The sequence below is a fragment of the Capricornis sumatraensis genome, chromosome 1 (assembly GCF_032405125.1).
Source record: "Capricornis sumatraensis isolate serow.1 chromosome 1, serow.2, whole genome shotgun sequence".
Taxonomy (NCBI): domain Eukaryota; kingdom Metazoa; phylum Chordata; class Mammalia; order Artiodactyla; family Bovidae; genus Capricornis; species Capricornis sumatraensis.
This window is the reverse complement of record NC_091069.1, coordinates 95,757,242-96,045,599: the sequence shown is the minus strand read 5'-3', so window position 1 is coordinate 96,045,599 and position 288,358 is coordinate 95,757,242. Positions and strand designations below refer to the sequence as shown.

The following is a 288,358-nucleotide window of genomic DNA, read 5'->3' as shown; positions in this document are numbered from 1 at the left end:
CTACAGATAAACCTGCTCACATATGGAATGTCATATGTGCAAGGTGATTCATTGTAGCATCATTTGCAATAGCAAAAGTTGTCATCCCACTAGAAGAGGATGGTTAACAAATTACGTTTCCATGCAACAGAGTACTATGCAGCTCAAAAAATGAATGAGGAAGATCTCTATTTACTGATTTAGACAGGTCTCCAGGATATATCGTTAAGTGAAGAACTAAGGTACAAGTGTATATAGTATGCTATCTTGTGGATAAGAAGTGGGAGGAGTAAGAAACTGAGCAACTTGCTGAGCAGTTTGCTAAGCGAGAAACCGACACCAAGGGTTAACTACAGTGTGCAAGGAGGAAGGAGTGGATAGGGAGAGAGGTTGCAGTGAGGTTTTGAATCACACTAGTGCATTAGCTATTTAGAAAATAACAAGAAATACTTGTTGCTGCTCATTCGTGTCTGACTCTTTATGACCCCATGGACAGCAGCACACCAGGCTTCCTGTCCTTCACCATCTCCTGGAGTTTGCTGAAACTCATGTCCACTGAGTTGATGATGCCATCCAACCATCTCATCCTCTGCCACCCCCTTCTCCTGCCTTCAGTCTTTTCCAGCACCAGGGACTTTTCCAATGACTCAGCTCTTCGCATCAGGTGGCCAAAGTATTGGAGCTTCAGCTTCAGCATCAGTCCTTCCAATGAATATTCAGAGTTGATTTTCTTTAGAATTGACTGGTTTGATCTCCACACTGTCCAAGGGACTCTCGAGAGTCCTCTCCAGAAATACTTAGATGACGAAATGGGAAAAAGAGGGGCAGTAGAGGAGAGATTCATCTTTCCTACCATTTACCACCCCCACTTCCACCCCACCAACAGTTTTATAGATCTTTCAGGTTGTTTTTCAATCTGAGATTAACTGAGACAAACATAATATTGCAATAGTTACATTTCAGGCTCTTTACATGAATCCACTCAAACTTGCTACTGCTGCTAAGTCACTTCAGTCATGTCCGACTCTGTGCGACTCCATAGATGGCAGCCCACCAGGCTCCGCCGTCCCTGGGATTCTCCAGGCAAGAACACTGGAGTGGGTTGCCATTTCCTTCTCCAGTGCATGAAAGTGAAAAATGAAAGTAAAGTCACTGAGTCGTGTCCAACTCTCAGCGACCCCATGGACTGCAGCCTATCAGGCTCCTCTGTCCATGGAATTTTCCAGGCAAGAGTACTGGAGTGGGGTGCCATTGCCTTCTCCGCACTCAAACTTACGAACAACCAAATAATGCAGGTTCTATCCTTAACATTCTCATTTTATGAAAGACGAAACAGAGGTTGGGAGAGGTTAAGTAAACAACTCAAGGACTGAGACAGTGGGTAAACAGAATTGAACCCATTGTTTATCAGATCCTGACTCTTCCAAGATCCTTGTACAAAGATGTCTGAACACTTGTTCTTTTTTTTTTTTTTTTTTTCATTTCTTTGGCATCATTAGAAGTGGGTTCATTGGGTCAGGGAATTCGTACTTTCCAATGTTTTCTTTTTTTTCATAACTGAGATTTTATTGGTTGTTTTGAGGATCAGTACACAGACATTTTAATTTGTACATAATTCTTAACATTTATACCAAAAATCTAAAAAATTCATGTAGTTTTGATTCTTTTCTGAATAGTTTTCCTAGAACTTTACAGCTTAAATTTGGAGGCAAATTTTCCTTAACAGGATATCCAGTACAATATTGGAAGTTCTACCAGTCACAATTTAATGTCATACTACATACTCAAATTTTCAATCGTTCACAGCACATTAACAATGTTACTAGGAGAACTGGACCACCACGACTAAAGATGCTACAGGGCACAAAGTTCTGACCAGGAGAGCCAAGATCAAGCAGTGGTTTGCTGTAGGATACAATTCTACCAAAAACATGGGAAGAGAAGTAATAGTATCCAACACATTGAATGCACAATTGACTCCAAACTGCCATTTAGTGTGCTTTATATTATAGAGTATAAAAGCTCATATCAATTTATGGAATGTTACTGACACCCAAGACAACCAAAACCTCCCATATTCAATATCCCACTATTTTCTGGTTGAACCAAAAAATAACCAGCAAATCATTTCATCTCTTTAAAAAAAAAAAAAAGGCACTTACACTTAAAAAGTGGAATGAGAGAGGATTCTTTTAAAAAAGTGTTTTTAGAGCTGTCAAAAAAATTGCGTTTACAAAATAGTTGATGAAAATAATCGTCTGGATTGTACAAGAAGGGAAACAGATAGGGTGTGATATTAATCAGACTTGGCTTCTGCTTCATCAAAGGCTGGGCTCTCCTTTTAGTCTCTCGGTTAGCCACTTCGGCCGTTGTTCCCTTTTTTCCCCTTGTATTTGACTTGTCTGAAGATTTATCCTTTCCTGCCGCCTTCTTCGGCTTCGTTTCCACTTTTGCAGGAGCCGATTTAGCTGACAATCTCGCAGATCTCCTCTTGGGCTCTTTCTTCGGCGCCCTTCGTCGGAGCTGACTCGTCTGGGGAGCCGTGACGCGCCAGGTGCCTGCAAGCCGTCGCGAAGCTGAAGTGCCCGGCAGCTGCGGCACCTACCGCACCCCTCCTCCGGCCCAAGTGTTCTTTTAATTAAAAACTACCAAAGTCCATTATGTACATTTTCATTATTTTATATTTACCACTATTGTTTTAATTAATAGCCTAGCACGCAAAAGCGCAGCGAGTCTCTGGGGGAGCTTTGACCATACAAGAGTCGTCCAGGCCTTCTCTACGCCGTCCACCCTCTGCCGGCAGAGGGCGCTGGCCACCGCGCGCCTCTCCCCGTGGTCCTAATCGGCTTCCCGTACAGTACGCACGCGCAAATTTCGCTCCAGGTGTCCAGCTTTGTGCCTGATCGAAGTCCACCCGGCTGCGCTCAGCGCGCAGGGTTTAACCCGGGCTGGTCCTCGGGGAAGACTAGCGTGTCCCCCCCGACCCAGAACGCCTCTGGGCCTCAGAGACTAGAGTGGGCCTGGAGTGGGCCTACAGGGGTCTGGCGGCACGGCGGGCAGCCCGTGCGGGCGGGGTGGGACCCCGCTAAGGCTTGGGCGTCGGTCGCCAGTGGGGCCCGGAGCCGGGCGCGGAGCCCCTGACAGTACAGGTACGGAGGCGGCGACCATGGCAACTGCCTCCTCCCCCGCCGTGTTCGCAAGGCTCTTGGCTGTGTTCTGGGGGCTCGGCGCTCGCCTGGGGCTCGGCGGGGAGCCCGGTGTGCCGGGCAGGGGTCGGCAGGGGTGGGCCGCGGTGGGGGTGGGCACCCGCCTGGGTCTGGCCTGGTCTGACCCGCCTGAGCTCTTCAGCTTGGCGGGGCCAGAGTGATTGCGTCTCCCAATTCTTCCGGAACTGCAGGGGTTCCCCTCCTTTCCTGGGAACGTGCAAGGCACTCCTGAACCTATTCCAAGCTACAGGTTTCCAGTGGGGCACATGGCTGAAAAGTTGTGTCAAACAGAAAAAAGAAGAAAGAGGACTAAAGCTGGAGGCCGATGTGCGTTTGGTGTGTCTGTCTCCCATCCTGGGGTGCGCCTTAATTGGCAGGGTGACTCTTGAGCAGTCATGTTGCGCATCCCCCACACTAAATCACACAGATGAGGAGCTCCGCTGTTTTTCAAGAGGCGGTGATTTAGAAATGTACCCTCTTTTGTTCCAGTGTGGAGACCAGCAAGCTCATCCTGACCCCTTGCCAGTCCAGTATGCTTAAGGCACTGAGGGTCAGGGAACAGTGAGGTGAAGGTTGACGTCCTTTACCTAGGCTACGACCGAAGCCCAAGGCACGGGGATGTTAACGATAGTAGTAAATGACAACTTTTTTCCCAAAAGGCTTTTTGTGCTCAAATATGTTTAGAAACTTCATGGTTCAAGTTTTCTCTTCCCAGGTGGCGCTAGTGGTAAAGAACTCCCGTGCCAACGCTGGAGACAGGTTCTATCCTTGGGTGGGGAAGATCCCCTGGAGGAGGGCATGGCAACCCACTCCAGTATTCTTGCCTGGAGAATCGCATGGACAGAGGAGCCTGGCAGTCTGTAGTCTGTGGGGGTCACAAAAAAGAGTCTGACTTAACTGAAGGAACTTAGCACGCAGCACGTGCATGTTTAGAAACTTCAGCTTTCAATATGCTAATAGTATTTTTACCAAGAATTTCCCACTGGAAGTATAGTATGCAGTTTCCCAAATTTGGGTGGAAAATACTATTTTTCTTGGGTATTGCCCCTTTAGCATATAAGACAGTTTGGAAAATGAAGTTCCAGAATTGGAAACTCAAGATTTGGAAGGGGTAGTTTAGATCAGTGCTTTTCGAACTTGAATGGTGCATACACCTAGGGGTCTTTTTAAAGTACATGCTTTGGTTGGTTCTACATTTTAAACAAGTTCTTAGGTGATGCTGATGGTCCATGGACCACATACACTTTGAGCACAAGGGTGTAAGTCTCTGGGTTGAAAGAGACCATGTTCTATTCCTTGCCCTCCAGAACAAGCTGCGCTGCCTTGAATAATCTCTTCCCCTGTCCAAGCCTATAAAATAGGAGACTGGACTAGAAGAGCGCTACTGTTTCTTTCAGATCTTCTGATAGTTGAATTCCTTCTAAAATATTCTTGCCCAATGGCCAGTTTGGGCTTGAACATTTCTAGTAATGGGGAATTTACTGAATGTAAGGCATCCCATTTCATCACTAGATAGCTCAATACGGAAGTTTTTCATGTTGCTAAAATACGTCTCTATAACTTCCATCTTGTTGATCCCTAGCTTATCTTTTAGAATCAGAGAAGTAAAAAATATAATTCCTCTTTAAAAGATGAGTCTTGGGAATTCCCTGGCAGTCCAGTGGTTAGGACAGTTCTTTCACTGCCGAGGGTCAGATTCAGTTCCTGCTCAGGGAACTAAGATCCCACAAGCTATGTGGCACAGCCAAAAGAAAAAAAAGATTCTTAAAGTGTGAGATGACCGTGTTTCTACCATGTTTTCCCCAAACTGAATTGTCCTTTATTCTTCCCTGGGATTGTTTCAGATTCCTGTCTCTTAAATCTCATCCTCCTTTGTGGAGAGTAGTGGAGTTGTAGCAGGACTTTGAAGGACGAGTGGGGCTTGCAAAACCAGGGGAAGCATCCTAAGCGTTTGACAGTGGTGCGGAGATAGGTCAGATCCAGAACGGTTTGACTCCAGCAGGAAATGTTACGTCGCTGAAAGATTTGGGGGAAAGCGATATTTTACAGTGTGTAGCAGTCCTGCTGTAGTGTATGATGTGGTTGGAAACGAGGAGGGAGAGAGGCCGGGAGCCAAACAGGCTTCACATACCAGTAAAGATGGCCTAGGATGGTGACAATAGGAATGCCTTCTATTTATGTAACACTTTACAGAACTTTTCACAGACAGCCTTTCCTGGGAGGTAGGCAGAGCAGCTGTGACCTTGTTTTATAGACGGGGCACCAAAGAGGGTAAATGATTTGTCTTGGTTCTCAAAGCTATGACACGGCAGAGCAAAGTGATGACAGTGGTAGCGGAGGAGAAAGGAAGAATGCAGGAGACGATACTGAGAAAGAACTGATAAGTTGGGCCTGACTGAGCATGAGTGCAGAGGAAACGAAGTTGTTAGGGAGGAGTCAGAATGGCTGGGAAAATCATAGTACATGACTCACAGCTGCCATAACTTGTACTCTGACAGATCTGACATTGTTAGCAGCTCTTTGGAGTTAAAGGTCAGAAGGTATTGTAGAGGATTCCTAGGTTTAGCCTGTTTAAAGATACCAGGTGGTGTGTGGCGGCTTGGGTTACCTCTCCCATGCCGAGGGAAATGAGAACTGGGTGTTCAGTGTTCCCTGAGAAGGTAAGTGCTGAGCAGTTGACTGATTCAAGCCTATCTTAGGGCCCTTGCCATCCTGAAGTTTCTGGATGTGGTTTTATATAATTTTTCTTTCGAAGTTCCAGCTTGTACTGGTTGTACTTGGCTGACAAATTGGTTATCCAGTCTGACTTCCCTAAGCTCTGACGTATCCGCTGAGGGTTTCAAGGAAACAGAGACTGGATCCCTGTCACTCCTAAAACCTTACGAAAGCTATTTTCCCAGGTCTACACTTCCTCTGGAGCCTAGGGGTCTTTCTTTCTCTGTCCTTTTACCTTAGAAGCATATGAAATTGAGATTTATTGCCACTACTGAATTCCATAGGAACTGGAGCTGTCCCTGCAGTTTTAGTTTTTAGGCTCCTAACTGGAGAAGAAAGAGCTACCTTTGCTGGGGTGTATGTTGTATTTCCCCCATGGTGTCTCTGGGAAACCTATCAGAGCCAACTTATATCCCTAGAGCCTGATGTTGGTACAGGCTTCTATTCATTATTGAGTATCTTCTCTGTTCAGTGCTTAGGATAACTGAGATGAATAAAAACTCTGCCCTGGAGGAATTCATGATGGGATAACGAATACAGTACTGTAAGGAAGCTTCCCTGGTGGCTCAGAGGTTAAAGCATCTGCCTGCAATGCGGGAGACCTGGGTTTGATCCCTAAGTCAGGAAGATCCCCTGGAGAAGGAAATGGCAACCCAGTATTCTTGCCTGGAGAATCCCATGGACGGAGGAGCCTGGTGGGCTACAGTCCACGGGGTCGCTAAGAGTTGGACACGACTGAGTGACTTCACTTCACTTTGCTATTGTAAGGAAAATGTGGTCTTGTAATAGAGATATTTCCAAAGATCTGTGTGACAGCTCCACATGGAGACATCAGGAGAATCTTCAGGAAAGAGGTGATGAGTAAGTAGAGCCTTGAAGATGAAGAGAGAGAAAGGACATGGTGATGTTTGCAACGTCTGCAGAAGCATAAGAGAGATGGATCCAAGTTTCTAAGAGGATTTGGGAATCAAAGAAGGGGTGATTGATGAGATTAGATTCATAATGAGGCCAGGTTTTAATGGTCTGTAGTTTTGTTCTAAGATGCACTTTTGTGGGAGGGAAGTCTCTGGAGGTTTTCAGGCAGGGAGGTGATGTGCTTATATTTGGGGAAGCTAACTGTGGAAATAGACTGAAAGGGGAGAATCTGGATAAGGAACATCAGGAGAATCTTGTAATAACCTGGGCTTGGCTTCAGGCTGAATTAAGGATTAGTGAGGATGGGAAGAAGGGGAGGAATCAGATTGTAGAGACAGAGATTCCCTGATGTAATGACTAATTGAGAACAAGAGAGGGAATTGTCCAGGATGACTCAGTTTTCTATGCTGGATGGATGGTGGTACCAGTAAAAAGGAGAATATAGAAGAGGAACATTTTCTGGGGGAAGATTCCACGTGTTTTGGGTCACGTTGAATTTGGGGGTCTGTGGCACTTAGCAGATGGGTGGCAGTGTGGGTCTGGAGTTCAGAAGAGAGTTTGTGCCTTGGGGTGGTGCATGATGCTGTTGAAATGGATGATCCCAGTCACGCTTGCAGAAGGCTGAAGATGATAGAGGGAGTGACAAGGCTTAGTGGGCAAGGTAAGAGAATGTTGTCCAGGGAGCTACAGAGGAAAAAGTTGCAGGAGGAGAATCAGCAGCCTCTGTTGCTACAGGGAGGTCGAGGAGGATGAGCTTGGAAAATGTACGTGGAGCCTGGGCAGTTAAGAGGTTGTGGTTACCAGGACTCTCATTTTTTTTTAGTGTGCGCAGCTGTAGTGGAGTCATAAGGACAGGAGGCAAGTGAATTGAAGAGTGGATGGAAAGTGAGGATAAGGAGGGTGTACTTGAGTAGTTTGGCAAGGAAGGAAGAAAGGAAGATGGTGGCAGCTTGTGGAGGAGTAGCAGAAACAAGCGTCAGGTTTTTCTGGAAGTCTCGAGCATGGGTTATCTGATGAGAGATCACATTTGAAGGTACAGCGGAAAAGATGATCGCAGAGGAGGGTGGAGGGTTGCCTCTGAAGAGAAGACATCGTTTCTTTTGAAGAGGAATGACTGAAAAAAGGGAAAGAATGTAGGAAGAAAGAGGCAATGATGGACACATCTAAATTTGCAAATAGGGTCCCTTTCCTTTCTCAGCAAGGTTCTCTGTTGGGGGAGGGGTTCTGGTGTGGGCTCAGATAGGAACAGGGACTTGAGAGTGGCAAGGGAAGGCTTGAAACGACTGTCCAGAGAGGAGAGGGAAAGAGAGCAGACTCAAGGTCGCTCCAAGAACGTTGCATGCCCTCTGAACTTGAATCCTGCACCAAGGTCTCTCTTTTCCTCTTCTTCGTAATAATTATGGCTGTCATTTATTGAATGTGTCATACCAGGCACTCTTATAAGTGCTTTTCAGCCCTGTTAGAAAAGTTTTGTTATTACCTGTGTTTTACAGAAGAAGAAATTGAGGCATGGAACAGTAGTATTTATGTTTGATGAATCTCTTACTTCTGCAGAAATGCCATGCCTTCTCTGAGGCATCAGAGAAAGGCAGAAATTTACTCCCAAGTCCCAGCTTCTGGTCTTGAGGGGCTGGAGTTTAGGGCTGATAAGGAGGGAGCCTTACCAGGCCAGTCTGTGGGTATGATAGTGGATGGGTGGGCAGGGTGGTGGGGTCAGTGTTGCTGCTATCTTTTTGCAACTACATATGGAATTCTGAAATCCTTATGTGACTTCCCAGCAGCCTGACTAGAAGGACAAGTGACTGTAATGATTTGTTACGTATTGCAGGCTGACACTGTGTCACTTGAGATGGTGAATAAGAAAAGAGATCTTGTCTCAGTCAGCCAGAAAAAAATTTTTTTTTCTGTCAGTTATGGGACTAGGCAGATCTATAACCTTTCATAATAACATACATTATTAACACTCAGCTTTGGTGTTTTCCCCATTGGTGTGATAGAATTTGTCGGTAAGGTGCACCCCTGACCTGAGTGAAAGAGGAGAATGATGAGATGGCATGGATGGAAGAGAATGGACTTACCTTTTCCTGCTGCAGCCACTGGAGCATCATTTCTGTGTCCTTCCTCTTGAGGTTGCCATGGATACGCCTTTGCTTGGTGACTTGAGGGGATTGATTTCCGTTATGATCAGTTGATGACGTGGGTTTAAAAAGAGAAAGGACAGAATGCTCTGCTTCTGGGGAGTGGCTGGTGAGCTGCCCAAAAGGCAGAGCCAAGCATAGCCGAGGTGGCTGTGGCTTTGCTGGCTGCTTTGGGTTTTGCTGAAGTTGTGAAATGGTGCATCTCTCTCTCTACAGCGCAGGCTCAGGGTTCCCTGTCCGCAGGGTCCTAGTGCCAGGGGCTTGTTGATTGATCGAGGGGAGGAAGCAGCAGGAACTTTGAATAGTCTGTTAAGTAGGACTCCCACTAGCTCTGGGAGGGCTGCACTCAAGTGCCGGTTGCCTTCCTGCAAAAGCGCCTTTCTTGAGGATAAGTGAGGCGTATTGTGTAGCTTTCCTTGCTGGCAGCCTGGGCCCTTCCGAAGCGGGTCTGGCGGTCACTGGGTATTCCTAGAGGGGAACATCCTGGGAGGGAGTAGACCTGTTTTCAGTTTGGGAGTGGGCTACAGAAATTTCTGGGGATAAATGAAGAGCTTGGAGAGGTTAAAAAAAAAAGTCTGTTTAGGGTCTAGGTCCTGTCTCTGATTACAAGGCAGGAACAAAAGGCTCCGTGTATCTTCTTTCTAGGTATATCAGGAATCCAGCCTTCCAAGCTTCCAGTCCCCAGGCTTCTGTTCCCCTCTCCTTTCCTGACTCTTGAGGGACTTATATCCACACGTATCCCTCCCCCACTAGTGCTTTTAGGGATGTACAACTGCACCCTAGTTTTAAGAAAATCCGTATCTTGCTGATTACCTTTATGTTTAATTTTATCTCTTTGCAACCAAATCAAAATACCCAGTGCCTAATGCAGTTCAGTTCAAGCGTGTGGACCCTGCTGTCAGACTGCCTGAATTTCAGACCTCTATAGGTGGAATCAGAGAAAGCAAACGATTGGGTTAGCCCGGGATCAAGGTTTGGTAAGGTGAGAAAAGAAGAGGTCAGGGGCTCAAAGGATACTGGTATACCAGTAAAAAGCAAGGTGGAAATGGTACAGACTCTTCCTCCTTACCAGTTCCTCCTTAATTCCCAATAGTCTGCTTCTTTTCCTGCCATTTCTGAAATGTTCACCAAGTCCACTGGTAACCTGTTTATCAGACTTAGATTTGTGTCCCTCATCTCTTCCCGTTTTCCTACTTTTTTTTTTTTTAAGCAATTTTTAATGTCATTGGGAAGGAAGATGGATTAGAAATCCAGGGAGTATCTGTCTTCTGGTTGGGGTAACACATAACTTATAATTGTTCTGTGTGACTTGGGATGGGTCCCAAAGATGCTGTTGAAGGATCACCTACCTGTTGTTGTCTAGTCGCTTCAGTCATGTCTGACTCTCTGCGACCCCATGAACTGTAGCCGCCAGGCTGCTCTGTCCGTGGGATTTGCCAGGCAAGAATACTGGAGTGGGTTGCCATTTCCAGCTAGTCAAATGTGCCCCAGTGGCTATGAGGCTTAGATGAGTTGTTTGACTTTTGAGACTTGTAAAACGGAAATAATGGAACCCGTGTTGTCTTCATCACAGGTTCGTGTTGGAAGGAGATTATGAAATTCATATGTTAGTGGTCACAGTTAAATTTGCCCCTGAGAAGACCTCGTGACTTATTTCCTCTCTCTTAACATGTTCGGTTTCCCTTCTCAACTCTGTTATCATCATTCTCATTGCTCCTGCTTGAGAAATCCCAGGTTTATTCATTCCTTTACTTATCCATGTGCTCATCTTTCCATCCACTTTTTCGTGCAACATCTGAGTTCCTACTGTGTGCAGTTGCCATTGATGAACCCTCTCAGTGGTGATGAAGACAGTGTCTGCAGTTTGTTGAACACATATTCCATGCTAAGCGCTGTGCTAAGTGCTTTACTTCTGTCTTGGTTAATCTTCACAACATCCCTGTGAGGTAAGTATTATTTCCCCCCTTTTTTCAGATAAGGTAACGAGGGCTCCGAAAATATGTTACCTAGAGTGATACCGGTGAGGAAATGGGAGAACCAAAGCTGTACCCAGATCTGTCCATCTCCAGAGCCCATACAGGCCTGCTTGCTGCTGCTTTCCCCGTGTTTGATCTTTTGTAGTTCCTTCTCAGAGTTGGTTTTTTTTTTAGGTAGTGTCTCTGAGTTGGTCCATTTCTCTTCCCTTTCTTTTTCTCTTATGAGCCTAGTTCAGACCTCCTACCGCCCTTGCTCATTATTGCCGTTAGCGTCCTTGCTGTCATCCCTGTCTTTATCAAGTTGCTCTGCCTCAGCCCCATCCCTCTGTCTGCCACCTGTTTGACGTTCCTAAAACAGTTTTCACTATGCCGGTCTCCTGTTCGGGAAGAGTCTGGCTTCCTGTTGCTATTGGATCCAATTCATCTATCTCTACCTGTTGTTAAACTCCCGAATCTATCCATATTTCCCTTCTAATACATCTCAACATCAGTGTCAGTTCTTGCCGTAATATTTGACACCGAGTGCCAAGAGTGACGGAATCATAAAGAGGAAACGTTGTGGAGTCTGCCTTGACAGGCCTGCAGTTTGATAGGAGAACTCATCTAGACTTCTTTATTTCAGCCAAGCTAGGCATCTTCAATCTTCCCCACTCAAGCAGAATTATCCTTTGTCTACTCATGCTGTCGTCACAAATCGTTTGTAGGCCTTTCCTTTCCGCATATTCCACCCCCCGCCCCGCAAAAAGCCCCTCATATAAGGCATAATCAAGCACCCCTGTTCTTTCTAGCTCACCTTGCTCCTCTCTGTGGCTCCTTATAATATGTGTAGCCTAGACGTTTAAGACCTGTAGAGCTTTTGCACTTTTTGTAGAGCACTTTTATATGCTTTATCTTGAGTATTAATGCAGATATGCCAGGTGACAGTCTCACTTTATAGAGGAAGCAGCATCCGAGAAGTTAGATGACTATGTATACTTGTGTTGCTGGAGAGCCCTGTGGTGTCCTCAGATGTGTGCTCCTGTGAATCTTGGAAGGTAGTGTGGTCCGGAGGAAGAGCGTGTGTTGGAGGCCTGGAACTATGTGTGGTAACAGAGAGTAACAGTGCACGTGGTTCTGATTCAGGCCTTGGCTATAGTTTTGGCTCCTCTCCTTGTCTTCCGTGTCACTTCAGAGAAGTCACTCAGTTCTCCAAGCCCCAGCTTCTTGTCAGCGTTGTTCCTAGCCTGCCTCTCTGTGGGGTTTGTCCGGATTTGATGATAACTTTTGCTATTAGCTAACTTTTGTTGAGTACTCACTGAATACCAGGCGCTGTCCTAAATGTCATACATGGATTGTCTCAGCTAATCCTCACAGCAGCTCTGAGATGTTCTTTGCTCGCAGTTGACAAATGAGCAGATTGAGGCGCAAAGATGTTAAGCCGCTGGACCAAGTTTTTGTAGCTATCAAATGGTGAAGCCATGAATTGAATGTAAGCAGTCTGAGTCTAGAACTGGTACTCTTAACCACAGTACTAACGAGTGTTTTTTAAGGTGCTCTGTAGACTGTAAGGTGCTCTGAACATGCAGAAGTCCAGTTTGCAAGGAGCTGCATGGCCCTGCATAATGGTGAATAGGGAAAGGAGGGGGCAGCATGGATATGTTGCAGGAGAGAGAAATGGTTTCCTAGGGGGTCTGACCAGCATTGGAGATGGGGAGAGGTGTTTTGGGGGCCCTATGTCTGGCTGTTGGCTGTCATTCTACTATTAGGCTATCTGGTTTTCCTTAGAAAGTGGAATGGAGGAAGACCCTGTTCGGCCAGTGAAGCCCAGCATGGACGAGACAGGTAGCCTGCTGCCCAGGGGATCTATGTCCATACTGACCTGGGGAGTCATAGGTCAGACCCTAGGACAGTCTCGTTGGCTACTTAGGGGCATGGCAACCTTTGCCAGTTTGGGGGAAGCTGGAGTACTTGACTTGCTTTGCTCTGTGTGTGTGTGTGTGTGTGTGTGTGTGTGTGTGTGTGTGGAGTTGCCTCTATTGCTGCTTTTCCTTTGCTATGTATTGGGCATGGGCCTGGCTGCTCTGGCCCAGGGTGAGATTGAAATTTAAACCCTGATCACGTGGGTTTGAACCAGGCTCCCAAGTTTAGAAAGGAGAAGGAGAAGGAAGAGCATCAGAAGGGGGTGAGAGACCCTTCTGGCTGGGAGAGGCCCTGGCAGCTGATTGTTTGGAAGTGTCACTTGAAGCTGGCAGGGCTGCTGCCCTCTAACATCGTGGGGGTGGGCGGGTGGCAGAGGGTGAGGGGGTGCAGACCAGGAGAGTCATCAGGGCTGTGCTCCCAGCGTAGGACAGTGTCCTCTAGAGGTGAGCGTTGAGAGTCTGTGGCGTGGGCCCTCGTGGCCTCCTCGCTGTCTGTCTGGACTGGCCCAGGTGCAGCAGGGGGGCACTAGGACCCAGAGGCTAGCTCGGTTCCTGACAAGTCTAGAGCAGCACTAGCGCAGAGTGAGACTCATCAGCTGGCAAGCAGGATTCGGTGTCTCTGGGTTCAGGAATCCTCCAGCAGCAGAGGGGACTTGCTCCTCAGCCCCTTTCTCCATTCCCTCCCCTACCCCAGTAGGCCACCCAGTGAGGTCCATGGATGGGGGAGGGCCACGCCTGCCGGCTTCTGTGTTTGTCCATGAGGGCCTGGAGCCCTAGCCCTCCTGCCTAGGTCTCTGCTTTTTCTCTCTGTCTTTGGTCAGCTGGGGGTGGGGGTGTAGGCTGAGTGAGCAACATGGCCCAGAGCAAGAGGCACGTGTACAGCCGGGTAAGTGGCCCTGATCTGGGATGGCCATGGGAGGGCTGCTGGAGAAGGCCTGGTGCCTGTGGACAGTGCTGTGGGGGCTGGGAGACAAAGCTGGACTCGGCCGGGGCCACTCGCAGCCCTGATGGGGTTAGACCGCATAGGCGTCCCTTCCCAGAGTTGGGCCCTTTGTGGATACTGGTGAGGCCTGACCTTTGACTCTAGCTGGACCTCAGGCCAGAGGTTCCTGAGGGGGCCGGACTTGTCCTGGGGATTTCAAATGGGGTTGGTGGGTTGGAATGGCCTTTATTGTTTGTCTCTTGCTTTCTTGCTCTTCTGGCTCAGATTGGCTCTGTAGCCACTGTGTGTCCACCTGGTCCTGAGGTTTATTAGGGTTAGGACGGTGGTGACAGTCTCTGACTTTGGGGCCAGCCCTGATGTGCCTGTTAGCTCCTTTTATTGTCAGGTCCATGAGAGTTGCTCAACTGTCCCAGGTATGATTTGGCCTCTCATAGCCCCTGGGAATGGCATCCTCGCCTTCTTGAATGAGTTCTTTGGGGAAGAGAGTTGGGCAGTGACTGGCTCTGGCAGAGCTTCCTTAGGAAGCCAAGTGGGAGCATCAGAAGGGAGCCCTGTGAGGTCTTCAGGTCCATGCTGTCACTTCTTCATGCCTCATTCTCTGTTGCGAGGCCCCTGGTTCATGGAGCTGCTGTTGCTAAAAAAGGCTTAGGTGTGATTTTCTTCTAAGCCATGGGCCTATTTGGGACCTAATTTCATGTCTTGTCATCACGAGTATGTCAGAAGCCGAGAGCTTCCCAAGGACAATGTTTAGTCTATTCCCTTGGCTTGCCTATTCATTTGGGCCACTGGGCAGAGTAGGGGGACAGTTTGCAGGACAGATCTGAGATACCAGATTGGCCTAGCCTTTATATATTTATTTATTTGTAGCAAGATAGCATGAGTGAAGGATCTCCAAAGCTTATAGATGGAGTCGATTGACCAGGGCTGAGGCCTGGAAGAAGGGAGTTAAGTGGTTGAATGGGCTTGGTGAGGCATCTCGGGGTGTCATGGTGGGGGGGGGGGGTCAGGTTGTAGAGGAGGCCCAGTTGTGTGCCGCTGAAAGGGAGAGGCCTGAGAGAGCCGTGTGAGCCTCAGGGAGGCCAGGCAGAGGCAGGGAGGGGAGCCGGGCTCTGCGCGAACACTCACTGGCTCACCCGTCTTCCCAGCTCCGGCTTCTGTGTCAGGCACTGGGTTGTGGGGAACCACTGTAAACAGTTAACTCACTTGAGCTTCATTCCCCTCCTAGGGGACAGTGCTCCTGAGAAAGTAGCCATGTGGAGTGACATTCACAGATCTACCAATGAATTCTGACTTATTAAAGTTAAATATAAACTCCTAAAAATTCTCACAGATTCCAGGGGAGTTTGAAGAAGTTTTATAACATAACACTGACATTTTTCCAAAAGAAATTTGGTAGGTGTTGGCAGGGGGCACTCTAATTTGAGAATGGGGTTCAGGCAAGTGAATTCTGGTCCTTTTTCAGGCCAGGATGCTGACTGGGGCCTCTCTTTTATATTAGGATGACACCCTTAACTTGAGGCTCTTAACTGTGTATGTTTGCGTGTATCTTTCAGACTCCCAGTGGCAGCAGAATGAGTGCTGAGGCAAGTGCCCGGCCCCTGCGAGTGGGCTCCCGTGTGGAGGTGATTGGAAAAGGCCACCGTGGCACTGTGGCCTATGTTGGAGCCACACTCTTTGCTACTGGCAAATGGGTAGGTGTGATCCTGGATGAAGCAAAAGGCAAGAATGATGGAACCGTCCAAGGCAGGAAGTACTTCACTTGCGATGAAGGACATGGCATCTTTGTGCGCCAATCCCAGGTACTCACTTCCTGCTGTGTGTGTGTGTGTGTGTGTGTGTGTGTGTGTGTGTGTGTATGTGTTTGTGTGTGTGTGTGTGTATACACGCGCTGTTGCATGTGCAGCTGGTGTGTTGGTGTTCTCTTTTCCTGGGCATGAGCCTGAGTCTCTGGTTGGGAGAGTGGGAGGTAACGAGGGAGGGAAGATCGAGAGCTATGCTTAGGGAATCTGCCCTGTATTCTAGGCTTGCTTAGGGCCTGAAGAGGGGCCCATATTACATCCAGCCTTGATCTAGCTATACTGAGTCTATTCTGTGGCCTCAGATCCAGGTATTTGAAGATGGAGCGGATACTACTTCACCAGAGACACCTGATTCCTCTGCCTCAAAGGTCCTCAGAAGAGGTAACAACCACCCACTTAAGTTCCCCCCTCACACGCAGGAGTCCCCAGGACTTCTCCCGAGAACAGGGGGCCGCAGTGCATCCTGAGACTTTCTGTCACCCCCATATTCTGTTGTTCCGTCTTGCCTACCCTGCCATGACGTTCTCTGCTCCTGTCCCTCCACACAAACGCATGCTTTGTTTCTGTTTGCATTCTACAGAGGGAGCTGACTCAAATCCAAAGACCAGCAAACTGGTAAGTAGTCAAGGATGGGAGTGGGGAGTAATGGAGGACAGAGGGAGAAGAGAAAGGAGGGAGGCCCATACTAGGTCTTACTCGTCTGCTGCTTCCGCCCGAGGCAGTGAACTGAGTTAGCCTTTCCAGGGTCCATCCTCTCTGAGAAGGAAACTTTTCTGGGTGTGAGTTGCCGCTTTAGGTGTAAAGGTGCTAGCAGGGAAAAGCTACCAACGCCCAGAAGCTCTGGATCTGTTGGAACTGAGGCTGGGGGTGAAAGGGAGGACCGGTCTGCCCCTAGTAGTGTTGTTGCCAACTTCCTACCTTTTGGTACCTGAGGCTGCCGTCATCTGATGGATGTAGGGTAGGGGGTAAGGTAAAAACTGGAGGAGGAAGGTGCTCTCTGGTTCACAAGTAAGTGGAAAGGAGCTGGGCCCTCTGCCATCTTTTCAGGTTGTATGTAGAGGGCCCTCTGCAGCTCCCCTCCGCTGCTCTGCACAGGGTGTGTGAGGTGGGGCTCCCAGCTCTCCAGCTCCTCTGGGCAGGGTGTGGACCTCCTGGAAGCTGATCTTGAGGGAGGCCTCATCTCACTTACCCTGGCCTTGACAGTGACCTGCTCCTCCCATACCGGTGTTTGCCTGTTGGTCTTAATACCTACACCCAAGATGTCTGACCAGCTAGCACAGTGCGTTGTTTAAGTCTGTTCTCTAACTCTGCCCTTTCCAACTCCTCATGCAGCGGGGACTGAAGCCTAAGAAGGTGGTGTGTTTACTATTTGTGCCTGGGTGGGTGAGGGCCGTGAGCCCCCTCCCCAGCTGTCTTGCATGTCCTTGGGCTGCTTCATGCATGTATGTGTGACCTTGGGGCTGGGATGGCCAGAGGAAATGGCAGCCTTGGCTTTCAGAGTTCCTTTGAGGGGTGCGAGGATATCAGGCTCAGTGTCCAGGCCCAGATCGCGTTAGGGACGAACCCCACTCCTCCTCACACTCTGCCCATCGCCTCGGGACTTCTAGTCAGAGACTCCAAGCATTTGACTGTAAATAGAGCAGCATGGAAGAGAGCATTGACTGGGTTACAGTGGATTCTCACTTAGCCTGGAGGAGAGACTGGGGGTGTGGAGGTGAGGAGGTTAGCTAAGTAGGTGGGAGGTCAGGGAGCCGAGCACAGGAAGAGCAGTGCTGAGTTGAGAGCCTGAGTGGGGCCTGCTTCTGGTGCTGTGGCCAGAATGCACACCTTTGCTCTGCTCCGTCCTTCTTTCCCCGCCTCTTCCTTCCTCTGGTGTGCCCGGGTCCTGCCTCCCGCACCTTACAGCCTTCCATCAGCCATCGGTGGAGTGGGGCTGCCACCCCTGAGACTCTTCCAGTCTGAAGTTGCTGCCATGCCCACTTCCTCACACCAGCTCATGCCTCCGGGCTGTGCCCGAGCCGCCTCCGACCTGCATGTGCCTGTCTGGCGTGTGTGTGCTGTGCTGTGTGTATGAAGTTATGTGATTTCTGTGTTACCCGTCTGTGTCAGGACCTTCTGACTCTGCATGGAGAGCTGTTAGACTGGGGCAGTGGGAGGGGAGAGTGAAACTTCTCTGTTTTGATTTCTGGTTGGTGGTGGGTCCTCACTTTGGAGTCTTGCCTTGGAAGAGATGACATGATGGTCCTTGCTTTGGGGCCCTGGCTTGGGAGGGGATGGGGGTATACGAAGGAAGATAATTCTCTAAAGGACACTGGGCCCATTCCAGGAACTTGGCTTCTTCCCTTGATTATTGGCTCCTGGTTGGGGCTCCCATCTTGCTTCAGACCCCAAATAGAGAAGAGCATGGACCTGCAGTCTACTGTCTATGGAGGGGTTCTGGCTGCAGTCTGATCTGACCATGGGTGGGATGTGAGCCGTGCCCAGATCCGGCTGACTAGGGAAGTGTGGCAAAGCCTAGTAGGCTGCCTGCGCTGGGGTGCAGCACCTCCTGGGCTCACGGTCAAGTTGTCGAGTCCTTCCCTGGTTCTTTCTCTCCAGTGCTGCTCTCGCAGAGCATCGCTTAACACAGGAAACAGGGAGCTAGCACAGAACAAAAGAAGGGACTTTGAGGGGCAGGGTGGAAGAGGGGGCCCAGATGTCTCTGGAAGGTGCCCAGTCCTTTCTGGAAGCTCTGTAGAGGCAGGCTCTAACCTGCCCACAGCCCAGGGAGAGTTGGGAAGGGAGCCAGATGCTGTCATTAGAGCTGCTACTGCCCAGATGGAATGTTCTCCGGGTTTCTTAGTGTGCCCCGCAGAGCCGATGCAGGAGTGCTGGGTGTGTGTGCGCGCCTGATGAGCCACCAGCAGGGTATCATCGGTGTGTATAAGAGACAGAAGTAGAGTTGATGGGGTTGTAGACTGAGGGGAGTGTGAGTATGAGAGAGGCCTGATGAAGCAGTGAGGTCCCATGTCCCTGTGCAGTGATACCCTGGTTCCAGAGAGAGCATCACAGAAATGGGACAGCCCCCAGCCCAATTTCTTTGAGCAAATCCTTGGGGATGCGGGAGAGGGAGGAGCCAGCCAGAACCTGTTCTTTGGAGGAGGAAGCAGGGCGGGTTTAGCAGAGGACTTTGTCCAGTCAGGAGGAACAGGAGGAGGAGCCATCAGAGCCTGGTGGTTGCTAGGTGACTGAGGAGCAGTGGCTCCACCCCTCGTGGAGCAGAGGAGGGTGGGTGCATGACGTCAGGTGGAGCTGGTGCGGCGGCCACTGAGCCTGCCGTCAGCCTAAGCTGGCAAACTAGGCCGGGGGCCTCCCGAGTGCCTCTCCGGTGCCTGCCGGAGCCTGGCCGACCCCACCGTGCACCGGTGGGGGCTTCTGCATCTGAGCTGCAGCCGTTCGCCAGCTGGGGAGCTGCTGGGCCGGGGAGCTGAGGCTGCATTGTTGGGATTTGATACACTAATCTCCTGTCTCCGCCGCCTTTCCCTCTGTTCGGTCTCTTTCCCTCCCTCCCTTGGCCTGTCCTTCCTCCTCTTTCCTCTCCTGGCTTTCTTTGGTTTTCTGCAATGATGAGACAGGCACCGACAGCCCGAAAGGTACTCTTGCTTGCTCTGGTCCTGCTGCCAGGTTGCCAGCGTGATGGTGGCAGCGGGCGCTGGGGTGGGGGTGGGGGCTGCTCGACTTGCTCTATCTGGTTGGGGGACGAGGATGGGGGTGAAGGCGGGGGGCAGGGAGAGTGTGTGTCACTGCCATGCCCCACACCCTGGGCGTTTGCTCCCTAGCCTTCCTGCTCTTGGCTCTGAATCTGTGTTTTAGGCCTTGTACCCAATGGCCTCACCAGCTTGAGCTTCAGGCATCTTTTGCTGCAAACTGGCTCTGGATGTGTTTCCTAGGAGAGAATCTGGGGAAGCAGGTCCAGATGTCTTTGTGCCTCTAACAAGCCTACCTCAGTCAACCTTTGCTAGAATGACACTTGGTTGCAATACTAGCATCCCTCCCCGACTGGGGTCCGTATCAGGGGCTTTCTCTAGAACAGTTTGTGACACACAGTTATGGAGGCTTAGCCCAGGGTAGTAGAGGTGGGGATTGGTCTCCCTGGGAGACCTAGAAGGGCCCAGGCCAAGTCTTGTGTTTGCCAGAGCTCTGAGCCCCTGGGTATCAAGAATGCTGTTTGGGAGTTGGAGTTAATCATCTGTTTATCACTTTGCAATAGTCCGGGGTGGCTGATCTGCGATCTGGTGTAGGGCAGTAGTTTCCTATGCTGCCGCCTACCCCCACCTCCTTTCTTGCAGCCGGGTGGGGTCACTGTGCTGAGCTCTGGGCTTCTGGCTAATGCAGTATTCATGGTTGTGACACCTGAGCCCTCTGCCATGGGGATGGGGACTGCTGCAGGAACTGGTCCTGGGGAAGCGGGTGGGGGTGGGGCGTATGGCCGCACTGTGCTCCCTTGGGGACCTGATCTCCCCTAGCTGGTTTCATATCACTGCTAGGCTTGTATCATCATTCTTGTCACGTGGTATTTCTCAGGAGTCCTGTGTGGAATCTAGCACTCTAAGGAAGGGGCTGACCTGGGAAAGTCCTTGGGAGTGGTGGATGGGCGGGGCTCTGGGCTGGAGTGGGAGAGGTGGTTGTGGGAGGACTCCTCTCTGGCCTCTGGAGACCCTCTCTACCAGCTGCTGGCTTTGGTCTCCTGTGGCTCAGCCTGGGAGACGGGGACATCATTTCCAGGGTGTCCGAAGGGGTGAGGCCTACAAGGGTAGGACAAAAGTGGGAGAAGGAACCAGTGGGAAATAGGAGTTCCATCCTGGAGTAGGATCAAGGTGACTCACGGGAAGGAGGGCACGGGAAGGAGGGCTGGGTCGGGGAGGAGGGAGGGACTGCTGACTGGAGCCTCATGTCTGCTGCTTCTGCTCTCATTGCTGTCCCTTCTGCTGTCTGTCTTTCTGCCATTACCCTTTCTTTCCTGACTACTCCTTCTCTGGCTCCTGTTGCCTGTCCAGACTACAACTCGGCGGCCCAAGGTGAGGAAAAAACAGGCCTCTGTACCAGCCACTGCTGAGTGGACACAGATTTCTTAGGCGTGTGCATGTATGTGGCCTTTTGTATGAGCAAGTGTAAGTTGGTCACAGTGTGTCCTGGGTTCCCTTAAGGGGAGTGAGGGTTCTGAGGGTAAGGACAGGCCCCTCCTGGGAAAGTGACTTCCAGCTCTTAGGAGCATGTCTGAGCCAGCAGCTTGAGTGTAGAAGAGAAACGAGAGTGGTTGTGGTTAGCCAAGGCAGACTTTCTTGAAAAGGGGCATCTTCTTTCAGCCGCTTTTGACCGGCTTTTGGCGGGTGTGTGCGTGTGTGTGTGTGTTGCTGGGGAAGGGGCAGGGAATTAGAAGAAATGTGAACAAGAACTTGGAACGTAAATGTCAGGGGCTACGGAGGTGGGTGTGTCTGTGAAAGGCCTTGGGTGGGGACGTCCGTGGATAGCATGTGGTCTCTGGGTGTCAGCCCACTGGGAGGGCTTTAGGGCTCAGCGCTACAGGGAGGAGCACTGGGCAGGCCTGTCTGCTCTAGCACCTCAGCTCCACAGGGACCCGGGTACTGTCACCTGATTAGAGCCCCTCTGTCTTAGAGGAGGGAGGTGACAGATGGGTTGGCGGTACGGACCTTGTTTCAGAGGAGAGCCAAGGATTACAACTTTCACCCTGGCCCTTTTACTTGCAGGATCCCCTGAAATAGACCAGGGGGAGGAGGATGAGCTTGATGGTTTATCAAAGTGTAGAGCCCAGGACCCCCAGTTTTAGCCCAGCCTTCTCTGGGAATGTGAAAATTAGAGCTCAGTCTGTTCTTTCTGGGAATGACCCTGAGGCGCTTGTTCCCTCTGGGGGAGGTGGGTACAGGCCCAGAGCAACAGTAGTGCTGGGAGTGTTAAGAAGCTGCTACAGTGATTACAAGTGGGTCACAAAAGGAATGGTCAAGGGAGTGAGGGCTTCTGCCCTAGCAGGGTAGTGCTAGACCTTGGAGGAATGTGGGGTCAGTGCCAAGGGAGGAGTCCGGTAATCGTATGTCTTCTTCCGTCCCTCCCTCCCCCGCCATCCCCCCACCCAAATCCCGCCCGGCCCTTTGTCACTGCCTCTGACTGTGGCACTTTCCCTCTGCCCTTCAACTGCGTCTCTGTTCTCTCTGTCCTGTGATCCTCTTTGCCTTTTTCCTTCTCTGTCACTTCCTTCACTGTATGCTCGTATTCTGTCTCACTCTCTTTCACCACCCCTGTCCCCTGCACTTTCTCTGGTCTGCCCCTGCCCTCTCGGAATAGCCCACCCGCCCAGCCAGCACTGGGGTAGCCGGGGCCAGTGGTTCCCTGGGCCCTTCTGGCTCAGCATCAGCAGGTGAGCTGAGCAGCAGTGAGCCCAGCACCCCAGCTCAGACTCCGCTGGCAGCACCCATCATCCCCACGCCGGCCCTCACCTCTCCTGGAGCAGCACTCCCACTTCCTTCCCCCTCTAAGGTAAGCTCTGGGTTTGGAGCAAAGAAGAACCAAGACACAAAGGGGCCTGTGACCCCTGACAGGGTCTTAGAAGTTTCCTGGGTTGGGGGAGACCCAGAACCTTGGATTAGAAGGGTGGGGTCCCAGCATATAAGTATCCCATTACTGACTAAGCCACCCTTTCGCCTCTGCCCTTCTTCCACACTTACTCCATAGGGAGTGGGCTCTTCACAGATACTTGTATGCCACTTGCTTTGGCCCTGGACCTGGAGTGATATCTGCACACATGCCTGTCCTTCCTCTCCAGCTCAGTCTTGATGGGGAAAAGCGGGGAGGCTATGCACAGACTGAAGGGTCTCTCCTTTGCAGGAAGAGGAGGGGCTGAGGGCCCAGGTGCGGGACCTGGAGGAGAAGCTGGAGACCCTGCGGCTGAAACGTGCAGAAGACAAGGCAAAACTGAAAGAGCTGGAGAAACACAAGATCCAGCTGGAGCAGGTGCAGGAATGGAAAAGCAAAATGCAGGAGCAGCAGGCAGACCTGCAGCGGCGCCTCAAGGAGGCTCGGAAGGTGGGACTTGGGCTAAAGAGGGAGTCTGGGGAGGCACGGGGCCCGAGGAGGCGTACTGGAAGCTGGAACTGGAGCCTGGACTATCCTGTGAAAAGGTACATGAGGCGTCTCTGTGATTGTACCCTCACCCTCCACTTCTCTTCAGGAAGCCAAGGAGGCCCTAGAGGCAAAGGAACGCTACATGGAGGAGATGGCTGACACTGCCGACGCCATTGAGATGGCCACGCTGGACAAGGAGATGGCCGAAGAACGGGCTGAGTCCCTGCAGCAGGAGGCCGAGGTGCTGCGGGAGCGTGTGGAAGAGCTCACTACCGACTTGGAAATCCTCAAAGCTGAGATTGAAGAGAAGGGTAAGGGGCCGGGAGCTGCCGGGGGCCAAGTGATGGGGTTGGACCCCTGACTGAAAGTATGAATGGTCTTCCCCAGGCTCAGATGGTGCCGCATCCAGTTACCAGCTCAAGCAGCTTGAGGAGCAGAATGCCCGCTTAAAGGATGCCCTCGTGAGGTAGGGTCCTCTCACTGACAGGCTCACTCTCCTGCCTCCAGATCTGTGAGTGACTTGATACCTGGTCTTTCTCCTTCTCTCTTGCCATTTTCCCACAGAATGCGGGATCTTTCTTCCTCAGAGAAGCAGGAGCACGTGAAACTCCAGAAGCTCATGGAAAAGAAGAACCAAGAGCTGGAAGTTGTGAGGCAACAGCGGGAGCGTCTGCAGGAGGAGCTGCGCCAGGCAGAGCGCACCATTGATGAGCTCAAGGAGCAGGTCTGAGCAGCCCAACCGCTTGCCCAGAGCACTGCGATGCTCGCCTTCCGATGTCTCCTCTGTCTTGGCACCGTTCAGTCCTTCTCCTTGTTTGCTCTGTCTGACACAGGTGGATGCTGCTCTGGGGGCTGAGGAGATGGTAGAGACGCTGACAGACCGGAACCTGGATCTGGAAGAGAAAGTGCGCAAATTGAAGGAGACGGTGGGGGACTTGGTAAGAGAAGAGCAGACTGCTGACTTACAACCTTGATGGAGGGTATTTGGAAGAGACTTGCCATGAGAAGGGTTGACGTGATCCCTGATCTTTGAGTAGGGTGTGTGGTGAGTGCACCCACCCTGACTCTGGCTTTTCTTTGCCCCAACTACCTTGTGGTCTCCCAGGAAGCAATAAACGAAATGAACGATGAACTGCAGGAGAACGCCCGTGAGACGGAACTGGAGCTGCGGGAGCAGCTAGATATGGCGGGTGCCCAGGTACGGGACGCCCAGAAGCGTGTGGAAGCGGCCCAGGAGACAGTCGCAGACTATCAGCAGACCATCAAGAAGTACCGCCAGCTGACTGCCCACCTGCAGGTGCCTGCACACCCACTGCTCCCTGCCCACGATTGCCCCGGGGCTTCCCCTGTGGCTCAGCTGTGTCTTGTCACCCATCCTTGCTCCCAGGACGTGAATCGGGCACTGACAAACCAGCAGGAAGCGTCTGTGGAGAGGCAGCAGCAGCCACCTCCAGAGACTTTTGACTTCAAGATCAAGTTTGCCGAGACTAAGGCTCATGCTAAGGTCAGGAAAGTGGGTGAGCTGGAGAGGGGTGGGTGTTGGAGACCCCAGCCTGGGTGTGGCCATGGGCTGATCATCTGCGGGGTTCTGGCCTTCAGGTTCCTGGAGTTGGGAGTGCTTTGTGCGGTGGTTTGGAAGACTCCTGGCCTGGGCCTGTCCTAGAAGCAGGAGACACATTGGAACGTGGCATGGAGGTCAGGAGGGTCTCCGCAGCCTAGCTGAGAGCCCACACCCCTGTCTCCCTCGCAGGCAATTGAGATGGAGTTGAGGCAGATGGAGGTGGTCCAGGCCAACCGGCACATGGGCCTGCTGACAGCCTTCATGCCCGACAGCTTCCTTCGGCCGGGCGGGGACCACGACTGCGTCCTGGTGCTGCTGCTCATGCCTCGACTCATTTGCAAGGTACGGTCTGTCGGCCACTTTCCCAGCAGGGGTCTGCTGAGCTGGCCATGAGCCAGGCACTGGGGATGCCAAGCAAAGGTGGCAGTCATTGTCCTGCTCTCAGGGTTTATGATGTACAGGGATGCAGAATCACAGACAGATGTATGTTACAGATGACGTTTTATGAAGGGGAGATGCAGGGTGTGAAGTGGAGGTAGTGTCTGGGAGAGAGCACAGCTGGGGAGCTGATGGAGACAGTGGGCTCTTACTGAAGGAGTACCATTTGAGGTGAGACCCAGAAGATGACTGGAGTTCGTGGGGGGACAACTGTCCGGATCACTCTCTAGTTGGAAAGGCAGTGGGAGCAGCAGCTTTAAGGTGGGAAGGAGCTGGTCCCACTGGTCCTGCAGCCCTGTTAGCCCGCATCCGAATCTTCATCAGCACCAGCAGTCACATCACCCTTTGCCCACGTGCGACTCCCTGCCCATCTAAGAGCTGTTGCTGCTTTCTCTCCCGTGTCTTCATGCCCTCCACATAGTTGCTCAGCTCTCTATAGTCCTGAGTCTGTGTTCTCCATCCTCTGCTCTGAGCCCCGTGTCTCTGGTGCTTCTTCCCACAGGCAGAGCTAATCCGGAAGCAGGCCCAGGAAAAGTTTGAACTAAGTGAGAGCTGTTCAGAGCGGCCAGGACTTCGAGGCGCTGCAGGGGAGCAGCTCAGCTTTGCTGCTGGGCTGGTGTATTCACTGAGTTTGCTGCAGGCCACACTCCATCGTTACGAGCAGTAAGTGATCCCTGGCCTCCACAGCAGGGCCGTGGGTCCCAGGTTGGCTGGAACTGAGGTTGCCTTGTAGACTCTGGCCTCACAGGGCCTTCCTCTGGTCTCCAGTGCCCTCTCTCAGTGCAGTGTGGACGTGTATAAGAAGGTGGGCAGCCTCTACCCTGAGATGAGTGCCCACGAACGCTCCTTGGACTTCCTCATTGAGCTGCTGCACAAGGATCAGCTGGATGAGACTGTCAACGTAGAGCCTCTCACCAAGGCCATCAAGTACTACCAGGTCTGGGGCGAGAACTGAGGTTTAGCACAGGAGGAGGGAGGGTTTCTTCTGGGGCTGTTGCCAGTGTAGCCAAGGTTGTATGTCCCAGGCTCAAGGCGCGAAACTCTTAGATGAACTCACCTTAGGATGCAGCTCCTTGAGGGTTTTGGATTCTTTCATACCTCTGGAGTCCCTTGATAACTGGGGCTCAAACTGAAGTTTGGGAAGAATGCTGTGTTCCTCCAAGGCCTAAAGACTGTTCATTTGCCATCCCTCCTCAGCATCTATACAGTATCCACCTTGCTGAACAACCTGAGGACAGTACCATGCAGCTGGCTGACCACATTAAGGTGAGGTGTTTGGACCAATGGTTGAGCCCCTTATAGAGATCGGAAATGAAAGACATCAGATCACACCCTCAAAGGGTGTCACATAAGACTGGAACAGGGTCACTAAGGCCAGATCAGGGAAGCCAGAGAGCTCACTTATGGATGGGGTCAGCAAAGGGTGGAGACTTCTTTTAGAGATGTTAATGGGGCAGAAGGGCCCCATTGGAGGCTGACAGCCACCTGCTTCTGTCTTCACAGTTTACCCAGAGTGCCCTGGACTGCATGAGTGTGGAGGTGGGACGGCTACGGGCCTTCTTGCAGGTGAGAGCACAACCAGATCTGTTGGAGTTCCTCTTCCTTCAGAGTCCCCACCTCCTTGCCCCCAGCCCTAACTCTGACTTGGCTTCCCGTCTGTCTCCTGTTCTGAGTAGGGTGGGCAGGAGGCTTCAGATATTGCCCTCCTGCTCCGGGACCTGGAAACTTCGTGCAGTGATACCCGGCAGTTCTGCAAGAAGATCCGGCGGCGGATGCCAGGGACGGATGCGCCTGGGATCCCGGCTGCACTGGCCTTTGGACCACAGGTGTAGGGCTGTGCAGGGGGACGGGAAGGAAACTGAGCAGAACCAGGAGGGGCACAGCATATCGAGACCTGGATCCAGTCAGGGGGCAGGAATGGTTCTGAGGTAGCTGGGCGCTGTGGTGTTGAGCCCAGAGTGGGGCTCCTGACTCCGGCCCGTTGCACAGGTGTCTGACACACTCCTCGACTGCAGAAAGCATTTGACGTGGGTGGTGGCAGTGCTGCAGGAGGTGGCAGCAGCTGCTGCCCAGCTCATTGCCCCACTGGCAGAGAACGAGGGATTGCCTGTGGCTGCCCTGGAGGAGCTGGCTTTCAAAGCAAGCGAGCAGGTGGGCTGGCTTGACTGGGCAGAAGGTGGTGATGGGAGAGTCAGGTGGCCAGTGTGGGGTTTTCACTACTGCCGTTGACACCTGCAGATCTACGGGGCCCCCTCCAGCAACCCCTATGAGTGTCTGCGCCAGTCATGCAGCCTCCTCATCAGCACTATGAACAAGTTGGCCACAGCCATGCAGGAGGGAGAGTACGATGCCGAGCGGCCCCCTAGCAAGGTGGGTAGCTGCTTGGAGGGAACTGCAGGAGCCAGGAGGAGCAGGGCTTGGGGAGCTGCTACTCAGTGTGGGAGGGCTGGAAGGCAGGAATTTGGAGAGCACCTTCCTCTTGCTTCAAAGGCAAGGAGGAAGATTTTCTGTTTGACTGGATCCCTCTGAAAGGAGAGCCTTGAAAACCCTGCCCTCTGCCCCTCCCTCTGCCCATTAGCCTCCCCCAGTTGAGCTGCGGGCTGCAGCTCTTCGTGCAGAGATCATGGATGCTGAAGGCCTGGGTTTGAAGCTTGAGGATCGAGAGACAGTTATTAAAGAGCTGAAGAAGTCACTGAAGATCAAGGTGAGAATAGGGGAGGCTCAGGATCTGAAAGGCCAGGAAATAGCAGGGGGCACAGGGAGGCAGTGAGTGTTGATTGTAACTGAGAGGGGTTGAGGACTGAGGGGAAGACGTGGCACCTGTGATCAGTGGGAGTTCTTGTGGGAGCTTGCTGTCTCATGGTCTGTCCCAGGTCTCGGGTTGGGGGCGGTCATGGGAAGTGTAAGGCAACTGGACACTCTCCATCCTTGTCCAGGGGGAAGAGCTCAGTGAGGCCAATGTGCGGCTGAGCCTCCTGGAGAAGAAGCTGGACAGTGCTGCCAAGGATGCTGATGAGCGCATTGAGAAAGTCCAGACTCGGCTGGAGGAGACCCAGACGCTGCTGCGGAAGAAGGAGAAGTCAGGCACCTCCCCGGCCCCTGTTCACTCCACCCTCCCTCCCGCAAGCAGCTCCCTGCCTCCTAAACCAGGCCCTCTCGGAGTGAGCCTCCCCAGGGGCACAGAGGCCATCTCCTTCCCAGCTGACAGCACCATTGTCTCATCCCGATCTGAGCCTCTTCTGCCCCTGCCCTCAGGACCTGTCGGGACCGAGAAATGGGGGCAGGGCCGTTGGGGAGGGGACACTGCCCAAGCCCAGGTTCTCTTTCACAGAGAGTTTGAGGAGACCATGGATGCACTTCAGGCTGACATCGACCAGCTGGAGGCAGAGAAGGCAGAGTTAAAGCAGCGATTGAACAGCCAGTCCAAGCGCACGATTGAGGGGCTGCGGGGGCCCCCTCCCTCGGGTATTGCCACCCTGGTCTCTGGCATTGCTGGGGGTGAGTGCCGTGGAGCAGGCAGCACCAGCCCAGAGATTGAATGTCCCCACTCCTGTCCTTGGTCTCAGTTTGACTTTTCTCCCCGACCCCGCTCTGCCCACAGCTGGATGTTGAGCCAGAAACACACTTGCCCAGTTTCACTCTGTGGCAACTTTCACTAAGTTTTTACTTCTTCTGAAGATGTGTGCAGGGTTCCTTTGGCCAAGGTGGGGCTGTGGGGCCTCACCAAGGTGTCAGTGAAACTCAGAATTCCAGTAGCTCTCCCTCCTGGGTCTGCTGTCTGGCCTTTCTGTCCCCACCCTGTATTCCAGGAGGTCATCAGCCTGCAGCAGACCAGGGCACCTGCTGTGATATCCAGTGGTGCCTGGTGCTGCTCTTGACTCTTCCTCTGCAGGGGCACTGCATTTTCTGCAGCGTTCACGTCGCTTCACCCTATAGTATGGTCCTCTCTTCCAGTGCTGAATTCACCCACTTCCACTTGGGGCTTCTGTTCTGACCTTTGCCTGCTCTCTTAGTGTGGTCAGGGCTCCTTGCCTGGAGGTTTTCCGGCTTCCAGGCCTTCCCGTTTCCTGACAAGGAGGTGGCCACTGCTGTCTTGGTTCTCATCTACTATGTAGTATGGTTTTTGTTCGCTCTTTAGTTTCTTACTTCCCCTTCTCACCTCCAGAAGACAAACTCCTTGAAATGGAATTAAACCTGCAGAATCTCTAGAACTCCCCTGCTGTGCTTGTCTTGTCAGTTGGCCTCACCTAGGGTCTTGTCCTCGTCAAAGCCCCCATCACTGGTGCTGCTTGACTCTGAAAAGTCACCAAGTATCTTCTTGTCTTTGGACTCCTGTGAGTCAGATGGTTCTGTGTTCCTTGGAATGGGACAGAATTACCATATTGTGTGGTTTTAGCGTAGGCTTTTTTTTTTTCTTTTTCAGTTGCACTAGGTCATTGTGTGATAGACAGACTCTTCTAGTTGCGGTGTGTAGGTTCAGTAGCCTTGCGGCATGCAGGATCTTTGTTCTTTGACAAGGAATTAAACATGCATTTCCTGCACTGGAAGGCGGATTCTCAATCACTGGACCACCAAGGGAATCCTAGCATAGGCTCTTTAAACAAATACTGGTTCTTTTTTTTTTTTTTTTTAATAATTTTACTTACTTACTTATTTTCAGCTGTGCTTGGTCTTTGTTGCTGCAGACTCTCTCCAGTGAGCGGGAGCTACTCTTCGTTGCAGGGCACAGGTTTCTCATTGCAGTGGCTTCTCTTGTTGTGCAGCATGGGCTCTAGGGCACGCAGGCTTCACTGGTTGCAACACGTGGGCTCAGTAGTTGCATTTCGCAGGCTCCAGAGCACAGACCAGTTGTTAGGGCTCACGGGCTTAGCTGCTCTGCAGCACGTGGGATCTTCCCGGACCAAGGATCAAACCCATGTCTCCTGCATTGGCAGGTGGATTCTTCGTCACTGAGCCACCAGGGAAGCCCCAAATAGCGGTTTTTAATTTCTGAAACTTTGCACCAAGAAAGGGTGACTTTTGTCTCAGAGCAATAGGGAACCTGAAGAAACGGGTGTGTGTCTTCATGCTCAGTTAAGTTTTGCCGGTGGGGAGCACTAAAAGGGTGCAGGCATATCAGGGTCTTGGGAGCGGTCCACCTGCCCTTCTGGGAGATGGAGTGTAGGGCAGGGATAGCCTTGTGCCTCAAGTGTTTGCTCCAGTGCTCACTGCCGCTGCCACTCCTCCTCACATGTTGCAGCTTGTATCATGGCCTGACTGCCCTTTTCTATCTTTCTCTCACACATATTTGCTCTTTCCCCGAACGTAAAGGCAGGATTTTGTTAGAGAAGGTATGGTGATGAGGAAAAATGTTTTCCTGCATGAGCAGGATTCTTCTGGTGTGTCCCCCTCACCGCCATACCATCTAATTCCTCTCTCCTCTTTTCCTGCTCTCCCATGGGCTGTCTTGAGTGCAGAAGAACAACAGCGAGGTAGAGAGCCAACCTGCTGGGGGGTTAACAGGGTTGGTGGGAACTGGGGCTGAGGGAGCAGGGCGAGACTGCCCCCTTGGGAGCAATCAAGACTGGAGGTCGCAGGGGATAAGGAAGGGGGATGGGTAGGAATGGAACCCATCTTCAACCCTTCCCACCTGGGGCTCATGACATTCGTTGTGGTCCCCATAGGAGGTGCCCCTGGGCAGGCTCCGGGGTCTGTGCCAGGCCCAGGGCTGGTGAAGGACTCTCCACTGCTGCTTCAGCAGATCTCTGCCATGAGGCTGCACATCTCCCAGCTTCAGCACAAGAATAGCACCCTCAAGGTGAGGAGGTCACAGAGAGGGGAAGGGCCTCACTGATGATGGTAGGGCTGTCCGTCACTTCTTACCACCACTCTTCTTCCCTCTTTGCTCACAGGGAGCCCAGATGAAGGCATCCTTAGCAGCCCTGCCCCCTCTGCACGTGGCCAAACTCTCTCTCCCACCCCACGAGGGCCCTGGCAGCGAGCTTGCTGCTGGAGCGTTGTATCGTAAGACCAACCAGCTGCTGGAGACACTGAATCAGTTGAGCGCACGCACGCACGTAGTGGACATCACTCGCTCCAACCCTGGTATGGACCTACCCACTCCTGAGACGAGAACCACAGCCCCTGCCCCTGCCTCAGGGATGTAGTCCCCGCCTCGGCACTTCCCACGCCGGAGAAGCTCTTCCTATCCCTGTTCTTTGGCCTCAGTGTTCAGTGTGCTTGAGGCAGGCAGCTGGACTGGATGAAGGGTCACTAGTCAAGCTGCCTGCCTGCGCCTTGGCGGGCCTCACTGGCCTTCTCTCCCCACAGCTGCCAAGAGCCCATCGGCCCAGCTCCTGGAGCAGGTGGCTCAGCTCAAGTCCCTAAGCGACACCATTGAGAAGCTCAAGGTTAGTTTAGACCTGCCTTTGCTCACCGAGGAGCGCACACTTCAGAGCATTCTGTGCTGGAGGCCCTAGCATGGTCATTTGCACCAGGACCCCCGGGGTTCCTAGGGGTCCAGCCCTGTACTAGGTGACACGTTGCAAAGGAGGTGGGAGGGAAGACGGGGTTCCTGCCTTGGGAGTTCACTCCCAAACAGATTCTCTCAACAGAAGAGAGATTCTTACCAACAGAGCGGGTTGAGCTAGGATCATCTTCAGCGTAGTGCAGCTCTGTCAGAGCTGAGATCACTGCAGAGTAGAATGGTTGAGAATGGCTTCCCAGAAGTTACAGAACCTGAGATGAACCCTGAAGGTTTAGTATCTATAAAGTAAGGATGTTGGGTAGGGATGGGATTGGAGTTGAGAGCAAAGGTATGGTGATAAAAGAGACCTGAGTCCCTGTCCTTGGTATTAGTATTCCTGTGAAGCCAGGGAGATACTGGGCTAACCTGTGGAGGATCCCCTAAATGACTCCTGTTCCCCCATCTGCCAGGATGAGGTTCTTAAGGAGACTGTATCTCAGCGCCCTGGAGCCACGGTCCCCACTGACTTTGCCACCTTCCCTTCATCAGCCTTCCTCAGGGTAAGAGAGAGCATGGGGAGGAGGTGGGCAGTGAAGGCTCAGGTGAGTCCTTGCCCTCTCCTCCAGAATTTGAAGAGGCTTCTGGAGGTCTCAGATCCAATGACTGAATTTCTTGAGTCATCTGGCCAAGTCTTAACTTGCAAGTAACTTAACAGTGCTTGCAATGCTTTCCGAAATTCCAGTATTTTAGCAGTTAAACATCATCTGTGATTTCTGGCACCAGGAGAGACTCAAAACTCCCTTGTCAGACTATGGCCTCAATTCTGATTTGGAAAGTGTGGTCATTATAGCCTAGGAGCCTCAAAGCCCCCGTCTCCCAGGGTCTCGGTGTTCAGGGACCTTGTCAGTTGCACACAGCTCAAGTGAGCCCCTGACCTGGCGGCCTCTGTCCCTTCCCAATTCCCAGGCCAAGGAAGAGCAGCAGGATGACACTGTGTACATGGGCAAAGTGACCTTCTCGTGTGCGGCTGGCCTTGGGCAGCGACACCGGCTGGTGCTCACCCAGGAGCAGCTGCACCAGCTCCACGACCGCCTCATCTCCTAAATGCTTCTTCCTTCACTGCCCGCTCCTGCCTGCAGCCCTCCTGGAGCTGCTCCTCCTCATGCCTAGCCACCGGGCAGCCCCCCGGGAGGACTGCGTGTGTAAGCTGTTCCTGCCCCACTCGGCTCCACGCCCACCTTTGGTGCCCTGCCCCGGCCCCTTGACCCGGGTTCCCCTGTTTCCCTTCCCTGGCCTCTGCCAAAGTTTGCTGTTCAGTTGCTCCCTTCTTCCTGAGGAGCTTCAGGGGCTCTAGGGGGTAGGTAGGTTGAGACCCCGCAACCAAAGGTTGAATGAGGTCTCTCCAACTGAGGACTTCACTCCTTGATTAAAGCCACTTCTGCTTCAGTGTTGTCTGTGTGATGTTGGGAGTGGGGATTGGGCCACTTGACTCAGAGCAGGAGTGGAGGAGAAGGGATGCTGAGAAGGCTCTGGCTGTGCCAGATTTGAAGATCTCCCTCTTTCGTGGCCAGTGGAATGCTCTGTCCCTCAAATTTGTGTGCAGTTAAGTTTCTCTGAGCAGGGAGAAAGGGCTCAACCAAGGGCTTGGCTCTTGAGCTCATTTAGTGGAATTAGGAGGATGGGGAGTGTGCCGCCTCTGAAGCCCCACCTCTGTTCTCTGAATCTGTCACTGCTCTTCAGGCCAGCAGTGTTTGGGGCTTGGCTGATGGTATGATGGCCACTCCAGCCAACTTTCTGAGGCGCTGGCAGTCTCCCTGTAAGACCTGAGGCCTCTCAGGCAACGTTTACTGAGCAATGGAAGACCAAAGTCTAGACTGGTAAGAAAGAATAGACATTACTAAAGCTGCTCCCAAGGCCCACTACAAATTAAGATCACCTGGGGAGTTCCTTTGAAAAAGTTTGCACATTTCTGGGCTTTGGCTCAGGTGGTGCTTGTGGTAAAGAACCCACATGCCAATGCAGGAGATGTAAGAGACGTGGGTTCGATCCCTGGGTTGGGAAGATGCCCTGGAGGAGGGCGTGGCTACCCACTCCAGTATTCTTGCCTGGCGAATCCCCATGGACAGAAGAACCTGGCAGGCTATAGTCTGTAGGGTTTTATAGAGTCGGACTGAAGAGACTTAGCATGCATGGGCTTTGGCTCAGATTTGGGGCCCGTTAGGCCAATGAGCAGTGCCTCGGCATTTTAGAGCTTAGCCCCAGTTTAGTTCAGTTTCTTGATACTCACTCTTTTTTTCCAGCTGCACTGCACACCCATACTGCCTGTAGTGGGAGCACAGCCCCCTAGCCCCTGGACTGCCAGGGAATTCCCTCCCACTCTCTCTATTCCCTCCTTGGAGACACCCTGCCTAGGCTGCTGGACGCCTCTGACCCAGGTGGATGGAGGCCGCCTCAGTGCTTAGGAGCAGCCCCAGCTGTGTCACACCCTCTGCCTCATGGGGAAGGATCGAATGGGACAGGGGCTCCAGGTGGGCACATCTCCAGTGGCACACCCTCTGAGGAGGCCAGTGGAATACCATGTTTGATACCTGCTCTGTACCTTAGCTTCTGTCAACTGGGGTTCAAGAGAAAATGATTTGTGTGACTTTCCTTAGTACTCTCAGCGATTACATGTAGCTGATACCATTCTAGATGCATCGAGTATAATTCTTTTTATACAAGGGATACTTTAGGGTGTTTGGGCTTTATGCTTCTAGAACTGGTTGAAAAGGGTGGCTGTGTTTTGGTATCACGGAGTTTTTACCTCACCTCTCCACACTGGGCTGCTCTAATGCTGAGGAAGTTGCAGACCACACTGTTCTTTCCCTGGGATTGGATTGTGTTCCTGTCCTATCTACCTAATTGGCTGACCTGCCTTCCCCTCGGTGGCTAAGATTCCAAGGGCCAAGACTAGGCAACTCCTGGGGGCACGAGAAGAGGGCCGGTCTTTCTTGTTCTGTCCTTTTTCCTTGGAGGTGGTTTCTCACCGTTACTGCTCTCCGAATGCCACACTTAGATTCATTCAGTTGCCTGTGTGTACCTATCTCTAAAATGGAAATCATCTCCGTGTCCTGTGTACGACAAGGCACACACCAGGGCATCTGAGGTCTTTTCCACCCTCCTGAGTGCCGGGGTCCAGCCCCGGTGGATCCAGGGTAATTTGAAGGGGGATGGAGTCGGCGAGGAGAGATTTATTTAATTAGAAATATAAGATTAGATTAGGAAAAAATAGTGTAGTAGGAAAATGAGTGGAGCAAAGAGGCTGAATAACTTGGTTTATGTGGAAAACCAATAAAGTTCCAGACAAGGAACTTGCACCGTCTATGTTGGGCCACAGGCGCCCGCTTGAATAGCGGAGGGTGCCACCTTGGGCTTCCTCTCGCGTGGGTCTCAGAAGCCCGGGCAAGTAAGTAGACTCAGTGAGCCTCCGTGTTCCAAGGGATCAGCCTGAAAAGGAGAGGGAGGGAGAGGGAGCAAGAGAAGGCATCGACATGTGGGAGGCCAGGCTCGTGCAAAAAACCCTCCAACTTTATTACTTAAAAGGTGTTTATATACCCTAAATTTTACATAATGGAAGATACAGAGTCATGCAGGGGCAGCAGTCCTGACCCTTTCTGTATATCTTTTCGTATACAAAAGGTCTCAGGTGATTTACATTATCTTCTGGCCAAGAGGCTTGTTAACACTTTTTGGCTCTCTTCCTTAATGAATGTTAATCTCATTTCCCCTGAAGTGTTTTTCTTTAATCTGCATCTCCTTAAAGCACTAAAGTTACATCTCTATAGAACAAAGGTGCAGTGGGTTATAACAAAGAAGTTACTTAACTCGAAGATCTAATGTTGCTACTTGTTTTTTCTATATACCAACTATATCAACAAATAAAAGATAAGAAAATTTGGCAGCAAGTATTGGCTCAACAATGAAACGCTTAATCAGTTTTATTCTAATGATCTTGACACCTTGGAAGCCCCTGCATTCCTAGGATGTTTTAAGCTTCCTGTGTGTCAGAAGAGTGGAAAAGCACAGTACAATAAGGCAGGCAGATTCTGGTTTTGGGGGTACATGCTCAGGAAATTCCAGGGGGAACTCTGAGGCTTGACTCGCCTTGCCCATCAGGCCTCTCCACATAACCTTATCATGGGTGGGATCTCCCGTGCTGGCTCCCAGCACCTGAGCTAATTTACTCAGTTCAGTTTTTCCTTCATTACTGTCTCTCAGACCTGTTCACTTTTCCCCACCCCCTTTATGGCTTACTTGGTGTGTAATTTTCTTGCTGTGGGTATTTCAGTAGTCTTTAAAATGGTTATCCCACCTCTATTGCCTCTCACTCAGTTCTCATAGATGCCTGAGAGACACCTTTCCAAAATACACCCTGGGCCATGTCATTCTCTGTTTAAATCCTGAAATGGTTCCTCCAAGTGTCTATAGAGGTTAAAATTTAAATTCACTGGAATGGCGCATCCGTGCTTTGGACCCTGCCCACCTCTCCAGCCTCTCTGGTGCCTTACGGTCTAGCATTAGTGCCCTGCAGTTGCTTGGCTACCCTGTGATTCTCAGGCCTCTTCCCACTGCCCAGAATGCCAGTTACCTCCTTTCTTTCTTCCTACCTCTCTGCCCCCCACCCCATCTTAGCTGACATCTTGGTCATTTATTAAGACAGTTCTGGCTTTGCTATCTTAGGAAAACACCAACCCCAGTAACCTCTTAGGTGCTCCTCTTCTGTAGCAGCAAATACCCAGAACCTTTTTTTTTTTTTCAGGTGTGCTTGGATTTAGTTGTTTTGTGACATTGTCAAGATTTCTCATCTCTTGGTCTGCTTTCTCAACTGCAAAATAAAAATAGCAATACCTTACAGGGCTGTGGTGAAGGCTGAAAGAGTTAATGCAATCAAGGGTGGCACACAGCAGGCCTCTTCTTTTTTAGTACACGATCCTTTGGCATTCCTTTATGCCAGTAAGCTTCTCTTTCATACTAATTGTGAGTTAGGCCATCTGTCTCCCCCTTTAGCCAGACTGAGAGTTCTTTTAAAGTGTCTTTCATCTCTGCCTCCCCCAAAACACAGGAGACGGGCACATGCTCGTGAAGGAGCACTGCGCTTTCATTTTAGAAATGAGTTTGGGGTGCCTGCGAGAGTGTCCTAGTAGAGATGTCCATTGTGGTTGGATCCAGCTGGGTATAGAGCTCAGCAGAGAAGTCTGGATTGCAGATGCAGTTTGGGGAATGAGGTGGGAGTGTGTCAGTGGTGGCTGAAGGCATGATTGGGATGAGGTGTATTGTTTTAATTCAGGTTACTTAGAACACTGAACCTGAGGCAGAGCTGAAGCGCTGGTGCTTTATTGATAGGTCCACTACCCAAGGAGTGAGGCTGAGGAAAGCTAGGCAGGGAAGGTGGAGGAAGCAAGAGCTGTGTTTTAACGAGTTGGCCACTGCTTCACCAGTACACAACTGGCCTCTTGTCCGTGTGTGGTCTCTGGATAGACAATGCAGAAACACTATGTTTGGGGTGATGGGGAGGTGGAGAGCTAGCTCAGCCTCCTCTCTGTTCTGTCTCCTGTCTTTCATTGATCCAGGTTTGACCCGTTGGGTGTTTGCTCCCCGTCATTTGCTGGGATTGTGTCAGCTGACCACCAGAAAAGCCAGATCCCACGCCCTGCAGCATGGCATCGCATGTAGGTCCCAAAGTGGTGAGGCGAACAGAAGGGCAGTGGCCAATAAGACTTGATCAAGGCAGAGGCCTGGGGATCAGGTGAAGCTGCAAATCACCTGAGGAGAGAGGCCAGGGCAGGAGGAGGGTGGAGCCCTGGGCAGTTCTGAGAGTTAACCCACAGCAGAGGCCCAGGGTCACCCGGTGGCCAAGAGGCCCCAGAGCAGGTGTCACAGGGCCAAGGGGGAGAGAGAGAGTGCTGATAGTTCCTGGTGGCTGAGGTCAGTGGGCTTGGGTTCAGAAAGAAAGCGGCATCTGATTCTGAGATGCTTGGTGAGCTGGCCGGAGCTCCCTCTACTGATGGCAGAGAGGGAAAAGGAACTGGTTTGTGGTGGCGAGAAAGGGGAGAGCAGTGTGTATGCGCTGCTGTGCCCGATACTCAGAGGTTCAAGCTGGGCAGCCAGGGGATTGGCAGACAGCTGACGCAAGCATGGTTGTCTGCAGGTGATGATGGGAGCTGCTCATGGATCCCAAGAGATTTCTGGGACCTGGGATAGGATGTGATGGTGGGTAGGGAGGTTTTGTGAGGCACTCTGCACCAAGGATGGTGCAGAGCATGGCAACAGCCTCCTCTGATCCATCTAAACCTAGAACTGCCTAGAGCTGTGATAGGAGAATACAGTCTCAAGTTTGTCTCTTAGGAGCCCCTCTCTTTTTGGGGACCTTGGGCAGATTTCCAGGGTCAACATTACCTTCCCCAAGGTAGAGACAACTTAATGAAGTTATATAAGGCTTGTGTCCCAGCTCTTCCACTTACAAGCTGTATGAACTCAGGGAAGTTGCTTAACTTTTCAGCCTCAGTTTCTGTATCTATAATATGAGGCTGATAGCACCTTCCTCAGGTGATGTTTTTTTCTTCAGGTAGCCTTTGGAGAAAGATTAACTGCGATAACATGTTTGACACAGATATTCAATAAAAAGTGATACTGGGGGAGGCTGATATTGAGCAAATGAAAAGGAAATGAAATTTAAGCAGCCACATTCCCCAGACATATACTTGTGACACAAATAATCATATTTTGGATTCCAAAGGCCAGGCAGTCCCCAGGGCCCCAGTTTTTGGCTTGTTTCCATGAGCGATTGCCATCCTCTTTCTACCATCCAGGCACTGTTGCCTCCTACTCTTAGCCAAGGCTGGGGAAACGTTAAATGTTTGTGGTACTCCTACCTCACCTCAGTTTGAATTTACCTCCTTTGTTGCCATCTTCTGAGCTATCCTGCAGCGAGAAGCGGGAGTGGAGGCAGTACAGAGAGCCGAGTCTCTGAAGGTTAATCACAGAGAGTAGGCCAGGGTCCAGAGGCTGAGAGTGAGCCCGGAGCCCGAGCGCTGCCGCACCCGGGCACGTCCCTGGGGAAGCTTCGTGGCACTGAATTCCTTGAACCCTGTCCAGTTGGCCTGGAACACCAAGAGGACATGGCATCTGAGGGTGAGCGGCCCCTCCTGCTTCCCTGTGGACGTTAACCTCCGTGCTGCCCTCTCCGCCTCTGTGTGTGCAGGGACGCGTGTCCTTTCACTCGGGCTTCCTTCATCTCTCCCACACGAGCCAGCCAAAACCGGCAGTGCCGCTCCCAGGGGCAGACGGCCCCTCTTGCTGAGGTGCTCAGAACTGGGGCCTAGGACGTTTGGCTTCCATTCCTCTGCAGAAGGCTGGGGAGTTTGGGAGTGAGACCTGGACTCATCTCACTCAAGTAACTGGTGTCCGAGTAGATATATGTCTGTCTCTCTGTGTTTTCTTACTTTATATTGTGGGAAATTTTAGCATAAAGATGAAAAGAAGTAGAGTGTAGTGATCCTGTTTCCTCCATGAGGCTCTTCACTCACCTCTGCCCCCAGATTATTTTGAAGCAAATCCCAGACAGTTTATCATTTCATCCAAAAGTATTTTAGTATCCCTAAAAGATACTTAAGAAAAACTACAATACCAGTATTGCACCTAAAAAAAATTTCATCAAATATCCAGTGTTCAGATTTCCCTGACTGTCCTAAAGTTTTGTTTTATAGTATGTGTATTTGGATAAGTTTCAAGAAAAAGATAATATACTGTGTATATATATATATATATATTATATAAATGGGTTTCCCTGATAGCTCAGTAGGTAAAGAATCTGCCTGCAATTCAGGAGACCCTGGTTCAATTCCTGAGTAGGGAAGATACGCTGGAGAAAGGATAGGCTACCCACTCCAGTATTCTTGGGCTTCCCTTATGGCTCAGCTGGTAAAGAATCCGCCTGCAATGTGGGAGACCTGGGTTTGATCCCTGAGTTTGATCCCTTGGTTGGGAAGATCCCCTGGGGAAGGGAAAGGCTACCCACTCCAATATTCTGGCCTGGAGAATTCCATGGACTGTGTAGTCCATGGGGTCACAGAGTTGGACACAATTGAGTGACTTTCATTTTCATATTATGTAAATAGTATATGCTATACTATTTATAACTATATATATATATATAATAGTTGTCTCTTGAGTTCCATATTCTAAACTGCTATTATCATACCAATATAACATATATAGATATGAATATATCTTAAACTTTATTTTCAATATGTCAACAATTCAAATATATTGAATGTTAGCGTCCCAGAATACAAAGAACGTAACATGGAGGAGGACTGAGAACATAGGTTCTCAATACTTAGTCACTAGTGAAGGTAGAGATTTTCCTTTTAGTATTTTCTATGTAAAACATTAACTTAAAGATGTCCTGCTATGGCTTTGCAAGAATAGAGATGCCAGAGGGGGAGTACAATGAAAAAAAAGAAAAAGGGCCAGTGGTGTTAGGAAGAGATTGAAGATGGAAGTCAAGGAGAGAGAATATGTTTTGAAACGAAATATACGGATTTCTTTCATTCAGAGTGTAAACATCTGTATTAGCTTGGACTGCTATAACAAAATACCACAAACTGGGCTGCTTATGAACAACCAAGACTGATTTCTCACAGTTCTGCAGGCTGGAAGTCTGAGATCAGGGTGCTAGCATGGTCAGGTTCTGGAGAGAGTGCTCTTTTGGTTACAGGTGGCTGACTTGTATTCTTACATGGCAGAAAGAGAGTAAGCTAGTTCTCTGGCCTTTTTTCTTGGGCTCCAAAATCACTGCAGGTGGTGACTGGAGCCATGAAATTAAAAGAGGCTTTCTCCTTGGAAGAAAAGCTATGGCAGACCTAGACAGCATATTAAAAGCACAGACATTACTTTTTTGACAAAGGTCCATATAGTCAAAGCAATGGTTTTTATAGTAATCGTTTACAGATGTGAGAGTTGGACCATAAATAGGCTGAGCACCAAAGAATTGATGTTTTTAAATTTTGGTACTGAAGAGGTAATTACCTCTTGAGAGTCCGTTTGACTGCAAGGAGATCAAACCTGTCAATCATAACAGAAATCATCCCTGAATATTCATTGGAAGGACTGATGCTGAAGCTGAAACTCCTAATACTCTGGCCACCTGATGTGAAGAGCCGACTCATCGGAAAAGACCCTGATGAAGGGAAAAATTCAAGGCAAAAAGAGAAGGGAGCAGCAGAGGATGAGATAGAAAGCATCACCACCTCAATGGACATGAATCTGAGCCAACTCTGGGAGATAGTGAAGGACAAGGAAGCCTGTTGTGCTGCAGGCCATGGGGTCGCAAACAGACTGAGCATCTGAACAACAGCAATAACTGGCCTTTTATGTAAGGGTATTAATCCCATTCACAAGGGCTCCACCTTTCTGACCTAATTACCTCTCAAAGCGTCACTTGGTGAAATACCATCATCACATTGGGAATTAGATTTCAATAAATGAATTTTGGGGGGCACAAACAGTCTATAACAGCATCCAAATGTGCCCTGAGGAAAGAAATTATATCCTCTTGTTTCTGCCTCAGATTACCCAGTAATGTGCAAGTAGATAGTGCCCATCACCTGAGGAGTACTCTCCTCCCAGCATTGTGTGTGGAAGGACTGGGGAGTGAAGAAAGGAAAGTGATGGGAGAGCCACTTGCTTCTGAGTTGCTCTAGGTGACAGATATAAAATCTTTCACTTTGGGAAGCCTGTCAAATAGCTGAAGGGGTGATTTTCCAACTTTTCAAATGATGGTAGAGGTAATAAATTTATACTGAAGATTTGAAAGGGTTAAAAAAAATTGTTTATGGAAAGGGACCAGGTAGATACCCAGGCAGTAAGAGAGCCTGGGTATTGAACAAGAGTTAAGTGGTTTCAACCTCTGCTCCACAGGTCAGTTTCAAAATTCTAAATCCTCTGACTTTGGATTAAATATGGGACAAATACCAAATAAAGCTTTTCTTCAAATGCAGCAACTGGATGGTTGTAAGAAACACTTCCATAGAAGATAACTTAGAAGAGCCCTTGGAGCTTTCTTCATTCAAGCCATACCGAATTGACCAAAGATGTTCCACTTTCAGGACAAACGGAATGGTGGAAGTGCCACAGGCACAACCCTTTTATCACAGGAGGAGACATGCAAACGTGCAAGGGAGCGATAGAGCTGCAGTCAGCACTGCGTGCAGCCGGGAAGAGTGTAGAACAGTGACTCTGTCTATCCCCAAGTGAAAGTGAAAGTTGCTCAGTCGTGTCCAGCTCTTTGTGATCCTATGGACTATACAGTCCATGGAATTCTCCAGTCAAGAATACTGGAGTGGCTAGCCATTCCCTTCGCCAGGGGATCTTCCCAACCCAGGGATCGAACTCAGGGATGAAACCCAGATCTCCCGCATTGCAGGCGGATTCTTTACCAGCTGAGCCACAGGGAAGCCTCTCTATCATATTCCTGTCAAAATTATTTTTAAACACTGAGGCCAGTCTGTCTGTCTATCCATTTTCAGAGAATTGGCTTAGTGGAGAAGGACGTGGCAAGATTTTTATCCCCTGAAACTGCTAAATAGGAGGGTCATGAGATGACCTTGAAATAAGTTGAGGAATTTGAAAGGTGGAGAATTTTACACATATTGAGGTCATTCCTCCCTGCTTTGCTGAGCTCTTCAGGGTCTGCCATGCGTATGGAATGTATGGGCTGCTATATCCATCTCATTAATGACGACTGCACAACAACAAAAGAGATGGTACAGATCAGGGTGCACGCAGTGGGGAAGCTAAGGAAAAGATTGCCCAGCAATTTTCATCCTGGAGGAGGGAGGCATTTCCAACTTCTCAAAGATTTGTGCTCCCAGGGAAATTTGTTGTATGTTTAATTTTTCATATTTTCTTTCCTGGTATTCATAGGTTAAGAAAGTACAACTTTCCCAAGTACTGATTTATAGATAATGTTTATAAGGAGCACATAAAATGTTCAGTTTCACAAATAATAACATCCATTGATCCTTTGAAATGCAATATCAATTCTTAAGTGTAATATTATAGCGAAGTATACAGAAAATCTGTGTATCCTGAACTACAGGAAATTGAGCAAGTGGTTTCGGTAGCTATATTTGATTTTAGTCAATAACACTTTTCCACAATGAACAATTACTAAAAAACATATTAATGTTTGTTATGCCAAATGCTTATTCTGCCTCAACTTGTTAAGCAATGCCATTCTAGCTACTACTGAAAGCATTTATTTTAGAAGCTTTAATCTGATCTGGGAAAATGGGTTCTTCTACAACTTGACAAATAGTATATATAAGTCTCAAAGCTTTTAAATAAAAAACCTTCCAACACTGAAGTATTCATGTGAACTTGTTTCTAAAAAAAAAATCACTTGTTATCTGAAGAAAGTATTAAAACAAGTTATCTTTTGGAGCAGATAAACATTCTTACAAATCATCTTTTACTTAAAAGAACCAAAAATTAACTCACTGTCCTTAATAATCTGTTAGATTACTGTTGTCCAGAAATAAGAATACATGAAATGCATTTTCAGCTATCATAGGGTCCAAGGTGACATTTAGGTTTCACATATTGAACAGATATAGTATAGCCTACAATGGAATAAAAACACATAATACTTCAGATAGTCAAAAGGAGCTACATGATTTCTAAGATACTTTAGCTTTTGTGTGGTCATTAAAACCCAGTAAGTATTTGAGTATGGTAATATAAAGGCAGGCAATTAAAATCTCAAATATCACTCTAAAATCAAAGATGTGAAAATCTTGTTTTTCTTCATCTTTCATTTAAATAGTTAGATATCAGAACCTTACTGTAGAAAATATCGTTACTATTTATAGCTGCCCAGAAAACAATGAAACTTCAGAAATTTACAATTATAAAAGAAGTGTCAGTTCTTCATTCATAGTAAGCAAGACTTTTAACCTCAGCAAACTTCCCTGGATCCTTTCAAATCAAGATCTCTTCAATTTGCATTTGACCTTGTCTTCCAGTTGACATCTCCTTAAGTCATTTCAGCGATGAGATCTATGACAAGGTCTTCAAGAATATCCACTGGCTCAGTATAAGGATTCTAACCATCCCCAAACCCATACATCTCTCCTGTAATTCTTTAGAAACAAGTTTCTTTTACTAGGTCTGCATTCTGTACCTCCTCCAAAACTTTCTTCATTTTCTTCCTCAAAGGTGGGGTTTTCTTTCCCCTATCTTCTCAAGGGTATTTTTATTCTTCAGGTATGTCCTTGATGTCCTGCCAGTGCCATTCAGACCTGGACTCCGTTGGATGGCTGGCGTGCCAGGTTTGGAACAGAGCTGGATGCAGTGCCAAAGCTTCCCCAAGTCATGGCTCAGCGACGAGCTGCTGTCATGACAAGAGCGATAGAATCCCCCCTTAAGGGAAACCTGCATCACTGCTTCTGTGGTTAAGTGTAGATGGGTGGTGGGGCAACGTGATTGCTGATGGCAGTCTTGGAGGATGGAGGGACAATAGTGACTTTATGCCTAGGAGGGTTGGGAGTAAACTTGCAGTCCTGGGCTTAGAAACAAGTCCTCTTTTGGTCATAATCTTCCCATTACTTAATGATCTCGTTCTTCCTGCAGCCCAGATTCAATTGGGATGAGCAGCCATTTCCTAAGGCTCTTTGGATATCTCAGATACCTCCTGCGTTACCCACCTGAAGTGATTTTTGCAAAGGAATGTTAAAATCAAAGACATCACCCGGGTCTATGAAGCAAATGAAAGCTATATGAATGGTAACATCCTGGAGTTAGATTTCAAAATAAGACCTGGAATTTGTCACTTGTCATTGTTTCCTCAACCAGGATACTGTTCTGGTGCCTGAGCAAAGAACTCCCCTGATACTTTATATTCGAATTGATATAGGTAGTCCTTCCTTTTAAGACGAGTTGAATGGGAACAGTCTAAGCAGACTGCCTGAATTCCAGCCTGTAGGCACCATTGGAGGCCTGGGGGAGAAGCTTGGAAATGTTGACACCCAACTTCATATGCAGGACAAGGCTTGTATTCTGACCAAGCTGCTATCTTGGCCCTCTTCTTTATGCCTATTATTTGTTTTAATCTCTAGGTTCTTTCTTGCTCACTTTTTCCTTATAATTTATTTGTTGAAGGAACTATTTCTCAGAGTCTGTCTCTAATGTATCCTCACGGTTCCCCTACCTTTCATATTTCCTATGAATTATTAACTAGATTTACAGCAGTGATATCCAAGTGTGGTCACCTGACCAACAACATTAGCATCACCTGGGGATTTGTAGGAGATGCTAAATCTTACCCATCCAGAGAGGCTGGCTACCAAGGTCACCATCTTGGTGCAGCCTAGCATCTCATTTTTGTGAAGTCAACCACTGAAGTAGAACGGTCAAAACAACTGGAATGGGAAGGGATGAATGGAGTGGCCAAGGTAGTGGCTGGTTTACAAATAGGTTGGGATTTCTAGTTGGTTTTTTTTTTTTACTAATAATGAAAATTCTGATTTTTTTTTTTCCTGCTTAATGTGAGAGCAAGTAGAGTAGAATGGTGGGCTTATGGTTAAACAGTTGGTTTAGCTCATTTAATATACTTCAAAAACTATGATTACTAATGGTTCAGTGTTCCCTGCCTTTCTTGTAGAAGTGAGGGACAAGTGTTCACTCTCCCTCAAAGCATAAGTCATCAAATCTTGACACTTTCTGGAAGACAGGGAGCTCAGATATGGCAGGCCTTTCTCTGGAGTTTTGGGTCACCTTTGTACTTGGCAGCCAGGGGCAGCTGGTTTAGAAAGATCCTTCATCTGCAGCAACATTTTGTTAATTTTCCATGGAGATAAATTCAGGCCTGTTTTGTCAGGAGAAATCCTTCCAATCTTAGTGGAAAGGGTCCGCTCAGAACTGGCTGTCCTGGAAGACAATCAGGACTTAAACAATTGAGGAAGGACCAATAGATGGAACTGCATTTTTGTGAACTCAACAGGCCTACTAAGTTGTGAAGTCCAAGTTCGTTTTCTAAAGCCCCAGTGAACAGTGTCTAAGATAAGTTGCTTAAACCCATCTTGAAAAAAAGAAAAGCAAAGGATATGTACGTATTAGTTAACACTTACAGAACTGAACCCCAAAAGAGAATGGATTTTATTTTATATAAATTTTATTTTATTTTTTATATGTATCTATTTTATTTATTTACTTATTGAACTATAGTCCATTTACAATACTATGTTAGTTTCAAGTATACAACATAGATTGAATACTTTTGTAGATTATACTTCATTTTTTCATTTAATGTGTATACACTTTTAAAAGTTAATTTTAAAAAGAAAAGGAGCACTTAGATTAACATAATGATAAAACATGACCACAACTTGTTAGAATTTTTCTACATATTAACACTATGATATTGGAGATCCAGTTTTCAGTGGAAAAAAATCCTAACTTTATATTTTGGAAAGTAAGTAATTTGGCTCCTTTTTGTAAAAAAAAAAAAAAAAAAAATATATATGATGGCTGCTCTGGGCCTTCGTTGCTGTGCTTGGTCTTTCCCTGGTTGCAGTGAACAGGGGCTCCTCTCTAGCTGCGGTACGTGGGCTTCTCACTGTGGTGGCGTCTCTTGTTGGGGAACACGGGCTCTCGAGTGTGGGCTCAGTAGTTGTGGCTAATGGCTACAACTTGGTTGTGGCTCCTCGGGACATGTGGGATCTTCCTGGAGCAGGGATCGAACCTGTGTCCCTTGCACTGGCAGGCAGATTCTTAACCACAGGATAACCAGGGAAGTCCCTGGGCTCCTGTTTTAAATGAAGATATGTCTGAAAATGAAACCTGTCCATTGACCTAAGATCACTGGGGAGACAGAGTGAAGAAGGGTGCAGAGGCTGGAATGTATGCATTCTATTCTTGATGGACATTTGGGTTGCTTCCATTTTGACCACCTACGAATGATGCTATGTAAATACCCTTGTTCATGTGCCCTGGTGCACACATACACAAGTGAAACTGCTTGGTCATTTAGTATATGTATGTTCATCTTTATTAAACCTTACCACATTGTTTTTGCAGAGTGGCTGTATCAGTTTCCACTCCCACCAGCAGTGTGAGTCACTTGGTTGGATTCAAGTCATCCCCTTTGGGAGCGGGGGGACATAAGTCTTGAAAAAAAGGAGGAAGCCAGGCAAGGGAAGGTCTTGGGTGTGAATCCAAGAAGTTTAGACTTTATTGTCTTTCCTGTGAAGCCACTGTTGATTTTGGAACATGGAATAAAATACAAAAATGAGGCTTGAGGAAGGTGAGTCTTTAAAGTTCTCAGTTGGTTTGTGTTGTAGGAGAGAGTAGTAATGGTGGTGGGGTTCACTTAAGCCAACAGCAGGATGCAAGCTTACAGAAGAGAGAAAATTTGTGGGGTGAACTAAGACCCAGAGCATCCTAGATCTACCAACTCTTGTTTTTAAATAATTTAATTAGGGGCTTCCCTGGTGGCTCAGTGGTGAAGAATCTGCCTGCCAATACAGACCACATGGGTTTGATCCCTGGTCCAGGATGATCCCACGTGCCACAGAGCAACTAAACCTATGTGCCGTAACTACTGAAGCCTGAGCACCCTAGATTCTGTGCTCCGCAACAAGAGAAGCCAGTGCAATAGGAAGGCTACGTACCACAGCTCGAGAGTAGCCCCTGCTCGCTGAAACTAGAGAAAAGCCCATGCAGCCACGAAGACCCAGCACAACCAAAAATAAGTAGATAAATAAAATTTAAAAAAATCTAGTTAGACTGTAGCACACTGCTAAAGTCCCTCTAGAAAACACCGTGGCAAGGACATGGAAACAACCTAGATGTTCATCAGCAGATGAATGAATAAGAAAGCTGTGGTACATATACACAATGGAGTATTACTCAGCCATTAAAAAGAATACATTTGAATCCGTTCTGATGAGATGGATGAAACTGAAGCTGATTATACAGAGTGAAGTAAGCCAGAAAGAAAAACACCAATACAGTATACTAACACATATATATGGAATTTAGAAAGATGGCAATGACGACCCTGTATGCAAGACAGCAAAAAAGACACAGATGTGTATAACAGACTTTTGGACTCAGAGGGAGAGGGCGAGGGTGGGATGATTTGGGAGAATGGCATTGAAACATGTATATCATGTAAGAATCGAATCGCCAGTCTATGTCTGATGCAGGATACAGCATGCTTGGGGCTGGTGCACGGTGATGACCCTGATAGGTTATGGGGAGGGAGGTGGGAGGGGGGTTCATGTTTGGGAACGCATGTACACCCATGGTGGATTCATGTCAATGTATGGCAAAACCAATACAGTACTGTAAAGTAAAATAAAGTAAAAAATAAATAAATAAATAAATAAAAGATATAAAGTTAAAAAAAAAAAAGAAAGAAAGAAAGAAAGAAAACACCGTGGCATTATTTGGCAAAGATGATGATTCCCTTAGCCAATGACTGAGAAATCCCCCAAATTTACCAAAACAAACAGGGAAAAAATCACCCCAAAAGAAGGGATTTCAAGAAGGAAAGAAATGCCTACAATGTCAAATGCACAAAGAGATCCATATAAGAACAGACCTGAAAAGCATTCAAACTTTGGCAATTAGTAATCTGATGATGAGCTTTGCTAGAGAAATGTTTGTGACACCATGAGGGCAGAAGTCAGAACGCAGTGGCTTGGGGAGGGAGTAGCTAGTAGCGAAAGGAAACCAAGTTTAGAACATACTATCAGGATGGGTGGCTGAGCGCAGACTCAGCACGCAGAAACATTTAGTGTGTGATAAAGACAGTAATTTGACCTGGTGGGTAGAGGGTACAAAGTCTGATAAATGGTGATGTAACACTTGGGAAAAATGATAAAGTGAAAACCTATCTTGTAACACATATCAATTTAAAGTCCAGAGAAGACAAAACCAGAAAAGAACTAAAAGAAAATGTAGGTGTACATAAACTTGGGGATAGTTAAAGCATTTCTGAGATTGACATCAAACCTAGGAACCTTCAAGAAAAATATGGATAAATAGGGCTTTCCTGGTGGTCCCATGGTTAAGAATTCACTTGCCAGTGCAGGAGACACTAGTTCAATCCCTGTTCTGGGAACATCCCACATGTCACAGGGCAATAAATCCTGTGCGCTACGACTACTGAGCCCATGTGCTCTAGAGCCTGGAGCTGCAACAAGAGAAGGGACCACAGTGAGGGAGTAGCCGCCCCCTGCTCGCCTACAACTAGAGAAGCCTGCCCAGCAATGAAGACCTAGCACAGCCAAAATAGATAAATAAACATTTTAAAGAGAATGAATGACAAATGATAAAAACAGGAAAATATTTACAATATTTTTGTAAAAGGAAAACCGAGTTTAGAATATAAAGGATATAATAAATAAATAAGGAAAAAGAAATAACCCAATATAAACATGGATATGAGACAGTCACAAAAATTCAGTTGCATTAGGGGTCCACAGAGGCACAGGTAGTACAAGCCAACTGAGTAGGCACTAGACGCGAGGAGGAAAGCGCTTTGCTGCCGGGGCCCTTCCTTCCCTATTTATTCCAGCAGGAAGGAGCCGCAGCCTGCAAACCTGTTCCCTCTGTGTTTCCTGGAGGGAAAGCTACCCATCCCATATCTGCTTGTCCCCTCCCCAACCCTGGATAAAGCTCACCCTCAAATTATTTCTTGTATGAAATAAAAGACAAAAATGAAAATTAGAAGCTAAAATAACCTGAACCAAAGTCCAAATGATCTAAATAAAACCTGGGTAGGTAGAAACCAAAGGGTTTTGCCTGATGCTTGGCAGTAATGTCTCCACCGGTCTTTCCACCTGTGCTGTGATCCACGCTGAAGCTAATTACTCCATTCTTGCGCAAAGTCCAGTCCCACATTCCTTTGAATTCAGACACATTGGCTGACGTTTGTGTCTCTCTCTGGGGTGGCCAAGGTTTACAGGCCCAAACCTTTTTCTCCCCAAACTTGCCCTGTGCCGGGGAAACCACCTCCATGTTCCCAGGGTACGCTGTCTTCTTCCACCTCTCAGTTCTTCATTGCTATGGCTCCTTCCCTCTGTCTCAAATATGCTTAGAAGGCAAGAAATGACCATTTGTGGAATGAATTAATAATTCAAACAATGTGGTTTCTCTTTTACTGAACACCTTCCTCCCTTTGAGCTCCTTTATGGGCCTCCTACTCTTCTGCTTGTGCATTTGTCTAATCTCTGGCCTGCTGGAAACTCCCTAAGGCCTGAGACTGTGTGTCTTCTGGGCTAGGCTCTCCTGGTCTGCCTAAGCCTGCCTGTTTCCTTTGGCACCAGACTCTCAGTGCTCAAATCAGGAAAGTCTCAGGCGAATTAGGATGAGTTGGTCACTGTGGTCTTGCTACTCTTTCATTCCATGGATTGTGAAGAGAACTAGGATGTACTGTTACAGGGAAGGCTCAGCCATGGCCTCCAAAACGCATTTTTTCATCATCTCCCGCAGGCAGGACTAGGTCAAAGAGTGTGATTTTTCCACTGAGAGAAAACTTCACATGATCTAAGAATAAAGTGAGGCTAAACCAGCCTCACTTTCCTAAATGAGAGGGAAGCAAACCCTGAAATACAAGTCTGAAGACAGAAAATCCACAAGAAGGGCCTGTGAAAGAAGAGGATTGGAGTTCATTCTCCAGTGAAGCTTCCAGCCCCTGTTCGTCCTCCTATGAGTCCATGGGCACGTATTGCATTCTCTGAGCCTCAGTTTCTGTGTCTACAAAGATTGGGGATGAAAATGCTGTTCTGGCAGGACCACTGAGGGAGTTAAATAAGGGAAAATGTGTGTAGTACCAAGTCCAGCACTTGGTACCTGGAGATGCCAGAGACTTCCCAGCTTGCTTTCCACCTGCCCCCTCCCCACTACTCGCACCCTCCCACCCCACCCAAACCAGCTGATGCCTGCCTCCAACTTTCTTCTTTTCTTTTCACTTCCCATTCACTGTCTCTCTTCTCTCCAAAATTTCAATCCTCCACTTATTTCTCCCTCATCATATGTTTCCTAAAAACAAAAAAGGAATTAATAAGATGAGGGCAAAAATCAGCATAAAACCTAGAAAACTCAGAAAGTATGAAACATTGCTCTGCAGGGTTTGGCTTGTTCTTTGGTTTTCCCTGTCTGTATCCTTCTCCAAAGAGTCATGTACTGGGGTCTGTAGAGCCGCGGTGGCAGTAGGGTGTGGAAGACGTTCCTTCATCTCAATCCCCTGGAGAGAAGAGGCCCAAAGTCTGACGTCTTTCCTGAGGATTGCCTATTCTCCTGGAGTAAATGCCTCAGCTGGTCCTGTTATGCTTGGACAAGCTAAACCAGCAAGTAACAGGCCTCCCTAGGACATGCTGATTAGATAAGCTGACGAGAACCACGGAAGACGCAGACAGTAGATTAAAAAACAACATGAATGTTACTTTTACAGTGTTGATGAATAGACAAAGACTTTTTGGTTCTAAAGTAGTTGGTTGGTGAGGCAATAGAGGAGGGGCTGATTTAATAGCAGAGGTAGGAAAAAGGAGTGGTGGGTGGGTTCTAAGGTGGTAAGACCCACCTGAAAGGGACTGAATTCAAGGACCCAGGAGCAGCGGGCCACTGCACAGGGGGTGAGTAGAATTAATTTTAAATATATGGAGTTACAACTTGGCTGTAGGTTTTGGTTTGGGGATGTGAGTGAATGAACTGAGTAGTCTAGGCAGAAATCCCCAGCCCACTGAGGGTCAGGTGAGAATTTTATTGCTTTTTGCTAAAGATCTGGGGAAGACAGAGAGCAAAGATAAGGGGCAGTCTAATTGTTTAAATTAATCTTTATCTATTACAACGCAGTAAAGGACAAGTAAGAGAAAGACCAGTTTATCCAGTGTTGTTTTCTACCCTCTCATCTCTGCCTTCAGAGAAGGGATCGTGTGGCATGTGTGCATCTGAGCAACATCGGACTGCTACAGCAAGGGGCTGAGATCTACCCCTACTGCATGGAAGTCTGACTGCCTCTCTTTAATCTGTGCTTTTCAGCCATGGAAGTCACAGTGGTTGCTCCTGTGCCTATTTCATACTTTTTCCTGTTTAATAAGGATTATTTACAGCCTTTTTGGAGGCTCCTAAGAATCCAGGAAACATGGGGCTTGTATAAAAATCCCCACTTGAACTAAGGTTTCAGGCCTAAGGGAGGCATCCTTTTATGACAGATCTGCTGCTTTGGCTCTTGAGGGGGTAAGAAGGAGGGCGTGCATTAAGGGCCAAGGGGTGAGTCCACATCGCTCTCCCCTGATGGAACGGGCCTAGTTGTTCTTGTGTATCAGGACCTCTGGAGATCAGATGGCTTTTCAAAGTGTCACCCAGCCCTTGATGAAATTCTGCCTTAGAAATCCAGACCCCTTGGCTCTGTGGGCTTCTGTCCCTGAGAAAGTGTGTTTCCCTCTCTCTCTAACCAGGCATCCTGGAATTTGGAACTGAGCTGTGAGCTCAGGAGCTGAGAGGTTTCTTCAGGAGTACCCTAAAGACCCACCAACTATGGTCTTTCTCCCTCTCACCCCTCCAGCTTTTTTTTTTTTTTTTGCCCCCAACTGATTTTGGATGGTCCAATCTAAGAAAAGTCACCTTTCCCCATCAATTGCAGGCACTCAATAAGTGGCTTGTTGCATGAATGAATGCCTGCTCACTCTCCCTTCAGTCAAGTTCATTTTCCCAGAGAGGCAGTAATCAAGTACTTAGACTTAATTATGGAGACACTCATACATCTCTTTTACCTCCCTGCTCTGTGAAGAGGGATGATGGCCAGGCCAACAAAGGAGATAACTTCAGCACAAATGATGCCATCACAAAAAAACAGTAGAGTGAGTTCTCCAGTGTTACCATTCCCCAAACCAGAATCAACTGGTCTTGGCTTTCTTTCTCTCAACCTTCATTGTAGGAAGGATTGCTTCTTGAACTATTTGAGATGTAATTTCCTCTCTAAAGAACTGGACTCTGTGCTTATTTTGATTTATTTTCTCAAAAGTACCTGACTGGGATGATTTTTATATAATCTTGAGGACAGGGCCCTTTAAGATTCTCCTAATCAAAAATGAATCCAGCTTGGTTTGAGGCTTAACCAGGCACTGAAATACTCCCTTCTTGTATCATAGGTCATGAACTGGGTCTGACTCACCCTCCCCTTGTGTTTTAGCCATCATCACCTTAATCCAGTACAAGAACAGCCCTAACAGAGAAATAGAAAATGACCACTCACACCTCCTTCATCCCTGCTTCTTTTACCTGAAGTCTGGGCAACCTGCAGCATCATTTTATATCAGACTTCCTAGAACATAGTCTATCTCTTTGGGCTTCCCTGGTGGCTCAGATGGTAAAGCGTCTGCCTGCAATGCGGGAGACCCGGGTTCGATTCCTGGGTCGGGAAGATCCCCTGGAGAAGGAAATGGCAATCCACTCCAGCACTCTTGCCTGGAAAATCCCATGGATGGAGGAGCCTGATAGGCTACAGTCCATGGGGTCACAAAGAGTCTGTCTCTTTAGGAAGAGTGATTTCAGCTCGATCAGGTCTTGTCACTCACCTGCTCTGTGCTGGGTACTGTGCAAGCATACTATACAAAGTGGCCTGCTGCTGCCTCATATGGGGGTAATTTCTCTTGGTTAACAATTCATTCGGCAGTCATTTCAGGGCCTTCTGTGTATATGCAAGGTACTTTACTAGGCTGTGGGGGCAGTATGAGGATGAACAGCACAGGGATCCTGCCTTCAGAGAGCTTACAATCTAGGGGGAGAGACAAGATACATGCATTTCAATTAACAACTGGAAATAATATTGTGAATAAGCATGGCTCGTTGAATAAAATCAGAAAGTAAGTTGACTTCTGCTTTTTGTTGCTTTTCAAAATTTATTCTGTATGTTTAGAGCTTGCTTTGCCACTGGATAAAATTTAGACAAGTTACATGATCGTTCTGGTCCTCTTTGGTCTGATTTTAGTAATGATAACGTCCATCCCAGTAGTAACCCAAACTTCCGTTGCAACTTAAAATTGATGCCTCTTTCCAGTCCCAGTTTGGCATTGTTAGAGAATAGAAGCCTACAGTAGTTGGTGGTCTGGGTGGGGAATCTATTCCTCCTCACTTCTATAGTACCAGGGATCTGTAACCCCCTCAAGATTGTTGCTGGGGGAGGGAGAAGAGGGAGAAGGGAGAGAATTCTGCCTGCATATTTATGATTTCCAGCCTCACTAGGCTCCTCAGTGGAATGTGGTGATTCGTTTACATATCCCTGATCTGACCCCACTGTTGTTCCCCCCAGGGGCCAACCTTTACCAGCCCGCTCAATATCTACCCTCCAACATTCCTCATGGAGAATGTCTACGTGGTGCGGCAGGAATGTCCTCTGCTTCTGCTCTCGCTGAGCACCTCTTCCCTTCCTTTTTCTTCTCTGTCTTAGACAAAGCTGCCCTCCTCCCCAGGTTCTGGCTCAGTCCATCACCAGTGCTCTGTACTGTGAATCCCTCAGGAGCCAGTCAGCAGAACAGGATAAACTGGCATGGAGACCGCCAAGAGCTGGAGACCAAGGCTTTTCTTGACAGGGCTATTCTTTGTTGTGGCTCATTCAGTACAGCTCCTCATAATTAATCCCTGCATTTGACATAACTCCAATCAAAGTAAAAAATGACTATTTTATTATTAAAATTATGTAACTGTTTTTTATGATAAAATGTACGTGATATAAAATTTACCATTTTAACCATTTTTGAATATAATTCAATGGCATTAAGTTCCCTTTATTGTACAATCATCACTACCATCCATCTTCAGAACTTTTTCATCAATCCCAGCTGAAATTCTGTACCCATTAAACAGTAACTCTCCATTTCTCCTCCCCCCCAGCCACAGATAATCACTATACTACTTTCTTTTTCTGTGACTTTGGCTATTCTAGGTGCCCCATGTAAGTGGAATCATACAAGTATTTGTCCTTTTGTGACTGGCTTATTTCACTTGGTGGCGCTAGTGGTTAAAAAAACCCTGCTTGCCAGTGCAGCAGATGTAACAGACATGGGTTCCATCCCTGGGCTGGGAAGACCCCCCTGGAGGAGGGCATGGCAACCCACTCCAATATTCTTGCCTGGAGAATCCCATGGACAGAGGACCCTGGCGGGCTACAGTACACGGGGTCACAAAGAATCAGACATGACTGAATAATGCAAGTATTTCTTTGTATAGATAAGCCACATTTTGTTTATATATTCACCTATCAATAAACATTTGGGTTGTCTCCACCTTTTGGCTATTATGAGTAATGGTCATCTAAACAATGACATACAAGTACCTGTTTAAGTCCCTGTTTTCAACTTTTTGGACATGCTGTTGTTGTTTAGTTGCTGGGTCATGCCCGCCTCTTTTGTGACCTCATTGACTATAGCCCATCAGGCTCCTCTGTCCATGGCATTTCCAGGCAAGAATGTTAGAGTATTGCTGTTTCCTTAGGGGGTCCTCCCGACCCAGGGATTGAGCCCATGTCTTCTGCAGTGGCTCTTTACCACTGAGCCCCCAGGGAAGCGCTTTTGACATAAACTCCAGTTTATTTGTTTATGACTAGGGAATACATCCCTATAGTATAAAAGGTACAAGAAGTTGCACAATATAAAAGGTACAAGAAGTTACACAGTAGCCCCTGAGTTCCTGCCTCTCAGTTTCACTTCCAGGAATCATCACTGTTACCTGTTTCTTGTGACTTCATCCTTGGAGAGACTGTGCACTTACAGGCACATTCCATACATAGACAGTGACAAACCACAAGCATTCTTCTACACTTCATTTTTTTCCATTTAACAATATTTCTAAAAGATCAGTCCATAGCACTGTTTAAAGAGTATCCTCGTTGTATTTAAAGTCACTGAAATTTTCCAACATAAGACAAACCTTATTTTATCAGTTCCTTGTTAATAGACATTTATTTTGTTTCCAGTGTTTTGTTGCTAGGAACAATGCTGTAATAATAACAGTCAGTACTTACCGAGCACTTACTATGTGCCAGGCTTTCTTTAAAATTCATTTCATGCATTTTAACATTTAATTCTCATGGTAACCCTCTGACACAAGTGCAGGGAGGTGAGTAACTGCCTCAAACCACACAGGTGTGTTTTTGTCCACAAGTGGGAGTATATCTGTAAGACAACTTTCTAGACAAAGAATAGCTGCTACCCAAAGGTAGATGTGTTTTCAGGGGTTACAAATACTGCTAAAGTGGCCCCATAGAACCTGCGGCCAACTGCAGTGTCTCCAACCGTTGTGTGGAAGAGGGCTGGTTTCTCGCCTCTCTTGCTGTTGTGAAATCTTTTGATATTTACCAATCTGAAGATGAAAAACAGTATTTCATTGTAGCTCTATTTGCATATATTTCTTTTTTTAAGTGAGTGAGGTTGAGCATCTTTTCAAATGTTTAAAGGCAACTTGTTTTACTAGTGGGGTTTAAAAATTTGATAAAATGACTTCATCATTGATCTAGAAACCTAGATCCCTTTTTTTCCTGTTTATTAGAGGTTGAACTTTTATTCTGTTATTGGCTAGCTCATGTTAATTTTTAAAAATTAATTAATTTACTTTAATTGGAGGCTAATTACTTTACAATATTGTAGTGGTTTTTGCCATACATTGACATGAATCAGCCATGTATTCCCCCATCCTGAACCCACCTCCCACCTCCCTCCCCATCCCATCCCTCAGGGTCATCCCAGTGCACCAGCCCTGAGCACTCTGTCTCATGCATGGAACCTGGACTGGCGATATGTTTCACATATGATAATATACATGTTTCAATGCTATTCTCTCAAATCATCCCACTCTCGCCTTCTCCCACAGAGTTCAAAAGACTGTTCTATACATCTGTGTCTCTTTTGCTGTATCACATATAGGGTCCTCGTTGCCATCTTTCTAAATTCCATATATATGCGTTAGCGTAGTGTATTGGTGTTTTCTTTTCTAACTTACTTCACTCTGTATAATAGGCTCCAGTTTCATCCACCTCATTAGAACTGATTCAAATGTATTCTTTTTAATGGCTGAGTAATATTCCATTGTGTATATGTACCACAGCTTTCTTATCCATTCATCTGCTGATGGGCATCTAGGTTGTTTCCATGTCCTGGCTATTGTAAACAGTGCTGTGATGAACACTGGGGTACACGTGTCTCTTTCAATTCTGGTTTCCTCGGTGTGTATGCCCAGCAGTGGGATTTCTGGGTCATATGGCAGTTCTATTTGCAATTTTTTAAGGAATCTCCACACTGTTCTCCATAGTGGCTGTACTAGTTTACATTCCCACCAACAGTGTAAGAGGGTTCCCTTTTCTCCATTCCCTCTCCAGAATTTATTGCTTGTAGACTTTTTGATAGCAGCCATTCTGACTTGCGTGAGATGGTATGTCATTGTGGTTTTGATTTGCATTTCTCTGATAATGAGTGATGTTGAGCATCTTTTCATGTGTTTGTTAGCCATCTGTATGTCTTCCTTGAAGAAATATCTATTTAGTTCTTTGGCCCATTTTTTGATGGGGTCATTTATTTTTCTGGTATTGAGCTGCAAGAACTGCTTGTATATTTTTGAGATTAATTCTTTGTCAGTTGCTTCGTTTGCTATTATTTTCTCCTATTCTGAAGGCTGTCTTTTTACCTTGCTTATAGTTTCCTTCATTGTGCAAAAGCTTTTACGTTTAATTAGGTCCCATTTGTTTATTTTTGCTTTTATTTCCATTACTCTGGGGGGTGGGTCATAGAGGATCCTTCTGTGATTTATGTCAGAGAGTGTTTTGCTGAAGATTTCCTCTAGAAGTTTTATAGTTTCTGGTCTTACATTTAGATCTTTAATACATTTTGAGGTTTTTTTTTTGGTGTGTGTATGGTGTTAGAAAGTGTTCTGATTTCATTTCTTTTACAAGTGGTTGACCAGTTTTCCCAGCACCACTTGTTAAAGAGATTGTCTTTTCTCCATTGTATATTCTTGCCTCCTTTGCCAAAGATAAGGTGTCCATAGGTGTGTGAATTTATCTCTGGGCTTTCTATTTTGTTCCATTGATCTATATTTCTGTCTTTGTGCCAGTACCATACATCTTGATGACTGCAGCTTTGTAGTATAGTATGAAGTCAGGCAGGTTGATTTCTTCAGTTCCATTCTCCTTTCTAAAGATTGCTTTGGCTATACAAGGTTTTTTGTATTTCCATACAAATTGTGTGATTATTTGTTCTAGTTCTCTGAAAAATACCATTGGTAGCTTGATTGGGATTGCATTGAATCTATAGATTGCTTTGGGTAGTATACTCATGTTCACTATATTGATTCTTCTGATCCATGGACATGGTATATTTCTCCATCTATTTGTGTCCTCTTTGATTTCTTTCATCAGCGTTTTATAGTTTTCTCTATATAGGTCTTTTGTTTCTTTAGGTAGATTTATTCCTAAGTATTTTATTATTTTCATTGCAATGGTGAATGGAGTTGTTTCCTTAATTTCTCTTTCGGTTTTCTCATTGTTAGTGTATAGGAATGCAAGGGATTTATCTGTGTTAATTTTGTATCCTGCAATTTTACTATATTTATTGATTAGCTCTAGTAATTTTCTGGTGGAGTCTTTAGGGTTTTCTATGTAGAGGATCATGTCATCTGCAAACAGTGAGAGTTTTACTTCCTTTCCAATCTGGATTCCTTTTCTTTCTTTTCTCCTCTGATTGCTGTGGCTAAAACTTCCAAAACTATGTTGAATAGTAGTGGTGAGACTGGGCACCCTTGTCTTGTTCCTGACTTTAGAGGAAATCCTTTCAATTTTTCACCATTGAGGACAATGTTTGCTGTGGGTTTATCATACATGGCTTTTATTATGTTGAGGTATGTTCTTTCTATTCCTGCTTTCTGGAGGGTTTTTATCATAAATGGATGCTGAATTTTGTCAAAGGCTGTCTCTGCATCTATTGAGATAATCATATCGTTTATCTTTCAATTTGTTAATTTGGTTTTTCACATTGATTGATTTGCAGATATTAAAGAATCCCTTGCATCCCACCTGGTCATGATGTATGATCTTTTAAATACGTTGTTGGATTCTGTTTGCTAGAGTTTTGTTAAGGATTTTTGCATCTATGTTTATCAGTGATATTGGCCTGTAGTTTTCTTTTTTTGTGGCATCTTTGTCTGGTTTTGGTATTAGGGTGATGGTGGCCTCATAGAATGGAAGTTTACCTTCCTCTGCAAATTTCTGGAAGAGTTTGAGTAGGATAGGTGTTAGCTCTTCTCTAAATTTTTAGTAGAAATCAGCTGTGAAGCTGTCTGGTCCTGGGCTTTTGTTTGCTGGAAGGTTTTTGATTACAGTCTTGATTTCCATGCTTATGATGGGTCTGTTAAGATTATCTATTTCTTCCTGGTTCAGTTTTGGAAAGTTATACTTTCCTAAGAATTTGTCCATTTCTTCCAAGTTGTCCATTTTACTGGCATATAGTTGCTGATAGTAGTCTCTTATGATCTTTTGTATTTCTGTGTTGTCTGTTGTGATTTCTCCATTTTCATTTCTAATTTTGTTGATTTGATTCTTCTCCCTTTTTTTCTTAATGAGTCTGGCTAATGCTTTGTCTATTTTATTTATCTTCTCAGAGAACCAGCTTTTAGCTTTGTTGATTTGTGCTATAGTCTTCTTTGTTTCTTTTTCATTTATTTCTGCCCTAATTTTTATGATTTCTTTCCTTCTACTAACCCTGGGGTTATTAATTTCTTCCTTTTCTAATTGCTTTAGCTGTAGAGTTAGGTTATTTTTTTTTTTCTCTCTTGTTTCTTGAGGTAAGCTTATATTGCTATGAACCTTCCCCTTAGCTCTGCTTTTACTGAGTTCCACAGGTTTGAGGTTGTTGTGTTTTCATTTTCATTCATTTCTATGCATATTTTGATTTCTTTCTTGATTTATTCTGTGATTTGTTGGTTATTCAGAAGCATGTTGTTTAGCCTCCATATGTTTGTATTTTTAATAATTTTTTTCTTGTAATTGACATCTAATCTTACCGCATTGTGATCAGAAAAGATGGTTGGAATTATTTCAAAAAAATTTTTTTTGAATTTACCAAGGCTAAATTTATAGCCCAGGATGTGATCTGTCCTGGAGAAGGTTCCGTGTGCACTTGAGAAAAAGGTGAAATTCATTGTTTTAGGGTGAAATGTCCTATAGATATCAATTAGGTCTAACTGGTCCGTTGTATCATTTAAAGTTTGTGTTTCCTTGCTAATTTTCTGTTTAGTTGATCTATCCATAGATGTGAGTGGGGTATTAAAGTCTCCCACTATTATTGTGTTACTGTTAATTTCCCCCTTTCATAGTTGTTACCATTTGCCTTACATATTGTGGTGCTTCTATGTTGGGTGCATATATATTTATAATTGTTCTATCTTCTTGGATTGATCCTTTGATCATTATGTAGTGTCCTTCTTTGTTTCTTTTCACAGCCTTTATTTCACAGTCTATTTTATCTGATATGAGTATTGCTACTCCTGCTTTCTTTTGGTCTCCATTTGCTGCAATATCTTTTTCCAGTCCTTTACTTTCATCAATATGTGTCCCTTATTTTGAGGTGGGTCTCTTGTAGACAGCATATATAGGGGTCTTGTTTTTGTATCCATTCACCCAGTCTTTGTCTTTTGGTTAGGGCATTCAACCCGTTTACATTTAAGGTAATTACTGACAAGTATGATCCTGTTGCCATTTACTTTGTTGTTTTGGGCTTGAGTTTATAAACCTTTTCTATGTTTCCTGTCTAGAGAAGATCCTTTAGCATTTGTTGGAGAGCTGGTTTGGTGGTGCTGAATTCTCTCAGTTTTTGCTTGTCTGTCAAGCTTTTGATTTCTCCTTCATATTTGAATGAAATCCTTGCTGGATACAGTAATCTGGGTTGTAGGTTTTTCTCTTTCATCACTTTAAGTATATCCTGCCATTCCCTGCTGGCCTGAAGAGTTTCTATTGAAAGATCAGCTGTTATCCTTATGGGGATCCCCTCATGTGTTATTTGTTGTTTTCCCCTTGTTGCTTTTAATATTTGTTCTTTGTGTTTGATCTTCATTAATTTGATTAATATGTGTCTTGGGGTGTTTCACCTTGGGTTTACCCTGTTTGGGACTCTCTGGGTTTCTTGTACTTGGGTGGCTATTTCCTTCCCCATTTTAGGGAAGTTTTCAACTATTATCTCCTCAACTATTTTCTCATGGTCTTTCTTTTTGTCTTCTTCTTCTGGGACTCCCATGATTCAAATGTTGGGGCATTTGACATTGTCCCAGAGGTCTCTGAGGTTGTCCTCATTTCTTTTAATTCTTTTTTTCCTTTTTCCTCTCTGCTTCATTTATTTCCACCATTCTATCTTCCACCTCACTTATCCTATCTTCTGACTCAGTTATTCTACTCTTGGTTCCCTCCAGAGTGTTTTAATCTCAGTTATTGCATTATTCATTATCAATTGACTCTTTTTTATTTCTTCTAGGTCCTTGTTAAACATTTCTTGCATCTTCTCAGTCCCTGTCTCTAGTCTATTTATCTGTAACTCCATTTTGTTTTCAAGATTTTGGATCACTTTTACTATCATTATTCTGAATTAATTTTCAGGGAGACTCCCTATCTCCTCCTCTTTTGTTTGGTTTGGTGGGCATTTATCATGTTCCTTTACCTGCTGAATATTTCTCTGCCTTTTCATCTTGTTTAGATTGATGTGTTTGGGGTGGCCTTTCTGTATGCTGGAAGTTTGTGGTTCCACTTTATTATGGAGGTTCCTCCCTCTGGGTGGGGTTGGATGAATGGTTTGTAAAGGTTTCCTGGTTAGGGAAGCTTGTGTCAGTGTTCTGGAGGGTGGAGCTGGATCTCTTCTCTCTGGAGTGCAATGAAGTGCCCAGTAGTGAGTTTCAAGGTGTCTATGGGTTTGGTGTGAATTTTGGCAGCCTGTATATTAATGCTCAGGGCTTTGTTCCTGCATTGCTGGAGAATAAGTGTGGTATGTCTTGCTCTGGAACTTGTTGGCTCTTGGGTAGAGCTTGGTTTCAGTGTAGGTATGGAGGCTTTTGGGTGAGCTTTTGTCTATTAATGTTCCCTGGAGTCAGGAGTTTTCTGGTGTTCTCAAATTTTGGATTTAAGCCTCTTGTCTCTGGTTTTCAGTCTTATTCTTACAGTAGCCTCAAGACTTCTTCCATACCACTCCAGTGATAACACATCTAGGTTAATGGAGAAAAAATTCTCCACAGTGAGGGACACCCAGAGAGGTTCGCAGAGTTACATGGAGAAGAGAAGAGGGAGAAGGGAGATAGAGATGACCAGGAGGCGAAGAGGGGGAATCAAAAGGGACGAGAGCAGTCTATCCAGTAATCAATTCCCTATGTGCTCTCCACAGCCTGGAACACCCAGAGAGGTTCACAGAGTTACATAGAGAAGAGAAGTGGGAGGAAGGAGACAGAGGTGACCAGGAGGAGAAGAGGGGAAGTCAAAAAGGGGAGAAGGCAATCAAGCCAGCAATCAGTTCCCTAAGTGTTCTCCACAGCCTGGAACACCCAGAGAGGTTCACAGAGTTACATAGAGAAGAGAAGTGGGAGGAAGGAGACAGAGGTGACCAGGAGGAGAAGAGGGGAAGTCAAAAAGGGGAGAAGGCAATCAAGCCAGCAATCAGTTCCCTAAGTGTTCTCCACAGCCTGGAACACCCAGAGAGGTTCACAGAGTTACATAGAGAAGAGAAGTGGGAGGAAGGAGACAGAGGTGACCAGGAGGAGAAGAGGGGAAGTCAAAAAGGGGAGAAGGCAATCAAGCCAGCAATCAGTTCCCTAAGTGTTCTCCACAACCCAGAATACCCAAAGAGATTCACAGAGTTAGGTAGAGAAGAGAGGGTGGGCAAGAGGGGATGGAGGTGACCTGGGGGAGAAAAAGGAGAGTCAAAAGGGGGAGAGGGCAATCAAGCCAGCCATCACACTCCTAAGTAAAAATGGGTACTGAAGATTGAATCCTTAAAGTACAAAATTGATAACAAATACCAAAAAGCAAAGATTAAAAATCTAGAGTAGAGGTTCAGTTCAGTCGCTCAGTCGTGTCTGACCCTTCGCAACCCCATGAATCGCAGCATGCCAGGCCTCCCTGTCCATCACCATCTCCTGGAGTTCACTCAAACTCATGTCCATCGAGTCAGTGATGCCATCCAGCCATCTCATCCTCTGCCGTCCTCTTTTCTTCCTGCCCCAAATCCCTCCCAGCATCAGAGTCTTTTCCAATGAGTCAACTCTTTGCATGAAGTGGCCAAAGTACTGGAGTTTCAGCTTTAGCATCATTCCTTCCAAAGAACACCCAGGACTAATCTCCTTCAGAATGGACTGGTTGGATCTCCTTGCAGTCCAAGGGACTCTCAAGAGTCTTCTCCAACACCACAGTTCAAAAGCATCAATTCTTTGGTGCTCAGCCTTCTTCACAGTCCAACTCTCACATCCATACATGACCACAGGAAAAACCATAGCCTTGGCTAGACGGACCTTTGTTGGCAAAGTAATGTCTCAGCTTTTCAATATATTATCTAGGTTGGTCATAACCTTCCTTCCAAGGAGTAAGCGTCTTAATCTCATGGCTGCAGTCACCATCTGCAGTGATTTTGGAGCCCCCAAAAATAAAGTCAGCCACTGTTTCCACTGTTTCCCCATCTATTTCCAATGAAGTGATGGGACCAGATGCCATAATCTTCGTTTTCTGAATGTTGAGCTTTAAACCAACTTTTTCACTCTCTTCTTTCACTTTCATCAAGAGGCTTTTTAGTTCCTCTTCACTTTCTGACTCAAAAATACAATATTTTTAAAAATCACAACAATTATAAAAATATATATGAAATTTGCTTTAAAAATAGGGCCTTTTTTGGCAAAGTAGTAGGTTATAAAAATGAAAATTAAAGGAGTAATAAAGGACTTAAAATTTTTAAAATTGAAAAATGATAATAGTAAAATATGTCTAGGAATTTCTCTGGAGCTGTTGAGGGCAGTGTGGGGTCAGTTCGGTTTCGGATAGTACCTTGTTCCAGCTTATACTTCTTCTTGAGGTCTATAGGCCCCTTCCAATGTAGTCGGTGCTAACTACAGGGTTTTAATCTGTTGCACCTGTCACTTTCAAAGCAGTTCCCTCTGTTTATTTTGGCTTCTTCTGCAAGTCTCTTCAGTGTCTAATTTCTGCCCTGACACAAGGGCGGGGGCAAAGGTGGTCACTTATTTAGGCTCACTTTTTCGGTTATGCTGTGGGGAGGGAGGAACACTGCAAACAAATAACATTGGCATGTGTGGGGAGTGCTTGCAGTGTTTGAGCCACACTGGGTTTGCCCCCACTCACAGTGTGCATGCTTTCCTGGTCTATACTGCTCAGGCTCCAGGTTGCTCTGCAGGGGAGCTCTCTAAAGCAGGCCCCGGGTTGTGTGCACTTCCCAGGTCTAAGCTGCTCAGGTTCAGGTTCTTGGGTACTCCACAAATGCACAGACTCGGTTGGGCATGCGTTTTGTGTCCTTCCCAGGTCCGAGAAGCTCAGGTGACCAGGTGCTTGGTGAGCACCCTCTCCACAGATGGTCAGTGCATCTTATCACCTCCCCTGTCCCAGCTGCTCGGTTTCCTGGGTGCACAGCAGGAGCACCGTCTCAGGTGTGCCATGTGTCTCCTCTGGGGAGCTGATCTCTGGCTGCGACCCTCCTAGCAGATGCCAACCGTCCAGGATCCCAGGAAGACTTGGTTAGCAACTGGAAGCCTGCTTGCAGTTTGGCAGAGGATGCCATCTCTGGGGCCGAGATTGCCCCTCGCCTTCTGACTCTGGCTGTAGCCTGCCTGCCTCTCTGCCTCTGGGGAGGGGTGGGGAATGGGCCAGTCTGCAGCTGGCTAGCTCCCCTCTGGTATTCGCTCGGTCCTTTGTTCTGTGAGCAGGCCGGCAGTGCCTTAGGTTAGAGCTTTTTGCAGGAAAGTTCTTTCTCTCTCTCTTTTTTTTTCCTCTCTCTCTCTTTTTTTTTCCCCTCTCTCTGGCTATCCCACAGTTTGGGTTGCTATCTCATGTTAGCTCCCTCAGATTGTCCTCAGGGCATTCAGGCCCAATCCTTACCCTAAGCAATGCAGCCCACACCTCCTTGTTCAGCCCCCGCTTGCTGGTGGCAGATGCGAGCATCTGGGCTACTTCTCCGCTGGGAGTTGTGGTTAGGCACGTAATCTGTGGGTTTTATTTATTTATATTTTCTCCCGGGTACGTTGCCCTCTGAGATTCCAAATCTCCTCAAAGACCCACTGGTGAGAGGGTTTCCTGGTGTTTGGAAACTTTTCCTCTTTCACGACTCCCTCCCTGGGACGGGTCTCCATCCCTAACTCTTTTGTCTCTCTTTTTATATTTTACATTTTGTCCTACCTCCTTTTGAAGACACTGGGCTGCCTTTCTGGGTGCTTGGTGTCCTCTGCCAGTGTTCAGAAGTTGTTTTGTAGAATTGCTCTGCATTCAAATGATCTTTCGATGAATTTCTGGGGGAGAAAGTGGTCTCCCCATCCTATTTCTCTGCCATCTTAGGACTGCCCCTAGATTCCTTTTTATTTTAATTCTATTTAATTCTTTGGAAGGAATGATGTTAAAGCTGAAACTCCAGTACTTTGGCCACCTCATGCAAAGAGTTGACTCATTGGAAAAGACTCTGATGCTGGGAGGGATTGCGGGCAGGAGGAGAAGGGGACGACAGAGGATGAGATGGCTGGATGGCATCACTGACTCGATGGACGTGAGTTTGAGTGAACTCTAGGAGATGGTGATGGACAGGGAGGCCTGGCATGCTGTGATTCATAGGGTCGCAAAGAGTCAGACACGACTGAGCGATTGAACTGAACTGAACTGAACTGAAATATTTTTATAAAGATAAGATTCAAAATTCAATAGGAATAAAAAGGTATAGAGTAGCCAGGCCTGCCTCCACATCTCTTGTTAGCTGCCCAGTTTCTATCTCCAACAGCAATCAGGGTCCACTTCTCCTACCTGCTCCCATGGTCATAACTTGCCATTGCTTTTAACTTGCGCTACTCCATGTCTGAAATACTCTGTGTCAACATCCTACTCTGACCCCCGCCACTGTCCTCTCAGCTCCACACACCACTTCAACCTCACCATGACCCCTCTCATCATTCAGCACCTGCCCTTTTTCCTGTCTGGGTGAGATTGTCAGGCCCTCCCGAGCTTCACTGGCTCACAGCCTCCAGCCACACCCACCTAGAAATCCTTACTTTCTGTTTCATAGCACCTCGCTCAGAGTTGATCAGCCTGTGGGATCGCACATTTAAAAATCCTAAGCAGGGATTTCTTAAGTGGTCCAGTGGTTAAGAATCCAGCTGCCAGTGCAGGAGACATGGTTTCAATCCCTGATCCAGGGAGATCCCAGGTGCTGCGCATGGAGCAGCTAAGTCCATGGGGCCACAACTACTGAGCCAAAGTGCCTAGAGCTGGTGCTACTGTGATGAGAAGCCCACACATGGCAACGAAGAGCAGCTCCCACTTGCCTCAACTAGAGAAAGACTGTGCACAGCACAGAAGACCCAGATCAGCCAAATAAATAAATAAATAAACAGTAAAAGTCTTAAACAGAGTAACCACATAACTTATTGCTTAAACTGAATCCCTTTTGAGAATGAAAGTGGACATTGCTAATAATGAAGCCAAGACAGCAGGGCAGATGGTGCCTGTCCAAGGCAAATTAGGATGCACATTCAACCGCAGTCTTATGGGACAATCACATTTAATTTCAGAGCAGAGATAAATATACTGAGTCCAACAAATGATTCAATTTCTGCCTTTGCTGCCAAGCCTTCTCCTCTAAATGTAATTTTTAAAATAGTATATTTCCCCAACATTGTTTTCTTTAAAAAAATTCTATCCTTTGGAATACGAGTTTCAGCTCCTAAACTCAACAGTGTTAGAAATATTAGTTTCTAAACTCTCTGTATATATTTTTTAAAGGTGCTGACATTTAACCCCTGTTGGTTCTGAGTGTCCCTCATGTTTTCCATTTTGGGGTTGGAGTGGGGTACACTGCAGGGTTCTAGACTCCTAGGGACTTACATCGGTCCCTACACTTGATGTCATTTGTTCTTGTTCCATATAGCCCTAGTTCACTGGGGCCTGCCAGTCATTGTGGAGCTCCCCCTTGTGTTTCCATGTGGCCTTGAATGACAACAGATAGCCTTGATCTTTCTTATAAACATCCTCTCCTACACTTCAATCTGGGTTAGCCAGGAGTCTTTTCTCTTCCCCTAAAGGAAGAGGCTCTTCTTGTTTTTACTTTCTGCTTTCATACATGCTCTCTGAGGCAAAGCATGGAGTAGTCTGGCTATTTGAATGGGGGAAAGAAAAGGAGGCAAAGAAAATACCAGGCTGCAGGAGGAATTGGCTCATCTGAGGAGTGGTTTTATAGGGGTCTCAAGTTGGCCCAGGTGGCCAGAACATTGTCCCTTGGCTCAGGAAGTACGATCTAGGGGAGGGGAGGAGTGGCCTTGCTCTGGGTCCCTCTTGGGGTCTGAGGGATGAATTCCTAGGTACCCACAGTTCCTTTGTGATCTCAGTCATTCCAATCAAGTTTGCCAAATGATGGCTCCAGTGGCAGTTCTGTCAAGGGCCAAACACACACACACACACACACACACACACACACACGGGTTTATAAATGCTGTCTACCACCATTGTCAGGCTTCCCAGGAGGTGCTAGTGATAAAGAACCTGCCTGACAATGCAGGAGACATAATAGACACAGGTTTGGTCCCTGGGTCAGGAAGATTCCCTTGGAGGAGGGAGTGAATACTCTAGTACTCTTTCCTGGAGAATCCCATGGACAGAGGAGCCTGGAGGACTATAGTACATGGGGTCACAAAGAATCAGACACTACTGAAGTGACTTAGCAGCAGCAGCAGCAAACTTAAGTACAGGACTGCCATCTGCTAAGCCTTCATTCTTCCCTAGGAAATACGTCCATCATCCATAGTCCCTAGTAAGGTCAGCTTTCACCAGCCTCCAGCCAGGAACTCCAGAGGGAAACAGAGAGCAGGCACAGAGGAGAGAAAAGGACTCTGGTTGAGAGCTTGCTGTGGGATCTTGGCACCTGGAGAAGTAACTATGATAGCTCCATTCCTGCAAACTGCCAGGAATATCACTCCCCACTTCCTCAGAATATACATGTCATAACCTTCCTGGAAGTGTAATAATTATAATAATATTCCTAGTCAATACTAATTATTTCCTGTGGGCCAGAAAGTGAAGTCGCTCAGTCGTGTCTGACTCTTTGCAACCCCATGAACTATAGCCTACCAGGTTCCTCCATCCATGGGATTTTCCAGGCAAGAATATTGGAGTGGGTTGTCATTTAACACTGAGCTAAAATTTTATATGTGTGTGCTAAGTTGCCTCAGTCATGTCCAACTCTTTGAGACCCCATGGACTGTAACCCACCAGGCTCCTCTGTCCATGGGATTCTCCAGGCAAGAATACTGGAGTGGATTGCCATGCCCTCCTCCAGGGGATCTTCCCAACCCAGGGATCAAATCTGTGTCTCCTTTGTCTCCTGCATTGGCAGGCAGGTTCTTTACCACTAGAGCCACCTGGGAAGCCCAGCATTCCATATACGTCGATTCAATCAGTTCTCATAACAATCCTTGAAATAGATACAATTATTATTCTCATTTTTCAGTCCAGGAAAATGAAGGAAATTTTTTTTAAAGATAGGTATAGACTTCCCCGGAGATCCAGTAGTTAAGAATCTGCCTGCTAATGTAGGAGACGTGTGCTCAATCCCTGGTCTGGGAAGATCCTACATGCTGTGGAGCAACTAAGCTTGTGTGCCACAACTTCTGAGCCTGTGGTCTAGAGCTGTGCTCTGCAACAAGAGAAATCACTGCAATGAGAAGCCCACACATCGCAACCAGAGAGTAGTCCTTGCTTGCTGCAACTAGAGTAAGTCTGCATGCAGCAATAAAGACCCAGTGGAGCCATAGACAAATAAATAAAAATTTTAAAAAACAGGGAAGTTGCCCAAAATTCCAGTTAGTGGAGCGAGGGTTTGAACCCAACCATTTATGAACCTCTATTCTAGATCTCAGGGATAAGTTAGTGAGCAAGACAAAATCCCTTCTATATTAAAGCAACTGACAATAAATGAATAAACAAACAAAACACAAAATATGGTTTTGGATAGAAACATCATATAAACAAAAAAAATTAAAGAATTAAAGTAAAATTAAAGACTAGAGAGGGGTCTTTTAGATGGGCTTGTCACAGAGGCCCCTCTTGGGTAGAGGGCATTTGATCACAGAGCTGAGTACACAAGAGAGCAAGCCACGCTGAAGATTAAGAAAACAGTAAGTGCAAAGGTCCCGAGGAATGCGCTTGATGTGTTAACAGGAGCAGCAGGATACGCAGTGTGGCTGGTAGAGAGTGAGCTAAGGTCTACGATGTTGTTGGCCACAGGCCACAGCAATGATCAGGGATTAGATGGAGATGTGCAGGGCCAAGACCCAGCCACTGCCTGATCTGGGCCTTGTCTCTTTGGGCATCTCAGCTTCCCATTAAGATATCTACCCTCTGTTTTTTTGTCCTCCTGTACAGACTTGACACTATCACAGTTCCCTCCTTGATCCCAGATACAGTTTGAAAGCAGTTAAAGTTGACAAGAATCTGGGGCAGCCACTCTTGTACCGCCTGCCAAAGCTTGGCACAATCTGTGAGCCAAATATTATATATACTGGAGTGAGTCTTGCCCATGGAGAATTTCTTATGGGTAAAAGTTCTAGGGAGGCCAGCTGGGGCCTTGAAATGCATCCTTATTCCCATTAACACAAGGACCTGAACCTTGTAGGCCTCTCCAGGGTAGGAGGCTTGTTCTCACTTCATACTTTGCCCCTCAGGCCAGGACCCTGTGTCAACCTGTTTAAACCCTGCTGTATGTTGAACCTAGGTTGTGTTCAGATGGTATCTGGCCAAGAGATGGAAGGGAATCTGTCCCTGTGAGTAGCCACCCCCTCTGCCAGATCTCTAAAGAAAATGAAAGCACGGAAGTCAGAAGCTGCAAGTTACTAAGAATCTCTGTCCCTCCTTCCTCCTTGTAGAGCCCAGACTAGGATGGGCCCATGTGGAATGGTCTTTTGGCCTGGGTTACAGACCACCTGGGCTTTGCTGGTGTCTCAGATGGTAAAGAATCTGCCTGCAGTGCAAGAGACCGGGGTTCAATCCCTGGGTCTGGAAGATCTCCTGGAAAAGGGAATGGCTACCCACTCCGGTATTCTTGCCCAGCAAATTTCATAGAGAAGCCTGGCAGGCTACAGCCCTTGGAGTTGTAAAGAGTCAGATGTGACTGAGCAACTAACATTTTCACAGACCACCTAGAGCCCAGACCAGAGGGGGCTGAGCTTTCTTGGCATCAGCACCATTGCCAACTGGGGCCAGTTAATTCTTTGTTGTGTGTGTGGAGGGGGTGTCTTGTGTATCCCTGGCCTCTGCCCACTAGAGCCCAGAAGTATTCTCCTCCCAGTGTGAGAAAGAAAAATGTTTCCAGATATTGCCAAATGTGCTCCCCCCGGGTGGGGGAGGGAATTGGATAACTCTGACTGAGAACCACTAGGCCCAACTTTTCCCTTCCCTCTAAGCTGATGTGTGGGTCTCTGCAGTTACCACCCTGCTGGGGAGGAAGGACCACAAGTTCAGGCATTTATCTCAGAGCTTAAAGCCAGCTGGGTGAACCAGTCTCTTTGGAAGTAACATGGAGAGAGGCCAGATGGAAGGGAGAGGAGAGCAAAGGGTTGGCCACATCTTCTCTTAACAGTTTTTGGCTCACAAAACTCAATTATGGGGGAGGGCAGGGATGGAATTGGCCAGAGGCATCACGGGGCCAGGTATCCCCCTCTCTCCCCATTCTCACTCTCCTCCTGCCCCTGCCTCAACCCACCACTCTGTGTATTGCTTTTATTTTCTTTCCCAGAAGACAAGATTCCCCTAGGATGAAAAGGAGCTTAGTGCTGGAGGAGAAGGCTTAATGGGTGGGCTGATCTAGAACAAGAGATTGGCAGGGCAGGAGCCAGAGGTTAATGGTGTCCCTGAAGGAAGAGTGAAGGGATTCATCATGGGGTCCAGGGAGCAGGGAATAAATGAAGTCATGAGGTGGAGACAAAGAGGAAAATGTGTGAAGACTTGAGGTTTTCATTATGTTGAGAAGCAGGAAGGAGGAGAGTCAGAGATTAGGAAGTTATTTGTTAACATTTTGTTTTTTTCTAGAGATACAGACTCGCAGGATGTTAGAGCTTGAAGGAAACTTGGAGACTGTTTAGTCCAATCAACTCCATGCAGGCTTTCTTATTAATTCAGCAGCATTAGAATTTCTGTTATCTTCATAACAGATAAAGCTGATTGGAGAATTTGGTTTAGAATGAACAACCACAAGCAGGCTTCCTAACTCATGCCCCAAGAATCAAACTTATCTTCGCAGCACTGGAAGACTTTACCTGCAGGACAAGAGTCTGTCCTGGGAAACTTACTGCAAAGAGAGGAGGAGAGGAGGGCAACTCAGGCCTTCTCTGGTACAGGCAGGTCTCAGAAGGATCTGAGCCATGGCACATGCCTATTTTATTCCCTAAATTCATCAAGCTCACGAGCCATTCCTCATTCACTAAGTTGCTGTTGTCGTTCTGTTGATCAGCCGTGTCCAACTCTTTGTGACCCCATGGATTGCAGCACTCCAGGCTTCCCTGTCCTTCACTATCTCCCAGAGTTTGCTCAAATTCATGTCCGTTGAGTCAGTGCTGCTATCCAAACATCTCATCCTCTGTTGCCCCCTTCTCCTCTTGCCTTCGATCTTTGCCAGTATCAAGGTCTTTTCCAATGAGTCAGCTCTTCACATCAGGTGGCCAAAGTATTGGAGCTTCAGCTTCAGCAACAGTCCTTCCAGTGAATATTCAGGGTTAATTTCCTTTAGGATTGACTGGTTTGATCTCCTTGCAGTCCAAGGGACTCTCAAGAGTCTTCTCCAACACCACAGTTCAAAAGCATCAATTCTTTGGTGCTCAGCTCTCTTTATAGTCCAATTCTCACATCCATACATGACTACTGGAAAAACCATATCCTTGATAAGATGGACCTCTTTTGGCAAAGTGATGTCTCTGCTTTTTAATATGCTGTCTAAGTTTGTCAAAGCTTTCTTCCAAGGAGCAAGTGTCTTTTAATTTTGTGGCTGCAGTCACTATCTGCAGTGATTTTGGAGCCCCCCAAAATAAAGTCTGTCTTGGTTTCCATTGTTTCCCCATCTATGTGCTATGAAGTGATGGGACCAGATGCCATGGTCTTAGTTTTCTGAATGTTGAGTTTTAAGCCAGATTTCTCACTTTCATTTTTCACCTTCATCAAAAGGCTCTTCAGTTCTTCACTTTCTGCCATTAGGGTGGTATCATCGGCATATCTGAGGTTATTGATACTTCTCCCAGCAGTCTTGATTCCAGCTTGTGATTCATCCAGCCCAGCATTTCACATAATGAACTCTGCATATAAATTAAATAAGCAGGGTGACAATATACAACCTTGACATATTCCTTTCCCAATTTTGAACAAGTCTGTTGTTCCACATCTCGTTCTAACTATTGCACCTTAACCTGCAAACAGGTTTCTCAGGAGGCAGATAAGGTGGTCTGGTATTCCCATCTCTTTAAGAATTCTCCACAGTTTGTTGTGATCCACACAGTCAACTGAGTAAAGAGGTAGAAAGGTGAGTGGAGAGTACTTTTCTCAAATATACAAAAAAGACAGAAGTTCCTACTTGGTAGGGAAGAATAAAATAATTGGATGGGGAGAAACGAGCTCCCCTTAACAAGCTACCATTTATTAAGTATCAATTCTGCTCCAAGAAGACTGAAACCCAGAGAGGTGAAGGGTTATCTCAAGGTAACAGAGCTCTGGAGACAGAATAAAGTTCTTCAGATTCCTAATGTCGATACTTTGCCATTTCATACTTGTAATCACAGGAAGTCAGCTATGCAGATGACACCAGCCTCAGGGCAGAAAGTAATTTTGCATGGGTTTCCTCTAGCTGTGGCAAGCGGAGACTACTCTCTAATTGTGGTGCGTGCGCTTCTCCTTGCTTGGCTTCTCTTGTCGCTAAGCATGGGCTCTACAGTGTGCGGGCTTCAGTAGCTGGCACAGGGACTCAGTAGTTCCAGCTCACAGCATTAGAGCTCAAGCTCAGTAGGTGTGGTACGTAGGCTTAGTTGCCCCACAGCAGGTGGAATGCTCCCAGACCAGAGATGGAACTCGTGTCCCCTGCACTGGCAGGTGGGTTCTAACCACTGGACTGCCAGAGAAGCCCCACCTTGGAATATTTTATGAAGACTGTGGTAAAGATACATAAACATAAGTACACATGTCTATACAAAAACTCGTTGACCACAAGCACAAATTGCTGTAATTTTTAATCCCTAATCTAATAGCTGCAGGTTTAGGTACCTGCAATGTGATAAGATCCATTTTATTGCATCTCAGCAGTCCTCAAAGCTTTAATGACCCAATGGTTGAATATATTCAAGTGAGCTGTAATATTGGTGCCAGCCAGTTTTGCTCACTCCAGTATGCATTCCAGATACAGGCTTCTGCAGGGTCCTGGATGTGCTACTACCTGCCTATAAAGTGGGAGGGTGTGGGGCAGAACTGGGTCATCTCTGAGGTCCTTTAGACCTACCTCTAAGACAGAACTCAAAAGGGCAGAAATTATGCAGAGAGATAAGCCAGCATTTCAAAATCCAGGCTGAAACAACACTGCCGTGTAAAACCACCAAGTTAAAATCTAAGAAGAAACTTAGAGCAAAGATGTCTGCCTATGATCCTGGGCACTCTGTTCAGACCCTGCACTACCCTGGTCTGTCAGCCAACCAGGCATCAGAAGCCTGCAGGAGTGTCCCTTCCCCCACCCTGGTCACATGGCTGGCCGCCACTGAGCCCCACAAGTCAATCTCCAATGCCCCAAATACTGTTCAGCCTGGAAATCACAGAGCGTCCTTCTCGCCACCCAACAGCAACAGAACAAGTAACTGGCCTCCCTGAAATTTGGATTGTGGTTTCCAGTGCTAAGAGCTTGAAGGTAAGTTTGCAGCATGGAGCTTTAGATAGTATACAAAGCTATGCAGATAAGGGGAAACATGCTTTACAGTATGACCAGAGTATTTAAGAGTGACCTTTACACATACTGAGAAGAAAAAGATGAGAGCTGAATAAATCCTCCAAATGAGCACTGAATATTTGCTTTTCCTTAAAAAAATTATAGTGCATGTCATCTTGGTGCCTTGAGTTCATTGGTTTGGGGCACAAAACCTCACACCAAATGAACAGAAATGATAGGAGACTCATTCTTTCTGACACGCTGGTGAGTTCTTTTTTGTTCTCATGTGGTGAAACCGACTTCTTCTAGGCAAATAACTTTCTATTGTCTTTGCCAAAGTTACAAGACTGACTGAAATATTTATGAAGTAAGCAAAAGCCCTGAGACTTGCCTCTTCCCCAGAAAACTATGGGAAAATAGATTGCATCTTTTAACGTAACATCTTGGGATAGAAACTGAATAATGGCTAGTCTACTTATATTGGACATTTCTGTTGTTAGGTTTTGGATAAACCTGGTTATGTTACTGGGAGTTTGCTTATGGATATTTTGTTTCTTGTTTTTCTTTCCTCTCCTGGGACGTGCACAGTTGGGGTCTGCTAAGCCCAGAGGCAACTGATAACCTATTGATTGTGAAGATGGCCTTTCTCTAGCTTCTAGCTTAGTTTTTTCAAAAGTCCAGTACGACCCCATGCCATTCTTGTCAATTCAGTTCACAAAAGAAACCCTGATGAGCTCTTGGAGAGGTCCTTTTCTTAAATACTTTGGGCTATCAGAGGGGTTCATTGGATCCCATGTTGGGCAAGTCCCATGTTCTTAGATAATAAGGTCAAATGGCTTAGAATATGGGGTATGAGGAAAAGCTCCTAAAAGACTGATCTTTTTTTTTTTTTTTAAGGCTGACTTTTGATGAATGTGGCACAACCCTTTTTTATCGTTAGTTTTTTTTCTCCTTCCGGAAACATGAATGTCTAACTTCAAGGATTTATTATCACATTTTGCCCTTCTTCCCTAATAAACTAGTTCTATTTGTTTGCAGTGTCTAATGCAAATATCTGGAACAAAGTAGATTTGTTGGACTGAACTGATGCATCCTTGTGGAAGGGAGGTGGGGGTGGGGTTGGTGGTTGGGAGGTGGGAGATGGGGGGTGGGGTGAGGGGAGTGTTTAAATGGCAAGTGATTCAATCACCAGGGTTTTGAAGGTCAAAACACACTATTGGCCCCTAAGACTGGCTGTATCACCACCTCCTTGCGCCAGTGGACACGAAAGTTGTTGGGCAGGGACCCTGATGTTCACTGGCGTGGCACTCTGGTCCTTAGCCTTACAGGCTTAAGGCATTGATTTGATCAGTAGGGTTTTTATTCTCAGGCTTCCCAGTTGTGATTGCATACTGGTGGCAGGAGCAGTGAAGTAGACTGGGGCCTTTAAGTGACATCAGACAGAAGAGAATTTGGTCTGATCCCTCACTGTAAAGCCATTCTCACTCCCAAAACAATCTATGGGCTAAAGATGGATGAGAAGATAATGGTGAGCTAGTTGCACAGTGGAGGGGCTGGTATAGGAAAGACTGCTGTTACAAGTTCTTTCCCTAGCTACATGCTGGGACTGCTGTGTTCTAACACCATTGCTTTGGCAATGTATTGAGGTGGATTGTTGTACTGATTAATGCTCTTTGGATGCAAGTAACTAAAATCAACTGAAGTTTGTTGTTGTTCAGTTGCTGTTGTTGAGTCTTTGAGACCTATAGCACGGCGGGCTCCTGGTCCTTCACTATCTCCCAGAATTGCTCCAGTTCACTTCCATTGAGTCAGTGATACTATCTAACCATCTCAGCCTCTGCTTCCCCCTTCTTTTTGCCTTCAATATTTCCCAACATTGAAGAGAAAAGGGGCTTAGTATACGGCTACGGGGAAGTATTATGGTTGGGACCTAAGAAAGGGTCTGGAATTCAGAAGTGGGAGGCTTCTTTCAGACCCCCTCTATCTTTTGTTTCTTGGCTTGTATTTTTTCCTCCCCACCTCCATCTTTCCCTCCCTGTCTCTGTTCCTTTCTTGGGTCCCAGAATCAGATAATCCAATTTGATTCTTGGCTCCACCGTGCCTGGCTCTGTGACTCAGGAAAATTTACTTAATTTCCATTTCCAACCTATAATGTGGGGATCAGAATTATGTACCTCACTGAATTTTAGTCAGGGTTAAATGAGATTATGAAAACAAAAATATTTAGCAATCAATTAATATGTGTTATATGAAATGGTGGAGAGAGAACTTCTGTTTCAAAGTTTAGGTCATGATTGGGAACTTTTATGATTAGCCAGGTAGCTGCCAATCAGAGCACTAGTTAATCTAAACATTTTCCATATGGTCAACACTCTGCTTGAGTTGTTTTAAAAGGATGGCTTTCTTCAAAGATAATCTGGGACAGCCTGGGTTCTTCTACTTCTGTATTCTCCTTGAAGGGAGCTTCTCTCAAACTGTGAAGAAGCAGAATCCAACGTAGAGGAGGTGAGGAGGGAATGGTCTCAGCTAGTGCAGAACTGGAAGGTAGGCCTCTACCCGAATCTAAGCTACATTATAGCTCCATGCTTCTGTGGCTCTGGAGAGTTTCCACCTCTGTTTGCATCTGTATTGCCCTTTTGATTTCATTTTTGCTTGGTTTCTAATCTGAAAATCCATAGACCGTGAAATATGAAAAACCATATTTTTATTTTATTTTATTTTATTTATTCTTACATGTGTTCCCAAACATGAACCCCCCTCCCACCTCCCTCCCCATAACATCTCTGTGGGTCATCCCCATGCACCAGCCCCAAGCATGCTGTATCCTGCGTCAGACATAGACTGGCGATTCAATTCTTACGTGATAGTATACATGATAGAATGCCATTCTCCCAAATCATCCCACCCTCTCCCTCTCCCTCTGAGTCCAAAAGTCCATTATATACAGCTGTGTCTATTTTCCTGTCTTGCATACAGGGTCGTCATTGCCATCTTTCTAAATTCCATATATATGTGTTAGTATACTGTATTGGTGTTTTTCTTTCTGGCTTACTTCACTCTGTATAATCAGCTCCAGTTTCATCCATCTCATCAGAACTGATTCAAATGAATTCTTTTTAACGGCTGAGTAATACTCCATTGTGTATATGTACCAAAGCTTTCTTATCCATTCATCTGCTGATGGACATCTAGGTTGTTTCCATGTCCTGGCTATTATAAACAGTGCTGCGATGAACATTGGGGTACATGTGTCTCTTTCAATTCTGGTTTCCTCGGTGTGTATGCCCAGCAGTGGGATTGCTGGGTCATAAGGTAGTTCTATTTGCAATTTTTTAAGGAATCTCCACACTGTTCTCCATAGTGGCTGTACTAGTTTGCATTCCCACCAACAGTGTAGGAGGGTTCCCTTTTCTCCACACCCTCTCCAGCATTTATTGCTTGCAGATTTTTGGATCGCAGCCATTCTGACTGGTGTGAAGTGGTACCTCATTGTGGTTTTGATTTGCATTTCTCTGATAATGAGTGATGTTGAGCATCTTTTCATGTGTTTGTTAGCCATCCGTATGTCTTCTTTGGAGAAATGTCTATTTAGTTCTTTGGCCCATTTTTTGATTGGGTCGTTTATTTTTCTGGAATTGAGCTGCATAAGTTGCTTGTATATTTTTGAGATTAGTTGTTTGTCAGTTGCTTCATTTGCTATTATTTTCTCCCATTCAGAAGGCTGTCTTTTCACCTTGCTTATAGTTTCCTTTGTTGTGCAGAAGCTTTTAATTTTAATTAGATCCCATTTGGAAAAACCATATTTTTAAAAACATGTTGGAAAATTCTTACTTCATTTGTATTATTCAGAAATAATACAAATGACTGTGTCAGAAAGCCAGCTCAAACATGAGAAAAAATAGAGGCAATTTATCAGCTCAACACAACTGAGAAGGCCAGTTCAGAATTAACTGACTTAGGTAGTTACAGTTTTACAACTTAGGGAGCTGCCTTTTTTATTTCTTTTTCTTGGGGATGGTTTTGATCACCACCTCCTGGGCAGTGTCATGAATCTCTGTCCATAGTTCTTCAGGCACTCTATCAGATCTAATCCCTTGAATCTATTTGTCACTTCCACTGTATAATGGTAAGAGATTTGACTTAGGTTATACCTGAATGGCCTAGTCGTTTTCCCTACTTTCTTCAATTTAATTCTGAATTTGGCAATAAGGAGTTCATGATCTGAGCCGCTGTCAACTCCCAGTCTTGTTTTTGCTGACTGTATAGAGCTTCTTCTTCTTCGGCTGCCAAGAATATAATCAATCTGATTGACCATCCGGTGATGTCCATGTGTCAAATGGTCTCTTGTGTTGTTGGAAGAGGGTGTTTGCTATGACCAGTGCATTCTCTTGGCAAAACTTTGTTAGCCTTTGCCCTGCTTCATTTTTTACTGCAAGGCCAAATTTGCCAGTTACTCCAGGTTATCTCTTGACTTCCTACTTTTGCATTCTAGTCCCCTATGATGAAAAGGACATCTCTTTTTGGTATTCGTTCTAGAAGGTCTTTTAGGTCATCATAGAACCATTTGGCTCAGTCTGGCTCAGCTTCTTCAGCATTAGTTATCGGGGCATAGACTTGGATTACTGTGATATTGAATGGTTTGCCTTGGAAAAGAACAGAGATCATTCTGTCATTTTCAAGATTGCATCCAAGTACTGCATTTTGGACTCTTTTGTTGACTATGAGGGCTACTCCATTTCTTCTAAGTGATTCTTGCCCACAGTAGTAGATATAATGGTCATCTGAATGAAATTTGCCCATTCTGGTCCATTTTAGCTCACTGATTTCTAAAATGTTGATGTTCATTCACTCTTGCCATCTCCTGTTTGACCACTTTCAATTTACCTTGATTCATGAACCTAATATTCCAGGTTCCTATGCAGTATTGTTGTTTACAGCATTGGACTTTACTTCCATCACCAGTCACATCCACAACTAGGCATTGTTTTTGCTTTGGTTCAGCCTCTTCATTCCTTTTGGAGCTATTCTCCACTCTTCCACCGTAACATAGGCAGCACCTACTGACCTGGAGAGTTCATCTTTCAATATCTGTTATGGTCTTGACAGACTGGAATCTGGGGACAGGAGTCGACAAAAAGAAGGTGAAGAAAAGAAGGACGCGGGGGACCCAAGTCTCTAGTGGAACAAGGGTACTTTATTCATGGCAGCGTGTGCTTATTTATTGTTATACAAGGAAGCTTTAGGCAGAAAGATAAAGTTGAGCAAAAAACACCAAAACCAGATGCTTAACAACAGTAACTAAGGGAATAACAATCGTCACAGGGCCAGAAGACAATCCATATATTGGAAATAGGAATATGACTAAGTAGTTTTACAGAAAAGTAAAAAGGTTACTGAAAGGAATCCATGTATGTGTTTTGCCTCAGGACCTGAGTCCTGAGAACTGTGTGCAGCTCTGCTCATTCCTGTTTTCCAGGAACTGATAAGGAACCGAAGGCCCTTGAGAAACAGAAAACAACATATAGAATTCCTTAAAATTAAATGTTCCCTGACAATTCCTCCTTTTTCATTATTTTTGTTAAAAAGGTCCTGAGCAATGGAGTTTGTTTAATTTGAAAAATACTTGTTGAAAGGCATCAGTTCAGTTCAGTTCAGTTCAGTTCAGTTGCTCAATTGTGTCCGACTCTTTGTGACCCCATGAATCGCAGCACACCAGGCCTCCTTGTCCATTAGCAACTCCCAGAATTTACCCAAACTCATGTCCATTGAGTCGGTGATGCCATCCAGCCATCTCATCCTCTGTCATCTCCTTCTCCTCCTGCTCCCAATCCCTCCCAGCATCAGAGTCTTCTCCAGTGAGTCAACTCTTCGCATGAGGTGGCCAAAGTGTTGGAGTTTCAGCTTCAGCATCAGTCCTTCTAATGAACACCCAGGACTGATCTCCTTTAGAATGGACTGGTTGGATCTCTTTGCAGTCCAAGGGACTCTCAAGAGTCTTCTTCAACATCACAGTTCAAAAGCATCAGTTCTTTGGCACTCACCTTTCTTCATAGTCCAACTCTCACATCCATACATGGCCATTGGAAAAACCACAGCCTTGACTAGATGGACCTTTGTTGGCAAAGTAATGTCTCTGCTTTTGAATATGCTGTCTAGGTTGGTCATAACTTTCCTTCCAAGGAGTAAGCGTCTTTTAATTTCATGGCTGCAATCACCATCTGCAGTGATTTTGGAGCCCCCAAAAATAAAGTCTGACACTGTTTCCACTGTTTCCCTATTTCCCATGAAGTGATGGGACCAAATGCCATGATCTTAGTTTTCTGAATGTTGAGCTTTAAGCCAACTTTTTTCACTCTCCTCTTTCACTTTCATCAAGAGGCTTTTTAGTTCCTCTTCACTTTCTGCCATAAGGGTAGTATCATCTGCATATCTGAGGTTATTGATATTTCTCCCGGCAATCTTGATTTCAGTTGCGCTTCCTCCAGCCCAGCGTTTCTCATGATGTAATCTGCATATAAGTTAAATAAGCAGGGTGACAGTATACAGCCTTGACGTACTCCTTTTCCTGTTTGGAACCAGTCTGTTGTTCCATGTCCAGTTCTAACTGTTGCTTCCTGACCTGCATACAGGTTTTTCAAGAGGCAGGTCAGGTGGTCTGGTATTCCCATCTCTTTCAGAATTTTCTACACTTTATTGTGATCCACACAGTCAAAGGCTTTGGCAGAGTCAATAAAACAGAAATCGATGTTTTTCTGGAACTCTCTTGCTTTTTTGATGATCCAGCGGATGTTGGCAATTTGATCTCTGGTTCCTCTGCCTTTTCTAAAACCAGCTTGAACATCTGGAAGTTTACGGTTCCCGTATTGCTGAAGCCTGGCTTAGAGAATTTTGAGCATTACTTTACTAGCGTGTGAGATGAGTGCAATTGTGTGGTAGTTTGAGCATTCTTTGGCATTGCCTTTCTTTGGGATTGGAATGAAAACTGACCTTTTCCAGTCCTGTGGCCACTGCTGAGTTTTCCAAATTTGCTGGCATATTGAGTGCAGCACTTTCACAGCATCATCTTTCAGGATTTGAAATAGCTCAACTGGAATTCCATCACCTCCACTAGCTTTGTTCGTAGTGATGCTTTCTAAGGCCCACTTGACTTCACATTCCAGGATGTCTGGCTCTAGGTGAGTGATCACACCATCATGATTATCTGGATCGTGAAGATCTCTTTTGTACAGTTCTTCTGTGTATTCTTGCCACTTCTTAATATCTTCTGCTTCTGTTAGGTCCATACCATTTCTGTCTTTTACTGAGCCCATCTTTGCATGAAATGTTCCCTTGGTATCTCTAATTTTCTGGAAGAGATCTCTAGTCTTTCCCATTCTGTTGTTTTCCTCTATTTCTTTGCATTGGTATACAACAAATATAATTACCAGAACAATTACCAATGTTACAGCACCAGACCCAATACTATGAGTAATACTTTGGAACCATCTTCAAGAGTCTAGCCCAGATAATTGATCAACTAGCTGTTCAGCTAAAGTTTTCAAATTATTGGAAGAGGGCAGACTTTTAAAGAAGGTTTCAAAGATTTCTTTTAGTAATAATTGTGCATTTAGGGAAGCATTATCATGTATGTCTTGCAAATGAAATTTATTTGTTCCCAAATGTAGGCACTATGCTTGAACTGAACAACAGTGACACAAAATTGAGTAGAATTCCAATCACATTTTAATATTATTAGTTTTTGTAAATCTATTAATTGATTTCCAACCCATTTGGTGGCTGTTTTTAGTTCCTGGATGCAGTCGAGTGGTTTAAAGCCCACGGTCACAGCAGACATCCTGGGAGTTGTGATTCCAAGTGTGTTGTTTGGGATGGGCTGGTGATCTTATTCCTGGTTACAGTGGTTCTCGCGTGGCTGCTGCCTTCCGTGATCCTGTTGGTGTGAAGGAGGAGCTGTACTGAGGTGGTCCAGTACACCACTGAGGTGGTTATATATACTGAGGTGGTTTTCAGGACACTCACGTTTTAAAAATAGATAATAGATACCTGATGTCAGCATTTGGATCTTCAAGTCGCTACTTAAGAATAGATTCTTGGGGGACTTCACCCTGGCTGTCCAGTGGTTAAGACTCTGAGTTTTCAGTGCAGGAGGTGTGGGTTCAATCTCTGGTTGGAGAATTAAGATCCCATGTGCTACGCCACACAGCCAAAAAAAAAAAAAAAGATTCTTGGATTAAGTCTTCATTTCCTACCTCCTTGCACAAATCCTGAAGGGAGAAAACAGAAATCAGGATAAGTTTGAGATTCGGTTCCTTGGGTCCTCCTCCTTCAGACATGGACAGTAGACGTCATCCTGAAACCCACAGAGCTAAACTCCCTCAGCTGGGAAATATCTTGCTTGAATTTCTCAGAAGCCAAAAATGTACTTATCTTCATTCCATACGTTCTGCGTTGACTTCACAGAGATTGAAACACACACTTTTATGGGAATGGCAAAATGCTAACAGGCTTGCACTTGTGTGAAAAACACCAAGTTGAACTACTTCCCGACAGCTCTGAGGAGATAGTTGCTTTTGCAGGGGAGGTGGTTGCTAGTCACAGTGTATGTTCTAGGAATGAGTTTTTGCCCTTCATGACATATAGGTGTTATACCTGTGTGAGCACATGGTAATGTCTGATGTTGAAACAAATAGACCTTTAGGATTCTTTGGAGGATTAAATTAGACCAGGTATATAAAGTGCCATTCACCACACTTACACGGAGAAGGCAATGGCAACCCTCTCCAGTACTCTTGCCTGGAAAAGCCCAGGGACGGAGGAGCCTGGTAGGCTGCAGTCCATGAGGTTGCTAAGAGTCAGACACAACTGAGCGACTTCACTTTCACTTTAGTTCCTGTATTTCATCTTGAATTTCCTCATCTATCTGTGCCTGAGTATGAGCATCTTTGGTCCAATTTTGAATAAAGTTTTGTGTTTGAATTGAGGTTTGTAAAGTGATGCCTGCGACAGCGGCAGCAGTATAAATGGCTATTAATCTCAAAATAGCAAGAATCAACCATCCAATGAATCGTTTAGATCGCCAGAGTAATTTAGTGAATAGTTGGGAGACAAGTCCTGCCATGGGACGCTCTTTCTAGGGATTCATATTTCAAAGAAACAGAGGAATTAAGACAAGTGTACAATTTGTAATCTATACAAGTCACAAAACATAGAGTCTTATTAAATTGTAAGGTCTCTATAGCTATAACAAAAGGAAGAGGAACATAAGCTTGTATAAAATTTGAATGGCTATAACGAAAGGAATAGTTATTATGCGTTGAAGAGCAAGCCCAGCAGAGCCATACCAGCCACAGTCATGTCCGTCAGGGACCAGCGGTTGAAGTGCTCTTGGCCCTTTTGGCTCTCAGTTGCTGTATTGTTTTCGTAGAGTTCCACAAAAATGTCCCAGTCACCATTCTCCTGGATCCAAGGCTCTAGGTGGTCATTTAGGTAAGTGGCCATCCAAGTCGTGACCTGACTTACCAATACCTGCATCTCCTTGACTATGCTTTTCATGCATAGTGCCCCACCGAAGGAGAAAAAGGCCACATTGCGACCCCAGTTCACCCCATCCTGGAAGAGTTCATTTATTACCTGTTCAAAGCTCTGATATGTTGTCCCTGGGGTGATGTGGAGCTGGGACGTCAGGTCGCTGAATTGGTACCTCAATTCATACTCATTGCTTGCCTCCCTCAGGGCTTGCTTCACCACTGCCATGGGGATCATTTTCCCAGTGTCCAAGCTTCTGCTGTGACCAGTGGCTTCATTCACCACAGGGCTATCTGCCAGGTGCCAGGATGGGTTGCCACTGATGGCACTGGGGGTTTCCATATCTGATTCTGTCCCTTCTAGGGTCTCAGTTCTGTTCTCTTCCATATCACTAAACTGACTCCAGCTGTATCCTTTCTGGAAAAACTTGTAAGAGAGAAAGTCAACCACTAGTTCCCGGTTGCTCTGAGACATTTTTATAATAAGGATGGGCTCCACCAGTCTATTGTCTAAAATACCTGTAGTAAAAAAGGGGGTTAGGTATATAGGTCCAATAAGTATGATTAATTAACTCTGCTTGAGCGGGGGAAGCAAAAGCAAGCAATGCAAGCACAGCAACAAAATTACTTTCCAGATTCCGACACTTCTGTGGAACTCTACGAAAACAATATAGCAACCGAGAGCCAAAAGGGCCAAGAGCACTTCAATTCCGGATTCAGAGGATTCCCTGTTGAAAAACCAGATTTTTAGCTTGATTAGTAAGGGTTTTGTTTATCTCTAGGTAAGGAGATCATAAGGTTGATGACGCTGAGGGTGATGTTTCTTGGAGATTTTTAGAGTCACATGGTTTGTATTGGAATTTTTTCTTCCCGGGAATTTTGTTCCTTCTTTTTTATTTTTAACACCGGAGGCTCTCCTGGGGGCAGATCTTCTGAACAGGGAGCCAACTGATTTTCATTGGATTTATCTGGAGAAATACAAGCATACCCTTTTCCCTGAAAGATTAATTTCCCAGATTTCCATTGTTTAGTTAGCCCATCTTGATACCAAATGGGCAGAGGAAGGGAAGTGTCTTTCAATTCCTAGAAATGTTTTTCTGCTTATGTCAAGATAACTCCTTGGGGTGAGTTTTAAAATTTTTTAAATAAATAAAGCTGTATTAACAATAGTTATAGGATTAAAGAATATCTTACGTTGCAATCTGGTAAAGTCTGCTTTGGATGGGGAAGATAGAATTGTTCCTGTGTATTCCTCCTTTTTTAATTTTTTAAATTGTAGTTTCAGTGTGTGAAATGGGGGAAGTGTGATTCCTAATAACAGATTGTAATTCAAGAAAAAGTTGTTGAATAGTAGATTGATTAGAATTTATGATAGAAGTTTCTATATTTTTTAATATAAAGACTGAATATGAGGAGTCAGAAATTATATTAATAGGGTAAAGATGTAGGTGAATAACCTGAATAAGGGCATATAATTTGTTTTGTTGAGCAGAATGAAATTTAGTATAAAAGACTTTATATTTTTTAAGAGGCCAAAATGAGGCTTTGGTGTTTTTAGTCCCAAGGCTATGGTTTTTCCTGTGGTCATGTATGGATGTGAGAGTTGGACTGTGAAGAAGGCTGAGCTCTGAAGAATTGATGCTTTTGAACTGTGGTGTTGGAGAAGACTCTTGAGGGTCCCTTGGACTGCAAGGAGATCCAACCAGTCCATTCTGAAGGAGATCAGCCCTGGGATTTTTTTGGAAGGAATGATGCTAAAGCTGAAGCTCCAGTACTTTGGCTACCTCATGTGAAGAGTTGACTCATTGGAAAAGATTCTGATGCTGGGAGAGATTGGGGGCAGGAGGAGAAGGGGACAACAGAGGATGAGATGGCTGGATGGCATCATGGACTCGATGGACGTGAGTCTGAGTGAACTCTGGGAGTTGGTGATGGACAGGGAGGCCTGGCGTGCTGCAGTTCATGGGGTTGCAGAGTTGGACACGACTGAGTGACTGAACTGAACTGATATAGAAAACATCAGCTGGAGGTATAGATTGTGATGTAACAATGTGAGAGATAATAAATTCAATATTTTTGAAGAAATTCCAAAGTTTATTAGAAGGGTAATGAAATGAAATTCTCTGAAATAGTCTAAGAAGGCTATTTGGAAATTGGTAGAAGTTTTTCATGTATTTTTAAATTGAGTTTCATCAATAGGCAATAAAATTTGGTGAGGATCAGAGCCAATTAAAGTCTTAGTTTTATTTTTCTTATTGAATAATTATTAGAGCAATCAAATCAAGATAGGGCATAAGTGACTTTATCTCTCTAAAATAGGTATATATCCATTTTACTGGGTGTTCTTGTTGGGCAAGAAGTCTTGTGGGAGAATGGAGAGAGGGGAGTATAAACAACTCTAAAGGCAATTTGTCTAATATGGGTAAGAAATTGTTTTTGTAATTTATTTTGTATTAAACAGAGTTCTTTTTGTGTCTCTTGTGAAGGTGAACGAGGGCTATTTGAATCAGGATCTTCTTCCAAAGTATTAAATAAATTAGTCAGTTGATAATTTATAATGTCCAAAGAGGGTTTAATCCAGTAGTTGGGGAGTAATGTGTTGTCTATTAACAACAGATTTTAAGTAATGGTAAGGTGTAGAGGTTTGAATTTTTTTAGGAGCAATAATTAATCTAGAATCTTTTAAGCATTGTTGAGTTATGTCAAATATCTGTTGAGTCTCTAAAATAGATGGAGCTGAAAACAATATATCATCCATATAATGAATAACAAGAAAGTCAGGAAATTGTTTTCTCATAGGTTCAAGGGCTTTGGCTACATAATATTGACACATGGTGGAAGAATGCATCATTCCTTGAGGCAATACAGTCCATTGATATCACTTATGCGGCCTGATATGACTAGGAAAAGGAAGAGAGAAGGCAAATCTTTCTTGGGCTAGAGGGTGTAAAGGTATAGTAAAAAAGCAATCCTGTAAATCTGTAATAATAATAAGCCAGTTTTGAGGAATAGTGGTAGGTGATGGAATTTTTGGTTGTGATGTATCCACAGGTTTTATAGACGCATTAACTTTTTGAAGGTCTGTTCAGAGATGCCATTTGTTAGATTTTGTTTGTTTTACAAAAATGAGAGAATTTTAAGGGGAACAAGATTTCTCAATATGTTTTCATTTTAATTGTGTATCGATAAGTTTCTTAGCAGCCTTTAGTTTCTCTTTTGTAAGGGGCCATTGTTTTGTCCAAATAGGCTCGTCGCTTTTTCAAGTTATTTTACTAATTGCATTGTTTGTTAAGTGAGTCCCTAAGAAAAATGTGGAATATATATTTGAGCTTGTCATTGCATAAGTAAATCTCTTTTTATTAAATTAAGAGGTGCCTCTATCATGTAGGGTCGTAATCTTGTAGCTGGCCTTTTGGTCCCTCACATGGATATATTTGGACATGTTGATAAACAGCTTGTATTTTAGTTTGAGAAACTCTTGCAATTTGGCAAGAAGTTTTCTGTATAGGCCAAGATTTGGGCCATAAACGTTTGGAGATAATAGTAATATCAGATTCAGTATCAAAAAGACCAGAAAAATTTTTGCCATTAATTTTGAGATTTATATTTGGTCAGGTATATTCAGATATAATTGATGTCCATAAGGACTGTTTTTTATTTGTACTGCCGAATCCACCTGTCCACATACCATCAGAGGAATTAATAGAAATGTAAGGCAAAAGAAGTAATTGAGCAATTTTATCTCCCTTTTTAAATTGCCATAATATTTGAGATGACATTATAATTTGAATTTCTCCCTTATAATCAGAATCAAATAATCTAGGGTGAACAGTAATTTCTTTAGAAGTCAGACTAGATCGGCCAAGTAAAAGACCGAAGTTTTGTGGGAGTAAGGGTCCAAAAAGTCCAGTAGGTATTTTGAAGGGATTACTTGAGGAAAAAAGAGAAAATCATTTAAGGCTGGTATATGGATGGCAGCACTGCCGGATGTTGAGGGTTTGAGGGAAAAGATGGAGTTTGTCCCTGGAGTTCATTGATGGGGACCTGGGGAGTCCCCAGCTTGGAGTTTTTCAAAATAAGCTTTCCTTCAACATCATATTTAGACTGACATTCCCTGGCCCAATGTATCCCCTTATGGCAACGAGGGCAAAATCCTGAAGGTATTTTTTTAGCAGTTTTAATTTTTTCTGTGTGTTTTTTAGGACAATCTTTTTTTTTTTTTTAATGTGTCTTATCCCCATATGTAAAGCATCTTTCATTCCCCCTTTTAAAGGCAGCAGCCATTGTTTCAGCTAGCATTTGCATTTTTTGAGTTTCTGATCTTAAATTGTGACAACCCTTCAGATAGTCAATAATATTCCCAGTCTCATGAATTGGAGTGATAGCTCTTTGACATTCCTGATTGGCATTCTCATAAGCAAGCAGTTTTTCTATCTTCCTTTTGGCTCTTTCTCCGATAACACTATGGGAAATAGCAACTTTCAATATAGCTAAAAAAACAGCATAGGCTTCATTAGGTCCTTGGAATATTTTAGTGTCGCTGTCTTCAGGTTTTATTGACTTCTAACTTTTCAGGGGGAAATACGATGCTGGGGTTTACCCACATCCATAGGTTGGGCTCAAAATATGGACCATCTTTGTCAGAACTGGGTGGCTCCGTTCTTCAGAGTTTATATTTGGGAAGGTTTTGTCCGGCTAAGGGCAGGTGTGACGTGGTAAAGGCTAGAAAGAACTCGTTTTCCATGTCTCAGTCTAGTAACACATAAAGCTTTTGTTGTGAAGGAGAATGAGCAGAAAGTTTTTTCTTACAAATGTGAATGTGTGTTAAAGGCTTATCATTGTCATTTTGAAAGTATTGTTAGCTTTAGTGTCAAAAAGAGCCTCAGAAGAGTCGTTGTTAGAGTCATTTTGTCCTTGAGTTGAGAGGACTTTCGGTTTGGTGCCCGTTGTGAGAGGAGCAGCAGTTGGGGGAACTGGAGCCGTGCTGGTGGGAAAATTCTGAAATATTTTATGTTGTTCTAATTGGGCCTTTTGTAAAGTCTTATCATCTGATTCATATTCATGTAACAAGTGTTTTGACTGTTGTTGAATATCAGGGTGGCTAAAATTTTTTTGGAAAGGTAAAATCATGGCTTTAATGAGGGCCCATAAGGGCCAGAAATCTATTGGAATATTTTTTTCCCCATCTTGCGGCTCGTTTAACATTCTCTCTAACCCGGTTCCAAATCTTGAAATCAAAATTGCTTTCATCAGGGAACCAGGGATTATATTCAATTACCATTTGGAGACAAGCCTCTAATCACTGACGCAAAACCAAAAGTCCTTGAATTTTAAATAAATAATGAATAGAAAAGTGGTGGGGCTTTCCAGCCGTTTGCCCCATGACCTCACAGTTACCGTCCTCAGCAGGTCCACAGTCACTCCATCCGCTTGCCAAGGGCATGCGCCAGGTCCCTGTTTCGGGCGCCATTTGTTATGGTCTTGACAGACTGGAATCTGGGGACAGGAGTCGACAAAAAGAAGGTGAAGAAAAGAAGGACGCAGGGGACCCAAGTCTCTAGTGGAACAAGGGTACTTTATTCATGGCAGCGTGTGCTTATTTATTGTTATACAAGGAAGCTTTAGGCAGAAAGATAAGGTTGAGCAAAAAACACCAAAATCAGATGCTTAACAACAGTAACTAAGGGAATAACAATCGTCACAGGGCCAGAAGACAATCCATGTATTGGAAATAGGAATATGACTAAGTAGTTTTACAGAAAAGTAAAAAGGTTACTGAAGGGAATCCATGTATGTGTTTTGCCTCATGCCCTGAGTCCTGAGAACTGTGTGCAGCTCTGCTCATTCCTGGTTTCCAGGAACTGATAAAGAACCAAAGGCCCTTGGGAAACAGAAAACAACATATAGGATCCCTTAAAATTAAACATTCCCTGACAAGTATCATATCTTTTTGCCTTTCATACTGTTCATGGGGTTCTCAAGGCAAGAATGCTGAAATGGTTTGCCAGCCTCTTCTCCAGGGGACCACATTCTGTCAGATCTCTCCACCATGACTTGTCAGTAGCATGGCTCATAGTTTCATTGAGTTAGGCAAGGTTGTGATCCATGGGATCAGTTTGGTTAGTTTTCTGTGAATGTGGCTTTCATTCTGTCTGCCCTCTGATGGGTGAGGATAAGAGGCTTGTGGAAACTTCCTGGTGGGAGGAAGTGGGGAAGAAATGGGTAGGTGGGAGGAAGAGGTTGTGGGTAAAACTGGGTCTTGCTCTGGTGGGCAGGGCCATGCTCAGTAAATCTTTAATCTAGTATTCTGCTGATGGGTGGGGCTGTATTCCCTCCCTGTAGTTTGGCCTGAGGTCCAACTATGGTGGGGTAATGGCAACCTCCTTCAAAAGAACTTGTGCTTGCACACAGCTCCCAGGACTGTTGTAGTCAGTGCCCCTGACACTGTGGCAGGCCACTGTCAACCCACACCTCCACCAGAGACTCCTGGGCACTCACAGGCAAGTCTGGCTCAGTCTCTTGTGGGGTGACTGCTCCTGGGTCCTGGTGCACACAAGGTTTCATTGTGCCCTCCAAGAGTCTGTTTCCCTGGGGGTTCTCAGTCCTTTTTCTGGATCTGCAGGTTGGGAAATCTGTTGTAGGCCCTAGAACTTTTGCAACAGTGTGAGAAACTCTTTGCTATAATTGTTCTCCAGTTTGTGGGTCATCTGCTTGGCAGCTCTATGGTGGTGCTAATGGTGATCTCCTCCAAGAGGACTTATGCCACATGCCTCGTCTTCCAGGTCTGCTGCAGCCAGAGCCGCTGTCCCTGTGGCAGATCACTGTTGACCCATGCCTCCAGAGGAGACACTCAAACACTCACAGGCAGGTCTGGCTTAATCTCTCGTGAGGGTCACTGCTCCTTTCCCTCAGTCCTGGTGCACACAAGGCTTTGTTTGCGCCTTCCAAGTGTCTCTGGTGGGTCTGAGATTTGATTTTAAATGCGATTGCACCCTTCCTACAGTCTTGTTGTGGCTTCTCCTTTGCCCCTGGACATGGGGCATCTTCTTTTGGTGGGATCCAGCATTCTCATGTTGATGGTTTTCAGCAGCTAGTTGCAGTTTTGGTCTCGCTGGAGAGGATGAATGCGTATCCTTCTACTCCGCCATCTTGACAGTGAAAAAAGGCAAAACCAGGAAAGGAGTACATCAAGGCTGTATCTCATCGCTCTACTTATTTAACTTATATGCAGAATACATCATGCCAAATGCTGGGCTGGATGAAGCAGAAACTGGAGTCAAGATTGCTGGGAGAAATATCGATAACTTCAGATATGCAGATGACACCACCCTCACAGCAGAAAACAAAGAAGAACTAAAGAGCCTTTTGATTAAGGTGAAAAAGTAGGCTTAAAACTCAATATTCACAAAATGAAGATCATGATATCCAGTCCCATCACTTCACGGCAAATAGATGGGGAAACAATGGAAACAGTGACAGACTTTATTTTCTTGGGCTCCAAAATCACTGCAGATGGTGCCTGCAGCCATGAAATTAAAAGACACTTGCTCCTTGGAAGAGAAGCTATGATAAACCTATACCACATATTAAAAAGCAGAGACATTACTTTGCTGACAAAGGTCGGTCTGGTCAAAGCTATGGTTTTTCCAGGAGTCATGTATGGATGTGTGAGTTGGACCATAAAGAAGGCCGAATGCTGACAAATTGATGCTTTTTAACTGTAGTGTTGGAGAAGACTCTTGAGAGAGTCCCTTGGACTGCAATATCAGACCAGCCAACCTAAAGGAAATCAATCCTGAATATTTGTTAGAGGACTGATGCTAAAGCTAAAGCTCCAATACTTTGGCCACCTGATGCAAAGAGCTGATTCATCAGAAAAGACCCTGATAATTAAAGGCAGGAGAAGGGGATGACAGAGGATGAGATGGTTGGATGGCATCACTGACTCAGTGGACATGAGTTTGAGCAAGCTCTGGGAGATGCTGAAGGCCAGGGAAGCCTGGTGCGCAGCAGTCCATGGGGTCTCAAAGAGTCAGACATGACTGAGTGAACAACAGCAATGACAACAGCAACAAAAGCAAGAGAGTTATAGTGTTATCAGAGTTGTTTCTCTACTTCCCTTTGATGTATTCCTCCACAGGTTAGCCCTCAAGTTCATCAGCTTCACAACGCCAGAGCCAGAACAAGGCAGTGTTTTTGGATGGCTCAAGTGGAAATGTCCTGGAAAGAATTCTGATTGGCCCAAATTTGAGCATGGGGTCATCTCTGAATCAATATCTATGACTGGGGACTGAGAAGCATTTAATTGGCCAACCTAGGTCACGTGACCTTTCCCTTTTGTGACTGGAGGCATTCTTTGCGGGAAAGAAGATTTGTTACTCAGCTTCTCTTTACTCCTCAGCTATGCCTGAGTTACCAGTACACATTAGTGGAGCTACCAGTACACATTAGTGGAAAACCAACTCTGCTTATAATTTTTGGTAAAATTAACACTTATTTTTACTTATTATGATTGTATAAATACTGACTTGCATAATGTACCATGATTGCTTTTCCTTTCTACAACTCTTTATTCTTGATAGAACCTTGGTATCCTCTCAAAATATTCAAACACATCCAGAATATTGATTGTTCTAAGGATTCCCTTGGAGAAGGCAATGGCAACTCACTCCAGTACTCTTGCCTGGAAAATCCTGTGGACAGGGGAGCCTGGTGGGCTGCAGTCCTTGGGGTCGCAAAGAGTCGGACACGACTGAGCAACTTCACTTCCCTCACTTCACTTACTTCATACTTTATCACTGGAGAAGGAAATGGCACCCCACTCCAGTACTCTTGCCTGGAAAATCCCATGGGCCGGGGAGCCTGGTGGGCTGCAATCCATGGGGTCGCAGTGAGTTGGACACGACTGAAGTGACTGAGCATGCACGCACGCAAGGATTCCCTTGGAGGCATTGTGTCCAGAGCCTGACCTAAGATACACCTGTCCCTCCCTGTACTGCTGCTTTCTTATTCTTTACAAGTCCCAGGTTTGTTGCATTCTGCATTTCATTTCGTCATGGTTATGATGTTTTTCTCTAGTCCACTTGAATATGTTAATTGTATGGTTTTTTAATGGTTCTTTGGCTGCTCACAGTGTTCCTGTTTACTTGGACTTTGTCTTTTCCTGTTTGTTTTGGTCTGTGTCATTCTGGCGATTCGGCTGGCCATCATAATTTGGGGTAGAGCTGCTAAACAGATGTTTGACAGCCTGGAGTTCTTGAATGATAGACTAAAGATGGGCAATTGGGTGGCAATTGGGGCCTTATCATTCTGTAGGAGATCTCCTAAATGGCAGAATCTTTAAGTCCTCCAACCTCCTCTCTTGAGTGTATAATCTTCATTAGTGTTCTAGGAGTCAAGTAGTCAGAGGGCTGGGTGGCTAATGATCTTTAATTAAATCCTTTTTTACCCCGGGGGAAATCACTCCTTCTTGCTCTCAGTTATTCAAGGGCCTTCTGAGCTAACCTTTCCATCTTCTGGGGTAGGGGAACCATTCTAGGAGACTGAACTTAGGGGAGAGATCTGAGGATTTAACTTAGTCCTTATGAAGACTTTCAACCAACCTTCCTGTTTTCAGCCGCATGCTTTATCCTGGTCTTCAGATATATTGACAGCCTCCAACTCCCCTTTCCCTACTTTGAGAACAATTTTGTATAAGTTAAAGACTATGTAATACTTGATGGTTCAGGTAAAGCATTTGTTAAAAACTGTCTTCTTCTGGTGTATATTTTTCTTCTCATAATAGAAAATTTTCAAACAATAAAAATAGAAAAAATAACAGATAAAATTATTTAAATAGAAAAAAATAATATGATGATCCTTTTGTACCTACAAAGCAGTTTCAATAATGCTTTTCAAAGGGGAGCATAACCATTTCAATTAGTGCTGCTGTTGTTTAGTCACTAAGTCATGTCTGATTCTTTTGTGACCCCTTGGACTGTAAATAGGAAAAGGAGTACATCAAGGCTGTATATGGTCACCCTGCTTATTTAACTTATATGCAGAGTACATCATGAGAAATGCTGGGCTGGAAGAAGCACAAGCTGGAATCAAGATTGCTGGGAGAAACATCAATAACCTCAGATATGCAGATGACACCACCCTTATGGCAGAAAGTGAAGAGGAACTAAAAAGCCTCTTGATAAAAGTGAAAGAGGAGAGTGAAAAAGTTGGCTTGAAGCTCAACATCCAGAAAACTAAGATCATGGCATCTGGTCCCATCACTTCATGGACAATAGATGGGGAAACAGTGGAAACAGTGTCAGACTTCATTTTTTGGGGGCTCCAAAATCACTGCAGATGGTGATTGCAGCCATGAAATTAAAAGACACTTACTCCTTGGAAGAAAAGTTATGACCAACCTAGATAGCATATTCAAAAGCAGAGACATTACTTTACCAACAAAAGTCAAGGCTATGGTTTTTCCAGTGGTCATGTATGGATGTGAGAGTTGGACTGTGAAGAAAGCCGAGTGCTGAAGAATTGATGCTTTTGAACTGTGGTGTTGGAGAAGACTCTTGAGAGTCCCTTGGACTGCAAGGAGATCCAACCAGTCCATTCTGAAGGAGATCAGTCCTGGGTGTTCATTGGAAGGAATGATGCTAAAGCTAAAACTCCAATACTTTGGCCACCTCATGTGAAGAGTTGATTCATTGGAAAAGACTCTGATGCTGGGAGGGATTGGGGGCAGGAGGAGAAGGAGACGACAGAGGATGAGATGGCTGGATGGCATCACCAACTCGATGGACGTGAGTTTGAGTGAACTCCGGGAGTTGATGACGGACAGGGAGGCCTGGTGTGCTGCAATTCATGGGGTCGCAAAGAGTCGGACATGACTAAGTGACTGAACTGAACTGAACTGAACTTATACCCTGCCATACTCCTCTGTCCATGGGATTTTGCAGGCAAGAATACTGGAGTGGGTAGGCATTTCCTTCTCCAGGGAATCTTTCCAACCAGGGATCAAACTCACATCTCCTGCATTGGCAGGCAGATTCTTTACCACTGAGCCACCAGAAAGGCCCTTTCAATTAATGGTTACTGGTTAATTCAGGTATTCTGATTCTTTTAAGTTATTTGATTATTTCCATTATTTTCCTAATCAAGTATCTATTTATTAGTCTTGTGGCTAAGAGCTTGGGTCTAGTTCCAGAAACTGTTTCAGACAGTCTGGGTTTGAATCCCTGTTCCCCCATTTAAGCAGTTAATTAAGCTCTCTATGCCTCAGTTTCCTCATCTGTAAAATGGGAACAATAATGTTACTTATTTCATAGCAAAGATTCAAGTAATTCATATATGCAGAGCAGAGCATTTAAAACAGTGCCTAGCATATTGTAACAGTAGTTGCTATTATTATCTGAGTTAAATATATTGGCATGAAATTTTTCAAGGCATTCACTTATAATATTTAAATTCTCTATTATATTTGTAGTTACATCCCTTTTTCATTCCAAATTATGTTTACTTATGAATATTCTTCTTGATTAGTCTTGCATGATTTTCCTATTTTAATAATCTTTTCAAATAATTGCCTTCGGCTTTATTAACCATCTGTATGCTTGATTGTTTTCTATTCATAACTTTTGCTTTCATCTTTTATATTAACAATCTGCTTTCTTTTCTCTCTTATTCTTTTTGTAGGTTCTTTGGTTAAGTGCTTATCATGTTTGTTTTCCTTCTACTCTGCTCTCTCCCTCTTTCTTTCCTTCTTTCTCACTCTAAGTATATTACAACCCACAAGTTTCAAGTTGTAATTGTTCACTTCTAAATATGAAATAATTTCCATTGTGATTTTCTATAAAATCCATCATTAGAGATTATTTTAGTTTCCATATATATGTATATAGAATACATTTATTATATATACATTTATAAATAAATGTTTATTTATATATACAGTAATTCTTCGGTATCTGTGGAGGATTTGTTTCAGGCTCCCTCCTCCATACCAAAATATGTGATGCTTAAGTCCCTTATATGAAATAGCATAGTATTTGTATATAAACCATTTTCCTGTATGCTTTAAATCATCTCTAGATTACTTATAATACCTAACAATGTAAATACTAAGTAAAAAGTTATATATACAATGTAAACGTTATATAAATAGTTGCTAATGCATGACAGATTCAAATTCATGATTTGTGGAATTCATGAATGCTGACTCCACAGATAATATGTATAGTTTTGGGGGGGGGGGATTGTTATCTCATTGATACTATAGAAGTATGATACAGATTCTTTAAAATTTACTAAAGCTTTCCCAAGACCTAGTTTATGTGTTCTCTTTGTGTGCTCTTTGTAAATATTCCATGTGTACTTGAAAAAGCACACCCCTTTTTTCAAGTACAGATGGAATATTCCCCAGCATATGGCTTCCCTGATAGTTCAGTTGGTAAAGAATCTGCCTGCAATGCAGGAGACCCTGGTTTGACTCCTGGGTTGGGAAGATCCCCTAGAAAAGGGAAAGGCTACCCACTCCAGTATTTTGACCTGGAGAATTCCATGGGCTATATAGTCCATGGGATCACAAACAGTCAGACACAACTGAGTGACTTTCACTTTCCCTTTCCCCACCATACATGTATTTGAGGTTCCTCAATTTGTTTATATGTTCTTTTGTCTTAATTTTTTTCATCTGCACTAAGGTCTTCCTCTGTGAGTATGAATTTGACCATTTCTCCTTGAAACTCTACCTTTTTATGTTGTGTACATTTTGAGGTTGTGTTCATCTTTTACTTTATAGATATGAAGGTCGAGGAGGAAGAGGCTGGGGTAGGGAAGCTGGACCCCACTAACTACAGGAGGCGATGTCAGAACCAGGAAGGTAAGTAAGGTCGTAGTGAGAAATTGATGCAAATTCTCAGAGGGTCTAGACTTTCCTTGGATAGCTTTATAACAGCCCTTTCAGTTGGGGGAAACTTCAGAGCTTGCCCCTTTCCCCTGACCCACCCGCAGTGTCTACCCTAGATCTGGTGGGACTAGCTTTAACCATATCTTAAAGGGACCACGTGGTCAGACTGGAGACCGGTAACTTGGATTTTGCTAGGATTATGGCATAGCTTCCCCAATATAAAATCAAACTCAATTTTACAAGCTCTACAAATCATACTAAATGCCAAATATAAACATTTTATAGATTTTAAAAATAGCAGCTCAGTTAAAACCAATAAAAGAGGGTATTGAGTGGTGATATTTTTGTTGCTCCAGAATTTCTTACCCAGAGACTCTAAGTATCCTACATTCTACAGAAAAGCAGCCACAGAGTTTATAAAGAGGCACTACCCCAACCTTTTTGGAAGGAGGTAGCAATCTTCCTATCCAGCTTGATGCTCCCTGAGCTGAGGAACGTGTAACACCACTCTGGGGCTGCTGATGGAGAAGAATGTGGTGAGAAGCTGGCACTCTCCTGAGCCAAACTACAAAATGCTCACAGGGAGAGAACAGGTCATACGAGCAAAGAAAGAAGCTTTGGAGTGGGTTAGTGATTCCCTACAGTTCACCAGCTGAACAGCCACACTCTGATGGTTACAGTGGAAAAAAATAAGACAAGTTAGATCCAGGGCAAAAGCAAAATATGTCTCTGACAGCCATCTCCCCTGATTTTTTTTAAAAAGGGTGCTCTTTGCACGGTTTTCATAATCATGTTCCCATTCACCATTCTATTCTGCCTTCTCAAAAACCATGCCTAGTTAGTAGAGAAAGAATTTTTATTCCTGCAGTATCGGTGAGAACACTGAGTCCCAGTGCGCATGGTCATACAGCAAGGGAAGAACAAGCCAGGGAGCACCCAGGGCAGCTAACACTGGGTAAAGGCCTTTCTGATACATCTGCTGCTTCCCATCTCCATTCCTGGCCTTAGGGCGGAGAATACAATCTCATCATTGAAAGAATCAAGAATGCTAAATCTTTAGAGTAGAACTGCCTGCCTGCCTACCAAGTCACTTCAGTTGTGTCCGACTCTGTGCCACCCTTTGGACTATAGCCCACCAGTATCCTCTCTCCATGGGATACTCCAGGCAAGAATACTGGAGTGGGTTGCCATTTCCTTCTCCAGGGGATCTTTCCAACCCAGGGATCAAACCTGTGTCTCTTTGTCTCCTGCACTGGCAGGTGGGTTCTTTATCATCAGCGCCACCAAGAGTAGAACTGCTTACCTCTAAATATTGGTGTCCGTGGCTTACCTCAAATTCTAGCTTTGCTCAGGCTTAGGGTGGGGGACAGAAGGAAGGAAAAGCATGTCATTCTGATACTGGTTCACTAGGAAGTGAGGCTGCACTTCATAAAAATGTCTACCTCACATTTCTCATTAACCCCATTAACCCAAGGAAGACTGAGGATCCAGAAGAGCAAGCAAGGATGTGGTGGGGTGAGCTGGAATTCTAAAGAGATCTGGACACTAACATCCAGGTAACTTTACTCTCCAGTGCCTAGGACTGCACCAGCCAGAGCAGGCACACACAAATCTGCTTAGCAGAGTGGACACCCAACATGTCTCTAAAAGGTTTAGACATGCTTCTTCAAGGTCAGCTTCATGTGCTTTCACTGTGACATGTGCAGTCCATGATGCCCAAGCATCTGGTATGTCAGTTTCAGGAAATTGAATCAAGAGGTAGCCTCTCCTCCAGAAAAAAGCTACAAACAGCAACAACAGAAAAAAACAAAGTTAATGTAGAGCTTGATGTAAGAACACAAAGTCTAATTTCTCAGTCTGCCACAGTCTTTCAAATTTTAGTAGTTGGATTTCCCTGGTGGCTCAGAGTGTAAGGCGTCTGCCTGCAATGCGGGAGACCCGGGTTCGATGCCTGGGTTGGAAGATCCCCTGGAGAAGGAAATGACAACCCACTCCAGCACGCTTGCCTGGAGAATCCCGTGGACGAAGGAGCCTGGAAGGCTACAGTGCATGGGGTCGCAAAGAGTTGGACACAACTGAGTGACTTCACTTTCTTTCCTCCTTCCTTTCTTTCTTGGGCCTCAAAAATAGTCATAATGATCAGCTGCTGATCAATAGTCAGTTGCTGATCAGCCCTAGGGAAAATTTTTATCACAAATTAATCAATGTGATATGCCACATTAATGAAATGAAGAATAAAAATTATATGGTCATCTCAATAGATGCAGGAAAAGCATTTGACAAAATGTAACATCCATTCATGATTTTTAAAAAATCACTCAACAAACTGGGCATAGAGGGAATGTATCTCAATATAATAAAGGCCATGTATGACAAGCGCATAGCTAACACCATAGGAAAGGAAAGGAAATTGAAGCCACTCAGTCATGTCCAGCTCTTTGCGACCCCATGGACTGTAGCATACCAGGCTCCTCCATCCATGGGATTTTCAAGGCAAGGGTACTGGAGTGGGTTGCCATTTCCTTCTCCAGAGGATATTCCTCATCCAGAGATTAAAGCCAGGTCTCCCACATTGCAGGCAGACGCTTTACCATCTGAGCCACCAGGGAAGCAAAGCTGAAACTTTTCCTGTAGGATCAAGAATAAGACAAAGATGCTCACTCTTGCCACTTTTATTCAAAATAGTACTGGAAGTCCTAGCCAGAGCAATTAGACAAGAGAGAAACGATAAGAAGAAATTTTAAAATTTGAAAGGGAGAAGTAAAACTGTCTCTATTTGTAGATGGCATGATATTATAAATAGAAAACCCCCCAAATTCTACCAAACTGTTAGAACTAAAAAAAATTAAGATTTCAGCATACAAAATCAATATACAAAAAATCAGTTGCATTTCTCTATACTAATAATGAACTGTCAGAAAGAGAAATTAAGAAAATAGTTCCATTTACAATTGTGTCAAAACCTAGAAATGAATTTAACCAACGAGATTAAAGATTTGTGCACTGGAAACTGTAAAACACTGATGGAAGAAATTTAAGACAACACAAATACATGGAAAGATATTCCATGCTCATGGGTTGGAAGAATGAATATTGCTAAAATGTCCATATTACCCAAAGCAATCTACAGATTCAGTGGAATCCCGAGCAAAATTTCAGTGACATTTTTCCCCACAGATATATTTTTTAAAAATCCACAAATTCATATGAAACTATAAAGGACCTTGAATAACCAACACAATCTTGAGCAAGAAGAACAAAGCTTGAAGATCACACTTCCTAATTTCAAACTATATTATAAAGTTTTAGTATTCAACATGATATTGGCATAAAACCAGACATATAGATCAATAAAGATCAATAGAGAGCCTGGAAGTAAGCCCACATATATAGTCAATTAATTTACAACAAAGGAGACAAAATATATGATGGGGAAAGATAGTCTCTTCAATAAATGATGTTGGGAAAACTAAACAGCTACACTTAAAAGAATGGAACAGGACCCCTATCTTAAAACATACAGGAAAGTCAACTCAAAATGGCTTGAAGACTTGAATGTAAAACATGATACCATAAAATTCTTATAAGAAAACATAAGGGGTGAACTCCTTGATGTCAGTTTCAGTGATGATTTTTTAAATTTGATATTAAAAGCAAAAGCAGCAGGATGAAAGATGAGTTAAACTACATCAAGCTAAAAAGCTTCTACATAGCAAAGGAAACTGTCAATAAAACAAAAAGTCAACCTATGGAATAGGAGAAAATATTTGCAAATCATATATCTGATAAAGGGTTAAGTTAATATATATAAAGGTCTTATGAAACTCAATTACAAAAAAAAGAAAGACTACACCATTTTTAAAAAATGGGAAGAAGGACTTCCCTGGTGGTCCAGTGGTTAAGAGACTGCCTTGCAATGCAGGGGATACTGGTTTGGTCCCTGGTCCGGGAAGATCCCACATGCCGTGGAGCAACTAAGCCTGTGTGCCACAACTATTGAGCCTGTACTACACAACAAGAGAAACCAGTGCAACGAGAAGCCCGCACACTGCAAAGAAGAGTAGCCCCTGCTCACTGCAAATAGAGAAAGCCTGTGTGCAGCAATGAAGACCCAGTGCAGCCAAAAATAACTAACTAACTAAATACTTTTTTTAAATGGGAAGAAGAACTGAATAGAATTCATTCCAAAGAAAACATACAAATGGTCAACAGGTACATGAACGTGCTCAACATCATTAATCATCAGGGAAATGCAAACTAAAACCACAAAGAGATATCACCTCCCAACTGTTAGGATGGCTATCATCTAAGACAAGGGATAACAAATGCTGGCAAGGATATGGAGAAAAGGAAACCATTTTGCATCATTGGTAGGAATGCAGATTGGTGCAGACACTGTGGAGAACAGTATGGAGATTCCTCAAAAAATTAGTAACAGAAATACTGTATGATCCAGCAATTCTACTTCTGGATATATAGTCAAAGGAAATGAAGTCATTATCTTGAAAATGTATCTGTACTCTCATGTTCATTGGAGCATTATTTATAATAGTCACTTCAGTTCAGTCACCCAGCCGTGTCGGACTCTTTGCGACCCCATGAATCACAGCATGCCAGGGCTCCCCGTCCATCACCATCTCTTGGAGCTCACTCAGACTCACGTCCATTGAGTCCGTGATGCCATCCAGCCATCTCATCCTCGGTCTTCCCCTTCTCCTCCTGCCCCCAAGCCCTCCCAGCATCAGAGTCTTTTCCAATGAGTCAACTCTTCGCATGAAGTGGCCAAAGTACTGGAGTTTCAGCTTTAGCATCATTCCTTCCAAAGAAATCCCAGGGCTGATCTCCTTCAGAATGGACTGGTTGCATCTCCTTGCAGTCCAAGGGACTCTCAAGAGTCTTCTCCAACACCACACTTCAAAAGCATCAATTCTTCAGTGCTCAGCCTTCTTCACAGTCCAACTCACATCCATACATGACCACAGGAAAAACCATAGCCTTGACTAGACGGACCTTAGTTGGCAAAGTAATGTCTCTGCTTTGAATATACTATCTAGGTTGGTCATAACTTTTCTTCCAAGGAGTAAGCGTTTTTTAATTTCATGGCTGCAATCACCATCTGCAGTGATTTTGGAGCCCAAGAAAATAAAGTCTGACACCTTTCCACTGTTTCCCCATCTATCGCCCATGAAGTGATGGGACCAAATGCCATGATCTTAGTTTTCTGAATGTTGAGCTTTAAGCCAACTTTTTCACTCTCTTCTTTCACTTTCATCAACAGGCTTTTTAGTTCCTCTTCACTTTCTACCAAAAGATTGGTGTCATCTGAATATCTGAGGTTATTGATATTTCTCCCAGAAATCTTGATTCCAGCTTGAGTTTCTTCCAGTCCAGCGTTTCTCATGATGTACTCTGCATATAAGCTAAATAAGCAAGGTGACAATATACAGCCTTGATGTACTCCTTTTCCTATTTGGAACCAGTCTGTTGTTCCATGTCCAATTCTAACTGTTGCTTCCTGACCTGCATACAGATTTCTCAAGAGGCAGGTCAGGTGGTCTGGGATTCCCATCTCTTTCAGAATTTTCCACACTTTATTGTGATCCACACAGTCAAAGGCTTTGGCATAGTCAATAAAGCAGAAAGATGTTTTTCTGGAACTCTCTTGCTTTTTTCATGATCCAGCAGATGTTGGCAATTTGATCTCTGGTTCCTCTGCCTTTTCTAAAACCAGCTTGAACATCAGGAAGTTCACGGTTCACATAGTGCTGAAGCCTGGCTTAGAGAATTTTGAGCATTACTTTACTAGCATGTGAGATGAGTGCAATTGTGTGGTAGTTTGAGCATTCTTTGGCATTGCCTTTCTTTGGGATTGGAATGAAAACTGACCTTTTCCAGTCCTGTGGCCACTGCTGAGTTTTCCAAATTTGCTGGCATATTGAGTGCAGCACTTTCACAGCATCATCTTTCAGGATTTGAAATAGCTCAACTGGAATTCCATCACCTCCACTAGCTTTGTTCATAGTGATGCTTTCTAAGGCCCACTTGACTTCAGATTCCAGGATGTCTGGCTCTAGATGAGTGATCACACCATCATGATTATCTGGATCGTGAAGATCTATTTTGTACAGTTCTTCTGTGTATTCTTGCCATCTCTTCTTAATATCTTCTGCTTCTGTTAGGTCCATACAATTTCTGTCTTTTATCGAGTCCATCTTTGCATGAAATATTCCCTTGGTATCTCTAATTTTCTTGAAGAGATCTCTAGTCTTTCCCATTCTGTTGTTTTCCTCTATTTCTTTGCATTGATCACTGAGGAAGGCTTTCTTATCTCTTCTTGCTATTCTTTGGAACTCTGCATTCAGATGCTCATATCTTTCTTTTTCTCCTTTGCTTTTCGCCTTTCTTCTTTTCACAGCTATTTGTAAGGCCTCCCCAGACAGCCACTTTGCTTTTTTGCATTTCCTTTCCATGGGGATGGTCTTGATCCCTGTCTCCTGTACAATGTCACGAACCTCTGTCCATAGTTCATCAGGCACTCTATCTTTCAGATCTAGGCCCTTAAATCTATTCCTCACTTCCACTGTATAATCATAAGGGATTTGATTGAGGTCATACTTGAATGGTCTAGTGGTTTTCCCTACTTTCTTCAATTTGAGTCTGAATTTGGTAATAAGGAGTTCATGATCTGAGCCACAGTCAGCTCCTGGTCTTGTTTTTGTTGACTGTATAGAGCTTCTCCATCTTTGGCTGCAAAGAATATAATCAAACTGATTTCAGTGTTGACCATCTGGTGATGTCCATGTGTAGAGTCTTCTCTTGTGTTGTTGGAAGAGGGTGTTTGCTATGACCAGTGCATTTTCTTGGCAAAACTCGGTTAGTCTTTGCCCTGCTTCATTCCACATTCCAAGGCCAAATTTGCCTGTTACTCCAGGTGTTTCTTGACTTCCTACTTTTGCATTCCAGTCCCCTATAATGAAAAGGACATCTTTTTTGGGTGTTAGTTTTAAAAGGTCTTATAGGTCTTCATAGAACCATTCAACTTCAGCTTCTTCAGCATTACTAGTTGGGGCATAGATTTGGATAACTGTGATATTGAATGGTTTGCCTTGGAGACAAACAGAGATCATTCTGTTGTTTTTGAGACTGCATCCAAGTACTGCATTTTGGACTCTTTTGTTGACCATGATGGCTACTCCATTTCTTCTACGGGATTCCTGCCCACAGTAGTAGATATAATGGTCATCTGAGTTAAATTCACCCATTCCAGTCCATTTTAGTTCACTGATTCCTAGAATGTCGACGTTCACCCTTGCCATCTCTTGTTTGACCACTTCCAATTAGCCTTGATTCATGGACCTGACATTCCAGGTTCCTATGCAATATTGCTCTTTACAGCATCGGACCTTGCTTCCATCACCAGTCACATCCACAGCTGGGTATTGTTTTTGCTTTGGCTCCATCCCTTCATTCTTTCTGGAGTTATTTCTCCACTGATCTCCAGTAGCATATTGGGCACCTACTGACCTGGGGAGTTTCTCTTTCAGCATCCTATCATTTTGCCTTTTCATACTGTTCATGGGGTTCTCAAGGCAAGAATACTGAAGTGGTTTGCCATTCCCTTCTCCAGTGGACCACATTCTGTCAGACCTCTCCACCATGACCCGCCCGTCTTGGGTTACCCCGCGGGCATGGCTTGGTTTCATTGAGTTAGACAAGGCTGTGGTCCTAGTGTGATTAGATTGACTAGTTTTCTGTGATTATGGTTTCAGTGTGTCTGCCCTCTGATGCCCTCTTGCAACACCTTCCATCTTACTTGGGTTTCTCTTACCTTGGGCGTGGGGTATGTCTTCACGGCTGCTCCAGCAAAGCACAGCCGCGGCTCCTTACCTTGGACTAGGGGTATCTCCTCACCGCCGCCTTTCCTGACCTTCAACGTGAGATAGCTCCTCTAGGCCTTCCTGCGCCCGGGCAGCCACCGCCCCTCAGGTTGCTCCTCCCAGCCGCCGCCCCTGGCCTCGGGCGCGGGGTGGCTTCTCCCAAATAGCTTGTGTCCATCAGCCACTGAATGTTTAAAGAAAATGTGATATACACATGAATATTATTCAGCTATTACGAAAGGAAGAAATGTTGTCATTTCCAACATGAATGGAGCTGGAAAGTATTATGCTATGTGAAATAAGTCAGAGAGACAGATACTCTATGATTTCACTACATATGGAATCTAAAAATCCAAAGACATAGAGACAGAGAACAGGTTGGGGGTTACCAGAGGCCGGGGGTGGAAGGTGGGGAATTGGGTGAAGGCGGTCAGAAGGCACAAATTTTAGTTATAAGATACCTGAATGTAATGTACAGTATGGTGGCTATAGTTGATAATACCATATTATATGCTTGAAAGTTGCTAAGAGACTACATTTTGGAAGTTTTCATCACAAGAAAAAACTTCATATCTTTGTGTGGTGATGGATGTTGACTGAACTTATTGTTGTGGTTGTCATTTTGCAGATATACATATATCAAATCATTATATTATATGCCTTAAATTAATATAATATTATATGTCAACCTTATCCAAATTTAAAAATAATAATAGGGAAAATTGTGGAGGTGGCACTATGGTTGAACTTAAGTACATGGAACTTAATGTACTATCTGCTCAATTATTCTGTAAATCTAAAATTGTACTAAATGAAAGTGAAAGTGAAGTTGCTCAGTCATGTCCCACTCTTTGGGACCCCATGGACTGTAGCCTACCAGGCTCCTCCATCCATGGGATTCTCCAGGTAAGAATACTGGAGTGGATTGCCATGTCCTTCTCCAGGGGATCTTCCCGACCCAGGGATCGAACCTGGGTCTCCTACATTGCAGGCAGATGCTTTACACTCTGAACCACCAGGGAACCCAACAACTAAAATTTTAAAATTGCACTAAAAAGCTATTAATAATTTTAAAAATTGTCGACCAACTCAAGATAATATAGATGAGAAACCAATAGTAGAAGGTCTTTCTGGACTGCTGAGGGGATTCCAGTTGCCTCTTTGAGCACAGATTTAGTGGTGGCTTCTTAGAGGAATTCTGAATTAGGGTCCTTGCTAGCTCTTGAAAATTCTAGCTTACAAAATCATTTTTGAGAAATCCTTAATAACTCGCTTCTCTGATAAATAGTAGTTCACATGGTCCTTGGTTGTTAGTAAAAACGGCCTTGATGGAAATGCACATGATTTTCCTATTAACAATCAAAGCTGAGACTTGGCATTTTGGACTAAATACATGACCTTCTAAAGGCCTCTCTCCTGGCCCATGTGTCATAAATCATATGTAGTTATTGCTGCTCTGGACTAGCAAGAATGGGGAGATGGGAATTCTGTTCATTCCAGCAACTGCTGAGTTGGTTCAGAATTGCAATTCTGTCAAGCCCAGTGGCCCCGTCCAGGAATCCCATGTCTTCTGATCTTTTCCGGTGGCCTCAGCTCTCTGTAACTGGAGGATATTAAGAAGAAATGCCAGCTTTCAGTCACTTTGCCTACCCTCTCTTTTATTCTGTGCCCACAGACTGCCGTTCCATTCACATCGGGCTTTCCGTTCCCAGTTACCCTCACAGGAAAAGAGACCAGAAGGGACATCTTCCAGGCCTGCAAAAGGCCCGCTGGGGCTTGCAGCCAGACAAGCCTCAGCAGGGGCTGGCCAGTGCGGGCAGCGGTGTGGACCGTGTCAGCAAGACGCGTGAGTTTGGGGAACATTCTGGGAGCCATCTGCTGGGGGGTCCAGACAGGGCAGGGCAGGGGAGGGGGGGACTCTCAAGAGAATGTGAGGAATGCCCCTTGTGGCTCAGGCCTCTTAGGCCCCTCTGCTCTGCTGCCACAGCAGACCAACCCTTGCTCAGAGAATCCCTTCAGGCAGGCTGAGCCCCTGTCATCTCTGGTAACTTTGAGACCTCTGCTCTGCCACATTCCACCTTGATTTCATGGTTTAATTCTCAGAATTATTTCCTGTTTCTAAATTCCTAAGGGCAAATTTCCAGCCTCCCTAAAAACCAATAACAAACGTGACTGGTGTGAGGTGTTGTGCTCAGTAAATCGAATTCTTTGTTGCATTACCTCCACCCTCTCTCTTCACCTGAGCTTGAAGGAATGGTCTGGAATTGTCTGGACACTCTGCATCACAGTTTCCAGAGTCCTGGAGGCTTTCTCCCAGGTCAGCAGAGCCCCTGAAGCATGCCTCTGCTGCTGCAGGAATCAGTTCTGGGCTTGTTAAAAAGCAGTCTTTCGTTCTTTCCTGTGGAAAGAAAAATATCAGTCTTGAGAGGAGTGAAAAAACTAGAGCACAGCTGCTGTGACATTTTATCCCTTAGCATCTTCCCTGTTTCTAGGGATATGATTTCACCTGCAGCACATCCCAAATCTGTGAAATAAATAGCATCTAATTGGTTTCTACTATACATTTCCATGGTCTTGAACAAAGCAAAATGAGCTATCTTACCATCTGCACCTTCAAAGGAATGTCAGGCAGTAGCAGCCTCTTAACATTCCTGTAGCAGACTGTGACATACACACTGGCAAAGACCATCTGAGTCACCTCCATCCCAGCACTGCCCTGAACAACTGCGGTTATTGGCACCAAGTCTACCAAGGCCTATGACTTCTCCTGTGCCTATGTGGGAGAGGGATTAATGGGGAGTCCTTTGGCAGTGTCTAGTGTAAGAAATGGGCTCTGATACATACGTACACACAAACATGCATACACAGGCATGTGCACACATACCTATTTGGGGGTTGGCATATCTGCAACCCAAAGGAGGGCAAGCCTGACAGGGAGGCCTGCTCCCCAGGTTGGGTCTGGATGCCTCCCACTCACTCTCTGGAGCGTTCCCCTGTCACCCCACCACATTCAGGGATGCAGTCACCCTTTACAAGTGGAGTCTGCTGGGTCCTTCCTCAGTCAGGAAAGAGGAAAGTGGGTTAGAGCTGGTACTCTCTGCAAATGATATTTATTGATGTGACGTGGTACTTCACAGAAGTGGCCATGAATGGTGGATTTTGTGTTGTTTGGGTGGTTTCTGGTTGAGTTAAGGGGACACTGGTTTTAACTGGAAACCAAAGGGGAGAGAAAGGAGAATCCTTTGGTACATTTGCACACTCAGTCCATCCCTTTACAGCCTGCCATCCTCACGCGTGGCACGTGGCATGGCTGTGGAACAGGGGAGACAGTGGGAAGGCACAGGAAGACAGGGAATTCCAGGCCACATCTTTCCAGCTTGGGTAAAGTAAGAACTTCTTTTAAAGGGAAAATAACTTATTGGAGACTCATGAAAGTGCATTTGTATATTTGTAGAGCCCCAAGGGACCATAAAATCCCAGTTTGAGCAATAATGTATGAATTCATTAAGGCTTTTTTCCATAACATATCTTATAATTTTGAATTATAAGTTTTATCCTTATAGCTAATAAAATAAATCTTTTAAAGATTATCTTCAAAATGGAAATACGAACTTTAACAATTCTGATAGAACCCACCTACCTCTAAGAATAATTTCCAGGCCCCAGTTACATACATTCTTGATTTGAGGGAGCCACAAAGCCTGCAAGCCAAGTCAGCAATCACAGTGAGTTTTCACCCATGGCAGCTGAACTTGTTCCAGCCATTCTGTTAGGGGTGGTAGAGGTCCACCCCTCTGTCCTTCACTTGTTCCAAATCGGAGGGGGCATTGTGTGTGTGATGCAAATATAAACCCTACTCTATGGGATCCCTGGGTCAGTAACAGTGACCTGGGGAAAGGAAAACAAACCAGTGCCCAAATCATTGCACAGCTTCATCTAGGTGACTGCCTGAATCTGCCACTTTGCTTTGCTGCAGGGCAACTGACCAGATATGTTTTTCCTCTCTGAGTGCCTCGTCTATTCTGTGAATCCATTCGGACAGCCCAGGCAGGCATTTCAGCTGGCCACAAAGTCCAAGAGGACCTAGCTTTACAGGAGAGAGGAATTGTGCAGAATGGGGTCAGGGGGTGGGCCAGGCACGGTGGCTAGACATAGCTAGGCCTGAGAGTAAAGCAGCCTGTGTAGTTGAAGGATTGACAGGTGACTCCTTCAGTTCCTGCCTCACAAACAACAACAGGAATCCAGCAAGATGATGTGTGTGAAAGAGATGTATACCATGACATGGCATTTCATTACAATTTTGTTTACTAAATGTGTCACATTAATAAACAGGAGATATTATCCTCATCTTCAGATTGGGAAGTCAAGTTTCAAAGAGATGTAGTGTGGCACAGCAGGAATCAGTGAAGCTAAAAGTTGAAAACATCAGTAGACTCCAAAACCCTTGTGTGTCTCTTCCACTACACTTCTGCCCTTTGTAAGTCATCACCAGTCAGTCATGACCAGATGGACATGGGCTAAGAATTATATTTTTTCAAGCAGCCAAACTACCTTATGATGAAAGGGATAGGTAGATAGTACATATCCCAGAATATAATATGCCATAGCATAGGGTTATTTGCCCCACCTCCACCCCTTCCTCCAATATGAATATCATTTTGGCCACCCCTTCCTCCAGTTTTGACTCTAGCAGAACGTATACAGGGAATAGAACCATCAAGCTGTGTTGAGAATCAGTAAAAGCCATGCTTCCTGCCCTGGAAAGAATGCATTCTCTGGCTCTGAGAGCCTCTGCAGAAGCTATTAGGAGAAAGGGGGTGAAGAGCAGTTATAGAAATATGACTGCTCTTTGGCTTTTCTTGGCTGGTGCTAAGAACTGGAGCCAAGATCTAAGAGAAAGGAGACGGGCCAAGCCCAGCCTGGTGTGTAGGCTCTGGTGTGTGAAGGCCTCAGTGCCTTCATCTGTAGAGTGGAAGATTGTTGTAGGGTGACAAACTGTTGCAGTTTGCCTGGGATAGAGGGCTTTCCCAGGACAAGGGACATGGAACTGTCAGTGCTAAAGGCGGTCAGTTCAAAGAAAATCAGGATGTTGGTCACGCTGAGCTGTGAGCTCCTAGATGGAATAAAAACAGACACAAAGTCCTTCACACGGCGCATGGTACATTACAAGCACTTGACACATGTTACTTCAATTGATTTGTGTTAACCCAATTTCAAAGCAAGGAGCCCAGATCTTTTTTCCTTTATGAGTAGACCTCTAGTTGGGCTGTTCCCACTGGTACTGAGAAGCTAATGAGATCCTTCCGGTGGGAGGGGTGTGAAAAAGTATTAAGGTCTTCTGCTACTTGCCGAGCTCTGAATAACTCTAGAATCACTGAAAGATCAAAACCACCAAGACGAGCAGTAGGGGAGAAAGCAGCTGTTTTCTCACCAGGTGTTTGAGCCTCATGTGACTTCAAGACTTTTGGACCAAAAATAGATTTCATATGGTCTTTCCCATTTCTGATAAGGAAGGTGTGAGGGTTGGGACAGAGAACAAATTTATCTCTAAAGCATCTCCTCCACTAAGGGACTCCTGAGACAGGCTTTGTTTCCAACATAGGAACAAAGACAATTGGATTTCTTTTATTTCCTGGAATTATCAACATATACAACATTCAAACAAACACAAACCCCTATTGGAAGAGAATCCTGAGTTAGTGAACTTTACACCTTAAGGGGAAATTAAGGTTGAAAGTTCAAGTTTGCAAGTGAATCCATTAAAGTTCTGATAAATACAAAGTGATTAGGGCTTTCCTGGTGGCTCAGTGGTAAAGAATCCGCCTGCCAATGTGGGTGACACGGGTTCAATCCCTGATCCGGGAAGATTCGCACGCATGGAGCAACTAAACCCCAGTGCCACAACTATTACGCCTGTGCTCCAGAGCCCGAGAGCTACAACTACTGTGCTCACACGCAACAGCTTCTGAAGCCCAAGCGCCCTGGAGCCTGTGCTCCACAACCGGAGAAGCCATCACAATGAGGAACCCGCACACTGCAGCTAGAGAGTCGCCCCTGCTCACTGCAACTAGAGAACGCCCGTGCAGCAAAAACACACACAAAAAAAAAATATATATATATATATATATAAAGTTATTATAACACATATGGTACTTGGATTTACCTTATTCCTTGAGAGTTAGTGTCCTCGCCTCTGCCTAAACTTCTGTGAATTTCCAGAGGTGTCCAGTCCCAGTAGCACTCCTGCTACAAGACCTGCGTGCTGGGCTCACAGTCTCACTTCTTGTACCTGTTCTCTGTTCTCACCTCCAGGCAAGCTACAGCTCAGGAATGGGGTTCAGTCCTCATTTGGTCTCCCCCAAATTGGTCATGTACCACATATAAGTGAGAAGCAGGCTTTCTTGTGGTTCCGAACCATGGAGCCTTTTCACCTTGCAGAGATACACAGTTTTTAAAGAGAGATACTAAATATCTGGGCTTCCCTTGTGGCTCAGCTGGTAAAGAATCTGCCTGCAATGTGGAAAACCTAGGTTCGATCCCTGGGCTGGAAAGATCCCCTGGAGAAGGGAAAGGCTACCCACTCCAGTACTCTGGCCTGGAGAATTCCCTGGACTGTATAGTCCATGGGGTCACAAAGAGTTGGACACAACTGTGTGACCTTCACTTCACTCACTAAATATTCCCTTTCTTAAAAATCCCCTTGTCACTTGAAATTTCCTACTGGCTACTTTTCTCTACCATATTTTTAGCAACTCCCACCTCACCCTCACTGCGTCTCACCAGTCCCATCACATCTGATTCTCTTCAGCCACCTCCAGCCCAGCTTCTCCCCTCCCTCTCAGTACACTCATTCTCCTCACTCACTTTTTGGTCACATCAGTTTCCCTCAGCCCCACCTTAGCTCACCACCCATTTTTGCACAGCGAAAGACACACAGAGTTGGATACAACTGAGTGATTGAGCACACACACACACACACACACACACAAAGTATTAACTAAACACAAAATCTGTCTCGTCTTAAGTTTAGCCCTTTAGCTAGACTTAACATTCTTTTATAACTCTTAAACTTGCCATTTTTGAGAAGGAATACAGAAGAAAATCTCCATGCCCTAGAATTTCATATGAGGGAGACTCATGATATGGAATTTAGACAGACGGTAATGATGACCCTGTATGCGAGACAGCAAAAGAGACACAGATGTGTAGAGAAGACTTTTGGACTCTGAGGGAGAGGGAGAGGGTGGGATGATTTCGGAGAATGGCATTGAAACATGTATACTATCATGTAAGAAACGAATCGCCAGTCTATGTTTGATGCAGGATACAGGATGCTTGGGGCTGGTGCACGGGGATGACCCAGAGAGATGATATGGAGTGGGAGGTGGGAGGGGGGTTTATGTTTGGGAACTCATGTACACCCGTGGTGGATTTGTGTCAATGTATGGCAAAACCAATACAGTATTGTAAAATAAAGTAAAAATAAAAAAAATTAAAAAAAAGTAATTTGATCACAAGTATCAGAACCTCCCGGAGAAGGAAATGGAACACACTCCAGTTCTTGCCTGGGAAATCCCATGGACAAAGGAGCCTGGCAGGTTACAGTCTATGGGGTTTTGAAAGAGTCAGACATGACTTAGCGACTAAACAACAATCAGAAACCTACTTGAGCTGTCTTGAGCAGGGAGGGAGTGAGGGAGAGTAAAAGTTTATACTACATGAATAAAGGAGTTTCTCACAGTCCCAAAAGAACAACCAACCAGGCTCAGCAGGAGGATGAATACCCTCTCAGTCCCCTCTTTGGGACTCATGGCCTTCTCCCTGCTTCTTCTATAAGGCTGCTTCCTTTTTCTATGTGTATAGCGTTTACTGCCTCTCTGTGCCTTCAGCTTTCAGTTTTTACGCTCCTTCCATTAGGAAACACCCAGCTATCTCAGAAACCAAATTCAAAATTTCCAGGCTTGAGTCAGGTGTCCAGTTAACTGTTCCTGGTTCAATTAACCATGGCCAAGAGGCGCAGTTCGAGTACTCCACAAACGCAGCCGCCAGAGCGTCATCCCTTCGGTGAGGCAGTGTATGGGCCAGCAGATGACCCGAAGCTACGGACAGGACGATTCCCATAAACACTACAGGTTCGCAGATTCTCTTCTCTGCCTTCCCAGAGAGCACATTTTGAGGTTATGGACCGCTTTCTAGGAAAAAAAGAAAAAAAAAAATCCCTACTGTCCATGAAACTAGGACTTGGGGCCTTCCTGTCTTCTCTTGAAGACCACCTCAGATGAATGCAGGCATGACTTTGGGGCCTCCGTTTCTGTCTCCCCCACTCCTCAGAACTTGGGGTCCTTGAACTGTTCTTGATCCCCTTTGTTGCTGTTGTTCAGTTGCTCTGTCGTGTCCAACTCTTTGTGACCCCATGGACTATAGCACACCAGGCTTCCCTGTCCATCACCAACTCCCAGAGCTTGCTCAAATTCATGTTCATTGAGTCGGTGATGCCGTCCAACCATCTCTTCTTCTGTCATCCCCTTCTCCTCCTGCCTTCAATTTTTCCCAGCATCAGGGTCTTTTCTAATGAGTCAGCTCTTGGCCAAAGTATTGGAGCTTCAGCTTCAGCATCAGTCTGTCCAGTGAATATTTAGGGTTAATTTCCTTTCAGATTGATTGGTTGGATCTCCTTGCAGTCCAAGGGACTCTCAAGAGTCTTCTCCAACACCACAATTCAAAAGCATCAATTCTTCGGTGCTCAGACTTCTTTATGGTCCAAATCTCACATCCATACATGACTACTGGAAAAACCATAACTAGCTCCATTTCCTTGTTCCCAGCTTCTTTCTGCTGAGGCTGGTCCTTGCTGATATACTCGTGAGTGTTAAGCAGTGAAATTTATTCACCTAGCAAATGTTTATTGAATGCCCATGCTGTGAACCCTTTTCTGGGGCCAGTAACCAACGTAAGCAAGACAGACCTTGACCTCACCAAGCTGGGTGTCCAGTGACTCATGTGGAGCCTGGGAGAGGGTGCTTCTGAGGAGACTCTGAGCTGAGGACCCCAGGCCCTCACACTGAGGTCTTAAATACCTCCTGGGTCTTCTAGGAGTTGAATACCTGCAGGCTGCAGTCCAGTTGCAATCCATGTGATTTTGTGCTTTGCTCAGCTAATGACTAGACAGATGCCCCCTCCCTGCCACCAGTAAAAGCACGATTCTGTTTGCTCCTTTTTGTGTATTTCCTCAAGCTTGGTCCTGCCAAGGTTGGATTTCTCCCAGAAACTGCTAGTTTAGTCCACTTGGGCCATCACTGTGTAACTGTTGCTGCGAGCTCTTGACCAGAGGGGCTCTTAACTGCAGCCTCTCTCATTTGTGGATGAACTTGCGTATGGGACCTGGAGTGCATTGGAGAGGCAGTGAAAGCCTGAGGCATGAACCCAGCACATCACTAGGTTTCTGTGGACCCGAGGGAAGGGAGATGGGGAGGGGTAGCATGGGAGTAGTAGTGTTCAGAAGCTGAGAAGGATTGAGCTCTTGGGATGTTTAAAAGAGCTGTTATGAGGGAGGAAAATGTCAGGCCTGTTGGCAACATCAACCATAGCAATGTTTACTGGGTGACTGGCATGTGCCAAGCACTGTGCCACTCATGTTACATACATCATCTCATTTGATGGTCACCATAATCTGGTAAAGCAGGGGTGACTATTCCCACTTTATAGATGGAGAAACTAAGGCTCAGACTGCTTAATGCTTTGCCAAGATCCCACTGCCAGTTATTATCAGAGTCGGGAGTTGAACCCAGGTCTGAGGTCTTAAAGCACCACAGGAATAAAGAGAATCCTCTGGCATCCTTGGTGATCTCTCTGTGGGTGTTCCTCTGGGGTTTCGAGATCAGACACAGCCCCTGACTCAGTGTGGCATGCAAGGTCTGCCCAGTGGTGTTCAGAAGGAGATGGGCTGGCGCCAGCCACAGTGCAATACAAACAGTAGCCTGAGACCCTTTAGGGGCCCACCTCTTCACCGCCCTGCCCTGCTACTGCTGCTGCTGCTAAGTCGCGTCAGTCGTGTCCGACTCTGTGCGACCCCATAGACGGCAGCCCACCAGGCTCCCCTGTCCCTGGGATTCACCAGGCAAGAACACTGGAGTGGGTTGCCATTTCCTTCTCCAATGCATGAAAGTGAAAAGTGAAAGTGAAGTCACTCAGTCGTGTCCGACTCTTAGTGACCCCATGGACTGTAGCTTACCAGGCTCCTCCGTCCATGGGATTCTCCAGGCTAAGGAGCCCGCCAAAGCCGGAACTCCTTGGTGGTGGCATTTTCTTGGGATGTCCGACCTAATCACACAGCCCTGAGCCTCTGCTGCTATGTTCTCGGGTTTAAAGTGGGCACACTTGACTTTGAGTCTCAGGCCTGAAGATGTGGTAAGGGAGCCGGTGGCAGAGGCAGGGGCTTTGGGAGTTGCAGTGCGGGCTGAGGGTGTCAGCAAACTGCTCTCCTCTAGACTCCCGTAACTGGGGGCCCAGTTGGGCCTTCTGCACTATAAACCAGTTCTCAGATTTCTCATCCGTAAAGTGTTTGGATTCAACCATCGCTCAGCTTTCTCCCAGCTCTGAGACTTGGCAAATTCAGGGTTCAGAGCTTCTTGGAGCAGCAGCCACTCATGACCTCTAATCAACCTTGGCACATTCTAAGTACTCAGTAAGTACTTGTTGAACTGAACCCAGGAGATTAGGAGTTTCTCAGCAGAGCAAAATAATTCCCCAGGGGCGTTCACCACTTACCCTGAAGTGACCAGTTCCCCTGTCCATGGGCTCTCAGAAAACACCCACCAAGTGATATTTGGCATTTTGTCTTAGAAGCAGACTTAGATGAAAAGGATCAGGATTTGGGTTGTGAAGTTGGGGAAGGGAAGAAACCAGCTTCAGGGGACATTATTGACCAAGGGCAGTTGCTGTGAAACTTGAGACCCCATAGCACCTCTCCTCATACCACCCCACCTCCACCCCGGGGGCTGGATGACTGAGAGAAGCCGGGCCAGAACCTGCTCCAGCCAGCTCACCTGCAGCCAAGGCCCTAAGGAAGCTCCAGGGAGTCTCAAGGAAAATCCTACCTCTGCCTTTATAAAGGGGCCTGAGGAGAGGTGCCTGGGCTCCCCTAGGGCCCCCAGGCTTGGCGGGAAGGGCTCATGGGGGAGGGGGCAAAAGGGCAGTCCTGCCAGGCCTCTCAGCGCCTGCAGGTGCCACCCCCCTGCTGCTGCGGAGACCTGGCTGCCTGCGAGAGGTTCTGCCTCGGCCACCACCGAGACCTTCTCTCCCCAGTGCACCTGAGAACCTGAGAGTCTTTCCTCTCTTGCTCACTGCTCACTTGCTCTCTCTCTCTCTCTCTCTCTCTCACACACACACACACACACACACACTCTTCTCTTATACTCGGAGTATCTTTAATGCACTCTTGGTAGTTTTTCCTCTCCCGTTTACTGCATCTTCTCACATAACGCTCTCCCCACTTCCCCAGTCTTTCATATTCCTTTTCTCTCTCTCCCTGTCCCTCCCTCTCTCTCTCCCTTTCCCTCTCTTTCCCTCTCCCTCTTCTCCTCTCCCCTCACCTCCCCTGGTGCTTAACTGGAAACAAAAGTGAGTTTGTTGAGCCCTGCTGGTGGGGAAGAGGAGCAAGCGGCAGCAGCCAGGGTGGCAGCAGCAGAAACAGGCTGGGCCCAGAGGCAGTGTCCACAGCCGGAGACCCCAGCGCTCAGCTCTTCCGGGCAGCAGGTAACGCCTCAGACAGAGCTGGCTCAGGGGTCCTGCTCTTTGTCCTGTCTCATCCTCTCATACCAGCTCCACTTATCTGCCTTCTAATTTGGCCTTGAAGGGGGAGGGGGATTGAAGATTTAGGGAATGGTAGGCACAAAAGGTCCAGGGAGTCACGTGTTCTCCTCCTCGGAGAACGGTGTGTGGTCTGATGTGGCTGGAATCCAGGGCATGTGGGGTCAAGCAAGGGTAGCTGAAGTTGGAAAATACAGGGTCCAAGGTGGCTGGGGTGTCTGGATGAGGGGCGTGACAGAACCTACCCAGGCAGGTTAGGGCCAGATCTTGATGGATGTTTAGAGCCATGTCATAGACCCTAGGCTTTAGATCCTAGAGAGCTATTGAATATTTTTCACCTGAAGAGTAACATGACCAAATCTACATTTGAAGAGAGGAGTACTTGAACTCTCATCCCACGGAGAACTGGTTTACCCTCTCAGAATAAAGCAGTCCTAGTCTTCTTCCAATTTAAGGAAAAAATAAGCTTATTTGTTCAACTGTTAAATTTTCTTCTATAAAATTTCTGTAAACCTCTGATGCCTGCCAACAAGTATCAATAATCAATAAAAAGGATGTAAGTTTAAAGTAGTAGAAAAATTCAGAAGTAAAAAATCATTTAAGTAAATGCAGTCCTTTAAGCTATATACAGATAAATTGGTAGTATTTTCTGCTAGTAAAATTATTTCTAACTCATATGCACAGTATTTTATGGTGCTGTCCCCCAGAATACCATGATTCCCAGGAGTTTGCCAAAGGAGCAGTTAGTTAATGCTAAGTCTGCTGCTACCTAGGGCATGGGATGGATGGGGCAACCAGAGACAGTGGGAGCAGTAGGTGGTTATTGTGATGACAGGAATATGAGACAATAAAAACCTGAGTAAAGGTGGTGGCGATGGTGGGGAAAAGGAAGGGAGCCAAAAAAATAGTCAGGAAGTGAGTGAAAGAAGTTAGTGTCTGGTTAGACATGGATGATGAGAGAGAAGGAGGCTTCAAGAGTGAGCCCCAAATTTCTCTTCTAGATGGCTGGATAGCTAGGGGCTGCTGCTGCTGCTAAGTCGCTTCAGTCATGTCTGACTGTATGCGACCCCATAGACGGCAGCCCACCAGGCTCCCCCGTCCCTGGGATTCTCCAGGCAAGGACACTGGAGTGGGTTGCCATTTCCTTCTCCAATGCATGAAAGTGAAAAGTGAAAGTGAAGTCGCTCAGTCGTGCCCAACTATATGCGACCCCATGGACTGCAGCCCACCAGGCTCCTCCATTAGCTAGGGGCTCTATTGATCAAAACGGAGGAGGATGAGGCTGGGATGACAGAAAAACAAGAGGCGGAGCTGCCTTAAATATGTTGAGGCTGCCCTGAGAAGACTGCCAAAGCCCCAGATGGAGTGGGACAGTTGGCAGTTGGAAATGCTCAGTACACTTAGGACCTAGAGACGCTGGTGACCTCGGTTACAGGATGATGCCAGAAGCAATATGAGATGGTCCAGGAAGAGTGTAGAAAGAGGGGAGACAAGAAGGCCCAGGAGGAATCCTGAGGAAGACCAAGATTTAAGGGAGACCTGCAAGAGGAGCCAGGTAAGGACACTGAGAAGGAGTCCTCAAAGAGATAGGAAAAAATATCTAGAAAGTACTGCCTTAAAACAACCACGAGCATCTCAGTTCAGAGGATGCAGTCAGCATCACCGATATCCCAGAGAGATAAGCCAGACCATAGCTTCACAGTGCTGTTGATTATTTTATCTTATCGACTTACTGATTTGAGAATAAGACAAAAAAGAGAGAGCTGAGAACAGAGTTAAACTTGGGTGCTTAGCATAAATGAGATTAGCGGTACAGTAGGGAGTAGTGGGGACTGTGGCAAACTAAAATGCATATGCTTATCCATCACTCAGCTCTAGCTGATCGTTGCCAAGTAGAAATACGGGCACTGTCATCAGGGGGTCTGAATTTTCAAGAAAGGTCTCTAGATTTTTACGTGAAATCTCATAATCCTTTATTTTAGCAACAATTTAAAAAAACTATTGTCATCTATGAGAGCTGAATTAAACACATCTTTGTGCTGCCAGTTTAAAATCTCTGCCTTAGTCAATGTCTTTAGTGTGGTGGGGATGAACCAGTTGCAGCATATTGGGAAGTGATTGGTAAGGAGGAAGTAGAGACAGTGAGTGTTAACCACCTCTTCAAGAAGTTCAGGGGAGAGAGGGAAAAAGAGAACAGGATCAGGTAGGAAGAGCTGTTTACAGGCTGAGAGAAAAAGGGTGGAGGAGAGAAATTGAAAACCCAGGTAAGGAAAGGCTGGTTGAAGAAATAAGAATCCAGTAGAAGGGAACAGATAGGGCCAGAGATGGGCTAGAGGAAGAATTCTTTTGTTCAGAGATAGACTGCAGCAATGGTAAGGACACAGAAGGACTGGAAGGGAGGAAGTTGATGGATTTCATGCCTGGAGGCCTTATTTTCTAGGTGAAGTGAGGTCGGAGACGCATCAAGAGGCTTGCTTAGAGGGACATGGGAAAGGTCACTGACAAGAATGAATGGAAGTGACTGTACTTCTGAGACCTGATAACAGTGGAAACCCTCATTGGTACAGCTGGGGGCGGGGGGGGCTGGGTTATGCAGAGGGGCTCATGAGCCTGGGTGCTAGCGTTGGTGGCAAGGGGAATTAGCACCTGTTACATTCCAGGCCCTGTGTCTTGTGTACTATTCTCCCTATCTGATTTATTGGGACAACAACCTTGTTCGCTCAGACTGAATTCACTCATGAGTAAGTAGCACCTCTGAGATTCGCACTGACATCTAGCTAGGTTGAAAACCCAGTGGGTGCCTTGCATCCACCGTACCATTGTGTACCACATTGCCCCTCCCTGCACCCCAGGACACCCTGGCAGAGGTAGAGACTGGGTCAATTAGTTCTTGTTTGGGCATCAGCTGTCTGGTGTTACTGGGAAGTCAAAGAGTAAGAGGGTAGAGTCTGTGATGAAAGAGTAGCTAAAATTATTGACAGTTGGGAGTCAATGGAGAAATAAGTGAGGGCCAAAGGGGATGATAAAACTAAAGAAACAAAAGCTTGGAGGGAGAGGAAGACTTGATGAAGCCCAAAGACAGTCAAAAGCAGAGACATTACTTTGCCTACAAAGGTCCGTATAGTCAAAGATACTGTTTTTCCAGTAGTCGTGTACAGATGTGAGAGCTGGATCATAAAGAAGGCTGAGTGCCAAAGAGCTGATGCTTTTGAAATGTGGTGCTGGAGAAGACTCATAAGAGTCTCTCGGACTGCAAGGAGATCAAACAGTCAATCCTAAAGGAAATCAACCCTGAATATTCATTGGAAGGACTGGTGCTGAAGCTGAAGCTCCAATACTTTGGCCACCTGATGCAAAGAGCCTAAAGAGACTCTTTAGAAAAGACCCTGATGCTGGGAAAGACTGAGGGCAGGAAGAAAAGGGGGTGGCCAAGGATGAGATGGTTGGATGGCATCACTGACTTAATGGACATGAGTTTGAGCAACCTTCAAGAGTTGGTGAAGGACAGGGAAGCCTGGTGTGCTGCAGTCCATGGGGTCACAAAGAGTCGGACCAACTGAGCAGTTGAACAGCAACAGCAAAAGAGAGTCAGTGAGAGACTGAATCAGGGCAGAGGCAATGGAATTGGTGAGGAAGGAAAGGATTCTTGAAAATTTTTAATGTGGGAGTGGAGCTGAGAGAAAGAGGTGAGGTGAGGATGATCCAGGGTGTCCACCTATGCAGCTGGGTAGACAGTCATGCTTTTGATGTCACGTGGTATGTCTCTCTGTCTCTGGCTCATCATGCTCTGGGTACCCTAACCAGCGCGCTCTACCTCAGACCTTAGGCACACTCTCAGCACTTGTGGAAGTGGCTCATTCTCATTTTTCAAGTCACAGGTCAAATATACCCTCCTCAGAGAGGCCTTTCTTGATCTTGCTATCTAATGTAGCTTCGTGGTCTTTTCTTTTTTCTCAGAACACTTATCACTGCCTGCAATGACTGTTTCTAGATTTGTTCACTTGTTTATGGTCTGCATCTGCCACTGGAGAGGCTCAGGAGATCAAGGATATCTGGGCCTTCTTCACAGTTTTGCTTCCTTGCACCTAGACCAGTGCCTGACACACAGTAGACATTCATCAAATATTAAGCGAGAGAAAGAAGGTAGAGAGGGAGCATGGGAGAGAAAGAGGCAGGGAAGACTGGAGAAGTATGTTTGGGGAAGGGCACGTGTTCTGTGTTTGAATGCTGACCTGAGGTGCCTGAGAGATCCCCCAGGAGGCAACACCCGCTGGGCAGCTGGAGAGCACACTGGGAGGTCAGGGACAGACTGTCATCGTGCCTGTGAAGAAGGTGGGCCCGCATGGCCCATTGGTGCAAGCACATCCTTTCACAGGGCTGATCGCCCCTTTAAGGCCGGTGTGGGAGGTGACTCTTTGGGGCCCAGTGGAAAAGGGATCCCTCCGTTATGCTGAAGTTGGGACAGAGTTTTTCTCACCGCTTATCTGTTCTGTTCCCTATCCTCGCTGCTGCCCTGGCTTTGGCTATTTTCCATCTTTCTTCAGTGTCGGCTACAAGTCCCTGGAGTCTGAATACAGACTAAATCCTCTCATCTCTTTTATCTGGGAGAATATCCCACCCACATCCACCCACATCCACCCACATCCAACTCTAGCTTCACCCGGAAGGTGGACTTAGTCTTACTGAATAGGAAATACTTTCCCCTTGCCCTTGGCTTCTGCTCCATATCAAGGGCCTCCACCTCCCACAGGGCACTCAGCCGAGCTCGCTGCCCTCCTTTTGCAGGGTCTCCAGCTGCTGAGCAGCTCCAGGACATCCTGGGGGAGGAAGATGAGGCTCCCAACCCCACCCTCTTCACAGAGATGGACACTCTGCAGCATGATGGAGACCAGATGGAGTGGAAGGAGTCGGCCAGGTGAGTCCCTCCCTGGAGGGCGGCAGAGGGGTCTTCCCACGGCAGTCTGCCTGGGCCCGGGCTGAGCTGACCAGCGGCACCTTGAGTCCTGCCAGGGCACTTCCTGGTCCCCAGAGACCCACCTACCTGCCTTTCCTTGGTGTCCAGAATTGGTGTGGACACTAAGGAGCAAACAGAGACTTATGATTGTCTCATCCTCGAAGAAATGAAAATCCAAGTGGGAAAGTAGAACAGACACCCGTGAAGCTTTGAGAGAACAACACAAGGGCATATGTGCTTTCACGTCAAACTGAATGTTGTAAAAGGGAGAGCACCAAGCAGGCTGGCATAGGTGCGAGTGCTGCCTGGAGGAAGGAGAACGTGTCCCAGGAAAAATTCCGTCGGGTGCTCCAGCGGGCACTGAAGCAAAGGAACTTGGTAGAGTCTGCGGCAGGACAGAGTGGGCTATGGAGGTACACGGGGATCAGGAGGAGCTGTGTGTAGGGGCAATAGAAGAGAGAGGAGAGCCAGACGGCTGGAGGGGACCCCCACAGTGAAGTCACGGAGCCAGCGGAGAGTCAGGGTAAGGAACAGTGCTGACCGTGCCGTGCCTGGGGCACAAAGGCCTCTGAATTAGACCGATTAGCAATGCCAAATGCTGCCCAGGGCCCAGGGAGAAGGCAGGATATAGGAAGGGGCAGCAGGAAGGGCTGCAGAGAAGAGGAGGAGCCCTGGGACAGAAGTTGAGAGTCTGGAAGACAGAATATAACAGTGTTCTCCAGCTTTTTTGTACTAACGCCCCACACCCAAATTTGTAATTAAAATTAACTTTGCTCAAATAGAACTTAATTTTTTTTTCTAATGAGACAAATGCAATGCTAAGAAATTATATTTTTTCAGGTAGGGTTGAGCTTTGGAGCCCCACAAACAATACTTTAAACTTTTTTGCTCCCTTAAGAATGCATTTTTGCCCCCCCTGGGGCTGATATTGCCCCAGTTGAGAATGCCTGGTCTTTACTGCCAGCTGTGCTCAAGGTGGCTCTGCCTGGAGGCCACCACAGTACCCAGAACCTGGCTGCACCAATCAGAGCCTGGGGCCCATCCTCACCTACCAAACTCACTTACCTCAGTAGTTGTTCTATAGAACGAGGGGCAGATTTTGACATTCCCAAGCTTCCCCCCTATCCAGTCTTTCCTGGGAGGAAAAAGAGGCCATTGAGTGACTAGCAAATTCCTGCAGGCTTCAGAAGGATTGAATTCCTAGCCTCATGGCTGGGCCCAATCCCTGTCTGGAAGGTATGGAGCCTCTTCTTATCAGCCCATTCAAGGAGCCCTTACTGCATGCTAACAATTCACAGGCTCCTCTCATTCAATCTGCACAATGACCCTGGGGAGGCAGGAAATATTATTATCCTCATTTCATAGTTGATGATAGTGAGATTAATAGTCAAATCAATGCAAGAGTCAGAGCCTGCAGGTAGCCAAGTCTGGATGCCAGCCCAGGGCTGTCTGAGTCCCCAGCTTGAGTGCTTATGTGCTTCCTTCTCTTTTCCCCATTTTCCCAGCCACCTCTCTCCCCTTCCTTCAACTTCTAGGAACTCTGTTCTGATTTCCAGGGGAGGACTTAAGTCTGGAGGGAATTTGACTGCTGTGAGAGATAAACAGGGACAGCCGCAGGGCCCAGGACATCCATCTGGGGCTGATAAGTGAGGAGACGATATTTCAAATGCCCAGGGCCCAGTGTGAGCTATTGTGGCTTAATGCTTCTGAAGGACTTATATCTCCCTGGGCAAATGCCTTTCTTGCCCAAAGCAGGGCATATTGAGAGAACAAAAGTTGAGAAAGGCCTTCTCCAATGCCCAGTAGGAAGAGGGTGACCTCTCCCCATCCTGGGCAAGGTGTGCATTCAGAACCCTTGGCAATAATTGCCAGGACCCAGCCCCCATGAGTGCCTGTCACTCACATACACAGAACCTTTTCTGAGAAGGCCTGAGGCCCTCAGACACATGGCTGTTGCCATAGATGAGATACCCAGTTTCTAATCTGAGTGTGGATCCGTAGGGCCTTGCACACTATAGACCCTGAAGGAGAGTGATAAACTGCAGACAATGATGTTTCTGGGAGAAGGCCCCTTATAAAATAGAAAGGGGCCTGGCATTGCCGCTGCAGTGGGTGTGGGTGTTTCTCCACAGGCAGCTTCCCAAGGACAGGATTTGAAGAGACCTGGGAAGGACCCCCAGTGTAACCCGAGCAGCTCCTCACACCCGCAGTGAAAGGAACCTGGAGGCTGGAGGAAGTCTAACAGCTGAACCCAGTGCCAGGCTGATGGAAAGAGTAGCATCTTGAGGGTCATTTTTGAGGAAGGAAACATTCGGGGGAGAGCCACTCAGTCCTCCTTATCTTGAGATCCTTTCTCCAGCCTTCTTGCTATTCCCTTCTCCAGGGGATCTTCTCAATCCAAAGATCAAACCTGTGTCTCCCACATTGCAGGCAGATTCTTTATCATCTCTCCAGCTCACTCTGGCTGGTTTGCAGCTCGCTCTTGGAGGTCTGGGCAGCAGGCCTCTGCCAGCGTTCAGAGACAAGATTTGTTTGCTGGCCAGCCAGTGCACCTTGGCCAGGACAACTGTACTGGAGGCTCCTCCTGGCAGAGGCTGCAACAGGAGAGGTCATGGGGGCCTGTTTGGGGCCTGTCACCCCCACCAGAGAATGGGAAGAATTGCCCTCAGCTGACAGGCTGTGCAATCTACTTAGGGAAGCCAGAGGTCTCAGAAGTTTCCAGAATCTAAGAACCAGCAAATCCCAGTGGGTTCTGAGACTCCTTGGAATAACAGGAAAAAATGATAGGAAGCAGGAGCGACCTCTCCCATGGACACTCAGACCCTGCGAGGGTTGCAGGTCTGTACCCACATCAAAGAGATTGCAGGAGGGCACCCTTTAATAAAAGTATTTAATTTGTTGGGAGAGTGCTTGCTTTATTGAGTTAGGAGATTAACAGAGTGAAAATCTCAAATCCGCAAGGAATTTTCCCCAGCACTGCTTTCTGGGGGTTATTAATTTGGGGGGATGTTTTGGGCCCTTAGAGAAGGAATCACCACTGGACAGATTTAAACGGCTTTTTGAGCTCTGCTGAGCTTGGTCTGTGTGTGTGGTTGGGAGTGTGCATGTGGGCGTCATTTCTAACGTGATCAATGCTGGTAGGTCAGGCTGTTAATAAAATAGATTTTTATTAAGTTTGTCTCTTTAGGGTTCCCGGGAGGGGAGTGCAGCTGGCTCTTTGCTGATACTGACCTTGCCTGAAGGGAGGGTTGGATGGGTGGGGTCGGGGGGACTCCCTCACTGTGAGCAAACAATTTACCCAGGATTCCATTGTCTCTCAAGCTTGGATCTGCCTGACTGCAGGGGAGGAAGGGAAGGAGGATGATATGGGCTCGAAGCCAGGCAGCGCTTGGAGGGACTTTTGGGGTTACTCAAAAAATAGACATTGGAGCCTTCCCTGAACTCTGAAAGCGAACTCCAGATCCAAGCTGCCTCTGATCTCAACTCAGCAAACCTTGAGCTGAACTTGCCAGAATGTTCTTATAAGGCACATACGCTCTGATAATATTCCTGCCATGATCAGGGAAAGGCAGAAAGAGGGGCAGGAGAAGTAGGTCAGCTTAGTTGCGTCAGACCAGATCAGTACATTTTCAAAAGCGCTGAATGGTTCTCCACACATAGGCAGAGATGCTTTCTCACTCTGTACCTGATGGAAAAGGAAGCCTGAATTTTGCTTCAACCCTGAAACTGCTCCTGCTTACAGCCTTGTAGAATATTCTCCTAACATCATCTGCCCTCTTCATCTGCACCCCAGTCCTCTTGGTCTTGCCACTCACCTGAAATCACCCTTAAAGGGCCTGAGATGCCTTCTCTATGTAGAAAGCAGAGAAGGGAGCTGAAAGTTCTTAGCACAGATATTGACAAATGTCACTCATTCATTCAACTACTATTTAGTAAGCATTTACTGTCTCTAAGACGTGAACCACATGCTTAGAGGTCCAAAAAACATGGCAGATGCCGTGCCTGTTCATGCAGACTCTTGTCTAATGGAGCACGGAGGCAAATAACTAGATGCTTGGTGATAGGATGCTAAGAAAGCACAGTGTAGGGGCGCCTAACCCAGACAGAAGGGACCAGGGCAGGCGTACAGGAAGAACAGCTGTTCACATAGACCCCTGAAGGACGAGTCAGGTTAGCCAAGAGAGGCACAGAAGAGGGAAGGGGCCCCTGGAACAGGTGGAGCAGAAACAGGGCAGAAGTTCCCTGTAGCTGCCCTAGAGAGAGTGGCCGATGAGGCAGGCTCTGCGCAGACCGTGTTGTGCAGTTTGAACGTGATGCTGAGAACTCTGGAGGACCACTGCGGGAGAGGGACTAAACTGTCTGTCTGAGAGAGACCGCTCAGGTGTCAGTGTGAGGCAAGCCTGGGCTGGTTAGGAGGCTGGTCCGGGGAGAAGTGACGAGGTGGTGAGGTGAGGTGAGGTGGTGCCATCTGAACCAAGACGGTGATCATGGAAATAGAAGGTGTAGCCTTGAGACATATTTTTTGAGTATATATCTGCATTTCCTTTCAAATATACTTTATTTAGAGCAGCTTTAGATTCACAGCAAAATTGAGCAGAAGGTACAGTTCCCATGTATGCCCTGTCCCTTCATATTCATAGCCTCCCCCATTATCAACATCCTCCACCAGAGTGGTACACTTGTCTCTATTGATGAACCTTGCTGTTGTTCAGTCACTAAGTCATGTCCGACTCCTTGCAACCACATGGACTGCAGCACACCAGGCTCCTCTGTCCTCCAGTATCTCTTGGAGTTTGCTCAAATTCAGTCCATTGAGTCAGTGGTGTTTTCTAACCATCTCATCCTCTACCTCTCCTTTCTACTTTTGTCTTCAATCTTTCCCAGCATCTGGGTCTTTTCCAATGAGTCAGTCCTTCACATCAGGTGACCAAAGTGTTAGAGCTTCAGCTTCAGTTCTTCTAATGACTATTCAGGGTTGATTTCCTTTAGGATTGACTGATTTGATCTCCTTGCAGTCCAAGGGACTCTCAAGAGTCTTCTCCAACACCACAGTTCAAAAGCATCAATTCTTTGGTGCTCAGCCTTCTTTATGACCTAACTCTCACACCCATACATCACTGGAAAAACCATAGCTTCGACTATAGGGACCTGTGTTGGCAAAATGATGTCTCTGCTTTTTAATACAATGTCTAGGTTTTGTATTACATATATAAATTGTATATGTATGCTGCTGCTGCTGCTAATTCGCTTCAGTCGTGTCTGACTCTGTGAGACCCCATAGACGGCAGCCCATGAGGCTCCCCTGTCCCTAGGATTCTCCAGGCAAGAACACTGGAGTGGGTTGCCATTTCCTTCTCCAATGCATGAAAGCGAAGAGTGAAAGTGAAGTCACTCAGTCGTGTCCGACTCTTAGCGACCCCATGGACTGCGGCCCACCAGGCTCCTCTGTCTGTGGGATTTTCCAGGCAAGAGTGCTGGAGTAAATTATATATCTACCAAAAGTTCTTATGAAAAATTTCAAACACAAAAAGTAGAGAAAATAGGGTAATAGTGAACCCCCATGTATCCATCATTCAGCTTCATCAGTGATTAATATTTAGTCTCCAAAAACAAAATATTTTGTTTGCTTTTAGGGATTTTGTTTTGTTGCTTATTTTTGCTGGAATGTTTTAAACAAAACCCCAGATGTTGTAAACATTTTAGTACACATCTTTATGAAACTAGACTTCTTTTGGAAACACAATCACAATGTCATTATATCTCCTAACAAAATTAAGAATAGCCCCTTAATATGATGGGAAATCCAGTCTAGATTCAAATGTCCCCTCTTGTGATGGACAGGGAGGCCTGGCGTGCTGCAATTCATGGGGTCGCAAAGAGTTGGACACAACTGAGCAACTGAACTAAACTGAACTTATCTCAAAAAACATCTTTTCACTGTTGGTTTATACAATTTAGAATCAAAACAAGGTATACACACTGATTTGGGTGGTTCCATCTCCCATCTTGTTAGGATCACAACCTTCAGACTCAAGAGGTGCTAAAGGAATTGTCCTCTCTGGAAATCCTTTGTCAGGAGTTCTAAAGTCAAGAGCCCCCGCCCACCCCCCCAATCTGATATGTCCAGCTTTGCAACTACAGCCCAAACTCAGGTGAGCTGTCGGAGCCTGTGTATGATGTTCAAGGGAAAGAGAAGTGCCACTTCATTGGCAGGATATTTTAGGCTGTAAGAAACAGAAGCCCATTTAAGCTAATTTATGCAAAAACAGGGAGCATCAGCAGAACATGGGATAACCTCATGAAACGCAGGGACAGTCAGATCTCTCAGGGGCTGGACCTGGGAAGTCAGGCTGTCCTCTATCCCTGCTTCTGGTCTCTGCCTCTCTCCAGCTATCTTTTTTCAGTCTGCTGCAGCCAGCTTCTTCACTTGTCCCTGCCCTAGGCCATTCCTCAGCCTCTGTATTCACATCTACTCTACTCAAGGGACCATCCCAGAATGTGTTCCTTAATCCATCCATTTGTAATTCTTCAGAGATAATCTAATTTGCCCAACTTTGGTTGTCCCATCATTGTGCCTCAGATCAGAGTTACAGGGAAGCATGAGAGGGCTGGCCATAGCCTGGAGACTACATCCATACGGGTGGCAGCAGAGCAGACACCCCAAACATACCTTTTACACATCTGTGATAGTCAATCTATGCACTTTGTGTTCTCCCTTCATTGGCCACAGCTGTGCTCCTCATGACAAACAGAACTTTCAGAATTCTTCAAGTTTCCCATGAGAGTATAGGTAGTGGAGTTTTGCGAACCCTTTTGGACGGGAACCTTAGGGGTGATGCCCTGTCTTTGAATGGACACCAGTGATGTCACTACAACACCACACCAGTCCCCAGGGTAGTGGAAAAGTGGAAGCTCTAACCTGTGTGTCTAGGAGGACTTCAGGAATCTTGTCTTATCCACCACACACTTCTTCTTTCAGTCTAAAAACATTTTAGGGGCTGTTATGTTAGGTCCTGTGGTTGAATTAAAAGGATTAAAATATGAAACTGTTCTCAAAATGCTTCTTCTCTGGTACAGGTGTCAACAAATTTTTCTGTTAAGGGCCAGACAGCAAATGTTTCAGGCTTTTGCTTATATATGATCTCTTCTTCTTCTTGCTTCTTCTTCTCCTTTTTTCCCCACAACTCTTTAAAAATTTTAAAAGCATTCTTAGCTAGCTGGCCATATAAAAAACAATACAGGCTAGACCATCGTTTTCCCAGCCTGATCTAGAGTAAAAGGCAGATAGGACTGAGCCACTTGAGCTGGAAACCACAGTTATATCTCTGGTTCTGCCCTCTCACTTTCCCTGCATACCCAGTCAGTAAGTTCAGAATGCACCCCTGCATGCTAAGTCACTTCAGTCTGTATGTGACTCTTTGCGACGCCATGGACCAGCCAGTCTCCTCTATCCATGGGGATTCTCCAGGCAAGAATACTGGAGTGGGTTGCCATTTCCTCCTTCAGGGGATCTTCCCTACCCAGGGATCTAACTCACGTCTCTTATGTCCCCTGCACTGGCAGTTGGGTTCTTTACCACTAACACCACCTGGGTAATAGTCAGTCTTAAACAAAAGCTGCTAAAATGTTCTCTCCATTCCCATTTTCTCTCCTGTATTATTGCTGCATTCTCCACAGGTCTCCTTTTTTCTAACCATTTTTGCTGCTGCTTAATTTTATCTTTCCAAACCATATCTTTGGTTTTATGTCTTACTACTACTTGTTTTGGGCTTCCCTGGTAGCTCAGATGGTAAAGCATCTGCTTACAATGCAGGAGACCCGGGTTCAATCCCTGGGTCAGGAAGATCTCCTGGAGAAGGCAATGGCACCCCGCTCCAGTATTCTTGCCTGGAAAATCTCATGAATGGAGAAGTCTGGTAGGCTACAGTCCAGGGGTCCCAAAGAGTCGGACACAACTGAGTGACTTCACTTTCACTACTTGTTTCAGAGAACAGTGCCTGAAGTGTTTTTCATCCTAGGTTACCACCCGTTACTAAAAATCATGAAGTCAATTTAGGGGGTTAAATTAGCCTTTGAAAGTTCAGTCACTCAGCCATGTCTGACTCTTTGTGACCCCATGGACTGCAGCACACCAGGCCTCCCTGTCCATCACCAACTTCTGGAACTTGCTCAAACTCATGCCCATTGAGTTGGTGATGCCACTAGCATTTAAAAAGCTAAGTAAAATAGAAGAGAGTGCATGGCACATGGACTGGGAAGTATTCTTTAAGAAACTTAAGTTTTAAGCACATAATCATGAATATAGATATATATTATATAAGGATAAAAACAACAGAAGGGCAGTACATGTGAAATGGTGAGAGAATGGCTCTCGTGAGGGCAACAGGCTTGCCCTCAAACCGTATCTCTTAGAAGCTGCTTTACCAGCCCCTCATCTTCAAAGAGTCTCCCTACCTATACAGTTAAAGTAGTAACAGACCTCAGGGATTGACTTGCTGATTAAAGGAAATAATATATGTAGTGTCTAACATAGCGTCTGGCACATAGAAGGTACTCAGTAAGCTTTAACCATTGTTGGTATTATTGTGCATGTGACAAAGTGAATGGGAATCAGAGGAAGGAGAGGTCTCTTCAAGCTGGGCCTCTGGGACGCCTTGGTCATGAAGGAGGTGGCCTTTGAATCAGGCCCTGGAGAGCAGAAGGGGAATGGGCTTCCCCAGTGGCTCGGTGGTAAAGCATCCGCCTGCAGTGCAGCAGATGCAGGTTCGACGTGTGTCCCGCACGGACGTGATTTAGTGATTAAACAAGCGAAAGTGGAAGAGAGAGCACCCGGGAGGAGGAAGGGGCCTCTTCTTGGAGGCAGTGAGGAAAAGGCGCTGGCTGACTCTGAGGAAGAGTCTATAGACACTGACAAGTCTATAAATGACAGAACCATGAGGTAATTACAAATACCCCCGGACATCCAGACGAGTAGCCTTCAGAGAAGTTTGGCTCCAGAAATCTATCCTGAAGGAGCCAGTTCAGAATTTGCTGCAGCTTTTTCTGTTGGCATTCACTTAGCCATGGCCTCCTCCTTACCCCTGAACGAAGATGTAATGTACAGCAGGATGGGCCCTTCACCAAATGCATGAGCTGGGTGCAAGTCCCCGAGCCCCTTTCAGTTCTTCACAGCTCCCAAAATTCCACACCTCTGCCCTATCCCTGCCACCTGTACTACTGGGGACACTTTTGGGGAAGAAGCGGTTCTCCAGTAATGCCTGAATTGCACTGCATAACTGAGGATCCTTAGAAGAGACTCCCAGGTTTGCAAGAGGAAAAACTTTCAATCACCAGAAGTTAGTTGGCCATGGAAGCTCATAAGCCTAAGACAGAGTCTGCCTGTCTAGACCCAGTCCCAGGCAAGTCTCATAGAGGATTCCAGGCATCTTATTCTGAGTCTATCAAACATTTGAATCACTTAGCTAATGTGCCTCATTGTGACTGTATGATTTTCTAATGATAATTTGACTTTGCATGTATGGCTGCCTATAAGGAGAGAATGCAGGGGCTAAAAGATAAGAATAACTAACGCTTCATTATTGTTGTTGTTCAGTCGCTAAGTAGTATATAACTCTTTGTGACCCCATGGACTGCAGCATGCCAGGCTTCCCTTTCCTTCACTGTCTCCGGAGTTTGCTCAGACTCATGTCCATTGAGCCCATGATGCTCTCTAACCATCTCATCCTCTTCTCCTTTTGCCTTTAGTCTTTCCCAGCATCAGGGTCTTTTCCAACGAGCCGGTTCTTCACGTCAGGTGGCCAAAGTATTATATCTGTTGTAAATCCTATTGTAAATTAAATAAATTGGCCTTTGGGTTTATATCGCAACCCTTGTGAACTTGGTTATTGTTTGTCAGTATCTCTGGACCTAATCATCTCTGGGATAACGTAAAGGCAAATTTCTGAATCTAGTCTGGAGTGGATATTCCAAGAAGCCTGTGGGGACTTTCTGGTGCCTTCAGCTCCTGTTTATACCTTCTAAATTCCTACATATGCTTGTTGACACTTGACTCATGCCTCCTTGCTCAGTCTTACATAATTCAGTTCACTTCAGTTGCTCAGTTGTGTCCTACTCTTTGCGACCCCATGAATCGCAGCACACCAGGCCTCCCTGTCCATCACCAACTCCCAGAGTTCACCCAAACTCACGTCCATTGAGTCAGTGATGCCATCCAGCCATCTCATCCTCTGTCATCTCCTTCATCTCCTGCCCCCAATCCCTCCCAGCATCAGAGTCTTTTCCAATTGAGTCAGCTCTTCGCATGAGGTGGACAAAGTATTGGAGTTTCAGCTTTAGCATTGGTCCTTCCAATGAACACCCAGGGCTGATCTTTAGAATGGACTGGATGGATCTCCTTGCAGTCCATGAGACTCTCAAGAGTCTTCTCCAACACCACAGTTCAAAACCATCAATTCTTCAGCACTCAGTTTTCTTCACAGTCCAACTCTCACATCCATACATGACCACAGGAAAAACCATAGCCTTGAATAGACGGACCTCTGTTGGCAAAGTAATATCTCTGCTTTTTAATATGCTATCTAGGTTGGTCAGAACCTTCCTTCCAAGGAGTAAGTGTCTTTTAATTTCATGGCTGCAATCACCATCTGCAGTGATTTTGGAGCCCAAGAAAATAAAGTCTGACACCCTTTCCACTGTTTCCCCATCTATTTCCCACACAGTTGGGACCAGATGCCATGATCTTCATTTTCTGAATGTTGAGCTTTAAGCCAACTTTTTCACTCTCCTCTTTCACTTTCATCAAGAGGCTTTTTAGTTCCTCTTCACTTTCTGCCATAAGGCTGGTGTCATCTACATATCTGAGGTTATTGATATTTCTCCCGGCAATCTTGATTCCAGCTTGTGCTTCTTCCAGCCGAGCATTTCTCATGATGTACTCTGCATATAAGTTAAATAAGCAAGGTGACAATATACAGCCTTGATGTACTCCTTTTCCTATTTGGAACCAGTCTGTTGTTCCATGTCCAGTTCTAACTGTTGCTTCCTGACCTGCATATAGGTTTCTCAAGAGGCAGGTCAGGTGGTCTGGTATTCCCGTCTCTCTCAGAATTTTCCACAGTGTATTGTGATCCACACAGTCAAAGGCTTTGGCATAGTCAATAAAGCAGAAATAGATGTTTTTCTGGAACTCTGTTGCTTTTTCCATGATCCAGCAGATGTTGGCAATTTGATCTCTGGTTCCTCTGCCTTTTCTAAAACCAGCTTGAACATCTGGAAGTTCGCAGTTCACATACTGCTGAAGCCTGGCTTGGAGAATTTTGAGCATTACTTTACCAGCATGTGAGATGAGTGCAATTGTGTGGTAGTTTGAGCATTCTTTGGCATTGCCTTTCTTTGGGATTGGAATGAAAACTGACCTTTTCCAGTCCTGTGGCCACTGCTGAGTTTTCCAAATTTGCTGGCATATTAAGTGCAGCACTTTCACAGCATCATCTTTCAGGATTTGAAATAGCTCCACTGGAATTCCATCACCTCCACTAGCTTTGTTCATAGTGATGCTTTCTAAGGCCCACTTGACTTCACATTGCAGGATGTCTGGCTCTAAGTGAGTGATCGCACCATCGTGATTATCTTGGTCATGAAGCTCTTTTTTTGTACAGTTCTTCTGTGTATTCTTGCCACCTCTTCTTAATATCTTCTGCTTCTGTTAGCCCCATACCATTTCTGTCCTTTATTGAGCCCATCTTTGCATGAAATATTCCCTTGGTATCTCTAATTTTCTTGAAGAGATCTCTGCTGCTGCTGCTAATTCGCTTCAGTCGCGTCCGACTCTGTGCGACCCCATAGATGGCAGCCCACCAGGCTCCCCCGTCCCTGGGATTCTCTGGGCAAGAACACTGGGGTGGGTTGTCATTTCCTTCTTCAATGCATGAAAGTAAGTGAAAGTGAAGTGCTCAGTCGTGTCTGACTCTTAGCGACCCCATGGACTGCAGCCTAGAAGGCTCCTCCATCCATGGGATTTTCCAGGCAAGAGTACTGGAGTGGGGTGCCTTTGCCTTCTCCTTGAAGAGATCTCAAGTCTTTCCCATTCTGTTGTTTTCCTCTATCTCTTTACATTGATCACTGAGGAAGGCTTTCTTATCTCTCCTTGCTATTCTTTGGAACTCTGTATTCAAATGGGAATATCTTTCCTTTTCTCCTTTGCTTTTTGCTTCTCTTCTTTTCACAGCTTTTTGTAAGGCCTCCTCAGACAGTCATTTTGCTTTTTTTGCATTTCTTTTCCATGGGGATGGTCTTGATCCCTGTATTCTGTACAATGTCATGTACCTCCGTGCATAGTTCATCAGGCACTCTGTCTATCAGATCTAGTCCCTTAAATCTATTTCTCACTCCCACTGTATAATCATAAGGGATTTGATTTAGGTCATACCTGAGTGGTCTAGTGGTTTTCCCTACTTTCTTCAATATAAGTCTGAATTTGGCAATAAGGAGTTCATGATCTGAGCCACAGTCAGCTCCCAGTCTTGTTTTTGTTGACTGTATAGAGCTCCTCCATCTTTGGTTGCAAAGAATATAATCAATCTGATTTCGGTGTTGACCATCTGGTGATATCCATGTGTAGAGTCTTCTCTTGTGTTGTTGGAAGAGGGTGTTTGCTATGACCAGTGTGTTCTCTTGGCAAAACTCTATTAGCCTTTGCCCTGCTTCATTCCGTATTCCAAGGCCAAATTTGCCTGTTACCCCAGGTATTTCTTGACTTCCTACTTTTGCATTCCAGTCCCCTATAATGAAAAGGACATCTTTTTGGGGTATTAGTTCTAAAAGGTCCTATAGGTCTTCATAGAACTGTTCAACTTCAGCTTCTTCAGTGTTACTGGTTGGGGCATAGACTTGGATTACTGTGATATTGAATGGTTTGCCTTGGAGACAAACAGAGATCATTCTGTTATTTTTGAGATTGCATCCAAGTACTGCATTTCAGACTCTCCTATTGACCATGATGGCTACTCCATGATATGTACACAGTAGTAGGTATAATGGTCATCTGAGTTAAACTCACCCATTCCAGTCCATTTTAGTTCACTGATTCCTAGAATGTCAATGTTCACTCTTGCCGTCTCCTGTTTGACCACTTCCAACTTGCCTTGATTCATGGACCTAACATTCCAGGTTCTTATGCAATATTGCTCTTTACAGCATCGGACCTTGCTTCTATCACCAGTCACATCCACAGCCGGGTATTGTTTTTGCTTTGGCTCCATCCCTTCATTCTTCCTGGAGTTATTTCTCCACTGATCTCCAGTAGCATATTGGGCACCTACTGACCTGGGGAGTTCTTCCTTCAGTAGCCTATCATTTTGCCTTTTCATACTGTTCATGGGGTTCTCAAGGGAAGAATACTGAAGTGGTTTGCCATTCCCTTCTCCAGTGGACCACATTCTGTCAGACCTCTCCACCATGACCCGTCTGTCTTGGGTGGCCCCATGGGCATGGCTTGGTTTCATTGAGTTAGACAAGGCTGTGGTCTGTGTGATCAGATTGGCTAGTTTTCTGTGATTATGGTTTCAGTGTGTCTGCCGTCTGATGCCCTCTTGTAACACCTACCATCTCACTTGGGTTTCTCTTACCTTGGATGTGGGGCATGTCTTCACAGCTGCTCCAGCAAAGCGCAGCTGCTGCTCCTTACCTTGGACGAGGTCACATACTTCACAGTCTTTCAAATTCAATGTCATGTTTGGTTTATGAACATATTACTGAACTCAGATTCGGCTGCTCAGTACTCAAAGGCCAATACTCAAAAAGACAAGTGCTAGTAGGAATGGAAAAGTTGCTTTATTCGGGAGGACCTGGGGAGATGGCAGACTCCTGTCCAAAAGCCTGTCCGAACCCCAATGATTCTGCTTGATCATGAAAGTTTCTTTTGTTTGTTTGTTTGTTTGTGTTTGTGATCATGAAAATTTTTAAGTGGAGAATCATTTGGGAAGGGTATCAACATCTTCATTATCTTCCACTGTGTGCAGACTTTCTTCTGATTGGTTGGTGGAAAGGTAAAAGAAATCTTGTGCTCACCCTGAAGTTACCATCCTCCACTTGAGTGGAGGCTTTTGTTCCTACAGAAGAGCTCAAAAATATTGTTATGTATATTCATTGGGGCTTCCTAGGTGGCTCAGTGGGAAAGAACCCACCTGCCAATGTAGGAGACACAGGAGATGCCAGTTGGATCCTTGGGTTGGGAAGATCCCCTGGAGAAGGAAATGGCAGCCCATTTCAGTATTCTTGCCTGGAGAATCCCACGGACACAGGAACCTGGCAGGCTATAGTCCATAGGGTCACCAAGAGTCGGACATGACTGTTGGAGGAAGGGGAACTCCTTCTATGATCTGAGAGTGGGCTCTTATCTAACACTTGGAAGTGAATTGTCCAGGGAGACACACATGCTGACGAAGCAGGAGACTTTATTGGGAAGGGGCTTCTAGCTGGAGAGCAGTAGGGTAAGGGAGCCCAGGAGGAACCCAGGACAGAACTGCTCTGTCTTGTGGCTCTCAGTCTCAGGTTTTATGGTGATGGATTAACTTCCAGGTTTTCTTTGGCCAATCATTATGACTCAGAGTCCTTCCTGGTGGTGCACGCATTGCTCAGCCAAGATGGATGCCAGAAAGGATTCTGGGAGGTGGTAGGATATATAGTGATTCCTTTTGACCTTTTCTGAACTCTTCCGGTTGGTGGTGGCTTATTAGTTCCATGTTCCTTACCAGGACCTCCTGTCATAAAATAACTCATGAAAATGTTTACTGTGGTGCCTGGCCTGGGTGGATGGTTTCAATCAGTGTGTTTCCCATAACATGACTGTGGCTGAGCATGAGCACAGAGTTGCACGCATATTTCTTGAGGAGGAGCCAGGACCCTGCCTTACGGTTGTACTATTGTTTCTTGTCAATTCCTCCTTATTTTCTGCATTCTTTCCCTCCCCTAATAAACAACTACTTTAATCTGCTCTGTGGAATTCAGAGAAGGTCAAGGATACTGAGTGAAGCTTATTCCCTGTACAAACAAGAAATGGGGGACAAAGAATTTGTACCCAGGAGGGCCCCACAGGGTCCTGCTCTCTTTTGTCAGCTTAAAAAATGTTCATAACCTAAAAGTTGAGGATTATGTTTTATTCATCGGGAAATTTTAGGACTTCAAGTCCAGGAGATAGCATCTCAACATCTCTCATTTCTCCCTGAGAGATGCTCTGAGATCACAGATATTCTCCTTCCTGTGTGCCCTTTGGGCTCACCAGCTCCCATTGCAGGGCTGCAATCACTGAGACTGGGACATCCTTGTTTACTGATATGGCAGGAAATATTCCATTTTTCACTTTAAAAAATACACATTATATGTGTAGTTCTAATCAGTTGTGTAAATAACTTTTACATTATTTCAAATACACATTTTAATGCATGTGCTTGTCATCATGTAGCATGAATTTGCCAAATAAACTGTAGGAATGGGTTTAGGAATTCCTCTTTTCCCCATCTCTTGGTGCTCTGTCAAAGACTGAACCTAAGAAGTATCTAACGGTTCCTCAGATATCTCTAGGAAAGGTACGGTTCCTCAGATATCTCTAGGAAAGCTCTTCATTGGCCTATATAAGAGAATTAAAACTGGCTTTTGGTTTCTGCTGGAAAATTCAGGGTGCTAGTTAAGACTCAGTGTTAAAGAACTTTGCTGGATAGTGGGGAAAAACTGGTTACTTTTAAGAAATGAATCTGTTAGAATCACAAAATTTATTACAAATCAGCACAGGCAGAAACTGACAACACTGTCTTTTGATACTTTGTAACTAATACATGGCAGTCAAGTTTCAGGAGGATGGATGATGGGGTAGGGATGGAAGAGTTACAGGATAAAAGTCAATGAGGCCATGTAGATAGAGAATTACCACTGTGTGTGTATGTACTTTACACCTTTGAGGTGAGTAAACTTCATCTGAGAAATAAATTTATATAGTTTTAAATCTTAAAGCAAGTGTTTAGAGGCTATGTAACCTTATCATTAAAGATTGCATTCTATAGGAAATTACATTTTTTTTAAAAAAAATCTTTAAATCAGGATGTCCTAATTTCAACAAATTAGACAGGGCAAACTTTAATGGTAGTTATTGCAAAATAAGTGCAGAAGAAAGGGACAATCGCTCTAATTGATATATGTATATACACACATGGCAGATTTTACTCCTATTGAACCACACATAAGAGCTCTCCTGGTGGCTCAGTGGTAAAGGTCTGCCTGCCAGTGCAGAAGATGAGGGTAGAGTCCCTGGGTCGGGAAGATCTCCTGCAGAAGGAAACAGCAACCCCCTCCAGTATTCTTGCCTGGGAAATCCGTGGACAGAGGGGCCTGGTGGGCTACAGTCCATAGGCTCACAAAGAATTGGACCCGACTTAGCAACAAAACAACATCATCAACCACACTTAATGGTCCATTCATTGCTTTGTCTTCTCAAAGGCCTGTGTGTCCCTTTTAAAAAGTATTGGTGTCTGATTCTCAGCCCCCTAGATTCTGATGTCATTAGTCTGCAGTCAACCAGGATGTTGGAATTTCTTAAAAATTCCCTGATGATCCTATTGCAGCTGAGGGTGACCACCACGATACACACGCTAGTCAGGGCAGGACCAGTGAAGGTTATAATTTGTTTCCATCTGAGAATAGAACTAGTTTAGGTTTGTCAGTTTTCTGCCCTTTCTGGTTCCTTAAAAGGAGACTTTCCTATCTGGTGATTTGGCAGTGCTTAATAGCTACCACTCTTGGAATTAAATGAAAAACAACTTCCACTAATCGTATAGTGACCGAGTTACTAGTCACAGAAAAGGCCTCAGTTCTGGACCTTAGTTCAGTCACCTTTGCGTGACTGAGAACTGCTTTCTGTGACATGTGACTCTTCAAGCTTCCATTCTGCTCCGTCCCAGCTGGGAGGGGCACTTTGTGCCTACCCTGGCCTGGACAAAATCTCTGAGAGTTCTTTTCCAGCCCAGAGATTTTCTTTCCACTTGACCTGCTTCTCCAACTCTAATTCCCCACTTTTGAAGCCAACCATGGTATAAAGGTCACTTTGCAATGAGCTGCTTGGGATTACACATTAACCATTTTATCAGGCTTCCAAGAGTTTTTAAGCCCAGCTTTGGCCAGAGGCTTTTTAGAGTCGATTCCTTTGAAACCATGTGACTCAGATTGGGATGTGAATCCACACAGCTAGGACTCAAACCCAGCCAAAACCCAGCTTGGGACTTGAATCCACAATCTTTTAACTGAGATCACATACCTGGTTTCAGGACTTAATAAGGCTCAGGTTCTACATGTCTTATTGCAGAAAAAATTCAGTGAGAGGCAAAGTGATAGCTAAGAAGTAGATTTATTTAGAGTGAAACACTCCACAGAGTGTGGGCCATCTCAAGAGGTGAGAGCAGTCCTCAAATATGGCTTGGTTAGTTTTTACGGGTTGGGTAATTTCATAGGCTAATGAATGGGAGGATTATTCCTACTATTTGGGGGAAAGGGTAGGGATTTCGAGGAATTGGGCCACCACCCACTTTTTGATCTTTAACATGCAGCCTTGGAACTGTCACGGCACTGGTGGGTATGTTACTTAGCTTGCTGATGTGTTATAGTGGGTATACACTGAGGCTCAAGGTCTAGGGGAAGTCAACTCATCTTGGGCCTATTTGGTTGTAATCAGTGTATGCCATGTCCTCAGACTATATCATTCTTTGAAATTTGTGCCCTGCCCCGTTCCCTCCTGTTTCACCTTTATTCAGTATGAAATGTGAAACTTCCCTGGTGGCTCAGATGGTAAAGCATCTGCCTACAATCTGGGAGACCTGGGTTCAAACCCTGGGTCAGGAAGATCTCTTGGAGATGGAAATGGTAACCCACTCTAGTATTCTTGCCTGGAAAATCCCATAGATGGAGGAGCCTGGTAGGCTACAGTCCATGGGATCACAAAGAGTCGGACACGACTGAGTGACTTCACTTTCTTTTCTTTCAGTATGAAAAGCAGTTAAATGTTTTATTATGAAAAATTCAAATTTATGCAAAAGTGGTTTGTAGCCGAATGACCTCCCTCAATGTACCCATCACCCAGCTTTAATGGTTACCAGCTAATTCATGCCTAATCTTGTGCCTCTATTTCAACCCACTACTTCAGATACACACACCATGTTATGCTGAATCAAATCCCACACACCATATCAATCCATCTGTAAATATTTTAGTAGGCGACTCTGAATGATAAGGCTGTTTCTTTCTTCCCTCATTTTTTTATTATGGTAAAAATATGCTTAATATAAAATTTACTGTCTTAACTACTGTTAAGTATGTCGTTTAGTGGTGTGCATGCTCAGTAGCTTCAATCATATCCAACTCTTTGTGACCTTCCAACAACACAAGAGAAGACTCTATACATGGATATCACCAGATGGTAAATACCAAAATCAGATTGATTATATTCTTTGCAGCCAAAGATGGAGAAGCTCTATACAGTCAGCAGAAACAAAACCGGAAGCTGACTGTGGCTCAGATCATGAACTCCTTATTGCCAAATTCAAACTTAAATTGAAGAAAGTAGGGAAAACCACTAGACTATTCAAATATGACCTAAATCAAATCCCTTACAATTGTACAGTAGAAGTGACAAATAGATTCAAGGGATTAGATCTGATAGACAGCGTGCCTGAAGAACTATGGATGAAAGTTCATGACATTGTACTGGAGGCAGTGATCAAAACCATCCCCAAGAAAAAGAAACGCAAAAAAGGAAAAATGTTTGTCTTAGGAGGCCTTATAAATAGCTCTGAAAAGAAGAGAAGTGAAAGGCAAAGGAGTAAACTAAAGATATACCCATTTGAAAGCGGAATTCCAAAGAATAACAAGGAGAGATAAGAAAGCCTTCCTCAGCAATCAAATGCAAAGAAATAGAGGAAAACAACAGAATGGGAAAGACTAGAGATCTCTTCAAGAAAATTAGAGATACCAAGGGAACATTTCATGCAAAGATGGGGACAAAAAAGGACAGAAATGGTATGGGGCTAACAGAGGCAGAAGATATTAAGAAGAGGTGGCAAGAATACACAGAAGAACTGTACAAAAAAGATCTTCATGACCCAGATAATCAAGATGGTGTCATCACTCACCTAGAGCCAGACATCCTGGTATGCGAAGTCAAGTGGGCCTTAGGAAGCATCACTATGAACAAAGCTAGTGGAGGTGATGAAATTATAGTTGAGCTATTTCAAATCCTGAAAGATGATGCTGTGAAAGTGCTGCACTCAATGTGCCAGCAAATTTGGAAAACTCAGCAGTGGCTACAGGACTGGAAAAAAGTTAGTTTTCACTCCAATCCCAAAGAAAGGCAATGCCAGAGAATGCTCAAACTACCACACAAATTACACTCATCTCACACACTAACAAAGTATTACTCAAAATTCTCCAAGCCAGGCTTCAATAATATGTGAACCATGAACTTCCACATGTTCAAGCTGGTTTTAGAAAAGGCAGTGGAACCAGAAATCAAATTGCCAACATCCGCTGGATCATTGAAAAACCAAGAAAGTTCCAGAAAAACATCTACTTCTGTTTTATTGACTATGCCAAAGCCTTTGACTGTGTGGATCACAATAAACTGTGGAAAATTCTGAAAGAAATGGGAATACCAGACCACCTGACCTGCCTCCTGAGAAATCTGTATGCAGGTCAGGAAGCAACAGTTAGAACCAGACACAGAACAACAGACTGGTTTCAAACCAGTAAAGGAGTATGTCAAGGCAGTATATTGTCATCCTGCTTATTTAACTTAAATACAGAATTCATCATGTGGAATGCTAGGCTGGATGAAGCACTAGCTGGAATCAAGATTGCTGGGAGAAATATCAATAACCTCAGATATGCAGATGACACCACCTTCATGGCAGAAAGTGAAGAAGAACTAAAGAGCCTCTTGATGAAAGTAAAAGAGGAGAGGACAAAAGTTGGCTTAAAACTCAACATTCAGAAAACTAAGATCATGGCATCTTGCCTCATCACTTCATGGCAAACAGATGGGGAAACAATGGAAACAGCGACAGACTTTATTTTCTTGGGCTCCAAAATCACTGCAGATGGTGACTGCAGCCATGAAATTAAAAGATCCTTGATTCTTGGAACAAAAGTTATGACCAACCTAGACAGCCTATTAAAAAACAGAGACATTACTTTGCCAAAAAAGATCTGTCTAGTCAAGGCTATGGTTTTTCCAGGAGTCATGTATGGATGTGAGAGTTGAATTATAAAAAAAAGCTGAGTGCCAAAGAATTGATGCTTTTGAACTGTGGTGTTGGAGAAGTCTCTTGGTAGTCCCTTGGACTGCAAGGAGATCCAAACAGTCCATCCTAAAAGAAATCTGTCCTGAATATTCATTGGAAGGACTGATGCTGAAGCTGAAACTCCAATACTCTGGCCACCTGATGTGAAGAACTGACTCAGTGGAAAAGACCCTGATGTTGGGAAAGATTGAAGGTGGAAGGCGAAGGGGATGACCGAGGATGGGATGGTTGGATGGCATCACCGACACAATGGACATGAGTTTGAGTAAGCTCCGGGAGTTGGTGATGGAGTGCTGGCATGCTGCAGTCCATCGGGTCGCAAAGAGTCAGACGACTGAGCGATTGAACTGAGCTGAACTTATGTATGGGAAGATGAAAGCATTTCGACTCACAGAAATCATTCCCTTCATATGCATCTCAGCTACCTGGGACCAGCATCCTGCTTCTTGATTTTTTAACATCCTTTGTTCCTCACCATCGGGAGTGGTGGCAGCCAACAACTCTTGGATCAAAGACATGGTTCTCACACTTGGGCACTCTGTTTTTAGAAACTCATATTCGGAGGCCTGAAATCACTAATGGCTATGACATCCTTGTTTACTGATAAGGTAGCAAATATTCCATTTCACAGTCCACACACTGCATTTGGGAGATTTATCTTCTACATCTTTTTCAATCTACAGGTCCCTTTTCCTTTCCCTTGCAGTAGTCATTATTTCTAAAGAAACTGCATTGTTTTTCCTATATGGTTTTCTAAATACTGGATTTTGTTAACTGCATCCCTGCAGCTGAGTTTTCCATGTTCCTCTGTGCCTGTTTTTCCTGAAAGTGCAGTTGAGTTCAGACTTATTTGATTCCTGACTGACTTTTCCACAAGACTGTTTCACGGGTGGTAATGTTTGCTTCCATCAGAAGGCAGCTCCTGCCCAGCTGACCTTTGTGTGTATGTCTGTGATGTTACTAGACTCTGATGATCATTGCTTAGATCATTTTGAAAAATCTTTTTAAAAAGGTGGGGGGCACTTCTCTGGCGGTCCAGTGGTTAGGACTCCACGCTTCCAATGCAGGAGGTGTGGGTTCAGTCCCTGGTAGAGGAACTAAGATCCCACATGCTGCTTGGCATGGCCAAAAGTTTCTTTAAAAAAAAACAACACAGTTAAACCCCATGATTGTTGAGAGCTCTTTTTCCCAGTCATTTCCTCATAGCCAGACTTCAACCCAAAGTAATCATTGAGGCCTCACTACCTCAAAGAGGAAGGAGCAACCATTTAATGGAGCTACTCTGGGTAGGAGACCAGAAAGGACAACAGGGAAGAAATGATGGTCCCTGTCCTCAAAAAGCCTGATGTCTATTTGGAGAAGCAGGTATACACTGAAATAATGAGCAAAGATGGCTGACTAAAAATTAAATGTCATTTTAGCCTCTGGGCCCTGGAAGTCAGGAACTTTACTCGGAACAATCCATAGCAGAGTTGCCTGTATCTGACCCCTATATTCTGAGGTAAACCGGTCTAGGTAAGACCTGGACGTCAAGATTTTAACACATTATTGACCGAAGGAGTTTTTGCAGAAACTTACGCCTGTGGCATTAATATGTCTCTAGTCACTAATGTGTTAAAGTATTCGAAGGGACTTCTAAGGTGGCACAGTGCATAGGAATCCACTCCTCAATGCAGGAGACATGGGTTCAAACCCTGGTTCGGGAAGATTCCATATGCCTCAGAGCAACTAAGCCTGTGTGTGGCAACTACTGAGCCTGCGCTCTAGAGCCCGAGAACTGCAGTTACTGGGCCAGCCTGCCGCAACCACTGGAGCCCGCCCGTCTAGATCCTGCCCTCCGCTATGAGAGGCCTGTGCATGGAAACAAAGAGAAGCCCCCGTTTGTAGCAACTAAATAAAAAGCCCATGTGCAGCAACAAAGCCCCAGTGCAGCCCACAAAGAGTATCTGAGGGATTTTGTTTGTTTATCACCTCGGGTCTTCATTGCAGCTTGCGAGCTCTTTTGTTGCAGCATCCTGACTTAGTTGTCTCATGGCATGTGGGGTCTTAGTTCCCTAACCAGGGATCAAACCCACCTTCCCTGCAATGGAAGGCAGATTCTTAACAACAGGACCACCTGGGAAGGCCCATCTGAGGTATATTTATATGCAACTAAGTTTAAGAATCATCATCCTAGGATAGCAGTTCTTAAAGTATGGAATATTACTCAGTCATAAAAAAGAATGAAATAATGCCATTTGCAGCAACATGGATGGACCTGGAGATTATCACACTAAGTGAAGTCAGACAGAGAATGACAAATAGCATATGATATCACTTATATGTGGAATCTAAAAGAGTTATACAAGTGAACTTATTTACAAACCAGAAAGAGACTCACAGACATAGAAAACAAGCACAGTTACCAAAGAGGAAAGCGGGTGGCGGTAGGGGATAAATTAGAACTTTGGGATTAAAAGATACACACTACCGTATGTAAAATAGAAAAACAACAAGGACCTAATATATAACACAGGGAACTATAGTCAATATCTTGTAATAACCTACAACTACACCTACAGTGTGTTTCCACCTACAGTCAAAAATAACCTAAAAAAGAATCACTTTGCTATATACCTGAAACTGACACAACATTGTAAATCAGCTATACTTCAGTAAAAAACTTTTTAAAAAGAAATGCAGAATTTGGGCCCCTTCCCAGACCTGCTGAATTAGAACCTGCATTCTAACAGGATCCCCAAGGTACTTGCATGCTCACTAGAGTTTGAGATATGCTAGTGTAGAGGTATGCACTCTACTTTAAAAATCAGAGAAAAGAAAGTATAGAATGACCAAGTTGGAAAAGAGCCTTCAGAGATCCACTCCACCTCTTCAGCTGGGGCTCTCAGAGCCATTCTAAGGGAAGAGGCCATATCCCCTCCTATATAGAAAGAATGGGATCCATGTGCACAGAGCTCTTTACCAGTATTGGGACCTCAGACAAGCCCAACTATCCCTGAGCCACACAGTTCTATATGACTGCAGGGTAGAGGCTCACGCAGGGCACAAATAACCTAGGAGCTTCTATGGCCAGGCTACCCTGCTCGTGGTGTGTATTCAGGCAGCAGGATTTTTAAAAATCTCTTTGCTGCTGCTGCTAAGTCGCTTCAGTCATGTCTGACTCTGTGCGACCCCAGAGACGGCAGCCCACCAGGGTCCCCCGTCCCTGGGATTCTCCAGACAGCTCTTTAGGCAGTTCTAATAAACAGTCAAAGTTGAAAACCAAGCTACAGACCTTGGGTTCTCTCCATGTTTCTATGTTCTACTCAAGGTGAAAGGGAGCTTAATTTCTAGCTGTAGTCATTAAAAACACAAAATCAAGTTCAGGTCTTGGGCTTACTGTTTCAATATCTGGATTCCCAAAATAGTAGCAAGGACAACTGAAGACATATCCATAGTGAAGCTGTTGAGTATCCTGGACTGTTTTAAAAATCAAGTTCTCAAGGGATGCTGGCAGCAGGAGTCTAGTTCTGGCATTGCCTTGAACCTGGAAACAGATAATTTTGCTTTTCTGCAGACTGTGCTCAGGTTGGTTGAGACCTTGTCTGCATATAGCGCTTTTTTTTAAATGAAGGTAATTTTTGAGATAAAAATTGGCAATATGAGTGATTAAATAGGAGAAAGACTCTCAGGGAGAAGAGAAACCATCTCCTCACCAAAACATTTGGACCTGTCCTTTGATTTCTTCCTTGCAAACCCTTATGTTTAGACAACTTTTAGAAAAACTTTGGAGGGATATCATAGAGACTTGGATCTAGCATAATTTAAATAATGTTCTCCCAAACATATTTCCCAATTAAAGATGTCCGCTATACCTTTGTGAGTCTCCAAGGCAAGTCCCCGAGTCTCTGCTCCAGCCCCATGTTTTCAGTCTTCACCTCCCAGGACTCCTCTAGTCAAACTTTCCCATTCTTCAGAGTTTGAAATAGTTAGCAGTTGCAAGCTATCATATATACAGTGGATAAACAACAAGGTCCTGTTAATAGCACAGGGAACTTTATTCAATGTCCTATAATAAACTATAATGGAAAAGAATATGAAAAGTTTATATATATATATATAGCTTCCCTGGTGGCTCAGACAGAAAGAATCCACCTGCAAAGCAGAGACCTGGGTTTGATCCCTGGGTTGGGAAGATCCCCTGGAGGAGGGCATGGCAATCCACTCCAGCATTCTTGCCTGGAGAATCAGCATGGACAGAGGAGCCTGGCAGGCTACAGTCCGTGGGGTCGCAGAGTCAGACACAACTGAGTAACTAAACAGAGAAAAGCACACAGTGTATTAGTTCAGTTCAGTAGCTCAGTCGTGTCCGACTCTTTGCGACCCCATGGATTGCAGCACACTAGGCTTCCGTGTCCATCACCAACTCCCGGAGATTGCTCAAACTCATGTCCATTGAGTCAGTGATGCCATCCAACCACCTCATCCTCTGTCATCCCCTTCTCCTCCTGCCTTCAATCTTTCCCAGCATCAGGGTCTTTTCCAATGAGTCAATTCTTCACCTCAGGTGGCCAAAGTATTGGAGTTTCAGCTTCAGCATCAGTCCTTCCAATGAATATTGGATCTCCTTGCTGTCCAATGGACTCTCAAGAGTCTTCTCCAACATCACAGCTCAAAAGCATCAATTCTTTGGCATTCAGGTTTCTTTATAGTCCAACTCTCACATCCCTACATGACTACTGGAAAAACTATAGCTTTGACTGTATGGACCTTTGCTGGCAAAGTAATGTCTCTGCTTTTTAATATGCTGTCTAGGTTTGTCATAGCTTTTCTTCCAAGAATCAAGCATCTTTTAATTTCACGGCTGCAGTCACCGTCTGCAGTGATTTCGGAGCCCAATAAAATAAAGTCTGTCACTGTTTCCATTGTTTCCCCATCTATTTGCCATGAAGTGACAGAACTGGATGCCATGATCTTAATTTTTTGAATGTTGAGTTTAAGCCAGCTTAAACAGTCAACAAACACATGTATATTAGGAAAAAAATCCTCTTCAACCTGTGTCCCTCTAAGCCCCTAAGGTCCTTCCAGGCTCCCAGTTAACTGTTCTCAAATGAATGTATTGAATCAGGATGTTAAACATTAATATAGCAAAGTACTCACACAATTGTGTGAAGAGGAAATCTGACAAAGGAAAAGATATTTAACCTCACATGTAGTCAAAAGAATGCAAATATGATATAATTTTTCAATTACTAAATGAGCAAAGTTGAAAAGGAATGACAATATTAGGGCCTGAGAGACTTCAGAGAAATGTGAGGTCTCCTGCACGCTAGTGGAAATAAGAATCGGCATGGCTTTCTGGAGAACAGTTTGACAGTGTATGTCATACACGTAAAAATGTGCAGACAGGGGCCAAGGATATTCAAACCAACCTTATTTACAATACAGAGTAATTATAAATCATATAAATGTCTACCAAATTAGGATTATTCACATAAATTTTGGTCTGCTCATACAATGGCATGCTAAAGAGCCTTTAAAATGATATGAATATTTATAGATTTTATAGAGATAAAACGTCTAACAGGTAATACGGTTCTTTAGCACTGAACATGGGCTTCCCTGGTGACTCAGATGGTAAAGAATCTGCCTGCAATGTGGGAGACCAAGGTTTGATCCCTGGGTGGGAGAAAAGCACGGCAACCCACTCCAGTATTCTTGCACTGGAGAAATCCATGGATAGAGGAGCCTGTGAGGTTACAGTCCACGGCGTTGCAAGGAGTTGGACGCGACTGAGAGACTTTCATTTCGTTTCATAGATGTGAAAGGATATCCATTAGATACCATGTCCTTAATACTGTCATTAATATAAAATGTGTGTGTGCGTGTGCATGCTCGCATACACAGAGATCTAATATGTAGGTCATCATAATATCAACCATAATGTCGTCTGGTTGGAAGAGCCTTGAATGCCTTTACTTTCTTGTTTGCTTATTGTCTCTCAGTTTACAAAAGCAATGCTCTTTCCTTTTACATTTACAAAGCTAACAGAATGTGCATTATGTGCCAGGCACTTCTCTAATTGCTATAAATTATTATTATTCCGGAAGGAAACAAAGGTGGTAAGAGATTGAGTAACATGTTCAAAGTCCATAGCTAGTAAATGTGAAGCTGGGATTCAAAACCTGGTTGTTTTGTTCCACAGGCTGCACTCTTACTATACTGAAAGTGAAAGCGTTAGTTACTCAGTTGTGTCTGACTCTTTGCAACCTCATGGACTGTAGCCCACCAGGCTCCTCTGTCCATGAAACTCTTCAGGCAAGAATACTGGAGTGAGTAACCACTCCCTTTTTCAGGGGATCTTCGCCACCCAAGGATCGAACCTGGGTCTCTTGCCTTTCAGGCGGATGCTTTACCATCTGAGCCACCAGGGAAGAAAAGTCCATAGCTGGTGAATGTAAAGCTGGGATTCAAACTGGTTGTCTTGCTATGTAGGCTGCACTCTTACGATACTAATTAACACAATAGAGTGAAAATGTCTTAAATCTTGCCCCCAACAACCTCACACCTCCCTTCAGAAGTAATCATTTAACCATCTGATAGGCATCCATCCAAAAGTGCTGCTGGATTTGTTCAGACACAGGTGTAAAGACCCCCATGCACACATGCATGTGTTTTTCTTCTTGTTATAAAATGGGATGATATTGTCCATCCTGTCAGTACACATAGTGCATCCTCATACTTTTTATCTCTGAGGGGTATTCCGTGGCATGGACATATGGAACTGATATGACAAAGTCCTTACTGAACACTGGTGGTTTCCAGTTCTTCACCCTAATGGACAAAGCTGAAGTGAGCGTCTCCTAGTATCCGCATTACTGTGTGCAGATGTGCGATGCTGCTCTTGTGATAACTTCCTAGAATTTGAACTACTGGGTTGAAAGACAAAAGAGGCTCCCCAATTCCTCACCCCAAGAAGGCTGTGTGGCTGCACTATATATATACACACACAATATATATATACAAACACACATGATATAAATATGCACACTATATATATACACACATACTATGTACCTACATACAGTATATGAGTGCCCACCTCCCCATGTTTCCATCCACACAGGAAGTTGTCAATCTTTTAAATTTCTGCCAATATGAGAAGCAAAGGATGTTGTTTCATTTGCAACAACATTCATTTTAAATTTATCCATTTGGGGTAGTGCTGGGTCTTTGTTACTGTGCAGACTTTTCTCTAGTTGCGGTGAGCGGGGGCTACTCTCTAGCTGTGATGCCTGGGCTTGTCATTGCAGTGGCTTCCCTCGTCGCTGAGCATGGGCTTAAGGGTTGCATGCTTCAGCAGTCGCAGTAGGTGAGCTCAGCAGCTGTAGTTCCTGGCCTCTAGAGCACAGGCTCAATAGCTATGGCACACAGGCTAGCTGCTCCTCGGTGTGCGGAATCTTCTGGGATAAGGGATCAAACATGTGTCTCCTGCATTGGCAGAAGGATTCCTACCACTGGGCCACCTGAGAAGCCCCCCACAACATTCTCTAAGTGTTCTCGATTAGTAGGAAAGTTGAACATCTTTTCAGAGGTTTATTGCCCATCTTCATTTCTTTTCAGAATTGTTCACTTTTCAGTTGGGTAATTTGAGTTTTTCCTATTGTTGCGAAGAAGCTTCATGGATTTCCCTGCCAGTTCAGTGGTTAAGACTTGTACTTCCAATGCAGGGGTGTGGGTTTGATCCCTGGTCAGGGACCTAGATCCCACATGCCATGTGGTGCAGCCAGAAAAAAAAAGCCTTTGATGTCCTGTTTGCGGCAAATATTTTCTGAGTATATTGCATTTCTTTGAACTTTATGTCTTACTGTGTTATGCACAGGTTTTAGTATATTTTTGTATAACAAAGTGCCCATTTCTTTTCCTTTATGGTTTTATATACTGTTTAGGAAGTCTTTCTCCCCAACCAAGGATATAAGAATATAATATTATAATAAGAATTGTAATATATTATATAATAATATATAATATGTATTATATTATATAATGTTATAGTAAGAATATAATATTCCCCTATATTCTCTTCTAGTATGTTTATATTTATGTTTATAGATTTTCACATTGTTATTTATTTAATTGTGGCAAGATAGATATAACATAAATTTTACCATTTGAGCCATCTTCAAGTGTACAGTTCAGTGACATTGAGTACATTCACATTGTTACAGAACCATCACTACCATCTATCTCCTGAATGCCTTCATCCAGCAAAACTGAAACTCTGTTGCCCTTAAACAGCAATTCCTCCACCCGCCTCTCCTCAGCCCCTAGCAACCACCTGTCTCTATGAATTTGACTACTCTATGCCCCTCATATAAGTGGAATCTTACAATATTTGTCCTTTTGTGGCTGGCTGATTTCGCTTAGCATAATGTCTTCAAGTTTCATCCATGCTGCAGCATGTGTCAAGATTTCCTTTTTTTTTAAGGCTCAGCAATATTCCATTATAGATTAATTTTTCGTTTAGCCTTTAATCCATATAGAATTTAGTAGTGTTTGGTAAGAAGTAGGGACTTCATTTGTTTATACTTAGGTTGGTTATCTTTTACTTTTTATCATTGTATTTATTTATTTATTGGTTGTGCTGGGTCTTCATTGCAGCACGTGGCCTCTTCATTTTACACAGGCTTCTCTAAAAGCAGTGCATGGTTGTGGTGCATGGGTTTAGTTGCCCATTGGCACATGGGATCTGAATTCCCTGAGCAGGGATTGAACCCTTGTCCCCTGCATTGGAAGGAGTACTATTAACCACTGGACCACCAGGGTAGTCCCTGCTGCTGCTGCTGCTGCTGCTAAGTCGCTTCAGTTGTGTCTGACTCTGTGCGACCCCATAGACTGCAGCCTACCAGGCTCCTCCATCCATGGGATTTTCCAGGCAAGAGTACTGGAGTGGGGTGCCATTGCCTTCTCCAAGGTAGTCCCTAGTGGACTTTTAAACAATTCCTCCATCAAAACCCAGACCCCCATGGGGGCTCAGGTATATTTCTGGGCTGTTGTTTTCTAGATCCCTTTGTCTATATCTGGGCTGGAATTATAATGCTTTAATTACTCAAGGTTTTCAGTAAGTTTTTATATCTGCTAAAGGCATGTCCCATCCCCATTCTTCTTTTTTAGACTTTCCCTAACTATTCTCTGACATTCCCCAACTATCCTCTTTTTCAGAGGAACTTTAGAGCTAGTCACAGCCCAGAAACATTCCCATAGGGTTTTGACTGGAATAGTTTGAAGCTACTCAGAAATTTGAGGTCAATATTAAATAAAACTGAGCTAGCAGTTCTCCAGCCAGGAGTCTCTGCCTCCTTGTGGCTCTACAGGCTGTCCAGTGCTGCCCTCTGCAGAGGAGTTACAGGCCAGCGCTGCCTCTGCCAGTGGCCCGAGGCCTTCCCACGTGGCCACCCCCTCAGCCTATGATCCCGAGGCTTCTAGAAAGGACAAATTCTTACACATCTTTGGTTTAATTTCTTTCCTCCCATAAATTACATTTGGATTTTACCCTGAACTTTCCGAACCAAAATCTGAGTGTGATTCATGGAAACCTCAGGCCCTACAGTGGAACTGTGGGGAAACGATCCCCTCTCCCAGCAAACCATACCCTCATAAGACAGGCACTGAAAACACATGTGACCAGTAGACAGGCAACTAGGCTCCAGTGGCTGGTTTGTTTTGTAAAGAGCTCTATTATTGTAGGACACCATAAAGTTCCCCTGTTTTAAGCGCATTAATTAAATGATTTTTAGTAAATGTGCAGAGTTGTGTCACCATCACCAAATCCAACTTTGCAACAAATCCAATAAAGCAATTCTCCTCCAATTAGAAAATAAAAGGGAAAAAAAAAAAAGAATAGTTTTCACACCCATTTATGGTCATTCTCTGCTGCCACCTTGCCCTGAGCATGGCCACATCAGGAGTGAGGGATGAGTCCCCAGGAGACCCTCTGCCTGCGAGTAGAGGGCCAATGCCCCTACAACGTGCAGAGCATGACCTGCAAGCCAGCATCCCTCTCCTGAAGCGGCCCAGCTTGGGGCGCCTCCTGAGGGCAAAGGCCATGCTGAGCCCCATCCTTACCTCTCCAGGTGGATAAAGTTTGAAGAAAAGGTAGAGGAAGGAGGCGAACGCTGGAGCAAGCCCCACGTGTCCACACTGTCCTTGCACAGCCTCTTTGAGCTCCGCACCTGCCTGCAGACGGGAACCGTGCTGCTGGATTTGGACGGTGGCTCCTTACCACAGATCATAGGTGAGGCAAGGACTGCTGTGGCCCCCGCAAACCAGGGCAACATCCCCCTCCCCCTGCCCCATCTCTTGCCCACCCTTGGTCTAGGTGGCATGCCCACCTCTGATGCCTGCCTAATTCTGCGGAGACCAGGTTTGGGGTCTGATGCTCCCAAAGCAGCGTCACGGTTGCTCCTAGTTTCAGATGCCTATAGAGAGGGCAAGATCAGCCTCTGAAATGCCATTCAGCAATGGAACGAAAGGGAGAGCACTTCTGAGCCTGGTTGGAGACACCCATTGCCATGGCAACCTGTTTCTTATCAGGGTAAATGGATCATCACTCATCTTCAGGAAATTAGCTCTCGTTTGATGGAGTGACAAAGGAAAGGAGTAGCTTGCCTTACTGTCCCTAAAACTCCTTGTGAATTTTGTTTTAGCACATTCAGTTTTACCAGAAGTATGCTGCCCCAAATACTTTTCTAAAAAGAATTCACACTGGGACTAAAACCACTTGGCATAGTACCTTGTGCTTCTTAGGGTCTTTCATGGTTACAATTTCATTTACTTTCCACAATATTATTGATAGAGCAGAGAATCCTATACCCATACATGCGTGCACACACGCACCCACAATGCACTCACATGAACCACATCTGCACACATGCACCCACATGCACACACATGAACCACATCTGCACACATGCACCCACATGCACACACATGCACGAACTCCCACAGACACACGCTTCTACCTATAAGGAGCCTGAAGGTTCATGATTGGTCCAAATTTTCAGTTTGTGGCAAAGGTTGGAACTGTTTCTACCTTCCATGCCTCCTTTAGTTCACTTTTAATCCCACAAATAACAGGTGAAACTGAAGACCCCCACACCCCTGGTCATTCTGTCCCCCGTGGACAAGGCGTGTTTGTTTCCCACTTAGACGACGTCATTGAGAAGCAAATTGAGGATGGCCTCCTTCGTCCAGAGCTCCGCGAGAGGGTCAGCTACGTCCTCCTGAGGAAACACCGCCACCAAACCACAAAGCCCATCCACCGCTCCTTGGCCGACATTGGAAAGGCGGTCTCCTCCACCAGCAGTGAGTTGGGCCATAACACTTGTCCTCTGCATGCATCTCAAATCTCCAACCCTCCACTCTTGATATCCCAGAGTCGAGATGCCCAGACTCTAGCCTCGCTGGACCTGTCAGATAAGTGCCGGAATCAGTACAAAACTGATAATGCTGCTAGCTGAAAACACTTGAGGAATCTCTGTAGATCAATTATTTTAAAGTGGAAAACGTTTAGCCTGCAGCAGGTACATACCAGCACTTACCCTGCTCCAGGCAGGAGTGCTCCCTAGGTGTAAACTCACGTCATCCTCACAAGAGGCCCCTGACCAGCAATTGTTCTCACCACCCCCAGGGTGGGAGGCTGAGGCATGGAGAGGTTAAGTTACTTGCCTCGGGTCCAATGATCAGTAGTTGTGGAATCAGGAGTGAACCTAGGTCATCTACAACACCTGATGCCTATTTAATCAACTGTGTAGCTATCCCACTTTCAACAGCACAGGTCTTTTCTCTAATCACAGTCACACTATCCACTTGCTTCAAAAGATTCTGAAAAACAAAAAACAAAATCCAAAACAACCGAACCATCCTTTCTTCCTCGAAGGGGAAGAGATCTGTCCTGTAGCCTAGCTTTATTCAGGTGAAGTGATTGTAAATGAGGACTGTGCTAATGTGCGTCACTGCAGCAGGTCTGCTGGAGTTAAATCCCTCCGTGCCTCCCAGGTCGAAGCCCAGCCCGGAGCCCCAAGCCCGGCCCGAGCCTACACCACTCCACTGAGGACCTGAGGGTGCGGCAAAGTGCGAATTACGGCCGTCTGTGTGAGTTTCTCCGCCACGGTGCAGCCCCTTCGTTCTGGCTGGGGGCACTCTGAAGTCAATTTTCACACTTGTCATAGCAGAGGAGGTAAAGACCAGGGTCTGTCTAGAATTCTCAGGTGTCAGAAGAAATCTAGCATTCACCCTAAACCCTGGGCTGCCCTCATTGTCTAACTTACTACCAAAATTTTCTAGATAATTATTCCAAAAAATGCAACTCTAAATCAAGTCCTGTCCTAATACCCAGTCCCGTGTGCTCTGAAGCAAGTCCAGTCCCATGTGAAGGATCTGGGCGTCCTTCACTTGGTCTAAGGCTTTGTTGTCACCACACTAATCATCAATCACGTTTTTGGTGAGAAGTCTTCCTAGAAACAGGATTTAAAGCAGGCTAGATCTGTCTTGCAGCCCAGCTTTTCCTCCAGGACAGTCGGAGGATGTTGTCATCCTGCCTGACAGTCTTGGCCCCCCGAAGTGAAACACTGGGGGAGCTGCAGCCCCCACGGGGGCCTGGGCGGGGCACGGCCACAGACCGCGCTCTGTCAGGCAGTTTGTCAGGATGGACAGACGGGTGAACCATGAGGCAAAAAAAAAAAAAAAAAAAAGGAGGGAATTTGGGAAGTGAAAATAAAAAGCAGTGCAAAGGAGTATTTTCCTTTACGCACTTTCACTAAAATGACAAGGTATGAACAAGCACAGCCCAGGGCTGCGCCGCTGACCAGGCCAGGGGAGTGCTTCAGGACCGCAGTGGCGATGTGACCAGAGCTACAGCTGGGCTGTGCCGCGGTCTTTTCTGAGAACAGTCTCAGTGACCCCGGATGCGCTTAGTCTCCCTGGTCTTGGTTATTCCACAGAGCAGTGCTGGCAGTCAGAGGCTGTGAGTGGCTTTGGCATATGAGCCTTCTGCTCATTTATTCACTGTGTATGAAGTCGTCCTGTGCCAACGTTGCCATGGTGGGAACCTGGATAAAAGACATGAATAAGTGGTTACAGCTTTGTGTGCACACACCGCCACCCCCACCCCCACCCCCACCCCCACCACAAGACGGCACCTGGGAAGGCTCAGAGAGGAAGAGACACTTGCCTGAGTCTTGGAGAATAAATAGAAATCTTCCAGTAGCATGGTCTTTAGAACAAAGGGAACACACAGCAGGTGAAGGGAAGGCGCTGTGAAGGGCACCGCATGTATGGGGAAACAGTGCTTCCGTTCACCAGGGATGTAGGATATAAAGGAAAGAGGGTCCGAATCGAAGGGGGCCTATGTGTCTTGAAAAAGGTCCCGGCCTTTATTCTGAGGGTAATGAGTTCTCCTGAGAAGTCTGATGCAGGCACATGTCATGATCAGAAATAAGCTAGAAGGGACTGAATGACTGGGAGCAAGAGATGAGGGCTGTGTTCAGGCAGCGAGAGCAAGATTGGAAAGAGAAGGATGCTGGTGGAATTCAGCGAATGGTGGGAAGTGGGAAAAGGGAAGAGAGGGGAGTTGAAGCTGGCTCCAAGGTCTGCTCTGATTGCCCGTGAACACGTGGGATAGGGCACTGGGTGATCTAGGGTCTATAGAGGGAGTGTGATTTGATGGAAGACAACGGGTTTTGTTTCCTACTGTGTGGAGTCTGAGGTGCCAGGCGGGGCTGCTCAGAGAAATCTGGAGCTTAGGGGAGAGATCTGGGCTGGAGATACAACCTGGGCATCCCCGGCACAAATGTAGATGGGGAAGAATCGGAAGTGGATGGGATTGAGCAAGGAGGAGGGCGTCAGTGCTCTGAAGGGTTTGAGTGCAAAGCAAGGCCCTGAGAAAAGCCCAGGCTGAGAGGATCCTGGATGGAAATAAAGGATAGCAGAGGTCTGGCAGTACAGGGATTCCAGAGGCCACAGAAAGCCTGAAAGGGCTCGCTGGATTTGGCTGCTGGTGGGAAATGAGAGGTGGCCTTCTCCTGCCTTCATGCAGCAAGGAACTGTCGGCCCTGGGGAGCCCCACCTACCTCCCCTCTGCCAGCCCAAATCCCCAGCCTTCTTTAAAGACTCCCATGGGTCAGGGCAGACAGACGTGAAACTGCTCTCCTCTCTCCAACAGAGACGAAGCTTGCTGACGCCTGGCTCCTCACCCAGTAGGGCGTCCGTGTCCCTCCCCACCCGCAGGACCTGTGCAGAGCAGATATCTTAGTCTCTAAGAAGGCAGGGCAGCGGGCTGGGACCAGAGAGTAGCATATTGAGGAGGGAGAAGAAAGCAGTAGAACCTGGGGTCCAGCAACTCTTCTAAGAAAGCTGCCATTGAAAGGAAGAAAAGAGAGAGGATGCTAGCTGATAGGGGCTGCAGGACAACGGGGGAGGTTGCTTTGGTTGTGAAGATGGAACAAGCCTGTGTAGAGACCAAGAGAAAGGGTTCTGCGAGAACCCGTCTCCCCTGATGGACCTTCTTTCCCTTTTCTCCTAGGTCACGCCCAGAGCAGAAGCATGAATGATATTTCTCTCACCCCAAATACCGACCAGGTAGAAAACCCCTGCCCTTGGCTGCAGCAGAGGGCCAGGGCAGGAAGAAGTCTTTGGTTTTAGGGGTGGGGAAACCTATGGGCAAAACTCTGGTCCCATGAAAAAGTGGGGTCCCCAGGAAGGACACAGGTGGGGCTCTGGGCAGCCATGGTGACTGACAATCCATCACTGGGGCTGTGTGCTAGGCCCTGGGGACAGAGAGATGTGATCAGATGAGGTGTCAGCGGTCCTTGAACTGGGGATTTATTGAAGAGACTGCCACACGGTTTGCCTCTGCCATGACCCCCACCCACGAGCACTTTGGATGATGAAGCGGGGACTCGGGTGGGTAGAGAAGCAGTAGGGCCTCCCCATGGAGACATTAATGATAGTGAATCGGCTGGACTGCACAATAGTGTATCTTCTCCTTGGCTGGTGCTGGATAAAGTCAATTCTTGTTTCTCACCAGCTTGGCTGAAACCTTGATAAGGTCAGAAGCCCGCAAACAGCCTGGGAGCCCCATGACTATGCCCCTGAGGGAAGCGTACAGGAAGTTGCCCTCAGTTCCAAACACTCACACCTCAGGGGCAGAAGGTCTCAAGGTCCCCTTGCCTGTGCCCCCAGGAGTGGAAAGGAAGGTGAGGAAGGGCATCTGAAAGTTGGTACCAACTTCTCAAGAGCTCGGGCGACTTCCGGGGTTCAGGCAGCCCCAAGTTTGGGAGAAGGCAAAACAAAAGCATTCCCTCAAGTCAGTGAAGTCAGTGTCTGGATGGCCTTTTGGTGGCCAGAATATTTATAAAACAACAAGAACAACGCCAACCACCATTTGAGGTCCGCATATTGGATGCACTACACCGTGCGGGGCATTTCCTGCGCATCATGAGGGTACGATGCCATCTTCCCTCTACAGATGAGGGCATAAAAGAGTGAAATAATATGCCCAAGTTCACGCAGCTGAAAGGTGGCATGGCCATGATTTGATCCAGACAGTCTGACTCTAGAGCCCTTAATTTGGGGCTGACTTAGGAATGAGTGCCCTGGAATATTATTTAGAGAAGAACCCCACTTAGTTGAGCCATGACAAGAAAGCACTGGCTAGTGAAAGTTTTTCACAACCTATTTTTTTACTGCCTAAGTGGTGACAAGAATACTATCCACTACCTTCCCCAAGCAGAGCTGCCTTTAACTGAGGGACTGGAGCCCAACACCAGGCCCCAGCGTCCAGTTCTCCTAAGCGGTTGTAGGATGCTGCTTCTCAGTGTTTGTAGCAGCAGTTGACTCGTTGTGGGGACAGCAGTTTTGTACAACAGAGGGCTTCTTTAGGTGCATCTTTTTTTTTTACCACTCCACATCAGCCCTGAGTTCCAGTGAGTTCCCAGTGGGCAGAGATGGATTCAGACAGTGTGGCCATGTGCAGTGACTTGGCAGAGCTGGACTAGAGTCCCCCGGGTTTAGGCAGTGGGGTCAGCAGGACCCTGGTTAGACAGGCCCACGTCCAGACCATCGCCCAGCCAGAACGCTCTCACGGTCCATTGCTGGGGTACTACCACCCCCGCCTCCTTACTGGGACCGCAGGCCCTGTTTTCGCTCCTCTCTGCTCCCGGTTACACATGCTACCTGGGCTATCCCAGAGCACTGTGGTTCCAAACCCTTGTTCTCCAGGACACGCCTACCACCGACCTCTCCTCCAGTCCCCTAGAGCTTCTCCCTGCCTGGTGCCCAGGGACATGGAGTTGGCAGGGGCACAGTGGCTGCCCTGGCATGCTCAGCCCTCCATCCTGAAGAACCTGCTTATGAATCAGCTGACAGAGCTTGGGACAAAGGGACCTTCTGAGTCCTGGGGATTCTGGCCCTCCCTTTAACACCTGCTGTTGCTTCTTCTCACTACATTAGGGTCCTTGGTGCTGTTCCTGGGTGGTTATAGACAGTTTTATGTTTCTGAGTGGTTTTAGGAGATTATAAGGGTGCAGCCCTTACTCACAGAGCCTTATCGAGTGCTGGCAGGGCCCCAGCCCAGTCTGTATCACACACTCCATGAGTCAAATCAGGAAATGGCTGTGGGCCCAAAGGGGTAAGACCTGTTGGCCATGCCCATGCCTACATCTGACCCCTCTCCAGGGACAGCGGAACTTATCTTCACTGAGCTTCTGTGCTCCCAGGAGAGACTCCCATCAGGTGGGGAGTGGGTGGCAAAATTGTGGCACCCAAGGATCTCTCTGAAGCACTTGCCTGCTCCTCCTGGGCCCTTTCTTCCTTTGTCAGCTACTATGCACTCCCACCAGCCCTGTGCTACCCAAATACCCCTCCCCACCTCTTTCTCTGAAACTGTATCTGTCCCTCGCCCACCTCTTGCTACCTAGAGGGAAAGTGATCTGAAAACCTAATGCACCCTAAGATGTTCAAGATGAAGAAGAGCATGTATGTGACCACCCCTGGGTGTTTTATTTGTCTGAGAGGTCTTGGGAGGAATCAGTGTCTTATTCATAGAATGGAAGTCATAACCACAGAGAGTGGGCAGGGGGCTTGTCTCCAGCACCTCTCACATCAGACCGAACTCACTCTGCCTATTTGACCTTTCTGCCCTAAATAAACACCAGCCGGAGGGACTGGCTGGAGGGCACTTCAATAGTCTCAGCTGGAAAGGCTCAGAAGCTATGAGTTTCCTGGGAGGTTCCCTGGGGGTGACTTGGGGGCACAAAAGTCTCCCATAGACTTGGATTCACAGGTACAGGGATTCCCATCAGCCGGAATGCTGGTGGCAAAGAGAAAACAAAGTCCGTCCACTCTGCCCATCAGGATGGTTTTGTTCCTCCCATAGCCACTAGGGTGAGGGAAAAGACGAAGGGCTAGGCAATGGAGTATATGAGCCAAGACCCCCATCTGCTTGAGCTGCGGCTGGGGGATGAGACCTGCTGTCCAGCAAGCCTGGCTCTCTTCTCTGACCCCTCAGCTCATACTTCAGTAGAACAAGGAAGTATGGGGGGGTCAAGTCATTGCCTGCTCCTTCCCATCTACGAAAGGCTTAGCTGGTCCCTGGGGTTAAGCAACTTTGAGTTTCCTCATCTGCAGACTGCAGGAGAGTGTTGGGCTATTTCCTTCGGTCTCTAGAGAAACGCTGGGAGAATTTTGTAAGGTTAGGCCTCCAGAGTAGTCTGAATGAGCTGAGTAAGAGCCAAAACCACTGTGTATGAGTACCCATGGGTATCTCATGTCCCCCTCACTGACCAGCGGAAAAACAAATTCATGAAGAAGATCCCCAAGGACTCAGAAGCCTCCAACGTGCTTGTGGGCGAGGTGGACTTCCTGGACCAGCCATTCATCGCTTTCGTGCGTCTCATCCAGTCAGCCATGCTGGGAGGTGTGACCGAGGTGCCTGTGCCTACCAGGTGAGAACCGTTGACATCCACCCACCACACTCACCCTCAGGTGGCCGGCTGTCCATGCAGTTAGCCAGCAGTGCTGCTGGAGACACCCCTAAAATGAAGAAGGAAAACTAGGGAACTGGCTGGGGAGGGAGATCTGACTGGAGAAGAGGTTTGTAGAGTATATTTAAAATAATCATAGACAAGAAGTAGCCAACAAGCGGAGAAGGCGACGGCACCCCACTCCAGAAGGCCGTGGCACCCCACTCCAGTGCTCTTGCCTGGAAAATCCATGGATGGAGGAACCTGGTGGGCTGTGGTCCATGGGGGCTCTAAGAGTCAGACACGACTGAGCGACTTCACTTTCACTTTTCACTTTCCTGCATTGGAGAAGGAAATGGCAACCCACTCCAGTGTTCTTGCCTGGAGAATCCCAGGCACGGCAGAGCCTGGTGGCCTGCCGTCCATGGGGTCGCACAGAGTCGGACACGACTGAAGCGACTTAGCAGCAGCAGCAGCCAAGTGGGAGGGGGGTTGTTGGGTGAGTTCTGGGACACCAGGGCATGGTGAGGATGCCTAGGCAGAAGTGAAGAGGAATGTATCTCCAAAGCAAATATGGGATTCATGGGAGCGAATATGGGAGATGTTTATGGTCAGTTAAAAAGCTGAGAATGGATACTATTTCGGACCAGAAAATCCTTCTCTCCATCTGGTTTTATTTTTCCTTCTTGCTTTCCTCCTCCTCCTCCATCTTCTTTGCAGATTTCTGTTCATACTGCTGGGACCCTCTGGGAGAGCAAAATCCTACAATGAAATTGGCCGTGCCATTGCAACCCTCATGGTGGATGACGTAAGTGCCACGAGAAGCAGGTACTCCTGAATGTCAGGGCTCCTGCATCAAACATTGTGCCTTCATTCATTCACTTATTCAACAGTCACATTTGAGCATCTCCTGTATGCCAGGTCCTGTGCAGGTGTGAGGATTATGACAACGAGGGAATAGTCACTGCCCTTTAGGAGCACCAATCAAGTGGGAGACATAGCCCAACCACCCAAGAGTGAACCACATACCAACTGCCCAGGCAGTCAGGGGGCCCTTCACACATGATGGAGCTTCACAGTTAAGGATGAGCACAAGCTTAGGAGGCAGGCATTCCAGGCAAAGGGAACCAGGGCCACGGCTCAGAGATGGAGAGCTGGATGGGAGTGGTTTGATACAGGCTCAGTGGAAGGGTTTCAAAAGCAGAAGGTGACACCAAAGAGAGGAGCCAGAGCCTGTAGGCAGAGCTGAGAGTTGACCATCTGTGATGGGGAGACTAGGGGAGTTTAAAAACCAGCATGACCCAATCAGATCTGTAAAGTCAGAAAGAACATGCTGGAGATGGTGCAGAATGATGCAGCCTGATCCTCCAAAGATGAAGGGCTGGGACGTAAAACAGAGTTAAAATACCTGAGCTCCTTTGATTGGGCTGTCCACAGGCTTTCTGATGAGCTTGCTTTGTGGGAAACTGAGAGCAGGAAGGTAACTCAACTCAGGTCAGATGACTGGAATACAGAAACCTGGCTTTCAGGCCCAGGAGGCACCTTTCTTTGAAAGTATATGCAGTGTGCCCCAAGGAGGTGGATGAGACGGGGACGGCAGCAAGGCAGCGGCCCTCTCTCTTCCTACACCTCTCTCCCTGCCAGCTTTTCAGCGACGTGGCCTACAAGGCCCGGAATCGAGAGGATCTGATCGCGGGGATTGATGAGTTTCTGGACGAGGTCATCGTGCTTCCCCCGGGAGAATGGGACCCGAATATCCGAATTGAGCCACCCAAGAAGGTGCCTTCTGCTGACAAGAGGTGTGTGAGAATGAGCGGTGGCAAGTGGGGAAGTCGTCCAGAGGGAGCTTTCAGTCTGTTCCTTTCTTATTTGGGTTTAAAAAAAGACGTCAACATACACAGGTTTATACTTTTTTTTTCTCCAGTTTTATTTCTCTAAAAAAAAAAAAAATCAGAAGCAAATATGCTGAATGTGAGCATCTGTAAAACCTGGGTGACCTGTGAGGGGTATTGCTGGATCCTTTAATGTATTTTTCTCTGTATTTGAAGATATTTGATGATTGTAGCTGAAGAGGTTAAGCCTGATGAGGCCAGTCCTGGGGGTGCTGAGTTCTTCGTAGGATTGGGAGCCCTACCTGCCCCCTGTCCCTCTTCTCCTTCCAGGAAGTCCGTGTTCTCCCCGACTGAATTAGGCCAGATGAACGGCTCTGTGGCAGGAGGCGGCGGCGGGGCTGCTGGAGGCGGCGCTACAGGCGGTGGCGGTGGCGGCGGCGGCGGCGGCGGCGGCGGCGGCGGCGGCGGCGGGGCCGGAGGAGGGAGCGGCGCGGCTGATGGAGAGATGCCAACCGCGCATGAAATCGGGGAAGAGCTGATCTGGACAGGAAGGTGCCCACTCCAGGCCTGCCGGCCACTCCAGCTATCTCAGATTTCTCTGCTCCTTTTAGGAATCTTCTCCTCCTCTGTCTGCTGCACCCACTTCAGGCCTTGGGGTCTGACCGCTGCACGCTTTTCCTCCCTCGCCTGCAAAGCTCCTCCAGGATCCGACAGGAAAGGGGAAGCGCGCATAAAGTGAAGGAACCCAGACTTTTCTTAGCACACCCTCTGTTAACTGTATTCGTTTTCTAGGGCTGCGGCAACACATATCACAGACTAGGTGGCTTAAACAATAGAAATTGATTCTCTCGATGTTTTAGAGTCTAGAAATTCCAAATCAAGGTGCCAGCAGGGCCAGGCTCCCTCTGACTCCTTCCTTGCCTGTCCCGAGCTGCTGCCTGCGGCCAGCAGTCATTGCTGCTGCTGGCCGTGCATCCTGCCTGTGGCCTCGCATGCTGTTCTGCCTGTGTTTCTGTCTTCATATCGCATTTTCCTCTTCTTCTGAAGATACCAGTCATATTGGATTAGGGTCCCCCTAACGACTCCGTCTTCGGAGAAGGCAACGACAACCCACTCTAGTACTCTAGCCTGGAAAATCTCAGGGACAGAGGAGCCTGGTAGGCTGCAGTCCATGGGGTCGCTAAGAGTCGGACACGACTGAGCGACTTCAATTTCACTTCTCACTTTCCTGCATTGGAGAAGGAAATGGCAACCCACTCCAGTGTTCTTGCCTGGAGAATCCCAGGCACGGCAGAGCCTGGTGGCCTGCCGTCCATGGGGTCGCACAGAGTCGGACACGACTGAAGCGACTTAGCAGCAGCAGCAGCAGCAGCAGCAGTAACGACTTCGTCTTAACTTGATTTCATGTGCAAAGACTCTGTTTCCAAATGAGGTCACATTTACAGGTTAGAATTTTGATACATCTTTTTTGGGGACACAATTCAGTCCATAACAGTACCTTTTGAATTTTTTGACCTTATGTTACCTAGTCAAAAAACTTGTTTTAAAAGAAAACAATAGATTTTCCTGGCTTGTTTGGGTTTCTTTGCCAGCTTTTAGAATAACTTGGTTTGATCTGAATTTAGGAAAGGACAGAATCAGTCCTGCAAAGCTATGACTTTGAGAAGGGAGTCACGTTTTATATGCCTTTGGCTCTCTGCCAGCCAGTGTTTCCCAACTTTACCCATTCCCTACCCTGATCCTTACCCAGGGGACATCTGGCGATTTTCAGAGACATTTTTGGTTTGTCCCAATTGGAGGGGAGATGATACTGTTATCTAGCAGATAGAGACCAAGGATGCTGCTCAGTGTCCTCTGATGCACAGGACTGCCCTCCCCATTAACAAAGGATTATCCAGCCTAAAATGTCAGTAGAACCAAGGTTGAAAAGCCCTGCTGTATGCTAAACCCTGCTCACCGCGTTTGGAGCTTTGGAGAATAGCGTCCCCAATAAACGCTCTCCCTAAACCTTAAATTTCCCACTTGTTTGTTCCACGAAGTAAATAAAATAAAATAAGGTTCAGAATCTGCCCTTGATGAATCTGCTATAAACCAGGATCTCTCCATCTCCTCCTAACACTGGACACACATTTACCAAGCACAGAAATCCTGCAGATAATCAGGGACACAAGGAAGATAGTCATCATTGGACCCCAGGAGTTTCATTCCCTGTAGAATGTTAGGTCTGCCGCCAAGACATGACCCCATAAGGCCTTCCCTCTCCCACTCGGGCTGTCTGTGACCACCCTTCCCAGTGGAGATGTTGGGTCTAAGGAGATAATTCTTTCCTGGTGTGAAATGTTCTGGTGAAAAGATCCCTTCCTCTATCCATCCCTAGTCAAGTTCCCTTCCTTGCCACATGCCCTGCAGGCTCCTGGGACTAGCTCTGCAATCCCTGGGCCTGTCTTGAGCAGGTTCTTCGGTGGCCTGTGTCTTGATGTCAAGAGGAAGCTGCCCTGCAGGCTCCTGGGACTAGCTCTGCCCCCACACTGGTGTTTGTGGTGAGAAAGCAATCCCTGGGCCTGTCTTGAGCAGGTTCTTCGGTGGCCTGTGTCTTGATGTCAAGAGGAAGCTGCCCTGGTTCCCAAGTGACTTCTACGATGGCTTCCACATTCAGTCCATCTCTGCCATCCTGTTCATCTACCTCGGCTGCATTACCAACGCGATCACCTTTGGTGGGCTTCTGGGAGATGCCACTGACAATTATCAGGTGCGTGTGTAAGTTGGAGACGTGAGTGCAAATCTCAGAAAAATATGTTGCCACAAGGTGGTGGTAAGGAGCTACAAGCCATAATCCCGGAACCAAAGTAAGGATTCCATCTACCATTCAGGGGCAGTTCATCACTTTTTGCAATCCTTTACACTTCAAAAAATAGTAATAATAATAATAGCAAGCTGACATAATTGAAAAATCTGAAGCGAAGTCATATTACTAAAGACAAAATTTAAAGATGACATAAATAGATCAAATGTTTAAGGGGAAATCATCTACTTTGGTATTTAATATTTTTCCCACCGATGCTTGAATGAATTTAATCATCACAATTAATTGAGTGGATAATTGTGACCTTCCTCCTGTACTTAAAAAAAGAAACCTAACCTTAAATAATTAGCTTGAAGTTTAGATATTTTTAGAAATGTCTATCGTGACAGTAAGACAGGTCTCCCTGGGGAAAACAGTTCAACAGCGACACTAGACTGAGACCCAGACAAGGGCCTTCTCTAATGGGGGCCTTCAGGATAGCACCACGGGAAAGCTCAAGCACCAAGGTGAAGACCCGTTTTCCTAGATAAATTGAAATGAGTGCCTATCTCCAGCCCGCACCACGCTCCTGAGCAGCAGGTTAAATATCCAACTGCCTCCTGGGCATGTCCATATCGCTGCCCCTTGGGATTCCCCAACTCACAGGACCAACATTCCATCTATTGTCTTCCCTCCAGACCTGATGCTACCCCAGCCAACGAGCAAGACCATGGTTGACCCAGATATTCACACATCATCCTTGACTCATGAATCCCGGGGTTGCCCAGTAGGTCTCATGACGTGGTCCTGCTTGCCTTTCAAGCCCCGTCTCCCATTTATTCCCCTTCTCAGGTTTCTGTCCTTGCTCATCTGCATTGTTTTCCATCAATCCTGATCATCTTTCAGTTTTTCAAAGCCAGGCTCCCTTTCAGCTCCAGCCTCTGTACACTCTGTTCTCTTTGCCCAGACCACACTCTCATCACTCCACTTACACATGCTCCTGGTCTATTCTCGGCCCAATTTTGGGGTCTCAGCTTCAGTCTAGCTACCTCTTGGGAGGCTTTCCTGACCACCCTTCACTCCTGCTGTGTGTTCCTGTGACACCCTTATCTTATCCCAGCTTATCACATCCCTTGGCAGTGGTTCTTAATAAGATGATTCTGAGCCCTAGGAGACATTGAGTAACATCTAGAGACAATTTGAGTTAATATAACTGGGAGGTGAGGTGCTACTGTGATGCTAATAAACATCCTACAATGCACAGGGCATCCCCCCACCCCCGGCCCCACAACAGAGAATGGTCTAGCCTGAAATGTAAGTAGTGCTGAAGTTGAGAAACTCTTCTGTATGGAAATTGCCTAGTTACTTGTCTATATCTCCCACTAGAATGAAGATGTATTTTCTTGTTTGCCCGTGGGTCCTCAATACCTAGCACAATACCTGATGCATAGTTGGCCCTTAATGGATTTTGAATGAATGAATGATCTGATCTCTAAAATCACCTACTAGATCTTTGAATGAAAAAATGACTGGGTAGATGAATAGGCTGTCCTCTGGGAGTAAAATGGGCATGGGGTACAAGCACAACCATTGGCAGCCCTGTTTTTGAGGCCCTGCTGCTGCTGCTGCTGCTAAGTCGCTTCAGTCATGTCCGACTCTGTGCGACCCCATAGACGGCATCCCATCTGGCTCCTTTGTCCCTGGGATTCTCCAGGCAAGACTACTGGAGTGGGTTGCCATTTCCTTCTCCATTTGAGGCCCTAGCGTGCCAAAAGGAAGTCATATGGGGCCTAGAATTAGGGAGAGTGATGCTGGCAACTGTGGGAGGTTGTGGAGTCAGAGATGGGGAGCAGAATTTGAGGAGGAGAGGACCTGGGACAAAGGACAGGCAATGTGGCCTGAGCCCTTGCCAAGATAGCTGGGTTCCAGCTTGTTGGAGAGGCCCCTTCTCATGCCTGTACTGAGCCTCACAGTCCTTGTGCCCCCAGGGAGTGATGGAGAGTTTCCTGGGCACTGCCATGGCTGGCTCCTTGTTCTGCCTCTTCTCGGGACAGCCTCTCATCATACTCAGCAGCACGGGACCCATCCTCATCTTTGAGAAGCTCCTCTTCGACTTCAGCAAGTAGGTGCCCTTCCTGCCCCACCCCGCCTCCCTCCCGCCGCATCTGCTCCTCACTTGCTGCAGTTATGCGGCTGGTGGGGTAGGGGAGGAGCCCCGAGAGGGAGACGGGCTGAGAAGGCACCAAAACTGTTAGGAGGCGCTGCGAGGCGGTCCGTCCTGACTCCCCTCCGCTACCTGCCTTAAATCCATTTTAGTGCATATTAGCAAAGCGCATAGGGAGAAATCCAGCCAAGACAAGAAGAGAGCATTCACACCACTAGCAAAGTGAGCAATTATGACTTGAAAGCCAATGAAGTGTATAAAATGTTTCAGGGTGGAGGTTGGAAGGCTATATCCTGACTCAGGCAGCTCAGGGCTCAGTTGCTGCACCTACAGCCTGAGCCCATTTCTAAGGCCTGCTCCAGCTCGATCATTCTGAAATTCCCTGTTTTCATTCAGTCTGGCTGTTTATTACCAAATGTTTCAGAACAGAAATGTGTGAGCACCTTTTTGCCACCCCATGAGATCCTTGCCCCAGATCTCTCGAAGACCAGACAACCCCACCCAGGACCTGCCCACAGTCCCAGTCCTCTTGTAGTTCTTAGAGGGATGTCTGTGCCACAGGAGGAGCAGATGAGCCCCCCAGGGTGGGTCTGGGGAGCTGAGCACGGCCCAGAGCCCGGGCTGGAGGTCTTCGCTTCCCTCTGCCTTCCAGAGGCAACGGCCTGGACTACATGGAGTTCCGCCTCTGGATTGGCCTGCACTCGGCCGTCCAGTGCCTTATCCTGGTGGCCACAGATGCCAGCTTTGTCATCAAGTATATCACCCGCTTCACTGAGGAGGGTTTCTCCACCCTCATCAGCTTCATCTTCATCTACGATGCCATCAAGAAGATGATCGGTACCTTCAAGTACTACCCCATCAACATGAACTTTAAGCCTGACTCTATCACCACCTACAAATGCGAGTGCGTCGCCCCTGACACAGGTGACCGGTGCTGACAGAGGTGCCCTGGGCCTCACCCACCACCCACTCCCTGACAACATCCAGACCCCTTCTGTCCCCGTTTCTCTACTCAAATGCAGGAGAGTGAAGCAGCTTGGGAGGGGCAGTTCAGCCAAGGGCTTTCTATCCCAAGGGAGCAAGTTTAAACCAGTTTTTGGAAGGAATCCAAGGGGACAAGAGCTCTAATGAGTGTCAAAATCCCAGAGCCCAGGGTTATAATCAGGGGGGAGCAGTGGTAGTGATACCCCGGGAGAGGAAGAAGGCATGCTTGGCCTCAGCGTGGGGTGATGCGCAGCGTCAGGAGTGCTGCTCAGGGGTTCCTGCGTCAGGCCAGAGGTAGATTTGATGGGACCTCAAGTCCCTCCAAGTTACAAGAGTTCATGACACCGTGAGCTCTCCCTGACACATCTCTGCCAGTGTTTACAGCCGAAGGATGAGCATCCCTGCAGATGGTGACATGTCCAGGGTAGAGGGCCAGTCAGGGTGAGGAGAGCCTGGTAACCATGTCACTGAAGAATGATTGGAGAACCTGGGGTTAACCAGATCTTAGAGTGGTATGAGAGAAGGACTGTCATGTCACACAGGGGCCAGACTCAGCCTGTGTAACTATAAGATGCAGAAGGAAGGCTGAGGAATGAAAGCTCCAGGAAGCCAAATGCTGGCTGAATTCAAGGTATAACTTACAGAGGTGGGAGCCACCCCCCTGAGAGGTATGGGTCCCCTCGGGTAGTAGCAAACAGCTTGGACACTACCTGGATATCCATCTGCCAAAGGTATCTTAGAAAGGACACCCGCTCTGGGTGGGAGGCTAAATCAACCAACGTCAGTCCGATAATACTCAGTGCCACTCCTGTGAAGTTCCTTTCTGACCAAAAAAGCATCATCTGTAATGTTAGGACTTTCCATTCGTGGACCACTGGCCTCCTTCACAGTCGTAATCACGCCCCTAGCAGCCCTCAGAGGGATGCACCCAGAGTGCCCAGGATGCTATAGAGCAGAGCCTAGAGGGACATCCACGTATCTCCTAGCACCACCAGGCTGGACTCACAGAGCAAACTGAGGTCCAGAGACACCCAAGGTCACACCAGTTTCTTAGCTGTAAAAGACGGGTATCAGTGCCGCTGGTCTCGTGGGATGCTTGTGACATTTTCATTTCTATACTCAGATTGGGTTGGAATTGCACATAAGTAGACACTGTGTTGTTCAGCACCTTAATACCTATGATTGATTAAAAATAATTGATCATAAGTCAACCAAAATATTTGTTGCACAATTACCATGCCCTCGACTTTACGCTAGGGATTCCCTGGTGGCTCAGACGGTAAAGCGTCTGCCTGCAATGTGGGAGACCTGGGTTCAATCCCTGGGTCAGCAAGATCCCCTGGAGAAGGAAATGGCAACCCACTCCAGTACTCTTGCCTGGAAAATTCCATGGATGGAGGAGCCTGGTAGGCTACAGTCCATGGGGTCGCAAAGGGTCGGACACGACTGAGCGACTTCACTTATAAAAGTTTTTTGACCTCAGAGAATGTGGTTTTGGTTGTACACTCTCACCCTCTGTCACTGCACTGAATTTGTAAAGATGTCTAGACCTAATTTTTTCTTTTTTTCCTCTATCATTAATTTTGAGGTATTTCATTAAAATCCAGCAGGAGGTGAAGCTGTCCTTCACCCTGAGCCAGGGCATGTCGCCTGCCCAGGAGACTGAGGAGATCCTACCTGCTGGCTCTTGTCATCATACCCTAGAGCAAATCCTGCCTCTGTGGGCCAAAGCCCCACTGGGGCTCTTTCATTTTCTGCTCACACCCTTTGAACTACGGATCCATTGCATTAAACACACATGTTCCCACAAACATGGCTTTTAGAACTACACGTGCTCGATTTCTTTCAGAAATGATCCAAATTCTGAGGTCATATGGACATTCTGGGAATCATCTATCCACAGGAGAAATCAAATATAGGGGTTCCCTAGGAACAGGAGACCCACTCCAGTGTTCTTGCCTGGGGAATCCCAGGAACGGGGGAGCCTGGTGGGCTGCCGTCTATGGGGTTGCACGGAGTCGGACACGACTGAAGCGACTTAGCAGCAGCAGCAGCAGCAGGAACAGGGGATATAAGCATGAAATGACATATAAGGTAGGATTTGAGAACCATTATCGAATCCACCTAACTCCAAATAGCATCTGGCCTGGCCTGGCCTGGCCCAGGTCCCTGATGTCACTGCATTCTTTCAGGTCATGCTATTGCCTTGGTTCTCAAAGTTGGTCCCTAGAAGCATCATCAATACTATCTGGGAACTTGTTAGGAATGCGGATTCTCAGGTACCACCCCAGACCTGCTGAATCAGAAACTGGGGGGACAGAGCCAGCTGTATATTAACAAGCCTTCTGGGCGAGTCTCATGCTTAAGTTTGAGAACCACAGCTCTATTAAACCAAATCATTATTAGCAACTAGCCCTAGTGAGATTAGGTTTTCCGTTTCCTCCTGAAAAGCAAAGGAACAGGAAACAGGACAAGTTAGTTTTGATTAGGGGAATATGAAAGGGAAGATTCTAGATGTTTAGCAGGCTGGAGTGAGGGAGATAACTAAGACGGTTTCTTTTCCAGTCCATGGGCCACTCATTTTCTAATAGTTCCGTAATCCTAGTGGTACTGCAAAACCCAGTTTGACCACAGCACTCTCACTCTTTATCGTAAGAGCTTGTTTGGGGGCACTATTTTTAATTTAATCTTGTTTCCATTGTAACTGATTTGTATTCTATTTATGGATGCTGCATACACTGACTTGGCTGCTTTCAATCCCAAGTGAGTACCACTTTGTAAACACTGGAATTTAAAACTAGTTGACAGTTGGACCTTTTCTGGGATTTTCCATGTTATAGTTCTACCTTCATCTCCAAGTGGCTTTCGAATAAACCTTATATTGTTCTCAATATCAAAGAATGATAAAGCTTAAGCAGAAGACATCAAAGGAAAATCTGGTCTGACAACTCGGGCAATTGAACAGCGCTGCACTGCCCAGCTCAGGTGTTAGCTGGGAGTCCTGTAGCATTTGTGCGAGCAGCCTGAGTCAGCCTTCCTGCCTGCCTTCTCTGCTCCACTGTTAACTGCGCATCATGTTCTTTCTGTCAGTCGTGTGAGGAAAGGCAGCAGCTGTCCTTGATTTCTCTTCAGAATAATTGTAACAAACCTCTGGGTTTGTAGAACTTCTCAGAATATTCTGCTATGGGTCAAGACTGAATTCCTTAGCCACTCCCAGCCCCAAATGCCCAATTATGGGCCACATTAAAGGGTCCTTGATCACATCCACCCCATGACAGTTTATTGGAGGTTGCAGGATGCTTCAAGAATAGCCTCTTCTTCCCTCTGGGTTCCTAACCAGAGCTAGAAGGAGCCAAATGGGGCTTATGATGGATTTCAGGTCATTGCCAGCCAGCTGGCTGGGCCTCCTTCCTTCCTGCTCAAGTCAGCCACAGAGGAAGAGCTGAGTCAGCCTTCATTTGGAAGGCAAGGAGGCTCCGGCCCTGCTCCTTCATCTGTGCAGGGCAGAAGCAAGAGAGATGGCAGCAAGCAGCCCTCCAAAGCTGCCTTTTAATAAATGGCCACATCTCATGGCCCCTGAAAGGAACCCTCCTCTGCTCCACTCACTCAGGGACACTGAGGCTGGGGCAGGGGAACGCGGACAAGGGATCCAGAGTGAAGGCTGAGAACAGCACCTCTGGGGTCCTGATTCTCCTTCAGGTCCTGGACCCAGCTTTAATTTTCCTCAGCAAGCATTTAAGGGGAAGATTAGGGAAGATATCAAACAAGTTCTTGCAGGCCCAGCTGACCTAAAAAACCAAAGCAAAACACATATGGAGAGCGCAGGAGAGAAGGGAAGTGTAATTTGAAAGGGAGCAGAGCAGGAAAGGAAGCTTGCTGTCTAGAGCTGGGAGGTGTGTCGGCTCCAGCCATCCTGTCTGGGATAGATAGTGGCTCCTTCGAGTAGGAATTGTGTGACCTTGGGCAAAGGGCAGGTTACTTAGCCTCTCTGGGCCTCAGTTACCTCATCTTTAAAATGGGGAGATTTCTTGGGGATTTAGGAACTTAGCAAGATGATGTGTTTAAGCATTTGGCATAACGCATGGCAAAGAGTAAGTTCTTTGAAAATGTTTTTTAAAGTCTAAGAGCAGAGACATTGGTCAGGTGAGTGGTAGGGTTCCATAAGGCAGATTATTTACCCACCTGTGTTAGCGTTTTGTCTTGGCAGCAGTTTTTAAAGCTAGCCCTTTGAGATCAGACAGGATCTGTCCTAACCTGATGCAGCTAGTCTATCAGAACTGTGGCCTAAGGTCCCTCCTCAGGCAAAGTGAGAAGAGTGAAGCAGGGCAGCTACCCTCACAATGAAAACAGTCTTTGGCCCTAAGGAACTGGAAGGAAATATGAACGGGCGGGGCCCGGGGTGGGGTGCAAGCTCCCCGCCCGGCAGCTGATGACCCTTCCCCATGCCCTTTGCTCATCCGCAGTGAATACAACCCTGTTCAATGCTTCAGCCACGCTGCCACCAAATACCAACACTTCTCTGGTAAGTCCTTTCCTCTTATTTCAGACATTTAAGGGTTTTTGTCTGTTGGAGAACTGTGGATATCACATTGCAAAGGTGTGTGAACATAGGGTGGCCTGATTCATTGGGGACCTTCATTATATCAAACTACCACACATCTCAATGCAAACATACAAAATGGCTAGTGGCAAGCATCTGTGTAGTTCATTATGTGGGTTCCTGAATATTTGCCCATTAACTTTTCAAAATATAAATTTTTAAATAAATTACTCTCCTTTTATTATGCTCAGAGACATGTATATGGATGTATGTACATGTACATACTTAGGAACTTATATATATGAATATGTATAGGAATGTATATTATATACACATATGTAATTGTTTTGTGTGCCCTGGATTTTAAACCTCTGGGACACCAAAGGTCAGGTGACTGAAGTGACTAACCTTACAGAGGTCTGACACGGGTGGGGTGTGAGCCCCAGTGTGTGAAAGGGTGTTCAAAGAGGAAGTGGGGGGAGGGTGCATGTGAGACACTCCAGGAAGGCGGTGTGCACAGGACCCATGGTTGACTGGCTGGGATGGAAGCCAGACCTGCACTTTCCTCCTAACACAGCAGTACCTCCTAGAACGCAATGAAGAAGCACCTGTCAGCTTCTGACCTTCCCAGGGGGCCTCCTGCTCGTCATTCCTTGAAACAGCCTGTCCCCAGAAGCATAACTCTGTTGCTGGGCACCAATATGGGGCGGGAGAGCTGGGCCCCCCACCCCCCGTGAGCATGGGAGGGCTGTGTGGGCTGCCTGGAAGCTGCAGGTGGGGGGACGCAGCTGACCTGCCAGGAAGGCCCTGACTGTTCCTCTCCTGTCTTGGTCTCCAAGTACAACCCCCTTAACCTCACAGCGCTGGACTGGTCCCTGCTGAGCAAAAAGGAGTGTTTGAACTATGGTGGGCGCCTACTTGGGAATTCCTGCCAGTTCATCCCAGACCTGGCACTCATGTCATTCATCCTCTTCTTCGGAACATACTCCACGACCCTGACCCTGAAGAAGTTCAAATTCAGCCGCTATTTCCCCACGAAGGTAAATTCACCCTGCAATTAGAAGGGGGCCTCCAGTCAGACAGTCCACATGGCAGCCTCTGCTGAGTCCCTGAGAGGGTTCTGGTCCATGTGATGGGTCCACATCAGCGCTTGCTCACTGAGGGGTTTTTTGTTAAGAGCACAGACTTTGTAGTTGGAGAGAACTGGGTTCCTTTGTTGTCAATGACAATGTCCCCATGACAACACTTGATATTATCAGACTTTTTGCTTTAGCCTAGTAGTAGTATATTGTGGTTTTCTTCATTTTATTTCCCCAGCAACTAATAAGTTGAAAATCTTTTCATGTGTTTATTGGCCATAAGACCATTGACTTTCTTCTTGTAAGAGGCTGTTTCCATTTCTTGCATATGTTCGACCGGATTGTCTTTTTCTTTCCAATTTGCAGCTCTTTATACAGTCTGGATAGAAACTTTTTTGTGAACATGTATCTTCTGCTCTATGACTGGCCTTGCTACTTTGCTAATGGTATCTCCTTTCTGTTTTTGGCTGCGCTGGGTCTTCATTGCTGCACAAGGGCTTTCTCTAGTTGCAGTGAGCAGGGGCTACTCTGTAGGTGTGGTGCACCGGCTCCTCACTGCGGCGGCTCTTATCGCGGAGCATGGGTTTAGTTGCTCTGGCGGCATGTAGGATCTTCCCGTGTCCCCTGCATTGACAGGCAGACTCCCAACCACTGGACCACCAGGGAAGTTCCTTAATGGTATATTTTGATTAGTGGAGACTCTTAGCTTCACATTTTTCCTCAAAGAAAATATTGGATAGGAAATATTCTATGTTATCTTCTAAATGCTTCATTGTTTTTCCTTTCATGTTAAATCCGTAATTTTCCGGGATTGCTTTTGATGTTACGTGTGAGAGAGTGGTTTTATTTTGATAGCCAATTGCTCCAGCACTCTTTTTTTAAAATAGGCTATCCTTTCCCCACTGCTCTGCAGTGCTTCCCTTGAAAGTGTGTCCAGCTCTTTGCGACCCCATGGACTGTAGTCTATGGAATTCTCCAGGCCAGAATGCTGGAGTGGGCACCCTTTCCCTTCTCCAGGGGATCTCCCCAACCTAGGGATGGAACCCAGGTCTCCTGCATTACAGAATTCTTTACCAGCTGAACCACAAGGGAAGCAGTGTGTCCCTTGCCATATACCAAATGTTCATATGTGATGGGATCTGTTTCTAAGCTTTTTATTCTGTTTCACTGATTTATTTTATGTCACTATCAGTCTTCATTTCTAAGACTGATTAATACATATGTATAGCTTACAGACCAAACTTTCCCTCTTTGTCCTTTTTTTCCAGTAATGCCTTGGCCTTTTGCATTTCCGCATAAACTGTAGAATCTTAAATCCAAAATAAAAACTTGTTGGAATTTTGATAGAATTATGTTGACTCTAAATGTCAACTTGAGGAGAAATGCTGAGTCTTCTGATCCATGCATATGGTATGCTTGCTGTGCTTAGTCACTCAATCGTGTCTGACTCTTTGCAACCCCATGGACTATAGTCCGCCAGGCTCCTCTGTCCATGGGATTTTTCCGGGAAAGAATACTGAAGTGGATTGCCATGCCCTCTTCCAGGGGATCTTCCCAACCCAGGGATCGAACCCAGGTCTCTTGCATTGCAGGTGGATTCTTTACCAGTTGAGCTACCAGGGAAGCTCCCGTGAGTGTGGTATGCCTTGCCATTTATTAAGGTCTCTTTTCTCTTCATAGTGTTTTATAAGTTTTGATCTTGAGATCTTGCACATATTTTATTCGATTTATTCTTAGGTTCTTCTTCTTCTTTTTTTTTTTTTTTTTTTTTTTACCTATTTACTCTTTCTAAAGAGTCTTTTATTTGGCCTTTACAAAATACAACTTGAGTGAAAAGTAGTGTACTTGCAACATAAATGCATTAAAACAAAGTCCTGGGACGTCCCTGGTGAACCAGTGGTTAAGACTTTGCCTTCCAAGGCAGGGGGTGCAAGTTGAATTCTTGGTTGGAGCTAAGAGCCCACATGCCTTGTGGCCAAAAAACCAAAACATAAAATAGAAGCAGTATTGTAACAAACTCAGTGAAGACTTTTAAAAAATCACCGCCTTTTCCGCTGTCAAATTACTTACAAACCACCACATTGCCCCTTGAAATTCAGTGTTGCAGAGAGGAGTGAAAACAAACCATTTCACAGCTGTCAGACTGGTAAAAACACAAAGGTTTTAGAAAACCAAGTGTTGGAGACAAAAGGCAATGGGCGGGAGTGTCACTGGGACCATCCAGCCTAGAGAGCAGCTGGCCCTCTCTGAGACAGCTGAAGGTGGGTGTTCTGACTCTGGAGCTCAAGCTCCCAGCAGTTCTCCTCTTTGCTGCTGGAGGATGATATCTGCCTGGAGTGAGCAGGAGCTTCTCTGACTTGCTCATCTCTCTTTTGCAGATTCGCGCCCTAATAGCTGACTTTTCCATCATCTTCTCCATCCTGCTCTTCTGTGGAATTGATGCCTGTTTCGGCTTGGCAACCCCCAAGCTACTGGTGCCCAGCGAAATTAAGGTTTGCTCTGGAACTCTGCTCTGGGCATTTTTTCTGCCTGCCCCCCAGCTGCAGATATCTTGCCCTCTATGCTGATCAAGTTTTTAATGTACTCAGCCAAGGGGCCACATCGGTTCTCTGTATATGCTTCACACTTTCACTACACAGCCTTCTGGGGGCAGTCCTTTGCAGTGGTGGCTTGCAGATATATCCATGATGAATTTCTGCTATGTAGCCACAGGATAAAGGGAAGGTGCTTGAATCCACCCTCCAGTCCAGCTGAGGCCGCTTGATTTCCACTTACGGGTCTACAGTTCCCTCTTAGTGAACTCCGGGAGTTGGTGCTAGACAGGGAGGCCTGGCATGCTGCAATTCATGGGGTCGAAAAGAGTTGGACACGACTGAGCGACTGGACTGAACTGAACTGACAATTCCCTCACTCATGGTAGTCTATAAGATGAGCCACTTGGGATCTGTTGAAAATGATCCTTTAAAACAGTGATCCTCGAGAGTTCCCTGGTAGCTTAGTGGTTGGGATGGTGGGCTGTCACCACCATGGCCCAGGATTGGTTCCTGGCCGGGGAAATGAGATCTTGCAAGCCGCAAGGTGAGCAAAACAAACAGAAACCAATGATCCTCAGAGTGTGCTCTGAAAATCTGGGGGTGGTGTTCAGCACTCTGCATTTTAACAAGTCCTCCAGGAGCTTCCAGGGCCTGCTTAGTTCAGTTCAGTTCAGTCGCTCAGTCGTGTCCGACTCTTTGCAACCCCGTGAATCGCAGGACGCCAGGCCTCCCTATCCATCACCATCTCCCGGAGTTCACTCAGACTCACGTCCATCGAGTCCGTGATGCCATCCAGCCTGCTTAAGTTTCATAAATTTCCCATTGGTAGTGGTGGCTTAGTTGCTAAGTTGTGTCCAATTCTTGTGACCCCAGGGACTGTAGCCCACCAGGCTCCTCTGTCCATGGGATTTTCCAGGCGCGAGTTCCTTCTCCAGGGGATCTCCCCCACCCAGGGATGGAACCTGGGCCTCCTGTGCTGCAGGCGGACTCTTCACTGACTGAGCCATTGGTCCAGAGCTGGTGCGATTTGCCTGTAGCTCTGCTTGAGCCCTGCTCCCCCACAAGGAGCACCGCCCGCCTCAACTGAACTGGGAGGCAGAGGTTCTAGAGCTGACCCTCCCTACTTCTGAGGGCTTGACTTTTGCAACGTTATTTCAGCTTCAACATCTCATAAAAACTCACACTGGCCTTGAAATTTAAAGCACTTCTTTCTCTTAAATAAGCAGAATATAAACTTCACCCCAGCTCCTGCACAGATAATGCCTTATTCTCAATGTGCAAGTCTGAATTAATGTTTGGTGTTTTACAGACAACACTATAACACTCCCCAGACAGATGACTCAGAGGAGAGGCAGAAAGTGCCAGGCACTGGGCCTCTCATTTTCTTTTTTCTTGCTTTTAGGCCTCATTCCCATTTCTTGTTAGCATATTTTGCAATTAGTGACCACAAACTCTCTCCCAGTGTCCTCTGACTCTCACCACCCTGCTTTCCAAACAAGCCCAGGGCAGCTGCAACAAATCATCTCCTTTGTTCTGTAGACACCACATCCTTCCCAAGACCCCTGTGCCTCCTGGATCTCCTTAAAGTTGCAGGTGCCTAATGGCTTTAAGGACAAAGAATATACTTGAAAAGTACTCCAGGTGTGGGAATAGCAGAGGTCTGGGAGAGTGGGCCGGACAACAAGCGCTCCAGGACAAGGGAGCGAGGAAAGGGCCCTCTCCTTTGCTCTGTTCAGCCCACACGGCCTGACCGAGGCTGGTTCGTGGCCCCCTTTGGGAAGAACCCGTGGTGGGTGTACCTAGCAAGCATCCTGCCCGCCCTGCTGGTGACCATCCTGATCTTCATGGACCAGCAGATCACTGCCGTCATAGTCAACCGGAAGGAGAACAAGCTGAGGGTAAGCCTGGCGCTAGCAGGCAGGGGCACAGCCTCTTCCCACAGAGTCAGAAGGGACGAAGGAGGGAGGTGTTGCTTCTTGCAGAATGTTGGGCCATTTGTGAAGCAAGTTTGGGGGCAGGAGACTGGAGTTCCGGGGGCAGGGAGGGCAGGGGGAATGTAACCTCCAGATGTGGATAGAGCCAGGGCCAAACCCAGGTTGGGCCCCTGGGCATGCGCTTCTCGCTTCTCCCAAAGTGACTCTCCCAGCTCTGTCTCCCGACATTGAACTTGGAAGTCTGAACAAATCCTAACAAGGGGCTTTTGATCCAGAACCATAGACAGAGGAGCATTCTTCGCCTTCCTGGCCCCTCCAGCTCCTCTCCCTGCCTCTGGGTCTGAGGAGACTCCAGCTATCCTCTCCCCCATCCCAATCTGGACCACTCTAGGCCTGAGCTAGACATGCCCCATTTGGGGCCTCTCATTAGGGAATTGTAGAGATATTGCTTTGCTGGGTAGGAGACCCTGCTTCCCAAGGACCCAAACCCAGGGCCTCTCCGAGCCTGAACACCTCTCTCCTCCCTGACCTGCATCAGTTCCCTGGCTCACCAAACTCTGGGGGTGGTAAGGCCTGACCCCCGTAGGGTGGCAGTCCTCGAAGAGTGCTGCCTAGAAGGCTGAGGAGAGCCCTCAAAACCTCTTCCTCAAAATGGCTGCTTTGGGAGAGTTCTGTCTCTCCCACCCCACCCCACCAGGTGGCTGGGAGCAGGCTCCCTAGACAGCTTCCTCCCTCCCCCTGCCTCTGCAGAAGGCGGCTGGCTACCATCTGGACCTGTTCTGGGTGGGCACCCTCATGGCCCTCTGCTCCTTCATGGGGCTCCCCTGGTACGTGGCTGCCACGGTCATCTCCATTGCCCACATCGACAGCCTCAAGATGGAGACAGAGACCAGCGCCCCTGGGGAGCAGCCCCAGTTCCTGGGGGTCAGGTAGGTGAAGGTCAGGGCCTGGGGACCACCCGAGCAGGAGTTGGGGTCAGTCTGGGTGGGTGGGGAAGTGGGTTTTTCTTACCATCGAGGTATTTGAGTGAATAGGGCCCCTTCTCTAACAATCCAGGAACCACAGGGATAGGAGTGATAGCTCTGAAGGGAGGGAAGGGGAAGACAAAACTTCAGCTGTCGTGGAGTTTTTTTTAACAGATTCCCAGCAGTGCACCCCAGCACCTTCACACGCTCTCACTTCTTGCCTATATAGGCCACTCAAGGGTTCCTACAGAGCACCTTCTGACCTGGTTTTTGTCCCCTTTTTAAGACTTCCTGCCATGCCTTCCCTCAAACCCCCCAAATCAGGGTTCACGTCTTGCTCAATCTCACTCCTCCAGAAAGCCTTTCCAGGACCACATCTGCCCCTGGGCTGTAGCCCTTGGCCTGTCACTTCTGTCCCTTCCCTCGCCCCTCCGCTCATGCCCAAGTCAGGTCTCTGACCTGTTTCAAGCAGGGAAGTGCATCTTCCAGCCCTTAGGAGCTCTGGGGTGAGCCCACATCAGACACTGATGTTTTCATACATGGCTGTCCTAAGAACTTCTGCCCATGCCTGAGAATACCTGGGCCACCCAGCAGGTCCCAAGCGGTTCCTGGGGTCAGGGCATTGTCCTCTCCTGGATCCCCAAGCCCCAGATGTCTGGGCCTGAGCAGTCTGCCACAGAGCCCCAAGCTCCCTCCAGGCTTGTGCCTGGGTCAGAGCACTCCAGAAAACACACCTGCCCTGCAGCCCCCATACCTGCTCTGCCAGCAGCCTGGCCCCCTTCCCCTACATCCTCATCAGTCATGTCCCACAGACGTGAGGTCCTGTTACAGTTGAAAGGCAGGGATCATGAGCACTTCATCTCCCACTTCATCCTCACAGCAACCCCTCAGGTGGGCGCCATGAAATACATCCTCCTGATGCTGAAGACGTTTAGGACCTTGACTGATGCCACATGGCCAGTAAGTGGCAGAGCCAGGATTAAACCCAAGTCGGTCTGGCTCAAGCACCCCCTGAACAGCCTCCTGAAGGCCCCTACAAATGTCATCACCTCAGTCAGATTCACTCTCTACACATGTGCTGGGCAGCTTGTCCTCAGGTCAATGGTTTACTCTCTGGAATGGGAGAGCAAGGCAGAGCCCCGGGCCTTGGACACAGCCTTCAAGTGCCCAGAAGGCTGGGGTGCCGTGGAGCGCCTCCCAGCCCACCCTGACCATGTGCTCTTCTCTGCCAGGGAACAGAGAGTGACTGGCACCATCGTCTTCATCCTGACAGGGATCTCTGTCTTCCTGGCTCCCATCCTGCAGGTGAGGCTCCGTACCCTCTGCAAGGGCCCTGTCCGTCTGAGAAGGTGCTGGCCTGATGCTTCAGAGCGTGGAACAGGCTCTCCACGTGGCCCCTAGCAGGCCAAAGATATCCCATCCTCACTGCTGTTTTCTGTAATATCACACCCTTTACATCTCTGTTCCCTGGACCTCCCTGGTGGCTCAGACGGTAAAGCGTCTGCCTACAGTGTGGGAGACCTGGGTTCAATCCCTGGGTCGGGAAGATCCCCTGGAGAAGGAAATGGCAACCCACTCCAGTACTCTTGCCTGGAGAATCCCATGCACAGAGGAGCCTGGTAGGCCCCAATCCATGGGGTCACAAAGAGTCAGACACGACTGAGCGACTTCACTTTTACTATCAGCACCAGCACTATCTTACCCCTCCCAGGGTCCACCCTCACCTTTTTGGAGGACACTTCCTTCAGAAAGTTCTGCCAAGTTCCATCCTTGCTTAAATCAGTGGCTTCTTAAGTTGGTTTTTTCCATTTTGCGGGTTTTGGCCTCCTTGTTCGCTTGTTTTCTGAAGTTTAAAACTTGCAGGGGGAGGCTTCTGTCACTGCTCTTGGGCCTGTTTTCTGCTCCTCTGTCTTGCATGTCTTGGTCACATAAGTGACTTTTTCCTTATACTATAGCTTCAAATAGTCCCTTTGGATCAGCTGGAAGAGGTGATAGCAATGAGGAATATATTTGGAGCATATATCTCCCAGAATGGCTCATTCAGGGGTGAGCTTGTGGAAACAAACAAACAAAAAAAAAACTAATGAACCATGATGTTAATTGATTTATGATGGGAAAAACTTCTGGCTTGAGAATTGGTGCTGAACACAACCAAACAGTATTGAATAATTTTTTAAGGGATGTTTCCATTTTGCAGGAAACAGATTACATACAATGGGGGAGAGAGGGACGTTTTGTTAATTTAAGAGTATTCTAAATGGTCGGGGAATATTTGCTTTTACGGAGAGGCTCCCAAAGAACCGTTGTGCCTGTCAATCCCAATACTGTCTAACAGCTGAGTGTGTGTGATTAAAAAGCTCCAACAGGCACTTCAGGAGGCAAACGTTCCTACGAACACTGCAGGTGCAGTGTCTGCCTCCCTGAGAGAGGCCTGGCTGCCCCAGCTGTTGAGTGTTCAGCTATTTAGCCATTTCTCACAGGCTCTTGTTTGTATTTGAATGGAACATAAAGCAATTAGAAAATTCCACTCATTTCCCTCCTTTTGTTCCATTTGCATTTTAATCAGTTATCTTATGGACACATTATATTATGAGTATAAATCTTCCAGGGTTTTGTACTCATGTTTGCTATGGGCTGTGCTTAGTCTCTCAGTCGTGTCTTACTCTTTGTGACCCCACAGACTGTAGCCCGCCAGGCTTCTCTGCCCATGGGGATTCTCCAGGCAAGAATACTGGAATGGGTTGCTATGCCCTTCTACGGGGGATCTTCCCAACCCAGGGATCAAACCCAAGTCCCCCACCTGCAGGCAGATTCTTTCCCTGACTTTAGTAAACTTTTGTTTTTGCACTAATATTGTCTATCTTCTTAACATAAATATCAATAGCATGCCCAGGGAATACACTTAAAGTAATTGGGATGAAAATAGTTCTGTGCATAAGATATGCTATTGCCAAGGCCTTTGATGGTCATACTTTAAATGATGTGTAGTCATTGCTCATTCTTTGGTAAAATAGAGTTTCCTATTCTAAGCAGTAATGCAAACTCATTTCTGCTGCAATTTTCCACACAAAAAGCTTGTGGACTGTATTTACTTATTAATTTATGCATCTTATAAAAACAAATGAGGGGACTTCCCTGGTGGTCCAGCGGGTAAGACTCTGGGGCTCCCAATGCAGGGGGCCAAGATTCAATCCTTGGTCAGGAAACTAGATCCCACACATGCCGCAACTAAGACCCAGCACAAATAAATAGATACTTTTAAAATGAGGGACATTCCATTGTGTGTGTGTGTGTATATATATATACATCTCCACAATTTCTGTATCCATTCATGTGTCAGTGGACATCCAGGCCACTTCCATGTCCTAGCTCTTGCCAAAAGTGCTGCAGCAGACACTGGGGTGCGCGCTTCTCTTTCAGTTATGGTTTCCTCAGGGTACATGCCCAGTAGTGGGATGGCTGGGTCATATGGTAGTTTTTTTCCTAGTTTTTTAAGGAATCTCCATACTGTTCTCCATAGTGGTTGTATCAGTTTATATTCCCACCAACAGTGCAAGAAGATTCCCTTTTCTCCACATCTCCAGCATTTATTGTTTGTGGTACATATATACAATGTGTATTACTCAGCTTTAAGAAAAAGAATGCATTTGTCAGTCCTAATAAGGCGGATGAACCTATTATACAGCCTATTATATAGAGTGAAGTCAGAAAGAGAAAGACAAACGTTGTATATTAACGCGCGTGCATGGAATCTAGAAAGATGGCACTGCTGAGCCTGTCTACAGGGCAGCGGTGGAGCCGCAGACCCTGAGAACACACTTGCGGCACGGCGGGGGAGGAGCGGGCGGGGCGAATGGAGAGGGGAGCGGAAACACATCACCACGTGTGGAATAGCCAGTGGGGATTTGCCATGTGACTCAGGGAGTTCAACCCAGTGCTCTATGCCAGCCTAGAGGGGTAGAAGGGGGTGGGAGATGGGAGGGAGGTTCAAGGGGGAGGGGACATATATATATCTGTGGCTGATTCATGTTGATATGTGGCAGAAGCCAGCACAATATTGTAAAGCAAGTATCTTGCAATAAAAAATTTTTAATAAAATTTCAGCCCTGGGGGGGGAAAATGAGAAAATTCCCTGGCAGTCCAGTGGTTAGGAGTTGCACTTTCATTGCTGTGGCCTGGGTTCAATCCCTGGTTGGAGAGCTGATCTCACAAGCCAGGCAGTGCAGCAAAAAGAAGAGAAAAACAGGCTCTGTAAACAGGGTAAGATGCCATCTATGGGGAAATGTTCCTTATTGCTTTAGCTGTCATGAAAAAGTTTTTATGGGGTTTATTATAGCTCCAAATGCTCTGATACTGTTATTGCATTTTCTCACAAAAGGATTTGAAAAATCTGGCTGCCACTCTTTTACAATGAGTTGAAATATATATATATATATAAAATAATTTAATCTTTTTGACACATTTTATAACAGGAAAGACATCTCAAGTCTTATTGACCATAAGATTTAAGATTTCTGATTTAATTATATCAAGGTCTATATCAAGGATTTCAAACTTGTTAGATGATTAAAGCATTATCACTAGTTTGTTGCTGTTGTTTAGTCGCTAAGTTGTGTCCAACTCTTGTGATCCCAAGGACTGTAGCCTCCCAGGCTTCCCTGTCCACGGGATTTCCCAGGCAAGAATACTGGAGTGTGGGTTGCCATTTCCTTCTCCAGGGCATCTTTCTGACTCAGGGATCGAACCCACATCTCTTGCAATGCAGGCGGATTCTTTACCAGTGAGCCACCAGGGAAGCCACTAGTTGACACCAGTACTAAACATGAGATTGATTCTAGGTAGAGATATTTGGTATAGCCAGTTCAAGAAAAATACAATTTTAAAACAGATTTGAGTTACTAGATACAATCCCAGAATTTATTTCCAATCAAGAAAATTTTCCATGAAGCTTGTTTAAGTTTTTGCAACTCTAAATTTTCCTAGTTCTATCAACATAGCCAAGTACTAGACTCACTGAGAATTTACACTAGAGAACTATTTACCCAAGGCCATGCTTTAGTTGAAATTTTTAGTTTTTATTTATGTAGCCAAAAGAGAAGATGCTGCAGATTTTGAGGGTGTAAGTTAGATCCTAGTTGTTAGTGTTTCTATCGTTATTATTGTTTCTATATCATTTATTAACCTCACCTATTTCTGGACCAGTTCCTCCAGTAGAGTTCTGTTCCAGAACTTCTCAAACTTTCATGTGTATTAAAAATCATCTGGAAATTTTGTCAAATGAAGATACTGATTCAATAGCTGTGTGGGGGCCCCCAAATTCTGCATTTTTAACAAACTCACCAATGGTACCAAATCATGCTGGTCCAAAGATCACACTTTGAGCAGCAAGGAACAAAACCACCTCCTACCCATCTCTCTGAATCAATGAATGGTTAGACTGACATTAGATACAGTGATGTTTATTAGAGTATCAGTGATAATTTTCAGTCCTTCCATCACCAATTTGCAAATATTTGGTTATCTTGCCAAACAAGGGCACTGGGGGATGAAGTGGCTGTGTATCTGATGGGCAGCATAAATGTCTTGCATGCTCAGTTCTGCAGATTCTCAGTTCTTTCCAAGCCCCAAAGGGTTTTTCTTGTTTTGCTGGTTTCTTTGCAACGCACCACAGCTTGTCAGGATTGTGAATTTCTGCATACTGCCTCAGAGGAACTCCTGATCATATCAGAAGCTTCCCCTTCTGTCCCCAAATTGTTCTCACAGTCTCAGACTCAAATTATATAGGAAGGCCTTATGTTTGTAGGATTGTGATCCTTGTTCTTTGCTTTAGCAAGTGGTATAAAGCTGACACTAGAGGCACCTTTTTGCCACTTTACTCTGTCATTAATATTTGAGAAAAGCTCCTCCATGGATATCCAAGAAAGATTTGCATCAATGAATCTAGAATTCTAGATCACAGCCCCATCACTGGTCAGAGTGTAATGTCACAGGCCTTTCAGATTTTCTGAGAAAGCTCTTTCAGCCTGCAAATATCAAGATGTTGTTCAGTTGCTAAGTGGTGTTTGACTCTGCAGTCCCATGGACTGCAGAACACCAGGCTTCCCTGTCCTTCACTATCTCCTAGAGTTGTTCAATTTCATGTCCATTGAGTCAGTGATGCTATCTTACCATCTCATTCTCTGCCACCCTCTTCTCGTTTTGCCTTCAATCTTTCCCAGCATCAGGGTCTTTTCTAATGAGTTGATTTTTCACATCAGGTGGCCAAAGTATTGGAGCTTCAGCTTCAGCATCAGTCCTTCCAATGAATATTCAGGTTTGACTGGTTGGATCTCCTTACAGTCCAACGGACTCTCAAGAGTCTTCTCCAACACCACAATTCAAAAGCATCAGTTCTTTGATGCCCAGCCTTATTTAGGGTCCAGCTCTCACATCTGTACATGACTACTGGAAGAAACCATAAGTTTGACTATATGGACCTTTCTCAGCAAAGTGATGTCTTTGCTTTTTAATACACAAATGGCAAGACTGGAGACAATTCCCTAGGCTTAATAATGAGGTGATGATAATCAGTCACTGGTAACTGCAAACTAAGACAGTCCAGTTCTTCTGTTTGATGTGGTTTTCACACTCGTTAGAGCAAAACAGAAGTTTTAAGCCATATTAAATTTGTGTCAGGCTTCCCTGGTGGTCCAGTGGTTAAGAATCTCCCTGCCAATACAGGGGACATGGGTTTGATCCCCAGTCCCAGGAAGATTCCACAAGCTGTGGGGCAACTAAGCCCATGTGTCCCAACTATTGAAAATGTGCTGAACAAGAGAAGGCACTGCCGAGAGAAGCCTGCCGCTGCAACCAGCGAGTAGCCCCACTGTCCTCAACCACACGCAGCAACTAAGACCCAGCGCAGCCAAAAATAAATTAGTTAAAAGATTTCTGTTGTTACAGATTATAGCTTAATCTTTTATTTAAGATTTCATTTCTCTCTTCATTGCTCCCACACTTTGAGGCTGATTAGGCCAGATTTTTTTCAGACTACTTTCCATTATAAGTTATTACAAAATATTGGATCTTTTCTGTGTTGTACTGTAGATCCTTGTTGTTTAAATGTTGTATGTACAGTAGTGTGTATCTGTTAATGCCATACTCTAACTTATTCCTCCCTCTCCCTTCCCCTCTGGTAACGGTAAATTTCTTTTCTTCGTCTGTGAGCCTTTTTGTTTTATACAGATTCATTTGTATTATTTTTTAGATTTCACGTGTAAGTGGTGTCATATAATATTTGTCTGACTTAGTATGATATTCTCTAGGTCCATCCATGTTGTACAAATGGCAATATTTCATTTATTGCTGTGTAATAGGATAATATTCCATTGTATGTATGATGTATACATATCTGTAGATATGTAGAAATATACCCACATTTATTAAACCAATTGTCTGTTGATGAGTTGAAATTTTTACCTTATTTAATAAGGCAAAAACCTCCTAAGTCATATACAAATGGAATGATGTCATGGACCCATGTTTCCTTTAAGTTCAAATGTTGTAGAGTAACGTTTATAGCATGTGGGTCCAAATCATGCTTTGTGTTTAAAAAATGAACACAGCCTAGTTTATTTTAAATGAGAGCCTGCTGATTTGTTTGGATTTGCCAGCATTCTTAAATGGACTTCTAAAAGTTGGATATAGGACTTTGTGTTCTTGCAAGTGTTCAGCACAGCAGCCCTGGGAGGGAGTGAACCAGCCTTGTGCAGGTAAAGAGAAGGAGAAAAGAAGGAAAGATGCAGCTTAGACAGTGGAGACGTACCTCAGAAATCTTCTAAAGAGTCACAGTGCCCACTGTAGACCAGTATGAGCGATATGATCCCATGTTTGAAAAAGCGAACTGCCCGAGAGCATGATAGGAAGGACAGCTACCCACAAAACCATCAGCAGTTGGTTGTCGCCCAGTGGCGGTCACTTCATACACTCTGTTCTGCTTCTTTTTTACCTGACTGTATATGTTGTGTGAGTTTTGCTCCTCAGCAGGTACTCCCCACTAATAGGTAAGCTCATCGAGTGTCACCAGCCCCCTGCAAGCCGAGCAGTGCAGTTTAGGGGGTCCCTTAGCTGGGGCTGGAGGTGGGAAGGGGCTGGCACGAACGAGCAGTCTGTAGAGATTTGCCATGTTCCAGAAGGTTAATCTTCAGCCGGACTACACGGCTTCTGTAGGGCATAAAGATGGTGGGGGGTGGGGCGGCTGGGCGAGCAGCTCTTCACTGGGCTAGAGAAGGGGCTGCAGAGCCCCAGAGACCATCTCCTCCCCGACGGACACTCTGGCTCCAGATGTGCTCACAGACGCTCCGTTCCTCCAAAATTCCAGCTCTGCCAACACTTGGGGGAAAGCCGAGGTTGACCAGGCTGCCTCCGTGACTTGGCAGACACTCCCATCCTGAACAGAGTGGCCAACAGCCTGCTGTGGGCGCGGCCCAGTCCAGAGCTCTGCCTCCCCTCTCGTTTCAGTACATCCCTTTGCCGGTGCTGTATGGAGTCTTCCTCTACATGGGTGTGGCCTCCCTGAATGGCATACAGGTAAGGACCCTTAGGTCCTTAGGTCCTCAGTCTACAGGTGAAGAAACAGGTTCAGAACTCAAAACCCAGATCACGCTGATTCCTGTGAGCATTTCCACTACCCCTCTCTCTTCGCTAAGGCAAGCTGCACGGAAGAAAACATTTTGTTACTTACCATGATATACCAGATGTCTTGGATAGCTTGTGTTGCTTTCAAGTTGCATTTTCCTTGAAAGTGGAGTGTTTTTGGGGGCCTGCACCAGGGCTGTACCCCTCCCCAAGAGCTCAGCAGCCCCCCATAAGATCTCATGATACCTCCTCCTAGACCTCCATTCCCCCTCCTTTGCATCCTCGAGACCTGACCAGGGGCTCCCCTCAGTGAGACCCTGCTGTGGCACCCATTCTACCAGATCCAAGCCCCCAGCAGGGCCAGCAGGGTCCCCAAGGCCTGGCTGAGGCTCACACTGTCCTCACCAGTTCTGGGATCGCTGCAAACTCTTCCTGATGCCCGCCAAGCACCAGCCAGACCATGCCTTCCTGCGGCACGTGCCGCTGCGCCGGATCCACCTCTTCACCCTGGTGCAGATACTCTGCCTGGCTGTGCTCTGGATCCTCAAGTCCACAGTGGCCGCCATCATCTTCCCAATCATGGTAAGACGGGCACAGGCTTCTCCCTCCTCGCTCTGCAGGGTCAGCCAGAGAAGGTGTCCACGGGGAGACCCACCCTCCTCCACAGTGGCCTGACTCTCTTGGGGTCACAAAGGCAGGCACGGATCAAGATTCGGGTTGTGACTCCAGGCCAGATGGAGCTGGGGGGTCGATGGTGGAATGGAGAGGCTTAGAGGGGGCAGAAGTTGTGTGTGGTGGGTGGATACTGTAGTGACAATGCACACGCCTGCCTCCACCCAGCTCAGCTCAGGGCGGCTCAGTGAGAATGCAAAGGCCACCCAAACTCCCCTTCTCTGTGGTGTGATGGAGCTGGGCACATTCAACAAGGAGACTGAGAGCCCCACCGCCAAAATTCAAACCAAGTGCAGAAGTAGAGCCATGCTAAGTCCACCTTTCCATATAACTGAATTTGAAAAAATGAATGGGGGGGGGGCGGATAGGGAGAGCTAGAATCAGAGATTTAGAACTTCAAAGTTTAATGTCATTAACATGTCATTGTTTGGAGAAGCTGGGGAAAGTATCTGAGAATTCTTTGGCTATTCTTGAAATTGTGGGTAAGTTTTAAATTATTCCAAAATTAAAACGGAAAAGAAGAAAAGCCCACAGCACATAGCATCTGTCCCCGTGGGGAGCAGTGGGCTCTGCCCCTGCTAGGACCTGGGAAACGGAGGGGGTTACCGTGGGCTAATGCTCTGGGGAAGCCCTAGGTAGGCCCCAAAGCCTGCAGGGCTGGAATAGGGGCCAAACTGAGGACACAGAGATCGGAAATATCCTGGGAGGGCTCTAGTCAGTGCTTCTTGACCCTGGTTGTTCATAAGAGTCACTTGGGAGCTTTATAAAAGTACATGTGGGCCTCACCCACAGATTGATTAAGACAGAATCTTAGAAAAACCCAGGCATTGGTGTTTGTAAGTAAGTTTACAGGTAAGCATAAATCTGCATCCAAGGTTGAAAACCACCACTCCAGGGAATGTGAAATGGATCCTCTCCAACAGTGGGGAGTTCAAGAGTGATGAAGAGCAGGGACTAAGTGCTGTTTCATTTAGTTGTCACTGGCCCTAAGAACTACTAGTAACCCCATTTTATAGGCTGGAACCCTGAGGCTGTGAGTTCAAGTCATACAACCAGAAAGGACTAGAGCCAAGACTCATCCCTTCCCCCACATTGATGCTTTTTAATTCACATGCAATAAAATTCACTCTGCTATTCTATGAGTTTTGATAAATCACAGAGTAGTGATTCCACCACCACAGTCATGAAACCGAACAGTTCTGTCACCTCTAAAATTCTGTGTTGTCCCTGCGAAGACAGCCCTTCTTTCCACCTTTGCCCCTAGTAACCATGATCTGTTTTCAGAGCCAGGATTTTTGAAAACCAGGTCTGTCCAACTCCCCAGCCCTGCTTGCTCCCAAGACACAGGACCCAGTGTTAAATATGGCTGGATGGTTTTCTCCCTGATCTCATTTAATGGCCAGTTCTTGGGGGGTAAAGGGACAATATTCAAAAGTAGCTACTTGGACCCACTGCATTTATTAAAAGGTCAGTGTTTAATCTTCTCCAAAGAATGCATGTTTTGCCTTTAATTTGTTTACCCTGAAAAAAACACAGACTTTCTAGCCTTTCCTTTAAATATGGCAGCATCCAGCTTCTGTTAGCAGAGAGGTTGGCAGCTCTTAGAAATGGGGACATAGGCACAGTTGATCTCAGAGTCTAATTCCTGAATCTGCAGCATGAACACCTCTGCCAGGAGATGCAGCCTCTTGTCAGAGATGCAGATCTGTGTGTTAACTGTCTGCCAAGTGATCTGATGCAAGTTCAAGTTTGAGAACCACTGATTTAAAGAATAACTAGTTCTCCACCCATGGTCCCCGCTGGCTTCCCACCTCAGCTGTCACAGGCTCTGTCCCTCTACTGAGGAAGGGCCAGATGAGAGGAACCAAGATGGGTGGGAGGGGAACCATTGTTTGGGGGAAGTTTTGAGAAGGTTCCAAAGATACCAGCAAAAGTCCCTAAACATAGCTGACTGAGGGAGGGAAAAAAAAAAAAATGCCGGAGTGTGGGGCCTTGAACCCATGGTTTTCTCTGAACTCTCACCACAGATCCTGGGTCTCATCATTGTTCGAAGGCTTCTGGACCTCATCTTTTCCCAGCATGACCTGGCCTGGATTGACAACATCCTTCCAGAGAAGGAGAAAAAGGAGGCAGATAAGAAGAAGAGAAGGAAAGGGGGCCAGGAGGACAGTGACGAGGAGGTGGGGAGGATGGGAGGCCTCAGCTGATGGGAGGGATCAAGACCCTCCCTCCACCTCTGCCATGGCCAGGGAGGGGTGGCTTCTCAGGGAGCCAGGGGGCACTGCCCGGGCCCAGCTTTGGTCTGATGTGCTGAGATCACGTCTGTTTCTGTGAATACCATTAGTGTAGGCCAGAATGTATGAGCCCCCTCACCCAGGGAAAAGGTGGGCCAGGCCTACTGTCTCCAATTCCTGTGGACCCCTGGGCTCGCTGTAACAGCAATACAGGCCCCAGAGGGGACAGCACAGAAGCCTCGGGAGGCATCATCAAGGTTATGACGACTGACCTCCAAAGGACACAGCAGGCCTGGGGGAGGGTGCTAATGGGGACTCATTAGTAGACTGCATTCCTGGGCAAGTGGGAAGACTGGGGCCGAGTCTTGCTCGGAGCTGTCGCTAGGGTCCTGCGGAGGGAGGTGGGGGAAGAGGCACAGGTCCTCACTGAAAGAGTAACCTGTTCCCCAGATGTCTGGGACCTCTCAGTTGCCCCATCAGCCCCTCTCTTCTCCCATGTTCTTCCCCATCTCACCCTAAAACAGTGAGTCAACAGACGAGAAGCCAGTCCTGAATTTATAGTAAATCACAAAATATTTGGGGATAAGATTGTCTACTTCAAGTGTTCATTACAAATGATGAAACTGTCCCCCAAATGGAAGTGACTCATCCAAGATGGTCATGTGTAGGAGGGAATAAGAAAACCATTCCCCACTTTGATCATTTCCCATATACTAAGCTGCCCATGCCATTCCTAATAACCATGTCTGGCTCCCATTCTCCCAGTCTGACCCAAACCCATATCCCTGCCTCCACCATCAACTATTCTAGCAACCCTGCCTTTTGCAGATCAAAGTTGCTCATAGGCAAGCCCTTGCTGACTGATGTGATGATTAAACCATCTTCTGATGATAGTGATAGGCCCAAACTCCCCTGGTCCTTGATTACTGTTCTCTTCCAAGAAGGTAAGAGGCCCATAATCCCTGTCCACATGTTTTTCATTGATTTCCACCCCCCCGCCACCCCAAAGGGCTATGCTGCACAGCTTACAGGGCCTCAGCTCCCCGACCAGGGAATTGAACCCGGGTCACAGTAGTGAAAGCCCAGAATCCTAACCACTAGGCCCCCAGGGAACTCCCCTGTGTGAATGAGTTAGATGATTTGAAAGTTAGGTTCTGCAAACAAGGAAACCGGAGTCTAAGTACCTTTTAAAGACAAATATTCTTTCATTGATTCATTCAGTAAATATTTGAGTACCTACCACATGCCAGGAATTATTTCAGTTCAGTTCAGTTCAGTCGCTCAGTCGTGTCCGACTCTTTGTGACCCCATGAATCGCAGCACACCAGGCCTCTGTCCATCACCAACTCCCGGAGTTCACTCAGACTCGCGTCCATCGAGTCCGTGATGCCATCCAGCCATCTCATCCTCTGTCGTCTCCTTCTCCTCCTGCCCCCAATCCCTCCCAGCATCAGAGTCTTTTCCAATGAGTCAACTCTTCGCATGAGGTGGCCAAAGTATTGGAGTTTCAGCCTCAGCATCAGTCCTTCCAATGAACACCCAGGACTAGTCTCCTTCAGAATGGACTGGTTGGATCTCCTTGCAGTCCAAGGGACTCTCAAGAGTCTTCTCCAGCACCACAGTTCAAAAGTATCAATTCTTTGGTACTCAGCTTTCTTCACAGTCCAACTTTCACATCCATACATGACCACTGGAAAAACCATAGCCTTGACTAGATGGACCTTAGTTGGCAAAGTAATATCTCTGCTTTTTAATGTGCTCTCTAGGTTGGTCATAACTTTGCTTCCAAGGAGTAAGCATCTTTTAATTTCATGGCTGCAGTCACCATCTGCAGTGATTTTGGAGCCCCCAAAAATAAAGTCTGACACTGTTTCCACTGTTTCCCCATCTATTTCCCATGAAGTGATGGGACCAGATGCCATGATCTTCGTTTTCCGAATGTTGAGCTTTAAGCCAACTTTTTCACTCTCCTCTTTCACTTTCATCAAGAGGCTTTTGAGTTCCTCTTCACTTTCTGCCATAAGGGTGGTGTCATCTGAATATTGGAGGTTATTGATATTTCTCCCAGCAATCTTGATTCCAGCTTGTGCTTCTTCCAGCCCAGCATTTCTCATGATGTACTCTGCATAGAAGTTAAATAAGCAGGGTGACAATATACAGCCTTGATGTACTCCTTTTCCTATTTGGAACCAGTCTGTTGTTCCATGTCCAGTTCTAACTGTTGCTTCCTGACCTGCATATAGGTTTCTCAAGAGGCAGGTCAGGTGGTCTGGTATTCCCATCTCTTTCAGAATTTTCCACAGTTTATTGTGATCCACACAGTCAAAGGCTTTGGCAGAGTCAATAAAGCGGAAATAGATGTTTTTCTGGAACTTTCTTGCTTTTTCGATGATCCAGTGGATGTTGGCACTTTGATCTCTGGTTCCTCTGCCTTTTCTAAAACCAGCTTGAACATCTGGAAGTTCACGGTTCACGTATTGCTGAAACCTGGCTTGGAGAATTTTGAGCATTACTTTACTAGCATGTGAGATGAGTGCAATTGTGCAGTAGTTTGAGCATTCTTTGGCATTGCCTTTCTTTGAGATTGGAATGAAAACTGATCTTTTCCAGTCCTGTGGCCACTGCTGAGTTTTCCAAATTTGCTGGAGTATTGAGTGCAGCGCTTTCACAGCATCATCTTTCAGGATTTGAAATAGCTCCACTGGAATTCCATCACCTCCACTAGCTTTCTTCGTAGTGATGCTTTCTAAGGCCCACTTGACTTCACCTTCCAGGATGTCTGGCTCTAGGTGAGTGACCACACCATGGTGATTATCTGGGTCGTGAAGATCTCTTTTGTACAGTTCTTCTGTGTGTTCTGCATTAACAGTAAGTAAAACACATGGTGTCTCTCCCTTCCCACTTACTACTAATCCTCCACCTCTTCCTCAAGGGTTTTCATGTTTAGCTCAGATCTATTGGTCTTAGGACTTCTGTGCTAGGCATAATTCAAAGAGAACTGGGCTATAAGAATTGGGACTCCAACCATATGGAAGCCCCAAATCAGACTATATAGATTTCAGTGATCTTCAGTTTAGTGTGGGCAAACCCCCTCTTTCCTTCCTTACCCCCTAAGCCCCTAGTGCCCCCAGTTGCCCGTGCCACCAGCCTGCCCCCTCTTGCATCGTTTCAGATGCACTAATCCAAACATGACCTGTTGCGCCTCGGACGTTTTCCCGTGATTTTTGAAATGACTGAGAGCTCAAATCCCAGATGAACTGCTCCCTTTGGGAGAGCAAGTAGCATCACACTAGGATTATAAATTAGTCAAGGTCTTAGGGGTTGGTCCCCAAGATTCTGAATGAGTCACAAGCACCTTCCACATTTTGAAAGGGAACCTACCCCGGAAGGATCAGATGTGGCTTATGAAGAGCCTGGGGGATTTCTTTTGCTGTCTTTACCCACTCCCAACCTCAGCTTCCTATCTGTGGACAGTCCTGTCATCAAGACAACACAGCCTATCCTGGGCATAGTCTGAAAGATCGCAACATGAGTCCTGACCCTGGTGCTCCTAAGGGCTTGCCACTTTCCCATTTTAGGGATCCTGCCAGCCCCCACAAGGGCCTTCCAGCAAAGGGGCTTCCCATTATGTTCTCCCACAGAAGCGCTTCTTCCTTTTGCATTTCGCATTCTCCTCTCCTCTCTGTATACGTCCACCTCCCTTCCTCATTTCCCCCTGGCCCTTGCCGTGCCTCCCACCTACCTCCGGGTGAAGGAATAACTGAAGCGGAAGCCACCCATCTGCGGGGTCCCTGCATTCATCTTGTGTAGCACTGGCCATGGGGTCAGAGAACAGAAAGGAGAGGAAATGGGGGAGGGAAGCACTGGAGAAACAGTGTTCTCCAGGATGGTTCTCAACCTGCTGCAATCTGACACTTCGATTCTCCTGCCAGGACAAAGATCTTCCAGTTGGAGTTACTCACTCTGATTCTTCCTTCAGTGATTCAGAACTTGACCGAAGGTAATAGCCATGAGACAGACTCTTTGGGTGGTAGCTAAGAGAATGAGCAATGGCTTGAACGACTATGATTTCTCAAGCCAGTGTCTCAGTAAAGGGCCTTTGCTGCTCCACCACAGGACGCAAAGGCGCAGACCCGATGAACTCTCAGATAACAAATCTGTCCTCTTACTGACATAATGTGATGACAGCACACAAGGGTATTCAAGTTTGGTAAAGGAAATTATTATAAAATAGTAAGTAGAATGAAAATTGAAAGTAAATATTGAAAAAAAGACAATAGAAACTAGACATGATTTGAGTATATATTATTGAAAGCCAGGATAAATGAACTTTAAGGACCAAAACACTAAGCACTTTAATACTCTGAGGAATAAAATAACAGCATGGTTAATTAGCAAAGGTGAGAAAAGGTATCAAGGAAAATAAATATCAATGATCAAGTGGAGATAAAAATAGTCAAAAAAGAATTCAAGGCTCAGCAACTCCCATGCCAACAATGTGATTCCTTGCTGTTTTTAATGAGAAGCCACCCTCAAAACAGGCGGGACTGCTTGATGACTGAAAACAAGGAAACGGATCAAAAATGGGAAAGAGGAATTGAGGGTCAATAGAGTCTGCCTCAGTCATCGCTATGGAAGACGGTGAGGGCAGTCGTACTCCCACAGTTCACCCTAAACTGGACCGGAGGCACCGTGCTAGAACCAACGGGACAAGCATGGGCTGTCCCAGGACCGGAGGCAGCTGACTCCAGATATAGATGGCACCCACCCAGAAGACTGTCAGACACATGTACCAGAGAGTGTAGATCACCCAAGGGATCTTCTGAGTTATAAGTCAAGCTGTTATCACATTGCCCAGACGAGATTTATCACCAGTACAAGCATTAGGCCCAAGGCCACTGCAGCCCAGGAGTGTCAAGTCCAAATGACATATCTGCCTGCCACCTCATCCCACTTCCCGAGCCAGGGCTCCTGTGCCCCTCATGCCACTGATCTCTATAAACAAATGTGTTAGGAGAAAAGCACTCTTTATCTTGATTTATTTTCATTTTAAAGTAGCCTATAGAAAATTGAATCTCCAATTGCTCCAATATCAGTTAATGGAGAGAGAATTTGGATCAGGATAGAATATCTCCAAAACCCTGTTGAAGGACTCAAAGCATAGGACAAGGTCAAAAATGCAGAATCTTTCATAAACGGTAATGGTACCTCAACTACACTGGTATTTTACTGAATCTATGTAGATGGAAGCAAAGATGACTAAATAGCAGGATTCCATTTCAGTGAAGAAAAGAAACTCAGCAACATGACCTAGTTTAGCAGATTAGCATCCATGATCTACCAGGCATGGTGCTTAATCCCTGGGCCTAGAGAAAGACAGACGTATGAACAAAGATATACACCACCCTGTGCCAAGAACAACGGAGCACACCTCAGAGAAAGGACAGGAATCTAAGGGAGGGATCAGCCTTACCCAGAGAATCTGGGGACAATAAATAGGAGTCTACCGGGCGTGCACAGAAAAGGAAAAAAGAGAGAAAAGGCCCTGCAGGTACCAAGAAGAGGCCTGAAATACTACAGAGACACAGGGCAAAGAACAGGGCAAACTGCAAGCAGGAGTTCGAGCAGAGAAGGTTCTTGTCTCGCCAGGCTAAGGAGCATGAATTCTCTCCTTTGAACCATGGGGGACCAGTCAGGTTCGTGATCCAGAAGTTCACTCTGGCAACCATGTGGAAAATAGGCTGAAGTAGGGCAAGAGCAGTAACTGTGACCGCTGAAGGCCAGGCAGATAGGATACTGCTAGTTCCTGTGACATGCTAAGAGATCAACAGCAAAGACAGAACCGTTGGCCCTAGAACCCTGTTCTGGGAGATAGCATTTAAAAACACCATACCCTAGAAAAATCATTCTTCCCTCCTCTCTTTCTCATTCAGCATCACCCTGCACTTCAAAATCTCCTGTCCAGCCTCACCTGCCTTCAGCTACTCACAGAGCCCCGTCTTCATGGTGCCACAGGTGAAAATAGAGATGGAGCCAGAGTGTGACTTCACAGACATGGACAGATACGGGAGAGAAGCTGATGGCGAGACCACCCTCTAGGAGGAGGAGTTTCCCTGGACACAGCACCGTGAGGGCCTGCGTTAGTCTTCAGTGTGAGGGTCTGGGCCAAAACCCTTCACTTTTCAAAGCCTGTTCCTGTATTTACCAAGCAGAGAGAGTCATCCTGCCTGATCGGTGAAAACTGGAGATCTGTCGTGCAAAGCCCTTTCCTTCCCTTTGTAGTTATGAAAATAACTAAAGCTTACTGGTACACCTTATTTTAAAATGCAATCCAGCATAGAAATGATAACATTTCTTTTGAGATGAAAAAAAAATGCTTGCCTCTCAAAACTGTAGATAAGATAAAGGGGCACTAGTCAGTTTTTATTTAAAACAAATATCAGTTAAGATTTTTTTTTTTTTAATGCTTAGATTTTAAATTATCTAGATGGTCTTAAAAGAACTGTTAAAATACTTGTACTTCAATAGACCAAGGTTGGAAATTTTGTTTTGCATATTAAGAAATGCAAAAAAGGTCCTCTTATCTCTCCATCCCATTCAGTTTTCTATGAAGAGTTTGAACCATCTGCATTCTGGGCCTTGTGCCAGCACAGAAGTGTGACTGGGGCTTTCCCAGTTTGACAGCTAGTTCTGAAAGTCTGGCTGTGAAAGAACCAACACATTCGAGTGGATGTTTTAAAAACAAGTGAAATCTCAAATCACATGGCAAATCAACCAAATGATCCTTTAAATTAGTATCACTGGTTTTTCAAGCACAGAATCACATTTCTTGATGCATTTGGGTAGCTCTTTCCTGAAAGTTTTCAATGGCCTGATTGCCAAAGTCCAACTAGCATTCACATGAACACTGCATGTTAGGCAAGGCTAATATGAAATTTTGGAAGATTATAACTCTGTAGTACTAGTCAGACTAGTACTTTAAGGAATAATTGGAAACAAACTGGGTAGATTAAAACCCATTAAATCACAGACCTTGATTAAGATCAGTCTTTTTATCTTCAATTCACACTTAACAAACACCAACCATGTTTATTTACCACCTCTGTGTGCCTGATAGCCACAGTGCATCTGACATTTGCCTTCTCCAAAACGACTATGGATTTGAATCTTGGGTAAATTACTTTAGTTACAGTTACCAGACTTACTCAAGATGACAAATGCAGGTGCTTTTTCTTTATTCCTTTCTATTTTTTAAAGGTACAAATGACACTAGACTCATTAACCAACTTGAGTATGTGGATAGCTAATTGCCTCTGATCCCCAGAGCCAGTATAGTGCCTAGTCCATAGAAAGCTCTCAGTGTTTATGAAATGAAATATCAGAAGTCCCTTCTAAGGATACTGCCATGAGGTAGAGCTCTAAACCTCCACCACTTTTACTGAGAGCAGCAGAATCACTTAGCTGCTCACTAATCCAGAACCATTGCCTGAGTTTAAGCATAAATTCTTTGTCTTCATCTACACCAATTCTGGGAGAGCTGACAATCCACTCTTAACATTGCAGTTTTAAAACCTGGCTGATTTCCAATAGCACTTTGTCCAAACTGTGTTGTAGAAATGGTATGGATTCAGGATTAAATGTGCTTGATTAATCAAACAAGCTGGAAAGCTAAAGTGTTGATTCTTTTTTGTTGTAAATTGATCACTGTAATTTTTACCTTGTATGTTATTTGCATTTTGTATACATACACAGGAACATTTTAATTTTAATAGCTTTTAACAGGTTGACATATTGTTACTTCTTCATACAGGTCATACTTTTTTCCACTTGTAACTACAATTCAATAAAACTTAATCCCATTTGCTCATCTTGCTCCACGTTTAATAATTTAGGTGAGTCAGTAGGTATGAGGTACAGACAGGAACTATACCTCACTTACAAAAACGTCTCTAGAACTATCACCCCTCTTCATCTCCAGAAAACTGTCAAAAGCATAAAGGCAGCAAAGGAACAAGCAGGGGAGAAGGGCGGCTTTGCATTGCTCTCCTTCCTCTCGCTGCCTCAAGCTGCCTGGAGTGGGAGCTGCTCCTGCCTTTATGAAAGCCAACTACTCAGCCCTGAGCAGAACGCACAGGACCTATCCGAGCCGCAAATATGCCTGCCAGGCAAATACTTTCCGATCTGTGCAATCAAACTAATGTCTTAAACACACACACACAGGAAAAAAATTTATATATATAATGTGGAGGAGGGGGAGATTTGGCAAAACATCAAGAAGTCCTGCGTTAATTGAACATATGGTTTAAAATACTCAGAACAAGACTAACCACTGAAATGAATCTTACAGAGGAAACTTCTGGCTTGGGATGTACAATTAAAAGGACTAGGCTGGTTTCTCCATAGCTCTTTAAACCAATTTGTTAAAGGCATAGGATTAGATGTTACCAAATGCAGGAATATTTAAATTGATTACATCCAATGAGAAAAATTAGGTCACAAGAAGATAGTAGAGGAAAGATAAAGTATTTCAGAAACTCATTCCATATCAGTCAGAAGTGTTTTATTTAAAAAATCAAAATGATGCAAAAAAAGTCCCTTAATAAAGTCTGATTAAATTCAGTATTAACTCTCATTATCAAAAATTGATCAAGGAAAGCCAACAGGTGCAGCCGAGAAAAGCTGGCAGCTGTTGACAGTTCTTTGGTGGAAAAGTAAGTTGCATACTTATACATAGCTGCCCTAATGATTATCAAGCCCAAGTTATGTTTTCCAAAAATAGGTTTCAAGATACACTAAAGAAACCATACAGACACCTCTAACAGTATAAAATTTGACAGTGAAGTTTGAGGATATAGGAAAACTCAAATATGACAACACACACGAGTAATTTATAAAACAAGCCTTTCAATCCTAGGAAAGTAAAATGGGGAGATCCCAAGCGGTAATGAACATAAAACAAGGGCTAATAGCAAATGGGAAAAACCCAACCATTTTCCCAATGACTGAGTCACAAAATGATAGCTTAGGAGACTATTAACATGCAGTTTTCCTTCTGTTTATCATCAATACATATATAAATTAGGGTAAAGTTTTTTCTACTCAATTACCATCATTTCTTTCTTTTTTAACTTTTCCCTAATTTTCTCTAGCAACATTTTTCCTTTGGTTTGACCAGTCGAACTCAAAAGGTTTGGAACCTAAAATGAGTATCAACTCATTATTGGAATAGCACTTGGGAAATGTAATCATAGAAAAGACGAGTTTGGGCAGCATTGGTGGTATAATGGTGAGCACAGCTGACTTTCTAAAGAAGACAGATTTCAACTGAAGTGGCCTCACGGAATTAAGCAGCCATTCTCAGTGTGACAGGGTCCTCCCTGTTCATCTCTAGGGTAATGTTTCTCTTGGTTGGATCGCATGACCCAGCACAATAGTGGCATGCTCCCTGGTAGGTTACTGCAGAGCTATGTGTGCAAACACACACTCATTTAAGCTTACAATAAATACGAAGTATTGTTTAAAGCCATGTAAGTAAAGAAAAAATATTGCATTTCTATTGACCTGGTTTTCCTCTTGAACTGGCTTGGAGTCCTGTTCATGACACAGAAGACACAATAGTTAATTACTTGCTGCTCCAAGCTCCTTAGACTTCAGTACTTCCCGTTCTTCGAGCCTCAGCACTTTTTTTGCAGCAATAATGGTATTCTTCATCAGCATTGCCACAGTCATGGGACCAACACCCCCAGGGACTGGAGTGATGTAACCTGCTTTCTTCTTGACTCCTACACAGAGATCAGACAGGCAAACTCTTTAATTATGGCAAAGGAACTCTAAGGACTTTAACATATCATGGAAGAAGCATTCAAACAAAAAGCAATAATATACACAAGCATCTCAATAAACCTCAAACTCATTAAAAATATCACATCTACAATACCCAAGAACAAGGGCTTTTGAACATATTAACAAAGTAACACACATTTAGGGATTTCCCAGGCGAGCCAGCAGCTGGGACTCTGAGCTTCCACTGCAGGGGGTACAGGTTTGATACCTGGTCAGGGAACTAAGGGCTTCCCCAGTGGCTCAGTGGGAAAGAATCTGCCTGCAATGCAGGCAACACAGGAGTCTTGGGTTCAATCTCTGGGTCAGAAGATCCCCTGGAGGATGAAACAGCAACCCACTCTGGTGTTCCTGCCAGGAAAATCCCATGGAGAGAGGAGACTGGTGGGCTATAGTTTATGGGGTTGCAAAGAGTCAGACACGACTGAGCAACTGAGTGCTCACAGGGAACGAAGATCCCACATGCTGTGCAATGTGGCCAAAAGAAAACCAATAATAGAAAAACATGCATATAATAAGCAGAGTTGTTCAGTGAATATACTTAAATAACCGGCCACACTTTTCCTCCATATTCAGTTCAGTCAGTTTAGTCGCTCAGTCGTGTCCGACTCTTTGCGACCCCATGAATCGCAGCACGCCAGGCCTCCCTGTCCATCACTAACTCCCGGAGTTCACTCAGACTCACATCCATCGAGTCAGTGATGCCATCCAGCCATCTCATCCTCGGTCGTCCCCTTCTCCTGCCCCCAATCCCTCCCAGCATCAAAGTCTTTTCCAATGAGTCAACTCTTCACATGAGTACTGGAGTTTCAGCTTTAGCATCATTCCTTCCAAAGAAACCCCAGGGCTGATCTCCTTCAGAATGGACTGGTTGGATCTCCTTGCAGTCCAAGGGACTCTCAAGAGTCTTCTCCAACACCACAGTTCAAAAGCATCAATTCTTCGGCTTTCAGCCTTCTTCACAGTCCAACTCTCACATCCATACATGACCACAGGAAAAACCATACCCTTGACTAGACGGACCTTAGTCGGAAAAGTAATGTCTCTGCTTTTGAATATGCTGTCTAGGTTGGTCATAACTTTTCTTCCAAGGAGTAAGCGTCTTTTAATTTCATGGCTGCAGTCACCATCTGCAGTGATTTTGGAGCCCCAAAAAATAAAGTCTGACACTGTTTCCACTGTTTCTCCATCTATTTCTCATGGAGTGATGGGACCAGATGCCATGATCTTCGTTATATTAAATCAGTTTAAAAAGAAACATCTCAGTAGTTAACTGTATGGAAGTGTAACTATAATAATAATAAGGATTACTTCAATTAAAACCTGCTTACAATATTTTCTTAAGTTTATTCTATTTATTTAACTATACTGTTTGCCCAAAGCACCAAGCAAAGTAATTTTCTGGAAAGTAAAAAGATTTTTTAAAATCCTATCTAAAGGGAAAAATTACTTAGATACCTAGGCTTGGGTCTGACTGCTTGAGAATAGAAAGCTAGAAATAGAATTATCAGCATAAAATTCAGATAAATTCAGAACTGAAAGGAGAAATCTATCAGTGAATTCCAAAATTTTAGTAATATGGCTTTTTCCTGGACTTTTAATATTGCAAGTCTGGATCTCTCCTCTCAATAGGAAAATGAGAAGTGTGTAATACTTTTTAGGAGACTCAGTGGTTTAGAAAAATCACTTCATTAAATTTTCAGACTTATTAAAAGTCTTGTTTTCTTTATAGAATAACCCTAAAGAGAAGAAAGAAATTTCCTGAAAACTGTTTTGTTCTCCATAATTTGATGATACAAACACCTAAAATTCTAGAATGACTAAAATTTTTTAAAAGATTTCTCTTAATTATCATGGAAAGCATGATAATAAATGGTAATAATGATAATAATAATGGTAAAAATGACAATAAATGGTAATAATCAAGGTAATATAAGTTTTAAAGCTAAAGAAAAAGTAAATAGTCTGCCCTAATTGTCCAATAAAAGTAGTATTTTTTGATTTTTATATTTTAAAAAGTTACCTTCAAAATCCACATCTCCAACCAACTTGGGTTTAGCAGTTGTGGGGTCTTGAATTCTATTTATTCCCACATCAATGACAGCTGCTCCTTCCTTGATCATATCTGCTGTGATCAGATTTGGAATACCTAAAAGAGGAGATAGGAATGATCAATTTAGTACTGAAAAGAATATTCCACCTGTAAGATTCTTATCAATTTCAAGATACCTGCAAGAATGAATTAGCTTGTTTTATAAAAACTCATAAAAAATATTAACCAGGGAAACAATTAAACTTCATATAGTGAACAGAAATATTTTGAGGCTGTAGAAATAACATTTATCCATCAAATATATAATGGAATGCCAGAAATCAGTATTCCAACCACAACTCTCATCTTTGTAAGCAGCTTTGACATTATGGTCAAACCTAGGGGAATATGAAATAAAACGACAGGGCAGCAGGCAAATTCGAAGATAAGAGGTCTATCTTCATCCTCTGAGCAAGGTATTTCCACCTCCTTCCTGGGGCTCTTACCTGCAGCGGAGATCACAATATCTGCAAGAGCCGTATGTTTCTTTAGCTCCTCCTTAGGAGTGTATCGATGAGATATTGTGACAGTGGCATCGCCTGTGAGTTAAAAAACAGATGTCTTGATTTCTGAATCAAAGCTAGGAATGGATTAGATCTCAGTTAGGCAAACCATGCCAGAAATCCAAGACCTCTGAAAAAATAATGGACAAATCTTACACCATATTTTCTGGGCAGCCAATTGTCATTAAAAAACAACAACAACAACTAATACTCAATTTCTTGTAACTTTTACCTGTTGGTCCTAGCTCTACCCTTTGGAGTCATATATCATTAGATTTATTCCTTATCCTTTTTAATAGTCTTTCTGAACAAAATGTCACTAGAATTACTCAAGGATTTTTCTTAAAAGTGTGCTGAAAGATATGTGGAAATATTTCATTCTGATATATTTTATCTCTGATATAATCATGTATGGTCATATTATGATAATCATATAACTTTGATTTGAGAGTTTTTCTCAAATTAACAGAATTTGACAGGATGATGACACATCGCAGTCATATGAAGTTAATCCTTTGCAATGGTCTAAGATCTTTTTTTCCTATCAAGTGGCACAGATCAGGACACTAATTTTGAATAAGTTATACTTCTTAACTCCAACTGTCAAAGCCATAACTGAAAATTCTAATTGTCTATAACCATGCTTACACTCAAAACTCAAATTTCTGAGACATATCTATTTCTGAACTAGTTCCATACTAGTGAATATAAATTAACTCATCTTCTTCCACAAAGATTACTCCCAAAGTACCTATTAACAAAATTATAACAAAGACAAATAAAGCTTAACAAACACTTCCAAGCATCCACAGGGCAGTCTCTCTCACAAGGGAGAGTAGGACACCCTCCTGAGAGCAATATTCTTACCTCCGGGCCGTTCATGTGCCCCATCTGTGTGCAGTAACATTGCAATGGGCATTCCAACATTTTTTGACCTTCCGGCCACAACCACATTCTTTCCTAGGGTTGGAATGCCTATGAAAAATAAATATATTTGCGTTTCACATAGTGCCAGATTATCTTAGAGCACCTAAGAAAAAGGAAGACTGACACCTTAGGATGTGACTCTAATTGTGATAATGAAGGAAATCACCAGCTTATTGACTCTTCAGTCAACTGAACCATCACTTGCTACCCATAGTGAAAGCTGAAAGGGAACATAAGCTGCAAAATGTTATATGAATGTGCACTATCAACACTATCAAAGCTTAAGTTTCCTTCAGAGTTTTCTGGATCAAGCAGCAAAAACAGTTGTAGGTAATTGCTAAGGGAGTTAGGCTCTGGGGAGTAGGACTAGATGATCCGAGGTGGGGCTTTCCACTGTTTGTTCTGCAGGAATGTTTACCATTTCGTCAGTATGTTTTGATAATACTGAGATGGATATACCTACCAGTTCGCTTAATTATTTCCCACACACCCCATGGAGTAGCTGGTAACATGGAACACTGGTCCAAACACATTCGCCCTACATTAATTACATGAAAGCCATCGACGTCTTTGTCTGGAGAAACGGCATTGCAGACCTTTCTCTCATCAATGTGCTCTGAAAAAGAAATCAGAGCAGTGGTCAACTCACTGTTACCTAGTTAGCACTGCTTGACTCCAGCTTACCCGGTTTGCAGTAAAAACCCATTCCCCGTCTATAACTCACCCCGCAACTTATTCATCTGTGCGTTGGGAACACACAGCAAGCAAAGCCAAATGCCAAGACCAAACCAGTGTCCTCTTGTCCTCCCCAAACTGCTTCCCTCCACTGTCCTGTGTATTAAGATCTCAATACCAAGTCAGGGAGTAATTGGTATTCCGAGGAGGTCGGTCCCATATCTAACAACATACTCACTCTCTTGAGTTTACCTCCCCTTTCTTTAAGACAAATACACATGAGGAGCCAACTGTATAAACTAAACAAGCCTCTCCGCGCCTCAGAAATCATTTTAAATAGTGCTATATAAATCTCACCTGGAAGAGGCAGCTGAACAAGGAGGCCGTCTACATTATTATCATTATTTAGTTTATTGATTAAATTCAACAGTTCTTCCTCTGAAATTGAAGCTGGTTTCACAATGGTCTCACTGTTAATTCCTATAAGAAATTTTCAAGGTTAAAAAAAAATAGATTATGGAAGATGGCAGAGTAGAACACACAGTTCACATATTCTCACGGTGTGTCAGAAGTGCGTCGGAGAAGTTCTTACGGAGTGCATGCTGGGCACTGGTAGAGGGCCTTGGACACCTAGGGGGATGGGAGGAGTCCCAGCGCAATCTTTTTTTCAGGAAGAAAAAATTTTTTTTTTCTTTTCTGTTTAGCGCCCTTCCCGGGTAGGGTGTGGGAAGGAAGTGGAGAGCAGTGGAGGCAGGATAGGACCGGCACCCCTGGGGGAAGCTGGGGGAGAGGAAACAACCCCACACTCAGGGAGGCGTGCTCACAGTGGGGGGTCAGCAGGGAAAGGCAAGGAGCTTAGGGGGACCTCAGGATGGGAGGGGAATGCAGCAGCCAGTGTTGGGATGGGGCAGGATGGAGTGGAGCCTGGGCATGCGGTCGGTGCTGCAGCCCTTCGCACCCCACTCTGTGTGTCTCATGGTGGGGAGGAGGGCTGGGTGCTGCAGAGTGGGATTTGGGGAGTGGATCCAGGGAGGGGACAGCAGTTGGGGATGGCCTGGGGTGTTGGTGGGGGCAGGGTCTTGGGCCACAGTGGGACCAAGGCACCACTGTTGAGTGGCACATGAAGGGTGGGGCCACCACTGCAGAACCTTTCCCGGCCCGCCAACCCAGCTTCCTCGGGCGGTGATGGGAACACACGCCTGCCCAGCAGCCTGGGCTGGGTGAGGTATGGCAGGCTCGCTGACCCCTCAAGCACAGTCTCCCCAGTCTGCTCAGGCCCTGGCAAGCCTGCTGGGGTTCCAGGCTGAGCCCCACCTCCACCAAGGCCTCCTCTGGCTGCTGGGGTCCCAGTGGACCCAAGCACTACCCCTGCTCAAAGCCTCCGTGAGTCATGGGTCCAGGCAGGCAGAGGGCTGCCCCCTCCAAGGCTTCTTCCAGTTGCTCCAGCCCCTGCGGACATGCCCACGGAAGCCTATGCTCCAGTCAGCCTGTGCTGACACGTGTGCTCTGGGCCAGCTTCAAGAGCAGACCCTGGTGAAGGAGCACACACAGACCTTTTCTTTTAGTTTTTTTTTTAATTTATTTTTTCTTTTCTGTTTAGCTTTCAGTTTCAGTTCAGTCACTCCCTACTGTCCGACACTTTGTGACCCCATGGATTTCAGCACACCAGGCTTCCCTGTCCATCACCAACTCCCGGAGCTTGCTCAAACTCATGTCCGTCGAGTCAGTGATGCCATCCAACCATCTCATCCTCTGTCGTCCCCTTCTCCTCCCACCTTCAATCTTTCCCAGCATCAGGGTCTTTTCCAATGAGCCAGTTCTTCACATCAGGTGGCCAAAGTATTGGAGTTTCAGCTTCAACATCAGTCCTTCCAATGAATATTCAGGACTGATTTCCTTTAGGATGGACTGGTTGGATCTCCTTGCAGTCCAAGGGATTCATTAAGAGGCTGCTCCAACACCACAGTTCAAAAACATCAATTCTTTGGCATTCAGCTTTCTTTATAGTCCAACTCTCACATCCAATACATGACCACTGGAACAACCATAGCTTTGACTAGATGGACCTTTTTGGGCAAAGTAATGTCTCTGCTTTTTAATATGCCGTCTAGGTTGATCATAGCTTTTCTTCCAAGGAGCAAGTGTCTTTTAATTTCATGGCTGCAGTCACCATCTGCAGTGATTTGGGGACCCAAAAATATAAAGTCTGTTACTGTTTCCATTGTTTCCCCATCTATTTGCCATGAAATGATGGGACCAGGGGCCATGATCTTAATTTAGGTTTGTTTTTATCATCAGTTTTGGTTTGGGGGCTCTCCTGTTTGTCTTCTTGTTTTTTGCTTTCCTTGTTTTTTCCTTTTTTGTTGTTGCTGTTGTTTGTTTATTGGTTTGTTTTTTGGTTACTTGGATTTGTTTTTATTACTTGTTGAGGTTTGTGTGTGTCTGTTTTCTTTTTTTTGTATATGTGTTCCAGTTTTGTTATTATCCGCCTTGGGCTTTGCTTGTCTGGTGTTTTTCCTTTTTCTGCCACGCCACACAGCCTGTGGGGTCATGGTTCCCAGGCGGTGGGTCAGAAGCTCCTGTAGGGGGAGCTTCAAGTTCAGGCTTCTGGACCACCAGAGATCTCCAGAGAATACTAGTTGGCATGAGCTCTGCAGAGGTCCTCATTCAGCACCAAGACCCAGTTCCACCCAACTGCCCACAAGCAACAGTGCTGGATGCCTCAGGCCAAACGGCCACCAAGAGAAACACAGCCCTCTTCATCAACAGAAATGAGACAACAGAGAAATATGTTACAGATGAAGGAGCAAGGTAAACACCTAACAGAACCAAGTAAATGAAGAGAAAATAGAATCTACCTGAAAAAGAATTCAGAGAAATAATAGGAAAATGATCCAAAATGTTGGAAATAAAATGGAGGCATGGACAGCCTGGATGGGAGGGGGGTTTGGGGAGAATGGATACATGTATATGTATGGCTGAGTCCCGTCACTGTTCACCTGAAACTATCACAACACTGTTAATCAGCTATACAGCAATACAAAATGTTTTTGGTGTTAAAAAATTAAATTAAATTAAAATTTTTAAAATGGAGGCCTGGATTGAGACAATACAAGAAATGTTTACAAAGGACCTAGAAGAACTAAAGAGAAAACAAACAGTGATGAATAACACAATAACTAAAATGAAAAATACAGCAGAAGGTATCAATAGCAGAATAACTGAAGCAGAAGAATGGAAAAGTGAGTTGGAAGAGGGAATGGTGGAGGAGCAGAATAAAGAATGAAAAGAAATGGGGACAGTCTCAGAGATCTCCGGGACAACTTTAAATACAACAACATTCAAATTATAAGGGTCCCCGAAGAAGAAGAGAAACAGAAAGGGTTTGAAAAAAAACTTGAAGAGATTATAGTCAAAAACTTCCCTAACATGGGAAAGGAAATAGCTACCCAAGTTCAGGAAGCACATAGAATCCCATACAGGATAAACCCAGGGAGGAAGCACACTGCGACACATATTAATTGACCTAATGAAAATTAAATTCAAAGAAAAAATAGTCAAAGCAGCAAGGGGAAAACAACAAATAACATACAAGGGTATCCCCTAAAGTTATCAGCTGATCTTTCAGCAGAAATTCTACAGGCCAGAAGGGAGAGGCAGGATATATTTAAAGTGATGAAAAAGAAAAACCTACAACCAAGACTACTCTACCCAGCAAGGATATCATTCAGGTTCAGTGAAGAAGTCAAAAGCTTTACAGACAAGCAAAAGCTAAGTGAATGGAGCATCATCAATCCAGCTTTACTGCTAATGCTAAACGACCTCTACGTGAGAAACTTAAGAGAAGAAAAAGACTTACAAAAACAAACCCAATGGGCTTCCCAGTTCAGTGGTTAAGAACCTGCCTTGCAATACAAGGGACACAGGTTTGATCCCTGGTCCGGGAAGATCCCACATGCCATGGGGTAACTCAGCCCATGCACCACAACCACTGAAGCCCACAAACCCTAGAGCCCGTGTTTTGCAACGAGAGAAGCCATTGCAATGAGATGCCCACGCACAGCAAGAGCATAGCCCCCACGCACCACAGCTAAAGAAAGCCTGAACATAGCAATGATGACCCAGCGTAGCCAAAATAAATAAAACAATTAAGAAAACGGTCACAGAAACATACATATTGATAATTACCTAAATGTAAATGGATTAAATGTTCCAACCAAAAGATACAGACTGACTGAATGTATACAAAAATAAGACCCATTTCTATGCCAAAGAATACTCAAACTATCCCACAGTTGCACTCATCTCACACACTAGCAAAGTAATGCTCAAAATTCTCCAAGCCAGGCTTCAACAGTACGTGAACTGTGAACTTCCAGATGTTCACACTGGTTTAGAAAAGGCAGAGGAACCAGAAATCAAATTGCCAACATCCGCTGGAGCATCGAAAAAGCAAGAGAGTTCCAAAAAAACATCTACTTCTGTCTTATTGACTACGCCAAAGCCTTTGACTGTGTGGCTCACAACAAACTGTGGAAAATTCTTAAAGAGATGGGAATACTAGACCACTTGACCTGCCTCTTGAGAAATCTGTATGAACAGTTAGAACTGCACATGGAACAACAGACTGGTTCCAAATAGGAAAAGGAGTACGTCAAGGCTGTATATTATCACCCTGCTTCTTTAACTTATATGCAGAGTACATCATGAGAAATGATGGGCTGGATGAAGCACAAGCTAGAATCAAGATTCCTGGGAAAAATATCAATAACCTCAGATATGCAGATGACACCACCCTCATGGCAGAAAGCAAAGAACTAAAGAGCCTCTTGATGAAAGTGAAAGAGGAGAGTGAAAAGTTGGCTTAAAACTCAACATTCAGAAAACTAAGATCATGGCATATGGTCCCATCATTTCATGGCAAATAGATGGGGAAACAATGGAAACAGTGATAGATTTTATTTTTCTGGGCTCAAAATCACTTCAGTGGTGACTGCAGCCATGAAATTAAAAGATGCTTGCTCCTTGGAAAAAAAGTTATGACCAACCTAGATAGCATATTCAAAAGCAGAGACATTACTTTGCCCACAAAGGTCCATCTAGTCAAAGCTATGGTTGTTCCAGTGGTCACGTATGGATGTGAGAGTTAGACTATAAAGAAAGTTGAGTGCCAAAGAACTGATGCTTTGAACTATGGTGTTGGAACAGCCTCTTAAAGAGTCCCTTGGACTGCAAGGAGATCCAACCAGCGCATCCTAAAGGAAATCAGTCCTGACCATTCACTGGAAGGACTGATGCTGAAACTCCAATACTCTGGCCACCTGATGCAAAGAACTGACTCATTGGAAAAGACCCTGATGCTGGGAAAGACTGAAGGTGGAAGGAGAAGGGGACGACAGAGGATGAGATGGTTGGATGGCATCACTGACTCAACGAACATGAGTTTGAGTAAACTCTGGGAGTTGGTGATGGACAGGGAGGCCTGCTGTGCTGTGATTCATGGGGTAACAAAGAGTTGGACATGACTGAGCAACTGAACTGAACTGAATATGCTATCCACAATAGACGCACTTCAGACCTAGGGACACATACAGATTGAAAGTGAGGGAGCGGAAAAAGATATCCCGTGCAAATGGAAATCAAAAGAAGGCTGGAGTTGCAATTATCATGTAAGACAAAAGAGACAAACAAGGACACTACATAATGATCAAGAGATCAATCCAAGAAGATATAACAATTATAAATATCTATGCCCCCAACACAGGAGCACTTCAATACATAAGGCAAATGCTAACAGCCATACAAGGGGAAATTGACAGTAACACAATAATCATGGGGAACTTTAACATCTTACTTACACCAATGGGCAGATCATCCAGACAGAAACTAATAAGGAAACACAACTTTAAATGACACATTAGGCCAGAGAGACTTGATATTAACAGGACATTCTATCCAAAAGCTGCAGAATACACTTTCTTCTCAAGTGCACACAGAACATTCTCTGGGATAGATCACATCTTGGGACACTGATCAAACCTCAATAAATTTAAGAAAATTTAAATGGCATCAAGAATCTTTTCTGACCACAATGCTATGAGATTAGAAATCAATTACAGGAAAAAAAAAAAAAACCTGTAAAAAATTCAAACAAATGGAAGGTAAACAATATGCTACAAAATAACCAAGAGATCACTGAAGAAACCAAAGAGGAGATGAAAAAAGACATAGAAACAAATGACAATGAAAACGCAGTGACCCAAAACTTACGGGATGCAACAAAAGCAGTTAGTTCTAAGACGGAAGTTTATAGCGATACCACCATACCTCAAGAAATAAGAAGAATCTCAAACAACCTAACTCACACCTACAGCAACTAGAGAAAGAAGAACAAAACCCAAAGTTAGCAGAAGGAAATAAACCATAAAAATCACAGAAGCAATAAATGCAATAGAAATGAAGAAAACAAACGCAAATATCAATAAGACTAAAAGCTGGCTCTTTGAGAAGATAAACAAAATTGATAAACCTTTAGCTAGACTCAAAGAAAAAAAAGGTAGAGGACTCAAGTGAATAAAATTAGAAATGAGTAGGAAAAATTACAACTGACCCCACATAAATACAAACAATCATAAGAGACTACTACAAGCAGTATATGCCAATTAAATGGACAACTCAAAAGAAATGGACAAATTCTTAGAAAGGCACAACTCTCCAAGACCAAACCAGGAAGAAACAGAAAAATTAACAGACCAAGCACAAGTAATGAAATTGAAAATATGATTAAAAATCTTCCAATAAACAAAAGTCCAGGACCAGATGGCTTCACAGGTGAAATCTATCAAACACTTAGAGAAGTGTTTGATAACACCCATCCTTCTCAAACTCCTCCAAAATACTGCAGAAGAATAAAAACTGCCAAAATTATTCTATGAGGCCACCATCACCCTGATACCAAAACCAGACAAAGATATTACACAAAAAAGAAAATTACAGACCAATACCACTGATGAACATAGATCAAAATACCAGTAAACAATCCAATAACACATTAAACGGATCATACATCATGAGCAAGTGGATTTTATCCCAGGGATGCAAGGATTCTTCAATATATGCAAATCAATCAATGTGATACATCATATTAACAAACTGAAAGATAAAAACTATAATCATCTCAATAGATGCAGAAAGGACTTTTGAAAGAACTTAACATCCATTTATGATAAAAACTCCCCAGAAAGTGGGCATGAAAGGAATTTACCTCAACATAATAAAGGTCATATACAACAAACCCACAGCCAACATCTTTCTCATGGTGAAAAACTGAAAGCATTTCCTCTAAGATTGGAACAAGACTCAGATGTCCATTCTCACTGCTATTATTTAACATAACTTTGGAAGATGCAGCCATGGCTATCAGAGAAGAAAAAGAAATAAAAGGAATGCAACTGAAAGAAAAGTAAAACTGCCACTGTTTGCTGATGACATGAATCTATACATAGAAAATCATAAACAGGTCACCAGAAAATTACTGGTACTAATCAATGAATTTGGTTAATTTGCAGGATATAAAAGTAATGCACCAAAATCTCTTGCTTTCCTATACACTAGTAAAAAGTTCATGCATCGAACCTGGACTGGCGATTCACTTCTTATATGATATTATATATGTTTCAATGCCATTCTCCCAAATCATCCCACCCTCTCCCTCTCCCACAGGGTCCAAAAGTCCATTCTATACATCTGTGTCTCTTTTGCTGTCTTGCATACAGGGTTATCATTACCATCTTTCTAAATTCTATATATATGTGTTAGTATACTGTATTGGTGTTTTTCTTTCTGGCTTGCTTCACTCTGTATAATAGGCTCCAGTTTCATCCACCTCATTAGAACTGATTCAAATGTATTCTTTTTAATGGCTGAGTAATACTCCATTGTGTATATGTACCACAGCTTTCTTATCCATTCCTCTGCTGATGGACATCTAGGTTGCTTCCGTGCGCTGGCTATTATAAACAGTGCTGCAATGAACACTGGGGTACACGTGTCTCTTTCAGTTCTGGTTTCCTCGGTGTGTATGCCCAGCAGTGGGACTGCTGGGTCATAAGGTTTGATGCATGATACTGGATGCTCGGGGTTGGTGCACTGAGACGACCCAGAGGGATGGTACGGGGAGGGAGGAGGGAGGGGAGTTCAGGATGGGGAACACGTGTATACCTGTGGCAGACTCATGTTGATGTATGGCAAAACCAATACAATATTGCAAAGTAATTAACCTCCAATTAAAATAAATAAATTTATATTAAAAAAAATAATAATAAAAATAAAAAGTTCAGAAAGAGAAATTAAGAAAACAATCCCATTTACCACTGCAACAAAAAAAATAAAACACCCAGGAATAAACCTACATAAGGAGGCAAAGACTTGTACTCAGAAAACTATATGATTCTAATGAAAGAAACCAAACACCACACAAACAGAGAGACATACCACGATCCTGGGATGGAAGAATCAATATGGTAAAAATAACTATGTTATCCAAAGCAATATACAGATTCAATGAAATTTCTTTTAAATTACCAATGGCATTTTTCACAGGATTAGAACAAATTTTACAGTTTGTATGGAAACAAAGACCCTGAAGATCCAAAGCTATCTTTAAAAAAACAGAGTGGGAGGAATCAGGCTCCCTGACTTCAGAATATAAACAAAGCTACCATAACCAAGATAGTATGTATGGTATTGGCACAAAAAAACATAGATCAATGGAAGAGGCTAGAAAGCCCAGGGATAAATCCATGCACCTATGGTCACCTACTGACAAAGGAGCAAACCATATACAATGGAGAAAAGACGGTCTCTTGAGTAAGTGGTGCTGGGAAAGCTGGACAGCTACATGTAAAAGAATGAAATTAGAACACTCCCTAACACCAAACACAAAATAAACTCAAAATGGTTAAAGACCTAAATGCAAGGCCAGACACTATGAAACTCGTGGAAGAAAACATAGGCAGAACACTGACATAAATCAAAGCAAGTTCTTTTTTGACCCACCTCCTAGAGTAATGAAAATAAAAAGCAAAAATAAACAAATGGGCCCTAATTAAACCCAAAAGCTTTTAACAGCAAAGGAAACCATAAACAAAGTGAAAAGACAACCTTCACAATGGGAGAAAAGATTTGCAAATGAAGCAACTGACAAGGGGTTAATCTCCAAACATACAAACAGCTCCTGCAGCTCAACATCAAAAAAACAAACAACCCAATCACAGAACGGGGTGAAGACCTAAACAGATATTTCTTCAAAGAAGAAATAAAGATAGCCAAGTTCAATTCAGTTCAGTTGCTCAGTCGTGTCCAACTCTATGTGACCCCATGAATTGCAATGCAACATCACTAGTTTTTAGAGAAATGCAAATTAAAAACTACAATGAGGTATCACCTCACACTGGTCGGAATGGCCATCATCAGAAGATCTACAAACAATAAATGCTAGAGAGGGTGTGAAGAAAACAGAACCCTCTTACATTTTTAGCGGGAATGTGGATTGGTGCAGCCACTATGGAGAATACGGTGGTGGTTCCTTAAAAGACTAAAAATACAACTACCATATGATCCAGCAATTCCATATCTGGGCATAATTCCAAAAGATACACTATTTACAATGTGACCAAATGTAGCACTATTTACAATAGGTGGGCTTCCCAGGTGGCCCTAGTGGTAAAGAACTTGCCTGTCAACCCAAGAGATTTAAGAGACACGGATTTGATCCCTGAGTTGGGAAGACCCCTGGAGCAGGGCATGGCAACCCTCTTGTATACTTGCCTGGAGAATCCCATGGACAGGAGCCTGGGGGCCTACAGTCCATAGGGTCGCAAAGAGTCAGACACAATTGAAGGAACTTAGAACGTTTTACAACAGGCAGGAAATGGAAGCAACCTAAATGCCATCAACAGAGGAATGGAAAAAGTAGATGTGACACAAATATACAACAGAATATTACTCAGCCATAAAAAGGAACAAAACTGTGCCATTTGCAGAGTTATGGATGGACCTAAGGACTATCATACGAAGTCAGTAAGGAAGAGAAAAATAAATATTGTATCATAATGCATAAAAGTGAAATATAGAAAAATGAACCTATTTGCAAAGCAGAAATACAGACACAGACATAGAGAACAAACCTATGGATACCAAGCAGAGGAAAGGGGATGTGGAATGAATTGGGAGGTTGGGATTTACATATATACAATCAGTTCAATTCAGTTGCTCAGTCATGTGTCTGACTTTGCGACCCCATGGACTGCAGCACGCCAGGCCTCCCTGTTCATCACCAACTCCTGCAGCTTGCTCAAACTCATGTCCGTCGAGTCAGGGATGCCATACAACCATCTCATTCTCTGTCGTCCCCTTCTCCTCCTGCCTTCAATCCTTCCCAGCATCAGGGTCTTTTCAAATGAGTCAGCCCTTTGCATCAAGTGGCCAAAGTATTGGAGCTTCAGCTTCAACATCAGTCCTTCCAATGAATTCAGGACTGATTTCCTTTAGGATTGACTGATTTGATCTTCTTGTAGTCCAAGGGACTTTCAAGAGCCTTCTCCAACACTACAGTTCAAAAGCATCAATTCTTCAGTGTTCAGCTTTCTTTAAGGTCTTCTCAAACCCATACATGACTACTGGAAAAACCATAGCTTTGACTAGACAGACCTTTGTCAGCAAAGTAATGTCTCTGCTTTTTAATATGCTGTCTAGGATTGTCATAGCTTTTCTTCCAAGAAGCAAGCATCTTTTAATTTCATGGCTGCAGTTACCATCCACAGTGATTTTGGAGCCAAAGAAAATAGTCTGTCACTGTTTCCATTGTTTCCCCATCTATTTGCCATGAAGTGATGGGACCAGATGCCATGTTCTTAGTTTTTTAAATGTCGAGTTTTAAGCCAGCTTTTTCACTCTCCTCTTTCACTTTCATCAAGAGGCTCTTCAGTTCCTCTTTGCTTTCTACCATAAGGGCAGTGTCATTTGCATATCTGAGGTCATTGATATTTCTCCCAGTCAATAACCTCAGATATGCAGATGACACCACCCTTATGGCAGAAAGTGAAGAGGAACTAAAAAGCCTCTTGATGAAAGTGAAAGAGGAGAGTGAAAAAGTTGGCTTAAAGCTCAACATTCAGATAATGAAGATCATGGCATCCGGTCCCATCACTTCATGAGAAATAGATGGGGAAACAGTGGAAACAGTGTCAGACTTTATTTTGGGGGGCTCCAAAATCACTGCAGATGATGACTGCAGCCATGAAATTAAAAGGCGCTTACTCCTTGGAAGGAAAGTTATGACCAACCTAGATAGCATATTGAAAAGCAGAGACATTACTTTGCCTACAAAGGTCTGTCTAGTCAATGCTATGGTTTTTCCAGTGGTCACGGATGGATGTGAGAGTTGAACTGTGAAGAAAGCTGAGAGCCGAAGAACTGATGCTTTTGAACTGTGGTGTTGGAGAAGACTCTTGAGAGTCCCTTGGACTGCAAGGAGATCCAACCAGTCCATTCTGAAGGAGATCAGCCCTGGGTGTTCTTTGGAAGGAATGATGCTAAAGCTGAAACTCTAGTACTTTGGCCACCTCATGCGAAGAGTTGACTCATTGGAAAAGACTGATGCTGGGAGGGATTGGGGGCAGGAGGAGAAGGGGATGACAGAGGATGAGATGGCTGGATGGCATCACCAACTCAATGGACATGAGTATGAGTGAACTCCAGGAGATGGTGATGGACAGGGAGGCCTGGCGTGCTGTGATTCATGGGGTCGCAAAGAGTCGGACATGACTGAGTGACTGAACTGAACTAAACTGAATCTTGATTCCAGCTTGTGCTTCATCTAGTCTGGCATTTCACATGATGCACTCTGCATATAAGTTAAGCAGGGTGACAATATACAGCCTTGTCATACTCCTTTCCCAACTTGGAAACAGTCACTTGTTCCATGTCTGGTTTTAACTGTTACTTTTTGACCTGCATACAGATTTACCAGGAGGCAAGTAAGGTGGTCTGTATAAAAGAGATACTGAATGAGAACCTACCATATAGCACAGGGCTTCCCTAGTGGTTCAGTAGTAAAGAATCCACCTGCCAAAGCAGAAGATGTGGGTTTGACACCAGGGTAGGGAAGATCCCCTGGAAAAGAAAATGGCAACCCACTCCAGAATTCTTGCCTTGGAAATTCCATGGAGAGAGGAGCCTGGTGTGTTACAGTCCACAGGGTTGCAAACAGTCAGATACGACTTGGTGACTAAACAACAACAAGAACAACTGTCTAGCACAGGGAACTCTACTTAATGCTCTGTGTGACCTAAATGGGAAGGAAATCCAAAAAGAGGATATATGTATACATACGACAGTTCTACAAATAGCTGAGGAAAGAAGAGAAGCAAAAAACAAGGGAGAAAGGGAAAGGTATACCAACTAAATGCAGAGTTCCAGAGAATAGCAACGAGGGACAAGAAGGCCTTCTTCAATGAACAATGCAAAGAAACAGAGGAAAACAACAGAAAGGGTAAGACTAGGGATCTCTTCAAGACAATTAGAAATATCAAAGGAACATTTCAATTCAAAGATGGCCACAATAAAGGACAGAAATGGTAAAGACCTAATAGAAGCAGACGAGATCAAGAAGAGGTGGAACGAATACACTGAAGAATTGTACAATAAAGATCTTAATGACCCAGGTAACCACAATGGTGTAGTCTCTCACTCAGAGCCAGATATCCTGGAACGTGAAGTCAAGTGGGCCTTAGGCACTGCTGCCAATATAGCTAATGGAGGTGATAGAATTCCGGCAGAACTATTTAAAATCCTCAAAGATGATGCTATTAAAGTGCTGCACTCAATGTGTCAGCAAATTTAGAAAGTCCAGCAGTGGCCACAGACTGGAAAAGGCCAATATTCATCCCAATTCCCAAGAAGGGCAGTACTAAAGAATGTTCAAAATTACTGGACAGTTGCATTCACTTCCCATGCTAGTAAGGTTATGCTCAAAATCTTCTAAGCTAGGCTTCAGCACTATATGAACTGAGAACTTTCAGATGTTCAAGCTGGGTTTAGAAAAGGCAAAGGAACCAGAGATCAAACTGCCAACATTCACTGGATCACAGAGAAGGCAGGGGAATTCCAGAAAAAAAATCTATCTCTACTTCATTAACTATGCTAAAGACTTTACCTGTGTCGAGGAGCATAAAGATGGCGGAGGAATAGGACGGGAAGACCACTTTCTCCCTCACAAATTCCTCAAAAGAACATTTCAACGCTGAGCAAACTCCACAAAACAACCTCTGTAGGCTGGCAGAGGACAGCAGGCAACCAGAAAAGCAGACCATTGTCTTCAAAAACAGGTAGGAAAAAATATAAAAGACGAAAAAGGAGACAAAGGAGGTGGGGAGGGAGCTCCGTCCCGGGAAGGGAAGCCCGTCCCAGGAAGGGAATTTTAAGAAGAGAGGTTTCCAAACACCAGGAAACACTCTCCCTGCCGAGTCTGTGGCGAGTCTTGGAAACCCAGAGGGCAACATAACAGGAAGGAAAAATAAAGAAATAATTAAAACCAAGAGATTACAAGCCCAACAGTAACTCCCCCAGCGGAAAAGCAGCACAGACGCCTGCATCCGCCATTGGGAAGTGGGGGCAGGGCAGGGACGCGCGGGAGGCGCGGGCTGCAGTGCTTTGTAAGAATCGGGCAGGAACGCCCCACGCGCAACCAGAACGATCTAACTTGCGCTAGCAAACCAGACTGTGGGATAGCTACCGCACGAAAAGCTCGAACATAAGACACCGCCAGGACCGAGCACAGAACAAAGGACGGAGCGGAAAAAGCCGGCTGCAGACCATCCCTCGCCGGGGACAGGCAGCCAGAGCCGTAAGGACTGGAAAGGGGCAATTGCAGACCCGGAGAGACTTTACTTACCTAACTGCAAGCGGGCTTCTTTGCTAAGACTTCTGGGGGTGCTGGACAGTCACAATCTGCCTCACCGGGGACGCCAGCGGTCCACCCAGAAAGTTGAGCAGCAGCGACAGAAAAGGTGACAAGCCGCGGCGATCACGCTCGCCAAACTCCTGAGCTACTCAGTCCCGGGAAGGGCACAAAGCGCAGTCCCAGCCAAATCTGTGCCTCTGAGGGCTGCCTGAGCGCCAAACCTGAGCGGCTTGGACCGGGAAGTGCACGCAGCCTAGGGCCGGCCCCAGACGGTTCCCGGCTGTGCATCGTAGAGCCGGAGCGGTTTGTGCGCCGCGAGAAGGGACAGGTCAAGAGGGGCTGTGACACTGTGAGCACACGACAGCGCTATTTGTTTGCGGCATCCCCCCTCCCCACAGCGCGACTGAACTAGTGAGCCTGAAAAACCAGCAAACGGAAGAAGTTAAACAGAGGGAACCACCTTGGAAGTGATCCCACATGGCCCAAAACATCAGAGAAGGGCCAGATATATTTTTACTATTTTAAAAATCATTCCTTTTTTTTTTCTTTTTTTTTCTAACCTTTTTTTTTTTATTGTTAAGTCTTCTATTTCTCCTCTAATTTTTATTACTATAACCTATTATTACTATTTTTAAAAAAAGACTTTTTTTTTTTAAGGCAAACACCATATATAGCCTTTGGATGGTTGTTGGTGGGGTTTTTTTTGTTTGTTTTTTTAATAATTCTTGGTTTTTTTTCTTTCTTTCTTTCCTGCTTTTTCCTTCTGCTTCTTTTCTTTAATATTGTATTTTTGAAAATCCAACCTCTACTCTAGATTTTTAACCTTTGCTCTTAGGTTTTTGTTGTCAATTTTGTTCATTTAAAAACCCAAACTTCACTACCCAAGTTTACCTGAGAGCGAGATTACTGGCTTGACCACTCTCTTCTCCTATGGACTCTCCTTTTTCTCCACCAGGTGGCCTCTGTCTCTTTTCTCCCCCATCTCTTCTCTATCCAACTCTGTGAATCTCTGTGTGTTCCAGACAGTGGAGAACACCTAAGGAACTGGTTACTGGCAGGATTTGTCTCTCTCCTTCTCATTCCTCTCTCTTATCCTCCTGGCCACCTCTGTCTACTTCCTCCCTCTCCTCTTCCCTGTATAACTCCGTAAATACCTCTGAGCGGGCCAGACTATAGAGCGCACATAAGGAAGTGACTACTGCCTAGCTTGCTCTCTCCTCTTTTGATCTCACCGCATCTCATTCCAGTTACCTCTAACTACCCCCTCCATCTTCTCTTCTCCTTATAACTCAGTGAACCTCTCTGAGTGTCCCTCAATGTGGAGAAACTTCATCTTTAACCTAGATGTTTTATCATCGGTGCTGTATAGATGGAGAAGTCTAGAGGCTACTGTAAAAACTGAAGACCAGAAGCAGGAGGCTTAAATACAAAGCCTGAAAACATTAGAGAACTCTTGAATTCAGGGAACATTAAGCAATAGGAGCTCATCAAATGCCTTCATACTTACACTGAAACCAAGCTCCACCCAAGGGCCAACAAGTTCCAAAACAAGACATATCACTCAAATTCTCCAGCAACACAGGAACACTCCCCTGAGCTTGAATATACAGGCAGCTCAAAATTATTCCAAAACCTTTGATGTCTCATAACCCATCACTGGTCACTCCACTGCACTCCAGAGAGAAGAAACCCAGCTCCACCCACCAGAACTCCAACACAAGCCTCCCTAACCAGGAAACCTTGACAAGCCACTGATAGAACCCCACCCACAGTGAGGAAGCTCCATAATAAAGAGAACTCCACAAATTACCAGAATATAAAAAGACCACCCCAAACGCAGCAATATAACCAAGATGAAGAGACAGAGGAATACTCAGCAGGTAAAGGAACAGGAGAGTTGCCCACCAAACCAAACAAAAGAGGAAGAAGTAGGGAATCTACCTGAGAAGGAATTCCGAATATTGATAGTGAAAATGATCCAAAATCTTGAAATCAAAATGGAATCACAGATAAATAGCCTAGAGACAAGGATTGAGAAGATGCAAGAAAGGTTTAACAAGGACCTAGAAGAAATAAAAAAGAGTCAAAATATAATGAATAATGCAATAAATGAGATCAGAAACACTCTGGAGGCAACAAATAGTAGAATAACGGAGGCAGAAGATAGGATTAGTGAAATAGAAGATAGAATGGTAGAAATAAATGAATCAGAGAGGAAACAAGAAAAACGAATTAAAAGAAACGAGGACAATCTCAGAGACCTCCAGGACAATATGAAACGCTCCAACATTCGAATTATAGGAGTCCCAGAAGAAGAAGACAGAAAGAAAGATCATGAGAAAATCCTTGAGGAGATAATAGTTGAAAACTTCCCTAAAATGGGGAAGGAAATAATCACCCAAGTCCAAGAAACACAGAGAGTTCCAAATAGGATAAACCCAAGGCGAAACACCCCAAGACACATATTAATTAAATTAACAAAGGTCAAACACAAAGAACAAATATTAAAAGCAGCAAGGGAAAAACAACAAATAACACACAAGGGGATTCCCATAAGGATAACAGCTGATCTTTCAATAGAAACTCTTCAGGCCAGGAGGGAATGGCAAGACATACTTAAAGTGATGAAAGACAATAACCTACAGCCCAGATTACTGTACCCAGCAAGGATCTCATTCAAATACGAAGGAGAAATCAAAAGCTTTACAGACAAGCAAAAGCTGAGAGAATTCAGCACCACCAAACCAGCTCTCCAACAAATTCTAAAGGATATTCTCTAGACAGGAAACCGAAAAGGGTGTATAAACCCGAACCCAAAACAATAAAGTAAATGGTAACGGGATCATACTTATCAATAATTACCTTAAACGTAAATGGGTTGAACGCCCCAACCAAAAGGCAAAGACTGGCCGAATGGATACAAAAACAAGACCCCTCTATATGCTGCTTACAAGAGACCCACCTCAAAACAAGGGACACATATAGACTGAAAGTGAAGGGCTGGAATAAGATATACCACGCAAATAGAGACCAAAAGAAAGCAGGAGTGGCAATACTCATATCTGATAAAATAGACTTTAAAACAAAGGCTGTGAAAAGAGACAAACAAGGCCACTACATAATGATCAAAGGATCAATCCAAGAAGAAGATATAACAATTATAAATATAAATGCACCCAATATAGGAGCACCGCAATATGTAAGACAAATGCTAACAAGTATGAAAGGGGAAATCAACAATAACACAATAATAGTGGGAGACTTTAATACCCCACTCACACCTATGGACAGATCAACTAAACAGAAAATTAACAAAGAAACGCAAACTTTAAATGATACATTAGATCAATTAGACCTAATTGATATCTATAGGACATTTCACCCCAAAACAATGAATTTCACCTTTTTTTCAAGTGCTCGTGGAACCTTCTCCAGGATAGATCACATCCTGGGCCATAAATCTAAACTTGATAAATTCAAAGAAATCGAAATCATTCCAAGCATCTTTTCTGACCATAATGCATTAAGATTAGATCTCAATTACAGGAGAAAAACTACTAAAAATTCCAACATATGGAGGTTGAACAACACACTTCTGAATAACCAACAAATCACAGAAGAAATCAAAAAAGAAATCAAAATATGCATAGAAACTAATGAAAATGAAAACACAACAACCCAAAACCTGTGGGACACTATAAAAGCAGTGCTAAGAGGAAAGTTCATAGCAATACAGGCATACCTCAAGAAACAAGAAAAAAGTCAAATAAATAACCTAACTCTACAACTAAAGCAACTAGAAAAGGAAGAATTGGAGAACCCCAGAGTTAGTAGAAGGAAAGAAATCTTAAAAATTAGGGCAGAAATAAATGCTAAAGAAACAAAAGAGACCATAGCAAAAATCAACAAGGCCAAAAGCTGGTTCTTTGAAAGGATAAATAAAATTGACAAACCACTAGCCAGACTCATCAAGAAGCAAAGAGAGAAGAATCAAATCAATAAAATTAGAAATGAAAATGGAGAGATCACAACAGACAACACAGAAATACAAAGGATCATAAGAGACTACTATCAGCAGTTGTATGCCAATAAAATGGACAATGTGGAAGAAATGGACAAATTCTTAGAAAAGTACAATTTTCCAAAACTGAACCAGGAAGAAATAGAAAATCTTAACAGACCCATCACCAGCACGGAAATTGAAACTGTAATCAGAAATCTTCCAGCAAACAAAAGCCCAGGTCCAGACGGCTTCACAGCTGAATTCTACCAAAAATTTCGAGAAGAGCTAACACCTATCCTACTCAAACTCTTCCAGAAAATTGCAGAGGAAGGTAAACTTCCAAACTCATTCTATGAGGCCACCATCACCCTAATACCAAAACCTGACAAAGATGTCACAAAAAAAGAAAACTACAGGCCAATATCACTGATGAACATAGATGCAAAAATCCTCAACAAAATTCTAGCAATCAGAATCCAACAACATATTAAAAAGATCATACACCATGACCAAGTGGGCTTTATCCCAGGGATGCAAGGATTCTTCAATATCCGCAAATCAATCAATGTAATTCACCACATTAACAAATTGAAAAATAAAAACCATATGATTATCTCAATAGATGCAGAGAAGGCCTTTGACAAAATTCAACATCCATTTATGATAAAAACTCTCCAGAAAGCAGGAATAGAAGGAACATACCTCAACATAATAAAAGCTATGTATGACAAACCCACAGCAAACATTATCCTTAATGGTGAAAAATTGAAAGCATTTCCCCTAAAGTCAGGAACAAGACAAGGGTGTCCACTTTCACCGCTACTATTCAACATAGTTCTGGAAGTTTTGGCCACAGCAATCAGAGCAGAAAAAGAAATAAAAGGAATCCAAACTGGAAAAGAAGAAGTAAAACTCTCACTGTTTGCAGATGACATGATCCTCTACATGGAAAACCCTAAAGACTCCACCAGAAAATTACTAGAGCTCATCAATGAATATAGTAAAGTTGCAGGATATAAAATCAACACACAGAAATCCCTTGCATTCCTATACACTAATAATGAGAAAGTAGAAAAAGAAATTAAGGAAACAATTCCATTCACCATTGCAACAAAAAGAATAAAATACTTAGGAATATATCTACCCAAAGAAACTAAAGACCTATATATAGAAAACTATAAAACACTGATGAAAGAAATCAAAGAGGACACTAATAGATGGAGAAATATACCATGTTCATGGGTTGGAAGAATCAATATAGTGAAAATGAGTATACTACCCAAAGCAATTTACAAATTAAACGCAATCCCTATCACGCTACCAGCCATATTTTTCACAGAACTAGAACAAATAATTTCAAGATTTGTATGGAAATACAAAAAACCTCGAATAGCCAAAGCAATCTTGAGAAAGAAGAATGGAACTGGAGGAATCAACTTGCCTGACTTCAGGCTCTACTACAAAGCCACAGTCATCAAAACAGTATGGTACTGGCACAAAGACAGACATATAGATCAATGGAACAAAATAGAAAGCCCAGAGATAAATCCACACACATATGGACACCTTATCTTTGACAAAGGAGGCAAGAATATACAATGGAGTAAAGACAATCTCTTTAACAAGTGGTGCTGGGAAAACTGGTCAACCACTTGTAAAAGAATGAAACTAGATCACTTTCTAACACCGCACACAAAAATAAACTCAAAGTGGATTAAAGATCTAAATGTAAGACCAGAAACTATAAAACTCCTAGAGGAGAATATAGGCAAAACACTCTCAGACATAAATCACAGCAGGATCCTCTATGATCCACCTCCCAGAATTCTGGAAATAAAAGCAAAAATAAACAAATGGGATCTAATTAAAATTAAAAGCTTCTGCACAACAAAGGAAAATATACGCAAGGTGAAAAGACAGCCTTCTGAATGGGAGAAAATAATAGCAAATGAAGCAACTGACAAACAACTAATCTCAAAAATATACAAGCAACTTATGCAGCTCAAGTCCAGAAAAATAAACGACCCAATCAAAAAATGGGCCAAAGAACTAAATAGACATTTCTCCAAAGAAGACATACGGATGGCTAACAAACACATGAAAAGATGCTCAACATCACTCATTATCAGAGAAATGCAAATCAAAACCACAATGACGTACCACTTCACACCAGTCAGAATGGCTGCGATCCAAAAATCTGCAAGCAATAAATGCTGGAGAGGGTGTGGAGAAAAGGGAACCCTCCTACACTGTTGGTGGGAATGCAAACTAGTACAGCCACTATGGAGAACAGTGTGGAGATTCCTTAAAAAATTGCAAATAGAACTACCTTATGACCCAGCAATCCCACTGCTGGGCATACACACCGAGGAAACCAGAATTGAAAGAGACACATGTACCCCAATGTTCATCGCAGCACTGTTTATAATAGCCAGGACATGGAAACAACCTAGATGTCCATCAGCAGATGAATGGATAAGAAAGCTTTGGTACAGGTACACAATGGAGTATTACTCAGCCGTTAAAAAGAATTCATTTGAATCAGTTCTGATGAGATGGATGAAACTGGAGCCGATTCTACAGAGTGAAGTAAGCCAGAAAGAAAAACACCAATACAGTATACTAACACATATATATGGAATTTAGAAAGATGGCAATGACGACCCTGTATGCAAGACAGGAAAAAAGACACAGCGGTGTATAACGGACTTTTGGACTCAGAGAGAGAGGGAGAGGGTGGGATGATTTGGGAGAATGGCATTCTATCATGTATACTATCATGTAAGAATTGAATCGCCAGTCTATGTCTGACGCAGGATACAGCATGCTTGGGGCTGGTGCATGGGGATGACCCACAGAGATGTTATGGGGAGGGAGGTGGGAGGGGGTTTCATGTTTGGGAACACATGTAAGAATTAAAGATTTTAAAATTAAATTTAAAAAAATTAATTAAAAAAAAAAAAAAAGACTTTACCTGTGTAGATCATAACAAATTGTAGAAAACTCTTAAAGAGATGGGAATACCAGAACATCTTACCTGCCTCCTGAGAAATCTGTACCCAGATCAAGAAGCAACAGTTTAAACCAGACATGGAATAAGTGACTGGTTCAGGATTGAGAAAGGAGTACGACAGGCTGTTTATTGTCACCCTTTTATTTAACTTATACACAGAGTACATTATGCAAAATGCCAGGCTAGATGAAGCACAAGCTGGAATCAAGATTGCCAGGAGAAATATCAACAACCTAAGACATGTGGATGATACCACTTAAACTGCAGAAAGCAAAGAGGAAGTAAAGAGCCTCTTGATGAGGGCAAAGGAGGAGAGTAAAAAAGCCAGCTTAAAACTCAATATAAAAAAACTAAGATCATGGCATCCAGTCCCATCATTTCATGGCAAAGAGAAGGGGAGAAGACAGAAGCAGTGAAAAATTTCCTCTTCTTGGGCTCTAAAATCACAGTGGATGGTGACTGCAGCCATAAAATTAAAAGACTACTATTTTTTGGCAGGAAAGCTATGACAAACCTAGACAGTGTGTTAAAAAGCGAAGATATCACTTTGCTGACAAAGGTCTATATAGTCAAGTCTGTGGTCTTTCCAGTAGTCATGAAGAGATGTGAGAGCTGGACAATAAAGAAGGCAGAGCGCCGAAGAACTGATGCCTTCAAAATGAGGTGCTGGAGAAGACTCAAAGGCCCTTGGAAAACAAGGAAATCAGACCAGTCAATCTTAAAGGAAATCAACCCTGAATACTCATTGGAAGGACTGATGCTGAAGCTCCAATACTCTGGCCACCTGACGTGAACAGCTGACTCATTGAAAAAGACCCTGATCCTGGAAAAGATTGAGGGCAGGAGGAGAAGAGGGCAAAAGAGGATGAGATGGTTGGATGGCATCACCAATTCAATGGACATGAAGCTGGGCAAACTCTGGGAGATGGTGAGGGACAGGGAGGCCTGGAGTGCTGCAGTCCGTGGAGTTGCAAAGAGTCAGGCAAGACTGGTGCCTGGAGAACAATGACTGATTCACTTTGCTATAACAAGAAAGGAATACAACACTGTAGAAAGAATTATACTCCAATAAAAACTCCTTTAAAATTTTTAGGCAAAAGTATTTGAAGAATAAAAGAATAAAATAAAATAGAGGCATTTATTGAGGCAAGGCTACACTGCTTGCCACACTATCAGCAAGGCTTTTAATCATCACAACTGCCCTGGTAGCTGGAAAGTTTGAACAGGCTCACAGGTAACCTTGAGTAACTTCTCAACACTAAAAGAGTACTAGCTTGATACTTTCTATCTATTATGCTACATAATTATCATTAACCTCATCTTATAGACAAGGCTCAGAGAAACTGAAACATAAGCCGGCTAGTGACAAAGCCAGTCTTTGTGGTTCCAAAGTCCACCTTCTTTCCACTATACCATGCTACCTCCCATTCCAAGGTCTTAGAAAGCCATAGCTTACTAGCTTCCAGACGTTCTAAAGGTTTTACTTTTCTAATTTTGTTTATAATTACTTTGGCCGTGCTGGGTCTTAGTTACTGCGTGGGCTTCTCTCTAGTTGTGGTCAGTGGGGTCTGCCCTCCAGCTGCAGTGCACAGACTCATTGCAACAAAGCTTCTCTTGTGGAGAAGCTCAACAGTTGCGGTGCATGGGCTTACCAGCTCCATGGCACATGGGCTCTTCCCAGATCAGCGACTGCACTTGTGTCTCCTGCATTAGCGGGTAGATTCTTTACCGCTGAACTACTAGGGAAACTCTAAAGGTTTTTCAGTGAAGACGGCAGGGGGCCTCAATCCTCAGTGATAAAAAACAGAGTATGCCAAGGGCTCATGGTGCAGTGGTCTCACAGCCCTTCAGAAGGGCGGGCACACAGTGCTCAGAACACTGACCCACAGAGAAGCCCCAAACCTCCAATCATTCAGACCTACTCCTTCTGCATCCAAACTTTCAACCATGTCTAAACTGTATGATTTAATTGGCTTTGGAACCCATTGGTGGAGAAACCACAGCCTATTTCAAGGAAGCTAGAGTCATTTCCTGCAAATCCATGACTGTATTCTAGGCCACATCACTGAGGTCTCCTCAACCAAATGCTCAGATAGTTTAGCCACAGACTCATTGCTCAAGGAAAGCAGATGTAAACAGTGGTCAAGGTCACTTATCAAAGTTAGCCTGTAACAGAATTTAAATTACATTCCAGAAGACACCAAGAAACCAACCATATTCCTCCAGTCCTAGTCTATAAACCTCCTCCCCAACATACAGCCTGATTTCTTTCTGACAAATATTTGGATTCAGTTGAATCACATTAGTCTCCTCTGTTTGGGTTTTCTAAGCAGAAAAAAGAAGTGTAAGTTACAATAGAGTTTGCCTCAGATTAAATCTCAATTTAACAGTAGTTGGGGTCTGAGAGTGACACATACCCACGCTGGCAGCAGCTCTGGTTTTGTTGAGGACATAGGACTGACTTGCAGGATTCTCTCCAACCAGAACCACGCTCAGGTGTGGCCGCTTGTTGCCTGACGCCACCCACTCTTCCACCTCCTGCCGCACTTCCTGCTTGATCTGCTCAGCAAGTTTCTTTCCAGAAATGATAACAGCTTCATTTCTGCAGAAGGCAATAGAATCACAAAAACAAATAGCTTGAATTTTTGTGAAGAATAAAGACTACAAAAGTGTTATTAAGTACCAAAAACTTTGGGTGGAAGGGGAGGAGGAGTTGGAAGAAGATGGTTAAAAGGCATAGTGGGCCCTTCTATTTATTGGTCCCCCATTCAAGGATTCACCAACCCATGGTTGAAGATACTTGGAAGGAAATTCCAAAAAGCAAAACATGAATTTGCCCAGCACCTAGCAACTATTTACATAGCATTTACATTGTATTTACAACTATCTACACAGCATTTACATGGTATTAGGTATTTTAAATAAATAATCTAGAGATGATTTAAAGTATATGGAAGGATAGGTTATATACAAATACCATGCCATTTTATATAAGGGACTTAGAGCATCTGGGAATTTTGGTATCCTTGGGGTTCCTGAAACAATCCTACTCATATAATGAAGGATGACTGTACAAACTTCTAGTTATAAGATTAATAAGCACTAGGGACATAATGTACTACATACAGTGAAGACTTTAGTTACCACTGCTGTATAATATATAGAAAGCTTGCTAAAATAAGAGATCCTAAGAGTTCTCATCACAAGGAGAATTTTTATATTTTTTATTTTTATAACAATATCTATATGAGGGTTTCTCTGGTGATCAGTGGTTAAGAATCTGCCTTGCAATGCAGAGGACACAGGTTTGATCCCTGGTCCAGAAGATCCCACATGCCACAGGACAACTGAGCCCATGGGCCACAACAAGACAAAAGTCACCGCAATGAGAAGCTGGAGCACCACAGCTAGAGAGTAGCCCAGCTTGCCAAAACTAGAGAAAGAATGCGTGCAGGAAGAAAGACCCAGCACAGCCAAAGATTAAATAAATATTTTTTTAAAACATACATCTATATGAAATGATGAATTTTAACTAAACCTATTGTGGTAATCATTTCACAATGTATGTAAATCACACCATCAGGCAGTGTACCTTAAACTTACACAGAGATGCATGTCAATTGTTGTTGTTAAGTTGCTAGGTCATGTCCGACTTTCCTGAGACCCCGTGGACTGTAGCCCACCAGGCTCCTCTGTTCTTGGGATTTCCTAGACAGAATACTGGAGTGGGCTGCCATTTCCTTCTCCAGGGGATCTTCCTGACCCAGGGATCAAACGTGTGTCTCCTGTATTGCAGGCGGATTCTTCATCACCGAGTTACTAAGGATGTGATGTATGTCAATTACTTCTGAGTAAAACTGGAAAAAACAAACTTTCCCAAACTAAAGGTTTAGATTAGACTACATAGTTCCTAATTAAGGGACAACTAAAATCTGAAGGAGAGGTTCAAGGGGTAAATCTGTGTCCAGCTACATATTTAAGAAAATAAAATTGATTGAAATAATTACTACCATTAATTCTAAACTTGGAGAATTTAAGTAACTGATAACTACTACTTGACATAATGTCATGTCACTAGATGTCATGTGTAGCTCTTCTGAATCCAGAGTCTAGGTTCTTAATGCTATACCATCCTGCCTCCTGATGTCTGACAACTGTAGGCAAAAAAAAAAAAAAAAAAAATGTTGTTAATTTGCAATGTTGTTAATTTGTTTGATCTCTCACCACTATGATGTTAGTTTGTTCTCTATGCTTATATGCCATTTGTAGTTTACATTTTGCCCGTGTTAGCATCTAGTCATATGTTTTGAATCATTTCCCAGTTAGTGAATTGGCTTTTAATCTATATGTACTTTAAAATATTTAAATAATATTATGCAGTTAAACCAATAAACAATATACTGGACAATACCTACTGCAAAATTTCAGGCTAAAATTGAAGAAAATCAGGAAAACCACTAGGCCATCCAGGTATGACCTAAATCAAACCCCTTATGCTTATACAATGGAGGTGACAAATAGATTCAAGGGATTAGATCTGGTAGACAGAGTGCCTAAAGAACCATGGATGGAGGTTTAACATTGTACAGGAGGCAGTGATCAACCATCCCAAAGAAAAAGAAATGCAAGAAGGCAAAGTGGTTGTCTGAGGAGGCTTTACAAATAGCTGAGGAAAGAGAAGCAAAATGCAAGGGATAAAGGGAAAGATATACCTTTCTGAATACAGAGTTCCAGGGAATAGCAAAGACAGCTAAGAAATTCGTCTTAAGTGAACAATGCAAACAAATAGAGGAAATTAATAGGATGGGAAAGACTAGAGATCTGTTCAAGAAAACTGGAGATATTAAGTGAACATTTCATGCATGATGGAAAGTACAAAGAACAGAAAGGGTAGGGGACTCAACAGAAGCAGAAGAGATTAAGAAGTGGCAAGTATACACAGAAGAACTATACAAAAAAGGTCTTAATGACCTGGATAAAGTGCTACACTCAATATGTCAGCAAATCTGGAAAACTCAGGAGTGGCTACGGGACTGGAAAAATTAGTCTTCATTCCAATCTCAAAGAAGGGCAACACCAAAGAATGTTCAAACTACCACACAACTGCACTCATTTCACATGCTAGCAAGGTAATGCTCAAAATCCTTCAAGCTAGGCTTCAGTAGGATGAACTGAGAACTTCCAGAGGTACAAGCTGGGTTTAGAAAAGGCAGAAGGACCAGAGACCAAATTGCCAACATTTGTTGGATCACAGAGAAAGCAAGTGAATTCCAGAAAAACATCTATTTCTGCTTCATTGATTATGTACACTAAAGCCTTTGACTGTGTGGATCACTACAAACTGTGGGAAATTCTTCAAGAGATGGGAATACCAGACCACCTGACTTGCCTCCTGAGAAATCTGTATGCAGGTCAAGAAGCAACAGTTAGAACCGGACATGGAACAACAGACTGGTTCCAAATCAGAAAAGGAATATGTCAAGGCTGCATACTGTCACCCTGCTTATTTAACTTATATGCAGAGTACCTCATGAGAAATGCTGGGCTGGATGAAGCACAAGTTGGAATCAAAACTGCTGGGAGAAATATTAATAACCTCAGATATGCAGATGACACCACCCTCCTGGCAGAAATTGAAGAAGAACTAAAGAGCCTCTTGATTAGGGTGAAAGAGAAGAGTGAAAAAGGTGGCTTAAAATTCAACATTCCATAAACTAAGACCATGGCATTCAGCCCCATCACTTCATGATAAATAGAAGGGGGGGAAGTGGAAACAGTGACAGATTTTATTTTCTTGGGCTCCAAAATCACTGCAGATCGTGATTGCAGCCATGAAATTAAAAGACACTTGCTCCTTGGAAGAAAAGCTATGATAAACCTAGACAGCATATTAAAAAGCAGAGACATCACTTTGCCGACAAAGGTCCATAGTCAAAGCTATGGTTTTTCCAGTAGTCGTTTACAGATGTAAAAGTTGGACCATAAAGAAGGCTGAACACCGAAGAACTGATGCTTTTGAACTGTGGTGCTGGAGAAGACTCTTGAGAGTCTCTTGGATGGCAAAGAGATCAAACCAGTCAATCCTAAGGGAAATCAACCCTGACTATGCACTGAAAGGACTGCTGCTTGAAGCTAAAGCTCCAAAACTTTGGCCACTTAATGGGAACAGCCAACTCACTGGAAAAGACCCTGATGCTGGGAAAGATTGAGGGCAGAAGGAGAAGCGTGCCACAGAGAATGAGTCAGTTAGATGGCATCACCGACTCAATGGACACGCTGCTGCTGCTGCTAAGTCACTTCAGTCGTGTGACTCTGTGCGATGCCATAGACGGCAGCCCACCAGGCTCCCCCGTCCCTGGGACTCTCCAGGCAAGAACACTGGAGTGGGTTGCCATATCCTTCTCCAATGCATGAAAGTGAAAAGTGAAAGGGAAGTCACTCAGTCATGTCCGACTCTTCACGACCCCATGGACTGCAGCCTACCAGGCTCCTCCGTCCATGGGATTTTCCAGGCAAGAGTACTGGAGTGGGGTGCCATTATGAGCAAACTCCAGGAGATGGTGAAGAACAGGGAAGTCTGGCGTGCTGCAGTCCATGGGGTCACAAAGAGTCAGACACAACAAGGACAACTCCTCTCCATAGTCCTTCCTCAAAAAGATTTTTCAGAAGGACAGGGATTGTGGACTTCCCTGGTGGTACAGTGGATAAGAATCCACCTTCCAACGCAGGGGACACAGTTTCAATCCCTGATCCAGGAAAATCCCACATACCTCAGGGCAGCTAAGCCCATGTGGCATAGCTAGGAAGCCATCGCTCTACGGCCTGTGAGTTGCCCCTACAGAAGCCCGCACACCTAAAGCCCATGCTCTGCAGCAAGCCGTGCCACGCAATGAGAAGCCTGTGCACTGTAACGAGGAGAAGCCCCCGTGTGTAGCAGCTAGAGACAGCCATCGCACAGCAAGGAAGACCCAGCACAACCAAAAATTAATTTAAAAAGAATAGGGATTGGAAGGGGGACTAGGGCAAATCCATCTCATCGATGGCAGTGTGCTCTACCACAAGACCTCAGTACCCCATCCACAGCTGACACACCAGGAGCATCTGATGCCCAGAACAATTTCTAGGCTGGCCTGCAGTCTAGTTGGTGCAAAAGCTTATGTATCAGGAGTAGTGGTAGGGAACCAGATCAGTAAGAGCCTCTCTCTGACCTACATTCACATATGAGAATCACAGGGATGAGAAACTGCTTGTTAGGGGACAGACAATAAGACAACTCAGATCTAGAAGAACCTGTAGTCCCTCAAATATGTTCAGATCTCTGAAAGTCTGTCTCTCCCTAATCACAACTGATTATGCAACTCTTCCTGGGTTCCAGTATGGAAGATTCCTGGCTTTCTTATTTCCACATATATCTATACAATAAAGTTCACATTACTTCAAGTAGAACAAGAAAGTGTACATTAAGAAAAAGGACCCCCACTGAAAACAAGACTTTCCCTTCAGATTTTTGTCCCCAGTGTCATAAGGAATGCTACAACTCAACATTAATTAAGAATATAATTCTTTGAAACACTGAAACAGTCTATTTCCCCTTATAGCACATATTTTTTTTTTTAACAGCACATATTTAACACTCAGGGATGACATCAAGGTACTGGATATTTTGTGTGGTCAGATATAATTAATTTGCCAGGCCACTGTTAATTAAAAATGTTAAAGCTAACGCTCTAACAGTCTAAGTCTTCAATGCCTGCTTTTAAGTTGCATTGTGATTAAATACCTACTTTAAACCAAGTCTCAGTGTCTTACATGTAATGCAGTAATTTTATACCTAAACCTTATATTAATCTGTATTTCCATCTTTTGAGATATTAAGATGGTATCAACAGACTTCCCTGGTGGTCCTGTGGCTAAGAGGAACCCACACTCCCAATGCAGGGGCCCCGAGTTCAATCCCTGGTCAGGGAACTACATCCCACATGCCACAACTAAGAGTTTGCATGCCACAACTAAGATCCCACATGTAGCAACTAAGACCTGGAAAATAAATAAATAAAATAAACATTTTTAAAAGATACCACAGTTTTATAGCAAACCAAATGCTTTTACCTAGATTTTACTTGATAATACTAGTAGAGTGTAAAATATGTAACAACATTTCATATATATTCATGGTATATTAAGGAAATTAAGGAAAACACATTAATATTTACAAATCCATTTCAGATTTAGGGTTGAAGGGAACTTCTTCAAAAGGGCTTTGCTGATACAAGTACCCCTGGCAACATTCTTGATCTATGATAATACCGAAAATATCTGTCCTGGGACAGAAATAGAGTGAAAGATTAGTTTAAAAGGGCTTAGGACAGTAATTTATATTGAATGAAATAAGATATAAAGTGCTAAGCATATATATTAACTAAAAATTAATTTCTAACTCTCTTCTGTTGGTTAGATTTACAGAGACACATCTTTAACAATAGAATAGATATATTTATTTATTTATATACTCATAAGGATCTATAAAAAATATTGAGTGAAGTTAGATTTCACTTCATTAAAAAGTTCCTTTTGAAAGTAGTAAACGTAAGAGAAAATGGTAGCAGCACATTTGGGCTAAGCATGATATAATAAAGCTAAGGACACAGGGTTCTGGAAGAAACCAGTGTTCCAAATTTCAGAGGCAAGTTCTGGATGTTATGCCAATTTGCTTTAAAAAAAAAAAAAAAAAAGTCAAACAGTAACAAGAGCCAAAACAAAGCCACAGTGCAATAAGTATTTTTCATAATATAATTGTTTTAGCTTTCCTCCTTGGACCACAGCTCTGCCAAATGTGAAACACAGTCCTATGAGGGCCTCATTACCTAATTTCCCAACTTTTTAACTTTTTTTGCTGAAGGGCAGATAAAGTTACTGCTGCTGCTGCTGCTAAGTCGCTTCAGTCGTGTCCGACTCTGTGCGACCCTATAGACGGCAGCCCACCAGGCTCCCCCATCCCTGGGATTCTCCAGGCAGGAACACTGGAGTGGGTTGCCATTTCCTTCTCCAATGCATGAAAGTGAAAAGTGAAAGTAAAGTCACTCAGTCGTGCCCGACTCTTAGCGACCCCATGGACTGCAGCCTACCAGGCTCTTCCAGTCATGGGATTTTCCAGGCAAGAGTACTGGAATGGGGTGCCATTGCCTTCCCTGAAAGTTACTGCTACCCCAGAATAAATGGAAATGGAGACTGAATTAGTCCCACAGCGAATCCAAAATGTATTAACCATATTAGCTAACACTTATTTAGAAGTGCTTTCACAAATGTGTTTAGGAAAATTTCCCTTAAAATTATGAATCAACAGACTAGAAAGGACTGAAGGACTGTCCAAATAAAATTAAAAACCAAAATCAAAAACCAAAATCTGTCAGTAGCATCTTCACTCTCCTAATTTAATAGATTATAGTAGTAGATTTTCCATGAAAAATTAGTATCAGATATAATTTACAATTCATGATCATGACATTTTGGAAAGAGTTCTGTTATCTACTAACTAGTCAGTAATGAGTGAACAAAGACACAGAGGGAGATGGAACTCTATATTTATTAAACACTAGACATTTCAGTTAGAGCTTTACATACATTACTCTCAGTTACTTCAGTTCAGTTCAGTTCAGTCGCTCAGTTGTGTCCGACTCTTTGCGACCCCATGAATCGCATCACGCCAGGCCTCCCTGTCCATCACCAACTCCCTTAAATTAGTTCACTTGGTCACAGAAATAATTGTATTGGTCTCAGTTACTTGGGACTATTATAATAAGCCCATTATACAGAACAAGAAACTGAAACAATAGTAACAAAATTCAAACACAAACTTCTGCCTCCAAAGTTCTTTTTTTTCCCTATACCCCATGGTCTACAATACTATCTAACCATGAAAACTCTCACACTACCCCCACCCACCCACCCACCCAAAGGGACACATGCAGACCTATATTTTTAAAAGACATTTTATTTACCAACTAGCAGTAATCAAAGCAATACATCAGAAGCCTGAATACTAAATGTACTTACTACCTTCAGAAATGTGGAAACCTATTCATCCAGAAAAGTGAAAGGAGGACACTGGTTACTAGACAGTGTGAGCAAACTGTTCCAGTTCTTTAGATTACAAACTGGAAGCTCCTTATAAATCTCCTTCCAATCATGGAACCACATGTGGCCAGAACTCAGGAAGGGAGTAAGAGGGAGGAGAACAGAGAGTAATAAAACATGGGGCTGGAAAGGCAGATCAGGGTCAGACTAAGAAAATCCTTGAACGTCTCCTCGGAAATCTTCCAACAATGCGTTAGAGACTTCCCTGATGGTCCAGTGGCTAGAACTCGGACCTCCCAATGCAGGGGATCAGTTCCATCCCTGGTCAGGGAACTAGATCCCACTTCCCGCAACTAAGACCCAGTACAGCCAAATAAATTAATATTTTTATGTTAATGAATTAGTTTTATTTTTGGTTGTGCTGGGCCTTCATTGTTGCCTGCGGGCTTTCTCTGGTTGCGGCAAGCAGGGGCTACTCTTCCTTGCCAAGCGCAGGCTTCTCATGGTGGTGGCTTCTCTTGCGGCCCTGGGAGCACAGGCGGCCAGGAGCACAGGCTCCAGTAACTGCAACTGGCAGGCTTAGTGTTTGTGGCACATGGGCTCAGCTGCCCCACCGCATGTGGAATCTTCCCCAACCAGGGATCCAGCCTGTGCTCCTTCATTGGCAGGTGGATTCTTATCCATTGTACCACCAGGGAAGTCTCAAATATTTTTTTTTAATGCATTAATCCCCATTCTGTGTTCCAACAGCACCTTGGAAAACATCTCTAACAGCATTTTTACACTGATTGGAAATTACACTGTTCTGCCCCTTGACAGGTAGGGAAGTTGCACTAAAGAAAGAGCCGTTTTTTTACCATCTCTGAATAACGCACAGCCTAGCACAGTACCTGGATAAAGGGGCTGCTGTTACAAATAAGCTCTAAAGACTGAAAGGAAAGAGGGTGCATATCTTTAGGGAACTGAAATCACAGCTCTCCCTCCCCCCAAAACTCTTCAATCTATGTTTAGAATGGGAATTTGTGGTCCAGAGAGATCATGAAATAGGTATAACCTCCCAAGATGCTGGGAGGGATTGGGGGCAGGAGAAGAAGGGGACGACAGAGGATGAGATGGCTGGATGGCATCACCGCCTCGATAGACATGAGTTTGAGTGAACTCCGGGAGTTGGTGATGGACAGGGAGGCCTAGCGTGCTGCGATTCATGGGGTCGCAAAGAGTAGGACAAGACTGAACGACTGAACTGAACTGAAGAAAACTCAAACGGAGCTTTCCCTCTTCTCTTCCCGGGTGTTCACCACCTCAGTTTACTTGATCTGGCACTGACCAACTCCAGGCGGGCTGCAGTCAACGTCCCGGGGGCCACTGCACATTGATTATTCTCTTGGGAGGGAAAGGAGCAGCTTGTAGAGCAGCGTGAGCCACATCCACAACCTGGAGGAAGAGGGAAGTGCTGGTACCGGGCGAGCAAAGCTTGTGGATTTCATCAGACTGCTTTAACCCTCTCCGCCGCTAGGGTTCCGGGAAGGGGCGGGTCGCAGAAGGCTGCTAACTTAACAACTCTTACTCGCGCTCGCCAAAACGTCTCGGCTTTCCAGCTCTCGTTTTCACGGCCAAGGTCGGTCCTGGCCTGTGACTTCTGTATGCTCCCACGTAAATCGTGGCGCCCCAGAGCCCGCCTGCACCTCTGCTCCACACCGTGGGCGCCGTCCCACCGGCGGACTGGCCTCGGGACAGGGCAACGCCCGGAGCTGGCCGGAGACCGGCTCCTTCCCGAAAGGCGGGCTCCCGGGCTCAGCCCACACGCCGAGCGAGAGCCCGAGCGGTACACTGAGGCCACGCTGGGCTGCCGCGTCGCCCCATCACACCCCTCTCTGTGACCACCACAGCCCGGGACCGAGATGCTCCAGAAAGGCGTACCTAGGCGGGCCGGCTCTCAGCTCCCCTCGGTTTTCCGCGCTGACCCAGCCCGCCGACCCTCTTACCGCACTGCCGAGAGGTGGAAAGGGCGTTGATGGAGGCGGCCACTCTGCGCGGACCGGAGCAGTCGGGTGACCAGAGTGGTTATAAAGGAGGCTGCGGCCATCGTCAGCGCGGGGAAAGATACGCGCGCTGACCGCACGGTTATACCGCTGCAGCGTGGCAGGCCTCGCCTCCTGCCGGCACCCATTGGTCCCTGCCGCTCTCCACTTGCAGTCTGTTGGGCCGCTGGAGCTGAAGGAGCCAATCGTTGTCTTCCTTTACCTTGGAGAAGCCCCAGCGTGACTCTGAAGACTGGAGAGCTTGCCTAGACTGGCTGAGCAAGGCAAGGGCCCCTGGCAAAAGTCGTCAGGGATGCCCGGCCATGTCATTCATTCACTGAGCAAATATCTTGAGTGCCTACTGTGTGCCAGACGCTGTTAAGAGTGGATTAAAAGATAGGAAGACGGAATAGCAGCTAGTATATGTAGAAGAAAGGTGCAGTTAGAAAACAACTATTTGGCAAAATCATAGTAAAAATTGAGACATCAATGAATGTCAAAACAACTGATTGAAGTTGGATGAGGAACAAGTGATCTACATATAGTTTTGCTAGATCTTGCAAACAAAAATACAAGATGCCCAATTAAACTTGGGAGGACGAGTCATACTTTACTAAAAAAGTTTTCATCTGGCGACTTCCCTGGTGGTGCACTGGTTAAGAGTCTGCCTTCCCTGCAGGGTGCCAGGGTTCCATCCCTGGTCCAGGAACTAAGATCCCATGTATGACAGGACAACTAAGTTCGTGCAGAGCAACTACAAAAGCCTGCCAGCTCTGCAAGAAGAGAAGCCAATGCAATTAGAGAGTAACCCCTAGCTCACCTCAACTAGAGAAAGCCCTTGCCTAGCAACAAAGACCCAGCAGAGTAAAAAAAAAAAAAACAGTATTTATCTGTTATCGGGAATTCAGATTAAACTTGGCTTCCTGTATTTTATCTGTCTGGCAGCCTTATTTGCATAGTCTCAAAGTATCTCTCCCACAAAGTATTTTTATTAATAGCAAACGAGGGAAATGGCACATTTACAGTGGAGAAACCTGACAGTCATTACCTTAAACAAGTGATCAAAATTAACACCACCAGTAACAGGACAAGCACACATTATATGCCCTCAGATATGATGCATTGAGGAGGACACATCACTTTATAAGTCATAGCCAGCCTGAATATTGAATGGAGTGATTTTCTTAAACCATTGAATTCCCTAAACTCATTACAGATTTCTTATTTACACACATAGAGGAGAGATCATAGACCTGGAATGTTAAAACAGGAAAAAGCCACAGTCCTGAAATTTTGGAAGGTATTAGTAAATCTAAACACAAGAAAGTATCAGACAAGTCAAAACTGAGAGAGGTTCCACAAGAAAAGCATCCGGTACTCTTCAAAAACGTCAAAGTCACGAAAGACAAAGGATGAGGTACTTTTGTAGATCAAATGACCCTGAGCATGATACTTAAATGTAACACGTGATTCCAGCCCCACCCCACCCCCACAATTACTTTTCTTTTTCCTTCATTCTTCTTTTTCTCTCTTTTTTTCCTATAAAGGACATAGCAAACTCTGGGAGATGGTGAAGGATAGGGAAGGCTGGCATGCTGCAGTCCGTGGGGTCTCAAAGAGTCCGACACAACTGAGCAACTGAACAAGAACCTCGATATTCCACGTTCCAGGGTCTACTAAGGCTTCTACTTTAGCTTCAGATTTTCTTCCTTTCCACTTTCTGTTAGAATCATTAGATGATAAGGGTGGTTCTCTCACCCATCCAGAAACAAGAGTGGCTCCTAACGTAGTTAATAAACCTCTTCCCTTTAAAGGGATGGGACAGTCAGGCACAAACAGCAAGGAATGTAGAAACCATTGGCCACTGATGTTGCACATAAGGCATTCCAGGAAAGTGCACCCCTGCCTCTTCCCTGACACCCCCTCACTCCTTATGATTGCTAAGGTTCCAATTCTTCAGGTTAAGACTGAAAATGTTGCACTGTTACAGGAAAGGGAATCCTTTCTAGGGCCCCTGTGTGGGCTCTTAGCGAATACTCAGAAATTGTCTAAGGAGACACATGTACTGACAAGGCAAGAGACTTTATTGGGAAGTGTCTCCAGTCAGAGCTTCAGGGTAAGGGAACCCAGGAGAACTGCTTTACCATGAGGCTCACAGTCTTGGGTTTTATGGTGATGGGTTGTCTCTGGCCAATCATTCTGACTCAGGGTCATTCCTGGTAGCACACAAATTGCTCAGCCAAGAGGGATCCAGTGAGAAGATTCTGGGAAACTGGTAGGACATATGAACTAGTGTCTCTCCCTTTGACCTTTCCCGAATTCTTCCGGTTGGTGGTAGCTTGTTAGTTCTAGGTTCCTTACCAGGACCTCCTGTTGTAAGTGGTTAATGTTGTGTCCAGTCCAGGCAGACAGCTTTCGTCAGTGTCTCCCCTAACAGCACTAGTTATCTGTAAGGAATTCTATCAAGTAGCCTGCTACATCAATGACCACCTGAGGCAAGGCATTAGTTATGTAGATGGTATCTCTAAGCAGAGTCACTTTTGGCCTTGGGCCCCCTCAGTCTTCTGATTGCAAAACCCTCAATGGCTAAGGGGCCCCGGAGGCTCTCTGGTGTTTGAGGCATTCCCTCTTCCAACCCCCCACAGGGCATGTTTATTACTATCCTCCCTCCCATGCCCCTTTTGTCCACATGGGGTACACTGGTCCTATCCAGATACCCACGGGACTAAGGGTCTGCAAGGATCAAATCGGTCCAGAAAAACCAATTTCCCCTTTGTTGGCCTTTGAGTGATCAAAACCACTGCCATCATCTAGGCCTTTTGCATATTTCTCTGGGTGTGTTCAGTCTTTTCAGCCAGATCCCTATTATTGAAAAACAACTAAGCCAATTGGAAGAAATCATTCATCAGGAGTCTGGGGATCAGCAGTTGTTTTCTGAATTTTGTGCCTAATGTCTGGGGCACTGTGGGCTATGAAATTCATAACCAAAATATTTTGTACCTCAGGGAGGAGGGAGCTTTGTTTGTATGGGATCCTGACCCTGTAGGCTGGGTCAGTTAATATGTCCTCTGTGTCCTTCCTAAAGTTATACCTCTGAGCTACATATGTCTTAAATTCCTTTTGGGTTCCATTGCCAAGATACAAAATTTGAATATCTCACTCCATTTAAATATCCTAACTCATATTGTGGCCAAATCAGATTACATAAGCTAGTAAATTTTTTCTGTTTTAATTCCTGTTGTCTTAATTTTTCCCAATCCCATCCCAGAGTATATGGCCCAGAGGGGACAGGATTGATACAGCCTGACCCGTTTCAGGCCTGAACCTGAGGTGACTTGCTAATTCCTGTGCTATCTAGAGGTTTCATTCTGCTGTCAAAACTCACCATTTCCTTCCCTGGCAGTCTAGGAGTCAGGACTCCACACTTGCAGTGTAGAGGGTGCCAGCTTCAGTCTCTAGTTGGGGAACTCAGATCCTGCAAGCTGTGTGGTGTGGCAAAAAAGAAAAAAATCCACCAGGCACTTATGAGTTTAGATGTTATCCCTTCCAAGGTAATCTCCGGACCAGATGTTAGTGCCCAAAAAGTTGTTGCAAAGGAATGGTACAGAAGGTATCACTCAGTGTGGATGATCAGCAGGAGCTGACCTAGCTGCAAGTTGGAAATAAAGGGTCAGCACTTGTCAACAGAGGGCTTTCCAGGTGGCACTAGTGGTAAAGAACCCACCTGCCAAAGCAGGAGACGTAAGAGATGTGGGTTCGATCCCTAGGTCCGGAAGATTGCCTGGAGGTGGGCGTGGCAACCCACTCTAGTATTCTTGCCTGGAGAATCCCATGGGCAAAGGAGCTTGGGCTACAGTCCATGGGGTCACAAAGAGTCGGACATAATTGAAGCAACTTAGCACACATGCACTTGTCAACAGAAAGTACATCTTGGTAGCCACACCAGTGTTCTGGGGTTAAGAAAAGAAAGAAACGGAATAGGAATGAACACAGAAGAAAAAGTTCAGAGTCAGAAGAACAGTATAAATTATCAAAACCTCCAGCAATATTTCTGTCCTAGACCTGCTGTTGGATGTGCATAAGCATAGCCATTCCACACCATCTTTCTATAATAAACCATGTTAATTGCCATCATTCCTCTAGTCTGGACCTAGGTTCTGCATTAGAGCCCCAAAGCATTCTGGGTTGACCAGTCTGATAAAATGGGTACACATCAGCAGAGCATCCTCCCTGGTACACCTGGCTCATGAGTCCCACAGCCCATCTAGGACCAACCCCTAATTCTCAATATTTTCTTATCTTATCATTGCCCCTTCATGGCTTACCAGCTGAAAACCTGAAAGCTAGATTGGGACTTGAACCCATGGTCTTTTTTCTTTTATTTACTTATTTATTTTTATTTTTGACTGTGCTGGGTCTTCATTGCTGTGCACGGGCTTTCTCTAGTTTTAGCAAGTAGGAGCTACTCTTCATCACAGTGTGCAGGCTTCTCATTGTGGTGGCTTCTCGTTTCAGAGCACATGCTCTAGGGTGTGCAGGCTTCAGCTGTTGCAGTTCAAGGGTTCTAGAACGCAGGCCCAGTAGTTGTGGTGCACTGGCTTAACTGTCTTGCAGCATGTGAAGTCTTTTTGGACCAGAGATTGAACCCATGGCCCCTGCACTGGCAGGCAGGTTCTCAACCACTGGACCACCAGAAAAGTCTCCCATGGTCCTTTAATTGAGATCACACACCTAGTCTCAGGATCTAATGAAGTTCAGGTTCTTGATATCTTGTCACAGGACAAATTCAGTGAGACACAAACTGATATGTAAGAAGAGGACTTATTTAGAAAGCAACAGACTCCACAGACAAGGTGTGGGCCATCTCAGAAGGCAAAATACAGCATGATTGGTTTTTATGGGCTGGGTAATTTCATAGGCTAATGAATGAGAGGATTATTCCAACTATTTCAGGGAAGAGGGGATTTCTAGGAAATGGACCCAATTTTGGGCCTCTTCCAGTTGGTCTCAGAATTGTCATGGCACCTGTGGATGTGTCACTTGACATCCTAATGTATTACAATGACTATATAATGAGGCTCAAGTTCCATTGGAAGTCAAATCTTCTGCCATCTTGGACCTAGCTGGTTCTAACCAGTTTTTCTCATATCCTATGACTATGTCAGGGCTTCCCTGGTGGCTCAATGGTAAAGAATCCACCTGCCTATGCAGAAGATGTGGATTCAATCCTTGGGTCGGGAAGATCCCCTGGAGAAGGAAATGGCAACCCACTCTGGTATTCTTGCCTGGGAAATCCCATGGACAGAGGAGCCTGATAGCCTACAGTCCATGGGGATACAAAAGTGTCAGACAGGACTTAGCAACTAAACAACAACAGCAACATGGCTATGTCATTCTTTTAAAAGTTGTGCCGTGCCCCCTTCCCTCCGGTTTCAATATGATGTGGGCTATTAAACTGAGACCATTCATATCTCCTGACTCATTTCATTTATGCAAGTACAAACCTCCTTTATAACCAAACACCTATTAACAATCCTTCTAATAATAACTAAGCTTTACTGAATACTTTCAATGTGTCAGGCACTGTTTTATGACCTTTGCATATATTATCCTATTTAACTTTCACAGTAACCCTATGAAGTAAGTGCCATTATTACCTCCATCTTACAGATAGGGAAAATGAGGCATAGGAAGTTTAAGGAACATGTCCAAGGTCAGGGAGCTAGTAAGAGGAGGGCAGAGATTGATGCCAGACAGACTGGCTCCAGAGCCCATGCTCTGCTATTAGCTACAATTTATTGAGCACTTCTTTGGTGTCAGACACTGGGTTCTCTTGGACTGCAAGGAGATCAAACCAGTCCATCCTAAAGGAAATCAGTCCTGAATATCCATTGGAAGGACTGATACTAAAGCTGAAACTCCAATACTTTGGCCACCTGATGCAAAGAACTGACCCACTGGAAAAGACCCTGATGCTGGGAAAGATGGAAGGCAGGAGGAGAAGGGGACGATAGAGGATGAGATGGTTGGATGGCATTACCGACTCAATGGACATGAGTTCGAGTAAGTTCTGGGAGTTGGTGATGGACAGGGAAGCCTGGCATGCTGCAGTCCATGGGGTCACAAAGAGTTGGACATGACTGAGCAACTGAACAGAACCGAACTGGGTTCAGAAGCATCTTCTTTGATCCCAACAATCCTGTGGGGTACATATTATGCAGAAAGAGCTGAGACTCAGCTCTTGCCTGAAGTCATTCACCAGCAAGATAAGCTAGATGGGCCTGACATGGAAGCCTTGCCTCTAGCCCTCCACTTCATGTGGCCTGAATATTTAATAAACAGATAAGGAGAAACCCAGACTACACCCAGGCAAAGTAACTTAGAACAATAAAGGGGTGAGAGAGAACAGTGGGGCAGACAAGGCCATTGTGGTAGAACCCACAGAGTTGATAGCTAAACTATAACAGTGTTCCATGTCTAGAAGGAACCCACAGAGATTATGAATACCAACCCATTCCACCAACCATCAAACCTCCAGTGTAACTGATTTACTTGAAGAAATCAAGGACTCATTATCATCCCAGAGCAATTTCTAAGTAAGGATTATGCCAGGCATCCCTCGTGATCTGGAACTCATAATGGCACCAGAACAGCCACTACAGTTGTGAAACATTGAAATATTTCTGTATCAATCAGTGAAACCTGCTCTCCTAAGCTCTCTGATTGTCTACCGAACCCTGGCTTCTCTCCCTAGGGAAATCAGTATTGACACCCAGACCATGATCCTGCTTTCACAGTAGGCCAGTTTAGAACACGTCTATCCATCTCATATCCCCTGAATCTCTCTTATCTTGGAACATACTATTTTTTGGCCAATGTACCTTCTTTTTTAATACCACTAAAGTAGATAGCACTAAGACAGGCAGACCAGTCTCTAGAACATTCGACCAGAGAGAGCCATGACTTTTTTCTTACTATGACAGCAATGTGTGTTCTTTATTTAAAACACACACACAGGTGTAGAGTTACGCTGTTTATTTGACTTTTTTCTTGTTTCTTGAGGTATGCCAGGATTGCTATGAACTTTCCCCTTAGCACTGCTTTTACAGTGTCCCACAGGTTTTGGATTGTTGTGTTTTCATTTTCATTCGTTTTTATGCATATTTTGATTTCTTTTTTGATTTCTTCTGTGATTTGTTGGTTATTCAGCAGCGTGTTTTTCAGCTTCCATATGTTGGAATTTTAAATACTTTTTCTCCTGTAATTGAGATCTAATCTTACTGCATTGTGGTCAGAAAAGATGCTTGGAATGATTTCAATTTTTTTGAATTCACCAAGGCTAGATTTATGGCCCAGGATGTGACCTATCCTGGAGAAGGTTCCATGTGCGCTTGAGAAAAAGGTGAAATTCATTGTTTTGGGGTGAAATGTCCTATAGATATCAATTAGGTCTAACTGGTCTACTGTATCATTTAAAGTTTGTGTTTCCTTGTTAATTTTCTGTTTAGTTGATCTATCCATAGGTGTGAGTGGGGTATTAAAGTCTCCCACTATTATTGTGTTATTGTTAATTTCCCCTTTCATACTTGTTAGCATTTGTCTTACATATTGAGGTGCTCCTATGTTGGGTGCATATATATTTATAATTGTTATATCTTCTTCTTGGATTGATCCTTTGATCATTGTGTAGTGTCCTTCTTTGTCTCTTTTCACAGCCTTTGTTTTAAAGTCTATTTTATCGGATATGACTATTGCTACTCCTGCTTTCTTTTGGTCTCTATTTGCATGGAAAATCTTTTTCCAGCCCTTCACTTTCAGTCTGTATGTGTCTGCTGTGTTGAGGTGGGTCTCTTGTAGACAACATATGTAGGGGTCTTGTTTTTTTTCCATTCAGCCAGTCTTTGTCTTTTGGTTGGGGCATTCAACCCATTTATGTTTAAGGTAATTATTGACTAAAGACCTATATATAGAAAACTATAAAACACTGGTGAAAGAAATCAAAGAGGACACTAATAGATGGAGAAATATATCACGTTCATGGATCAGAAGAATCAATGTAGTGAACATGAGTATACTACCCAAAGCAATTTATAGATTCAATGCAATCTCTATCAAGCTACCAACGGTATTTTTCACAGAGCTAGAACAAATAATTTCACAATTTGTATGGAAATACAAAAAACCTCGAATAGCCAAGGCAAACTTGAGAAAGAAGAATAGAACTAGAGGAATCAACCTGTCTGACTTCAGGCTCTACTACAAAGCCACAGTCATCAAGAGAGTATGGTACTGGCACAAAGGCAGAAATATAGATCAATGGAACAAAATAGAAAGCCCAGAGATAAATCCATGCACATATGGACACTTTATCTTTTACAAAGGAGGCAAGAATATACAATGGAGAAAAGACAATCTCTTTAACAAATGGTGTTGGGAAAACTGGTCAACCACTTGTAAAAGCATGAAACTAGAACACTTTCTAACACCATACACAAAAATAAACTCAAAATGGATTAAAGATCTAAATGTAAGACCAGAAACTATAAAACTCCTAGAGGAGAACATAGGCAAAACACTCTCCGACATACATCACAGCAGGATTCTCTATGACCCACCTCCCAGAATATTGGAAATAAAAGCAAAAATAAACAAATGGGACCTAATTAAACTTAAAAGCTTCTGTACAACAAAGGAAACTATAAGCAAGGTGAAAAGACAGCTTTCAGAATGGGAGAAAATAATAGCAAATGAAGCAACTGACAAACAACTAATCTCAAAAATATACAAGCAACTCCTGCAGCTCAATTCCAGAAAAATAAATGACCCAATCAAAAAATGGAACAAAGAACTAAATAGACATTTCTCCAAAGAAGACATACAGATGGCTAACAAACACATGAAAAGATGCTCAACATCACTCATTATCAGAGAAATGCAAATCAAAACCACAATGAGGTACCATTTCACGCCAGTCAGAATGGCTGCGATCCAAAAGTCTACAAGCAATAAATGCTGGAGAGGGTGTGGAGAAAAGGGAACCCTCTTACACTGTTGGTGGGAATGCAAACTAGTACAGCTACTATGGAGAACAGTGTGGAGATTCCTTAAAAAACTGGAAATAGAACTGCCTTATGACCCAGCAATCCCACTGCTGGGCATACACACCGAGGAAACCAGAACTGAAAGAGACACGTGTACCCCAATGCTCATCGCAGCACTGTTTATAATAGCCAGCACACGGAAGCAACCTAGATGTCCATCAGCAGAGGAATGGATAAGAAAGCTGTGGTACATATACACAATGGAGTATTACTCAGCCATTAAAAAGAATACATTTGAATCAGTTCTAATGAGGTGGATGAAACTGGAGCCTATTATACAGAGTGAAGCAAGCCAGAAAGAAAAACACCAATACAGTATACTAACGCATATATATGGAATTTAGAAAGATGGTAACGATAACCTTGTATGCAAGACAACAAAAGAGACACAGATGTATAGAACAGTCTTTTGGACTCTGTGGGAGAGGGAGAGGGTGGGATGATTTGGGAGAATGGCATTGAAACATGTACAATATCATATATGAAACGAATCGCCAGTCCAGGTTCGATGCATGATACTGGATGCTTGGGGCTGGTGCACTGAGATGACCCAGAGGGATGGTACAGGGAGGGAGGCAGGAGGGGAGTTCAGGATAGGGAACTTGTGTATACCTGTGGCGGATTCATGCTGATGTATGGCAAAACCAATACAATATTGTAAAGTAATTAACCTCCAATTAAAATAAATAAATTTCTATTTAAAACACACACATGCACACACACATATGTATGCACACTGGAAACTACCCAAAAAAAGACTAAGAAGGAGAGAAAAAATAACACTCCAGCACCAATCAGAAACACTCAGGATTAGGTAAATGGCACTGTGCTTGGACGTAAGGATATTTTTTTAAAGTTGAAAAAGTTGCACACTGGTTCTAGCCCAGTGAGGTGGAAGACAAATCATGTTAATAGTTGAGTAGTAAGTGCCAGAGGTTTGCCCAGGGGTCTTGAGAAGCTGAGTAGAGGGACCCCTGACTCTAGGCAAAGTACTATCCTTGCTTTTAGACTGGAGTCATCTTTATGGCCATAGGGAAAGTGTAGCCTTGGGGAAGCAGGCTGAGGAGCATGTTCAGCCTTTTTGAAAGGGCCATAGAGCAGACAGAAAAAAGGAGAGCTTATAGCTCAGAGGCAGTAATTCACCTCAACTCATAAAAGCTGAGAACTTTGTACAGAAGACTGCACAGAAGGCTTCAGTGATTTACAGGCCCACTTTGCATATCTCCTTCATGAACCCTTATGGGGTGAAAGGCATCTGGTTAAGGATCCTGTGGCTGCAGAATACCAATCTCAGAATTTCCAGGATTTAGGTTCTTTCTTCAAGTCTTCTCTTTCTTATCTTTGAACTGGGGGTGACTTCTGTAAAGCATTCCAGATATTGGAGGAGTATGTGTCGCACCCTGACTATTGCAGAGAGGAGTCTATTCTTACTCTATGATGGATCTGTTCCTTTGACTTTAACCTTTGCTTTTTGTTGCTTTTGTTATTATAATCATACACAATAGCCTGCCTTTTCATACTGTTCATGAAGGGAACCCTGCCCCTCTGCCTGGATTGTTCAACCAACAGGGAGATGATCTGACCCTGCCTGCCACCTGTGAATGACTGTAAGAATGAAGAGATTAACACATCCTCTCCCTGAGGCTGGCCATTCCGGGAGGTATTGGCAAGATAATGGCTTCTACTTTACTTCCTCAACTCGTCCCCCTCTCTGTTCTATAAGAGAAACTGGGATCCAGACCCCCCCACAAGATGGTTACCTTGAAACGTTTGTCTACCATCTTTTTGTTCAGTTGACTAAAGCTGTACTACTTGCCTCAACAGCTCATCTCTCGGATTTATTGACCTGCTGAGTGGCAAGCAGAGCAAGCTTGGACTTGGGTAACATAAGGAGATGCAATTCAGCTTTCTTCTAATTTCAAAAGGAAGCAAGGGAACCTTATTTGACAGGATAGGAAAGTGGGCAGAGAGTCAGAGTGTGGAGAAAAGGGAACTAAATTTGTAGACAATTAACCATGTGCAAGGAACTGTGCTAGAAACTTCCCCTATATCTACTCATATAATTCTAATATTTCTGTGATGTCATTATTATAACTATTATAAAAGAAGCAACAAACTCACAAAGTTAGTTTGTCCATGACCACCAGCTAGTAATGGCAGTGCCAGGATTAAACATAGGTCTGTCTCCATCCAAAATTCATGTTCTTTCACAAAATGTGCCAATCACAGCTGTGTGAGGTCAGTTTGAAGAGAGGTCTCTTGTCAGAATGCAGTGGTTGTGTGAGAAGAAGCACACTGACTGAAACCATCCACCCTGGTCAGGCACCATAATAAACATTTGTGTCAATTATTTTACTACAGGAGGTCCTGGTAAGGAACACGGAACTAACAATTCACCACCAACTGGAAAAGTTCAGGAAAGGTCAAAAGGAGACACCACCTCCCACCTACCAGAATTCTCAGTGGCATCCATCTTGGCTGAGCAATGCGTGCACCACCTGGAAGGACCCCTGAGTCAGAATGATTGGCCAAAACAACCTGGAAACTAATCCCATTATCATAAAACTTGAAACTGCAAGATACGTGGCAGAGCAGTTCTCCCGGGTTCTGCTAGCCTACTGCTCTAAAGAACCCTTCCCAGTAAAATCTCTTGCTTTGTCAGCACGTGTGTCTCCTCTGACAATTCCTTCCCAAGTGTTAGACAAGAGCCTACTCTTGGGCCCTGGAAGGGGTCCCCTTTCCTGCAACAGTCGGAAGAGAACAACTGGAACAAGGACGGCTGACAAGCTTATGGACCATTTAAGGACATGATCCTCCATGAAGGTTGTATTAGTACTTTATTAGCCTGCCTGCCCTCCCGACTTCTTCTTTTCCTTCTCATCTTTTTCCTCCTTTTTCTTCTTTTTGGCCTGCCAAAAAGAACTCTTACTAAATGTTTACCATTTACAAAAGTTTTGTATGGTTTTTTAAAGGAGAGAGATGATTTTAAATCACTTTAACCAAAGTGGTTAAAAATTCATGTTTCTGACAGCAGTACTAAAAATTGTTATGAAAAATATTGTTTTCCATTTTTTTCAGACTTCAGTACTTATTGCCAATTCATCATGTTCTTGTTTATTATCTCCTTATAATTAATTATAAATAAATCAAAACATTTTATCATGAAAAAAATTCTACACACTTTCTACTTGTCCTCATTTTATTACATTCAAGATTAAAGGTGGTGGTAATAATGAGGGAGATGATTAGCTGCAGACAGCAACATAACTAACAAGTGGCACTTACTATGTGCCAGCACTGTTCTAAATGCTTTATGCTTCATAACTCATTTAATCCCCACCATAATCCCATAAAGCAGTATACTGATATTATCCTCATTTTGCAGAATATGAAACTAAGGCACAGAGTGGTTAATAACTTCCTGAAGATCACACAGCTAGTAAATGGCAAATCTAATTTTCAAATCCATTTTTTTTCTTAAGAAACTAGAAAAATAGCTTTTGAATTTTAGTAGAAAAAAAAGATGTCAGCAACACAATCTTTAGTTTCTGAGACTAATAATAATAGCCAACATATACTAGCACTGTTCTGAGTATTTTACATCTATTGTCCAATCCTCTTATCAGTCCTATTATTGTCCCTATTTTACAGACGAGAAACCTGAGGTACAAAGAGATTAAATAACTTGCCCTCGGTGCACAGCTAGTAAGTGGCAGAGTTAAAATAGCAAACGAAAAGGGCAAAAATATACGAGAAAAGGCATTAAAAACTTTATAGAGTCATTGGGGTCTCTGTGACTGAGGACAATATGACCCAAATTCTTGTCACCTTTTCTCACTCAGGAGTACACTTTCAGTGGGCTTATATGAGACCATGTATATGAAATTTTTGAAATTGTAAAGAACTACAGAATTTAAAGAATCTTTCGTGTGATTAAAAAGACTGATGCAAAAAAGAATGCACTTTCAGAGAAGGCTGCTCTTCACCGCAGGACATGCCTGGGTGACAAAGGTTTTCATCAGTACATTTGGTTTCTGCCTGACTCTCTTCCCCCTCACTGATGGCATTTACACAGCCTCTCACCTAATCACCACAATGGAACAAGAAGATGAAAATGCACTCAAAAGATTTCCCCAAGGTCACCACATTTATAAACTCTCCCTTTGGTTCTCTTCCTGGAACTTTCAAGATTAGTCATAAGTTGGGATTTCTCTTTCACCACTTGTGGTCTGAGTCCTAAGATAACAGGTAGGGACAGCTTAGCTACTTCACTGTCTTGTCTTTTTCCACCCACTTGTGACAGGGACTAAAACACAGGCTGCCAAGAGCACAGACATGCTGGGAGGGGTAAGAACTTTGCTGTGACCAAAGAGGGAAGGCAGACTGGCTTGAGCAAGGTTGTGTTCAGGCAAAGTTGGAGTTAACCAAATGATGAGACAGGGCACTTACGCAGAATGAAAATGCAAGGTTGCAAATCCTGCCCGAGGGAGCTGGAAAGGGGAACTGTGTGATGAATAGGGGTGGGCAGGGGAGGTGTGGGAGAGGTTCAGAAAAGGCAATATTGGCTGCGGTATAATTCGCTGCTTAGCTTCTGCTTTCAGCATCTGCTGTGACCAGATGGTGTGCAGTGATCTCTCTGGCTAACTGAGCCAAGAAAGGAGGAAAACCTCACCAGTATTTGTAAACTATAGACTGTGTCTGCGGGGAGCAAATTACCCTGTAGCAATTAGCAATTTCTATTTCAATATTTTACTCTTTCTCTCTCTCAGAAGTCTTATCATTTTTTAAAACTTTTTTACATTTATATTTTATTATTTTTGATATTGAAGTGTGATTGCCTTACAATTTTACATTAGTTTCAGGTCAATATTTTTATACATAAATGATCACCACCATAAATCTAGTTACCAAGCAAAGTTATTAAAATACTATTGACTATATTCCTTATGTCCTGCGTTACATCTCTATGACTAAATAAATTATTTTGACTGGAAGTTGGTATCTGTTAATCTTCCTCATCTATTTCACTCATCTCCCCCTACCCTCACCCCTAGCCCTGGCAACCACCAAGTTGCTGTGTATATGAGTCTGTTTCTGTTTCATTATGTTTGTTCATTCTGAAATCTTATGTTTGGTCCCTAAGTGATCTATATTGATATCCTGGTCAAAGTTTGACCTGGGATGTTTCCTGAATTCTTAAGGCTCTCCCACCTCCCCTCTGCTCTCAAATCTAGCTATCTGGAAAGGTTTTCTAATAAATGGCTGGCTTTTCATATCCTCAGTGATTCTCCAACTTAGAGAACAATTCCAGTAAAAGGGAGAAAAACTTTCATGAATTTCCTTCTCCTCATGTTGTCTGGAAATATTTTTAACAACAATTACATTATTTAAATAATATAAATTATTATGAAAGGATAAATTTCCAAATGTACTTACGTTTATTATAGCTTTTAAACAGCTATCAAATCACACAGTTATAAATTAAACACCAACAAAGCTAATAAAGGAAAGTTAATCAAATCAAAATAACATCTGTCGACTAAAAAAAAGGTGCAAAATGTGAGAGCTGTGAGTTAAGTTTTATCTGGGGCAAAATGAGGACTGCAGCCCAGGAGACAGCACCTCAGATAGCTCTAAGAAATTGCTCCAAAGAGGCCGCCAGGGAAGGTCAATATAGGTGGTGAAGGGGGAGGTTCAATGCAATCAAGCATATATCTTACAAAAGGTTTTTTTGCTAGTCACGAGGAACATATGTCACTATGAAGGGATTTACTGCTTTTCTACATATGAAGAAATGCAAGGATTGTGAAATCATGATCATGAAACTGATCATGAAATCAGTTCCTGAAATATCTTAACTATCTAAAGACCTGTTCCACCAGTTTTCCTGATGCACAAAGTGCCTCATTCTCCACCCTGAACCCCTTTCAGGGCATGCCAAAGGTCAACAGCTGCAGCAGTATAGGATTCAATCCCCTAGAGGCAGATGGCAAATGTCCTTAGCAAGTGCCAATTTGTAGTTGACACATCATTACTCAACATGACAGGTAATATTTGGGTGAAATAAAGTCACCTGCAACAAGAATGCAATAGTGATAGGTACATAACAAACCCTTTTGCTCTGGGCATCCAGAACCACTATTTGCAGAGCTATCCTTCAGTTCAGTTCAGTTCAGTCGCTCAATCATGTCCGACTCTTTGCAACCCCATGAATCGCAGCACGCCAGGCCTCCCTGTCCAACACCAACTCCTGGAGTTCACTCAGACTCATGTCCATCGAGTCAGTGATGCCATCCACAATTATCCTTTTTCTTGATTTCTTCATTCCATGGATTGTCATGTGGCTGTCCGTTGGTACTGAGGCATTGTTTTCACATTGTTTGCTTCTGTTAATGTTTCATTAGGTCATAACAACTTGGTACTTTGGTACCAACAAAAGCAAGCACAAACCAAAGTATGCTATGAGAGGATCAAGCAGAAGATCTAAAACTTTCTTGTCCAACATGGCAGCCATTAGCCATATGTGGCTACTGAGCGCTTGAAATGTGGCTAGTCCGAACTGAGCTATGTGTAGAGGTAAATACATCCATAGCATGTTTGCAAAAAGAAAGTAAAACATCTTATTAAAATGATTAAACTGACTCCATGTTAAAAACAATTATTTTAGATACATTAGGCTAAATAAATTATCGAGATTAATTCCACTCAAGTTTTTTAATTTTATTTTTGCCTTGTATATATACATGTAATTATATATATATATTTTTTCTACTAGAAAATTTAAAATTACATATGTGGCTCAAACTCTATATACTAGACTGCACCTTTCTAGAATAATTGTGTGTGTGTGTGTGAAAGAGAGAAGATGTACAACAAACTGAAAATACCATAGTAAAAAATTCTCACAGAAAACGCATGGATAATGAAGAAGTTTCCAGTTTAAACCACTGCTCTACCATTTAATCCTTGCAATCCTTCTCAGCAGCCAAGGTTACAGAACCAGCATGGGAGTTTCCCACGGCTCTCACTCTAGTAGCTTAATGGTGATAATATCTCTGTTGTTTTCCCACATGGCTTCTTATAAAAAAATATTTGGGGGAAGGATCCAGGCACTTCCATCCCTTCCAGAAAATATGTACCCCCTTACCTGGTTATTTCACTACCGTTTGATCAAAGATTGTTCTCCACTGAGGAAAGCTGAGGTAGATAAAGAACAACAGAAAAAAGTGAGACTGTATTCTTTGGGCAAGCAGATGCAACTACTTCCCAAGGTACACAAGAACTGCTGCAATCCAGGGGCTGTATCAGTTTTAAAAAAAAACCAATACAGTAAAGTAAAAAAAAAATAAAAAAAAATTTAAAAAAGCAAAAACAATTGGTCTAATATAATATTTATGTACAGCAGAAACTAATATGACATTGTAAAATAACTATGCTTCAATAAAAATTAACTTTAAAAAAGTAAAATAATATTTAGCTGGGAATTCCCTGGTAGTCCAATGGTTAGGACTAAGCACTTTCACTGCTGAAAGCCCAGGTTGGATCCCTAGTCGGGGACCTAAGATCCCACAAGCTGTACATTCTGCCAATAAGTAAATAAGTAAATAAATAATACCCAAATATTCAGTTACATTATTTAGCAAATATCTGCTAAATACCTGATACACATCTCCACAATAGGCATGATTAAAATACAAAGATAAAGAACTCAGGGATTTGCTTTCAGGAAGCTGGTCATCCAACAGAGGTAATAAAACACGTCAAAATTTCTTCCTTTTTATGTAGAAAATATTGATTAACTCTATATTCTAGAATTGTCTAGGGGCTTTTCAGGTGGCACTAGTGGTAAAGAATCTGCATGCCAATGCAGGAGACATAAGAGACCCGGGTTAGATCCCTGGGTTGGGAAGATCTCCTAGAGGAGGGCAGGGCAACCCACCCCAGTATTCTTGCCTGGGGAATCCCATGGACAGAGGAGCCTGGTGGGCTATAGTCCATGGGGTTGCAAAGAGTCAGACACGGCTGAAGCAGTTTAGCACATAGCATAGAACTGTCTAAGAGAATTCTATACCTTAATTTATTTAATCATCACAACCCTATGAGATTGCCCCATTTTACAAATAAGAAAACTGAGGGAAAAAGTGATGAAAATACTCAAGGTTATATGGTTATTGAGCAGCATTCAGGGTTCAAATACAGTCATCTCCAGAATACGAGTTCTTTAGTCACTATTCTATCTTTCATTTCTTTTCAGAAGAAAAAAAAAAAAGAAACTAATATCAGTATTGTCTTCTTAGAGAAAAATTAGAATTATACAGAAAAATAGAAAAGATACTCTCAAAGTCCTACCACCTAACACAACAGGTGTTAAATATGAAAATACTACTCTTTAAAAAATGTTTATTTACTTATTTGGCTGCACCAGTCTCAGTTTGGGCACCCTTCGACCTTTGTTGCTGCAGTTAGGATCTTTAGCTGCAGTGTGTGGGGTCTAGTTCCCTGACCAGGGATTGAAACCTGGCCCTGTGCGCTGGGAGTTCAGAGTCTCACCTACTGGACCACCAGGGAAGTATCCACAAATACTACTTTTTAATTTGAACTATAATAATATATTACAAGAAAGATATAGATAAAGGGCTACAAGAGTTCAGAGGAAGTAAAGAGGATTTCCGCTAGATCTTGAAGGACAAAGTAAGATCTGGATATTGGGGCATTCCAGGCAAAAAGAACTGCAAGAACAGGAGCGTGGCCTGAAGGAGGTCCAAGGGTTATTGGAGAAATAGCAAGAAGTAGTTTGGCTGGAAAACCACCTTGAACAATGAAGCTAGAAAACTAAAGGGCAAAAAATAAAAAGACTAGAATTCCACTACCTGTCATCTTATCAGTACTGGTAATACTGTACTAATTACCATTGATGCCTGTGTCAATTTCCTTTATTAGCCTGAGAATTCCAGTCTATATCTCTCTTCATTCACTGAGCATTTATTGTGTGCCAAGTACTGTGCAGAGCACTGGGGATGACAAGAAAACAAGGTATATCTTTGCCTCCAAAGGAAATTCACAGTGTAGCGGTAAAGAAAATAGCTCTACTGTGAATATAAACAGTGTGGTTTTCTGTCAGTTGCTACCAAGTCTGGCTAAAGTAGACTATTACCAACGTATCTGGCCATGATCTCCTCTTCTCTGTACCCTACTTGTACCTTGTAGAAGCCTGGTTATGGGGAAAGACAATCAGACGCTTGGAAAATAGAATCACTGATCAAATCAGGAGTCCAGCAGAATGGGCTTGGAGAAGGCAATGGCAGCCCACTCCAGTACTCTTGCCTGGAAAATCCCATGGACGGAGGAGCCTGGTGGGCTGCAGTCCATGGGATCGCTGAGTCGGACACGACTGAGCGACTTCACTTTCACTTTTCACTTTTATGCATTGGAGAAGGAAATGGCAACCCACTGCAGTGTTCTTGCCTGGAGAATCCCAGGGACGGTGGAGCCTGGTGGGCTGCTGTGTATGGGGTCGCACAGAGTCGGACACGACTGAAGTGACTTAGCAGCAGCAGCAGCAGAATGGGCCAGATAGAAGTAAATGACAAGTAAGAGAATGACTGAAAAATGCCTATGGGATCTGAAAACTGACACTGGAGAGCATGGTGAGAAACATTTCCATGGGAGGGCCGGCACTCTGCAGAATGTGGACTGGTTGGAGCTAAGCAACAAAGGAATTGGTAATGTTGTGAATGAAGACTGTGATTGGACCAGGACCCTTTTTCAGATGGTTTTTTGGGGGGTCTAAGTTAAGGGACTTTACTTTCAGCACCAGACACATCCAAAACTGAACATCATTTCTGCTGTGGCTGAGCTGCTTCACTCTTTCTGGAGCTCTTAGTAATTATCCTCCACTCTTCCTCACTAGCAAACTGGACACCTTCTGACCTGAGGGGGTTCATTGTCCAGTGTCATATCTTATTGCTTTTTCATACTGTTCATGAGTTTTTCCTGGCAAGAATACTGGAGTGGATTCCCATTTCCCTCTCCAGTGGACCATGTTTAGTCAGAACTCTTCACTATGACCCATCCATCTGGGTGGCCTTACGTGGCATGGTTCACAGCTTCATTGAGATATGTATGTCCTTTTGCCATGATAAGGTTGTGATCCATGGAGGGAAAGTAAATTCTGATGCTATAAAGAACTACACTGCATAGGAACCTGGAATGTTAGGCCTATGTATCAAGATAAATTTGATGTAGCCAAGCAGGAGATAGCAAGATTGAACACCAGCATCTTAGACTCAGTGAACTAAAATGGACGGGAATGGGAGAATTTAATTCAAATGACAATTATATCAACTAAGGTGGACAAGAATCCTTCAGAATAAATGCAGTAGCACTCATAGTCAACAAAAGAGTCTGAAATGCAGTACTTGAGTGCAATCTCAAAAACAACAGAATGATCTGGGTTCATTTAATCCAAGACTATGCCCCAACCACTGATGCCAAAGAAGCTGAAGTTGACCAGTTCTGTGAAGACCTACAAGACTTGCTTGCTGCTGCTGCTGCTGCTGCTAAGTCACTTCAGTTGTGTTCGACTCTGTGCAACCCCATAGACAGTAGCCCTCCAGGCTCCCCCATCCCTGGGATTCTCCAGGCAAGAACACTGGAGTAGGTTGCCATTTCCTTCTCCAATGCATGAAAGTGAAAAGTGAAAGTGAAGTAGCTCAGTCATGTCCAACTCTTAGCGACTCCATGGACTGTAACCCTCCAGGCTCCTCTGTCCATGGGATTTTCCAGGCAAGAGTACTGGAGTGGGCTGCCATTGCCTTCTTCCACAAGACCTGCTTAAACTAACATCAAAAAAAGATGTCCTTTTCATCATAGGGGACTGGAATGCAAAAGTAAGAAATCAAGAGATACCTGGAGTAACAGGCAAGTTTGGCCTTGGAGTATAAAATGAAGCAGGGCAAAGACTAACAGAATTTTGTCAAGAGATCACACTGGTCATAACAAACACCCAAGAGATGACTTTACACATAGACATCACCAGATGGTCAATATTGAAATTAGATTGACTATATTCTTTGCAGCCAAAGACGGAAAGCTCTACACAGTCAGCAAAAACAAGACCTGGAGCTGACTGTGACTCAGATCATGTACTTTTTGCATAATCCAAGCTTAAGTTTAAGAACACGGAGGAAATCACTAGGCCATTCAGATATGACCTAAATCAAATTCTTTATGATTATACAGCAGAGGTGATGAATAGATTCAAGAAATTAGATCTGGTAGACAGAATGCCTGAAGAACTATGGATGGAGGTTCTTAAACTCCACAAGAAGGGGTGCCCAAAACCACTCCTAAGATAGAGAAATGCAAGAAGGCAAAGTGGTTGAGGAGGTTTTACAAATAGCTGAGAAGAGAAGTGAAAGTCAGAGGAGAAAAGGAAAGATAAACCCAACTGAATGTAGAACTCCAGAGAAGAGCAAGGAGAGATAAGAAGGCCCTCCTCAATGAACAATGCAAAGAAATAGAGGAAAACACTAGAATGGGAAAGACTAGAGATCTCTTCAAGAAAATTGGAGATATCAAGGGAACATTTCCTGCAAGGATGGGAATGATAAAGGACAGAAACAGTAAGGCCCTAACAAAAGCAGAAGAGATTAAAAAGACATGGCAAGAATACACAGGCAAACTATACAAAAAAGGTCTTAATGACCCAGATAACCACAACTGTGTGGTCATTCACCTAAAGCCTGATATCCTGGAGTGTGAAGTCAAGTGGGCCCTAAAAAGCATTCAGTTCAGTTCAGTCACTCAGCTGTGTCCGACTCTTTTCAACCTCATGGACTGCAGCAGGCCAGGCTTCCTTGTCCATCACCAACTCCCTGAGCTTGCTAAACTCATGTCCATTGAGTCAGTGAATGTTCATCGAGTCAGTGATGCCATCCAACCATCTCATCCTCTATTGTCCCTTTCCCCTTCTGCCTTCAATCTTTCCCAGCATCAGGGTCTTTTCCAATGAATCAGTTCTTTGCATCAGGTGGCCAAAGTATTGGAGTTTCTGCTTTAGCATCAGTCCTTCCGATGAATATTCAGGATTGAGTTCCTTTAGGATTGACTGGTTTGATCTCCTTGCAGTCCAAGGGACTCTCAAGAGTCTTCTCCAACACCACAGTTCAAAAGCATTAATTCTTTGGTGCTCAGCTTTCTGTATAGTCCAACTCTCACATCAATACATGACTACTGAAAAACCATAGCTTTGACTATAGGGACCTGTGTCAGCAAAATAATGTCTCTGCTTTTTAATATGCTTTCTAGGTTGGTCATAGCTTTTCTTCCAAACAGAAAGCCTCTTTTAATTTCATGGCTGCAGTCATAATCTGCAGTGATTTTGGAGCCCCCCAAAATAAAGTCTGTCACTGTTTTCATTGTTTCCCTATCTGTTTGCCATGAAGTGGTGGGATCGGATGCCATGATCTTAGTTTTTTGAATGTTGAGTTTTAAGTCAGCTTTTTCACTCTCCTCTTTTCACCTTCATCAAGAGCCTCTTTAGTTCTTCTTCACTTTCTGCCATAAGGGTGGTGTCATCTGCGTATCTGAGGTCATTGGATATTTCTCCCATAATCTTGATTTCAGCTTGTGCTTCATTCAGCTCAGCATTTTGCATGATGTACTCTGCATAGAAGTTAAATAAGCAGGGTGACAGTATACAGCCTTCTCGTACTCCTTTCCCCATTTGGAAACAGTCACTTGTGTCACGTCTGGTTTTAACTGTTGCTTTTTGACCTGCATACAGATTTCTCAGGAGGCAGGTAAAGTGGTCTGGTATTCCCATCTCCTGAAGAATTTTCTCCAGTTTGTTGTGATCCATAGAGTCAAAGGCTTTGGTGTAGTCAATAAAGCAGTAGATATTTTTCTGGAACTCTCTTGTTTTTTGATGATCCAACGGATGTTGGCAATTTAATCTCTGGTTTCTCTGCCTTTTCTAAATCCAGATTGAACATCTGGAAGTTCATGGTTCACGTACTGTTGAAGCCTGGCTTGGAGAATCTTGAGCATTACTTTGTGCAAAGGACAAAGTTACTTTCCTTTGAGCATTACTAATGCATTACTAATTAGGAAGCTTTAGTACGAACAAAGCTAGTGGAAGTGATGGAATTCCAGCTGAGCTATTCCTGATGGAGGTGATGGAATTCCAGCTGAGTTACTTCAAATCCTAAAAGATGATGCTGTTAAAGTGCTGTACTCAACATGTCAGCAAATTTGGAACACTCAGCAGTGGCCACAGGACAGGAAAAGGTTAGTTTTTATTCTAATCCCAAAGAACAGAGATGACAAAGAATGTTCAAACTACCATAAAATTGCACTCATTTTACATGCTGAGCAAGGTTAAGCTCAAATCCTTCAAGTCAGGCTTCAGTAGTATGTGAACTGACAGCTTCCAGATGTTCAAGCTGGGTTTAGAAAAGGCAGAGGAATCAGAGATCAAACTGTCAATAGTTGTTGTATTATGGAGAAAGCAAGGGAATTCCAGAAAAACATCTACTTCTGCTTCATTGAATCTGTAAAACCATTGACTGTGTGGATCACAACAAACTGTAGAAAATTCTTCAAGAGATGGGAGTAACAGATCACCTTATTTGTCTCATGAGAAACCTGTATGTAGGTCAAGAAGCAAGAGTTAGAAACAGATATGGAACAAGTGACTGTTTCCAAATTGGGAAAGGAATATGACAAGGGTGTATATTGTCACCCTGCTTATTTAACTTCTATGCAGAGTACATCATGTGAAATGCTGGGCTGGATAAATCACAAGCTGGAATCAAAACTGCCAGCAGAAATATCAACAATCTCAGATATGCAGATGACATCACTCTAATGGCAGAAAGCAAAGCGGAACTAAAGAGCATCTTGATGATGGTGAAAGAGGAAAGTGAAAAAAGCTGGCTGGAAACATTAAAAAAAAAAAAAACACTAAGATCATGGCATCCAGTCCCATCACTTCACAGCAAATAGAAGGGGGAAAAGTGGAAGCAGTGACAGATTTTATTTTACTTTTGTTGGCCTTCAAAATCACTGCAGATGGTGACTGCAGCCATGAAATTAAAAGATGCTTGTTCTTTGGAAGGAAAGCTATGACAAAACTAGACACCGTATTTAAAAGCACGGGCATCACTTTGCCAACAAAGATCAGTATAGTCAAAGCATGGTTTTTCCAGTAGTCATGTACAGAGGTGAGAGCTGAACTATAAAGAAGGCTGAGTGCTGAAGAATTGATGGGTTGGAACTGTGGTGCTGGAGAAGACTCTCAAGAGTCTCTTGGACTGCAAGGAGGTCAAACCAGTCAATCTGAAAGGAAATCAACCCTGCTTATTCATTGGCAGGACTGATGTTGAAGCTGAAGCTTTAACTGACTCATTGGTAAAGACCCTGATGCTGGGAAAGATTGAAAGCAAAAGGAGATGAGGGTGGCAAAGGATGAGATGGTTAGACAGCATCACTGACTCAATGGATAGGAATTTGAGCAAACTCCTGGAGGTAGTAGAGGGCAGGGAGGCTGGTGTGCTGCAGTCTATGGGGGTCTCAAAGAATTAGACAGGACTTAGCAACTAAATAGTTAGACACGACTGAGCGACTTCACTTTCACTTTTCATTTTCACGCATTGGAGAAGGAAATGGCAACCCACTCCACTACTCTTGCCTGCAGAATCCCAGTGACAGGGGAGCCTGTGGGCTTCCGTCTATGGGGTTACACAGAGTCGGACATGACTGAAGTGACTTAGCAGCAGCAACTGAACAAAACAAACTTGAAGATAAAAATACGCTTTTTTCAAAGATCAATAAACACATGAAGATTCTCAACATCCGGCAACAGGGAAATGCAAATCAAAAGCAAGAGAAAGTACTTCACACACACTGCTGCTGCTGCTGCTAAGTCGCTTCAGTCGTGTCCGACTCTGTGCGACGCCATAGATGGAAGCCCACCAGGCTCCCCCGTCCCTGGGATTCTCCAGACAAGAACATTGGAGTGGGTTGCCATTTCCTTCTCCAATGCATGAAAGTGAAAGTGAAGTCACTCAGTCGTGTCCAACTCTTAGCAACCTCATGGACTGCAGCCTACCAGGCTCCTCCGTCCATGGTATTTTCCAGGCGAGAATACTGAAGTGGGTTGCCATTCACTAGGCTGGCAATAATTTAAAAAAATACATAATAGCAAATGTTATCAATGATGTGGAAATATCAGAATCTTTGGATATTTGCCAGTGGGAATGTAAAATGGTGCAGCTAATGTGGAATACAGTCTGTCAGTTACCCCAAAGGTTAAACATACAGTTATCTGTTTCTGCATGACACAGCCACTCCTAGGCATATACCCAAGAGAAAGGAACACATTCATCCACACAAAAACTGTAGCAAGAGTATTCATTATAGCCAAACAGTGGAAACAACCCAAATGTGCATCAATAGATGAATGGATTAAAAAAATATAATATATTCATGCAATGGAATACTGTTCATTTATAAAAAGAATAAAGTACTGATACATACTACAATGTGAATTAAACTTAAAAACATTATGGTAATTGAATGAAGGCAGTCACAAAACACCACATATTGTATGATTCCACTTATATGAAATATTCAGATTAGGCAAAGTCATATAAAAAGAAAGTAGATCAGCTGTGCCAGGACTTAAGAAGAGGGAGGCACAGGGGGCAACTGCTAATGGGTACCTGTTTTGGGGGGGAAGTATTGGGGAAAAAAAAAACCTAGGACAAGATAGGGGTTGAAGGACTCTGAATACTCTGTGATAAAAAACATAAACGTACTTTTTAGAAGCGAGAATTTGGAGCTTCCCTGGTGGCTCAGTGGTAAAGACTCCACCTGCCAATGCAGGAGACACAGGTTCCATCTCTGACCCTGACCCAGGAAGATTCCCATATGCTGAGAAGCAACCAAGCCTGTGTGCCACAACTATTCCGCTGTGTTCTAGAGCCCAGGAACCACAACTACTGAGCCCAGGTGCTGCAACTACTGGAGCTGGTATGCCCCAGAGGCTATGCTCCCTCCACAACAAGAAAAGCCACCACAGAGAGAAGCCTGTGCACCACAACTAGAGAGGAGGCCCTGCTTGTCACAACTAGAGAAAACTGGTGCTCAGCAACGAAGCTGCAACACAGCCAAGAAATGATAAAATAAATAAAATTACTCAAAAATAAATAGTGAATTTTAAATCTCAACTTAAACTAAAATTTAAAACATTTTTTTAGGGAATGAAGACTCAGGGCTTTCTATGCCTTGAGCCCAGGTTCCATCCCTGGTCAAAGAACTAAGATTCCACAAACTTCACACCACAATGGAAAAAAAAAAAATTAAGGTTTCTGCGCTCACAAAGGCCTCTTGCCACCTAGGGAGACAGGAGGCACACAACAGCGACAATCAGAACCAAGCGCAAGGTCAGCCATTCTTCCAGGCCAAGGACCGTGAACCCATCACGACTTCCGGAGCGGAAACCCGACCTTAGAGGCCCCTGATTGGCTGAGGTGAAGGAGCGGGCGGTGCAAAAGGGGGTTTGTAGATACGCTCTAGAGGTGGGGGGCGGTCCTAGATGGGGGAAAGGAAGCCTTAGATCGCGAGATTTTGCTGGTTCCGCATTTTGGGTCTGGAAGGTGGGGGAGGAGTACTAGGCGGGTTCAGTTGCTCACACCCGCTTGCACCGGCTCTGCCTCGGTTCCACCCGGGCTTGGAGCTGTGGCGGCGCCGGCTTCGGCTGTCCGCCGGCTTCGGACCTTCCGCTCCTTCCCGGTTCCGCGCGGACTCCGAGTCCTGACCGCGGCGGGGGCCAGCGGCCCCTTCCCTCCGAGGACAGAAGATGAGCTTCCTCTTGTGAGTGTGGCCGGGGCTCCAGGGCTGAGTGAGGGCCGGAAGGGGCGATGGGGCGCCTGAGGCGAGGGCAGCCCCCCGGGCCGGGGTAGGGGTGCCAGGTGCTTGCTCTCCTAGCGCTCGGAGTCTTGGGGGAGTCTAGAATGTGGGCAGAAGCCGACGGAGATGAAGGTCGAGGCAAAGGAAGCGGAGCGAGAAGGTTGGGGTGTAGAAAGGCCCCGAGGCCGGTAGCGCCTCGAAACTTTTCCGCTCGAGTGCGCCTGAGGGCAGAGAGATGATCCGGGGCTCCCAATTTCTCTCAAGTCCCCAGCCTTTTAGAAACGATGCATGCTGACTAAGCTTTTTATTCCACCGTACGCCAGCATTATTATCGTCAGGATTAAATTTCCCCCGCGGAAAAATGCCGCCCCTGGAAAATGTGGGAGTGTCTCTAAAGTTAAGCTGCGGCCTTTACAAACAGTTCTGCTTCAGCCCACTTTGTGAATTTGTGTAATTAACTAACATCTTTTCAACTCAGTAGAATCCTGTTTTAGAGATAGCTGTTGGACCCAAATGAGCCTTCAAGTGGGAAAAGTTTGTAAATTCTCTGATGATTCTTAAGCACATTAACGTTTGGGAAACATTGCTGTAACACCTTTTTTTCCTCGAGTGGCCCTCTCTACCTAGTGTACTGCTTAAATATCTACTGTATGAGCGAATCCATTTTTAGTTATGGACATCACCCACATACTTGATATCTAAGTGTATCATAACCAGAGTTCACCCCGTTTCTTACTGTGAGAAATTTGGATTCTTTTCTAGTATTTTGCTATTGTAAAATACCATTACAAAGCTTTGACTAACAATCGCTTTTCCCCTTTGGATTATTTTTTAAGCGAATAGCCTTCAAAGTGTGATTACCATATCAAAAAATCTATGTGACTTATATTTTAATTGAAAGTTTCCTTATTACCAGAACAACCCCCCCCCCAATAACCAGTCTTTTTTTTCTTATGTTAATGTTTAGTTGGTGGTTTGTTTGTGGATGCACAGTTCTTATTTGTTTTTTGGACCTAAATATGGCTCTGTTTATTTCTTTTAAACTTTATTTTGTTGATAGACAATTGAGTTTGTGCTTTTTGGCTATTATGAATAATGATGCTGTAAAACTTGTGTATAGATTTTTGTTTTGGATGTATGTGTTAATTCTCTTGGAAATTTCCCCACAGCCTCTCTGGCACTTGTTAATTGAATTTTTGATTAAAGCATATCCTAAGTGGATGTGAAATGGTATCTCATTGTGATTTTAATTTGTTTTTCCTTAGTAATTAATGATGTTGAGCACCTTTTTGTGTGCTTATTGGCAATTTGTGTATATTCTTTCAAGTAATATCTATTCAAACACTTCGACCATTTTTTAAATTGGCTTGTCTTTGGTTTTAAGTTGTAAAAATTCTTTATCCTGGATGTGTCCCTTAATCACATATGAGTTTTACAAAATTTTCTCCAATTTTGTAGATTCTTTTCACTGTCTTGATGGTGCCATTTGAAGCACAGACGTCTTCATTTACATGAAGATCATACAGAACCTTGAGACATCTTTTCTTGCTAGTTTTCCATATTTAGCTTCCTGTCATTCACAGCTTGTTTTTATTGTAAAGGGCCATTCCCTCTAATGTAATACTTCCCTATTAAATTTAGCTCTTTATTATGTTAAACACAAGCTTCCCATGTTAGATTTTTATTGTTTTCATAACTCCTTTTTACTTAACAATCAGTCTTATTTAAAATTCAGATGACTCAGGTAAAGTGAAAGTCCTCAGTCTTGTTTCCTTCCCTTCCTGGAAGTAATCACGAGTATGTTTGATGGGTGGCATTTTCTATGCATTTACAAAATAGACTTCTGCTGTACATTTCATATTGTAATATGTGTGACCATGTATTGAAATCTATGTGAATTCATGTAGCTCTGTCTTGTTGTTCTTAATTGCCGTATGGTATTCCGTGATACAGATGTGTCATACTCATTTCTCTACTAGTAAGCTTTAGGATTGTTTCCAGGTTTTTCACTATTAAAAACAATCTTGGAAAACACATCCTTATCAAGGACAGATGCCTAGAAGCAGAAGGGACAGATTGAGGAGCATTTCACATCTGTTGATTTGTCACTGTTTTTCTTTCTGAATTATATAATCATCTCTTTAGCCCATTTTTCTAAAGCCTTTTCTTAACCAATTATAAAAGCCCTTTATTATGTAGTTCATAGTTCGTAATATGTGTTACAAGTACTTTTTTTCCTGAATTATGGAAGTTTTAATTGTTATAGTTAGAAATCTGTCCATTTTTTTCTGAACTTTGTGTCATATTAGGAAGACCTTATGAATGGTGTGAGAGAGGAAAAAAAGCTTGCTTTTCCCCTCCAAAACCAGTTGTTTATTTTCCCTGCCATAAATTCCCAATGTTAATGATTCTTCTGTAGCTTGCTTGGATGGCACCACAAGTATTTTGATACAGAAAACTGGATTTTTAAGCTGTAAGAGCCTTAGAACTACCACTCTCGCAGCACTGCTTTCTGTAGGTGAAAACAGGCCCAAAGGAGGTTAGGTTTCTCAGGTCATCACAGAGTTAGTGGCAGATCAAGAACTAGAATCCAGGTTTTTTCTTCTTTTGGTTAGGTTGCCCTTTCTGTTATACCAGACTGCTTTGTGCAGCTTAATAAAATTGCCCTTTATGCGAAATTGTGCTGCTATTCCTGTTTCTGTGTAGGGGAAACTTTTCAAAAATTTTAAATCTTTACTTTATTGTGTCCCCTCCACCCCCACATTGTCACACTTTTCAGGAAATGTTTTTTAATTTCAAAACAATTTATATGCCTAAAATGTTCATTCTATGTCCGGTCCTAAAAATGGATATACTCTTACTTTTAACCTAACAGTAGTAGCCGCTCTTCTAAAACATTCAAACCAAAGAAGAATATCCCTGAAGGATCTCATCAGTATGAACTCTTAAAACATGCAGAAGCAACTCTAGGAAGTGGGAATTTGAGACAAGCTGTTATGTTGCCAGAGGGAGAGGACCTCAATGAATGGATTGCTGTTAACAGTAAGTTGTTTAATAATTTTCAACATTACTAGTTGATAAGATTTTGCTAAAATCTTTTTGTTAATGAATTTTCTTTTATGCATGTGAGTGAAAGTCACTTAGTCATGTCCGACTCTTTGCGACCCTATGGACTATATAGTCCATGGAATTCTCCAGGCCAGAATACTGGCATGGGTAACCATTCCCTTCTCCAGGGGATCTTTCCAAACCAGGGCTTGAACCCAGGTCTCCTGCATTGCAGGCAGATTCTTTATCATCTGAGCCACCAAGGAAGCCCTTTTGAGTGTTTAAGTATCATAATAAAACATTATCTGTGAAGAAACATGTAAGTGCAAATATGTCCAAAGTGTTTTCTCTTCAGGGTGTAGTTGTGTGGTTGAGTAGAGAGACCTGAGGAGAAATGAAGTGTGCTTTGGGGTAATCTCTGAGAATGGTCTGAATTGCTGAGTAAGGGCAAATGAGAAATTGATAAAATACAAAGATCCTACCTGTGATGGACATGACTTTGTAGGGATCCATCTTCACAGTTGTGCCCCCACTCCCAGCACCTTTCATTTGCCTGTGTATACAGAAAAGTCAAGCGTAGTTGCTTTGGTCAGTCACTTGATTATTGTGACTTTGGAGTAGTCAGAAGGAAATTGAGAGACTGGGAGAAAGCAGAGTGATCCATGAGCTGAAAGTCACTCTGAATTCAGGAAGGTAAGGGCATGACATGGGAGGATATGCTGAGACTGGAGCATCATTTTGGAGTCCATGATTTTTGAGATAAGATCAGTTCTGGATGATAGAGTTTAAGTCTACTAGGAATTTTTGTTGTTCCAGGAATCTTTAAAACTTTTTAATGGAAATTTTCAGACATATAAATGTAGAGAAACTAGTGGAATGAATTCCCAGGTGTCTGTTATCCAGCTTCAGCAATTATCAATACATGGCCTTATGCTGTTTCTGTATACTACCCTGATTATTTTGAATGAAATCCCAGACATATTTCTGTGATAATAAAAATGTGTGTCTTCACTATGGCCATTTAGCACTTGAAATGTGGCTACTGGGACTGAAAGTGAATTTTAAATTTAACTTCATTTTAATGTAAATTGCCCTGTGTGTCTAGTGGCTACCATGTTAGTACAGATTTGGAGCTTTGGTCAAATTCAGGTTTGATTTTGTTTATTTTAAGACTACTCAAGTGGTGGTGCATACTTCCAACAGTGTAGATGCCTCTGGGTTGATAATCATTGCCTTGGTCAGTGTGGCCTAGTAGGAAAATATTGTAAGTTATAAATGTAATTTAAAAATTTCCAGTAGCCACATTAAGAAAAATTTTATTTTATTCAACTCATTAAAAAATGTTATTCATGTTACTAAGAGAAAAAAAAAAAAGGTGCAAAACTATATAATGTGTTTTCTTTTGTGTTAGATGGGATAAGGAAACTTATGGGGCAAGAGACAGAGAAAATTAGTAGTTACCTGTGTGTAGGGGGGAAGTTGGAATGGTTGGGATTTGATCTTTTTTAAAATTTATTTATTTATTTGGGTGTGTTGGATCTTAGTTGTGGCATGCAGGATGTTTCCTTGCCGCTTCTCTCTAGTTTTGGCACATGGGCTCTAGAACTCATGGGCTCAGTAGTTGCCCAGTGGCATGAGGGACCAGGGATTGAACCTGCATCCCCTGCATTGAAAGGTGAATTCTTAATCCCTGGACCACCAGGGAAGTCCCTAGATTTTTTTCTCTGTATATTTTTATCTCTCTTTTGTTATGTGAACCGTGTTAAGTATTATCTATTCAGAAAGGACCCCTTTTTTGTAATCTTATTCAAATTATTATTTTTTTTAATTTTTATTTATTTATTTTTTAAATTTTAAAATCTTTAATTCTTACATGCGTTCCCAAACATGAACCCCCCCCTCCCACCTCCCTCCCCATAACATCTCTCTGGGTCATTACTCAAATTATTATCTTATTCTTTTTTTAGATTTTTTAATTGAAGTATAGTTGATTTACAATGTTGTGTTAATTACTGCTTTACAGCACAGTGATTGTTATATATACATATATTCAGTTATGTATGTTTTTTATATTTTTCGGTATTGTCATAGGATATTAATTCTCCCTATTAGTAGGACCTGTTGTTTATCTGTTCTATATATAAGAAGTTTACAGATGCTAATCCCAGCTTCCTAACTGATCCTTCATCCCCTCCCCCCTCCCTTGGCAACCACCAGTCTGTTCTCTATGACATTTGTGATATCATATAGTATTTGTCTTTCTCTGAGTTACTTCATTTAGTGCGATAATCTCTAGGTCCATCCATGTTGCTGCAAATGGGATTATTTCGTTCTTTTTTTGCGGGGAGGGGGCGGAGCCAGCATGCAGGATCTTAGTTCCCCAACCAGGGATTGCACCCATGCCCCCTGCATTGGGAGCATCTGGTCTTGACCACTGGACAGCAGGGACGTGCCATATTTGTTCTGTTTTATGGCTGAGCAATAGCCCATTGTGTCTCTGTGCCGCATCTTCTTTATGCATTCATTTGGACTTTTACGTTGTTTCCATGTCTTGGCTATTGTGAAGTGTGCTACTGTGAACATAGGGGTGCGTGTATCTTTTTGAATTATAGCTTTGTCTGGACATATGCCCAGGAGTGGAATTGCTAGATAATATGTTAATTCTATTTTTAGTTTTCTGAGGAACATCCATAATGTTTTTCACTGTGGCTGTACGAACTTAAATCCCCACCAATATTGTAGGAGTGTTCTCTTTTCTCCACATCCTTTCCAGCGTTTGTTATTTGTTGACTTTTTAATGATGGCCATCCTGACTGGTGTGAGGTGGCACCTCATTGTAGTTTTGATTTGTGTTTCTTGAATAATCAGTGATGTTGAACATCTTGTTTGTTGTTGTTTCTCATCTTCATCTGCATTTATTTCTTTGTTTTGGGCTGCACTGGGTCTTTATTACTGTGTGTGGGCTTGCTCCACTGTGTGTGGAGAATGGGGGCTACTTTGTAGTTGCAGTGCTCCGGCTTCTTGCTGCAGTGGCTTCTCTTAGTGCATAGCACTGGCTCTGTGGTGCACAGCTTCAGTAGTTGTGGCACATGGGCTTATAGTTAAGGCATGTGGGGTCTTCCCAGATCAGGGATAGAACCATTGTCCTCTGCATTGCAAGGCAGATTCATAACCACTGTACCAGCAGGGAAGCCCCAAAGTTGAACATCTTTTCATTTGCCTATTGGCAATCTGTGTATCATCTTTCATTCTGAAGGAATCTGTTGGCCTTCTTCAGCCTTAGACTTTTCTTTGAGACTTACTTCTCTAATCAGCTAGTCTCAACCTTTTGGTTCCAGGATCCTTTTATTCTCTTAAAAATTATTGAGAACCCAAAGAGTTTTTAATTATATGAGTTGTGTTTAATGATCTTGTGTTAGAAATTAAAACTGAGCAATTAAAAATATTTATTTTAAAATTCATCTAAAAATAGCAATAATAAACCCATTACCTTACCCATTAACAAATGTATTTTTATAAACATAGTTATTTTCCAAAATAAATGTTGCATTGGTTGCAAATCTTATTTAATGTCTGATGGCTGGGTTCTCATACTTGGTTCTGTATTCAATCTGTTGTGCTGTCACACCATGGAGCCTCTGGACAGCTCCACCGTGCCTCCTAAGAGAGTGAGAATTCAGAGCAATTAAAATATTTCTGACCTCACAGTTTCCCCTATGAAACAGGGAATCTCTGGACCATATTTTGAGAACAGACCAATATAACCAGCACTCCATCTAGGTGCATTCTTTGTTTTGAAAGAGTACTCAATGTATTACATTCCTAGAAAACATGACTAATTTAAGAGGAAAGTTTATAAGTAAGGGGGTTTTGTATAAAACTCCTTTTGACATGGTGGAGCTTTTTTATGCATTTGTTTTTTAAGAAACTTGGAAAAGCCCTAGTTGCGTTTAGGTAGTCTTTTAGACAGGGAACTGAGACATTTTAACAAATCTTTCCAAGGCTTATGTGGTTTTCTCTGTGCAAAGCAGTATGTTTCAGTCAGTTAAGCCTGAGTATCTTACCCCTTCCTCTTCTGTTTTCTTAAAGAAAAGAAAAAAAAGCTGAAGCTCTTTAAGAAAGTACTCCTTGACTGTCTCAGCTCCCCAAGATGTTACTTTTTCTCTGAATTCTTCTAGCACTTTTTGTTGGCCTTTGGATGCTCTCTTATATGTTGTATTATCCCTCTCTTGATTTTGTCCTTTTTGTTAGCTAGAGACTCTAGGACAAGGGACTTTATCTCATGTATTTTTTATGTCCTCAGTATGCACTGGGTCTCAATTTTTTATAATAAATTGGATTTTTTAAATGCCTGATATAGCTGAAACACCTCCCTCACAGTATATTCACAATACTTTTCTTCTCTTTCCTAACACAAATGGTATTGTCTGGTCGAGACTGATAAGAAGGTACGGCTTTTCATTTGCTTGGATATCATCAAATTGTATATTCTAATGTAATAATTACCTTTAAGTTAGAATTTTTGTTTTTAAATTTATTTATTTTTAAATGAAACAAAGATGAGCGTTTTTAATGATAAAAGGTACAATTCACAAAGAAGATAGACATCATTAGTCATTAGACACCTAACAGAAAAGATACATAAAACAAAAATCAGAAGATACATAAGGGAAAAGAAAAAATATATAATCATAGTGAGACATATTAACATTTCTCTGAGAATATCAAGTGCAAAAAAAATAAGAATAGGAGCATCTTGAATAATGTCATTAATAATGTAAATACAGTAGATTTTATTTATATTAATTTGAACATCTCATAGAAAGATAGGCACAGTAAAGGACAAAAATGGCAAGGACCTAACAGAAGCAGAAAAGGTGGCAAGAACACACAGAAGAACTGGATAAAACTCTTAATGACCCAGTTAACCACGATGATGTGGTCACTCACCTAGACCCGTTCATCTTGGAGTGTGAAGTCAAGTTGGTCTTAGGAAGCATTATTATGAACAAAGCTAGTGGAGGTGTTGGAATTTCAGCTGAGCTATTTCAAATCCTAGAAGATGATGCTGTTAAAGTGCTGCGCTCAATATGCCAGCAAATTTGGAAAACTCAGCCATGGCCGCAGGACTGGAAAAAGTCAGTTTTCATTCCAATCCCAAAGAAAAGCAATGCCAAAGAATGTTCAGATTACCATACAATTGCACTGATTTCACATGCCAGCAAAATCCTTCAAGCTAGGCTTCAGCAGTACATGAACTGAGAAATTCCATAGGTACAAGCTGGGTTTAGAAAAGGCAGAGGAACAAGAGATCAAATTGTCAACATACCCTGAATCATAGAAAAAGCAAGGGAATTCCAAACAAACATCTACTTCTGCTTCATTGACTGTGCTAAAGCCTTTGACTGTGTGGGTCACAACAAACTGGAATATTCTTAAAGAGATGGGAATACCAGAGTACATTACTTGCCTCCTGCAAAACGTGTATGCAGAACAAGAAGCAACAGTAAGAATTAGACATGGAACATTGGACTGGAATCAAGATTGCTGGGAGAAATATCAGCCACCTCAGATATGCAGATGATAACCACGTTAATGGTAGAAAGTGAAGAGGAACTGAAGAACCTCTTGATGAAGGTGAAAGAGGAGAGTGAAAAAGCTGGCTTAAAACTCAACATTCAAATAACTTTAAGATCATGGCATCCGATCCTATCTCTTCATGGCAAATGGATGGGGGAAATGTGGGAACAGTGTCAGATTTCATTTTCTTTGACTCCAGAATCACTGCAGATAGTGACTGCAGCCATGAAATTAAAAGATGTTTGCTCCTTGGAAGAATAGCTATGTCAGTACTAGATAGTGTTTTAAAAAGCAGAGACATCACTTTGCTGACAAAGGTCCATCTAGTCAAAGTTCTGGTTGGTTTTTCCAGGAGTTATGTATTGATGTGAGAGATGGGCCATAAAGAAGGCTGATCACCAAACAATTGATGCTTTTGAACTGTGGTGCTTGAGAAGACTCTTGTGAGTCCTTTACATCAGAGATCAAGTCAGTCAATCCTAAAGGAAGTCTACCCTGAATATTTGTTGAAAGGATGAATGCTGAAGCTGAAGGTCCGATACTTTAGCTACCTGATGCCAAGAGCTGACTCATTGGAAAAGACCCCGTTGCTGGGAAAAATGGAGAGCAGAAGGGGGGGCAACAGAGGATGAAGTGGTTGGATGGTATCATTGACTCAATGGAGATGAGTTTGAGCAAACTCAAGGAGTTAGTGATGGACAGAGAAGCCTGGTGTGCTGCAGTTCATGGAGTCACAAAGTCAGACATGACTTAGCGACTGAACAATAACAATCTTATATTCTAGACAAATGTATTTAAAATTTTGTATCTCATACATTGTTACTAGATGTTCATAGGACATTTAGAAAAACTGGTAAAAAGATAAATGTTCCTAAATTTCAAAAAGTAGAATGTTTTTTGTGATTCAGTTATATATGTATACATATTAATTTTGAAATTGTTTTCCATTATAGATTATTACAAGATATTGACTGTACTTTGCAACACAGTCAGTAATCCCTGTGCTATACAGTAAACCTTTGTTGCATATCTTTTTTTTTTTAATTAGAAATCTAGCATTCTATTCATGCTGAATCAAACAAGTAGAATCAAACTAAACCAAGTCAAACAGACTAAATTTTTTAGTTAGGCAAAAATTCAGAAGTTTTCTAAAATTTATATGTTATGCACATTATATATATGAATATCAGAGTTTTCTACTATGTTTGATAAAGGCTTGAGAAAGAAGAATTAAAAAAAAAAAAGAACAGATGGAGAAATTGGAAAATATTAACTAAATGGGAGCACTGAATAAGAAATAGAAAAAGTGAAACAAACTAGATAAAAGTAAAATTTCCTCGTACGGTCCAGTTGTTTTTAAACATGGTTGCGCATTAGAAACATATCTGGAACTCTGGCGCAAAAAAAATCTATACCTATGTATTTGTATTTTTCAAAAAATTCCAAATTAATTCTGATAATGCGTCCGGATTTTAAGAAGTGATTATAGGTTTTCCTATTAAATGGTAATTTTGGTAATACAGAATTCTGTTATTTTTCTTTTGACCAATCATGATACAGTGGTATTAAATGAGAGATAGTTACATAATCACGATAGTGGGAGATGTTTATCAGTTTTCACACTCAATAGCCAGACAAAAACGATAATTACAATTGTAAGCCATAATGGGGACATGATTAACCTAAGAACATAATTACATACAATTTGAGGGGTCAAGCAGAGTGATGTGGTAAATGGAAGTACATACATGCACGTGTTTTCATCCACCCAGCCAGTCTGTCTTTTTGTTGGTGCATTTAATCCATTTACATTAAAGATAATTATTGATTGTGTATGATCCTGTTGCCATTTTCTTACTTGTTTTGAGTTTATTTTCTGTAGGTTGGTCTTTTCCTTCGCTTGTTTCCTGCCTAGAAATCTTCCTTTAGCGTTTGTTGTAAAGCTGGTCTGGTGGTGCTGAATTCTCTTAACTTTTGCTTATCTGGAAAGCTTTTGATTTCTCCATGAAATCTGAAGGAGAGTCTTGCTGGGTGGAGTATTCTTGGCTGTAGGTTCTTCTTTTTCATCACTTTAAATATATCTTGCCATTCCCCTCTTGCACATAGAGTGTCTGTTGAGAAATCAACTTGATAGTCGGATAGTAGTTCCCTTGTATGTTGTTTGTTGTTTTTCCCTTCTTGCTTTTAATGTTTTCTCTCTGTCTTTAGTTTTTGTCAGTTTGATTACTATGTGTCTTGCTGTGTTCTTCTTTGGGTTTATCCTACCTAAGACTCTGTTTTCCTGGACTTGGTTGACTACTTCCTTTCCCATGTTAGGGAAGTTTTCAGCTACTGTCTCTTCAAATATTTTCTCAGTTTCTTTCTCTCTCTTCTCCTCCTGGGACCCCTATAATCCGAATATTGGTGCCTTTAAATCCCAGGGATGGGGAAGCCTGGTGGGCTGCTGTCTCTGGGGTCGCAGAGTCGGACATGACTGAAGCAACTTAGCAGCAGCAGCAGAGGTCTCTTAGGCTGTCTTCATTTCTTTCCTTCTTTTTTCTATGTTCTGTTCTGCAGCAGTGATTTCCACCATTCTGTCCTCCAGATCATTTGTCCGTTCTTCTGCCTCAGTTATTCTGCTGTTGATTCCTTCTAATGTATTATTCATCTCTGTTTGTTCTTTAGATCTTCTAGGTCTTTGGTAAACACTTCTTGCATCTTCTCAATCTTTGTCTCCATTCTTTTTCTGAGATCCTGAATCATCTTCACTATCACTCTGAATTCTTTTTCTGGAAGGTATCGTGTCTTGATTTAGTTGTTTTTCTGGGGTTTTAACTCGTCCCTTCATCTAGGACATAAATTTCTGCTTTTTCATGCTAATTAACTTCCTGTAATATGGTTTTTGTTTTAGTTGCTGGGGGACTGTGATTCTTCTTGCATCTTCTCTCTGCCCTCTGATGGAAGAGGCTAAGAGTCTTGTGTAAGCTTCCTGATGGAAGGGACTGGTGGCGGGGAAAAAGTGGGACTTGGTCTGGTGGGCAGGGCCTTGCTCAGTAAAACTTTAGTCCAGTTATCTGCGGATGGGAAGGGTTGCCTGGGGAGACCTTACAAATAACTGTGAAAAGAAGAGAAGCGAAAAGCAAAGCAGAAAAGGAAAGATATAAGCATCTGAATGCAGAGTTCCAAAGAATAGCAAGGAGAGATAAGAAAGCCTTCCTCAGTGATCAATGCAAAGAAATAGAGGAAAACAACAGAATGGGAAAGACTAGGGATCTCTTCAAGAAAATGAGAGATACCAAGGGAACATTTCATGCAAAGATGGGCTTGATAAAGGACAGAAATGGTCTGGACCTAACAGAAGCAGAAGATATTAAGAAAAGGTGGCAAGAATACACAGAAGAACTGCACAAAAAAGATCTTCATGACCAAGATAATCACAATGGTGTGATCACTCACCTAGAGCCAGACATCCTGGAATGTGAAGTCAAGTGGGCCTTAGAAAGCATCACTACGAAGAAAGCTAGTGGAGGTGATGGAATTCCAGTTGAGCTGTTTCAAATCCTGAAAGATGATGCTGTGAAAGTGCTGCACTCAATATGCCAGCAAATTTGGAAAACTCAGCAGTGGCCACAGGACTGGAAAAGGTCAGTTTTCATTTTAATGCCAAAGAAAGTGAAGTTGATCAGTCATGTCTGACTCTTTGCCACCCCATGGACGGTAGCCTGCACCAGGCTCCTCCGTCCATGGAATTTTCTAGGCGAGAATACTGGAGTGGGTTGCCATTTCCTTCTCCAGGGAATCTTCCCGACCCAGGGATTGAACCCAGGTCTCCCACTTTGTAGACAGACGCTTTACCATCTGAGCCACCAGGGAAGTCCAGTGCCAAAGAAAGGCAGTGCCAAAGAATGCTCAAAATTCTCCAAGCCAGGCTTCAGCAATACGTGAACCGTGAACTTCCTAATGTTCAAGCTGGTTTTAGAAAAGACAGAGGAACCAGAGATCAAATTGCCAACATCCACTGGATCATGGAAAAAGCAAGAGAGTTCCAGAAAAACATCAATTTCTGCTTTATTGACTCTGCCAAAGCCTTTGACTGTGTGGATCACAATAAACTGTGGAAAATTCTGAAAGAGATGGGAATACCAGACCACCTGACCTGCCTCTTGAGAAACCTATATGCAGGTCAGGAAGCAACAGTTAGAACTGGACATGGAACAACAGACTGGTTCCAAAAAGGAAAAGGAGTACATCAAGGCTGTATATTGTCACCCTGCTTATTTAACTTCTACGCAGAGTACATCATGAGAAACACTGGGCTGGAAGAAGCACAAGCTGGAATCAAGATTGCTGGCAGATGACACCACCCTTATGGCAGAAAGTGAAGAGGAACTAAAAAGCCTCTTGATGAAAGTGAAAGAGGAGAGTGAAAAAGTTGGCTCAACTCAATATTCAGAAAACGAAGATCATGGCATCTGGTCCCATCACTTCATGGGAAATAGATGGGGAAACAGTGGAAACAGTGTCAGACTTCATTTTGGGGGGCTCCAGAGTCTCTGCAGATGGTGATTGCAGCCATGAAATTAAAAGATGCTTACTCCTTGGAAGAAAAGTTATGACCAACCTAGAGAGCATATTCAAAAACAGAGACATTACTTTGCCAACAAAGGTCCGTCTAGTCAAGGCTATGATTTTTCCAGTGGTCACGTATAGATGTGAAAGTTGGACTGTGAAGAAGACTGAGTGCCGAAGAATTGATGCTTTTGAAGTGTGGTGTTGGAGAAGACTCTTGCAAGTCCCTTGGACTGCAAGGAGATCCAACCAGTCCATTCTGAAGGAGATCAACCCTGGGTGTTCTTTGGAAGGGATGATGCTAAAGCTGAAACTCCAGTATTTTGGCCACCTCATGGGAAGAGTTAACTCATTGGAAAAGACTCTAATGCTGGGAGGGATTGGAGGCAGGAGGAGAAGGGGACGACAGAGGATGAAATGGCTGGATGGCATCACTGACTCGATGGACATGAGTTTGGGTGAACTCCGAGAGTTGGTGATGGACAGGGAGGCCTGGCGTGCTGCGATTCATGGGGTCACAAAAGAGTCGGACACAACTGAGCAACTGAACTGAACTGAACTGAACTGTGCTGTGCTCCCTTCTTGGAAGCTTTTTGGCTTGAGGCAACCCAGCCCTGGGTTTTATAAACTCTATGGTAGGCTTTACTGGGGGATTCCTAGAGGGTTTACGCCAAGGGGGACCTGCCAGTGCCACCGACACTGTAGTGAGCCCCTGTTGACCTATGCCTCCTCAAGAGACCCTCCAACACCAGCAGGTAGTTTTGGTTCAGTCTCCTGTGGGGTCACAGCTCCTTTCCTCTAAGTCTGGTGCACGCAAGGTTTTGTTTGTGCCCTCCAAGTTTCTCCCAGTCCTGTGGAAGTCTTGTAATCAAATCCTGTTGGCCTTTAGTCAGATTCCCTGGGGATTCCCAGCCCCTTTGTCGGATCCCCAGGTTGGGAAGCCTGATGTGAGGTTCAGAATCTTCACAACAGTGGGAGAACTTTTGTAGGTCACCCACCCAGTGGCTGTGGCATTTGATTTTATCATGATTGCGCCTCTCCTACCATCTTGCTGCAGCTTCTTTGTCTTTGGGCATGGGGTATCTTTTGGTAGGTCCCAGCATCCTCCTGTCTCTGGTTGTTCCATAACTAGTTGCAACTTTGGTGCTCTTGCAAGAGGAGATCTAAGTGCACGTTCTTCTACTCTGCCTTCTTGAACTGAAAGCTCAGTTGCCATGGTTATTAATATCTCTAATATTTTCCTGCTTACAGGCTGTTTAAAAGCTTAGTATATTAAAAATAAGTGTATATTAAAAGTTTACTTAAGGGAGTTCCCTGGTGATTTCAGTGGCTAAGACTCAGCTGCCAGTGCAGGGGGCTCAGGTTTGATCCCTGGTCAGGGAACTAGATCCCACATACCGCAACTAAAGATTCCACATGCTGCAACTAAGACCTGGCACAGCCACATAAATAAATAATTTTTTTTAAGTTTACTTTAGGTGTGACAATTAAAAAAAGTGAATTTATAGTGGCCCCTGGATTGTTGAATCTCCTGAAGATTCTTGACTGAATCCTCCAGTTGAGAGATCTGATGTTTTATTGTGTTTACATAAACATTTTAACACAATTCTATTAATTTTCCAGCTGTGGATTTCTTCAATCAGATCAACATGTTATATGGAACTATCACAGAATTCTGCACTGAAGCAAGCTGTGCAGTCATGTCTGCAGGTCCAAGGTACTTATACTGGCTATTATATAGGTGTTTGAATTACTAAATAAAGCTAATCATCAATTGATATAAATTAAATAGTAAAGACTTATTGTTTTTCTTGCCTGTTCACTTGTGAAAACAAAAGCGTACCTTTAGCCTTTTAGTTATTAAATACTTTGGTATGTGTTTCTGAGTGTTTTGATTGTTTATAATTGCATTGTAGTAAGTATAAATTTCAGTAGGATCGAAAGTAAAGAAATTTAGGTTTATCTTGCTTTTGCAAAAGTTATTTTTTCAATTCTGTTAAATTTATGGTTTTGTTTCTGTTTTTTAAATTAATTTCATAGAATTTTTAGTTGACCCTTTAATATTTGATTTTTCTCCTTGTGTTTATTTGGTATTAATTACTTCCAAATTGTGCTGCTTTAGTTACCTGGCTTAAAGATGCTAGATTAAAATTTTTTGACTGTAATAAATTTCTAGAAATATTGACAAAGAGGTAGAACCCTTTATCACCCACAAGATTAAGATGTTATAGAATTAACATTTTAGTATCCTTCCAGTCTTTTTTCCTATAACAATTGATTGCTTTTATGTGATAATAGATGGTATTAAGATATTTACCTCTTGGGAAAAAATAGTCCTTTCTGAATTTGCTGTCGTTTTTATGTAAAGGTGAAAAAGGTCCCCAGTGAATTTGAGTTACATTATTTTAAGAAAGATGTGTTTTATTTTGTGAAGTGTTGTTTTAGTCCTCAAATTTCCTATTTTCGGTTTAAATGATTCGTAAAGTGAAGTTTTATTATTAGTCATTCTGGCTTAGCAAAGGTGAGGTAGAAAAAGATGCATGCATAAGATTTATTCTTTAGAACCCTCTCAAAGAAACAGGCTCTATTGATAATTACTTAATGGCCAACAAGCTCAGAATATGGAGGATCCATCAGCACCTTACCCACTCCTCAGCGCCCTCTGTCTAACTGACAGGAACTCAGTTCCTTGGCCTTTCTCAGGGCTATGTTGTAAAACAAATTTCCGGCACAACCAGCTGACATACTTTTTTCTTTTCCATTTATTACCATCATATTTCAGAATATTGTGTAAGTTGAGTTGGCCCTCCATATCCATGGTCCCTCTGCATCTATGGATTCAACCAACTGTGGATCATAGAATTTACTATTGAAAAGTATCTGTGTATAAGTGGACCTGTGTGGTTCAAACCCATGTTGTTTAAGAGTCAGCTGTCTTTCTGCAGGGAGCTCCCAAGTAATCTTCAGTAGAACTTTGGTTAACTTACTAAAATTATATGTGTGTGTATGTGTGTGTGAACACACTTAACAACATAGACAAACTATGAACCTACTATGATTATAAGTTGCAACATGTTTTTTAAAACTTTATTACTAAAACTTTTTTCTCTCCAGATATGAATATCATTGGGCAGATGGTACTAATATTAAAAAGCCAATCAAATGTTCTGCACCAAAATACATTGACTATTTGATGACTTGGGTTCAGGATCAACTTGATGATGAAACTCTTTTTCCTTCTAAAATTGGTGAGTTGATGTTGTAGAACTAATATTGTTTTTAAATGATAAATGTGTTATGTTCTTTTTAATGCTCTATTAGTATAACAAAATCTAATAAAGATTGCCAGATTTCTCTGCAAAAAGGTGGTAGATGTATCCTCCTTCCAGCCATGTTTGTGTCTGCCTGTGTTTCTTCATCAGTACTAGTTGCCTCTCAGTTTTTCTTTTCTAAAATGGGTAAATTAATTTCTAGTATAATCTTCATTTTACAAAATATTGAAAAGATTGAGCATATTTTGGTTTATTGATCATTGTTTTCTGTTTATATCCTTTTTCTGTTTCTTTATGTTAAGGATATATTAGATCTTTGTTGTGCATGTTGTATTTTTCTTTAGGTTGTCTTATTGACTTGTTTTGTTTATGAGGGTTTTTTGGCTATGTATGTTATCTTGACATATTAATCTTTGCCTTTATGATGATTGGATTTTAATACAATGATGAGAAGGAACTTTCCTACTTAAAGATCATAAAAATATTTGTCGATGCTTTTATTTAGTACTTTTGTGGTTTAGTTTTTAAATTTTTGTTCTGTCAGGAATTTTTTCCCAATTATAAATGCGAGTCAGTTTGTCCAGTACCATTTATCAAATACATGTGTCTTTTATCCCCTGATTTTTTTGTGTGTACAGCAAATTGACATATGTTTTAGAGTCTTTAAATGTCTATTCTTATAGAAATTCCACACTGTTTGAACTACCACAGCCATGTATCTTTGAACATCTTGTAGGGCTAGTCTCTCTTCCTTGCTCTTCTTTTTCAGAATACTCACGGCTATTCTGGAAAGTTTGTTCTTCCAAAGAATTTATAAACATTTTGTCAAGGTAAAAAGAAGACCTGTGAGATTTTTATTAAGATTTCATTCAGTTTCTAAATTAATGTAGGGATTCTTGTTCTCTAGACAATACTGAGTCTTTCTATCCAAGAACAGTCTTTTAATTATTTCTTGTTCCCTCTTGGAAAAATTTTGGATTTTACTTTAGTCCTTCATGTTTCTTAAGTTTATTCATGGGCCCTTAATGTTTTTATTGATAACCTGGTTTCTAACTGGTTATTGTTTAGTATATAGGAAAGCTGTTGATGTATCTATAAATTTTATAATTGATGATCAGTTTCTGACTATTTCTTTTGGATTGATTTTCTTGAGTTTTTAAAGTTTATAGTCACATCAGACTAAGATAATACTAATTTCATCTATTCTTTTCTGATAAATATACTGCTTGTGTACTCTTAACTAATTGCAGTAACTAGTACTTTCAGAGCAGTGCTGAGTAAAGGTGATGAAGGCAAACATCCTTTACTTTCATTTGAGTGCTTCTAGTCTTTCAGCATTAAGCAGGAATCTTACTTTTGGTTAGAGGTTTGTGAATTTTTAGAAATCAAATTGATTGTAGGGTTTTATCAGATGCTTTTCTATTTTCTATTGTTGATCATAAGGTTTTCTCTTTTTCAATGTTCTGCTGCAAGAGTTTTTTTTTTTTTTTTCCTGGATATTTCGATTAAGATTTTGGCATTGATATTCATAGATGTGATTGGTCCCTGTCATTTTCAGTATAAGGTATCTAATGAACAACATATTGTTAGATTCTGTCATATCTGTTTGGGTTGCTATAACAAAAAGTACCAGAGACTGGAGGTCTTATAAGCAATAGAGATGTGTTTCTTAACTTCTGAAGTCTGGAAGTCCAAGATCAGAAGCCAGCATGGTCAGGTTCTGTCATAGGTCCTATTCCTGGTTTACAGATAGCAAGAAAACAGTCTTTTTGTTGTATCCTCACATGGCAGAGAGGGAAACCATCTCTGTTTCTTCTTATAAGGGCACTAATTCTAGCCAAAGGGGCAGAGGCCTTATGGCCTTAATCACCCCCAAAGGCCCCACCTCTTAATACCATTGTCTAGGGTGTTAGAATTTCAATATGATTTTGAAGGAGGCACAAAGCCTGCAGTGTGGGAGACCTGGGTTTGATCCCTGGGTCAGGAAGATCCTCTGGATTAGGGCATGGCAATCCACTCCAGTATTCTTGTCTGGAAACTCCCCATGGACAGAGGAGCCAGGTGGGCTACAGTCCAGGGAGCTACAAAGAGTTGGACACGCCTGAGCAACAAAGTGCATACACGTGCATGCACACACACACATTCAGAACATAGCAGATTCCCTTTTGAAATCTAATCAGAGGCTCTTAGGAGAAAAATTTATGTCATGATGTTAGATTTGGTCTGTGCGCTGTTGGTCAATTTTTCTGTTCTATAAAGCCTTTTGTTCCTTTCTCATAGATCCTTTATTGTGTATTGGCTGTGCTTGAATGTTAAATTCAGCTTGGAAAGTGCTTAGATTAAAATAATCACTTGTATTTATTGAGAAGGCAGTGGCACCCCACTCCAGTACTCTTGTCTGGAAAATCCCATGGACGGAGGAGCCTGGTAGGCTGCAGTCCATGGGGTCTCTGAGGGTCGGACATGACTGACTGACTTCCCTTTCACTTTTCACTTTCATGCATTGGAGAAGGAAATGGCAACCCACTCCAGTGTTCTTGCCTGGAGAATCCCAGAGACGGGGGAGCCTGGTAGGCTGCCATCTATGGGGTCGCACAGAGTTGAACACGACTGAAGCGACTTAGCAGCTTAGCAGCCCTCTTACGGAGGTAAAGAATACTTTAGTCATTATTCTCTTTCTTCAGCTTCCCAATTCTTCACTATTTTATCCTGATGTTCTGGAATTATTTCCCCCTTCATTAGACTATTATCCAGATCTTAACTTATGCCACTATGTATTGTTTTAGACAAAACTTGATTGTCACTCATTTTTAAGCTAATATATCTAGCTTATTAATATTATTTTTAATAGCAAGGTGCCCATTTGCTAATTCTGAGAGAAAAAGGATTTGACTTAAATATCCATCTCTTCAGTACGTGAATATAAGACCCAAGTCCAGAAAAACATGTCCATAACTCTCAGAATAATGTGAGAAAAGGCAAGCTGTTACAAAGACTGGGGATGAGGAGTGGAGGAACACATATGCATGCATCAGCTTACAAGAGCAAAATACACTAAATTTCAAACTACTAAGGACTGGTGGAGAAGTCAGGAATACAGAATGCAGGGAAGGAGAAGGTGTTTTAACTTTTGTTTTCTGAAAAATTAGAGAAAGGGACATGTTCAAGAGTAGTATAGGCCAACTATTCTAGGTTATTCGGGAAGCAGTTACCTTCCTGTGTGTTTATCAGCTGTACTCCGTGCCTGTTGTATTGTCTTCTGTGCCTGTTTCCTAAGAAACATTGATCTTGTCAACCAAAATTCTCAGAAATGCAGCCAGTCAGATCCCCACCTGCACTGCTTAGAGAGAGATGACTACGATGTCTCCCAGTTCTTTTATGAGGAGATATTTATTTTCTTTGAAAAATAGGGAGGTACCGTTCTTCCCTTTTATTGAAAGTATTATTCCTCTTCTTATACTACAGGAAAATGGAAATAACACTTTAAAAAATTAAATATAAAGTTGGGGACTCCTAGTCTAAGAAGGAAGACTAGATTTTCAGAGTACTTCAGAAGATAAAATAATTTTTATTTGTAGACAGTAGATAATAATGACTCAAGGTGTGCCTTTTTCTTTTGCTTGGGAAAGTTTCCAGTCCTGGTAGAGAGTGTGTGTGTGTGTGTGTGTGTGTGTGTGTGTTTGTGTGTAAAATGTTTTTAGGGTTATAAATTCCCAGAAGTAAAAATTTTCTATTTATAGTCTAAACTGTAAATAGAACTTCCTGGGAGTTCCCTGGCAGTCCAGTGGTTAAAACACGCTTCCAATGCAGGGGCTTTGAGTTCGATCCCTGACTGGGGAGCTAAGATTCCCCACAGGCTGCATGACAGGGCCAAAAAAACAAGAAACAAACAAACTTGTTGCCGTTAATTTTAGGGAGAAATTCTCCAGTGTTAAACAAGTAAAATTCAACTTTGATTTAGTGTCATCTTCCATAACTTGTCACTTGTGCCTGCTATTCTAAGGCAGTCAGCAAAAGTGTGGTATAAAGATACCTCACATACTTAGGTTTGGGTGGTTTTTTCCCTTGCATTTTTGAAATATATATATATGGATAGAAGCTTGTATTTGTGAATTTGTGTATTGGAGATGTTCATGGCATTGTCTAAATTTTTCTGCTATTTATTTTCCTCTTACTGATAAAGACTGATTGAGACATATATATATTACAGGTGTCCCATTTCCTAAAAACTTTATGTCTGTGGCAAAGACCATTCTAAAGCGTCTGTTCAGGGTTTATGCCCATATTTATCACCAGCACTTTGATTCTGTAATGCAGCTGCAGGAGGAAGCCCACCTCAACACCTCCTTTAAGCACTTTATTTTCTTCGTTCAGGTAAGTTGAATTGCATTGAATTTGGTGTGTCCTTTGACATGGACGTATTTGAATCGGTAATTAATTAAGAGTATTTATAATGTCTTATTTATAGATATAGAGGTAAGCATGCAGAGTTCTTCTGTTTTATTCCCTTTTTCTTGTTTATTTCTTTGATGTACATAACAGAATAGAAGGCCTCACCCCCATTTGGGGCCTGTTGCCTCTGGAGAGACCTGCCCTATGATTGGAATATGGCATGAAGCACCAAACACCCAGGGAAGCTTATCAACACCCTCATGTCCCGTTGCCACCGCTGAATAAAGGGATGCCATGGGGAAAACATCTGGGGTTGTGTCATTTCATGAGATGTCTATGCCTGGAGGAGAAACTTTTGGAAAAACTCGTTAGCTACTATCTTGAGTTAAGTTTCCAGAAGTCTACTTCAGGCCGAATCTTACAAAATTAGCAGCTAGAAATGTCACAAAGAACTACTTCCTTCAGAGGTGTGGCCTATTTCCTTATGGGCCCTTAGTTGGAATTAGAACTTTTTAAAGTAAAAATAATTCACATTGTTTGAAAAAAATGATCAAAGAATAGGGACTCCTTAGCCTAACTTTAGAAATATCTCTCTATAGCTATTTTGATGGGAAAATCAGTAGCTTTTAGAGTAGATACTATATATCCAATTCTGTGTACCACACATAGGAGAATGTACTGTGGTTTCTTTTTTGTCTTTCTTAGAGATTGTTGCCTATCATAGATAGTATGTAGATGTAGGTATGGAGGCCACTGTCAAGTCCCTTGTATTTTAAAATAGGGAGTAAAAATGATCCTATTTTAAAATATTCATAGAGATTATTTCATCATTCTTTTGGATTTCAGAAAGCTAGAGTTGGGAATCCTTTCTCTGAGTGACATAGAGTTTTAATTTTAGATCTACTTTTTAATTTTATTTTTCTTCTTTTTTTAGGAGTTTAATCTGATTGATAGGCGTGAGTTGGCACCTCTTCAGGAATTAATTGAGAAGCTTGGATCAAAAGACAGATAAATTTTTCTTCTGGAACAGTACCTTCTTGCTTCATCTACTGCTAGAGCTATCTCATTGCTTTCTGTTATAGACTAGTGATACAGACTTTAAGACAGGATAAAAAGACACCAATTGTCTGTGTCTACTGATAAAATTGTCCCAAAGGTAGGTTGGCCTAATACCTTCAGAGAGAAATTCAGGACATGGCTGAATTCGAGGCACTGTATGATCACTGCTGTTACTACCACAGAGTCATTTTTGGTTGTAGTATATGAGGACTAACTTGTAGTTTATTAGTTTACTTGTTCATTTACTGAAGAAGATGACTGAAGTCTGATTCAGGTAACAGCATGATGGATATAAAATATTTCTACCAATAATTTGTTAACAAGCTTCCAGAACAAATTTCCTAATAATGCAGTCAGATCAGTTTTATTCTGCTTTTATTTTACAAATAGAAGAGGCATTTTGAAATTTTCTTTAGATTAAAAACATTTGTGTTACTTTGGATAACCTTTTAGTTTGAAGTTTGTATGCTCGTGTTTTTATAGGTTATATACATGTATTTTTTTTCAAAATCCATGATTACAGTTTAAATCGTCATAAGACATGGTATGGGAGCAACCAGAGTTATTTCTAAAATGACTTTATTTTTTAATCTTTATTTGGGATTTTATTCACAGCCTATTTAGATTTTTAGTGTGTATCAAAGAATTTTTTTAAGGCATCTAAGAATTAATTGTCTTGCAGATTTTTATTTTGAAAAGCTTCATTCAGATTAATTTTAATATGTAGGTTTTGGCTGAGAAAAGGGAGACTTCCAAAAAAATTATAACAAATTTTGGTCTCAAAAACCATTATTTTCATTCATTATTTTGGTTTTGGAGGCCTTGAAATTTGGATAGGAGAATAGAAGAAAGTACTCAAGAGTACTTGATTATTTTGTTTTGAGTTTTCCATAAATAGAAACTACTTCTATGTATTTTTATTGTGTCTTGAAACTTAGTTAAGAGTAGTATAGAAATGCATGAACTTTATCCCAATAAGGTTAAAACATAAGGAAAACCATAATTAAAAACCTTAAAGGTGTGCACATTTTATAACCCAGCGAAAAGTTTGGTGTGCTACATATTCTTTAATGTGTGTGTGTGTGTGTGTGTGTCGGGGGTAGGGGGGTATATGTTTAAAGGACACAAAAATGGGATAAGTAAAAAAAACTTCATTCTGTTAATATTCAAAGGATGGATTGGCATTTAATTTGTTTTAATTGTTTTTGTATCAAAACTTGAAATTATTCTGTTGGGGTAAAAAGAATCTCCTTAGTGAAGAAAAGATCTAATTTTCGTTAGATTTTTCAGATCTAGACTGTTTGAAGTGTATTGAGGCACACATATTACTAAAGACTTGCCAGACTGGCAACACTTGAAGTTCATCAACATTTGTTTCAGAGCTATGATTTTTGCAAAGTACTCACCATGTTCCTTGATACCTTTGGTTAAGGTTAAATTTTGAAGGCTTTTTCTTGTTATTTATTTTTATTATTCTACTAGATTGTAAAGAAAAAATGACTTAGAAACTCCATTTTTGTAATAACTCAATTTCAATAAATTCTTAAATATATATGGAATTTTAAAGGAAACAAAACATTTTATCTGATTTAGGCTGAAACCATACATCATTGTTTTGGGAAATAGTGGGAAAATCTCTTATTTAAAAAAGTCCTCTAAGAAACATTCCATAATCCTCATTTTAAGATTATCCAAAAGAACCATCAGGCATTCTGTATGTTTATGTTGATCATTTCCAAATAAGATTTTTAGAATGTTAGGATGTTACTGCCTCTTGACTTTGAACATTGTTGGCTTTAATTAAGTCTGCTAGGAATGAAATATTTCTCAAGTAAGATTGTATTTTTATCATTTCTAATATTTCAAGTATCATCAAATAATAGTGTTCTTACTTTCCTTCATTTATTTTCAGTGGTAGAAATAATCCCTCTCTGCATGACTTGAAGCCCTAAAACTAAGTAACTAAAGTAACATTAGTAGAGACAGCTTAATAATGGAACATAAATTTTAAAATTTGTTGGTAATTAAGAATTCAGGTAATTCAAAATGTCCCTTTTTTTAAAAAACTAAAAGCAATACCAAAAAAAAAAAAATCATTCCCAGTTAATCTGGCTTAACCAACAGTGCAACCAAACATTAGTGTTAACATTATTTATTTATATCCAAGGCCAGTAAGTAAACAGGAGAGATGGAGCAAAGGGCAGAGAACATGGAGAAGATAGCACCTTCTTGGCTTGGCTAGAAGGCCAGCCTTTGATTAAAGGTGGAAGGAGTCAAGTCTTTGACTCCTCTCAATCTTGATTTATCTCCCTGAGTAACACTCACTCCCCTGGCTCCTCCTAATCAGAAGTCCTCTCTCAGTGTCTCATCACTGCTCTTCACTCCCGACTAAAATCATGGGTTGGATAGTACTTGCTGAATTATGTGGTTAATCCTCTGGTGCTTTAATTTCCAGGCCTTAAAAAAAAAAATTCGGACAGTGATGTGCAGATTTTTGTTTAAATGGTAAAACTTCCTTGTTCTACAGTTTTTGTATTGACAACCAAATGGCTCCTTTATTCTTTGCCACACTGTGAAAAAAGTGGTTTTTAGTAGGCTGCCAGTTAACAAAGTATTTCCTTTCATCTTAAGACCTGTAGATCCTTAGCTCATGTAGCTGCCTACTTGAGAAATGCACATCTGTATTCATCATGACATTGATAACAGCAAAAGGAAAGGTTTTCTAGTAGAGCAGAGGCAAGAGGAGCAGTCCTGGTGGTGATGTTAATTTTTCAGGTATTTCTGAGATTTCATGATTATGCTGTTTGGCCCTCTCTCTGAGCAGTGAGGTCACATTAGAAGTGGAGAAGCTTCTGAACATTACATCATTACCTCATATGCATAAACAAACCAGTCCCAAAGAGTGTAAGTCCTAGAAATTTGTTTCTAAGCAGCTTTAGTCATGCTGCTGGTGTCACCTTTGCCTGATTATAGGAGTCTGTCTCTGCTTTCTCTAGAATTCTGGCCTGAAAATACTAGCTGGGACACCAAACTAAGCAGCTTCAACAGGGACATTATTTCCTCTTAATACCAATTCAGTGACTGGTTCAGGACTTGTTTTTAACTAGTGTACACTTCTGGCAAAGAGGGAAAATAGAAGCTCCTCAGTCTTCCTGTGCTTTTGCGTTAGATTTTGACATTTCAGATTGTAATGGGCTTTGGGGGATGATACTATCTGTGGTAGCAGTAATTTTACTGAAGCAACTGTGTTGAAATTCACTTGGGTTTTCTCTCATCAGATTCTGTTTCAAACAAGTATTCTGTAAATCCAAATGGATTACCAGTGTGCTATAGATTTATTATAGGACAACATTCTATGTTTGGTCTACATTGAAAATAACTTGCTTAAGTTAGTCTTGGTTATCTAAAGTATTTTTAAATGTTCTTTACATGAAAACTTATTTTGTATTTTTAAACCTTTAGGGGCTTTATCTATTTTTCTAAGTCGGTTAACTGTACTTTTTAAAAAAAGTGTTTTGTATCTACTTTTGTAACTTCATCAGAATAAAATATATTGAAAGAAAGAAAGGACTGATGAAAGTATGTCTCAACACATTTGTTTGTCTTTATCTGTGAAACTTGAGAATTTTGCAGGGTCTGTGGAAGGTTACATTGGCTTATCATTTAGGAGTGAAAATGTTTTCTTAACTCTTAGAAGAACGGGAAGTTCCTAAGTGAACCAAATGTATTATAATACCAGGGCCCCACCCCCAAGAAACAAACTGCCTTGGGATGCAGTGGCTAAAACCCATCCCAGAGAAAAAATAAGTTGTCTCCTTACCACACTGGACAAGCTCTTGACCTCTTTTTTTTTTTTTGCTTTTAATAACTTTTTTTTTTTTTAATTTTAAAATCTTTAATTCTTACATGTGTTCCCAAACATGAAACCCCCTCCCACCTCCCTCCCCATAACATCTCTGTGGGTCATCCCCATGCACCAGCCCCAAGCATGCTGTATCCTGCGTCAGACATGGACTGGCGATTCAATTCTTACATGATAGTATACATGATAGAATGCCATTCTCCCAAATCATCCCACCCTCTCCCTCTCTCTCTGAGTCCAAAAGTCCGTTATACACCGCTGTGTCTTTTTTCCTGTCTTGCATACAGGGTCGTCATTGCCATCTTTCTAAATTCCATATATATGTGTTAGTATACTGTATTGGTGTTTTTCTTTCTGGCTTACTTCACTCTGTATAATCGGCTCCAGTTTCATCCATCTCATCAGATGCT

The 288,358-nt window shown here is 44.2% G+C and overlaps 5 protein-coding genes across 10 annotated transcripts; 3 read left to right on the top strand and 2 right to left on the bottom strand.

Moving 5' to 3' along the window:
- The first annotated feature begins 3,056 nt into the window (after positions 1–3,056).
- On the top strand, positions 3,057–32,546 carry DCTN1 (dynactin subunit 1). Of its 5 annotated transcripts, XM_068973666.1 has the most exons (32): positions 13,681–13,713; positions 15,324–15,569; positions 15,872–15,950; positions 16,150–16,184; positions 16,902–16,922; positions 19,184–19,201; positions 20,606–20,626; positions 21,909–22,100; positions 22,449–22,646; positions 22,792–22,996; positions 23,073–23,151; positions 23,250–23,409; positions 23,519–23,623; positions 23,791–23,982; positions 24,073–24,189; positions 24,436–24,588; positions 25,187–25,347; positions 25,453–25,621; positions 25,882–25,950; positions 26,188–26,250; positions 26,361–26,510; positions 26,674–26,835; positions 26,923–27,054; positions 27,263–27,388; positions 27,621–27,763; positions 28,016–28,182; positions 30,141–30,155; positions 30,348–30,481; positions 30,576–30,768; positions 30,994–31,073; positions 31,600–31,689; positions 32,096–32,546. In XM_068973666.1, exons 1-32 carry the CDS (start codon positions 13,681–13,683, stop codon positions 32,231–32,233), a joined length of 3,846 nt encoding a protein of 1,281 aa, XP_068829767.1. In that variant the 3' UTR covers positions 32,234–32,546. The 5 variants fall into 5 exon arrangements, with proteins under 5 accessions (XP_068829760.1, XP_068829767.1, XP_068829775.1 ...); XM_068973674.1 differs by lacking the exon at positions 16,902–16,922; XM_068973659.1 differs by lacking the exons at positions 13,681–13,713; positions 16,902–16,922; positions 19,184–19,201; positions 20,606–20,626; positions 30,141–30,155 and adding an exon at positions 3,057–3,128.
- Positions 32,547–82,641: 50,095 nt separating this feature from the next.
- LOC138075465 (bcl-2-like protein 1) lies at positions 82,642–83,334 on the bottom strand. Its single transcript, XM_068967262.1, has 2 exons — positions 82,966–83,334; positions 82,642–82,788 (listed from the first exon to the last, which is right to left on the bottom strand). Exons 1-2 carry the CDS (start codon positions 83,332–83,334, stop codon positions 82,642–82,644), a joined length of 516 nt encoding a protein of 171 aa, XP_068823363.1.
- Positions 83,335–95,645: 12,311 nt separating this feature from the next.
- SLC4A5 (solute carrier family 4 member 5) lies at positions 95,646–188,910 on the top strand. Its single transcript, XM_068974472.1, has 23 exons — positions 95,646–95,724; positions 105,304–105,474; positions 120,222–120,351; positions 150,839–150,999; positions 151,914–152,066; positions 152,763–152,858; positions 155,287–155,342; positions 158,550–158,707; positions 159,446–159,533; positions 160,370–160,524; positions 160,888–161,109; positions 163,132–163,306; positions 165,328–165,461; positions 166,156–166,427; positions 170,951–171,009; positions 171,867–172,067; positions 174,485–174,598; positions 176,377–176,538; positions 177,325–177,503; positions 178,772–178,844; positions 186,039–186,191; positions 186,564–186,738; positions 188,840–188,910. Exons 1-23 carry the CDS (start codon positions 95,646–95,648, stop codon positions 188,908–188,910), a joined length of 3,237 nt encoding a protein of 1,078 aa, XP_068830573.1.
- An 8,757-nt stretch (positions 188,911–197,667) lies between these two features.
- Positions 197,668–236,237, bottom strand: MTHFD2 (methylenetetrahydrofolate dehydrogenase (NADP+ dependent) 2, methenyltetrahydrofolate cyclohydrolase). Its single transcript, XM_068975818.1, has 8 exons — positions 236,137–236,237; positions 226,495–226,679; positions 203,456–203,578; positions 202,887–203,039; positions 202,364–202,471; positions 201,440–201,532; positions 200,925–201,050; positions 197,668–198,843 (listed from the first exon to the last, which is right to left on the bottom strand). Exons 1-8 carry the CDS (start codon positions 236,235–236,237, stop codon positions 198,680–198,682), a joined length of 1,053 nt encoding a protein of 350 aa, XP_068831919.1. The 3' UTR covers positions 197,668–198,679.
- Positions 236,238–261,951: 25,714 nt separating this feature from the next.
- Positions 261,952–287,630, top strand: MOB1A (MOB kinase activator 1A). 2 transcript variants are annotated; one of them, XM_068970555.1, is made up of 6 exons: positions 261,952–262,151; positions 265,066–265,229; positions 276,987–277,080; positions 278,478–278,611; positions 282,846–283,009; positions 283,962–287,630. In XM_068970555.1, the coding sequence occupies exons 1-6, from the start codon at positions 262,138–262,140 to the stop codon at positions 284,037–284,039; spliced, it is 648 nt and encodes a 215-aa protein (XP_068826656.1). In that variant the 5' UTR covers positions 261,952–262,137; the 3' UTR covers positions 284,040–287,630. The 2 variants fall into 2 exon arrangements, with proteins under 2 accessions (XP_068826656.1, XP_068826572.1); XM_068970471.1 differs by having other exon boundaries at positions 265,063–265,229.
- The last annotated feature ends 728 nt before the right edge of the window (positions 287,631–288,358 follow it).

Bases quoted from the DNA above. Each gene is read 5' to 3' on its own strand.
- MOB1A (XM_068970471.1), top strand. The intron at 265,230-276,986 runs GTAAGTTGTTTA...TTAATTTTCCAG, and splicing joins TGAATGGATTGCTGTTAACA to CTGTGGATTTCTTCAATCAG. The intron at 283,010-283,961 runs GTAAGTTGAATT...TTCTTTTTTTAG, and splicing joins ACTTTATTTTCTTCGTTCAG to GAGTTTAATCTGATTGATAG.
- DCTN1 (XM_068973666.1), top strand. From the start codon at position 13,681: ATGGCCCAGAGCAAGAGGCACGTGTACAGCCGG. The intron at 22,101-22,448 runs GTAAGCTCTGGG...TCTCCTTTGCAG, and splicing joins CACTTCCTTCCCCCTCTAAG to GAAGAGGAGGGGCTGAGGGC. The intron at 26,511-26,673 runs GTGTAGGGCTGT...CCCGTTGCACAG, and splicing joins CACTGGCCTTTGGACCACAG to GTGTCTGACACACTCCTCGA.
- MTHFD2 (XM_068975818.1), bottom strand. From the start codon at position 236,237: ATGGCCGCAGCCTCCTTTATAACCACTCTGGTCACCCGACTGCTCCGG. The intron at 226,680-236,136 runs GTAAGAGGGTCG...TGCCTTCTGCAG, and splicing joins TTCCACCTCTCGGCAGTGCG to AAATGAAGCTGTTATCATTT. The intron at 198,844-200,924 runs GTAACTTTTTAA...ATCTCTGTGTAG, and splicing joins TGGAGATGTGGATTTTGAAG to GAGTCAAGAAGAAAGCAGGT.
- LOC138075465 (XM_068967262.1), bottom strand. From the start codon at position 83,334: ATGTCTCAGAGCAACCGGGAACTAGTGGTTGACTTTCTCTCTTACAAG. The intron at 82,789-82,965 runs GTAATAAATGAA...TGGATCCAGGAG, and splicing joins CATATCAGAGCTTTGAACAG to AATGGTGACTGGGACATTTT.
- SLC4A5 (XM_068974472.1), top strand. From the start codon at position 95,646: ATGAAGGTCGAGGAGGAAGAGGCTGGGGTAGGGAAGCTGGACCCCACT. The intron at 152,067-152,762 runs GCAGTGAGTTGG...CGTGCCTCCCAG, and splicing joins AAAGGCGGTCTCCTCCACCA to GTCGAAGCCCAGCCCGGAGC. The intron at 166,428-170,950 runs GTGACCGGTGCT...GCTCATCCGCAG, and splicing joins GTGCGTCGCCCCTGACACAG to TGAATACAACCCTGTTCAAT.